The sequence below is a fragment of the Odontesthes bonariensis genome, chromosome 9 (genome assembly GCF_027942865.1).
Source record: "Odontesthes bonariensis isolate fOdoBon6 chromosome 9, fOdoBon6.hap1, whole genome shotgun sequence".
Lineage (NCBI taxonomy): Eukaryota > Metazoa > Chordata > Actinopteri > Atheriniformes > Atherinopsidae > Odontesthes > Odontesthes bonariensis.
In genome coordinates, this window is record NC_134514.1 from 6,589,616 (window position 1) to 6,877,973 (window position 288,358).

Sequence of the window (288,358 nt, forward strand, 5' to 3'; positions counted from 1 at the left end):
AGGAAAAAAGACATTTGTTGATGCATATCTCTGCATTCTCTCTTTTTCATAGTCTCATTTCACAGAGCCTACAGGGTTTAAATCACTTTAATCCTAAACGTATGTATGTTTTCACTATCAGATTCATTCAATATATATATTTTAGTTAATATACTTTTAGGATTGCTCTTTGTATACGCTCCATACTGCAGCCATGAATAGGAGAATAATGTTTAAATGTTTAATTTTCTGCTTTGTGCAACAACAGATTTTCTCAAAACGTCAAGCAAAAACAATAATTAAGCAAAAATAAGCCAATAATTCTTCAATGTCACAATATTTAAAGTTGATAGTAAACATATGAGCAAAGTTATTTACTCATCTAGCAGTAACACAGCAATCTCATCACCCATCTGAAGTCATGCCTTTGGCAACATAGCTTGCGTAACTCTAATATTTGCTTTTTTTGGGCTCTTGGATTGATCTCTTTACGGAAATGGTTACTTCTTTATCTACTAAGTGCTCCTCTATGCTCCTTTGCTCAATGTGTCTGTCTTTTTGTTGGGGCTGGCAGGTAGAGTACGGTGAATTTAAGGGCAGAAAAATATCCTCCTACTGAAGCTAAAATCCTTCTATGACAGCAGTGAGAGTGAGTAGGCAGAACAGCTAAAAAAGCGAGTCAAAAATCACTACAAAACTGAAAAAAGCAGCAGATTTGGGTAAAAATGCTCCACTCTATAACTATTAAGTGACTCCTTTCTCAGTGTCACATTGCTGAAAGACATTATAGTTATTATTTTCATAGTATTAGTGGACCTCAGTAATACTTTAGAATGATCTCAGACAACTAGTTATCTCAAAACATTTTTCTTGATACTATTTGTATACTATGTAGTTCACATTATAGCACTTTTACATATGTGGATACGATGTAAAAATGTACAGCATGACATCAGTTCTGATTGATGGTTGAGCACAGACTTCCAACTGTGAATCGTCAATTATTTTACACACATAAGGCGGCATGAAAATCGGTGTATAACCATTGAATAGCAGCCAACCACCTGCAAACATGAGCCTGAATTTAGCCTCTCAAACTGGTGGGCCCCTTTCCTCCTGTTGCCTGGGTCAACGGCAAATCTCACATTCCCACAAAGACACAACCCACAATACCAGGCAAGTCTTCGGTTTTACATTTGAAAGCATATTTAACTTTTCGCTCATTCACTCACAGCGCGTGAGCAGTGAGACTCGGAGCCCGGCCGAGATTAGCTTTTGACAGACAATGTATTGAAGTAAAGGCCACACATGGCCCCTTTCTTGTTCTCTGGGTGACCAAACACACTTCCAAGGCCAGGAACTCTTGACCATTCTTTTTAAATCAGAAGGAGAATCTACAAGTTGGGAATAAGTATACGGCGGTGGATTTAGGATCAGAACCTGGCCAGACAAAAGACAGATGGTCTTCTCGTTAACCTAATGTGGTCACAGCATTGCTTCAGGAAAATTAGTTTACAATAAGTGTTGTATTTTACTCTTGGAACCAGTTTGTATTGGAGTGCTAGGACCTATGCATGCGATCTTTGTCTAAAAATCTTAAAGCTTAAGAAGACTCTACTTCAAACATCACATGTAATACTGTGTTTGGCAGACGTTGATCCCTTGTCAATATTTAATAAGAAATCGCAAACAAAAGTCAAACATAGCTGATTACCACAGCATTTCCCCTAACATTTAATTATTGATGAGGACAAAGCCTATTTTAAACAATAATTACATAATCCCCTCATAAAGCAGTGATATTTTAGGGAGGCTAAATACATTCCTGGAAGAATCACAGTAATTATACAACATTTAGATGGAAGACTTGATTATGATTTTGTTTCAGCAGTAGATGTGGCTCAGCACAACAAAATAATTGAGATTTTACATCTAGTAATTAACATTTAATTGATTTAAAGAATTGAAAGTAAAGCTATTGCGTTCCCACAGGACATTCTCAACAGGATAAAGATATCAAAATCAAAGAAAGAACAGATTACAGGTTGTCAATTCCCATGGACATTTCAATTAACATCATTGGTGCAGCTCACTGATTATAAAACACTGTACTGATTGTTAACTTTATAACTGGGTGCCTGATTTAGAGCCCTCTCCTTTAGGCTAATGTGTTGTCAGATAATCCGTTAAACTGTTGGCATTTTTTCTTGGGTGGAAAAGCATATGTGAGGGGAAAATGGTATAAAACATAATGCGCTAAAGGTTAATAACGTGAAGTCATCTCTTCGGACGCTGTAATCCCCGATAGGATAATTACAACCCATTCCAAGAGAGAAAAAAGCGGGTGGACGTTTGGAAACCTTTACCGAAGGGGGCGACCACGCACAGTCGCTCACTCATCCTTGCTCCAAGCTCGTAATTGCAAATCGTGAGGGACCACGCAGCTCACCATTCCCCAGCATATCGCCTGGCGCGTCACCTTATATCCCTCTCCGTGTTCGGGGACTATCTCGCATATTTCTCCTGAAGGATTTTCCACGGCGCTCAGTTAGGGCTGTGCTTGTTAATGGACGTCTTGGACGGCTGCCTCTCTCATCCATGTGTGCCCCTGTGAGTGCACTGTAAGCAGCAGCAGCAGCAGCAGCAGCAGCACCTTGGAAGAGCAGAAAGAGGAGGAGGAGGATTGCTTTCTGCCGTACCGTGTAGTCCACGGTGGAAATACGCTCGCCTGCTCTGGTTACTATCAAAACGAAAGGGAGGGAAGCAGGAGAAGACGGAGACCAAGTAGAGGCGTAAGGGCTTTTGGGGGGCATCTCAGACTAATTTGGTGAATTGTCAACGGGACAGGCCTGCAACACTGGATGTGTCTTCAGAATGGTAAGGTTCATTTCAGTGTGATTTTTGCCGGTGTAGCAGAAAAACGGGGCAGCAGCAGCAGCGCAGCCTCACGCAGTACAAACGGAGAACTAATGTGATGCAGGGAGCCGCGATCAGTTTCCCTACAGACCGATGCTTTTCCACACCGCGTTTGTTTGTGTTGTCTATTCGTGCGTTTTTGCGTTTTTTGTTTGTTGTTGCCCATTTGGCCGCGCGTTATATCCCGAACAGGGACAGATTCCCACCGTCGGTGGGTTACCTGCTCCTCGGATTCAGAAAGGGTTCACAAACCGCCGTGACAGTAATGCAGTGTGCGGGTTTGATGGCTGGCTGGGGTTTAAAAAAAAAGTCCTCCAGAAATATGAGCGCTGTGAAACAAAAAGCTCCACAAATAAGCATGAAGCCCGACAATTGAGCCGCTGCATGAATTCACGGAGATCAGAGGAGCCCGATGTTGGCTATTACTGCATGAGCAATGTTGTTCCATGACCGTCTCTCAGACTCAGAAAAGGCTGCGACATTATTATTATTCAATGCTTGTGTAAAGCATCGGGAATAAAACCTATTTGAACTGGTTGGGATTTGAAACATACTGCCTCCCTCCTTCACTTTTCGGTCTTTTTTTAAAGATTTTTTTTACAGGTGGGTCCGTTTCCAACTTTGTAGTAGGATTTCTATCGCGGTGAGGTAGCGGCACCAGCTCAGTGAATTGTGTCTGCTCTTAAAAGAAGCAGGGCCCAGGGAAAACTGCATAGCTGATAGTTTTACTGCAGCATACTAACCATACCAATAAAATACACCAACACATCTGTCTCTATGGATTTCACTAAATTAATGAAAACTATAGCATAGTCTTATTGTTAAATTCATGTGGAATTCTGTGTTAAATTACTGATGATATTTTTGGACTTTCTTTTTTTTTAAGATTATAAATGTATGAGGGAAAGCCTTCAAATGCTCATTAACACATGGGGGTCACAATCCAACCAGTCAAATAAAGCGAAATAAATGAAGACAACTCAAATGTATAATGCAGTTCACAAGCATTTCAGAACGGAGGAGTGAGAGCATGAGGTGGCCCCCTGGGAGTCATTGTTGGGGCCCTACACACAGCATAAATCAGCTTTGCACTCAGACTGAGCACGTTTTAAGACTTACACTCACACACGTCTGAGTGTAGCGTTGGTGTAGGACTCATGCTGCTAGAATCAGGCTGCCTGCTACTTCTTAGTGACACGCAGTGAAATGCTTTTTCCCCTAATAATTAATATGCTAAAGATTTTTGTAAAAAGTGAAACTGAACCAATCTTATAAATAAGTGAAGTCACATGGTGATTCATAATTAGTTTACTTTGCCTATCATTTGCAAGGACAAACGTTTCTACGGTGTGTCCTGCATTAGTCATCAAACTTTTCCCAGGACACGCCGCAGACATCCAGACATCCATTAAGATACGACTGTGTGTGTGTGTGTGTGGGGGGGGGGGTTTGTTGAACTCACAAGTGCCACCATTGGCCATAGCGGGGTGTGTGACCTCAGATATTAGAGGTTAAATCCAGGGGAATCCAGGGGCCCTCGATCCTCTATGGAAAGTGTTTGGTGGAAGCATCAAATGAGAAGTCTGAAGTTGTTAGGTCCCCTCGAGGTTAACCTTTGTAGAACAAGGCTGCATTCTCCCAGTTGTCTTTGTCGTGCTGATGAGCTCTGAGAAGCAACATCAGCACTAGTTCTCTGCATGATACGAGGGGGAACAGCCCACCCTTTGTAGTCACAAATGAAAAATCTGTTGCTCGTCTTTTCACCTTAGTCGTTGTTTCATTGTGAACTGAATGCACGGCTATTCTCCAAAGAAACAAGATGCCGAAAGAGAGATGACATGTAAGTTGCAGTAGGACCTTGTTATATTCCATAAACAATTGCTGCGTTTGAACTAATGTTGGGAGTGAATGAGGGCAGGAGGATGACTGCGAGGAAACAATGAAATGATTCTCTCCCTGTGGAGTTTCTCAGGGGATGTTGTGTGTTTGAAGTAATAATTGTTGTGAGAACCATACAGTCATCTAGGGAGGCGAGGGCTGTGTTTTAGTCGAATGGAAAAAAATGGATGATGAAGAGCAGGTTCTCCCTGATCAGTGGGTAGAGAACTGCAGAAGAGGTAAATATAAGCAGCTTTCGCTTGCTTTTGCACAGCTGAAAAACCTAAAAGTTAAATGGACTCTGTCAGTGAAAACTACGAGATATATTTACAGGTTTCATTACATACCTGCTTTTTCAACATAGGAGCACTGGGTTTAACAAAAGGAGAGGTGGATTATCTGGCCTGAAGCATTATGTTTAGTTGAAGCTGCAGTCTGTCATCTTGTGATTTATCTCACATAGAACTAATGGGTAGCTGTCACGATTACACCACTTTATTGGACATGAAAACCAGGCAGTACCCCTCTCGCCGTTCTCACACACAAGCACACACACACAAACACCTCATTTTTTTTCAAATCTTGACAGGACAGCTCCAGACTCTTATCACGAGTAAAGGACACTGCAGAAATCAAAAGCATGTGGTGCAACCAAGCAGCCAACTGACTGTTGCACAGCAGCTTTTCTTTGTTGGTAGACACTGATTTCCGGAGTGCATTGACTCCATATAAGTGTATAAAGAAAGTTCTGATTTATTACAACATTAGATAAGATCTATGTTTTTTTGTGCTGCACCCCTGTAATTGGATGAGCAGAACATTGTAACTGTCAGCCTAACTGGAGTTTAAAGAGAATTCACTTGTTTCTTTGGGACAGCCTTCAGTGAGCCTCATGAGCTTAGTTAGAATAGGCTAATACAAAAAGAAGAGAAAAGGAAAGTGCAGGCTTTGTTTTATTTAATACTTTTAATTGCATTTTTTTTTCAATTGAGGAACATATGAAGGAAACTAGCATTTGATCCCACAAGTGGTGTCCTGGAAACCTCATCTAACGCACATTTTTTTGTTTTTTGTATTCTGCCGAATGCTAAAAACCCTATTAAACAAAGTTTAACCTTTAAAAAGCTTACATCTTATACTTGTTTCGTCTTCTGAAGTCAGAACCCCTGAGAAGTATTTGAGGAGTGAGATTGAGGTTGAAATTATGCACTTCAGCGCCCCAGACACAGGATAGTATTTCTCTTCCTGGGCACAGACCAACAGACTCCTCTTTGTGTTCAACACCACATAGTATGCATGTAGCAATTTTTAAGATGACTCTCATTGCTGTTGAAACAAATCAGAATTTTGCAGGTGTGTTTCTCATTATCCCTACATGCCATGCTTTGGTAGATTCTTGTCTGCTCAGTGCAACAACAGAGCATTAGTCTGCTCAGGTTTTCCCTAATATCTGCCATCCTCCCTATCCGCCCTAACTGATATCATTTTAGATAGCAAAGCAGAAACATTGTTATCAGGGCGGGGGTCCTTTAAGTAAGCACACAGCTTTAGTTTTTGTCCCTTTTCATGCATTAAACCTGCATCTTTTACACCATAATACAAACAAACTTTTTATATCAATTGCCTTTGCTTGACTTAGTTTGAGGGATGTAGATTTATGTTGTTATTCAAAGACTTGAACAACATTTGTGACTTGCGATGAAATGTAGCTTATTACTTGCTTACAACTGTTGTTAACATGCCACTGGCTACTTGTTGGTCGACTACAGCAGGTTGACTAAAAATTGTAGCAAAAGAAGTTCATTTAATGTTATATGAAGCGGAACGTTTCACAAACCCAAAGCACCTAGATTTGAGTTTTTTTCTTTTTTTTCTATGAGGGACAAGCTGAGAGGAGGCTGGCAAAGGTTAGCTCATAGTTTAACTGCCTTGAATAGATCAAACCAAGAACGAAAACCTTCTGCTGCATTCTTTTTTTATCCCTTTAAATGGATTTGTCAGCATGTGAGCTCTCTCAGGGAAACACAAGATAACTTCAGGCCCTAAAAAAACTTCAGTTAGTTGGTGGAGATGGGCCTGAATTTCAGATGCTGCTGCTGCTGTAACAAAGAGTATCAAGAGCAAAGAGAATATCACCATCTGATAGAAGAGCTGCAGGATATGCTGATCATTTTCAGGAGTATTTCAGGATGTCAGTGAGACAGTTTTGGTACTCAATACTGAAACCACACATTAAAAAGAAGACCCCTGATTTCTGTAGTCCAGTAACTCTGCATTCCTCATTTATTATTGTTTATCACGAAGTGCTTGGCTGTGGGAAACAAAGTAAATCAGTGTGTCTGACACCTTTATATATAACTTTAGCATGCACAGAGGCTCTGAGCGGCATTTGACTGATGGGAAAAAATAATTAAGAAAATCAGACCACTTCTGAAAACTTTTATGACATGAGGAAAGTTTTGGAGTGAGTGTGTAAATGTGACTGACATGATTTCACAAAATATTAAAATATGTGTGCGTGACAAAATCCAACAACAAATTCAGGCTGGGTGTGCAAAGAGTCATATTGGTTATGTTTGGCTCTTTTTCCATGCATAGCAAGCACGGTTTAATTTCCTCTATTTTAAGTGTGGCTCCAAAAAGGTAATGGGGGAAACAGCCATCTTAGGAGGGCCATTAGGTCCGATAGTTGCCTTGCTTGGTTGTTCACAGCCAAATAAAATGAGGCCATTTTAGAGGTGCACTTAGTGCAAACACTGCTCTCGAAGCTTATCCCCATATTCTTCTATGATGATGCTTCCAGCTCATTTAGGCATGTTTCCTGAACAGTAGGACATAATACTTTCATTATGGAGGTCCAGTATGTCCCTGTTCAAAATTTCACAACCCTAGTTTTTCACTTGTCTATGTCATGTTGTGGCTGAGATATTGGGATCTGTCTCGACTGGCCACTGAAATATCTCTGTTTGTTTTCACAGTTTTTTCAACAGGCTGCATGAGGTAGATCAGATCTAACTACAAAGACTTAGGTCAAATGTCAATAAGGCCTGCACCCTGTGGTGACCAGTGCAAATATTACCAGAGTTTAGCATGTTTCCCTCAACTATGTTGGCAAATGTGCAAATATAAATGGAATTAAGCAAACCGAGACAACCGGAAAACTAAAAATGCTTCAAAAACTGAATGTAAAAGATCAAAACATCATCAAATATTTTACTCCAATAGAGCAGGTTTGGCATAGCTGGCCTTACAAACCTTTGTGTTTGATTGCTCATCACGCACTGAAAAACTCCACGCTGATGGAGAGAAATTGAGGCTGACCATTTTAAACTGCTTCCAAATACTGCTCGCAGACTGACTCTGCCCAGCTGTCGGGTCAATGTGTTTTACACCACTTGAGTTAAATGCACTGCAGCAAATTGCCCCACTCACAGCACTGTGTGAATACACTGTGGCCTGTTACGGCTATGCATAGTGAACAAAAAAGCTTGGAATTTGACAATAGATCCTCAGCTCGTGTTGAACTTGGAAAAAGTGACAGGAATACTAAGATGACCTTGCAGTGTTTGAAAGTTACAATCTGAGGGTGATTTAGCTGACAGTCATCATATTCCTAGCAGCTATCAGACTAACAAAGTGGCATCTTATATTTTCTGCATCTTCAAGTCCTCCCATCAGAACAGCCTCCCAAGTGGCATTTCATCATGACCAGGATAATCTTATGCAAGGTAGTGAAACAGCAGTCGATTTGCTGGTAATTAAACCCTAGTGAATTACAGTTGAAAAAGAAACATATACAGTAAGCTGTCATTATGGCTGCTTAATGTTTGGAATGATAATCGGCCACTACACCACAAGGATATTACTTGGATCTAAAAGTGTACATTGACTTTGTAGCGGAGTGCTAATACTGAGCTCTGAATTCAGCATTTTCTCTTTAACAGCAGCGAGTGGTCAGTCTCATAATCTGTTATAATGTCTTTGTTTTCCACAGCAGTGCTCATACTTATATGTCTTGTTACCTTAATGTAGAATAGTTGAAAAAGCAAAACTAGGCTGGAGTTTGGAGGCTGGCTGTTAAGAAACTTATATGGTAAGGACATGCACTCATGTTATAACAGGGTACTTCACTGCAGCAAAGAACTCTCCAGAAAGAGTCCCACGGCATGGTTCAGCAGTGCACATTGCATGGAATCTGATCTTAAAAAAACAACAACAGATAAGTCAAATGTCCCATTAATAGGTAGGAAACAAAACAAATAACATGCAATTTCTCAGTTATAACACGCATATTTTAGTCTAAAGATTAAACTAATTTTAGAGGCGTCATGAAAATAGTCCTGGGCTCTTTATTTCTTATATTTCAGGTAAGACTCAGGGAGCCTTACTGAAATTTTACTCCATGGTGTTATAGACCATTTGAAAGATTTAACTTCACAGTGCTTGACTTCAGTCCTGAATCCTCCTTCGATCTCAAGCTAATTTATAGCTTTGAGTTAAAGCCGTGATTGCTGTGGCAGAGACATTTTAGAGGACGTGAATTAGGACTACATGAAAGGGAAGGCGCAAGACAGGAAGCTTATCATACTCCTCAATGATTAAGCCCCCTTTTAAGTAATTAAAACATTTCACATCTGAGGGTATTTTTGTATTGTTGTGTTGGCACCAGCTCTCTGTCAGTGTGTCTTAGTACTTTTGCTTCCCAATTACACGGAAGTGATTTGATATGCTTTTAAAACTTAAAAAGTTTTCTCTTTGTCTTTAGATATATTTAGTTATGATGAAAGAATAGATTTTTTTGCTCCCTTTTTTCCATCTCACTCTGAGAATCGCTTGTGGTGTCATCTGGAAATGATTTGGGGAGTATGTTAGCTTATGGGAGAAACCAATGCTCGAGGTTCACTGGCAGCTACTGCCTGATTACATAAACATTCAAAATTGGCATTAACAGAGCTTGTGAGTTTTTTGTCATTTGCTTGAGAGAACAATAGAGGAGTCTTGATGCTTTAGCGATAATAATGAAAACAAAGTTCTGCTCACTGGTGAATGCTTTGTAAACACGTCACGCAGTCACACCACGGTGGGACGGCTGCAGCCGTCAGAATAGCTCTGGACATGTTTATCTGAGAGATGAGATTACCTTGCAGTTGGTTTCATGTGAGTCCTACTAATCCACGCTTTAGATAGTGTCTCAGAAAGAAAACGGTCCCCTTTGATTATGTCCACGTGTGTGTCACTTCATGCCAAGGGTCAGCTTTACATCTGCTGAAGTTTACAGGAGATGAACCACAAAGCTGCTTCAAACTGGCTGGTAATGCTCTTGATCATCAGAGAGCTGTCAGCAGGGCTTATTCATACATCCAGCCACACATCGGGGTGACATCGATGACACAACGTTGCTGCTGTGCCTCTTTTTCTCTTATAAATTCAATAACAAGGATATTCAGTCCCAGACTTCTTAAATTGCCCTTTCAAGTATTTTGACGATTGAATTCTGTGTCCCCATTGTGCAAGATATGAAATCAAATGCAACTTAGAGTATTTTCTTTATTCCTTGGGAAAACTGGAGTGTATTTAAACTTGCTGCACACCTGCACATGGACATTGTCAGAGGAAGGGGAGATTTAAAAAAGGAGCTGTCAATATATTTTGTAGGTGTTAGGCAGCAAAGTGGAGGGATGGCTCTCAGGGGGATGGCCTTAAGCTGTTATTCTATAAATATTAATAAAGCCCACCAGTCTGCCTGGAAGGAGGCTAACAGTTTGCTCATGTCAGAGACAGGGCCTCAATGTGACAGGCTGTGAAAAGAGTGATGAGATAACATAGAAGTGGTAAGATGACATTTAGTGACAGGCCTCATTTTTCAAAAAAAGAAAGCCATTGCTGAGAATGTTGCTGAGGCCCCTTGACCTCTCCTTTACAAATTTGTGCCATACAAACCATGCCTGCTGTAAGTTGCAACTTTTATTTATTCATCACAAATATATATTTACATGAATTATTAGTAGCAGCTGCATAGTGTAAACAGAGAATGACATTATTTTTTACTAACACCTACAAACAGCATCACAGAATGGCTGCAATTTCTCATTCATTTCAAACACGATTTAGCATCTGAGCTATTTTCATAAAAATGTCATTGTGGTTTTAATGTTTTGTACTTTTCTTCTCATCAGAAAACCCGTTTTTCCCAGCCGCCTGTTTATCTACATGGCTTCTTAGCTTGAAGACTAATTGTACCAACGATGTGGACAATAATAGAAGGTTTTGGCTGTTGGTCACAGTGCTCTGCCAATATGGACGTGTCGTCTGTAACAGAGACGAGGCAGCAACACTTAGATTCAGAGCCTTTTCTGTCTTTGTTCTTGTCCTTTTATGAAGGTGCAGTACATATAAATATTGTTTATTTGAACACAGAGTAAAACATCTGTGATAGCCATTTTGAATCTCACATCAGTGAATTTAACAAACATAGAAACACAATGTACCTTTTAATGATTGTCTGGAAGATTTTATGTGGGTTTTTTTCCAGTTAGAGCCCCCCTTGCTGGTACTATATCCAACATGTCGACGTGTAAAAGTGAGCAAGGTGCAATGGCTATTTTGAAAATAGCTGCAGCAGCTGATTTTTTTGGTACTGTGCAAGCTTGTCCTGCTCCCAAGGTTGAACTAAAACAATGCTCAAGATATCACTGGCAAGCCTATTTATTAAGGGAGGAATCTCATGATTCGATTAGACTATGATTCATAGGGCAGCGATGCTGTTAGAAAATGCATCTTGATTCATCTTTTCTCTGTCTGTTCAGGACTTCTCTGTCTCACTGTGTGGCCGCTTAACTTCTAATATCTTTTATTGATAAAACCAATTAAATATGTGTGGCCCGTTAACTGGAAGGTTACATTTGCCGTCATGTATTCCAGCATCGAAAACAACAAAGAGAGAAAGAGAAATTAGCCTGTTGCAGCATAATTGTAGCAAACTAACAGATAGATTAGCATGTTCTGAATTAAGGCTGAGTTATACTTCTTTTAACTGCCCTTGCGCTTGCGTCTTGCGCTTGTGTTAATGGCTCGAGACGTTTATGCTTCATTTAGCTTTGCCGGCGCTTGCGTGTGCTGCGTGGCAATTCACCGCCAGGACAGTTGGTGGAGCAGCGGGTTTTTTCAATGACAAGCCTACTACAATGAAAGGAAATTCACCGCCAGGACCTCTTCGGCAAGTCTCTCTTTGAGTGGATTCATCATAGACATAATATATTATATATATTATGTCTATGGGATTCATGCTTCTTCTTCTTCTTCTTCGCTTTCTACCTTGGCGTTTGAAAACAGCGGTATTTTATTAGGGGATGAAACCGGAAGATCAACACGCCGCCGGATGTGATGTAGATAGTGGCTTGTGCTCGCGTCCAGAGTGGCTACTCTATAGCTCTGCTCGCGTCTTGCATGAAGTTTAGAAAATTGAGGTGACACACGCAAGCACGCAAGGGGGGGCTTGCAACCGCGCAAGGGCTTGCGTTGCGTCTTGCGTTACTGACTATAAACCAGGCTTTACTAACAAAGAGATGACAGAATTCTAACCAACATCCTCCTGTTATTTGCCATGAGCAAAATAATCTCTCATTCATCGCTCTCATTTATGAGAATCTGCCTGCTGGTTTTCTGTGAGAGTTTACAGTTAAGACTAAAAGTATTACTGCTGTCAACTGGAGCCATTTTAACACAGGGCCTATTTTCATTTGAGATTCCCATTGTTTAACAATGTTAGTTTTCTTTTCTATTGTTTTGAACTGAAGCACTGAACTGGAAAATTATTCTTTTTAAGAACTTGCAAGAATTTATAATAATAGAAATAATAATTAAACTCTGTAACAGCGACTTAAGAAATTGGAATATATTAAAGAGCCAACAGACAACATCTGACGGAGCAGTTTTGTAGTGCTGAATAAGTCAGGGGAGAACACAAAGTAGACTGGCGCTCATGCAGTTGTGCCGGTGTGACTTTCCATTTCTCTGTGCTTCCAGAGAGCACGTTGCTGTAAAGATGATCACGGCTGGGATTCTTCAGCTACAGTTTGTGTTTTATGGGAAATCTATGTCTTGCCCAGTCACAGCCATCTTTGCAAAGAACTGTTGTTGTAATCGATTAGGTTGATGAGTCGTCCCAGCATTAACGGAGCCGCTCATCCAAACAACATGAGCGAATGATTGAGGTCATTCGTGCCAGCCCATCCATCCTGCCCAAGAAACCAGAGAAACTGCGCTTTTCTCTCATTTACACTAATTTCTCTGCCCTCCTCTTCTCTCGTGTGAGTGCTTGTGTGCTTGTTTCACCGTGTTAAAGCCACTCCCACCTCACTCAGAGCAGATACCTCTGTGGAAACACTGGTTATAGCATCTTATGGCTAAAATATGAGAACTATTCATCCAGATGAGTTCAAAGTCAACACTGCTTTCTGGGATCCCAGCAGTGTGTGAAAGATTGATTGAACCACTCTGAACAAAAGAAAGCACACACTCATTCATTCATTTACTTGTGACATACTGTATGCCGCACAACCATACCATCACAAGCCATTTTTAAATGATTTAAACAACATTTTTAATTAATGAGTGAGCCATCATGTTTGTTGATTTTGCTTCAGTCTATGGAAGATATGTTTTAAACACCAACCCTCTAATTTACAGTCCACTGTAAGGTGGATTAAACCCATCTTTTTTTTTCTCCAAAAGAAGCATTTCTCCTCCTTAATGCCACCTAGCACTTAAATATGACACACAAGTTAAACATTGTCAAACAAAACTGTAATAATTGTATAATTTCCCTCTAGAATCATCTATTCATTCTCTATTCATTTGTTCCTTTTTATTTCTCCAATCACAATATTACAATATTTGATCAAATTACTGTTTTGTTGATGGACTGTAATGGCCTGGTTGGCTACTGCCCCACCATTATCATCATGAATTGTGTAGAGACATGACTTCGTCACTCTTCTCCAAAGATTAAACTGTTGCATTTACAGACACGACTCAAAATGGCAGCCATTATGCAAAGAAGTTTCATGCTCTCTGATGGTACTCAAAGCATTTGTATTAACCTCATTTCTCACCATCAAGAAGATAATTCTGATGTTTAAAAATTGAGCCTCTTTGATATTAAGCAGTTTATTTAAGATTCAAGATGAGAGCGTTAATTAATTTGCTTTAAAATTCAGTTCAAAGGAAACGGATAAGAACAATAAATAACATGAGGCACATGTAGGCGGTATGTATATGCTTTTCTTTTTTCTATCATTATTCATATCACAGAAGCCTTTTTAGGCTTCCTAATTTTACACCCTTCATGTTCAGAAATGTAGCTGTTCATGTAGTAATAGTTTTCAATGTAGTAATAGATTCATATGTCGGCAGATTACTGGATATGGAGATCTTTCTAAAAAAGGTATTCCATCGTACTACAGCACAGTTTATAAGCAATCATCACGGTAGATTAGTAGATTTTAAAGATGAACTTAACTGGTCCCTGTGTTTTAAGCCTTTTGTGGGTGATGAAAACAGATTCACGACAGCTAAATACACAGCAGGTTGAGATGTGATATCTCACACTCAGAGAACGGTTACTTTGCATCGCTAAAAGCAAGCAACTTCAAATGTACTATGAAGGAACACAATGCATCATTCCAAAAGCCATTTAGAGTGAAAAGGAAGGCTTGTTTGTAAAATAAAGCAACACATGTTCCATCCGCAGATCTAGTCTTTCCAGAGAGCCAAGATGGCGATGTTTATTTTACGTTGTGTTTACAGGGAACACATTACAGAATATATACACAGTGTCATAAATCAAGCAGCTAATAAGGCCACTTCTGTTGTGTCTACAAGAATAGGCAGAAGACAGCTTATTTGGTGATGTCATGGAAATTAGGTTAGAGCAAAGCTCCACATGTAATGTTTTCCAGAAGATCTACACTGAAATGTTTTTCTTTTTAGGTCCTTACGCCTCACAGTTTATGACAGCTCAAATAGCAAGGTGAAGGAAATGAAAAAATAGTGCTTCTAGTGCCCGTCTAAAACCTAAATATATTGAGTCATTTGACCACACATGCAGCAGCCAAACATGCACCATCCCAGTGCCTGTGACACAGCCCTTCATGACTTGGCCCTTCTCCCAGAGCAGGACCATTATGTTGCTCATCCGCATGGTCACCCCCTGCTGTGAGGATGCGGCACAAATACAAGTTGGTGTGGCACTGAAGCGTGCAGTTTTGTGTTGTTGTGAGAGAAAAAAATAATAACATTGCCGTTGCATACCATCAGCTATGTTTCAAACTTTAGCTGCCAAGTTTTGATGTGGATGTGATTCCTTGCAAATGGGAAGCAATCGCTGAGCCAAGCATTCAGAAGTGACATTTGCCTCTCACCAACTGCTGCCTTGCATTCTAGTGTTGGAAACCGAAAATTTACAATCCACTTTCAGTGCAGTTATGTGGAAAGAAATATAATATGATGACCTATCTTTTAGCTCAGTTTTTCTGTGTTGAAAAGGTCGGATGTTCAGCTTCCAACATCAAATAACAGGTACAGGTTTTAATTATGTAAAAGAATTCATTTCATTCAGGGGAAACAGAAATAATAAGCTCTGTTCAAAGGGTAAATTTAAAAATACAGCCAGCTGTGTATTACTTCCGTGACATTACTTTTTATCGCTGTAGTTTGAGCAATAATCTCATTGTGTATTTTTGTACAGCAGAGTAAAAGTAAGCAACACAGGAAAAGACAGAATGGGCAGCGTCTAAACTGTTTGTGTCTCATTTGTACTTCACCAGCTTGAGTAAGACATGACAGAGAGCTAGTGCAGGAGGCAATTTAAACAGGCCTCAGGGTATTAAACTCTTGAGTGTGTGTGCATGTATTTGTGCATCTGTTGTTTAATGGCAAAGTTTTATAAAAGCACAGAATGATGGCACATTATTTTTTCAAATATGAGCTTTTTTATTTATAGAGGACAGATGCTGGAGCCTGAGCATTTAGTATTAACAGCCTTTATATGTGCCTTATTAGAAAATAAAGAGCACAACAGTGATTAGAGACAACTTAGCTGAACATTTAAAGCTTAGATATCTAGACTATGAGTATATGGAAATATTTAATTCTGTTGTTATCCCTAAAATTGCTTTATAATGTGTTGTTTCTCATAAAAGCTATTGAACTGTTTTACTTACTTACTTACGTATGTATCAAAGTAACATATTAACTGCTTCAATGGTAGTTTTGCCCTGCTGGTATTCATTCTGAGTGTTTATTTTCTACATTTAACATTACCATTACTTAATGAAAGACTGTTCTTAGATCTTAGTAAGACCTAAGCGGAGCATAAGAGTCTTTCGTGAAGTTATTACAGATTGTGCCAGCGAGGGTCTTTTGAGTGCAGAAACTTTGGTTGACACGAAGTTAATTCATTCTCCAAAAACTGAAATGTGAGAAAAACCGCAGATTCCTGCTTCATGGAAAACAGCAGTTAAGGTCCAATGTCTACAAATATCTTTGAATAGTGTAACTGAAGCTGTTTTCACACATGCACAGCAACCCTCACATTTTTTAGAAACTTTCTGGATGTGTGAACTCCACATCAGACAGAATTGTGTTGCAGCTTGGAGAACTCACAGCAAGCAGTTGTGTTGATTATGCTTGCTGTTTCATACGCTACTCTTTTCCACTCTTTAGATGTCGAATGGGTAACAGAAACAGCCATCATTTTCAGATAAGTGGAGCACCGCTCCTCACCTATGCTATCGATGTGTCCAAAGACTGGCAAAGTCTGTGAAAACCTTTCCACCAGCAGTGTATGAGCAGGACCTTTTCACTTTGTGTTTGAATGCTTTGATTCATTTACTTTTGGGCAGAAAATAGACATAAGCTGAACATTTCTGCTGACAGAAAAGAAACCGAGTGAAACCGTGTGTGAATGTGACCTTTTACACAATCGTCCAACGTATTCTTGGATCAGAGAACCTGTTTTTAATTTCACAGCCAGCTTGCATTTTCAGATATCCTATGTGCAGGCTCAAGTATTTTGCTTTCATTTTGATATGGAGTATATGTGCACTGTTCAATAAGTAATGGGGTTGCCTCAGTGCACGTGCATTAATTCTGTAGATCAACAGAGCCGCTCAATGCACTTCAAACTCTCTGACTTTCCCAAGTGCCCTTACAGCCTTTTACAGTTCAAAGCATCTGCTTTAAAGCTGCGTAAAAGTGTTTTTATGCAGAAATACATGTAACCTATCAGTCTAAATCATTAAGTGGCTCTGCAAAACAACAGAACATTCAGCCCCTTTCACTTTGGCGTGCCTAGAGACTGTGTGTGACTGAAAAGGAGTGAGCTGTGTGCAGTTTTTATGTCACTTTATGAATGTTTATATAACATGTTTTTTTGTTCTAGAAATCAATAAATGCAGCTAAAGCTGTTAGTTTTCTGCCTGTCTTACTTGCCAGTTATATGCTTTGCATGTGAATCCTGTAATGCACATGCTTTGGAAGAACACGTTGGAAAATGTATGATGAAACCTCTTGATCTCGCTCTCATGGTTTTTAATTTTATGCTGAATGGCTTGTTGAAGTCATTCCAGATTCAGCTGTTACTGGCTGCAGGGATTTCCAGCAGAACAAAAGGCCTCAGGAGTGACTGGTCTGTTCCCAAAATGTTTCAGAACCATTTTATCAACATTTCACATTGCGTAAACATACGCCACGGTCGTACTCGCTAATTCTATGAAATGCGTTCTTATGCAGGATCATGTTGAGGTTAGAAAAGGAAACCGAGCAGTGTCCTCAATTTGTTATCACATTTTGTCCTTTAATTCGCGAGTATATGAAAGAAACAATAATCTGGGGGAAAAAAGAGCTCTGGCACATCTCTATCGCTCCCTCTTGCCCACTGTGCCACCCACACACACTGCCTCGTGTGCTCGGCTCCTCTTTGTTCGGTGCAGTGTTGTATAAAATGACAACTTGGTGGAAATGCTTTCGTGCTTTTTGAGCTCATTTTAAGGGAGGGTGAATTTGCATTCCTCCTTTTTAGTTTCCATTTTTTTCTCATTTTTATTTCTACAAGAGCAAACATTGTGCATAATCACTGTGCACGGACCAACCAGTTGCATGCTAAATGTGTGACCTTACAAACAAGTACTCTCTATTCAGGTTTTCCCCTGAATGATAACAGTAATCAGTAGTGATGGCTCTGATATATGCACATGATCGAAATCGTAGTAATTATGAATCAGATTTGTGTAATGAATTATTCTCATTTCTATTTCTTCTACTGCCAGTAGGTTTTCATTTTAAATGTAAAACAGGTGTCAAATGCTATCCTGTTATACATGCAGTTGCCAGTAATACATTTGATATTTGCGTATGCAGTAGTCTCATTTGAACATTTAATCATGGTCGGATTCTTCAGGTGTGAACACTCTCAATTATAAACTTTCTCAAACCAACGTATCACATACTGAACAGATATCATGTGATAATTGTGTATTTATACTGTAATTTATTTATTTTGCCATTTAATTCTAAAATTATTTTCATGATTTAACAATGAATAATGAATTTATTTCATATATTCATTTTTTATTTACATTTCCTTTTTGATTTTTCTAAACTTAACTTTTTATTTATTTATTTTATTAATATTTTACAAAGTACAACTGAATATTTGCACTTATGATATTGATCCTTTTTGTAGATTAATTTATTCGGCGAACTTTCTCCCTCTACTTATTTCCATGTTTCTTTTACATTTCTCTCACTTTTTACGTTTTTACGTTCCTGCATGAATTTCTGTTTCATTATGCAAATGCAAATAAGTGTATGAGACAAATTGATGATAAATTATTACATAAGTAAAGGAAACTGAAAATTCTGAATTAAATCTTGATTTATGTCACATTCCATATACTAACTGTAGCATGTCATTTAGATAGTTTAATCAGCCTTTTGTTGCCTAAGGATAATGCCTTCTTTAAATTAAATAAATTAGACTGCGCCTTGTTACACTTTAGTTATACCCTTTTCATTTTCAGTTGCTGTTGAGTTGCATTAAGCCACCAAAACTAAGTGGTTAAACTTAGGAGAACATTGTCATTAAGAGTAAATTTACCCTAACTTACTTCACTTTGATTAACATATATTTAGTTCTAGCAGAATAGTCCACATGTTGAAAAATAATGTTAAATATATAGCCAGTGATGCCAAACATCTGCATGTAAGGAGTTAATAGGAGTCAATTAAACCAGGTTCCTCAGTTCGGTTCTATAGATGGCTGCATTTAAAGTTTTATATTGTCATTTATAATTGCTGCAAATAAATGTTTTAATTGTTGAAGCTGAATTCTTAATTGGTTCTTCACAGCAGTAACCCAAGGTCAGTATGAGTCCTCATATTCTCAGAAACAATAGGGAGCAGATGCTGCTAAATCATGTAAACTTGCACTTAAGATGTGTTGTTCACAACACTATATACTGTAGGGGATGTAATAAAAGTTGTGCTGCAGAAATATGTGCTAATAAAATGTGCAAAGTACAAAATGGTGTTCGATAGGAGAAGGTATTAAAACTGTCAGCCTCCTGTGGGTGGGTGTGGGTTTTGCATCATATGACCAAAACCATTAGATTCCTGTGTTTTCATTCAATGCTCGCAGTATTTCCAGCCAGCTTCTTTTCCAACAGTATGTGGAGTTCCTAATGTGCTTGAATGTTTCTGTATGCTCATCAGGACCAACAGAAACACAGAGGGAGCTTATAAGATTTAGATCACGGCTCGAAAGGCTGCTGTTGTGCTGAGTTGGAATGAAATCGCAGTAAAGGAAACTGCTGTTCTTTAGCACACAGCTGGACCCATAACAGGGGTTATTTATTGTTGTCAGCTGACAAGCTCATAACTCCTGTTTTAGCGATTTAGCTTTATTTGTTAACATCAGTTCAAGGACTTGTGTATGGGTTGCAAGCAATCAATGTCCCCAGCAGTTTTTCATTAACACCAAGAAGAAAACATGAAAAATCAAGCTACTATACATTTTCACCCAGCATCAGTCATTATTGTCTACAACAGGGTTTTTACTTTTTCCTTAATAAAAAAAACGGATCAGTTTTAACACATTGTTGATGAAAACTAAACTCATATGAATACAAGAGTAAACAGAAGAGAAAGCACACACAAAAAGGAAATGATAATAGAAGCTTTACATGTTCTCCTGGTCTGATTTGCTTCTCATCGGAGCCTCGAACTTTGAAAGTAGTAGTTTCATGAAGCGGAAGCTTTCATTTCTCTCATGTAAAATCAAATTCATACCCCCTCATTTGATATTTAATAGTAAAATATAACAGATTATACATCAGCTGAAGTGCTGAAAACATGTTGGAGTAGCCCTATCGTTAAAAACTATTATCGTACTTTGATTCCACCTGCTGTTGCCTTAAAAACATACAAAACATCACTGATAGGAATCTGGAACCCCTGCATTTGGTTTAGCTGCTCATCTAAAAAAAAAAAAAAGTTGGTTACATGAAGGACAGAAGGGGCAACACATTATTTTGTATGAAAACGTTTTAGAAATGATAAAAATCTGTAGTTAATATTTTAGATAATACAGAATATCAAGATACCTGTGGAGTTCTTCTATAGAGCCACAAGCAACGCAGTTCATACTGTACAAAGTGCTCGTTTCATTATGAGGACATATGGTTTTCTTGAAGCTATAACTGCTTTTCTACATAATTATCTCTGCTATCATACTGCATCAATAATTTATACTACTTCTGCTCAATACTTTATATAAATGATATGCTTTGTCAGCATATAACATGTAGCACTATGATGCTGAGATGTGAGAGATGATAGAAATCTAGTTTTGTTGTGAATCCTTTGTTGGTTATCCATGCAATCCTTAAGCTGCCAATTCTGTGTGAAAATAAGCAAAGTTCGAAGTTCTTTATACATTTTAAACAGTTTTAATCTATCAGGTTTTCACCAATGCTGCTTCCTGTTTTTCATTCACTTTTTATAAATTTGTAAATTAAGACCACATGAAGCTGGATAAAGGTTTCTAATGTAAATTAGGATCTAATTCAACTGGTGGGCTTGTTTTTAAGAAGTGGGAGAAAAATCAAGCCTTAGTTCTTGGACAAGACCCAGAACTTATATTACAGGAATTCCCAGCAGTGGCCTCAGCTTTCAGATCTTAACACCACATGGAAAACACAGTGCATGACTGGATAGACATTTTCAAATATCTATCATCGATCTCTGTGTTTCTTCCTTTCTTTCTAAAGATTTGGCAATGAGAGATACTAACATGTAGCCTCAACATTTCAATGGCAGAATGAGTGTGTTTCTGGCAGTTCAGCTGAGACAGCACAGGGAAGAAAGACAAGTCTCTCCTGCTGTTTAGGAGTGTGGAAGACCATCCAATGAGGAATTGAAGGAAACCCCAGCTTGTATCTAAACTTGTTAAACACAGAAATGGTGTTAACATGCTTTGTTTCACTGCACAGCCCCCACCTGCACACACATACACACACCCCTCCTCCACTACTATATCCAAACACACCCCCTTTCAAAGTTGAGTAAACCTGCAGAGAAGCAAGTGGAGGGAGCTTGGCCCTGATTTCAGCGTGGTGGAGGAGCCAGGGGGCCCAGGGGACACTCAGGTTACCAACATCGAATCCTGCAGTATTAGCAGGGCACAGTGAAATAACAGCCTGCCATCTGGAACCTATGTTAAAGCCATCGTAGCCTTGCAGCGTTCAATCACACTGACCTCAATTAAGTGTTATTTGTTCAGTATTTTTATTCTCTTCTTCCTTTGCCTCCAGAACTTTCTGTTCCATGTTGTAACGGATGCCTTAATACACTGTGTCAGATCCTGAGTGATAGTGAGAGTTTAGGTTTTCTTACCAGGACCTCATTTCTGTATAAACTTTAAGCAATTCCAACTCAGAAGAGGTTTCAGAAGAGAGAACCTTGAGTGTGGGGGATAAAGCTCGTCTTTGTGCTGGAGAGATGCCGCATGGTTTGCAGGGTTAGAAGGGTCCAGAGAGACCATGTTGAGTCTTTCTTGACCCCACTTAAACAGGAGACAATGAGTGCTCTTGAGCAGGTTGTTCCTCTTATTGAACCTTGATGATGCACACTTTGTGAAACTACTTTTCTATCATTGGTTTGCTATGACAAAGCTTTTTAAGAACAGTTAACGTTCTCTAAATAACTCGTAAACGATGCATTATTGGGGGAGGTCTTCTTAATTGTTCCGATAATTCGGCCCCATTTAGATTAGTTTTTACACAGATTTTTTTTTGTAAATCTTGTTGTAGACTGGACTTGCGATGCAGTTCTTGAGTTTTAAACCTAGCTTGGGACTATTCTAAAGTTGGTCACTCCTCTGAAATGAAATGAACTAGGTACTCAAAATCTAAATTGGTCTCCATGGCTACATTACCCTCACAGTTATTGCACTTTCAAAAAAGTCAATTTTAATGATAGTTCATTGCCACTTAACAATGCACAAATTAGATATGGTCTGATTAGCAGCAATGCTTGGATTCCCTTCAAGTTTTGCTGAGGTTGGCAGCACTTAAAAAGACATGCCCACAGGAATGCTTCCATCCAGCTAATTATTTTAATAACGTTGATGCGATTAGAAACATTAGCTCTTAATCTGGGTCTATTATTGTGACGCTTTTTCCAATTTTAGAAAAGTGTATCTCAGTTAAACACTGTCATTGCAATGCTGTGTCATATTTATTGAAAAACAGACATTTAGAGATAGTTTGAGATCAGCAAAGTGAGAAAAAAAGAACTTGCTCAGGAGTTGTATTATTGTCATCTTTTTGTCTATTGTCTGCATTATTTTTACTGCAGGTACTTTGCAGCTCGTTAAGTTAAAACAAACATCACTTTCAATGACATAAATGACAGCTCTCACCAGACTAGCATGGGCTTTGCTCCTCATGGCTAATCAGCATAAGGAACACCAAACCTATGCTTAATCAATATATCATTGTGTGTCAACATTGCCAGTTCTGTTTCTCCATTGGCATTTTTCAACCTATATGTACTCATGGACTGCCTGCTCCACAAAAAGTGATCTTCACAAAAACGTCTGAACAGGCACTCAGTTAATTGTATCTCATTACAAAGCTAAGCTTACATACTTTTAGTGTCTCTGCATTAGCTACTTTGATAAACAAACCCCCCATTATCCCTCTGTTTCTGGGCCGTGGTGTCACATAATCCCCCCCCTGTGTGTCTGTATTTAAGTTCATGTGTGGAGCTGCTGTTCTTCACCTGACTTTTGCAACTTCTCCGAAACATCCTATCAGCACTTCTATTAATAATGTAATGAGTGTGGTGACAAAGGTGGCGGCGGAAGGACGGGGTGGCTTTGGGTGGGGCAGACGGACCGCAACAGAAGACACGACCACGACATGAGACCACTGCAGCAGAAGTTTCCATTTCAGAATCATTGCTTCTATTCATTAAATGCACCAACAGGTGAAAAACTGTTTTCATGTGTCTATAGTCCACAACTTACCTCTTTATGATATTTAACATGAATAGTTTATATTCTGCCTGGAAAGAAACGACTTCCATTAATTGAGAATAAAAAATAAAAATGTTTTAGCAGAACTACGGCTGACTGGTAATTGATCTCTTTTCTAAAATGTACATTAAATCCTGTCACAAATTATTATTTTCGTCTTTGAAACAACTTCCAACTTGTTAAATCATTCACTCATGAAAATTTAATTGTGGTTCCTGATGTATTTTTCGTGAGGAAAGATGAAGTTTGGCAGGAAGGGATAAAATGGCTCTCCTGGTGATTTAGGGATAAACCAGTTGTAACGTTGGTAAAGATTCTAGCCCAGACAACAACTGGTATTAAAACTCAATTTAGCATATCCCAGATATTTTTTATTTTAAATGTGTTAATTCCTGCACAACTTGTGGGTTTTAATTTTAGTAGTGTCTATCACCTCTGCCACAATCAGGGCACGTCAGCAAAGTGCTAAAAACATACGAGAGACACTCTGAACCTCTCGTCTTCATTCACCTTTTTTATGCGTGAGCAGCGGTATGAATTTTGTGTTGCTGTGCACTATCAGAATGTCACAGTGCTGGTTGCATGCCAAAGATAGCACGTAGATAAAAGCTGCACAACTGGCATTTTGAATCTGCTATTAGATATCTCCTGCTATCAGTGGCAGACATCAACAGGAGAGAGTGCTTTTAATGGCCGTGAAGACACATGTCAGAAGTCTTCCCAAACGGGTGATAAATAAAGCGAGTGTTGTGGGTAGCTTCTCAGCTTCTTCTCTTTTTAGGTGACATGTTAAAACATGTAAGTCAGGGGACACAAACCTAAATCATTTAAAAGGTTTTTTAGACTAAGCAATGATTCAGACTACCATGTAAACTTGCCTAACATCAGTTTAAAATTGTTCCAATAACTTAAATCAAATGAAAGATTTGAGTTTGCAGTTAGAATCAAGCAAACATGTCTTTTACTCTGAGGGTACCCCGTCTCCATTTTTGGTTAATAGATCTATTAAGCTGCGTGGCATGACTGGAGTGTGATTGCTGTGTGGAGCACAGGATGATGTGTTAATTCTGGGTAATTTATTACCCTGGGTGTCGCCTGGGCGAGGTGCCTCTGACAGATTCTGTCTCTCTGGGATCACCCCAGCGAGGCTTCCATGGGCATTACTTGCTTAGCAGTGACTCTTGCATGTGGTGCTCACATCCGCTGATGCAAGTCTGATGTAAAACCCTCAGTGTAGGAAAAACAACAGTCAGGATACACGTAGTGAGCATTAAGTCAGAGTGGCAGTGTTTGAAGGTAGAGAGCTAAAAGCACACCTGTGGAGAGGAAGAAGATGATCAAATTTAGACTCAGTGTTATAGGCACTTGCTGGGTCTTATATGGTTTTTATTTATGGAAGTATCCTTTTCTGTCTAGGCCAAGTTCTGATTAGATTAAGGATTCTGATTGTGGCCTAGAGCTGGTGATCAATCCTAATTTACTGGGGGAATTTAATTTATATATTGGAGGATACCGTGCCCTGCCCTGATGGATGAAAGGTCATTTCCCTCTTATGCATGAGCAATGAAAATGGGAAAAGAAAGGAAGACAGCAGAGATTTATGATTTCATTCTGTTGTGTAGTATACAGTAACGTCTCACATGGGGCTTCTATTTGGGAGTAAATGCTGCATTAAAAACTTGTAGCAGATGAGCCAAAAAAGAAAATGCAAAGCCGTTTGTATACAAGAGTTTCTGCAAGCCTCAGCGCTGTCTAATGTTTAGCCATTGGGATCAGATAGTGCAGACCTATGGTGCCTTAGGGGCTGAGGGATTGTGCAGGTCAACACAAGGCTGCCAAGATACCCGTCAGCCATTTCATGTCATAATCAGCTGGGGGCAAATCAGGCTCCGCCAACTCTCAATGCCCCAGGATAATCCTCTTTGCAATCTTGTCTGAATTGTAAAGGTGATAACATGGATTTCTGTCACTGAGATCAGAGAGGGGATGCATTTTATTTTTAATGTTATGTTGTGATGCTCTTAACTTTAAAATATCAGCACATGGTGTTTACAGCAGGCCACTGCAGCAGCCACGCCTTCTATAAACATTGCGTTTTTATAGCCGGGGCTGTCATCCGGCGGGTGATGAAGCTACGGAGTGATTAGCCACACCCAGGGGCTGCTGAGATGGGAGATGTGGGAGGTGTGTGGTTGTCAGAGCTTGCTGGAATGACTCAGTTGAGCACTTAGAGGAAGACCATTACCATGTAGGAATGCTTCTTCAAGTTTTGCTGTGTGTGCTGATTTTTTACTGTTGATATTGAACATCCGCTGGTTTTATTGTTTCAACATGGTTGTGTTTGCTGCTTGTTGTGCATCAGGTTATCACACAGTCCTCGCGTTTATATATCTTCTGGAGCCTGGAATGGTTGCTGATTCATTTTGCAAAGTGCAACCAAGATCTATATTATTGCTGCTATGAGGAAACCTAATTACCCCAGTTTATGTGATTGATTGACGCTTTTACTATGTACAGAGCTTCCCTCTGAACAGTGAGAAGCACTACTTTGATCAAGAAGGCAGGATTCAATTACGCTTTGTAAAAATGTGTTTGTCTACATACTGTATATCAATTGTATACCGTCCTTTATCTGTCACAACTGAGTTTATTTAACAATTGATCAGTCAATCAGACTGAAAAATGCTAATATCAATTAGCATTTTTCATACAAAACTGAATGCAGCACAATTAGAAGAATAGCACCTCCCATCATGTTGTTTGTACACATTCCAACACACCTTGACTTGATGGACAGCAGCCTGATCAATGCTATTCAATTTTTTTTATCCTGAGGTGGTGATTTGTGCCTGGAAGACTGCACTAATAACCTGTTTACAGTGCAGTTAGGTAATAAATGAAATATTTCTAAATGGCAGTAGTTAGCAGTGCCAGAGGCCGTGTGGTTAACCCCAGTGAACTGGTATCATTAGTTGCCTCTGAGGACAACCCTGCAGACTGCTACAGCAAAAGCTTTTGTTGACAACAACTTCCGGAGAAATTTTTTTTTGTTTTTTTTGGGACTGGTCTGTTGGAGTCAGCCCTTCACAGCAGGACTGAGAGAGAGCTGCCAGCTGCCAGCTGCCATGCAGATGGGTAAAATGGATCCATCTTGTTTCTGTTTATCCACAAGTAGGTGCTCCTGTCAGACTCAGAGCCTCCTTGTGAGGTGCTACGCTCAGTAAACATTTCATTTTGAAACTTCTTTCAGGGCTGCAGCCCCTATCTCAGCAGGGAAAGTGATTGCTACCGTTGGCCTTTTATGTTTACGTCACTGTCACTCAGGCTGAAAATGATAATTTCCTGCAAGGTCATTTGATGTCAGGCTTAATGCAGATTGCCTCCCTTTACACTGAGGATAAAAGACAGTCTTAAGTGGGTGTTAACGTTTTTTTTTTGTCCAGTGCGCAAGAGGTTCAAGTCTCTGATCTCTGCAGTGCACCTCCTTACTCTGGACCGACACAAGTTATTATGGGGAAATCTCCGGATCCCCATTGTGAGAGGATTGTAATTGGTATCCAGCAGTTCAAGAGCACTATCTTTCTTTGCAGGGAGTTCCTTCCCTCTAAACTACTCCTTAAGAGCAACATGGAGCACATTTTGTCACTACTTGGCTTTAACGTGGGAAAAAGCATGAATTCGATGATCAGATTACTATTGGATGGCTCTAATTACAACATTTTCAGGCCATGATTTTACATTGCATGTGACTGCTGTGTGTTGTGTACTTTGAATAGAGACATGAGCTGTAGCCGGTTCTTTCTGGACCACCGAAATGGAAGTGATTTACAGGGTTATTTGCATGTTGGACAGAAATGTGAACTCCAAACATAAATGATCACTGGAGGCAAATTTGAGATCAATTCAACTTCCATGGATTAACCAAATTCTGGCTTGACTCACTCTCAATGTACTTCTGGATTTCCTGCATGTTTGTTAAAGCTTTTATAGCTTTTCAATTTACTCCTTTGTTAAAAAAATATTGCAAGAGAATTACTGGGGTTTACACTTAACATGACTGTGTTGTGCTGCTAAAAATTATTCATGCACCATGTTTGGATCCAGTAAGTGGAGGATCATTAGTGTCATTACAGTGTGAACATCTGTGATTCATTCAGTAAATATTGTTTTCCCAGAACAGCAGACAATTAATGCCACTATTTGATAGCTTGGAAGTCATATGCATTTATTTGTGTACCAGTAGTACTATACAGGGTATTCAAGTTGCTAAAATGCTTGAGAAGGGAAAGAAAACAGCTTTCACCTTATTTTGCAGCATCATTTGAATGATTATTTGTGTGGTAAAAGAAAAAAGATAAGAGAAGACAAAGTATATAAAGTACAGTTAATAAAAGAAAAACAAAATGGTCTTTGCATGTCTCTGAAAAGAAGCATTACCTTTTTTCGGGTGAAAACCTGTAGCCTTGTTGGGATTAACTACAGGTTTTATCTTTTCCAGCTGCCATAAAGAAAGAATTAAAAAAAGAAATAAAATCCACTGGGACTAAATGGTGGAGTCAAGCAAGCTCATCTTCCAGTAAGTCAACATAAGTTAACCCTCGTATCAGCACCATAATTACAACAAAAAACAAAACAAAAAGGCCAGTTTGGGGTAGAAAGTTGATCCAGTAAAGTATCTCAATGTCAGTTTATTATTTTACAATATAAGGTATATAACAGATGTTTCTGTTGAACATTTCGAGACTGTGAGCACCATATACTACATCCATTCTTCTCTATTATATTACGCTGAACTTAGGTCCCTCGCAGTGAGAATATATGTTTTGTAATTCCAGTGAACCAGTCCTAAAGGCATGGAAACGGCACTTAAAATATTTTTGTGCACCGCATCATTTATTTGCAGCGTTTCAGTCGCATACAGTACACCCTCCTCAGGCTGTAGCTGCAAACCTCAAACATTTTCAACAGCGACTTTGACCGTTGCAAGTTTACATTAAGTTGATTATTTCTTAGCTGGTATTAGGTTCGGTTTCCCTGCAGGCCAAACTGTAAATCAAATTCCCGTCGAGCCTTTGCAGGATAATAAGCATTGGTTGCAAACTAATGAGAGAAAGGTCGTCACCAGAGTGAGGAGGTCCTCTTTTAAACCTGTTTGAGCTTTATTTTTTGTCTTGTTTTTTTTTTCTTAGGACAATGTGAACCTTATGAAAACAAATCAATTATTTGCATCAAGTCTGTTTAAGAAATGCAACCCTGGATCAATCTGTACGATCTCTGTTTAGCCAAGGTCAGCTGCTTTTATCACCGCAAAACATGAATAAATAGACTGCGTCTCTCTGTTGCTTACCAACCTGGTTTAAAAGCATTATTCCTCTGCCCTGCTCCTGCTGTCAGACTAAACCTTGAATTGCTTAGAGTGATTAGTAGCAGGGAGCGTGCTGCAGCAGTGGTCCCAGGCTACTTTTGTTTATGTTGAGGCTTTTACGCATTCGGTTTAATGCGCCGGTGGGGCTCGCTTTTGATCCCGGAAGGAGGCTGCTGAGATACCCCACCACCACCATGCAACCCCCCACCCCCCCCCCTCAAATTCAGATCGGCCTGGCAAGCCATTCAACCCCCCACCACATCAACCCAAGTCCTTTTTTCCCTCTATTGAAAACACACCTTTCTGTTAACTGAGAAAGCTTTTCTTTAGAGCCGAGGCATGTGAAAATCTTTCAGAAAAGAAGTAAGTGGTGCCTGTGTGGAGCGTTCCTTGCTATCAATGGACCATGGAGACAATGTTCTTGATATCTGCCCAAGTTTCCTCCAAGTTGCTCTTTAAGCTGCTTGAATGTGTAGATGTTTGTCTGCAGTGTTTGTTAGCTTACCATGGCTGTTTGTGATTGGGCGACACGCTGTGAATATCTTCAAGAAGATATACTATGTAGTGTTTTATGAGCTCTTATTTGAGTAAAAAAATCTAATCCCTCGTGATTAAATAGGTTGTTTCATAGACAAGTAACCAGTAATCAACTTTTGCACTCTGTGGGATTTAGCAGACATTGTCCATGTGTCTCACTGTGTCTGTTTTCTGTGTTGACTGAGAATGTTCGCATTTAGTTCTGGCTTCTGGATGGAAACAATCTTTAACATGTAAAGAGGAGCTGTAATGGAAAACAATGGTTTGTGCAGGAAGTGAAGGCCAGATTTATATGCAGCACCAGCACTGAATAGCAATTCTCAGCACACTGCTAATTGCTTGATGGATAGTGCAGAGCCATTTGCATTTATATTGTACCACAAATGCCTCTTGCCTATTTAGATCTCATATTTAACTCCTGACACGGAGGCAATGGTCACAACTGCCCCGAAAAAGTCCTCAACAAGTTTTTTACTGTGGGCCTCAACTGTTCACACTGCAGGTGGTGTTTTTTATGGGTTGGTTTGACAGATATGATCTAATTTTCAGAAAATTTGTCTTCATTAGTAGTAGTTGTTTTTTGTCCAGATATAATTGTATTCATTAGGAGAAAAACTTAACAAAATATGGCGGCAAAATTGACTTTCTTTGCAAGGCTATGCGTTGAAAGCTTGCATCATAAAATAAATGGTTTTAGGATGTTCTTCTGAAAAAGAAGGAGTTTGGAGATGTCACCTTTGACTTTAGTCAAAATTAAAAAAAAAAGAAAAGAAAGTAATGATGAAGGGTTTTGATTGATAAAATGTTTTTGCAGCACTTAGTGCTACATTTAAGGTTTGGCTCTCCTTAGTAATTTGTTTAAGTGCTTGATAGAAAGAATCTGTAGTGACAAATGTGATTATGTATTGATCCTAAATTGTCTTAAAAGTGAAAACCATGTATTTAAAGTAACCAGATCTTTATCAATCACTGCCAAACCATGCTTGACCAATCTGTTGTTGCTTTTAGACATGGGTTAGGGTTCATGTGTCGCTGTCATTGTTTGTGCTTTTCCGTTACAGAAAATTTCACCATTTTGAACTCAGTTACATTTACGTAACTAATTTAGCTTCCAAACAGCTCCAGAGATGAATCTGACAGATAACACTGTTGAATATAACCTTACTATCCAACCTAATGGTTTAACTTGCGATTCTTTTCACTGTATTTCAGCTAAACGAATGGGAGCAAAGTGTTTGAACTGTTGCTCAAGCTTCAGCTTTCTGTCTGACTACATGTTGATGTTTTCGACTGTTCCCATCCACTGCTGTCTTGTTGAACGCAGTACAGCTGGCTCCTTGGTTTTATAAGAATTTTTATGGCAACGAGTCACAAAAAAGAGTATCTCTAAAAAGGACTTTTAAGAGGTTCTCTTTGTGGTTGGACCTCCTGCTGACAAGCAGTTGTGTGAATGGAGATGGTGTCCTCAGGTGAAGTAAAAGATCTTTTCTGGACTTGATAACAGCTATGCTGCAACTGTGATGCAACACTGTCTGTTCATTAGGCTTAAACATGTAGGGAAGCGGTATCCTCAGCAGCCTCTGTCCATTCGCCTGCATGTGCTTGACATGAAAATAGGAATTATTATGATGTGACGTGCTCTTGTGAGAAATACAGTGATTCTTGTCGGAGTTTAGTTATTTGTCTCACTTGAAATACCATCCAATGTTGCACAAATAGTGCACACACAGCAACCTGGTGTCTTACTGAAGCCACGACAGAGACTCATGGAGAAGTGAGCGTTCGTCTGAATGACTGTATGTTGTTGCTTTTAGCGGATTATTAAAACAATTAAAGCCGTGGGAAATTTTTCACTGCTGTTGCAAAAGCTTTGTCTTCTGTTTATGGAGCTAAAATATTTTTGTATATTTGATCATAGGTCTTTAAATGTAACCATGACATGTATAGATTATGAATCTGCCCAACTTAAGATGTTCTTAAGAACAATTTGAATGTTTGCCTTTTCTTTATCAACTACATTTTCACCTTCCCGAACTGCCGGTTAAAACTATTGATTTTCACCTTCCTTTAGTCTTTCTTTTATCTGATTTGACACAACATTCACAACATGTATGAGCTGATTTTGATCTCGCATTCCCTGTAGAAAACTAGGAATTCGGGAAAGGTAAGATGATCTTGATCTGCCTCAGGTGACCCGTTATTCGAAATGTTTGACTGCAGTCACTTCCTCCACATATGCATTTCATCAGTGATTTTATGCATCACTGTATCTGATGACTTCCATTGTTCAACACTCACTGCAACACTTTCTTTGTGGAGGCCCATTACAGCGGTGCTCACAGCTGCTATACATTTGCTTTACACCCACAGACAAACCTGACTCTACCCTGGTGTAGATAATGAAGTTAAAAAAAGGTGGCGTCTGCACTTGCTTTGAAGAGGAAAATAGACCATCCATCATTTCTTTTGTCCATCCGGAGAGACCTCAATTGATTTTGGATCATTTGAAAGATAAGCAGTTAGTTTCCTGTTTGGCACTGCTAAAGCTCGACAGATATGGCTTTGGGAGAACTTTGGGAGAACTTTGGGAGAACTTTGGGAGAACTTTGGGAGAACTTTGGGAGAACTTTGGTCTTTGTAAATAACTTTTTCCACTCGAGTCTCACAGTCTCCTTATTCTTATCTGGAGTTAATGACACTTTGAAAATAGCCGTTTTGTTTAGTAGTACCTCTGTTTCTCAGTAGGTGTTTTCAACATCTTGGCTTTGTTGTCATTACATACGAGTACATTAAAATATTACAATATTGGTTCAGTTTTATAGCACACGTAATGGATGTGAGTCCAGGATAGAGCGTTTTTTGAATCCCATATCATCTGTCATTGAGCATGGTATGCTGCTTCTTTGAAAAACTTTGCTGGGTTTCCCATGGTCCCAAAAGTACACTTCTTGCCGAGGAGCTGATTAATAATGAGGAGAAAAGGTTTGTGCCGAAGAGCCATGGCCAAAGCACTGAGTCCAGCTCTTTAGAAATAAAAACAATGCACTTTACAGAACATTCTTCAAACTTTACAAAGCTGCTTGTTGTCTGCGCTCTCACATTTGCATAGCATCATGGATCTTGAATTAAAGGTAAAAAATTAGCAACTCATACAAGCTGCATTTGAAATCTTGGGAGCAGCTGAAGTGCTCTTGTGGCTGCAGAGTGGGGGCATATCCCCCCTCCTCCCCCTCCACCCCATGTGGCCTCAAGTCATTAATCACCAGGATCTTTTCAGCTGTCAATACATACAAAAAGAGACCCCCTAACCCAACAATGATGTTTCAAAGAAAGCGTTTTTCTTTTTTTTTTCAGAGCGGGGGCAAATATAGTTCATGAAAGATTATTGTTTACTGTTCTGTCCGGCACAAATCTCATACAGTATTCATAAAGAGCTTATCTTGTGGAAAAATCCTTGTCTGAACAACACAGCATATTGCCAGTAAAAACTCTCAGATTTGCCTGGATTAGTTTTTATCTCTTTTTCAAAGAGCTGTGTTCTTTTATCCAGTGAATTACTTCCCATTTTTGCTTATGGGGGCAAACTTGTAAAGAAGCAGAAACCTGTGGCGTGCATGGTAAGATTTTAATCTCGCATTACGAAATTACTGATATTTTAAGGCACTGTGTAAAAAAAGAAGCAGGGGGATATTTTGAATTCCTTTGGTTGTGCTTGATATTGACTAGCTGAGCTTCAAAATAAACAATGAGCAGACTTTTAATACAGTTTACTTGCACATTGACATTTGTTAATCCGACTCAGTGCCTTAAAACACGTGCTTAATTCAAATGAGCTGCTTGCAAGGCATCATCTGTTACCTACTGTGCAATTATCCATTGATTTTCCCAATGTTTACCTGACACAGCAAATCTATTTTTTTCTATATTCACTTCAATATTTTGTCCTTGAAGGGCGAGAAAGAAACGTGGTGCATAGCTGAATGCTAAGAGTCCCCCTCCTTATTGATCTCATCCTCTGCGAGCTGTTTGGCAGTTGTGGTTTTACGATGCAAATTTTAATCACCTCTGCTGGTTCAGAGTGGGCCGAGATGTGTTTGGCACCTCAGCTTTCAGCCAGTGATGATTTGTATCTTATAAACAACACAATTCACGGAAGGACACCTGTCACTTTTACACAGGCTGGACACCCAGCTTTTCTGTACAGCACATAAAATAGAATATTTGTGGGTGACTGCTACCATAAACTTTATAGGTGCAAGATTTGTTGTGCCATATTTTATTAGATCTAATCCTGGTGATCCCTTGTGCTCTCGCTGTGTGCTGAGCCACGCATACACTGGAAGTGAACAAGTATTTGCATTTTATGTTTCTGCTGTGGCTAAGTTTGTGTGCCTCATTGGGTTGTGTGGGGGAAGATTGCAAACTTATAGAGAACATTTTTACCTTTTTCATTTATCTTTTAACATAAACAAGACTGTGGTTGCAAGTAATATGTGTTTGTTTTCCTGCATTAAGTATCCTCGTCTTTTTTTGTGTTTCCCTTCTACAGAAACACTCAAACTGAACAGGAATCGTGATCCACATTTGATTCTGAAAGTAGCGTGGAGGCAGCCATGGAAGTAAAAGAACGCAGACCCTACCGCTCACTCACTGCCCGGCAGGACACAGAGCGCCGTTACACCAGCTCATCAGCAGACAGTGAAGATGGCAAACCCAACCCGAAGTCCTACAGCTCCAGTGAAACCCTCAAAGCCTTCGACCATGACTCCAGGATGGGATACGGGAGCCGTGTCAAGGAAATGGTTCACCACGAGGTGGACGAGTTCAACAGACAAGGTTAGACCAGCAGAAGAGAGAGACCATGCTACTTTGTCAATTTCATGTTAGTATCATTTATATTTACAGGTTAACCTATGAGTACATCTGCAGAAGCTGGTTATCAGTTAACAGACTAGTTACAACCTGTTTTTTTTTCTATGCATCACTGCTTTTAATGAGGACTCAGAGAAAAGGACCCAGATTATTGACTCAGGTGCTCAGTTTTTGTATATTTACCGTGACGGTGTTATTAACAGCATGACACACTTTTACCTTATTGTTCAAACTTTTGATTTAGCATAGAAGTTCAAACCAAACGTTATGGAACAGTCAAAATACTGTTAGATCCAACCAAAGCATCAGAATAGAATTTGGTCTGTTTGAATGTTGTAACTTTAATTATCCTGGTGGAGGATGTGTGACAGAAAAAAGTGGGATGAAACTGTCATTGTAAGAGAGAGTAAAGCTGTGTATTTGAAGTTTAAACACGTCCATTTATATTCCAAATGAAAGACAAACTGTGTAAACAATACAAAGCATTAACTGCATTTACTTTAAATCCCCTGTGGCATGAATTTCAAAATACTCAGTTTTGCCAACTCCTTTTAGTGTAAATAAGACAAATTCACGACAAGAGGACCTCGGGATGACTGCTGTGAAAGCAACTGTGAAGATGAAATAATACCCAAATGTTAAACTGACCTAAAGGCTTTAAATAGGGAGGAAGATCAGTGTTTCCACTCCCAACTTCCCCGGGCCACATGTAGACACTGAACCCCACATTGCTTCCATCAGTGTGTGAATGTGTAGCCTGTAAGATAAACTGTTTAAACTAAGACGTGCCATATGAGGGTGTGAGTGAATGGGTGAATGTGGCATGTAGTGTGAAAGCTCTCTGAGTGGTCAGATAGACCATAAATGCACCATAAATCCTAAATGTATAAATAGTAAATGTATCTGAATTTCAATTTAGGTCCATAACCACTGAGTAAAACTGTTCTTCTTAAATGACAACCAGGCAATTTAAGTTCAAGATATCGCTGTCATTTTCCTCTGTAATGAAAACAGTTCATTAGGTTAAGCATTGCAATTAGTTGTAGTTTTAATTACCAGTGTTCTGTATTTATTGGCTTGATGTAGGAGCAGACTTTTCCCTTCGAGACCTCGGCTTTGCAGAAGCCCTCCCATCACACGTTGCCACGTACAGAACTGACATTGGGCTGCCGCACCGCGACTACTCCGTTAGTGTGGGCTCCGACGCAGACACGGAGACAGACGGCATGATGTCGCCGGAGCATGCGGTCAGATTATGGGGGCGCAGCAACACCAAGTCGGGCCGCAGCTCGTGCCTCTCCAGCAGAGCCAACTCCAATCTAACTCTCACTGACACTGAGCATGAAAACACAGAAAACGGTAGGACACTGTTCTCTTTCACTTTCATCTCTTTGTCCTTGTCAGGCAGCTGATTTCTTACTGCGTGAGGATTTATTTCTAGAATTACAACTGAGCAAATGTGTGTTTATTTTTTTAAGCATGATTCTTTACACACATACAGGATGACTTGTCAGGTCTTTAAAGCAGCAAAAACACACTGGGCGGATTAAAAACCAGTATGATCACACTGAAATTAATTGTTTTTTTGACAGTTCTTAGCTGGAATCCATAAGATCAAAAGATGAGCTGTGTCCTCTTTATTTGTATAATTGAACTACTTTGCAGCAAAACCAGAAATTTGGCGTAGCCTTCCAGATAGTTTTATTCTTGTTTTGCGTGTTGACCTTTGTGAATCCCTACATATTTGTAGACTTTGACAGAAAGGGGTCAAGCAGGTCCCTTTTGGTGACTTTGGTATCCCTATTTGGGAAACCCAAACCCAAATGCCCCCAAAGGCATGAAGGACTTTTGTGTTTGACCAGATGGTCACTAAACCTGAAAAAAAGAAGATGCCGGAGCACGACAGCAGATCTGCAAAAGATACCATTTAAACTGCTGCTAACTTTTTCTACTCAGAAGAAGCAACGTTGTAATTTAATTGTAGGAAAACTCTGTTTCATCTTGCTGTTTATTGGAGAGTCTGTATAGTGTATGCAGTAGGGAAAAAAGGCTTGAGCACTAAATTCACTGCTGTCTTGAGTCAGTATTACATGTACAGGTTTCTTTTTCACTCTTAACCTTGTTTGAGTCTGTAATGTGTACCACTCTCAGCATTTGTTTACCCCTGTTTCTGCTTGACTTGATTATCTAAATCATTTTTGACATATAGGTCCTGTGGGCTGAAAATTGAAGATCTGTTTTGCCCGATGAGAAGTTAAATACTCACTTAAATCATGAATATTATATGGCAGATTTGTGATATTGTTCCCAGGGTATTTCACAGATAGAGAATCTCATCAAGGGCAGAGGAGAAAAAATTCTAATTACTCTGCACAGCCTTCCAGAGAACCATTTGAACAGTTTTGTATTTCAAAGTGCGTCACCTTATGTATTAGCTGCTTATTATAACTGACAGAAATGACTGTTGCAAGTGGAATCCATTTGGACGAATGAGTCAGGAAAAGAGCATGTCATCCCTCTGCTTGATCATCTGAGATGCCGGGGGACTCAAATTTGGCTGTACAGTACATAATTAAAGAGAATCTCCTTGGATGGCTGTTCAGGGGTTGGAATGCTGGAATGTATTCAGAGCACCCGTAGCTGCTGCATCATGCATCTGTGAGACCCAATTGAGATTCTAAGTAGCCTTTTATTCCACTCACCCAAGCAGAAAGAGCACTTGTATTCAGCATTTAATTCAGTAATGCCAGATAACATACAATTTATATATGGCAAGTTAATTAAAATCCACCGAGCAGACTTGCTTGTGTGTGCCTTAATCTATTTAAATCAACAAACCATTTACTCTGCTTTAATGTATTCCGGCCGCTGGGCAGTTCCCCCCTCTTAACATGTGACTTTCTTGACCCTGGTTTTAATGCATGCAAATAAGCGACAGTAATTTTAGAACGATTTTCTCGATGCTTTGATTCCAAGCAATCACTTCTGTTGTGTGAACAAACCACTTGCTAATTATCATGTTCCATACAAAGACTCATTCCATTTGTGATTTGATAATATTAGCCTTTACCCTGACAGACATCGTACCATAATGAAGATCTGCTGTAAACAGTTATTGAACAAATGCATGTCATTTGAATTATTTGTATTTCATACCTAGTCTATCATAAGTAGTTATTAACAGCAAAGGTATCTTATGTCTGTGGACATACAGTGCATATGCATGCTCATGAGACGGATTGTGCATTTATGCTGTATCTACACTTATCTGTGTGTATCCTACCCATGCTGCCTCTGGTCCCTAGGGAGCCCCTTGAGGACACTTCCAGCAGCCAGCGACTGCTGAGTCATTGTACATCTTACTGAGCCTCAAAAGCAAAAAGAAAAGCCAACTGCTGCGTTTGAAAGAGGGTTGCTTTTCTTGGTTTTTACCCAATAACAGCTTATCCAGATGTGTGCTCTAATCTCAACGTTACAGCGAGGCTATTACATTTTTTGTAACCATGAGAACCGGCAGAGACGATAACCACAAAGTCTGTCGGCAGATTGTTATTCATGTTTTCCATAACCTGTGGAGAAAAATAATGCAGCTAAGACCTATACAGTTCAGAAAACTGTTTGTATGACTGACATTGGCATTTTTCTAGGGCCATGATGTAATTACTTCCAGTGGGTGGTTAGTTGTTTACTGATTTTTTTTTACCTTTCCTCTATTTTCCTGAGAGATCTGTCCTGCATGACCTGAGGAGATGTATATAGAATAGAAGAATAGAGAAGAATAGCATTTATTATCATTGCACAACCAGTATACAATTAGATTTGGAAAGCTTCCCCAGCTTTCCGTATAGTCTCCATTGGCTCGGTGTGAGATCAGCGTGTGGTTACAAACAGAAAGCCAACATTGCAGAATTAGCTAAGTTACTACAACGTCGCTGGTTAGAGTGAAGTGTTCCATGATGCTGTCCCTCCCTAACAATGCTGCATCACTCATAACCGTGTGAAAATGGGTTCCTTAAAAACCTCCCAAGTAGTCTTGCAGCTGCTTTTTAATATCCAGCAGAAAACTACAAACTAGTTGTGCTTCTGTTGAAGTAAATATTAAATTTTTAATAAGTGTTTATCCCCGAGTACATGTAGCTACATTTATAAAGACAAAGGTGACCAAAAGTTTGATATATGGTACGAAAACTGCCAGTAACTCAAAACTAGCAGCCCTGCTGGTGGACATCATGTGTCACACCAGATTGCTTTCTTGCTTGAGCTTGTGTGTACTTACTGAGCAGGTTGCCAAGTGTTGAGTGGCAGCTCCGTGTATGCTTTAAAAGACTCTGTAAACTCTCCAGTCTGATTCGGAAGCCTCACAAGCATCCGAGGGAATTACGGAGCGACTCGTGGCATATTCTTGTTTTGGTGCAGGTTAAATCTCTGGCTACTACGCTTCAGAGGAAATGAGGAGAGAATTTGTGTTAATATAAAGAATATTTCAATGAAATAGACTGGACACAAGAAGAATCTGTTTTGGTTATCCTGGAAAAATATTCCGTTTTTCCTTCTCTTGCCCGTAACCATGTCTTTATTACACCAACTCTTAAATTTAAAGCACCAGCCAAGGCTTTAGGCTGATAATCAAGTTCCTGAGCCTGCTTCTGTTTCTTGTTCTGCATGATGTAACTCAAGTCATCAATCAGCATTTTTACTTTCTCAGCACATGGCGGCTAATGTGCTGATGTGATCATGTGTTAAACTGGGGTAAGAGCAATATTTATTAATGATGAGTTGGCAAACAAAGTGTTGCTTTCCTGTGGATTTACAATGTTTCTGCATTCCTATGCTGATCATTTTCTTTCTATTTACACTTAAAAAGGACTTTTCTGCCTGCTTACATATTACACAAATCCATAGATTACAAATAAATTACAACTAGTGTAGAAAATAATCTCAAAAGAAATTAATTTACAATTTGCAAAGACCACTGCTTCAGCTTTTATACGTGAGTTACCCCACTAATACCAGTAGATGATACTATTACTACCACTGATAATGATGATAATAATAATGATGCAAAATCATGTCAGAATGAGGACTGCTGTGGTTTGTTATCTGAGAACAAGCTCTTCATTTCTCTAGATGATATGCATCATGATCACAGTCGTGCAGGGTTAAACAGCTTATGGTACTTGGTCTACCACATGCAGCCCACACCATCATCTCTGTCAGTAGACACATGCTGCGGATGGACAAAGTTCTGACAAAGGTCTGATTTCGGTACAGATGTGCAGGGACCCTGCATGAATCAAAAATAATTTCATTCTTTATTCATAACACTATAAATACACTTCGGAGTTGTAGCAGCAATTTACATGAATCCCAAAAACACACTTATATCACTGAAGCATACCGTGAGTTAAAGATGTATTGTATACACAAAATCACTATTCTTAGTATAATTAATAAACTTTATAGTATAATGTGTTGACAAACCCCTATTATTGAGCTGAACATCCATGTATCTGCAGCCCCCTGCCTGTTAAAGCTGGTGTTAATCTTTACAACATTTAGGATTGCTCACATGCACGCTTCTCCCAAAGTGCAGCGACTCACATCGGGTAATGACAGCATCCACTCCTACGTACTTAGGAGAGGCTGAGATGGGGAGTATTCACTTGGTGGCAATCTGCTGCTTCACCAATACTGATCACTAACTCCTACACACGGCCCTTTAATGAGTTATGAGACAAAGGATAAAACAAGGATTCCTGCCTTAAAGCAATACTATGTAACATTTCTACCTTAAAATAACAGCTTGAAAAAAATTGTGCGGCTAGAATGAGTTGTAATATTACGTTTGGCCTGTCTCCTATGCCCTTCGGGGGTCTGAGTTGGAAAAACTGCGCTATGTAACTTTGCTGGACCGGCCCGGGAGCTGAGTACTTCGACTTGCTTTCTGGCACACCTACCGCAAAAACAAATGGACCCCTCTCACGCTCCCAGGTACATTTGATTACTCTTACCTTCTCGGTCGACATAGCTTGCACCTTCTGACTCCTCGCCGGTTCGTCAACAAACGTGAAACGTGAAAGCGAAAGGGTGTTGTATTTACGACAGTGTAACCGTACATTACCTCCAAGCCTGTAGGGGAAGCTCCATAATGGGCTTTTTGAGAAGTTACATAGTATTGCTTTAAGTTTAAAGCCCACAGTAACAGTGATTTATTCCCTTGCTACCTCTACCAGGTGTTTTTTGGAGGTTATAAGATTCTAGTGAAACTTTGAACTGTTGAAAGAATGAGGTTAAGGGCTCCAGGGTGGTTTTCTGTTACTGAACCTTTGAATATGGTGCGACTGTCTATGAGAGACAGGTGCTCCTTGTAAAAAGTGTCACACCACCCAAAAAACTGAGGACCTTTGAAAAGCAAATCGTATGTAGATTTGAACTGAAGTGGGAAGTACATCAATTGTCACTTGTCCAAGTATTGAAAGAACCTTTGTTCAGTTTTTATTATTCTTTGTCCAGGCCACATTTCCTGCACGCAAAAACACGTGTGTTTAGTGTATTTATCATAAGGACTCCAGTCTTAGGACAGGTCCACTTTCTTTGGTTTCTTTGTTAGATTTTTGTTTTCATCTTCTGATCTGACCCAGATTAGATAAATCGAAATTGACAATAGTTATAGAAAGAATAACATGTCTTAACAAACGTTGTCCAGTATGACTTATGCAATTAAATGTCTCTTATATCTTTAATCATTTTTCAGCAAACCACTAAGCAGGAGATGAAAGAACACTCATTAAAAATGGGTGCTTTGCATAAAAATAATTACAGAACAAGCAGCAATGTTACACTTTGATAATACTGCTGATGACCACGCCCTCCTGAGTACTTCTCTTTGATACACACATCACATTTAAGGTGAAATGATTCTCTGCAGTTCCACACAATACCAGGAGCCTGTGGGGAAGAAGCAACATCAGACTTCCAAGTAGACATGTTTCTCTGTGTTCCAGCGCTGGATTCAGTCAGGCTTGTTTTAGCAGCGTGATAGGAGCACTGAAGCAGGCTTTCTTATTGTAACCTTGGAAAGAAAGGTAGCATAATTGCAATGGAACAACACATATAGTCATGCATTTCTTCTATTTTTGTGTTATTAAAGAGTAATGTGATCAAGATTCCTAGATTTGAAAAAATAAATAAAACCGACAGTAAAACAGCAGTAATAATATTGTTTTTTATTCTAAAAAGTAATACAACTTAACTTTCTTGTTTTACTAGTTTTTATTTTATCTATTTAATTAGTTCTCTCTCTACAGTAATGTTTGTTTTCATTGCAAAACTATTTAACATGAGGGTCTTATTAAAGTGAGCATGAATTCACAGAGCATGGACTGTAACTGTGTTAGTGCTGCATAATTATGAAATTTAGTGGCATATTCTAAAAGAATGAGCTTGTCTTGAATGCAGTGACTCTTTTATCTTCTACTACTTCTCTGCAGTTTTACTACTAATCATAGCCCTTTTATAATTCATGTTTAATGTCAGTTTTTAGCTTGCCAAAAGCTCTGATTCATACGACATGACATTTTTTTAATTAAGCAAAACCGACAACAGCTGCTCACCTTCTTAAACGATACAAAAATCCACACATGAAGAAAAATAATGTTGTTCTAACTGTGAACGGTTGTATTATTCTAATTTTTTTTTTTTGAAATGTTAGTTTCAGCCAGAGCCACATTAGCTCAGTTTTCACTTTTCTTTCTAGAAGAATTCATTCGAAGGGTTATTTTCAAAAGTTCCAATTCGTTCAAAGAATCGAGATAAAAAGTAAGACATAAGTAACTATTAGTACAGACAGTAAATGTCTGGAAATGCTGTTTTGAAGAGCCCCAGAATGATCCACCATGTCCACAGTCATAGATACTAATGGTATCAGTTTTCCTGCAGATACAAACATAATTACTTTTGTCAAACAGCAGTTTTTTGATGCAACATTGCCTTCTGGCATCTGCGATAGAGGCTGTGATCATATGCTGTGGGGAACAGTGTTTCCTGTAATATTTGGATCTGTAATTTCACTGCATCCTTATCGAGCTCAACATGGGAGCTTGTTCTGAAACGGTCACCGGAATAGTTGTGCAGCAGCAGAGTATCAGGCGAAATGATGCTTCAAAGAAATCACTCGCAGTTTCCCAGCTCACAGCCATGGTTATTTCCACCCCCAGTATTTCTTGTGAAGTTATTTATTTGTTTACTTTTTGGGTCTCTGCTCAGATCATGGATTAGTAGAAATATTCTTTGGCTCATTTGCAGGCTAATTTGCTGGGTTTTAGAGGCCCTTGTGGACAGTTTGGGGCTGTTATCTGTGGCGTTGCATATCCACTCCCCACAAGTGCCTTTGACAGTCTAAACCAACAGCACATCCAGGCCCATCTTACCACTGAAGCTTTGGGGCCTCACCACAGCTCAAAGCTCAGCATGGAGCAGGATGAGCCCTTTTCTTCAGAGGATCATTGAGCCCAATCCTTCAGCTTCTGTCCCTCTCTTAGCAATATCCATTTAACACACTGTCAATTATCTGTGCTCATGTTATATTTATGTTAGTTTTAGGGAATACTTTCACTGCTTATAGTGTAATTCAAGCAGTAGTGCACTGACTCACTGTTTTGGATCAGGTGATACAGATCAGGTGCTGGACGGATCAAACCCACAACAATACAATTTTTGTGTTATTTAATAAGAAAAATCTAATGCACATAGTGCAAAAAAATGCTATTTGAACATCTCTGCTTGCCTGTTATCCGTTGTTTTTTGTGGGTTAGATTGTGTCCTACAAAGAAAATCCCGATAGCTTTGAATGAATTATCTTTAGTGAAAGTAATTAGCAGTTGTTACTGAGACTCAGCCAGCAGAGATCATACTGTGCTGCTGTCTTGTATAATATAAAAGTAATTACTCCTCCATGCTGAGATTTTTCTGATATGTAGCAGTCTATGATGGATATCCAGGCACAGAATGTCTTTACTTGATTAATCTTCAGAAAGTCAGGAAGTTACATTAAAGGGGAACTGCGGTATTTTCAACATTAAGCCTCTTTTCTGAGACGTCTGCAATGTTTTAGAACCCCCCTCACCGCTTTTTTGATGTTTACTGCTGTCTCCGGTATTTGCCTAATTTTGATTTTTCTCAACCTGCTTCAGAACGGCAAGTCATGCGCATGTCTAGAAAGGTCCGTAAAAGCACCATAAACGTCCGTTTTCAAAATCATCAACTCACCGGAGTGGTTACTGGTGTGCACTGGTAATCCATATCAAATTTCGTGGCGAAAAGTTGCTTCTGTCGTGTTTTATTTGACATTTTGTACTGGATGTTCGTTGATATTACTCCGCCACCGCTAAGAAAATAGTGCGAGCATGAACGAGCTGCCAAATAAAACACGACAGAAGCAACTTTTCGCCACAAAATTTGATATGGATTACCAGTGCACACCAGTAACCACTCCGGTGAGTTGATGATTTTGAAAACGGACGTTTATTGTGCTTTTACAGACCTTTTTGGACATGCACATGACTTGCCGTTCTGAAGCAGGTTGAGAAGAATCAAAATTAGGCAAATACCGGAGACAGCAGTAAACATCAAAAAAGCGGTGAGGGGGGTTCTAAAACATTGCAGACGTCTCAGAAAAGAGGCTTAATGTTGAAAATACCGCAGTTCCCCTTTAACATTTCTCTGTCACATCATCATCCAAAACTTACATTTTTATCTAACAGATACATACAATTCTTCTAAAGCACAAATTAAATTTTTTTTAATCGTGCTCTTGCACAAATTGAAAAGCATCTTGTTTCAAAGCAGTTGTTGCAGAACATTAATGCTTTTCTCGTTGAAAACTTGAAAGCGGGAACATTAACTTTGGTGGACAACACAATCCTCTGTGATAACTCTGAGGGTTGACAAAGAGTTTAGCTGTATTAATATTTATTTGCTGCAGTCCCACTTTGGTTCTTCAACAGGACATGATTCATAATCAGCCAGCTTGGTTATCAGGGTATAACCAGGGTATTATCAGCTTGGTTACAAGTTTCTTGGGTGTTCACACATCATTTTCAAAACATTGCCGTGCAGAAAAACTCAAGTTTCTTCCTGGATTATTTGTCTTCCAATGATAGCTTGGCACAGTGAAATTTGACAGCCAGTGAATTTAGAAGAAAATAGCTTGGGAAAGCTGTGCCTTCTCTCCCTTTGCATTCAGAGGGACATCTGGAGTGCCACTGTCACACAGGACACACTAATCTTATCTGTAAGAATTTCCAGTTTTTTCAGCATTACATTACATTACATTACATTAAGCTGATGCTTTTTAGATACAGGGTATTGGTTACAGCCCCTGGAGCAATGTGGGGTTAGGTGCCTTGCTCAAGGGCACTTGGATAGAGGTATAGGGAGAGGTAATGGCGGGATTTGAACTTGCAACCCTCTGATCTTAAGTCCACCTCCCTAACCACTAGGCCACGGCTGCACAGCAGGTCACACCAGAGCTGCACACTGTCTTCAAACCTCAGTGCTTGCTGTGTGAGAAATGCCCAATTTTGGCACACAGTAGATGCACTTTTAGACGGCTTAAGGTGGTTTATTACCACTGTAGAATAGCACTGACAGTTGTTTACAGTAGGTGGAATCTGTGACAGCCTTTCATTTTGTGCCAGTGGAAATTGTAGCCTAGGACACAGAGCGGCATTTCTCACTGAGCTTCTGTATCGAAGGCAGTTGTTCATAATGCCAAAATGGAAAGCTTAATTCAAGAACGAGAAAATAAAGCACAGTTGAAATAACATTTGAAGGTCTATGGCATAAATTACCTCAACAGTGAGAACAAAAGATGGTAATGTTTCTTAACTTTATTTATATCTTTACATGGGAATAAAATGTTTGTGTTTAAGAAAGTAAGCGTGACAATATAATTTGCATCAGAGCTGCAGGCCTCACACTTTAGTTATATTTAGCTGCCATCCTTGTAACAGATTGCATTGATGATATTGATGAAAAAAACTGCAGTATTGAAGTATGTAAATGGAAACGGTCTCCTAACCATATTTCTAGTACCAAGGTAAAGAAATCTATTTTCAGAGCAAAAACATAATTTGTGTGAACCATCGTAAACAGAAACGTGAAGCCAAATAATGGCATGTTGCATTTATGGGAGCATTTCACACATTTTGTAAAATAAACCATTATTAAACCACAATAAAATCCACACAATAAAACATAGTGAGACTTTTTAGATACAGTAGGAAAAATATTTAGCTTATCTTGAATTTGATGGCAGCAACACATCTTAAAAACTTCTGGGAACTGAGTCGGTAGATAGTTGAGAGGAATTCTTTCCCTTGTTGTCTGTTATCTATATTTATCTGGTGATATTTGCTCTTCATGTCATAACAAATGTTTGGTTGGTGAAAAGTCTGGACTGTAGGCAGGCTACTTTTCCACTATAAAGCTGTGCTGTAGTAATATCTGCAGAATGTGGTTTAGCATTGTCTTCATCTTGATGGGAGCACTAAAACCTGTATATACCTTTAAGCACCGATGGTCTGTTTCTAGATGTGCAAGTTGTCTTTAGGCACTAACTTACCCCCATACCATCAGGCTTCTGAACCTAGCACTGATAACAAGCTGTACTGTACCTCTCCTTTTTATTCTGGTGGGAGCAAAATCTACAAATTCAAAACAGAATTGAAAGTTTTGATTAGCTGTCTCTGGTCCATGTTCACATGGCTTCTTCTTCGCATGAAAGAGCTTTAACCTGCGTGTCGATGGCACGGTGAACTCTGCTCACTGACAATGATTTCTGGAAGTATTCCTGAGCCCATGCAGTGATTTCCAGGACAGAATCAGGTCTGTTTTTAATTCAGAGCTGCCCCTGGAGCTGGAGATCATGTACATCCAGTACATTCTTTTGGCCACCATGTCTCTTGCTCACAGAGGTGTCTCCAGGTTTTTTGCTGATTGCTAAACTTCTGTCAATCTTTATTTCTCAGAGACTCTGCCTCTCTAAGGTGCTCTTTTTAAACCCAATCCTGTAACTGACGTGTTGCTAATTAACCTAATTTGCTGTAGCATTCCTCCAGCTGTTTTCTTTTTCTACCTTTTGCTTTTTTAACCTTTTGTTGCCCCCGCTGCCATCACACACAAGTTAAAGTGATATTTCCATGAAGAAGTAAAATCTAATAATAGTATTTTCTGTGTTTTTTTCTATTGTTTCTTCTATGAAACTGGCATATCAATGCATTTAGTTTTGGGAGGCTGTCTACATATTACACTACACATTGCAATGATCCTGCTACCATGCTAAAAAAAAAAAGAAGAAAAAAATCAAATTTACCATGATGCCTTTCATTTGATAACATAAACAATAAATTGTAATACAGCTTAGATTAAGAGTGCAATAAAGAAAGGTTTGGAAAATAATCAGGCTTTGTATGGTGTATTGTATGGTTTATATTGATCCATTAAAATCGACTGGCCCTATCTTTATCCTGTAGTCCAGCTTAATACATATCCAGCATCAAATTTCTATTAATAGAGAGTCAACATATCAACACAAATTGGTGAACAGAATTGTCTGGGATAAGAAATGTCTTTGCAATGAGGTACAATGTTTAACAACACAATTATAAAGTTTTTACGAGATAACCTATACATATAGAGTGATAAATATTAGATTAAAATCATCATATTGGAGGGTAATGACTTGACTAAAGGTGGCATAGCACGTGAAAGAGTTAATATTCATTACTCAACAACTGAAAATATGTTAGAAATTTTCTATTTGATTTATTGCCGGATTGGCATAACATTAAAGGATAATCACGGTTTTCATGTTGTTGCCCATTTCGAGTCGGTAGGACTCCATCTACCCCAGGCAACTTCATTTCTATTCATCCCGTCTGTAGGAATTTGGAATAAATATTGGATTTCCTCATTCAGACCAAATCCTCCACAACAGCGTTCCGGAGAAGATTTTTTGTGTCTGCTCCCATCATTTTTTTGCGGTTACATGTTTGCCATTATCACTGTGTTTAATGCATACTTGGGATTTATTTCAGAAAAGAGAATTATGAAATGTAACTGAACAGTTGTTAAATGCTCGTACATGAATAACATCCGGATTAGCTATGTGTTTTCCAGTGATTCAGTTAAAACCGTCCCGTATTACTCTTACATTCCTGTAACATTTGATATTTTAAACAAACCGTATTTGCCATAATTCTGCCTGTCAGTGGTTTACTTTTTTTTTACCATGCTATGAATTATATAAGCACTCAGAAACACAAGCCTCTTGACAGCATGTATTTGAGATAGCCTTTTGAACTGTCATGCACTCAGTGGGAGCTGGATTCACACCCAAATCAATTCTTCAACACTCTCAAAGTGTCTGAAATGAAAAACTGTGGGCTTTTATGTAGGCTATCCGGAGAGCACGAGAAGAGGAGATCATATTTTGACGAAGGGTTTTTTAACATGGATGCATTGAGGATGGGTATTTGTAGCAAATAGGGATAAGCACAAATTACATAAAAAGGTCTCAGTTTTCTGTCGTGTTGCATTTGGTGTTATGAAATTTTGATTCCAGAAGAAAGTTTGGAAGATGCAGAGGTTTGGGGGGTTTTGAAGCCATGCATAAGCTCTTTACTGTCTTTTATTAGGACTGAAGCTCTTTCTTAAGGGTATACTTTGGAATTTTACTAGGCCAGGCCCAAAATGCATGGAGGAATGACAGGGTGGGGATGGTGCCATCTTTGTTTAGCAAGGCCCCAGGCAAGCCACATGTAGCCCTAATGAGTCGCTTACAATTTCAGGCCTCGCTTACTCTCAAACACCAAAAGTAAACTTTTGTCTTTTTTCCTCCTCACCATTCGGGGATCTTAAGAGGATTGGGGGGTCATTATTTATTCATGCCATTGTGTTTATTCACCAGCTTCTGTGTGTGAGGGGAGAGGGAATGGAGCAGCCAGTGCAGACGGAGTAAAAGCTGATAATTATCCACTATTAGCATTGTTTTTTCAGCCATGGTTTAAGTCGGCTCAGTTGATGATGGAGCCACGATAGAAGCCTAGAAACATCCATTTAAAGCAGATTATCTTGTGTCTGTCTTTGAAGTCTGAAATTCTTTGCAGAGTATTGTCCTAAAGGGTGTGGATGTGGTTATAAGCCTATTTTTTACGGCACTTTTTCTGTGAAGCTAGAGAAGATATCCTGTTACATTGTCGCTTACAAACACTGGGGTGGACCTGGAGATCCTTAAAGCAGCCGTCACATGCCATAGGATGTTGTGAGAGGTGAGGAGATTAGAACCTTTACCTCTCATCCTAGAACAAAGCCTCAAGGAAGCTTAAATGCAGATGTATTGAGGGATTTAGCAATGATGGACTATCCAAGAACTAACATTGATTCAAAAGACTTCGTAACGTGACGTAAAGTGCAACAGATTCTGGGCTTACATATTCATATATAAATACTGACACAACTTAAACTTGGATGAATAACTGTTGACTCTGTCATGAAAAACAAATTGAAAATTATTCTTTTGAGTTTTTACTTGGCTGCCTTTACATGGTTCAGTCAGTTTGTACATTGTTTTCTTCTAATATTACACGTGTTTACACTTTTCCTCAGGATGGAGGGCTATCCACACCAGGGACAATAATGTTAACCACAAATGATGCTAGCATGCTACTGAAGCCAAGCATTCGCTGCTCGCTTCAGCTATATCCAGCCCCTCTGTTGATCTTTAGGACCTTTATGTTAAAGTGCTGTACGTTCAGATAGTGAAGAAGTCAAATGAAATGGTGTGGAGTCTCCAAATTCTACTAAGACAAGAGGAGTTGGAAGAATTTACCACTCAGTCCCAAGTAATTTTAGGCTTTTTTATGTGTAATTTAGCCTAAATTCATGCTGATTTATTGTTGTTGTTAAAAGTTAGCCTATAGCCAAGACTGTGTGATTCCAGAGGAGAAATGTCTCCTACGCCATTAGTTAGCTCATTCAGAAGAAGTCAGAAATGGTAAATGCAATATTAATCATGTGATTTAGCTTTTTCCCAACTATAAAGAGTAGGAATGCAAAACCTTTGAGCTGTCCATCTTTCAGCACCATGGAGAAGATAATTTGTCCTGGCTGTATTTTGATATAGGTGTTGTAATAGTTATAGTAAGGACTTCGTCATCTACCTGATCTGTCAGCTACCTATTTACAACTATCAATTCAGAATTATCGTTAAAGTATTGTGTTTGGTGTAGACAACAAACAAATGTTGGTGTTCTTGGATTGAGTCTTTAAGGGACAGAAGAAATAACTCTCTTTTAAACTCGTGTAAGATTTCAGTTTTACATGTATAGTCTGGTTCGTTCTTCAGTTTATCACAGAAAATTCGAAACAGATGGTGTCTTTCGGCTGGAATTGCAGTGCACATTGTTTCTCCTGGACGGAGCGACAGAATGGACTGGATGGATGAGAGTTACGGGAGCCAGGCAGGGGTGTGGGTGGAGGATAGGGAAGCAGTCTGTGCTAACAATCACTCAGAAGAAGCGCCATCTCCACAATCAGCCTCTCTGGGATTCTTTTCATCTTCGTAGGTGATGCACTGAAATGCCCGCGGCTGTTTCTATTATACTGCGTGCTAATGCTCGTGTGCTGCAGACTTTTTTTTTTTAATCTTAGTTGGATATTTCCCTCCCTCCTCTATGCACATGAATACATTATTACTGAGTGAGTGCATCCATATATATGTTCTAATTTATAGATGACTGAAGGGTGGATGTTTGATCCGTCTGGGGCGTATGGCCTGTGAACATCTTGTGACAACTGCTAATTTGATCTAAATCACCAGTTTCAAGCTACTGTTTCAAATACTGTTCTGAAAAGATTATGGAATGTTTTTAAATTTTCCCAATTTGGCATTCAACATCCTTTTAAGAGCTTACAGTAGTTGTCCTTTAAGTAATGGATGTTGAGCTTTAAAGTGCTGCTTAAATGCAGAGGGCCAGCCTTACATAGAGCAATGCCTTCTGCGGTAATACTTTTTTATCACGCACAAATATAGTTTCCATTTTCTCAGTAATGGTTAGTATTTGTAGGTATTTACAATTTGTTTTCAGTCATGCATTATGTTCATTCTGTTATTATGATATTGATTTGCTGCAGGTAATTGGCTCCGACTGAGAAATATTTATACATTTTTCCAATGCCGGTTCATAAAAACTCCTTTTTCCACCATATGTGCTTGTGTGTTTATGTGTCTGTGTTTTGCATTATGTAGTTTGTGCTAAGTGGGTGACTAAGTACAGTGTGCAGGGTTTCTAACTCGTCATATTAGTAGCAGCCGGGGGAAGTGTGGTAATTCTGCAGCAGGTATATGTTTTGGACAAATTTTGTAAAATTAACCAAAATGTTAATTGGTTGTCAACATTTTGTTCAAATCATTTACATTAGTCATGCTCATTCCAAACTGTCTCTTCGAGCTGCATTCTTTTCTGATTCATTTCTATTTTTTAAACTGAAATTAAATAATCTCTCAAGTATTAATATGATTTTAAAAAAAAAGGCTAGTTATGGCTTGCAGCTGTGTAATAGAATGCAATTATGCCAATTTGACAATTTCAATAATTCAATAAAATAAAATGAAGCTGTCTTGTTGTTTATCTTGCCTACAGACTTCTGATAGTATGATTATTGCCTCAGCACTCACCAGAGTTACTTCAATAACTTAAAAAAAAAATAGATAGTGTTTTCTTTTAGAAATTCTACTATGAATTTAGCTGATTTTATGCCTTCACAGTTGTTTCCTTGCAGTGACACCGTCTGTTAAACCCAGTCCTGCCTTATTAAGATGGAATGTGTATTTAAACGGGTATATTTTATATTCATCACCTCAATTTTACACTACTTTCTGGTTCAAAGGTTACCTTAATGCCGTCTCCATTGTCTTCATTGATTGTACGCCTTCAGATATTAATCAGCAAAAAGAATGAAAAGTCTGCCTCCAGCCAAATTTACAGAGAACACAGGGATTGAAAGACTATTCATACCGATGAGTAGAAAATGGATTGCTCTTAGCCTGTATGCACAGCATAGTGAAGATTGTTTCTCATTGATCAATATTCTAGCCTGTGTTTTTTTTTTGTGTTGTTATTAAACAGCACAGATATTCAAGCGGTTTTATTCATGTTAACATTATTGTATAGTTTTCAATGAATTTGGAGTGACCTACAAATTAAATGTCGAACCACAATTTTCTATATAAATTACATTACGCTAGAAAACCAAATCAGCCTACATAGATGTTATGATTTAACCAGGGATGTTGAAGGTGAGTGATTGCCTCTAAGGTCTTAATATAGTTTATTATTCAGTTTATTGTAAAAAATTATATTACCCTTAATCAGTATGTAGGCATTTAAGCTAATATTCACCCCATATTTCATTATACCAAAGCTTGATATACAATGTGATTTTATTTCTTTTTTTAACTTCACCAGATGAAAGCTGAAAGTTACAAAAATATCACGGTGATGTCTTTGTTTGTGGCTCCAAAATGGGCTCGTCCATCACACTGTGGTTTAAAGATGGACATTTCAACAATGTCTTTGATTAAAAATGAACAGATAGAGGCAATTGTGCAAAACTAAATGTCTGGGTTTCCTACAAAGAGGACGTGTCAAGTTTAGCTTACTCGTGACATATAGAATTGCTGAAATCTCACATTTGAAGTCGCTTTTACAGAGTGATACAGGATTTGATTTAATCTGGCTTCAAAGGTGCTGAGTTTCTGAAAGTGCCAGTGACACAAAAGCAGCTTTTAATACCTCCTTTGCACAACATTTAAAATTTAGTCCAAAGCGAAAGCAGTGGTCGAGTTCACAGGAGGGCGTGTTTAATCATTCGCAGCTCAAACAATGCCAGTCACTGAGAAAAATAAATAGATAAAAAAAATCAGGTATATTGACTCTCTTCAGGGGTCATTTGAACAATTTTGTGTGACAGAAATGTATTCGTGTTCTGCATCACTCAACGCACTTGACTGACTGGTGAACACTACAGATGGCCATGAGAGGTGAGCTAAGTTGGCCAGCTGAAACACTGAATTAATGATGATGAAACACTTTAAAAGCTAAGGATATTAAAAAAGGGAACTTTAGGTATGTGTTTGGTTTGATATCATACACTGAAAAAAACAACTCATAAGATTTACTTAAAAAACCCTTTGTAAGTATTTGCACTCAGATGATTTAAGTAATATTTAATGCTGCAATATCAAGTAACACTCACTTGCTAGTATCAAGTAAATTTTACTTACCATAAAACATAACAGTTTTGAAGATATTAAGTAACATTTACTTAATTACATCTAAGTTTTAAGTTATATTCATTTAAACAAATTAAGTAAAGTCTACTTGTTTTTCATAGGCAGGAACATAATTTTACTCAAAATTTTAAGTAAATTTTATATGTCTGTAGTATTTGCTGTTATGAAGTAATTTAGTAGATTTCAATGATACACTTTCAGAGTAAAGTTTATGTAGTATTTCTAGGTTTACGTACATACAACTATTAAACATTTAAATTGTATGAGGAAACCTAAGTAAAACTTAGTAATTCATGTATTACGTTGATAAAATGTTTAATTTTACTTAAGAAGCTCTAGTTCTTACTGAATCTTAAAAATACAAGGTAGAAATTATGACAGTTACTCTAATAGAGTTTACTTCACCAAAAAGTCACTTTTTTCAGTGTAGGCTTATTTGTTTGTTAATATTTCTGGATTCCTGGATTTTTACTCTGAACTACAGCTCAGCTCAGTGATCATGGTTGCAATCCCCTCTGAACATATGAATCATATATGTGAGGTTGACACCAACGTAATTCGTGAATTCATGATGAAATTAAAGGATGTCAGCATCTCTTTCATAGATTTTTAATTCATGAACAGCATTAGACAATGGAAAACGATCCATGTAAGCAGGAGAGAAGTTTGTTTTTGATTCTGCAGGATTACAATAAGGGTACCAGTGTAGCTGGTGTGCTAAATGGCACTTTCCTAACCTTGAAAAGGATGGCCTTCACACCTACAAACTGGTAAGAAACAGGCTAATCTCGGCATTGTGCCCATGTTCAAAGTTTTGGAAAAAGGACCTGTAATTGGATTACCTGTGATAAGAGAATAAAACAGATTAAAGGGTAAATGTCTGATGGTGTACTTCTTTCTGGTGGCGCATAAATCACCCGCTGCAGTTGCTGTATGTCATTCTCTGTCCAAGCAGGTCAATTGTGGATTTTAACACTGAGATTACAGATTAGGGAACATTACCAGCAAACAGCAACACATCAGTGATCTGCACTGCGAATAACAAGCAGGCAAAAAACAGCCACACAGTGTATGCACCAACAGAAAAAAGGAGCTGTCCATTTCACTTTGTAACAATCCTACACAGTAAGCACGATTTTAAGGAACAGGAGGGATCAGAATATTTGAAGTCTGTCTCCTGATTGTGGTGGCAGCAGCGAGTCGAGAATTCACCAGTCAACAGCTGAAAATATGACAAAAGTATGTCATCGCATCTAGGAGCGCATCCCGCTCCGCCTACACTGGATAACAGAATTGATGCCGGGAGCAAATTGCACAACATTTTTACTGATCTGCCAATGACAAACTGCCAACCTTTCACACACCCCTGTTCTAATGTTACCACGCAACTGTCCAAGTCGATTTGTTAACACGCGGCGTTTTTTTTTTTCTTGTGCCAGGCTCTTATCGTATGATACCTAGATGTGAATTAGAGTTAGCATCCAGTAAAAGGTCTTGAGTCTTTTACTAAAAGATTGATCCTACATGCAGATGCTCAGTAGCAAAGTGGAGATTTAACACAACGTGCTCTTACCAATATGAGACACTGAGGTGCACCTCTTTTTCTGTGTGCTTCACATGTCTTAGCATCAGTAGAATGAACAGGGTGAGCCAAAGGATGTTTTATATTTTCATTCCTGTTCCTCGATGAACTGCAAATACTCTGCATTTGGTTAAGATGCTGCTTGCATATTTAGTCCCTGAATAGAACAAATGTTGGTCAGTGTGGAGTCAAACCTTGGCTTCTTTGCACTGTGGGTGCACTGTACATTTAATGAATGTGGTCATAGATGGTTTTCATCCTGTTGTGTGTTTGAAGACTTTCATCTCCTTGAATGTATCAGCTTGTGTTAAAATCAGACAGATTAACTTGGTATGGAGGGGAACAAAGAAGAAATCAAATTGAAAATTAGGACTGTCTGGATGAAAGCTGTTGACTCTTCTTATTTGAGTTTGTTTTTTCTTGATTACATCTTCACTCTAAATTATAATCTTTATTTGCCTTATTTAATTCTCACTCCTCTAGCTCCCTCAAATAAAGACATTTTTGTAGGTACATTTTCACATGTTTATTTATATGATAATGACTAATGCAGCTTCTCCTGCATGCACAAACTTGATCACTGTGATTAGGGTCATAGAGTTTTTCATTGTGTGATTTTTGATTCACAGTTCTGCCCGTAGTTAACGTGGCTGTTGCATCGCTCGTTTACACACACAGAAGCATAAGATACAGGGACTGCAGGACATCTGCAGGAGCAGCTCTTTAAGTCTAATTTGTTATTGGTTTTAGTGCTGAAGCAATTAGTAGATTAATTGACCAGCTAATTGTCAGAGTGAAAAGACAACAGCAATACTAGGTGAAACTGTCTTAACTTTTTAGATACTTTTTTACTTCACCTGTGAAATAGTGTTAGAAAGCCTCCCTCATGTGTGACTTTAGAAGATGAAATGACTGAGAATCTGTGGGAAAATGGCTGAGTTGCAGTTGTAAATGTGCTTTTAAATCCAGGATTTCTGTTAAGTCTCTTTTTTTGTCATTGGTTTGTTTGATGTAACTGGTGCGAGGCATTTTGGCTTCAAACAACAGTGTGAAGGCGTACTGTACATATTTAGAAAAGAAGATTCTTGGATCTCGTTTCTGAAGGCAAACAAGTTTTGTATTTAGTTTTATTCTTTGCTGGTAGTTTGCCAAGATCCCCTTTTTTCAAATATGAAACAGATTCCCTTTAGCACTGATGATACCACAAACATAAAATGTGAGGCATGAAAGATGTGTGAGTCATTGTTCCTTTTAAGCTCCTCAGCAGAGACACAGTGAGTTGTGTTAAACTGTGCACGAGTAAAAGTGCAAAAACTTAAAAGGAGTGTGAGCTGGATGTAGAAATGACTTAAAAATGTAATTCGATATTTTTTGAAAACATGATGGTTTAGGTGAACTATCAAGGAATGCTATTCCTTAATGAACATAATGCTCATTTCATTAACAGTCAAATGCATCTGGATAAACTACAATGTAGTTATGACTGGAAGTTAGAATTAATGCTAAACAAACATTAAACAGGAGACAACCACCCTCATTCAGCTGTTTAGTTGAACATACAGACTTAAAAATGCCTTTTCACGGCTTACCCAAAGTAAATAAAGTGCTATTCTGGAACCAGATTGAGTAAATACTGGATTTTGGTATCTTTTAGAAGCAAATACTAAGATTTTTTTTCAAAACTGTGGAAACAACTCAGTCAACAGAATGTATGATTTCATAATCATCATTTTTAGTTAAGAAATGAACCTGAAAAACTATTCACTCTTTAATTTTCTGTATTAGCTTCAATCCTAAATCTGTTTCAACACGTCCACTCAGCATTTTGCTTCGGAAGAAAACACTAAACACTATAGTGCAGATTTTTCTAGACTACAGATCGCAGTCCCAAAGTTATTTGTTCATTGATTGAATTGTGTGGCTAATGAGCTGATTAAGACCTTAAATGCAGTGGGAGGAGATCTGTTTGTGCTCAAGCCAAACTCGGCCGTAAGTAGCACTTCTTGAAGCTGTCAGAAATTAAAGCAGTGGGGTATGGTCCAAAGGCTTCCAAATAAAGGTCCCCTTACGCCGCTGTAATATAGTGAGTGAAGCTGAAGGCAATAAACTCTGGCAGCCGGAGAAACTACCCTGGCCATCTGAAGCTGTTGCTTCTTGCCTGCACAGGTGCTGTCGCTGGCCTTAGGTAAATGTGGCTCGGGCTTTAACTGCCTGCAGCAGGATTAATTAAACACAGTGAGACAGTCAAACCTTTGTGTGCAAGAGTAATGGCTGCTGAACATGACTACCTTGACCTCATTTAGGTTATGACTTTGACCACTTTTTGAGGACTTTAATTTTTTCCTGTCTCGGCGAAGAACTCGCTGGCTGGGAAAAAAATTCAGAACATTCACTCAAAGACGTTTGCACTTCTCCTCTTTGTCTTTCATGTCAAGAGTTTCGGATTCCCTCTGGTGTTGTACAGTGGCAGTCACTAGTTCACTGAGTGGTTCTCGGATCAGAGAGGAGTGTTGTTGTTTCGACACACACTAATGAAGTCTCATAGATGTATCTGAGGGAAAGAGTAATAATGCGTATTCCAACAACTCTTCCCGTCACACATTCCTGTGCATTCAAGAACAGCAGTGTTATGGTCTTTACTGCTTAGCGGGGCCGCTGTGTCTCTGCATCCATTGCTGCACAAGCATTAGACAAACTGAAAAAGAGATTAAGTGTATGGTGTGAAGTGTATATAAAGCTCAAACTGTGACTCTCGTGGGCAGTGAACATTTACTGCTTCTGCTTGATATGTTAATATCACTAATTGTTGCCTAATTAGATGCGAGTCAGTGGCTCGTGTTTTAATGCTCTTCAGGGATCTTTACAGAGGGAGAGTAAATTCATCTCTTCTGATAAATGACAGTCAGGTCAGCAGGAATTTCAAGATCAAGAGTGAAGGACTGAAGGGATAATGCAGGAGAGCGCCAAACTGATGGCTTTGTGCGCTGTGGTGCTGTTACTCAAGCACAGTCACTTTAGCGTGGTGCATAGCTACATTACAAGTTAATCGCATTTTAATAGGAGCTCTACGTGGAGATTTAACATCCACTCACAGCATGGGAATGAAACCAATAAGCCTTGAAAGAATGAAATTTTGGGCTGTATATTATCATAAAAGAATCTATCAATAATCACGACTGCAAATTATCCCATAGCTGCTTTTAAATTGAGTGACCAGAATGATGACAGTTTTATTTTTTTGTAACTAACAAGGAGGAGAACTGGGATGGATGTCGCATATTGAAGTGAGAAGAAACATGTTCTCATGTTGGCTACCGGAGGTTTTATATATTTCAAATGGAAGGGTTCTTTCACTGACGCCATACTGAGGAGTGTTTCAGTCACACAAAAGCTGTACAGTGCATGAATTTGAATCTACTGTTGTGACTTTTACTTTGGAAAAATAGTTTTTTTTTTAATTTTTCCAAAAACATCCCAGAAAAGGCGTTGTTTGTTGTTTTTATTTCTCTAAACCAGCATCAGGCATATGTCTTCGCTATTCATTCTCAAAGTCATTTGAGTTGTTTGTATTGTTCCTCCCAGCTGGGGTGAGGTGGCGGAGACAAAGGCAGATGTGTCCCTGTTTGTTTTTGAAGTGTCAGAGTTAAGTCCAGCATGTGTGACTGAGCTTGTGTGTGTGTGTTCTGCTTCTGTGTGATGTTGCCTGTGTTTGGGTGTGTTTCATTCCCCCCCATGTGTTGTCTCTGTTTGTGGTCCACAGGTCCTCCGCTGCATTGTTCATCCTCCTCCTCCTCCCCTGTTGAGCAGCTCCCATACCCTCCCCCTTCCATTGCAGCCAATGAGAACCAGGGAAGGTTGCTAGGTAACTGTGCGGCTCAGCCAGCCCAGGACTCTGACTCTGAGGATGAGTTTGGCCCCAATTCATTCTTAGTTAAAACTGGCTCAGGGAACCTGTATGCTCCTGCCACTGCAACTGCCAATGGTGAGTTGGTTTTCAAACTATTGTTGCTTTCTGGAGGTTAGCTTTCCCCTGCTCTTGGATATGTTGTGTTACAGGTCATGCAGATGGCTGTGGGCATGTTTTTTTCCAATCACCTTTCGTGAAAGTTCAAACTTTAAGTCAATATGTAGCTTCACAAAACTGTCTGACACAAGGTCTGCAAAGTTCAGAGCCTAACTTAAAGGGATGGACGGTTTTGGTTCAGTAAGAGAGATTTGTCACAGAAATCTATCTTCGACTTCAATGTCTGATGGTAGGAGGAACCATCTGCTATTCCTCAGATACAACAGCCTGCATGCAACCTCCACATCTCACATCGGATATACTGTAAGCTAGAAATTAAGACAAGTTTCTTCATTCCAGGTGCAGTGTAGTCTATAAGGTCCAACTCCTCTGAAGTTATATGAAAAACAGCGTAGGAAATCACACTGTACTCTTGTATTTCAATAACTCAAACTGATTTTTGAGCTAGATTACTTTTGAAGACTCTCTATGTGGTTTCTCATTAATTAATGTCAGCTATTTATTCCTCATGAAACATGTGTCTATTGCTTTTGCCTTAACACTCATTCAGACTGACAGAATGACATTTTTGCTCAATGTGCTAACATGGTGTTGACAGTTGACAAAAATCAGTCTGTAGAGCTGCATGTTTACTAAGTAGCAGTCAACATGTGTCATACTTTATATCAGCAGCTAACGTCTTGATTTAATTATGAGGAATATTTTTTTGGCAAGAGCAGTGTTGGCAGGCAACATAGTTGGGCTTCTTAAAGGGAAAAAATGTGCTGTTTGTGTTTTATTTGTTTGTTTCTATGCTACAGATTAGTAGAGTTCTGTGTATTCATTACTGGCTTAGAAGGCTTTAATGCTTAATGATTTAATCTATCCTGTTTATAACACCAATAAAACATTCACACCATAAGCGAACGCCTGAATATAAAGGCATCACAAGTGTTTTCTCAAGGTAACTGCAGGAAAACACATGGTCACAAAATACTGCTGTTGTAGTTGGATCGTAAACAGGAATATAATACGATCCAAATGCAAGTGAATCTAAACCACATGAGAAAAGACTTTCAAATGTTTTTGTTCAAATTTAGGAATTTACTTTCTGAAAAATTCCCCCTAGCTTTTGCATGCTGAATACGCTTGTTCTACTGGTGCAGCAAACCCAAAACAAGATAAAATTGTTTCGATAATTGGTCCAGCTGAGAAGGTAAATACCCAAAGGGTTGAATTATATTAATCTCCAAAGTGGTCCAGCTGCCTTCTCAGAAAGCCTGGAGAATGAGTTATTAATCCTGCTTCAAATCTCCCTCCTAATTCCTCAGTAGCAACACAGTGGTCACCCAGCGGAGGCATGACTGGCTTAAGGGGACATGGGTAGGGGAAATGGCCTTTAATGCAGCAGATTTTTCTCACAACAATGACACTGATTTGCATAGGTAGATCGTTTAGGTTGGCCTCAGGCTGTCAGTAAGGGGTAAAGGAGGCCTGATGAAGACTTTCCCCACTCTAGTCGCTACCTTTGGTCTTCATTAGGCTTCCTGAGAGCCTAACTTTACGTTAGCATGTGGCTCTTGCAAACAGGTGCGAGACCTTTTCCATGTTTGTAACTTGATAAAATTAAATCAGTACGTTTGATATTAGTGTGCCTCTACAGTCTCAGGAGTTCACACCTCACTCGTGTTAATAAGCAGCAAATTATGAGAGGTGAAATGTAATATTAGATTCCTCTTTGACATTCTTCAATGTTTAATTATATTAAATCTTTTAGAGCAAGGAGCTAATTCAATTAGAAAGAAAATGAGGATGTGCCTTCACTTCGTACTCACCTATTGTGTATGTGCACATAATGAAATAAGTGAGCACGCTCCATGTCTTCTTTTGCATTTTCTACATCACAATCCACATATTTTGCTGACTTTGTTTATTTAATTCTAGATATCACTAGTTTTTTATTAAAGAATAAAAAAATATTATATGTATCTAGATAACTTTTATCATTCAGCAGTGCTTGCACCAGAGTGATTTGATTGGAAATCGTTCAGTGTGACGCCAATACATGTAGCTTTATACATTTAATTTTCACAAGGTGACAAAGCATGAGTGAGGTGTAGATCTGGCATACATTCAGGCAGCATAATTACACCGAAGACTGCAAATCCACTGAGATGTTCTGTTAAATGTATCGAAAGGAAATTCTACTGTTTTCTATTCTATGCATGGTTTAAAGTCTGGGCAGAGAAAAAAAAGGTGCACGTTGCCAAATTTAAATGGGAATTAAGTATGCATCTCAGGTTTCCAGCTGAAATTACATGTGCAAAAAAGGTAATTTAAAAGCCACCGTGGCAAAAATGACTTGAATATCAAATGAGATCTTTTTGATATGCAGGTCAGTTGTTGAAGAAACGTTCAAAATGGGAGTTGACACGGTACAAGAAAAATTTACTTTTTTCATTGTCAGTAAACAACCTCAGAAAATTTATATCCCTAAAATAATTGGCACACAGTGCATCTTTTGCACTAGAAAACAGGTGTTTTTTTTATCACTTCAGATTACATTTGCCCAAGGTCATCTTTGAGCCCACATACAAGACTTAAAATGTTCTGCTGAATTTTGAACAAGGGAATACTCTCAGCAGCATATCATTATTCACATTAGTAGCCTCCAAGGCTGCAGGTTTTTTTTTTTTTTTAAGAGTTCTGTTTTCATCTCGAAGAAGACCGAGCAACGGTTTCTCTAAGGCTGATGAGGCTGCTCGCTGAAGCCTGCAGTCTTATTGTCAAGCGTGTGTTTCTCTGTGGCCCTCGGCTTTCTTTGAGGGTCTTCTTCCTGGGGAGACTGCCAGTATGAGCTCGATGCCATGCTGAGCTGCAAGATCTCAGACACTGCAGCCTCCCTGCATTAGCATCTCTTAATGCAAAGCAGCATGGGGTCGGCCAGTGTTGGCTTTCAGTGTGGCCGGGCTCCCTGGTGAAAGGGCGACCACACCGCCACCTCACAGCTGACCAAGCAGTAATGCTGAGCCGGGCAGAGGGCTCGGGGACGCGGCTGTGTGGGAATTGAAATAAGTCCCGATTTTAACTGCTTAATCACCCCCTCTGCGTCTGCAAAGACGGGGAAATTTGGTTAAAAGAGGTCATACCAGAAAGTAATTTAGTCCCAGACACCATGAGGAACGAAACTATCTGAGGCTAAATAATAATTTAATGAGTAGCACATGGCACTTGTGCTGCCCCTGTTTTTCTGAATATGTGAGATTCCAGCTTTGAGCCGACATATAACAGGCAATCACTTTCTTTTGAAACTTACCAATGAACTGGAGTCAACAGACAATTTGTCCACTTCACTTCGACTTGCTGTTGTTCAGTTTTCAGAGAGCATGGATAATGCATTTAGAATACCTACATATCTTCTTTTCATTGACACAAATTGAGATGCATTACTTTCATTGTATGATAATTGTAGACCATCTGTGCCTTCTAACAAAATCTTCAACCTCTTGATGGATATGCAGCAGAGTGACATACTGAACGGCACATACATAACCACTTGTCTTGTTCTTGCCAAGGCAGCTCAGAGAATGACAGAAAATCCATTAGATCACAGGAAGGGAGAAAGAAACATATGCCAGCACTGGTCTTAATGGATTTAGGTCGCAGTCCTTTTATAGTGGCAGACCCTTATAATTAGTATTTTTAATGATATTTTATGTTTAATTTTGCATGTATTTTGGGCTTCTTTTCTAATTCCACACCTCATTTGATGTTCTTAGTGAAAACCGGTGGTATTCTTAGAAAACAATACATCATTTCTCCTCCACCTGGTAAAGAAGCTGAAGTTAGATTCACATTCCAGGAGATGTTCTCCCCCTTTACTCCCTGAGAGGACCGGAGAGGAGCTTAGCGGTCTGCTGTTTGTGATACCTGTTACCTTTCAAATGGTTTCAGGGAAGACAGCTTCAATTCCCACGTGTCTTTTGCCTACAGACTTTCCTAATGGTGTAAGAAACCGCAGGTCTAGCAGAGAAAACCAGAGTTCAGCTTCTCTGCCTCCATGATAAATTTCATATGTATTTTTATAGACATATGGTGCTCGACTGTAAATTAGCTCTTGTGATTAGTGAGACGGTGAATAGCAGTCAGCAAGATTTAGGGATTTGTCTGGGTTCAGACAGCTTTTGATTAATTCTGTATTAAAAGGCTCGCATCTCAGTGTGATGATCAGTTGTTCAATGCTTGTCATTTCACTTTCTTTCAACAGGTTAGAACATTAGAGGTGTGGGTTCTGCTTCAGAAACAGAATCTCGACCTGGACTCTGCACAATGTGGCAAATTAAGTCAAGAATCCAGCCTACATATGTAACCAAATTAAGAAGAAATAAAGACAATGAAATATATTCTTCTCATTGTAGGTATTTTACATCTTAGATAGATATCTTCATGAATGGAGGTCCATTCATATTTACAGTTACACAGCACTGTCAGCACCTTATTTGGTATTACTATATTTTAATTGCTATTGATACTGATGTTGATTGATCCTGCTGCAGCAATTATAGTAATTCATACTTACAAAAGCTAACATCTGCGAGCCAAGCATCCAATGAATATGTTTCCACTTAATTAATTGCTGATCTAGATTAATTGCTACATTGCAGTGTATTTCGTTACCATGACAACCACTTTAGTGACTTTAGTTTGGTGTAATATGCACCAGCTGACGTGGAAGGTGAGCTTTTATCAGCTATCACTGATTAGTCATTTATCACATCTGACTAATTAGTGTTAGTGTGCTATAGAATCCAGTCTCCAATGCACTTACATATATGTATATATATATATATATATATATATATTTTTTTTTTTTTTTTTTCGTACATAGTACACTTTAGTTGGACTTTGGATTTAGCCAATTGGAATGTGAACATTCTTTTACTTTGTGTGATGTGTTTATCTGTATTTCCTTTGGAATAATTTAACCTTCCCTTCAACAATTAACATTAGCGGATGAATACCGTAATGACATTTAATAGAGTCAACATCAGTCTTTTAGAATTAAAAAGCTGTGGGGGAGATAATACTTTACAATCATCTGAGTTTGTCTTTTCAATAATAGAAGATTAGTAGAAATGTTTATTACAGCTCTATCTGCGTCTGATACGGCAGCAACACACGCACATTAATGTAAAATACGTGTCAGGTTGTTTGCATATTAATATCCCTCCTGGCAATGAGAAGATAAAAGTGCTCAGAAATCTCATATTGGTAAATAATGGAATCCAAATTCTTCATTTAAAAAATAGCAATGTGTTCCTGATACCCCTGCAAACTTTTGTAGCAGGTTGTAACAGGTATTTTGTTAATTGCTTGTTTTGCTTTTCAGAAAAAGAAGTCGAGACACTTAAGTTTTCTGAAAGATTTTCTATGTAATCTTTAGTCTTGACTTAGCGCTGCTGTTACAAACTGGACAGTTTTCTCCCAGCAGTTATGAGATCTGACCATAAGAGAGATATTCCCTTTGGTTTCCCAGTGTGGGGTATGAGGTCCTAGCTAATGAAGTGGATTTGCCTTAATTACTTGTCTAGAAAAGCATCAGGAGGCCTTAACTCGTGCATGCATCTGTTAGAAAGAAAAATGAAACCTCCACATTCCCAGACAGAATGAATTTCTTCAGGCCTCTACTTTGAATGTGATGTGAAACTTTGGCTATTGTAGCATGGTCTTCCTTCTCTGTCTGTGTGATAACAAATGAATCTCCTTTTCTTGGCAGTTTTGTTGTGCAGAGCAGTTCAATAGAAAACCTTTTTTTTTTTCCATCCCTTGTATAGTAGTGAATAATTGTTGCTGAATCACCATGTCTGTGGGGGTCGTGTTTCTGTGTGCTTTGTCTCATAAGCAGCTTTGTTCCTCGTCTATCTGTTCATCTACACAAGAATAATTGTGACTTCTCACCTGGCTGTTGGACATCTTATTGGCTGAACAAGAGAAAACATGCGAGCTGTTTGGCAGAAAATTTGAATCACAATGTAACGCTTATCTTGTTCTTTTCATTGTACCACAGGTCCTGCTATGTTTTAGAAAAGTAATGGTGTATATGCACATGTAGGATGTGAAGTGAACAGGTTTAAGCACGTAGGTTAGACTGTATGAAAAATACTGACATTCACAAATATTTTAACTTAGCTCAGAGCACTACATGAATAGAATCTGACTGACTGAGAAACTTACTCCAAATGTGGGTCATATTGAAAACTAATTTTCTATTTTAGATTAAATAAATGTATATTGCACTTGTGACTATGGATGTTTCCAAGACAAGATTTAAGTTTAATTCAAGAAGTTGAAATAAAAGATGACCTACTAGTAATTCATATAAATTCAAAGAATTGTACATTTTCTAAGTGAAACTATCTATCTTTATTAAATAAATAGAACACCATTAGGCAATATTTTCTAAAATTAATGTAAGCGGAAATGTACAGTCTTTATATTTAAAGAACAAGTTCAGCTTGGTGCATGGTGCTTTTTCTGAGAAATCCCTGAAAATATATCACGAAACCCTTCTGTGCATTTGCAGTTTATTTACGGTGTGGCGTCTTAATGTTTGCTGATTTATTATTGAGGCTGTTTTTAAGGTTGTAGCTTGTGTCTTAGAAATGATTGCATGTGTTGCCCCCAGAAAAAACGTGTTCGTAAAATGAATGGCTTTGTGCTGATCTTGCTCGATCGTCATACTGTAGAAGGTAAAGTATTTGTTTACTGAGCATTAAATGCATTTTGGAGCGGTGATGAATTTGTCCTTGTGATATATTTTTCTGTGTATCTGCGCCGTCTTCCTATCAAATTAGCATAACCTTATTAATGGCTTCAGGGATCAGGTACATCGCTGAGCAGGAGGGAGGTCATCAACAACTGTGTGCTTTTACTTCACACCGATGTGAACACTCTCCCAGCGTCTTTAGTAGATTTTTTGCACTCAAACCATCTGTCGATGCAGCATATGCATTATATATATTGCTTTCTCCAGTTTTCAGTGGTTCTTCATATAAACTATGTGGATAATGTGCTGAAAGAAAAGTTTAGTCTGACTGTGATTATTTGAGCTCTTTGACTTGTTATTGTTAACAAATTGCTCTGAATAGAACACAAGGTGGAAAAACTTTAAAGCTTAAAGAATATGAATAAGAATATGGCTGTTTGAGAGACTTACATAGAGAGACGGGCTTGGGGATGAAGACCAGCACACTTCATTTTTGTCCTTATTTTGCCTGCTGAGCTGCTAATTTGCAGACAACTTGTTGACACAAAGGGACCTATCCCCACTTTTTACAATAGCATCAAGCACCAAGGTTTGATGAAAGCGTGCATGCCGTAGAGCCAGTCACCTTAAACGTTTATCAATTGGGCTTGATTGGCACATGTTGATATAGGAGTGTCATGTTCCTGACCCTGAAAAAGATCTGAAAGGACTCCAAGCGTCTTGACTGGCATGTGAAGGTATTGCTTTAATGAAGGGGCTGATTATAGAAAATAAGCCTTCTGTGTGTCTGTATTGTGTTCTCTGGTCTGTAAATTGGCAATTTAGTGTTGTGGATATCTGTGAAAAAAAAGGGGGGGGGCTTACTGCTATAAAGAAAAGCCACTCTGTGTAAAGTCAGGAGTTCATTGATTGATGAATGGCTTAGCAGACGTTGAAATAAATGGATACAGAGAGCAAAACGACATTGGTCCTCTATCTTGTGGAGTGCCGTGCGTATCAGATTGTGACAACAAGGCCACAGGCTAACATCTCTTTTAGACTTCACATCTCGCAGTTTAGAATGTCCAATAGATGTAAAATGACAGCATCGCGGTATAACACAAAAGAAAGAAAAGAGAGAGCTAATTTTGAGAACTAAAAGTTCCAGGATAGTACACGACCTCTGGCATCACTTCTAACCGGGTTCACTACTGTACATCTGATAGTGCTGTGCAGCTGAAAATAGAAGCTTTGTACCCTAAATATGCTTTTAAAGAGCTGTTAAGGGAGTGAAGCAGAGTTTTAAACAAGTTGTTACTTATAAAAGAAATGGTGAAATAATCTTCTCTAACTAAATGGGTGTCCAGAAGAGCCTTGAGAATTTTTCAGCTTTTGTAGAAGCCAACTCATCTGTTTACACAGCATCTTGTGTCTGATCAGAGCAAACTGTCAGGTCTCTGCTCTGTGGGAGGCAGAGTGCAAACAGTAGATCAGTTGGGAGAAATAATGAGCAGGAGAAGGCTGTCTTTTTAAGAGTGGAGTCTGTGTAGCTTGTCAGTGAAAGTACTCTGTAGTTTAGGTGCTAATTTGTTTTTCTGTTGCTAGGCAAATTATACAGGAAGAATGGTTTTCTTGTACAGTTATATCTCTCTTGATTATGTTGTATATTAACTGATTATGTACAACCTATTACACCAAACTGCACAACAGCAAACATTACAGCTTCTCAGCAACAGTGTTTTCCATACTGGTCCATATTTTCATTACAATTACTGACTTGTTCTTTGTATCTTTGAATCAGACAGATTCTAATCCTCTCTATTTGCATCCTTTGTTTAGCTTTTGCTCTAACCTGCCAAGATGAGATGGCCTTAGTAGGACAAGGTAGTAATGCGTTGTTGCCACTATTTGTACCCGAATAAACAGTGATTGCTGTTTTGAAATTCGTAATTCTCTAAGCAACTTGTCATAGGAAACATTGTTAATTATGTAGTAGCCTTTTCCCCAATGCTGATAAGACTGTCAAGGCTCATTTTGTTAAATTAAAAAAAAAAAGGCTTGATGTTATAAAGCTAACAAACACATATATGCACACTTTCTCAAACCTTTTGGAGTGTGCATCCTCAAAAGAGCAGCAATACTTCAGCTGTGTTGGCAAACAAGTATTTGCTTGTCTTTGATGTTGATTTCAAGGGTAACCACGATTCAAAAGTGTCCCAAAACACACCCCCCCAAAAAAATGAATCATATTCTTTTTGTTTTGAAATATTATCTTTAACCAGTTTTATTTTTTTCCTCTCTTTGCTTTCAGACGGAGCCTTTCAAAATCACTCTCGGCTGCGGACGCCTCCCCTACCGATCTCCCACTCTCACTCACCCAATCATCAGCACCATGCAGCCTCTATTAACTCTCTGAACAGGGGCAACTACACTCCGAGGAGCAACCCAAGTCCCGCGCCCACTGACAGCTCTGCTCCTCCTGAGGGTCCCACCAGTGGTCAAGACTCTGGGAGCGCACAGGACAACTGGCTACTCAACAGCAACATCCCCCTGGAAACAAGGTACTGTGTAGCATCCCCCTGACAGCGTACTGTGCAGAGATGTCGACATCTTTAAGACAAAGTGTGCTCTCCTGCTACTGAAGTCAGATTTTCATGTTGTCTGCTCCATATTAAGTTACCGCACTGCTAACGAGGAGCAAAACAATAGTATGGAAAATATCCTGCTTGGGGCAAAGGTTTATGTTTGTGATGAACATGATTTTGTGGCAAACAAGAGAAAAGGGCTGTTTTATGCTATTTGTCTAACATTAACGGTCCTAACAGTGGAAGCTACTGAGTCTAAACAGCAGTGTAATTACAATCACGTTGAAGAATACAAAATTACCTCCAGGATCCCTTGTGCGGGCATCAGAGCTCCTCCACTTCAGCTCCGAGTTTTATTTATTTCACGTTAATCAGCGTTCAGTTCTCTGGCATATTTCTCAATAGGTGGCTGTTGAGTGAAGTAGGATTTTCAAGTGTTATTGTATCAAAGGGAACGTCTGTTGGTATTCCTTTGGCTGGTCTCATTGAAAGACTATGAAATCAAGAACACTACTGCAAAATAATTTTGTTCTTCCATTGATCTTCAATTTTCTCTGCTAATAAAAGAAAAACACCCCAAAGCAAAGCCAAATCACTCAGTCACCAGTTTACCTTATTGGCAAATTTCTTAGAAATATGTCTGTTGAGGCTTTTTTTTAAAGAAGTTAAGACTAAAATGACTTGATAATTACAATCCAGTTTGAGGACTTGGTTGGTAACATTTAGATATTAGCCATTGGCTCACTATCCAATGGAGTGGTTATCGTTTAAAAAAAAAATGAACTTGTCATTTAATACCACCCATCCAGAGTTTAAATCAACAAGAAAATACACATGATATGTTTTGTTCATATTCAGAGTTAAAATAAGCTCTTAATGAAGGTTTAAAAGGACTAAAAAACCCAAATTGTTTTATGCTGACCTGTGGAACAGGGAGCACAGTCCGCACTTTTGTTGTCTATTTATATAATTTAATTGAATGAATTGGGATTTTATAGGATTATGATTGTATTACAATGAATTGGATTTTAATTGGCTTGAATTGGATTGCATCTTTGAAGTGGCTTGAGATAAGTAATTTGGCGCTATATAAATAAGATTGGGTTGAATTAAATTATTATTGCAGTTATAGTCAAATGTATTGACAATGATCCATCTTGTCAAGCTTTTTGCCAAATACTGTTCAGCTTATTAGAGTTTGGCTGGTTAATTCAGACTCAGACATATGTCAGTATATCTTCCCTTCATGTTAAGCATGTAAAATTTCCATCACTGCTACTATTCTGAATATATACCTTATTAATGATAATTAAAAATGATATACCTCATTATTCTGAAAGCTGAGGACCTCCTCAGTAGGAAGCCTTCTTGTTACTAGCAGCAACCGTGTGTTGCCATGTGAATGGCAGTAGCATGGCTGTATATTAAACATTATAAATACATCATTTTATTTAAGACAAGACCTTTTTCTTCCATTTTGATATATTTTGATTATATGTCTTGAGACACTGATATGACAAATTATGTTGTACTTTTGTAAAACTACTGATCAATTGGATGAAATTCATTGGCAGAAATTAAAACCTGTGACAGGAAAAGAACTAATAACTAATTCGGCATGGCTAAACTACCAGTCGTGAGCAGACTCATTGTCTCTTTGTTCAGTATTTGTGACACAGTTCAGTCAACAGGAAAATGAGAATCAATTTCAGCTGGTGGGATAGTGTAATGTATAACGAATGATTACACATCATCCAGCTCTAGGTATTCCCCAAGGAGCGTAAGACAGATGGTGAGGAGAGAAAAGAGTTCTGCTGACTTTCTATAACTCATCGCCTTCAAAAAGAGATCAACTACTGGTGTAATAAAACCAAAATCATTAGTTATATCCACGTGGACCCTGCAATATTAAATTTCACTCTTACCTTGTTGAAAAAAGAGTAACATTGCCCTCTCTCATCACTTTTGTGAAATTAAAAGGCCCTCATGAATTCTGCTCCAGCAGATCTTATCTGGCCCTGCCACTGGAGAGATGCCAGCAGTTTGTTGGCTCGATCCAACATCACCATTTTCTTTAAAGTTTCTGCCAAGCATTTCTCTCTTTCTCTCTTCATTAAAAGTTGTATTATTCCCCAGAACTAAAGCTTGAGAGTTTACAAACAGCCTTTACTTCTGGCCTCGATGGAGCATGGATCAAATTCAAGCCTTTTCTCTTGGACCACTGAACGTGTTCAGTCTGCCCATTGCATGTAGACAGTTCATTGCATTGCTGCAGTATTGCCTTATGGAACAGAGCTCTCATTGGGGGGGGGGGGCGGGGGTGCATTATGGGAGAAATGAGACATGAGCCTCCAGATACTTTAGAGCGTGCTGAAAATGTGTTATTTGGAGGGCTGTAACCATTAGATTAAAAAAAACTGTTGTAGTTATTTACTACCTATATAGTAATGTTATAAGCTGACAAGTTCATTTGTATTTAAAATAAGAATTAAGATGTCTAAAAAGCAACTTAAAGTTCTGATTTGTAAGTGATACATTGTTTTCTTCCAATCACGAAGGAGCCAGAATACTCTAATGTTTATCAGAGAAGAGCAAGACGCTTGCAGAGAGGGACAGGGCTCTTACAATACAAGGTATGGTAGCGTTCTCATAAAGGGAACAAGAGAGCTAGATGTTATTTGTCTCACACTTCTTAAGAAGTAGTTCCATAAGGGCCTTGGTTTCCTTGTTTCATGCTGTCCATCTTGATGTCCATTTGTCCTTTGTTTTTAGATGTTGCTTGAAGATCTCATACTGTATTGGCATTTCTGTTTACTGCACGCACATCTCACATTAGCTTCATATCCATCTTTCCACATGTGTGTAGAAACATAGCAAAGCAGACATTCCTAGAGACTTTACAGGACAACCTCATTGAGATGGACATTCTGGCATCAGCACGCCACGATGCCTCATACAACGACGGGTATGTTGCATGTTTGATATCTGCTTCAAGCTTCTGTCACAATCTGCTTTGCCATGAAAACGATCAATGTATGCACTATTTTTCCATCAAACATTCCCTTGTTTTTAAACCCTGTCAGTCATCAGTGAATGTCCCCTGTAGTGCTCGAATCCTTGCTGTATTTGTCCCTCCCTTGTTTGATACAACTAACAATTTGCATCAAGTCACATTGTTGGGTTGTATTGCTTTAGGTTAATGCTAAATGTGACCGCTTTATGAAACACAAGCTCTTACTGCTAGAAAAGGACGTGTCAGATTTTGTCTTGATATTTGTAAAATAAGATATGGTCGCAGTGACTTTCCACATCATAAATTGTAAAATGACATTCAATCACGTTTGTGTCACTGTCGCTCGGGAGCGTCTCTTAAACTTGTCAGTAAAACGGCCTTCACAACAGCGCCGCTGTCACTGACTCTCTGATGGGCTGATCATGCGCCACTTGGACATGTAGTTCTACACATGTTTTCTGAGATAGCAAACCGTGCTCTTCAAGGACAAATAAATCTGCTCCACTCCATGCCACAACCTTACATGTTGAATCTCCTCTGAACAGCCTTGACACACAATTACAGGGGAGTTCACTCTTCTCACACTGACGTGAATACATAAACAAGGGCCAGCTGCGGTCACTAGTCCTGTGAATTAGATACAATATTGATTCACACTTTCAACTTTTCAACCCCAGTATGCCTTTGTATGCTCACTAATCAATCAGAAGCATGACTGTGATTAACAGTATTGAATGTGTCTAGAAACAAAAAATATGCACTATTGGAAGGGAGTGCACATGGGAACCTACAATATTTAAATGATAGACATCCTTGATGAATTAGTTTCTGTTCAAACTAACACATAAATGTGTTTTTCCAGACATTTCCTGTTCAAACCAGGTGGAACATCACCAATGTATTGCACAACAACACCTGGGTACCCTCTGACCTCCAGCACAGTGTACTCGCCTCCTCCACGTCCTTTGCCTCGAAACACCTTTTCTCGACCTGCCTTCAACCTGAAGAAGCCCTACAAGCACTGCAACTGGAAATGTGCTGCTCTCAGTGCCATTCTCATCTCAGTAACACTGCTGCTCCTATTAGCCTACTTTATTGGTGAGTCACTTGTAACAGTCCTACACCCCAGAATGTGTAACTCCAACACCGATACGAACTCCAGCCCCTCCCCGCCCTCAGACACAGACACAGGATGAGCCCCTGCTCTGTTCTATTCTTTCTACCATCCGTTTTGATAGTGTTTAATATTTTCTCTGCACCTTTTCAGCGTAGTTATATTGGGACTCCAGATTGACTCCTCACTTGCAAAACTCGTTTGAAAAAACATTATCATTCATAGATTGGGTAGGTTGAATCTGCAGATGGGCAACCCAGTGTCTCACTCTTGTGAATAGGCTAGATAGAAAATAGATTAAAAAGACATCAGCCATCACACAAGAGAGGACTGCACGTTTAGAATATTCATCTTATGTGATTGACCAGCTCTCGCGGGTCCCAGCTGGGTAAGAACGATCAACTAAGTTATGCTATTAAATCAGTTCTGCTCAATTTGTCCGCTTTCATCCTTAAAGGGATTGCTTTTCATTTCTGAGCACAGTCTCCAGTTCATGTGATCCATATACAGAAGTTTATATAAGTTTAAACTGCATAACATGTTATAATTAGCTGTAAAATGACTTCTCTGACATTTTTGTGTTTCATTTCTTATCTGGATATCATGATTTACTGTTGAACCAACTCTTCATGAATAGTATTCAGTTCATGTCAAATTCTTTCTTTGCAGAAAATCTTTCTCAAAAATTATTTACAAAACACGTATTCAATCTGACATAGTATTAAATATGACACATTTCTTTGCAAGAAAGCAATTGAAAGTTCGGTGATAAAATACAGAGAAACCTAAAAATTAGATGTCTAATTAGATGGTTTACAACAGCAATACCAGAAGCATCTGTGCTAACTTGTGGTCAGGAAGCAAAGGATGGCGGACAGAACTAAGGTGCCGTGTAAATCTGAGTTTTACTGTAGAACTTTGGAAAGTTCGGGGTTCTTCTGTGATACTGACTGAATTGGTGCAGATTCAGTTTGGGGTTGACAGTTCGTTAAAGGACAAGACCGTTTTTTTGACATTGGGCCCTTGATTTCACATTATAACATGATGTTCTACTCACCCCTGCTTGTTGTTGGTAATTTGGAGCTGTTCCGAAGATATTCAAGAGGCGTCTGGCTGCTCTCTTGAGATATTCGGCCATGAAACGGTTTCCTATGGGCAACGTTATACAGGCACAGACTATGCTGTTTATAATTTATTAATTACTGTACACTAGCACTGATAACGTGGAGGTGCGTCGCTTACTTCAAAAAATCCGGGTTACTGTAATTTAGAATTTTAGCCGAATGAATAAATAGGCAGCAGGTCTGTGGGCTGTCTGTGGTAGTAGCACGACGATGACGTCAGTAACACCCACTTTACGACAAAAATTCAAAATTACAGTAACCCGGATTTTTTTAAGTAAACGACGCACCTCCACGTTATCAGTGCTAATGTACAGTAATTAATAAATTATAAACAGCGTAGTTTGTGCCTGTATAAACTTGCCCATAGGAAACCGTTTCATGGCCGAATATCTCAAGAGAGCAGCCAGACGCCTCTCGAATATCTTCGGAACAGCTCCAAATGTTCAACAACAAGCAGGGGTGAGTAGAACATCATGTTATAATGTGAAATCAAGGGCCCAATGTCAAAAAAACGGTCTTGTCCTTTAAGTAAGACTAGAAAGAAAACACTTTAAAGAAGTAAGTAACAGGGTTTAAGTCATATGTTTCCTACCCCGCAGTGAGGTTAAAGAGTAAATGTTAAGATCATTTTCATTTGAAACTAAACTGCTATGTTTGAGGTATGGATTTGAATTTTAAAATCCCACTTGGTGTGATCAGCAGACAGTTTTAAGGGTGGATCTACATGAAAAGCTGGAGACACCTTTTTGTGAAAAGTAATTGCATTTCTGTCTGTCTGTTGTTCCAAATTCAGAAGAAATGGTAGATACACGTTTTCCATTTGATATATTTTAACCTCATCCTGTTTGACTGTGAATACCTTCTTAACATATAAATGGTTGCTCTTTTGGATTCAGTGTCAAACAGAGGAAGAAAGAACTTTGAAAAAAGAATAGTGTAGCACAGTAATTAATTTGCATGGATTCGAGGAAAGAAAAGGCAGATCCCTCTGCATGGCCATCATCAGGGAGATAAATTAATTCTTCATTGAGGACATTTGCTACAGATATGCATTGGGCTGGAACATTCATAAAAGCTATTGTTTCTGCTTCCCCCTGAGGCCAAATGAACTAAACTCTGATTATTCACTTTTTGTCACCAAGTCCATTTAAAAGTTTTATTTGAAATTCAGAACAGTGCTGGTCTTAAAAAAAGAGCATAAACTGGCTGTTCCTCATGCTGAGTTTCTTTGGATTAGCAATTTCACATCAGGACAGAAGATGTGATTCAATTCTGGTTTGGCTTGGTTTTAGCGTTAGCAGCGTAGTTTGGCTGTCAGTAAGATACAGTATGTCTCATGTGTTTGTGACTTGGCCAGAAGCCAAAGAGCCCCATCAGCCTGACAGTGATTAATCAGACTATGTGATTATATCCTGCAAAACTCAAGCCATCTCCTGGTGTAGCACAAGTAAACATGTTGGAGAACGAAACTCGCCCTAAGACTGGAATTTCCAATCAAGAATCAACGCCATATTTAATGAGAGGCTGATGAGAAAATACATTTAATTTCAAGTGCAATTCATTACTGAGGCCTGTAATTGGGAAGTCTGGATGAGATGTCTAATAAACCCCATTATGTCTTGTGACAGATGTTTTGACTTCCAGCTCAGTTTTTATTTTTCCCAGCTGTGTAAATCAGCATTCTGAAGTGCACAGAGGCTGGAAGTTTTTGATGGCACTATTTTCTCTGCGGTTGCTTGCTCGTTATCACATTTGTTATATGTTCCTCATTTTAAGGTCATCAGTATCCTCCTGTGTTCACTTCCATTCACCATGGGTATCTAGCCAAGGACAGAGAGGTTGGGTCTCAGAAAATGTTTCTCTCCATGATCCACCCACCCAGAAAAGACTTCCTTTGCAGCACAGACTCGACATGTTTTCCTGTCTCTCTGTATTTCAGAATCTTACAGCTTTGTCTCTCTTGGCTTTTTACAATCACAATGAAAAAGGGTACCATAGTCATTAAGCTTTTTCATCTTCTGTTTGAATTTTTTTTAAGATCTAATTGGCAAATGTGTCCAATTTCCCTTTTAAATCATTTAAAAACAAAGATTAACTCCCTGATGCCATAAGCAGCCCTTGCTGTAAGGACAGAGGGGATTGCTATGGTTTTGATATTGTCAGTGCATGGAAAAATCTGCAACAGACAGACAGTTGTTTATTGGTCTGTACATATCGATTTACAATTTCAGGGTTGAAATCCATTGGCTAATTCTTATATAACATTCTGTGGCATCGATCTCCAAACTAACTGAACTAATTGTCTAGCTTTACAGGCAAATCAAAGCTAATTAATTTCCAATTTATTTAGTTTTTTTCTATATTTTCTCTTTTTACTTGCTTTTGCTTATTTCTTACTGCAGGGATACACGAGGAAACACACTTGGGTGTATTAGTTTGAAAATGTTCATACCACAAGGGTGAAAAAATCAGCTTGAGTGTCATTTACAAAACAGAATAAACACAGTTTAAACCCAGGCAGTTACACAAGCTTTTGCCATGATGATATTACACAAATGATTCTTTAATGGACCGTGGGATGGTGTAATTGAGGTAAGCTGTGACAACACCTGCCAAAAGCTACTATATCTTAAATATAAACATTTTAGTTTTTTGAAACTGATATTTTTTAAGATGGTTTTCACCAGTAAGATGAGAAAAGGATTATTTTTGTTGCGTCTTCTGAGCCATGCACTGGTTGAAAACTGCTACGATCCGGCGACAGAGGCGCTTACTGCTATGGCAGATGACCCACAGCTCTGACTTTCTCAGATTGGTTGAGAAGTCTTCAGCTACAGTACCTTTGTTCTCTAATTGGCACATGTTGTGACCTGACTTCCTGCCAAGAGATAAGTGAAGGGAGGACACAACATGTGCTCAGGACAAAATGGGCAAAGCTATGAAATGTAGTACTCTTGATAGGTTAGTAGAATCACTGGAACACACACTCAGCTTGTCAATGCCAGTGGCCATCTCATTAAAAGTAGCTTATTATTCCTTCTACCTGTCTTGATTTTTGCAGCCAGTTTCAGCCATCATGTGAGTGTCAGTGCAGAAAGTTTGCAGTTAAACAAGCAAGCTAAACAAAATGAGGAGTCTCTTCTCTGGCTGAGGTTCAATGCTCTGCATATCATAGATACCATGAAGGCACTGAAGTAAATCTTGGCGTAAGGGAGGGGGAGGCTCTTCAACCATTTTCCATTAGAGGCCTCGGGGACGGATGGGATGAAGAATGGGGCTCACAAAGACGTGATTACTAGGACACTTGGAATGACACCCTGCCTGTTGACTTTGCAATCGTTCAGCGGCATATGCTGACTCTTTTTTCATTTTGTCAGTCAATGTAGCACTACAGATCAAAAGGAATGTCTTTCTGGAGCTTACAAAACGACAAACAAAGCCATCTGTTTCTTCTCTGGTTGCCTTCCGCTGACACATTTGCTTCGACAAGCACTGGGAAGAACAGATGCTGGTGTTGTTGTTGAACTTTCAACTTTCATCATCAAAGTCGTTCCCCCCTATAAACATGTGTCTAACCTATATTTTACCGACTCAGAGAGAACCAGACAATGGGTTGTTCTCTATTCCTGTGGCCTGATGCATTCAGTGACTTTATAGCTGGTTTGTTATGCAACTAGCATCTTCTCAGAGTGGGTTCCTAGTCAATTTGAGCCTTATCACAAAACCTGGAAGTTCATTTCCCCATTGGGAGATTGTACAATGTTTTCTGGTTTTCCCTTCCGTTCCCTTCCTTACTTTCTGTACAGTAAGTGTTACTTGGTCCACATAAAACACTGCTCCTCATCTGCCTGAAAGGCAGGATTTTCATTAGAGGCTTTTCTTTCTTTATTCAACAATATCATCATAAAGCAGCACTAAAGGTGCAGCTACTTTATCTTTTCAGGCTGCAGTAAGAGTTGAGTAACAAGCTATATCTTAAGGCCTCCATTTTATTCTACTCTCCTTTAATCTTGTGGGATAACTGACTAATATCTGCTTAACAAAAACAAAAGTTAATCTTATTTTTCCTTCATATGTTAAATGTCAGTTTAGCTAAATTAAAGGAACTAAAATTGCAGAAACTGCTTTTATTGTTCAGATGATAAAACTATGATCATATGATTAAAACCCTGAACCTTTTCAGCCACATTGATATATTTTATAGATATGCATCTATTATGTTTTGAACAGTCAAATAAGTGCTTATTGATTTGTAGTAAAAAGAAGACAGAATTGGAGAGGGCAACACTCGACTGGAGAGGTCGTACTCCCGGCTAAGACTGTCCAGTAATTTCCCTCTTTATAATTGAATCGTGCGGTTATTTGCTTCAGGAGCTTAAGAGAACCAACAAAACAATGAAATAGCTATATTGAGTTTCTGGACCTTTTCTGCTGACTGTTAACTTCCAAGTTGGCTTTTGCCTCACTAAGCTCGTCTTGTCCATTTTCTTATTGGTGATCTGTCATGGTCAGCCCCTCCTCCTCCGTTGTGCGCTCTGCTGCCATTGTTGGAAAGGACATTTCTTTTTGTCGACCTTGTAAAATAGCCATGTGCTTCATCCACTTTTGTTCGCATTGAACACCCCTTGTTTCTCTCTGCTGATTTTTTTTTTTCCCTTTGTCCTTTAGTTTTGCAGGGAAATATAAAGGTAATGGGGTTGGGAAAATGACAAGGCACAGAGAATGGTTCACGTCGATGTTGGTGGGGGGAGACAGATGTTGTCCCATGGGGTCAGGGTAGCATTCATCGTATGCTCTTACTGCTCAGCACTTTTGCGAAAATGTCATTAACCATTAAACCAACGTATTGTTCCTAATTCTGTTTACATCCTGTTCCGCCACCTCAAAGTTACCACAAAGCAATTTGATAGCTCGTCTGGAGTTTTGGCTTCAGCTTTCTGTGTATTTATGGATAATAATTATCTGCTTGGAAAGAATGCATTTAACTTGTCAACACAGTTTAATTCACAGAGATTGTTCATTGTTTGATATTTCAGCCATTCACCTTTTGGGATTAAACTGGCACCTGCAACCCATGCAGAGACAGATGTACCAGCTGTCAGAAGACAATACAAGTGGCCTAACTTTTCCTACAGATCTGAGCTTGCCACCACTAGGCAACACGGGGTTGGAAATACGTGATCGCAAAGGAAAGGATGAGAGTAAGTGCAGCTTTTTTTAATCCGTTCAATAAGTAGACCAATTTAAATGCATCAGATTTTTTCAGACTCTATCAGAGAAACACAACACAAAATAGAGAACAAAGTTTTTAAAATCTTAGTTCAGAGATGACATTTCAGGGCTTATACAAGTTTGTCATTATTTTTTTTCATCCAGTTTGATGTTGTATTCACCGGTCTCCATGGTATGCAAAGAGATCTGCATTGTAATCCTATGAAAGTTGTTGTAAGTGGGGAAGTGTTATTTGTTCCTGGAGGGAGAAAATGGGACAGCTTAAGGGACGGAGTATCCAGGGGCTGGAAAGGGATTAGCCTCTCTGTCCCCTTCAGAACGGATGTGATCCTTTCATCTCCTAGCTTGGGATGCCTTTCCTGGCAGCCAAAGAAAGCATGTGCTCACCCCACGGTACCAACTGCTCAGCGCACAAAAAGTTTGTTTAGTTCAGTTCTTGAACAAATGGGCTCAGATATAACCATGTGATTTGCCACTGGCAGACTACAATAGGTAAAATATTGGGTTATTACCATATAGATGAATCCAGGAGTTGTGTTTTTCATTTACAAGACAGCAGAAGCTGTGCTTAGCCAACAACAAGCATGATTACAGTGGAACATAGAGCCTTGCATGGCAGCTGTTGCTGATGGGAAATCAATAGCTGTAGTTTTCTAAATAGTTTAATTTTGCGGCGATGTCACCAGAAACAATGCCTCACTACCTAATGTTTTATCAACGTCATGCAAATGCGCATTGTGTTAAACTTGGTGTAATACTGTGTGTCTGACCCTTTTTCTTTTCATTATAGCATTATCCCATAGTTTAACTTCCAGAAGAAAAAATTGTATTTATCCATGAGGCCCATTATCACTAGTCTCAGCTTATGATTTATTTAAACAGCCTGATGAGTACACCGTTAATGGGCTGTATAAATACACAAACACACCCGACATGTTGAAAATGAGCTTGTGGGTTGTAATGTTATGTAAAGCCCTGAACTGGGAGACGGTGAGTGTGCCCTGTCTTCTCTGATAAACCCCACTGCCACTGATGGACTTTTGTGAGGACTTCCATCTGGTGTGCCACGTGTAACCTAAAGCCGTGTCTGCTCCCAAGTCCTGAGGGCAGTTTGTATGGATGTCTGCTGTAGTCGACATAGCTCCTGAAATGGGCTCATCTACATGAGCAAACAGATGTTGCTGTTTCCACAGAGTCCAATATTAGTCGTATTATGGAGCATATGGGGGATTTTTGCCAGCAGATGAGCTAATACCTGAGCAGGTAGCGCAATTGAAATCGCTCTCTTTTAAATTACAATTTTCAATTTATTACTTTTACTTCTCACAGGATTAAAACGGATGCATTATGGCAGTTCCTCTCATGCTGTACCGACACCATATGTTTTCAATCTTTTAACCTCAAAGTTAAACCTCAACAAAAATAAGAGTTTGTTCCCCAGTCTCGTTGCCATTTAAGAATATCCAATCAATAATATATATATCTATATATATATATATAGATATATATATATATAGATATATATATAGATATATATACTTTGGTACTATCTCTTCCAGTGGAACTGGTAATTGCTGGCAGTGGCCAGAGGGATCATTCATTAATTTTTTTTCTCTGGCTGTCAGCTATGTGATTAAATGTCTGTGATATGGTCAGACTATCATACCTCAGCAGACTGACTCCCTCTGCCCTCCACATGTTGGATTAATGATGCGATCTCTCTTACCGATTTACTCTGTGTGCAATGCAGGCAAATTGGACAGCTTGTTTCCAGATGACAGCTATATAGATATGGGCGAGATTGACGTGGGCCGCAAGGTTGCCCAGCAGATTCCTCCTGGTATCTTCTGGAGATCCCAGGTCTTCATTGATCATCCCATGTACTTGAAGTTTAATGTGTCACTCAGCAAAGATGCCTTAGTGGGGATATATGGAAGAAGAGGTCTTCCTCCCTCACACACACAGGTGGGAAACATTTTGAATTACCTGAAACTATTAATACAGTGCATTTATTGTCTGTTGTGCTTGCTTGTTTTGAGTTTAAAATCGTTATGTTCTGGGTGCTTTGTGTCAGCACATTTGAATGTTTACTGCACCGGAGCACGTTTAGAAGCTTTATGATTGTTTACAAAAGACCGTTGTAAATTATAAATGTGATCCTGTTTGAAAAACTTTAAAGGCCTGATTGTGTAAGATTTTGCTGCCTTTTCCCCATTTTTTTCTGTGCCAGAGAAAATAAATTGGGATATTTAAAAAGAAAGAAATCTAACCAAGAGGGAGTGTGTCATGAATATAAACCAATTCATAAGTTTTCCTATTGCATAATGAATCACTGTCTTTGTTACAGATAGGATTTCTGCTAACTTCCTTTCATGTTCAATACTATTAATGAATCACACAAAGATATTCAGCTCAGGGGCCGAGAGAAGATTTTTCTTTCCACTGATTTCCCATTGTTGTTTTGCACAAAATGAGACTGATCACGCACAAATTGTACGTTGCATGATTTTTTTTTTGTTCACAGTAATGTCAAGTGTGATTCGTTTTTCAGAAAATCATCCACAGTGGAGAATTCATCCACTGACTGATTACACATGACTTAAAGATTCCCTTCCATTCATATATGAAGTTTAGATTCGGTGTCATTTGTATTCATTGACTCACCAGTGATATAAAGCAAATCAGTGCAGATGTTATTTGGTAAACACTAACTTCACATTGAATTCTCCAGCTTCCCATTTTTCAGTTTAATAATTTCAAACAAGACTTTCAAATAAGACATTTGTACTGTGAATTTATCACAATCCATCCAGCCAAGATGTGTCGAGACTTAACTCAAGCTCCTCCAGAATGATGAGTTATTCATGCAGACCAAATGATGCTCTGCTATAAAGAGGGTTGAAAGCACTCAAGTCTCATGTGTCACTCTAATGGCATGCCTGCGGTCCATCCATCAATCGTTCTCACTTTCTGTGTATCTGTCTGCAGTTTGACTTTGTGGAGCTTTTGGATGGGCGGCGGCTCCTGGCCCAAGATATCCACGGTCTGGAGGGGCCTGTGGCTATGCGGAGTCTCATACCCATCACCACACACGACACAGGGTTCATTCAGTACATGGACTCGGGCATCTGGCACCTGGCTATTTACAATGACGGGAAAGAAACTGAAACTGTCTCCTTCCTCACCACTGCCATAGGTGAGTGCCATGGGCATGACCTGCTGCTGAAACCTGTAATAGCAGTTCCTAATCCCTATAATACCACCCACCAGCACCCTATAGCAAACAGTACGGACTCAGGGCATGAGTAGGAGGTACTGGTAGATTTCAGTAGCGGTAGAAAGTGCAGGTTAATCAAGGTGAAGCTGAATATTACAAAATCAGGACATCGGCGCTATCCTGCCATGCCACTGAGTAGGGCATTGAGAGATCATCATATCCTCATTAGCCTGAGTGTCTTCCAAGCGAATCAGGGGTCCAAGCTTCTGGGAAACATTTGCATACAATTTAAAATATGATTGTACCCTCCTTCTAGTGCCATTTTTTCTCACAGTTTGCTCCAATTTCCATCCACTTTCCATGTATCAAAGTAGGTACGATATTGCTCTCCTTTGACTCTAACTCTGAGTGGCACACAACTGTGTTTCACACATACGTCCTTCTTTGTGGAGGTGACTTCGTTTTGTGCGCTCCTCTTTGTTCTCCCTTAAGCGCCTTTGATTAGCACTGCTGTATCAAGCAAGGTGTGAGAGGGCCCGAAGTGTCGACTTTCACAGGGATGGCAGCTGGGAGCTGTTCTCACATGCTCTTTAATTAAAAGCTCCTGGGCCAGAGTCCATCTGTGACAGGGGCTGTGCCAGGCAGCAGATCGATGAGTGGCTGTCCTCAACACCAAGTGGAGACAGGAGAGAGATGCACTATGGCCCCCTGCTGTGCCAACAACAGCTGTAATTCAATACGTATTGTATGATATGACACATGAAGGGCGGATCAGAGCAGCATGTTTACTTTTGCCTATTTCTTCTTGACTGGATGTGCATGAAGCCCCCCTGTAGTTTGCATCAGAGGAAGTACGACAAGATATGGTACTCTGTGCAACGAATGGGGTAGGGCAGAGTTAGTCAGAGCAAGAATTGTGCCCCTGTTCATTTGTATCGGAGCTGATCTGCTCACAGGAGCTCAGAGGGAGGCAGAAGGGCCCTTCTAAAATGGGTCACCGGTTAAGTGCCCTACAGCAGAAATTGAATCCACCAACTGCCTGAATTGTATTGAGCCATGGAGGGATGGAGTTGACCTTCAAATAGAGCAGCGCAGGTATAGAAATATATGTGAGCAATATCCAGAACAGGCACACTGAAACACAAGCAGCATTGTTTAAAAGACACTCGCAGTAAAATCATTTTAGTGTTTCTGCCGGTGGAAGTCTCATTTTACTACCAGCGTGGTACCTTTTGCTTTTTACATGTATTAAATGAAAGATTTTCTTGCTGCACGTAGCCAGTTGCACAATATATCTGGGAGAATAGAGACTCTGTGTCTTTAATCTGGGTTGCTCCTCATTATTTGGCTGTGGCTCCATGACAATGTGAAATGTGTCCTACTGAATGTTTTGTATCACAACCCTCTGGAGCATGAAGCCATTTGTCCTTGCTGCCGGGTGCCAGACATGCTTCAACCCAGACACAGCTCCCGATACAGGGAAGGCAAAGCAAAGGGAAGTAAAGACCCAGCACCAATGTTGCACTCCATCGTAGAGTTGCTTTCTTTGCACAACCAACCATCATTCAGTGGTGTTGAGCATCCTCTGAGAGCACAGCAAGTCACTGATTAAACCAGCCTTCTGCACGCTACTCTGTTCTCACCCACTGGAGAGACTCACAATAGTTAGCTCCCCTGAAATGAAGGGTAATGAATTTCAATGAAGCTCTGCTTGAATCCATGATTTATGCGTTGGCCTATGTTCAGTGTGTGGCTAAGAGATATCCATGGCCTTCCTCCCCTGCTCTCAGAGAAATCTCAGGCTATAGGCGGAGGCAGCATGGAGTCTACTAAACTGTGTCAGCAGTCAAAATCAGCTTTACCGATTATTACTCAATTAAACGTGATTGACAGGCTGCATGTTGTTCAGCAAAGAAAAGATTTAGATTTAGAAAATGTTTTTTTGATTAGAGGTACATCAATGTAGAATACCTGTATGTGTAATAATTGAGTGGAATTACAGTGACCTGGCGACCTGTCCAGGTCCCCCGACTCTGAATTGGAATAAGCGGTTATAGAAAATGAATGAATGATTTGTGATGGTGATTTAACACCCACTATGTCTCATTTCCGTAACCATGACCCCTCTGGCCCATACGCACTGCTAGCTATATGCAACATAGTCTGAGCCCCATTCTGTTGTTAGATTTCATAGTTTGGGGCCATCAAAACTCCACCGAACAGCTGATTCCCTCCATCACACCAGAGAATATTCTTCCATGCATCCCTTCACTAACCAAACATGGCAAAGGGAAGCCTGGAGCCAAAAAACAGCTGCATCTCTTTGCTCACTGCCCATCCCTTTCTCTTTTTACTGTATCTCTGGTCTGCCTGTATATCTCTTGCTCCCTCTGGTTCTTTGTTTTTTTTCTCTGTCTTGCATTGCATCCTCAGTGATGATTGACTCTCCAGGGTAAAGGGAAGCTGAATCCATGGCTCACATTTCTAACCCTTTGTGGAGTACAAGAGATTCTTTGTTCAATAAGTTTTGCCTCAGAGTTTCTGCTGCCTGAAGGCAGTGGACAAGATTGGATATTTTTCAGCACCATTTCAGGCTTAATTCAGTGAGCATCATGTTTCAGAGATCTGCGGTCATCTTGTTTCAGATACAAGCCAGTGTCAGAGCGTTGGACTGTGGTGGAAATGATTTGTTGCCAATTTATTTGATTTGAAGCAGTTTGAGGGATCAATGAGCAAAAAAATAAGAAGAGTATGGTGAATGCCCTACTGATTGCTTGCATCTCTCAAAATATCATTCATAGATAGAAGCCTCGTTTACAGAAAAGTAAATGACTTCAATCACACACAAAAAACTTATATAAATTAAATAATCATTTTTATTCAGTCTTTATTTAAACTGAGTCGAGTTAAAGGCCTTACTTAAGATAAAATCCAACAAAAACTCATCAGAAAACATACAAATAAGAAACTTTAAATTAAGAACTGCAACAAAATCTTACAAAAAAAAAGTAATGCACACAATATGTAGATAATACAATGCCAAATTCAGTTTAACTTTCTTCTAAAATGCATCATATTATTACCTGTTCTTTGAAAAAGAAACTCTTTAGACAATAAATGAATAGACATTTAAATAAATATAGAGAAAAAAACACATTAGTGAAAGATATTTTTAGTATTCATAAAGCAGAGGACGCTGAAGGCAAAGTATAAAAGATTTGTTCTACGAGTAAAACTAAGAGCAAGAAAAAAAATCACAGCGAAATCATTTTTAGGTTGGTTTTTATTTCCTACAGTTAGAAACACCCAACAACAATGAAGGGGTAGTAGGGCCATGCTAACACATTTTTATAAGTCCTCATATGTTTTATATGTTTTAAGTTATTTTATCCTTTTTATTTTTTTCCTGATTGTTTTTTTCCCTCCAGATACTCCAAAAAAAAGACAAAAAAGTGTTACAGGCATCTTTAATGCTCTGTATTTTCCATGAGATACTAAAAGACAGATCAACATGTATTTTATGTGCCCGTGAGGTATTTATCATTGCCTGTATTTATGTAGAAAATGCCCTGCGTGAATTATTCTGTCTGAGGATACCTCTGAGGATAAATCATGTTAATTTATTTCACATACAAAACAGGTATATATTAAAAATTATATTATTTATGATAATAATACAAAGAAGAAGAATAACAGACAAAAATTGGATTCCAAAGTTACCTTCCCAGCAATCAATGTGCTGAATTAAGTTGATAAAATGTTTCAAGGATGGTACTTTCAACACCCAGAGCATCAGGAAATTTTGATCATTTAATTGATTTGTAAATTTCAGTTGAAGGCAAGTAATCACAACTTGTTTTCTCTTCTCAAGAATTGCTCCAGTCCCGTGAAACATTAGTAACACACAAAGATGTTGGAAGCAGTGAAATGTAAATGCTGAGTCTGATGGAGCCTGTGCTCATCACCATCATTAGCAACGGGAAATAATCAGCCAAAAGAAATAAGTGGGAGGAAAATTGCTTTTCAAATCACATTACTCAGAAAAATCTCCTGATTGCTCTCTTGCAGATTCTATTGATGACTGCCCCAGTAACTGCTTCGGAAATGGTGACTGTGTTGATGGAACATGCCTCTGCTTTTTAGGCTTTAAAGGACCTGACTGTGGGCGAGGTGAGTCAATCCCTTCTCATAATACCTTTAATAATCGCCATCATTCAGACATATTGTACGGTGCTGTGCGTATTATGTTCACTGCATGACCAGACTAAAGCCATTTTATATTGCAATTTCTTTTAATTGTTACTCAGACGGCATTAGTTCTTCCCCTCTGCGTTAGTATTCAGTAAAATATGAAAGAACCTTCTTGAAAACAGTATAGATAGCTTCAGAGTATATGTCTAGTGTTTTCTTTTAATTGTTAAAGCCAAGGCTGCATTAAATTTGATTGTAAATTAAATAACATTTTGAGTATGATGGAAACAAACTGAAGCATTGTGTTTTAATCAATGCTTTGTTTTCGTGACATATTTATACATATTGTACTTCCATCTGTTATCCATGTGTTCATGTGCCCCATACAGCTCTTTTTTTTATCTATAGCTATTTATCTATCCTTCCTTTACGTAAATATTTTTTGCTAAATTTTGTCAAAATTTATGTAATACCTGCCCTGGACTCCAAATTACCTTTTTTTTTTGTTTTGTTTTTTCATGGTTTTTGCTTTTTTTTTTTCCAACAGGCATAGAAAATTTTAAACAGTTCAACAAAAGACTAATTGGCAGATGGAGGCTTCAGCACACAAGTTTCTTAAAACTGTGGTTGGAGGGGTGCATTCAAATGAATTTCTTCTCTGTTCTTCTCTTTTCAAAGCTGCCTGTCCAGTGCTGTGCAGTGGGAATGGTCAATACCTTAAAGGTCGCTGCATGTGTCACAGCGGCTGGAAAGGCTCAGAATGTGACGTTCCCACCAACCAGTGCATTGATGTCACATGCAGTGGCCATGGTACCTGCATCATGGGAACGTGTATCTGCAGCCCTGGATACAAAGGGGAAAACTGTGAAGAAGGTGATTGTTTTCATAAGTCATGCTAATGTGTCCTAGACTAATGAAATCTCCCATAATGTGATTGCTGTAGCCACCATCTTTCCTTGTTAGTGCTTGACATTGGGAAAGTATACTTACAGAGGGGGATTTATTTAAGAAGGTAAATCCTATGTGAAGAGTGTTACAGCCATAACATGTCAAAATATTCATCCGAGCTGACTTTTTCTGTGGAAATCATGAATATAAGGCTATGCATTAATCAAAATAGGCTGCGCATTAATCAAAATAGTACATTTATTGTCCGAAGTTCAGACATAAAGTCTGATGCTAATCTGTGAGGAACTCCACCTTCATTCGTGGCTGGATAAAGCTTGACTCGATAAGATTGAAGGAGCCATTGTGTTTGTCAGCTCTTGAAGGCTCTCATTTCAAGATGAAAAATGAACCCTGGGAGTTTGATAAATGGGGTTTTGTGACATCCATAGGCCCCTCTTTCTATTTTAGGTGGAGTGTTAGCCATAAGGAGTGGAGGGGAATGTGGACGAGGGCCCTTTAACATTTTTACCTTTCTTCCATGTGACCTTCAGCTACGATGATTAATTGCCAGGAGAGAGTTTCTTGTCAGTTAGCCTCTGATCTTTGTATTTTGTGCCCAAACCATCTGCTGAGAGACAAGAGATCCTGTTTGTCTTACTATAACAGCCTTTATATCCATTTATGTCATGGTAAAAGGGACCTGCCATGGCGTGGCCTACTGATCTCAGTGACTAGACATTGCTCCTCCTTGGCACCCATTTGCCATCTGTGTGTGTGGCGCGGATATTATCTTGCTGATAGAATTTTGAAGTTCCGACAACTCCCTACAAAGGAAAGAGTGATAGAAAGAAAGGCAATAATTTGATATTTATATGACAGCTGAACAAAAACATTATGCACTGATGCAATGTACAAAAAGGCATGCAAAGCATCCTCATCTGTGAACGGAGAGCTGAGCAGGATTTCTTCTTTAGGTAGAGAGGCTGTTGCACCAGGCTTGTGCTTACTGTTTCTTGACATTCATATAAAGTAGGTTTTAGGTTTCTTGTTTAAAGGTACACATGAATGTGGCTTGACTAAGGGTTTTACCCGCTTTAGATGGGATTGAGACACTTCTGCTGAGAGTGTCAGCAGAAGTGTGGGTAGAACCTGTGGGTTTGTGCCATAACACCCACTGAGCAAGCAGTCATTTAATTTGCTTCTATGGAAATCTTTTCTCCAGCTTTTTCTGTATGTCTCCTCTGTAACTTCACTGTTCCAGTGCTAAGTCGGTTGCTTCTGCTGCAGCTGAGCTGCAGACCTCTGCAGTTGGTATTCTACTCAGGCCCAAATAGAGATGCCAGGTTGCCTGTGAAAGAGGGAATCAGGAGGTGACTGGTGTGTCTAACACTCTCTCTTTGAAATGCTTCTAGTGGACTGCCTGGATCCAACATGCTCTGGTCGAGGCGTTTGTGTCCAGGGAGAGTGCCACTGCTTTGTTGGTTGGGGCGGGCCAGGATGTGAAAGCCCCAGGGCCTCCTGCATGGACCAGTGCTCTGGACACGGAGCTTTCTTGGCAGACACCGGAACTTGCAGCTGTGATCCCAACTGGACAGGCCATGACTGCTCCACAGGTAAGTGCTTTTATCATGAAAGTCAACATTGGCTCGATTCCTTTTCACAGGCCGATTTAGCTCTAATTACTCTTATCATCTCATTTATTTATGATAAGAGCTCCTTAAAGATAAAGAAGCAAAATATTTAATTATTGAAGGATAGGTGTTTCAAGCCCCCCTCTGTTATAAATAAAGTTTCCAACCTTGTCAGCTTTTCCATAACATGTCTTTGATGTGTTAAAAGATTTGTGCTGTGAATCTACAGAGCACGTCCTACAGTTTCTGAAAGGGAAGGTCAGACTTATGTTTCATGTAGATTATTGGAGGACCATATCCTGACTACTTGCAGGGTTGGACAGGGTGGTAATTGCTAAACTCCTCTCTGAGGTAAACATTAGGGATTTTCTTGTAAAAACTTTCCTACATAAATGCTGGTGTTAATCTCATGAGTAACCAACTGGAGATAAACTGCAATCAAATTCTGTTCAGATTTGTAACAGCTGACAAAAAAATGCAACCCATTCAATTACCGTTGACATCTCTATCAGTTCATCAATGAAAGAAAAAAAACTTGCCTCTCTGCTTGATTCTGTATAACTTTAGTAATTGCTTGGCCCTCACAAAAGTGAACATAACTCATTTTTTAAAACATAAAACAGCTCGCATAAAGTCATTGATTATCCTCGTTACTGATCTATCAGAGGTCCGGGGCTAGCGATCCAATTTAGCTGATTTGGCCCCATTTCTTTCTTTTTACAAATGGTTTCATCTTCAGTTTCCGCATGGTTAGGTGGCAGCTTCAGAAAGGACAGAAACATGCTTAGCAGGCACACTGTCTGTGAGAGTAAGTTGATTCTGACTCTCTTCTTATTGGTGCAACATTCACAGCTGATGATAGCTTTTGTTTTTTCTTCTCTGGAGGACTGTTCCCATTGCGTTTATTGTGTCCATGGGGATTGCTCTCTCTTGGTAGTCAATGAATGTTTGAGCATAGAATACAGTTTTACAGCTAGAATATTCCATTTTGAAGCTTATAGGTTAAAAAAATAAGGTCCTGTAAAATGTAACTTTCTGACAGCGGCATTCTGGGTCACATTTGATAAAGAAGTGTTTTTTTTACGGAAAACCAGATGCAAAATTTAGAGTTAACCGAACTATTTCTTTATACCACAAGCTTGATAAATTATTTAACAATTTCACACTTGAATAAATGCTCACATGAGACTCTAGTTATGTAAGGTGGTTACATTCTATAGTTATTCCCCAGCAGATTATAGTTTCAAATAGCTCCTTTTAAACACTCCTCTCATTTAGACAACACCATTTGTAACCACGCAGAATATTTCTGAAATTAGGGTTTTAGCACAGCAGTTCCTCTGATCCAGAAATTCCCTTTGTATTCCAAGCAGACATGATGACCTATTAGGTAATCCCAAGGATTTGGAGGTAAATGGGCAGTTAGTCTGAGTTTGTCACGCAGAGAAAAAGCTCTGCAAATGATGATGAGTTGGCTCTTTATCCTTCTTTATCCTGTTCATTGTAGAGCTTTCTTTGGTCTAATACAACGCTAATCTACGAGGTAGGGTTCTATAGCAAGTAGCCCGTTACCTTGCACACTCGGGGAGGAAAAAAAGATGGAAAGCCTTTAATACATCTTTCATGATTACGTAATCCCTCCTCCCAAATACTTTTTTTAATATCACAAACTCATTTTCTTATGTGGCTCTGGCATGATGTAACCCAGGTGTGTGCAGTATGTAGTAATACTGTTACCTTCTATAAAAACTCTGCTTGAGGGTTTATGTCACTTTATATGTGTGTTATAAGCCATTTTTTCCATTCTCCCACCCAGAAGAAGGTTTGTTTACACGGTCCTTATGTGCAAATGGCAATGGTTATCATGGGAATGGGGGTATTTCTCAGTGTGGTCCCTTGGCCACAGATAATGATGGTATGCCTGTAGGCTGTAATTGCATCTTTATCACTTTAAAGGTTTTTCCCTTTGTTCCAAAGGAGCTGTTGTCTGCGAGTCAGTTTGACTCTCTTTTCCCTGACCAGTGTGCATTTTAATGATTCTAACAAGTGAACTACAAGCCTTTTTTTTCTGGTAATTTCTTCAACATATGCGTTAATGAGATCTTTCAGGATCTTCATTTACTTCATTGGCACTTTGTGTCTTATAAGATATTGTTTCAGAGCGAGCAGAGAGGCATAGTTCCATGATGAACGGTTTACTGGAAGACCTCAGGAATTTAACACCATTCTAATATTTTATATTTGCATGTGCAGTCATTTCAAGTCGAGTGTTCCCGTGCTTAAATGTCTTTAAAGGCAATATACGGGCACTGTTGGCACATCTAATAAATTAGAAGTCAGATGTAAAATTAGCATTTGCATAGTATCTGCTGATCTGTGATTAGTAGGGAAGAGTGACTTTTTTGAAAAGCTTTTTGAACAGCTAATGTAATGTTATGGTTCTTGGCTGAAAATACTACTCAGATTCAATTTGTAATAATTACAAAATAGCCACTGTAGAAGCAGTGATTAACTTGTGAAAATATTTTACCTCCAGTTTGGTCCCCTGTGGTCATGTTTGAATTGGCTAGGCTAATAAGCCGGGAAACTATTGTTCACTCATTGTCCATACCACTAAGCCCCTTTTACTTGCGAATAGTTAATAAAGAGGTTAACATTTCAATGAGATTCATAAGTAATCTGTCAGTGTTTAATTTCTTAAACACTCTCCCTGGAGTTCACAAGACGAGGGTAATGTCCCGGGCTCTATCCCACACAGTTGGGGAAGTCTTTCAGCGACTCCGCAATAGTGTCAGCGGGGCTTTACTATGGCTCTGTCTATCAGTCTTCTTCGATCCGTGAACGCACTTCTTCCTCTGGTAGATGGCACTTAAAGAGAATTAAAACAACATATTGAAATCTTGTGCCTGGAATCATTCCATGGATTTGTAGATCCTGCGAAACATGTGGCCGAGCTGTGAGCTCTGCATGCATTGACAAAGAAATTACATTTACACTTTAATCCAAATGACACTTAAAGGAGTGCTGTGTTTGTAGCCATTTCAAGAAGTTTTGGCTGTGTATTTTTTTCTCTTTAGCCCTTTACTTGTGTAAAGAGGTGACTTTAAAATGAGGAGAAGATGTGAGGAAAAGAATAAGTCTGCTAAGGCCACCACAAATCTTGTCTTTTCTGGGTAATGGACTTATTAGATTTGTATTGTCAAAAAGGATTGCCCCTGTGATGTGTAGGAATTTCTTTTCAACTGCCATCAGACAAGGTAGTGGAGCGTGGTCGCCTTTCTCTGACGATAACTCCTGGATTTGTCTTTTTTTTTTCCACCCTTGTTGCCTTGTCCCATCACTGCCTTGTCTTCCCTTTCCATCCCATTTCCACCCCCTCCTTTCTTCCTGTCTGTCTTCCCCCATTCCGTTTTTTGTCCTCCTCTGTGTGTCTGTCTCCCACAGAGATTTGTGCAGCGGACTGTGGTGGCCATGGAATTTGTGTTTCAGGCACCTGTCGCTGTGACGACGGCTGGATGGGCTCTGGGTGTGACCAGAGGGCGTGTCACCCACGCTGCAATGAGCATGGCACTTGCAAGGACGGCAAATGTGAATGCAGCCCGGGATGGAACGGAGAACACTGCACCATTGGTATGATGGGAAGAGGTTTTGATGGGGGACTGGTTGGGTGTATATGTCTGTGTGTTTGGGAGGGGTGTGGGAGGCCAACAAAGGCATATAGGCTGCCACTCTGCCTGCGTGTGTCTGAAGCGTCGGGTGTGAGGGGAAGCGTCCAGTTGGAGAATGGAGGGGAAAGCATGCTTAATTGAATTTGTGCAACTCAGTAAAGCATGAACAGGTTTACTCAAGGATCTGAGGTTTGCCTTCATGCATTTTAATGTGGGAATGTGCTAAGGTGTCCTTTCATTTTACTCATCCTTTTCCTCATCTCTTTCTTTGCTCCCTTTCCATTTACTATTGCTTTCAACTGCTGGCGTACGAGTCATTGTGAGCAGGTCGACCACCGCTTTTAGCTCTGCATCTACACTAGCAGTCGCTCCTCTATAAACAGCAACAGTTCAGTTTGCAAGACCTTGAATGAATGTCAAGAGTTGTTTTGAAAACCTTTATCAATGTTAACTTAAGAAGAAAAACAAAACAGACTAAAACCACCAAGTGCTGTTTGTTCTGTTTTTATTTTCATAGTCCTCAATCATAATTGAAGTTTTTGGCTCTTTTTGGGATTTTTCTCAAATTTTTTAGTGAGAGTAGATGTTAGTGCTGCAAAGAAACAACACTTTAAAGTTGAAACGTACTTTCTGAAGCAGTGGCATCCCTGCTTTTAAATCTTTATTTAGGTTGTATGTAAATATTATAATACAACACATTTTTTAATTATAACTAAGCAGTCGTTGACCTTTGTTTGTGACCTGTCTCCCCTTTTTAAAATGCCCACTGCCATGAAGTGCCATGATTTTTCTGTGTCCTTCTGGAATGTTAATTTATTTCACATAAAAAACAGGTATATATTAAAAATGATATTATTAATAATAATAATACAAAGAAGAAGAATAACAGACAAAAATTGGATTCCATTTTGCCATTTTTTTAAGTTATTGTGATCGATTTTCTGAGGTTTGATAGTTTTGTTATTTAAGTCTGGAACTCAATAAGACAAACGTTGTGAGGCAAGTTAACTTCGACATGTATGATTTTATCACTGTCAAGACAATCCAAAGAAAAAGGAAATGCTTTGTGATGCCTGCCTTGCAAGATGACAACTTTGGCATTCTGTGTTCCTGCGTATGCATCAACTTCACTTCTTTTCTCTTCTCTTTTCTTTGATTTGTTGCTGTAAAGTATACTTTCATACTGTTATTGCAGTCAAATATTTCTAACACAGGTGTAGCTTTATACTTTGTAATCCAAAAAATGACCCCTCTAAATTATCCCTCTAAAATGACCTTTACTCCACTTTTCTTTAGTGTTTTAGTAAAATAAATATGTGACACTCATTTTTAGAGATTAAACTAACCAGCAGAGAATTGTGTTAGAACAAGAAATACATCGGCCAGTATTGTGTTAATGGTATTTTTCACGGTTTGACAATTCAAGGAAAAGAATTACCACCACTTTTTTGACATTTGCCACTGCATATTGTAACCCACTTCTTTATAATTCTTTGATATAACCAATCAGGCATTAGAAAGGAAGTGAGAACACAATGGCCACCTCTCCCCCGTCTGTCGCGATGGCTCAGTGAACAGAAATGTGGAACTCCCAGACATTTGAGTCCATTTGAAACCAGGACAAAACCTGAGAGTTCTTGTAAATGAGACCTTTAAACAGATAATTATTATTTTTTCCACTTTATTCTCATTCATGTCTTGAAGCGATGCCTTAGTTCAGAGCCTTGACTCAGTTTGTGAATGTTTCATATGCTGGCCTTACATTATTGATGGCTCTTTTATAAAGGCCATATTGGGATCCCCACTCAACACGAATATTCCTCTGTGTAGTCCATTAAGATGCCAAAGATCTCAATTTAAATCAATTTTCATTATTGAGAGCTCAGTGTTGGCCCCAAGCCTCATGCTGTGGAACACATGGAGGTCTGATTTGGTCCCATTATTGGCAAGGCCTCTGGTGACCTCATTGTCCAGAGATGTTTGTCAAGATTAAAAGCGCTTTTCTTTGAACATCCTGACCTCCTGTACAATATTGCAGAATGGCTTTAACAGTAGTAGTAAATGCATCAATCACGTTGCCTTTAAAATGCTCCCTTGAGATATTCTGCCGATCGCAGAATTTAATAAACAGGGACAGAGTGAAATGTTCCTCTTGAACATTTCACTTTTTTTTATCCACTCTCGTTCTTTTTCTATCTCTAACTTTTTCTCTCTCCGTGTTCCACAAATTCCCCTCTTCATCTCCATCTCTCTCCTCTGTGTTGTATTGTGTTTAATGTGCTGCTTGTAATGCATGCTTGTAATGCTTCATGGCTGCATTTTTTCCTTCTTTTTTCTTTTGTAATGTAAACTAACGCATTGCCCTGCTGTCCTATCATGGACGTGGCACTGTTCAAACCTCCCTTATATGTCCTGTCTTTTATCTCCCAAGCTCACTATCTGGATAAGGTAGTGAAAGGTATGGCATTCCTCCTTCTATTTTGCCCTCCTCCCATTGTAAGCCCAGCCAGCATTAACAAACCATGCACACACACACCATGTTCTTCTCCTACATTGATTTAGCCAGGCACTATGCACCTCAAACTCATTCTACAGATCTCCACTGTTCATCAACTTTTTTGCCATATTGTCCCACTTAGCACCTTCACACTTGTTGAGTCAAGCTGTGCTGCTTTCTTTACATGTTAGATGTTTGGTTTGTGTGCATCCTTGCTTTCTGAATAGGGGGATGTTGGGAAAGGGGATTGATAAACCTGTGCCATGCGTTATGGATGAGTGTGCAGGTGTGAGCAGTGCCTGATAGATGCTGAGGCCACATTCTCTCTAATTAAAAGAGTTCATGGTCTGGTCGGTGCAGGACAAGCAGGGGGTGGTGGCTCTGCTGCAGCGCTGCTTCTCTGCCACCGACACCTCCTCTTAGTCTCACTGTGGGCTTGGTAATGGACCACCTGGCATAAGAGCGGCAGCCAGAGAAGTTCGTTGAGCTCTTGCATCCTCACGTCTGGAGCTGTTTCAGGCAGGCTTGGGCAGGGCTTTGCAGGGGTTTCTCTCTGAAAGCACTGCCAGTTAAATTGAAATGGTTCCAACTGAGAACAGATCTTTATTTATCCTCATAACAAACATTCTAAGCTTTTAAGTCGTCCATCTCCGCTGGTCTTACCAGAGTTGTTTTGTCCATTTTCCAAGAGGCAAGACACTCCCCAATGACAATAGCCTTGATAAAAATGTCAAAAATAAAATTATTTCAAACATGAAATCATTCTTGTATGTACCAAATTATGATACAAATGATTATTCTTTAAAGGCAAGTAGCATAAAAACCCATTGATTCTTACACATGTCATTTTTGACCAACTTATGGAAGAATTCATTTAATTTCCCTGCAACTGTGAGGAAAAAAAAACAATTATTGGTAAAAAAGTGTATAGGAACAACTTCTCAAATGATAATTTAGAACAGGCAGTAGCAGTAGTACTATAACACTGATAATGGCTAGAATCCAAAATCATATTAAAACTGATCCAATTATGTACAAAAATACCAGCATATACACTACTGTTCTCATTATCCAGCTGTAGTAGCACAGATACCGACTAATCTACTGTAGTAATAAGTGAATATTGATTTTGAAAATCCCTCCTATCTGATTTTACTGCAGAAGGATATTAGAAGCTCTACAAAGGGGGTATCAAATGAATCAACTTTGGCTTTGGGTCTTTATGGCCACTTTCACCCATTTAAAATCTTTACATTATTCTACTACTGGGATGCGAGAATTATTAGCAACAAACCATAATCATTAAGGAGCCCGGGTTTTACAAGTGCTTTATTGTTGGTGTTTGTGCACAGTGTGCAGTGCTTACCCATTAATATTCCTTTATTTGAGCCTTTGTGCTGACTCTTGTCTGTTTCCTCTTTTATGTTACCAGAAGGCTGCCCTGGTTTGTGCAATGGAAATGGTAGGTGCACTCTGGGTAACAATGGCTGGTACTGTGTGTGCCAGCTGGGCTGGAGGGGCACTGGCTGTGACACCTCTATGGAAACTGCCTGCAGTGATGTCAAGGACAACGATGGAGGTAAAAATCACAAACCACACACTGCAATGCCTTCAGACACTGGCCATTCACCAACAGGGACTCTTAACCAGACACGATTTGACGATAAAAATGAACCACCTTTGTGCTTACGAATATTCTCTACCTGCGTCATTGCTTTTCAGGCTCAGTTGTACCTTTATACAGATCGTTTCAGCCTGATATGTATGGAGGTAATAACAACTGAAATTGTCTTAACATGCCCTACAGAACCCAGACCCTGAACTCCCAAGAGGAAACTTGCTTTTAAAAGAAAGAATCCTTCAGCAGAACCCAGTTTTGAGGGCCTCATCTGCTTAGACACAAGGGAAAGGTGGAGGAGAGAGAATGAGAAGCCGCTATCATTTGGCTGTGTGTCCATTAGATCTTAGTCTCATACATCACTTGGGATCAGAAAATTCAGAATGGCTAAGACTAAATTACAAAAAAGGAGAGGACATTACCATCATATTGTACATATTGTTTAGATGACGCATGCAGGAAAGAGAAAGCCAGGTATGAATTAAGGAAGTTACCTGGCCTTTTTTTTTTTTTTTTTTAAAGCAAAGTACCTGGCCTGAGGCCTCGAACACTCACTGGCCCCAGGAGGAAGTCTTTGCTTTTCCCTCTAACTAGCCCTGAGCTGTGCCAGGCACACACACAGCGCCAGCGAGGGGGCTGCACCACTCTTGAGGCCAAGTGGGAGACGTGACTTCCTTTCTTCCAGACCTCATTCTCGGCTTGAGCTATGCACTAGCATCCCTTATTTATGCAGGAGCTGTTTGTCTTCCCATCACTTTACAGGGACCACACAGCTCTCAATGGCAACAGCAGGGTGCTGCTGGGGATTTGACTGACTCCTGACAGCACAGTTTATTTTTATCACCCATCTGGCCAGCTAGGCCCCTGAAAACCAAGGGTAGGGGAGTCCGGTGACCCATTTCAACAAGAAAAGTGCATTACACAGCATCTCTTTCTTCCCTGCATTGTGTTATCTAAATTACTGATAGAGAACCACGAGCAAAGCCATACAGCCAGATTGATTTAAGTATATAGTGCCGTACAGAGATTTTGGATCTCAACACTTTTTGTCACAAAGTGTTGCAGAAACTAATTTTATATCTTTTGCATTTTATGGATTTCTAGACTTTAATTTTCCAAATACTAGAAAGTTTGGAGAACCAAAAGCATTGAGGTCAGCTAAGGAAGCTCAATGGAATATCAAAATTTGAATATGTCTTGTAGTACCATTAGTTCAGAACACTGGAATTTTACCACTCGTCTACATTCATAGGAGGCTTTAGGGAATATTTGAAGATTTTTTGTACTGTATATGTTGTGCATATTTGAGTGCGGTCGTATGTATTTTAGAGGTGCCAAGCAAGCAAGCCTTTAACTTGCAGCCAAGGAGCCATCACTCTGATGTAGAAACACAGCTAAGCACTAACGTGCCAGAACCTGAGTGCAGATAAGTGACAGCAGATGCTCTGACCTGACTTGTCTGATGTGCAACAATTTAATTCAAGGCAGTTTGTCCAATCATGGTTGGGAGAAGTTGCTTTTCTGCAAATTGAGTTGAGGAATTTAAGTAAAATGAGATATTTCTGAAAAATGCATTCTTATTTATCATCAGAGCCATCCAGAATCCATTCTGCTGCATGACAGCAATCCCAAAGATAGATTTAGATTACAAAAAAAAAGTACTGCCTTCAACGAGAAGAAGAGCTTGGTTGTAGCTGAGGGGTTGGTGCGGCTTGGAGGTAGAGTGGTAATCCTTTAGGGGGAAAGTTACTCGTTTGAGCCCCTATTTTCCCAGTTTGCATGTCAAAGTTACCTTAGCAGAGAAACAGAAAGCCATGTAACCCTAAAATGTGTTCATCGCTTTGTAAAAGGTTTCGAAATGAAATGAAGAGAGATTATAAATCCCCAACCTGTGCATCATGGAGTCAGTCTGGATTACACCAAGAGAAGGAAGCAGCAGAGACACCGTTACCACAATACAACTGTAAAAAAATGACCTGACGGATAAAATGGAAATTTGCCAAAGAGAATTGGTGGTATTTTAAAGACAAAGGGTGTTTTTTTCTATTTACTTAGTTTTATTTGTTTTATTAGGCTATTACATTGTGCTGTTTTTAAACTATTGATATACAACGTACATATTTAATTCCTGCTTTAACTTTTCCATCGTCTGTATGTGCGTTGTTTCTCTTACCAGGTGTGTGTCAACACTGCTTTTTAATGAGGCTGTCTCTGTGTGACTTGTTTGACCTTGTCAGATGGCCTGGTGGACTGCATGGATCCAGACTGCTGTCTGCAGGCAACCTGTCACACCACTACTTTGTGTGTTGGCTCCCCGGATCCCCTGGACATCATCCAGGAGACGCAGATGTCCTCTGCACAAAGCAACCTGCAGACTTTCTATGACCGAGTGCGTTTCCTGGTGGGCAGGGACAGCACCCACATCATCCCCGGGGTCAACCCCTTCGATGGCAAGTGAGTGACATGCAGTACTCTCACCAGTTACTACCCCAAATGGAAATGAGTTGTTTCATTCCTTGGCTTCATCGTCTTTCATACATCAGATTGTTGTGACATTAGATTCTTTGGTTCTGTCAGTCAAGTTGGAACCTATCTACTTTAGCTGCTTCATGGTCTCTTGTTTGTATTTGTTATCATTCAGTGCAATAACCAAAGCATTGTGATATGGTCTATCCTATATGAAATTATGGTTTTAAGATTTGCACCTGAAACCCCATTACCTAAGAAACAAGTGATGATTAGGGAAAAGGGAGTCGTTTCTCTCCACAGTCGCCTCAGGCACGCCGCTCAGGCTGGGAGATTGGACCGAAAAAACAAAAGGTTTTCAGTGCAATCTGTTGGTTTTCTTAGCTAGGAAATTGTTTTTGAATTGGCTCTATATGAACGAATTGGATTATTTTATGAATTATGATTATTATTAATTAATTGAATTCCAATTGGCTTGAATTGGACTTACTATCTAAGTGCCTTGAGATGACATTTGTTGTATTTGGCGCTATATAAATAAAAATGAATTGAATTGAATTGAATGATTAAAGTGATTGAAGGGAAGTTATTTGGACTGGTTCACAGTTAAGTTCAGTTGAACAGAATTACACCTTCTCAATTATTCAAACCAACCTTTATTATTGTCCCTGCTACATTTATTTTCACAACTCTTTTCTGCATTTATTAGCGGGTAAAGTGCAGAATTTTTTTATCACAAAAAAAGAAAGGATGTCAAGGGGAAACAGTCATAGATAGTGAACACTGAAATGGGAAGAGACTGGTGGCATGCACCACAGGAAGGATGATTGACGGGTGATGATGGACAAACATAGAATGTGGCAGAAAGTGAGAAGCGTTCGCCAGCATGGAATACATCTCATATTCATGTATTGTGATTACGTTTACTGTAATCCATCTGAGACCCACTCCCACAGGCAGAGCTCATGACACCCCAACCATGGAATATGAGAGCTTTTTATATCAGGCAGGATATCAGTCAGAATCCCATAAGATGGCCCTGATGTGTTTCCCTTTGCTGCTTTTCTTTTCATCTTTAATTGCTTGTGAGGCAGTGTCACTTATTTGCATCCTGCTTGCTTATGTAGCGCTCTCATCTTGGTATGTCATACTAATGGGGAAAAAAGCAGACACGAACTCAGTAGAAAATAAGATTAGAGTCTAACAATCTGAACGTTTTACCATGCTAAACAAAATAGAATCTCAGTTCAGAGTTTGTTATATGCTTTTTCTTTGTTCAATGTCTTTTTTAATGATAACAAAAGGTTGTGATTACAGACCACATTATTTTTTAGTAGAGCAGAATTGATTTGATGTGTCCCTGCTCAAGCAGGATCATTTCCTTTTGTAGACACCATCACATCTTCATATTCGTTGCCTGCTACATCAATAGTTCTCAATCCTACTTCGGTTTGCAGTAAAACCTGTTCTTTCACATCATCAAGCATCATTGGTCAATCAGTTTGCAGTTAGAAAAAGGGAACGTCTGTATGAGTTACATCAGAATATTATCAGCTGCATCGTTAACTCAAACCCTGCCTGTTTTTAAACGTTTTGCAGTGATGTCAGCTGATACTTGAGATAAGCACTGTGACATTTTCCTCATTGACATTTTTCTGGCTCTCAAGAACCACTCAACATTTGCAGCACTTCACTGGACAGAGGAAGAGGCGCAGAGGGTTGAGTAATACTCTTGTCTCTCTCACAAGATGCAGCTATAAATAAGTAAAATGAAGAATCCAGAGATGAGCGGCAAGATTGTAGGCCTTGGCTCACCTAAAAATATCAGTGATAATCTATTATTCATGCATGGTATTCATTCCCCACCCCCTAACAGATATGAGCAGTTATGACAAGGGACTTCAAATGAGCCTTACAGGCGCAGTCTTGCATCTTTCTTCCTGATATGCCTGCCCTGGTCACATGATCATCTCTTTATTGATCCACCAGCCACTTCCTTATGCTAGTAGACGCTTTGGACTTCTATTTCTGATGTTTCCCGCCACAAAAAGCTATAAAGGTGCCACTGAATGAAGCATCTAGCACTGCATAAAATGTCTTGATTCTCCTGCCATGAGACATAATACAATAGACTGCCTCGGCCCGGCAATCGATGCTGACCAGAATAGTAAATAGGGACTTTGTCCACGAAACAATTTGAGGAAAGATTGATAGCTGGTTTAAAACAGCCATGCTGAGGTCATCCATTTCATTTACAAGCTGGCAATTTTATAATTTTGTTTAGAATTCTTTTATAAGCTTTAAGCCATTGATGTCAGAGAAGAAATCTTGTTTGTTTTTTTCTTAGTCTGCCCTACCCCTTTTAGCAGAGTAATATATTTGCAGTCCTTAAAATTTGCTTTGAATTGTTCTCCATTTACACTCTGAGCAAGCTGTGCAACATACAGACAAGGAGATGACATGCTTACATTTGCAGCAGGGTTTACCCTATAATCAAGTCATTTGGGTGGATAATGATGTTTTTGTTGCCTCTGGGGTAATGGTAGTGTTTATAAGGCAGGATCTTTTGAAGTTCTCTATACTTAAGTCTGATATGCCTTTTTTATTGTGTCTGGACTACTGCTGTGAGAAAACTGTCAGCACTTTTCTCAATATGTGCTGGTAAGTCTTCAAATACAACAGCGATACATTTATGTGTGATTTATTATCACCAGAGACTGTTCAGTCTCATTAATAGTCTTAATTTGTCTTTCAGAGTGACAAAACACCTCTGCTCGAGTAGAAAGTCGGTGTTAAACTGATATACAAGTCAAATCTTTCATGAACCAGTGCTGTAATTAGTTTGACCTGCTCTGTTCATGCAGTTACAGAAGTACACACCCAAAAGAACATGTGTAACAGTAAACCTGATGCGTGACTTCGCTTAGATACTGATTTTTATTTCTTGGAGAGTCGGTTCAAGGCTTGTTCGAGCTCAAAATGTCCAAATTGCAAGTGAGGATTGAAGATTTTATCTGTGACTAAATCTACCCCAACACTCAGCTGGATGCAGTCCTGTTATCCATAATTTGGACAGAGTATAAACCAGCGATGATTTCAAGGTGAGCAACGGTGCTTCACCTGTTTACCTTTCTCAACACGCCCCATCTTTACCTTTTGTAGATGATAAATGGTGAAACTGGTAGTTGAGAAAATTGTGAATACTCATTGTGTGAATTCCGTTTGACTAGTGAGACCTCACGTGGGGACGAAATTTCCACAGTGAAGTTTTCATGTTTACTATGCTGCTCTTTCCTTCTGTTTTATTTGATGTCAATATTTCAGTTTTTTCTGATGGCGAGAAATGTGGTTCACAGAAGCAGAAAGGTGATAGTTCCCCTTTTACAGCTCAGTCTGAAGGAAATGTGGACGACTGCTTATTCAAACAAGACCCAAGCGTAATGCATTGGATGTTTAATCAGAGATAGCGAGACCTGTGCAGGGTTAACTTTATTAGTTATTTTACCTAAATGGATCTAGAAAGATCTATAGGTATGTACCTTAGGATTCAGAGTAGTATCTCTTTACTTGTTTACAGAGCAGTAGTGGAGAGCCAAGGTCCTCTGAAGGAGACCTGGCCTAATTAACATAAAACTGGGTTCCTGGGGACTGGGATTGTGTGGGGTGAATGATCTTGCCTCTGGTAAGGACATGTTGAGGGCAGCTACTAACATGCTAGTGTTAATTGTTTCTGGTACGTGGCAGTGTTTAAAACCCAAATGTATTAAAAATAGCCACAGTCTAATGAAGAAGTGACAGTAAGGCATTTGTTAGGGGACCAATTTTTCGCCAACGTCCACAGAAACAGTGGCTGACCATGAGTTGGACCTTGATAGTGACGAAGGTAGGAGTTGACGAGGGAGACGTGATACAACAAGGTCTTGACTCATCACTTCAATGAGATCAGGAGGTGAATTTGGATGACTTCCCACTATTGATTGGTGGGGGACTGATGATCGGATCTAATTTACGCAGCTTCTGGAGACCTGATGTCACTCTGGAAATCTGTTGAGGTCTTGATAACCAGCCAAGCAAATCTTGCAATCTGCAGTCCTATTATTTTCCCCTCTTGCATTCTGTAATAGAAAAGATAAATCCTCTTTTTTAATTAGAGCAGACGCAAACTAAAGCTTTCTTATCTCATTATTCTTCCATTCTGGATAAAAAAAACAATCCTATTTTCTTCTGTTTCATTTAAGGCTCTTTTATTCTATTGTGTGGGAATTGTTTTTAATAACATTGATATTCACTTTATATCGTCTCCACTTAACTGATCCTGATTAATTTCCTTTTTTCCCTGAAAGAAAAGATAGCTGTACTTTGTACTTGTACATTTGAAAAACACAATAAGTTTGTTTGTCTCACTCCCACACAGCCATGCTTGTGTCATTCGTGGACAAGTGGTGACCTCCGATGGAACACCACTGGTTGGAGTTAACATCAGTTTCATCAACAACCCTTCCTACGGTTACACAATCACCAGGCAGGATGGAAGGTAATGGCTTCAGTCTATACAGTATGTCAACACACAGCAGGAAGCATGTGATGCAGCACAAAGATGCTAACAGCAACCTAAATGTATCGCACAAACTTCTGATTTGTTCTCATGTTGTTTTCAAAAAGTTTGGTTTAGCTTAATTCTGACGATTGAAGGAAAAATACTCAGTTGCCATCCCTAACTGTGCCACCATTGATCTGCTTTATGCTTTCATTGAGTCCAATTTCGGAGTTCTCGGCTCAATTCCCAGAGAAATCAAACAGAGCCCTTCTGCTACACTCATACGTTATGCTTCAGTAGCAGCAAGGAGGAGGCAAAATAAAATATGTCTATTCAAAGCATCTCAGCGGAGCTTTAAAACTGAGTGCAGATGGATGTTTTTTGACGATGGAAGATTCACATATTGAAGTGAGCATTTTGGTTATGTTTAACCCTACATGTGTATCATCACTTCATATAATTTGATAATGCTCCTATATATCCTAGCATATATAATCCAGCTTGTTGTAGTTTCATTACAGAAACTCTGGAGATCGATAAATTATTCTGACGATGTGTTCTAAATATATGCCAGTGGGAAAAAACAGAGGGGCTCTGTTCTCGGTATGGATTGCGATTAACTATTCTTTTCAGGCTACTTTGAAACCAGGAGAGTTTCTTGAAGAAATCCAGATAAAAATGTGGATTAGGAAGATGGTTTCTTGAAGCAAAAGAGAAAAACCTGAAAGAAAAAAACTCATTTAATTTATATTCTGCTCTTTTCAGACTGTAGTTTCAGATCAGATTGCGTAAGCATACAGAACTCACTCGCTTGCAACTTCCAATCCCCAGTATCTCTCATGGTGCTCAGTGTTGGGAGGGCCCTGTGGCAAACCAAACCCCTCTATCACAGCACAGCATGAATCAGTGTTTTCTCTCCAAGGCCTCCTTCTTCCTGATACTTTTATCAGTCACTGACACTCTAAAGGCCCACAGATTTGCCACCAGTTTGATCTTGATCATTCTTATTTCTCCTCATTTCTTCCATCATCTTGTCGTTTTCATCTTCTTTTTACTGTTACAAAAATCTCTCATCTCCACTTCATCGTCTTCACCTCCTTCACTTATTTAATCTGCTCTCCATTCCTTCACGCTTTCCTACCTCTAATCTCCCGCTGCCCTTAAGCTTTTCCTTTCTGGGCACCTCTCTTTCACTTATTTCCTGTACTTTTCTTTGAGCCCTGGTCTTATGTCCTTTCCACAGCACTGACTTCCCTCATCTCTATCTTTTCCCCATTTGTGCGTGTCCCATTTTTCCCATGCATCTCCCAGTTTTTTCGTGTGCAAAGCTTTATACTCCTTTCTCCCTTCCAGCATATGTGTAAACACTACTCCATCTCCCAGGTTTGCCTGTAAACATGCTCAGTCTCCTGCAACTCCCCTGCAATCACTGTAAACAGGCTCAGTGCAGCGTGAAATCAGAAATGCACCTGTTCAGCCACTTAGAAATGGGGAAGCTGTCTCAACTCATTTTTATGATGTGTTCTTTATTGTCCATGGAGTATTTTTTTTCTTTTCGAATTACCTACTTTACTATCCTCAAAAAGTTTTCTCACCTAAACAAAAAAAAGAGGTTAGTTTAGTTTCTTAAAATTTGTGAAGTCATTTTACGATTGACTGAGCATTGAGACACTCCCGTTCCTTTTTATGATTTAGGCCAGTGATGAGTAAAATGCTGACAAGGATACTAGCTTATTAGATATAAAGTTCTTGCTACCACATCTATATTAGGCATGATTCATGGGGGAAAACAGGTGTACATGTGGCTTTTTGGCATTTAAAACATCTGTTCTTAGAACCCAAGATGATGTCATGCAAATTTGTAACATATTTTCCCCTTAAATGCACTTACTAACTTGTTTTTCATACCTTTGATTCATCAGGTAAATGCCATTTAGTTCAATATAGATATATGGTAAATAATTATGTGTAATTAATATAGGTATACCCAAAATGGCATGTTAGAGGCATTTAATAAGGACACGGGCTTTAGCCTTCTCATTTAACACCCAGTGAATCCACAGCTATTTGTCCACAAGGGTTTCATGCACAGCCTTTGCCTGGCTGGTATCATGCAAACTGACCATGGCTACGGCTACAACTGCATGGCAGCTCATAGGTCATGGCTATTCACTGGCAACACAACAGCCAAGCTCTGCAGCTACCTGACTGCAGGAAGAGTGCACTCTGCTAAAACCTAACCAAGGTCAAAGCACGGAGGATGAAACAAGCCATTGTTTATCACCACACCACAGCCATCAGTTGTTTATCCTCAAGGGAAGTTACACTGAGCAGATTCTTTATATAGCAGCTTAAATCAAAAGGGAGGTTGCCTAGTTTAAAAGGACGCTCTTTGGACCTTATTCTTTACCTGTAATTTACAAAAACGGTCTCCTGTGTGGGGATGTGGCCCTGTCCCAGGGGCCTCTAGGTGACCAGGTGCTAATTGGCTCTTAGAGAGAAGTGACAGGAGCTGCAGCAGTCCGTGCAGGTGCAGGCACGTTGTTGTCACCATGCAGCCTGTTTACTTAGACTCAAGTCCGACCAGAGGCAGAAGCCCTTTAATGCAACAGCAGATAGAATTGCATTGCAGGGCTTTCAGACTGATGTTAGAGCGGACAGCCTTCGTCTAAAGGATCAATAAACTAGTGGTGGCTGCCTCCATCCTGCAGCGCAAATCTCTCTCTCTCTCACACATACGAGTGCAAGCACTGGAGGACTGCATTTTGCACACATAGAGATGAAATCAGCTATTTTCCATTCTGTGAATAGCAAAGTCTGACTGCAATACTGAAGAGATGTGCTTTTAAGATTAGAATCAGTGAGAATTATTCTCGATAATTAGCTTGTGTGTGCCTAAAATATAGTGCTTAATACTAAAAAGCCTACATTTATTAGGACCTTTTTTGTTTTTGTTTTGTTTTGTTTTTTTTATATTTTGCACATTATTACAACACAAAAAGTACAATGAATAAGTATTATTTAAAGTAAATTTGCAGCATGGTTTGTTCTTCAAAATACAACAAATGCTAATTGAAAATAGTACTGTGACATACTTGAAAAATATATCTTTCATCTTTAGCATTGGTGAATTGATTCATCCTCTCTGACATTGTTCACATTTGTCTTCCAGTTTTGACTTGGTGACCAATGGGGGCATAGCCATAGCCCTGCTCTTTGAGCGCGCTCCATTCATCACCCAGGAGCACACTCTCTGGTTGCCATGGGGACGTTTCTTTGTCATGGACACCATTGTCATGCGGCATGAGGAGAATGACATCCCAAGCTGTGACCTCAGCAGCTTCTCCAGGCCCGTCCCTGTTGTGTCCCCAGCTCCTCTCACTGCATTTGCCGGCTCCTGCTCTGAAAGGAGGACAGTCGTTCCGGAAATCCAGGTGAAGCTCTGCCTCTCACCCTCTTCACTGCTCTGCAAGTTGTAATCTGTAAGGGTCTCTTCTTCAAATGATCCATGCCTAACAGCTGGGGGAGAATCTCAAGACTATTCATCAAATACAGGTGGAATAGTAACTATGGCTCATGACATGCTGTGATTTATCTCTCCAGATAATTTGTTAGAACTTGGGCATATATGTTGTACTGTCTCACTGCAGAGTGATGACTATGACTACACGCACATAAACCAATTTGGATATTTTGATTTGCAGGTGTACTATTGAAAAGGATTAGCTTTTTCCTTGTCCACATCTTCCATGTGTCTTGTTGGTGCAGGCACACTCTTGGGCATCCGTGTGCTGCTGAACGCAGAATGTACTGAACTCTATATCTAGCAGGCATCTTTGTGCTCTTCTCTCATTATCTCCCAGTTTGCTTTATATGATTGATGGCATATCAGTGAATTTACTATGCAGTTCAGTCTATTTATAGTAACCTTGTCTTTGCTTTTACTTGCGCTCTGAGAGTGCCACACAAGGACATTGTCCCACTTACTCGTGTAAAAGGGAATTTTGATCAGTTAAACACAAATAGCGGCGCTCTGTGAACATGTGAAAATAAACACCTCAGAAGTGACACATCTTCTTGCTAATGTCGCTTTGGCAGCCGTTTTAACTGCTACTCTTTTTTTCTTTTTTTTTTTTTGCTGTGGAGACCAGCGACAAGAGGTGATTTACTTTTGGTAGAGATGACTCGGTCAACTAAACCAGTGCCGTGGATCTTTGATCCTAAATCTGAACATTGTATATACTTTTTGACTGTTGGTTTCACCCCCTGGTTTAAGGCAACAAAGCTGTCCCCTTCTAAATGAGCTTTATTAATTTATATGCTACTGGACTGTGCAGATTCTGAGCCCAAGAGGCCCCCTTATTACGTCATTGTCATATGGATTACAGGGACGACTATTGTACTAATGAAGGATTTGCTATAATAAATTCAGTTCTGAAAAACACTCACTGGAGTACATAATGAAGGAATCCTTCATCTAATGCCATGTAATGCATGAGCGTAATTGTCCTCCACTTAGTGTTTCATGTCTCCCTTGGGTGTATATTTTTGGTTGAAGACAAGGCAACAACATATTTGACCATGTTTTGGGTTTCCAGAGACCCACTGAGGGACATATGAATTATATCCGTGTGGAGGAAAGAAACAACATGCAAAAGCACGTTATTAATCTTTTTTTAACCATATAAGACACTGATTTCTAAGCTGGCAGTTACCATTCGAATGTACTGTTTGTTTTTCTTGAAGTGATTAGCTTTCTATTTTGTCCGTAGTCTCTGCAGGAAGAAGTGCCTCTACCAGGAACAGAAATGAAACTCAGCTATCTAAGCAGCAGGACTCCGGGTTATAAGTCAATACTGAGGGTGACCCTCACCCACTCCACAATCCCTTTCAACTTGATGAAGGTTCACCTGATGGTGGCTGTGGAAGGCAGGCTGTTCAGAAAGTGGTTTCCCGCAGCCCCTAACCTGTCCTACGACTTTGTGTGGGATAAGACTGACGTCTACAGCCAGAAGGTGTACGGTCTGTCAGAAGCCTTTGGTATGTCAGAAAATATCTTTTCATGCTTTTTTTTTCTACTTTCACCTGGTGCATGTGTTGCTTCGTAGTTTCATCTTTGTTTTTTTTTTCTGTAGTTTCAGTAGGTTTTGAGTACGAGTCATGTCCGGACCTTATTTTGTGGGAGAAGAGGACTGCTGTACTACAAGGCTACGAAACCACTGCCTCCAAACTGGGAGGGTGGACAATAGACAAGCACCATGCTTTAAATATCCAAAGTGGTGAGTCAACTCGTAACCCTTTTGAATTCCTATTCCCAACAACGTGTTCATTAAAACACCTACAGTAGATCATTTTGTACCACTACATAGCTTAATTTACAGGTCACTGTTATACACAGATCCATCCATCCATCCATCCATCCATCCATCCATCCATTTTCTGTGCTCTCTCTATCGAATTTAGGGTTGCAGGACATTAGAATAATTCATATCTAGTAATTAATAATTGATTTAATTTACATTTTGAACAAGTATTTCATTAAGCAAGGAGTTATTTTGTGATTTTACATTAGACAGACAATGATAATGGATTTTTTTAAACAAATTATAAGCTTGTTTCTACTGATTATATTTTGCACATATAATTCTAAATGAGCCAGAAAATGTACAAGAGTTAAATGCCACATTTTGCCTTGAATAATGCTTTTAATGCATGAATAAACTGTCCTGCCTGCCCCATAGATGCTGCAGCTTTCTTTGAATAGCTTTGTTTTGTAGCCTAAAATAGATCTGACTTTTTATTTTTGCTGTGTATGTTTAGGTGAAGGTGGGGTAAGTTTTCTTGTTCTGGACATTTACTCCTGAAAGGCAGCAGTAGGAATAACTTTTGGCAGCACCTGTCACAACCAAGGCTTCACAGTCTGGTTGTGTCTTGAGGGTCTCATCAGAGAAGATGAAGCGTACTTGAAAATTGGTCAGGAAGGTGGCACTCTGATCTGATCCCCATCAGTCTGAATGTGGTTTCCAGTGGATAGAGGGAGCTGCTTTTTGCCATCGCAGCACTGCCAGTTTCTCCATCCCCATCCCTCTTTTGGCACCTCCATGTCTTGTCCATGCCCAGCATTTTTAGAATCATCCCTAATTTAATTGCTGTCAGACTGCTACTACCAGAAGCAGCAGTCCCGTAGATTAAATCACGTCCCAGGAAAGGGAAGCATGGCTGAGCGTTTTTGATAGCCCACATGTTGTTCTGCTCTAAGATCTCATACCATCAATTACCATCAGAGGCAGAAAAAACTACCACAGACTTCCAAATGCTGGTTTTCAAATATGATTACAATGATTGAGCAGCAGGACCGTCTTTGAATTTAACATATTTAAGAAATTAGCACAGTCTTTATGAAAAAAACATAGGGAGCATGTGTGTGGAAAGGTACCCATTAAACATTTGAATATGAACTGTAGTAATTCAATACTATTCTCTGCTTTTTTGTTGCAAAGTCATGGAGGTAAAAGGGCTTTTTTTGTGTTAGTGTGAGAGATTGCGCTTGGGTGGTAATTTTCTACACCCACTTGTACCGAAGATATAATGGCCCCCATTTTGGTGTGAAAGTGTGCCTGTGTTTTGATCTACTTTGGCATCTTCTTGTTGCTAACACAGGCACACTGAACAATTTTCATGTTGTCAGTTATGGATGTATGCATACAAACATGTTGAAAATTGTATCAGATTCTAATCAATGTTAAATAGATGGATTAAGCTATCTTGAATCACAGGACAAAATGAAGAAGCCTCATCTCAGCAGATTTCCATTTTCAAATACACATCATGACTTTCAACAGCAGGGGTATCTTGAAGAAATGAATCGTATTTCATGGACATTTCTATTCAAATATCATGCTTCTGAACACTGAATTTGAAATTCCTTTCTAAGAGACTCAGGTTTAGCATGTCTTGAAACTGTATTTTATACCTTCTGTTATAGGCTCTGCTGTGTAAATAAATATATTTAATGCATTAACCTTATGCATTAATGTGAAATCCATAAACAATTTGTGTTTCTGATAGAAATGACACATTTGATATTTCAGAGTTTGTGAATTAAATAGATTCTTATGAAATAGATTTGCACTCCCCATTTCCTTTCGAGAAAGATATTACTTCCTTCGTAGATTTAAATTCAGCTTGAAATTAGACATCCACGATCATACAGAAATAGCATATTCTACCTCAATTTTTCTACATGCATCTCTAGTATGTTTCTTTAACATCCAGCTGGCCTAGATGCAATTGCCTTGCTAAATTGGGAAAAAAAGTCACTTTTTAATTTAAATTTGCGAGTGCTATTTAACCACACTGCTTTGTTGTTGAGTATGCAAAAGAGTTGATGTTTCAGATCAGCTCAACTCAAACAAGTTTCTTTTCTGCGCCTCATCAGGTATTCTGCACATGGGCAATGGAGAGAACGTCTTCATCTCCCAGCAGCCTCCTGTTATTGGCAGCGTGATGGGCAACGGACGCAGGCGCAGCATTTCCTGCCCCAGCTGCAACGGCCTTGCTGACGGAAACAAGCTCATGGCCCCCGTGGCTCTGGCTTGTGGCTCAGATGGAAGTTTATACGTGGGCGACTTCAACTATGTTAGGAGGATTTTCACCACAGGGAACGTCACCAGCGTCCTGGAGCTCAGGTAACGAAGGAGAAGCCTACTAACATCCGCTAAGGACCATGAGCAGCTCAGATGGGCTTACTCACAGGTCGTAAACCACTGAGGTCGATTGAGATTGGCAGAAATGCCCTAAAGGCAAAGGATTTATGGTCCTGCCTTTCTCATTCACCTGCATCAGCTGGAGTTTGGCCCTCTTAAGGGCTGAAAAGGTTGCAGTGGGGTCTAAACAGACGGTGTCCCAGAAAAGATTCATTTCATTGTCAATGTGTGCACAGAAAAAGTAAATGTTTTGTCTTTTGTTTAATTCTGTCCACTTCTTTTTAAATTCTAATTACTAACAGCTAATCTTTCCTCTCCTTTCTCTTTCTCTCATTTTTGCTGCTATTGGCAAACTTTGACAGAAATAAAGACTTCAGGCATAGGTAAGCCACAAAGTATTTGCTTAAGAAAAGGTTACAGCACAGGCTATCTGTGTTTTTTCTTTTTCTCTATTAAGCATCAGATGTAAAGAATGATTTACTATCTTTCCTTAGCTTTCTTTTGGTCATAATTCAGCACCTTATTCACTTTTATTTATTGCATCAGCACGAGTGATTGCAAAAAAAAAAATCAGCTAGTGGAGACTACATTTCTCCTTGGCTTGATCACTAATGTTATGCTTTTCAATGTCTCTGTTACAATTAAATCATTTCCGGGGCTACAGTTTTTTTGAGCAATCTTACCAAGTACGTTTGTCTAATTTCTAGTCTAAATATCTCATTACATTTTATACAAGACACAATTGCCTAAAAAGTACCATTTCAGCAAGATATAGGGACTTATTTTAAGACATTAAGATATTTTAATACATGTTGAATATATTGTTAAGTGAAATCTTGACAAGCCGATTTTCACTAGTTCCATTGGCAGATTTTTTTGCTTATTTCAAGCAAATACGTCTTGTATTTGTTTTGTTTTTTTACTTATGTTTGGAGGGGCATTTTTTCCAGTGAACCTCAACATTTAAGTGTGTACCAGTTTATTAACTCCACATTGATACAGTTTAACTTTACCACAATGTAAAAAAACATTATAAATGCTTCATTTTCTTGTTGACATTGTTTGAAAGTGTTTGATGTAATCACATGGCTATGAGGAGAGTGTAGCTTCTGATTTATTTAAATCATAGTAACTATATTTATTTACATTATGACAGACCTGCCCTAAACACCCACAGCGCTTGTCCATAATATCCAGATCACCTGCATCAAATGTTACAGTTTCACATATGATTGCAGAATTCTACAGAGTGTGATACGTTCTTTAAGGTCTCTCTGGCTGCGGCTACACGAAAACGTTTTTCACTGTAAACGATACTTTTTCTTATCGTTTGGCTGTCGCGGCCACACGGAGCCGGCGTTCCCACTACCCCAAAACGATAGTTTTTGAAAACGGGTTCCAGAGTGGGAAAGTTTGAAAACGGCCTCGTTTCGTTTCCATTGTTACAGCTAAAACGTTTTTGCGTCAGTCACACGTTGACGCTGGGAGCCAATTTTAACACTTCTCTATTGTCTCACAGCGTGGCGTGACACAGTGGCGTGTGTACTGCATCGTTTCATCGTTTTCGTCTGGACAGCAGCGCGTTTCCATGTGGTCGCAAGAATTTTCGAACCCGTTTTCAAAAAAAAACTCGTTCCTCATGAATTGGCAGCTCAGTGTTGATTTTATCAGTGCCTTTAGATACAGAGAGCTCATTTTCCATGGCAGGAGGCAGCAAGGGAAATCTCTGTGTCCCCTCTTAGATACCTTGTCTCAGGTAAAAGGGCTATTGATTGATTTTCTGTCGCAGGGTCATGACTTAAGCTCTAGAACACGTATTCAAACTGAGGATGAAAAGCTTTGTGATGCTGGTCACTTGCCTCTTTTCTCAAGAATGACCACTTTAACAAACCTCACCCCCTTTTTGTTTTTCTGTCTGAACTGTCTGGTCTTATTTGTAATTTCTCAAATTTCTTTATGCAGAACAGAAATATTATTATGATTTTGTACACTAACTTGCTTGTCTCAGATATGATTTCTATGTCTGCTAGAGCATGGCTAAAGAAACGTCAAAGCTGTCTCCCTTTGGTGTCTGTACTTGAAACACATTTGAATATTAAAAAGGAGATTTATCCAGGAAAACACAGCATGTGTCTGTATAAAATGGGCGACTGCCTCCTGTTCATGTGTTACCTAGCAATAGGAGTGGGAGGTGGGGGATCTCACAGCAATGTTCATTGACCCCCTGCTGTAGGATGTCCCCATCCGCTCTGACTATTTCCACGACAGCATGCAGCAAAATCCAATTATCTTCTACAAACTAGATGTTGTCAGTGAATATAGATGGCGTATATGGCCATATCTCAAGGTCAGAGAATTACACCTCGTAGTTTCACACACTGTTGGAGGAACAACACTGTTTTACATGAAGCTGATAACCTATCAGCAGACTACACGTGGCTGATAGAATGCAAAGCAGAATTCACTTATTGAGATTTACTACTGACCTACTGTAAAAGAAAATTGTATTTTTTTTTCTAAGCCAGAAAGTTATTGAACCTAGAATGTACTGTAAACAAGCATATCGGTCAACTTGGTCAGTAGGCTGGTTGTGACATGTGTGCCTGAGGTTTGCCGCGGTGTCCTGTCATCACACATTCATTGAAGGTCAATTGTCATTTACTGTTATATACTGGAGATGACAATTCCACAGACTCACTTGTCTTTCCTCTTGTTGTGTGTTAGAAACATAGGCTGTTACTGCTGTCATGTTGCCCATATTCCCTAAAACAACTCTCAAGGTTATGGTTGAAATACTGTCTTAATCCACTTTGAATGACACTCTGCTGACAGGTTTTTCCATAAAGCTTCTAAGTTCTGGCTGAACTGAACTAAATCCTGTCCTGATAGATCTGGACATCTTTAATGTGGTGGTAATCACAGCAACTAGTTCTTGTTTTCAGTTTTTTTTACAAATATACTCAGTTTACAGTGATAAAGTTCGATTGAAACCAGCAAATATTTAGCACTTGATCATTATTTATTTTTTCTATACCCGCTTAATCCGTCGGTCGGGTCGCGGGGGGGCTGGAGCCTATCCCAGCGGTCATCGGGCGAGAGGCGGGGTACACCCTGGACAGGTCGCCACTCCATCACAGGGCCACACAGCGACAAACGAGACAAACAACCACGCTCACAATCACTCCTAGGGACCATTTAGAGACACCAATTAACCCAACATGCATGTTTTTGGACGGTGGGAGGAAGCCGGAGTACCCGGAGAGAAGCCACACATACACGGGGAGAACATGCAGACTCCACTGAGAAAGGCCCCAGCTGGGAGGAGTTGAACCTGGAACTATTACGTTATCATTCAGAAAATTTTAGATAAAAGAAGATGAATCCTGTTGAGAAAATATCTTCAGCATCTTTTGGATATGTCATCTTTTTGTTTATTGTTAGCAGAAAATGATTGTTGCCTGTCTCTGAATTTGTACTTCTATAGATTCATCTACATCTGTCTTTGTTTTCTGTGTCTTTTGTTGTCTATCCTGGCTTCAGTTTACCGACAGATTTCCTGCATCCTGCCATGGCAGTATTGGTTATATTCAGTCCTATTGTCTGTCTGTCGGGTTGGGAAACCTCATGTGGCTATAAAGGATTATTTTGTTGATTTGGCTGGGAATTAAACCGATTTTTTTTGCTGTGCTGGAATATGTGCCTGCTGGAAGCATGATGTGTTTGGATTTTGGTTCAGTTATGGTCTTGGTTTGACCCAAGAGAAATAAAAGACATACTTATTTGTATTTGTTCTAGCAGTAACCAGGCTTCTGTGACAGCATGGATCCTTTCAATTTGTTGTTGGCAAATTATATCACAAGAATTTGTCATGTCACTATTTTGATATTAATTGGGATTTCTGTCAAAAGAACCAGGGTGCCCCAAAGAATTCGACCCATTTGAAAGAGTCAGTATTTAAACATTAGAATATTTTCACATCTGTCGTCTATAAAGTAAGCATGTATATACCTTTTTTTCAGATAAATACCATTTTGAGTCTCTTAAGTAATCTGACTGTACTATAGATGGTTTCTAATCTTCACTATTATGTCATGTTTGATCTCATTTTATTTTGTCATGTTAAATCTCATTCTATTCTGTCTTTCTCCATGTCCTGGCTTTAAACTGTAATTGGGCCCAATTGACTCTCTAAATGGCTTTTGAATCCATTTTAATTGTATTACACAATGTTTCTTATTGAAAGCACTGTAGCCCTTCTAGCTTTATTGACTAGAGTTTCTTTCTATCCCTCTACTCCTTCAGCAACAGCCCTGCTCATAAGTACTATCTGGCCACCAGTTCTGTGAGCAGTGCCGTGTACCTGTCAGACACCAGCAGCAGGAAGGTGTTCAAGGTGAAATCTCTAAAGGCTGTGAAAGATGTGGCCAAGAATCTGGAGCTGGTGGCAGGCACTGGTGACCAGTGTCTCCCATATGATGATGCTCGCTGTGGGGATGGAGGAAAGGCTGTTGAGGCCACTCTCAATAATCCCAGAGGTAATGCATGGATATTACTATAATGGATGCAGTGTGTATGATTTCATGTCAGTTTTATTTTATAAAATGACTCAACTTCTGGACTGTTGAGTACGTTCATCTCAAGGGAACAATGAAAGTGTACAGAAATTCTCATTGTCAACTCTCTTCTCCTTTACTGTTACTTACATTCTGTTGCATACATGTAGTAAACCACTTATTTTTAGCCTTTTAGAATTTTCCACGGCATGCCTGTGATTTCCCAGGGGTCATCGTTTTTTTTTTGTTGTCACCATATTGGTATTGTGTATTAGTCAGTCAAGCACATGCTTGCTTTTTGTCCTCCGCAGAGATGACATCATGAGTCATGTGTGTTGAAATTATACTGTCCCTCTGCAATTCTCACATGTAGAGTCCAGCTTTGCACTTAATTAAGTAAACTTTAATTACTGTAGACTAGATTTGACCATAGTTGCTGAAAGACAGAAACAGAAACAGAAAAAAAGCAGAGGTGTAAATAGGCACAGTTAGTATCCTAAGCTTCATTGTTGTTTGAAGCAGAGAAAATGAGAACAAAAGACACTGCATTGATGGGATTTTAGTTGTAACTGAATCAATACTTACAGTCTCCATCTGTTTTGATGCCTCTATTGTTTTCCATTATTGAGTTTTGAAAAATCAATCCCATCATTAGTTTTCATTGGCATAATTAGTCTTTTACTTTATTGCTGTTGAAATTTCTTGATTGAATTTACGAGTGCTCTGTCCTCACATTAGGGTAGAGATAAAGCAAACAACTGATGGATGTTTTTTCCTTTTTTCCTCACTGAGTGACTTTTTATCTGCAGGCATTTCGGTGGATAAATACGGTGTAATCTTCTTTGTGGATGGGACCATGATTCGCAGGATTGATCAGAATGGTATCATCTCTACTCTTCTTGGCTTCAATGACTTAACCTCTGCTCGGCCTCTCAGCTGTGATGCTGTGATGGACATCTCTCAGGTACGACCTCTCTGACCGCTGCAGCTGGCATGCTTCCTGTCTCTCCACCCACGCTAGTCTCCTTGAGTGACCCTGGTGCTTTCACCCCCATGTGAGCTTTTGTATTATTGACAGGCGGACCTAGTCATCCTTAATATCGTTTTTGGGTTGAATTTAGAGGACTTTGTCAAAGCTGTCAAGACTGATAAGAAATACTCAGGTACAGGGAGGTAATTGCACTTTTTATACAGTCATTATATGTCACTTTTCAAAGAGCGGTATTGTGCTGTTGTGTTCACTTGAGTCATCAGCCTTGATGATGAGGCTGTGATTATTTCCCCAGCCAGATGAATTATATAACAGAGGGCTTGAAAAAGAGGGATAACAATACTCAAAATACAAATCAAATTGTCCACTTTATTTACAACCATCTCAGTTAATCTCTCATGAACAAACCTTCCCGGGGCTCAATTATATGACTTGCTTAATGTCTTAGCCTTGCTTCATATTCACACACCAGATTATTTCTTGCCTCATTGTGTTTGTTGTTAGAATACAACTAACAAACGGTTCCTGAGGCAGTCACAGATGAAACTGAAAATAGGTTTTTCTGTTTATAAGAAATCACTTGCATTGTAAAGGAAGCAAAGCTTCCTGCCGCCTATTTCCAATCCCAGGTCGAAACTTCATCTCCGTCATGACCTCTGCTTGCAGCTCCCTTGCCTCCCCACACCCAAGCGCTTATAGATACTCACCATCCTGGTTCCACAGCTGCAACGTAGGCCGAGTGACTGCAGCTCCACAATGATGACAAATCACACAAGCTTTGCCAGAGATGCTCAGATGGTAAAAAGCATCCATTAAAAATTCATCCAGAGCACATAGCCTCCTACTGCAAACCCTCCCTGTCCCCTCACTTAGAAATAGTTCCTCTGGAGAAGGCTCATGGCAGTGGTCATTACTTTTGCTGTACCACACCTGATTTAGGTAAAAGAAAATGTCAGATTTTTCTGATCATTGTTATTTTGCTTTGTCATCTGTGCAGTGAGTGTACTGCCATGAAACTCACACTAATCAACAACTCTGTATCCTTTCCTTTTTCACTTTTTCATTGCAACAGACAGGTTCTTGCTGAAATCTATTAGATTTTCTCTGTTGAGTCTTAATAATCTGCTTTGGGCTTCCTCCTGAGTTCGAACTTAAATTTAGGGAAACCGTCTCAAAACAAGATCACTTGAGCATATTTCAAGGGTGTTAGCAGCTTCAAAGAGCCTTATCAAGACCCTGGCTGTGACATGCAACTCAAATCTGAGAGGCTGTTCAAATAATGCTGTGTTACTCGTCCTTAAACAGACATCGTGTTGGTGGGAGCAAGAGTGACGAGATTGTTCATGGAAAATGTCATTATAGCTCTAATACAACTTCAAATGCATTTAAAAATAGTTCTGTGTCGTGTTGGTGCAAATCCACAACTTGCTCCTACAGCTTATGAGTAGTGTTGGGTTTTTTTTGTTGGTGGCAGCCATATCTAGCAGGCACTTCTGTCAGCTGCCCCAATGTACGAAAGGGGAGGGTACGATCGGGTTACAGCATGTGGGACAGCGGCTCGGGAAATATCCCCTCATCAGTCAGAGTGGCGTGAAAACCTCCTTACAGGCAGGTCCCTTGAGCCACTCCACACTCAGGCTCATGAAATATTTAACCACCAGTGTTGACAAGAAATAGGTCTTAAGAAATTGAAAGTCCCCCCTTCATTACCCAAGTAAATGCATTTTCTGCTTACTGAAAGATGACATGAATCCACTGCCAGTTACCTGTTTGTTGCATGTGACCAAAAGATATGACCTATTATATAAACCTGTTATATAAACCAATAGCTATTTGTGATGCTAAGAATCTGTTTTCCAATCCACCTGAAGCGAATCCAATGTCAATTTTAATATGATAGATTCTACCAACATTAATTTCTTGATTAGAAAATTTGAAATATGCAGATAGTATGTGGATAAAATACAGAACCTGTGTTACAGGACCTGCGTTATGTATAAGATCAAAGCAAGTAAGAATAGAAATATAATGTGTCACATTATTCTAACATTTTGCTCATTATAATCCAGCTTTAATCCAATAAAAATAGAATTTATAGATTTATATTGTAGGACAGAAAATCCAAAACAATGCCAAGGCAGCTCTCATCTGAAAGGCTGACTACAATCTGAACCTTTCTTTGTATTTTATTCCAGATTTTAATTATCACTGTTGAGGCTCCAAGGCCTCTATTGAAATATGACACTTCACATTATGTTTCTAAGAGATCCCACTTGGATCATTAATGAGAAGGACACCAGTAAATTGGATGAATCCAATCATTTCAATTTGTTAAAGGCCTGATACAATGTTAGCAGAACAATAAGTCATCATTTTGGAGGCCAGTGACATGTTCGGCTTTCGTTTGGCGAGTGGGCTCCATTCTCTTATCAAGGACTCGTGAAATCTCTTGTCATTACAAAATTAATAACCCAAAGTAGGAGAAAATGGAGATTGGAGGAATTAAGGGATGCAGAGGCCCTGTCCTTCAATGTCCGCAGTTCTCACAATCGATTACAATTTTCTTTTTCTTTTTTTTTTGTTAATCTGATCATTTAAATGATCTTTCCTCATGCTGCCCTTCCCAACCACTGTTATCATCTTTGATCTTAGATCATGTATTTATTTTTTCACGTTGAACAGCATACTTCCTTTCTCCTTACTGGGTTAAGCTATGAGATAAAGCATGTCTCACTCTCTCTGTTTTTTAAATAGATTTAAAGGACTCTTTCCATTCAGTCCTGTTTTTTTCTCTGATTTAAAATCAAAAAGTGTGTATCAATAAGAACATGATCTGTTTTTGTGATGTGAAGCTGATATTTTTGGTTCCTTTATTTCCCTTTTAGGTGCGTCTTGAGTGGCCCACAGACCTGGCAGTCAGTCCCTTGGACAACTCTCTGTATGTTCTAGACAACAACGTCGTGCTCCAGATCTCAGAAAACCATCAAGTCCGGATTGTAGCCGGTCGTCCCATGCACTGCCAAGTGCCCGGAATTGACCATTTTCTCATGAGTAAAGTTGCCATCCATGCCACCCTGGAGTCAGCAAATGCCCTGGCTGTGTCTCACAACGGTGTTTTATACATTGTTGAGTCAGATGAAAAGAAAATAAACAGAGTGCGGCAGGTGTCCACCAATGGGGAGATTTCCCTGGTTGCAGGGGCGCCAAGTGGCTGTGACTGCAAGAATGATGCCAACTGTGATTGTTATTCTGGAGATGATGGCTACGCCAAGGATGCTAAACTGAATGCACCCGCATCCCTGGCAGTATGTCCAGATGGAGAGCTTTATATTGCAGATCTTGGGAACATTCGTATCCGCTATGTGCGAAAGAATAAGCCCTTCCTAAACCCCCTCAGCATGTATGAGGTGTCCTCTCCCATTAATGATGAACTCTATCTGTTTGACTCCAATGGCAGCCACATTTTCACCCAAAGTCTGACCACAGGAGACCACCTTTACAATCTGACCTACACAGGAGCGGGAGATTTAACCAGCATCACTGATAAGAACAAAAATACAGTCATCATCCGACGAGACACAACGGGAATGCCTCTTTGGCTGATGGTCCCTGATGGACAGACCTTCTGGTTCACCATTGGTACTAACAATGCCCTTAAAACCGTTGCTGCCCAGGGCCAAGAACTAGCTGCAATGACTTACCATGGAAGTTCAGGACTCCTTGCTTCTAAGACAAATGACAATGGATGGACAACCTTCTTTGAGTAAGTACTATTTAAAGAATCTTTAAAAACACATTCATACCCCAATATCTGAATACCACTTGAACTGCTAAGAGCACCTAAAATCTCTCACATAGATCATTTGTGAAATATTTCGCGCTAAAAGCTGTGCATTTGTTCTGCATCGCATTACTTTATGCAAATATGTTTCAGCTACCAAATGTTTAGAGTTGAAGTGCTCTCTAGAACCTGAGTTTGGTGTTTTTTTGGTATTTGCTCTACCCACTTATGCCTGGATTTCTATGTCACTCAAAATTCAAGACCTGTGAAAGTATGAGTGTAATCCTCTTTGCTGTTATCATTCCAAATAGGATTACTGGATGATATGTTATTCATCTGCACCCTTGCTTGTAGTGACAGACTGCAGATCCTCAATTGTTTGGAGTTGTTGGATACAAGAACAAGATATATGGCAAGAAAATTCTTACCCGTAGGACTGCGGAGGCCCATCGATATAAGCATAATAGAATAACCAGAGGTAGTAATTGATTGAGGCAAACCGCACATTGAGAGGGAACAACTGAAAACACTCCCACACTCTTCAACATTTGAGCGTAGGATTTCATGTTCTTGTGACTTGTGTGTAGCAATCTGTCCCTTGTACTAATAGAATGTGTCAAGGGAAGCTGTGCTAACTGGATGTCACTCCAAAGAGTGTGCTTAAGCTGACTGGATGGTCAGACATCTGTTATACCTCGCTAGAGGAATATAACTCTGACACATAATTAGATGCTCTGCTTAATACGAGCAGAAATTCATCACCTGTGTTTGATTTGGTTGTCATCTGAGATGGTTTGAGTGAGAAAAGATGCACTCATGCAACCAGGCATATGCAATTGTCAATGCAGAGAGAATTTCTTCTGGCTACTAAAATTCTGTGGGGGATTGGAGTTGCATATTATCCTGTAGAATAGCTGCGGTTAATATTAGGTTTTAGCATACTCTTCCTTATTTTGTAACTAAACGGCAGTTCTCATAGCTAACATAAAAAGCTTTTTAAAGAGGAAAAACTTCTTAATAACTAGTTAAATAATTAGAACTTTTTGAAGATATGTCAGGTATATAGGTATATATATTTTATTTAAAGACACCAGAAAAAGATTCTGCAGCACGATGCACATGTTATTTTGGAATCTGTTCATAAGGTCATAGCCAGCTGCAGTAGCAGCAATGCAAATGCAAAAAGTGATCAATTTATCCCATTTGTTGTTGTTACCTAAACCAGACAGTTGGTTAGTAATAAATAATGCCATCTGCCATTAGTACACACACACATATATACACACGTACATACATGCTTATATGTGTGTATATATATATACAACAAAATCAGTGACTTAAGGGCGGATTATAGTTCTGCGTCTATCGTCTTGACGTGTTGCTTTGCTCTGGTCGCGAACCACTTTTCATGTTATGGTTCTGCAACCTCGGTCTGGAATTTCTCGGGACGCACAGCAGTTTCCCCTCGCGAGAATTTCGGTGGGCGGTGACGAGAACTTCGGCGGCGCCGGCGGATGTGTTTATTTAAAAAAAAAAAAAAAAGTGTATGCAAGATATGGATCTGGAGTTGTTCGACATTGAAGAAGAACAGCTTCTTTTATTGGAGTTGGCGAAAATGCAAAGGAGGAAGCCACACAGACAACTGGAAAGGCACACCGAGGACCAATCACAGCCGCTTTTGTCTGCGCACTTCCGTTGGTGGTCTGCGTGCGTCTGTCGCGTAGTCAGGATTTTTCTGAGGTGCACGACAACGCGCGCAGAGCCTCTGCGTGGGGGAGTGGTCAAGATTTTGACGCTCGCAGAGGCTCTGCGTCCGAGCGTCAGAGGCTTTGCGTCTGAAGCATAAATCAGCCTTAAGCTTGTGGTTGATATGGAATATAACTGCTACATTGTTAATGTGACAATAAAAGGAAAACATGTGAAACTACTTTGGGCTTTGAACCATCCCATGTTCATTTACATATTCAAACATGTATGTTGGCAGAGTGTAAAAAGAAAATGGAAAGAAAATGCAATGATTCAATTTCCTGTTTTATTCCCTCAAATTAAGCAATGACCTTGTATTTACCTACAGGCAAATCAGATCATCCATGTTTCATTTAGACCCAAAAAAGGAGCATTTGTTTTTATTGAATAATTAGCATTGAAGGTCAGGCCACTACCTGAGGGTCATAAGCATAATTTGCAGCCATTAAAACCTCTTTTTATCTTGGTCCAACAAAGTGTACAGCTAAGGATTTTACTCATATTAACTATTATGTTCTTATATCTCTTTGTTTAAACATCAAAGTGTATCTGTATGAGTGAAGAAACATCACAGAGGGTTGAATGGGGAATAAAAGGCAGCTGCTACACTGTTTTTATTGTAACCTTTGGCGACTGAATTAGCATTGACATTCAGTGTGTATGCAGACACTCTGCTGACCTCCTAATATTTTTGTTCTTATGATAAGTGCTTATGCTTAAGGGTTGCTGTAAATCTATTAGATCATCTTATATAATGAAGGACACATAATTACTCTCCTCCCCTCCATTTAACAAGGTGATGATACTTTCATAACAAATGTGCTTTTGCCAAAGGGTTCAATCCAGTGTTCTTCAGTTGATATTGTACAGCAATAAGTCATCGGTTGTGTTCTGAAATTTTCAGGCAGCATTAGAAAATTAGGAATAAGAGGATCTTTCATAAAAGTGACATTTTTTATGCTGCAGGTGACGCTTACATGAGGTGTTGGGCCCATTGTTGGGCCGTAGCGTGAAAGGTCAGAGAGCTAGCATGTGACACAGGGGTGATGCGATCTGAATAGACTTGTGGCCAACCATGGGGACACCAGTCCTCTCCTTCTGTTGAGCAGCCTGCCCCTGTATGCCCCCTTTGTCCAGGAAAAGCAAGTTAATAGGCAGCAGAGCTGAAGCAGGCCAGAACCATTAACAGCTCAGCACGGAGGCTCAAGGAATGGAACTTGCTCACTGCCCTAATTGAGACAGAAAGAGTTTGGGTCAACGATCAAGCTGGCACATGTAGCACTGCTCTACAATGACATTTCTGAATTGAGTAGTTAAGCACGGTACAGTGCAGATAACATGTAACTCGGGCTTTTGCTGCAAAAACTTTGATCGCATGATGAAAATATGGAGAATATCTCCATGAGTATCAAAGGAAATCAAATGCTTAGATGTAAATTACTCGGCTATTAAGTATTTCCTGTAGTGGAAGACGTTTGTTGAAATGCATCTTTGAATCCCAGTCCCTGGTACAGCTAAGACCAGATAGCATTTATCTCCAGGAGATAATTCCTCTCCCAGTCTTCCTTTCCATATTGGATATTTGAGATGGCAGCACTGAGGAGATATCTGTAAACCAGCACCCACCATCTCATTTATTAGAAGCTTTATTATGGCAGGCAGCAACATTAGAGAGGGCTTTCCAATTTGTATTCAGGGCACAGATAAAAGTCTTCATTCTAAGTAATGTACCGTTCACTCACTCCCATTTTGGAACACTGGCAGGCTGAAAGATTTCAAATTGCTCGATGCTGATGTGCTCTCAGAGCAAAATGAAACAATCTGTCCACTCATGTTCTTGTATGTGATGAACTGATTTGTAGGCTGGGCAGATGCTGCATGTCTCCAAGGAGTCGCACCTCAGTGCTCCTATTTCATAGACTGTATAATGAGATTAGCTGATATCCCTAATCTTTCAATGCTAATAAGCAGTTTTCCGAATGTAAAAAGATTTGTACCTTGGCATCTTGACTGCGACACTTTTTCCTCGTCAATGATTGTGATTTTTTTTCTGTTACCTGCTTGCGTCATTTGAAAGTTTCCTACTGATCGAGAAGCACTCAAATCTCGTTGAAAGACCTAGAAAAGTTCAAACTTGTTTCACATCTTCTTTTACCCACTCACACTTCTAAAACGTGTTGATTGTGTATCAGTAATTAGAGGTGAGAGTTTTAACTTTTTATTACCTCGGGCTTCCAGGAATGATAAATTTGATGCCGTGTTTACTGCCCGTGCTCGTACATCGTACAGTTTGCGCCACTTAAGAATAAATAAAAGGCTCCACATATAGAAGAAAACCGCTTCTAATTATCACTATATCACCTCATGCTAAAACACTTAATTTATAGAGATCTCATAATTACAGCAAATCTAACATAATGGTGCGATGTGCTTCCATTGTCATTTTTACACTTGCCCTCAGGTGACATGCCTCACTTTACCTTGACATCTGCCTATTTTTTTGCAGGTACGACAGTTACGGGCGCCTGACCAACATCACTTACCCCACTGGTCGAATAAGCAGCTTCCGCACAGATGCCGACAGCTCAGTCCGCATCCAGACAGAGGGCTCCAACAAAGAAGATATCACAGTAACTACCAACCTGTCAGCTTCTGGCACCTTCTACACACTTATGCAAGGTGAGTGTCTAACTGTAGCTCAGACAGTGAGCAGGTGATTTTCTGTTGTGTTTTGTGCGAGCTAATACTGGGACAAACTGCGAATATCGTAAAAAGTCCCATCTCTGTTCTTTTAAGAATGTGTAACCTGTTGAAGGATCTGACCTCTGGTTGATCAGACTGCTTCAGGGATTGCCTCAGTCGTGCTATCGCAGTTCTGAAAACCAGAACCCCCGACCTTTTTGTGGTTAAGGTGCTGTGCTCCTCTGAATCAGAAAGCTGTGTTGCATGGGCTCACGGCTCCTTCCAGGAACCCCCAAGGCAAGTCTGTGTCTGGTAAGGGACTAGACAGAAAAGCAATCTTGGGTGACTGGCCATCTTTAAGAACTGCCAGGGAGCTTACAGGCAAATACCCTGGGACTGAGCCTGGTGGAGCCCTGATACACAGTATTGTTGGGTGTCATGGTTTAAACAGAAACTTTCCAAGTGAAAACATTTTAGCTGTGATGAGTTTGGACAATCTAAAACGATCTTTGTTTCTTCACACACATTTTCCGAATTTGATTTGTCAGTGCTTTGTGGAAGCACGAATTAAGATTACATTTATCTTACCAAACTGAGGTGGACGTAGAAGTCAAACCTGAGTGTGTCACCACTTCTAAATTATAGACCTGAATCAAAGCAGTATTTCTTTTTCTTCCATTTTAATAACATGTGTAGTGTCATCCATCTGTTGATCCCATTTCCCTGAAATGAAGAATAAATATTGATTTTTATGCCATAAAAATAAATCAGAAAACACAATGCAGGTGGTCCATACAAGATCCTCCAGGAAATGTATTGAGAAATACACTTGAGAGATTTTATTTTGAAGCACTTGAGTTTTCAGATATCCAGCCTCACTAGATGAACACTGAATACTCATCGATAGCTTTTGATCGTTCTGGATCTAGTTTAGCAACTTCTGATCCAACCGCATACCTCTCCATCCCATAAATTCTGTTAAAGCTTTTGACACGTCCTCCACTGTCTGGAACAACCAAGCCACAGCAGGGCTGAGTCTGAAACCCAAGATGACCGTCTCCGGTTTCTCACTGTTGTTTAACGGAGTGGTCACCTCCATGTTGTGACCTTGTCTTAGACATCTGCCTGCTAGAGAAGCGGCGCCAGAAACTCTGCTGTTAATTAATTCACTATTGTCTGCTCTGCTCCGTATGCTGGCAACTGGGGGATCACATAACACATGAATTTACTGCCTTCCAGATTCTTTCCTGGTTATCTGGCTATTTGTCTGTAGTCATCTCAGCAAGCTTCAAGGCAATATTAAACGCATCAAATATAAAACTGACAAATGAACATTTGTCCAAGTTAAATATACTTTAAATACAGGTCAAAATAGATACAAGGTGTATATGTTAGGCACTATGTAGAGTAGTTACTAGCAGAAAACTTATAACAAGTCACATGTGTATCACACAGCTTGAAAGTTGGATAATCATCCCAAATAAAAGGATGACTAAGTATGATATATCCGTCTCATTTGTCTAATCTTTATTCTCTTTATCTACTTTCAGCAATTGTGTGAAAAAGACTGATTTCATTTTAAGTTCATTTGTCAATTCTGAAAGGATTAAATCATTTTAAGCACTAAAATATTATAAAAGTCTTCAACTTTTCAGGTTGTACCTTTGTACCATGATTTGGTTTTGTTTTAGGCAGACTCCAGCATCATCAGAGTAAAGGTCACTGTAGAGCAGATCCCTCCCCCGCTGAATTGTATGCATGCATTAGTGTTTACTCCCCACTTCAGCAGTATTTCCAACTATATTTGAGCTTACAGGCCTCCTGAGGTCTACCACAGAGGTTTTTGGTCAACTCCTGAATTAGGCATGATGGAGGGAGGTAAGGGCCAGTGCAAGGTCCGCCCTGCCTCCTCTGCTCATTTCTTACATTGCAAAAGCACACCCCACCTACTGGCGGTTTGTGCCAAAGAAAGATTCAACTCCATCGTTCCATGTATTGCTTGTTACTGTTCTCCATCCACTGTAAAGAAGCTGCCACAGCCACTTTCTTTCATTATTGTCTTCTTATAAATGAAGTCAGTAAACTAGTGTTTTACTGACACTGAATGATATTCTGGGATATTCATCCTGGTCCTTGTCAGTCTACTTATGAGAGGCAATGAGGAGGCATTCCCTGCTGGATGTATATAAAGCACTCAGAGGAAACATTTTCCACCGATCCTGTACTGTTACAGAGGTTGCCATCACAGTAGGGACAGGTTCAAATTTATCCCTTCTTAGTATGTGTTTATGTGCATGCCCCGCCTTCTCTGTGGCCAGAGGCGAGCAGGCAGCTTTGATATTTCCATCTCCCCTTATCCTCCAGGCTGCTGCAACAGCTGTAAAACTTTACTGGTGCTGTGAAACCTCTCACTATTGATCTCTGTTGTCATAGACTCGATATTACCGCAGTGGTTCAGTTTAATACTGCTGGCTTTCTTTTTGCTGTGCAGCCATTTTAGGTCATTATGTTTGTGTCTCACTGAGAGGAATATTAGATTTAGTTGTCTTATATCAGCTGCAAAAATCTCTTACTATTTCCTCCCTACTAACTGCAGTCGTTTTCCTCTATGTCTTCTCTAAATCACCAGAACAAGTTCGGAACAGCTACTTTATTGGTTTGGATGGCTCATTGCGGCTAGTTTTGGCCAATGGCATGGAGGTATCCTTGTACACTGAGCCTCATCTACTGGCTGGGACGGTCAACCCCACAGTCAGCAAGAGGAACGTAACATTGGCTATCGACAATGGCCTTAACTTGGTGGAGTGGAGACAGAGGAAGGAGCAAGCTCGGGGCCAAGTCACTGTGTATGGACGCAGATTAAGAGTAAGTATGCTGTTTTGGCAAGATTGAGCAATGGCTATACGCAGGGGTTTTCATCATTATGCCATTCATACGTGTCTGTTTCCTCATCATCTCTTACCTAAACGATTCGGTAAGGTTTAGACTTGTGCTTAAAGTTGCGGTCGGCAACTTTTTTTTAGTCATATTAGCTTGAACTGTCATGGGATTCTGGAAGTAGAATATTAAATAGGCTGTTTAGGAAAAATAACGAATTCTGTAGCTCCCTCTGAAGCCTGTAATCATGCTTGCAAAAACCGAGCGCTCCCGGCTGTTTTTAACCAATCAAGTTAGGGTGGAGGAATCCTACCTGTCAATCACAGCTTGTGCACACGCTGCTGAGCGTGAGTCTGCCCCAGCTTGTGTGCGCTCACACTGGTGTGAACTCACGTGCACAACCTCGTCCACAGAGGGGGAGGGGTTTGGGGGGCGATTCGGAGCTTGTTAGAGGTTGGGGGAGGGACCTGAAAGTTGTATCAGTTCGAATTTTCCGACTTTAGACTCGCAATTTTGAAAACCTGCCGACTGCAGCTTTAATGGGGGCATATAATGCTTAGAGAGCCTTAAAATATGAGCAGAGACCATCCCCTTGTTTCTTTTCCGCTTGTGTGTTACTAAATGAGCTCTGTAAACTCTTTCCTACACCAAATAAGCCCCGCCCACAAGTGTTGAATAACTCTCTTGAGAATTAGCTGCTGCCTCTGTCCATTGTTATTTACTCGCCAGAGCCACTTCTACGAACTCTAATATTAAAAGGTCTGAGCAATGAGCATGGCGTGACAAAAGCTCTTTCGATAGCTGCGAAAGCAAACACAAGAATCTCTGTGAACTCCAGACATGAGAAACTGGAGACCCAGCGAATTGCTTTTTATTATTTGTATTATTTGTGTTCCCACAACAATAAAAGAAAATCCCCAGATGTGGGATATTACTATGATTGTGGTTAATGTGGTTGACAGTACCATATGTTTACCTCTCTCCTACTCTCTGTTTACTGTACCTTGTGTGTCAATTCAGCTGAATTCCCTATGTAGCTGTTCTTATTTGCATATTTTTCTGTTTTGAATGAGTCTGGAACAGTGGCTGAAATGTGTCTTACCCAGCTGTTACCTGCAAGCCATTTCCTAACCTTTGTAAAATCCTAACTAAAACATTAAAAAAATGTTAAAAATCATCCATCCACAGACGTTAAAGACAACATCTGTGCTGAGATTTTGGCTTTGAGTTATCACTCATAGAACAGGTTAGAAATTACAGTGTTTATTTTCTCACTCTTATTTTATATTACACGTGAGCGCATGTTTAGAAAACTCAAAAGAGGTTCTGAGTATCAGGAGCAGCAGTTTCCCACTTGGATTCAAAGCTGCAGACACTAAAAAATGAACAATCTGTAAAGTTCAGTCATAGCAGCAGACATGATGGAGCTGGATTCATGTCGAGTGGCACTGGAGCTGTAAAACTGACAGTGACATTTATTTATTAATTTATTTTGCCATATACTGATCAAGGTCTTGTTCACACTATGACAAAGTTAAAAAGATACCAAAACCTGTTTTGCCAAACATGCTAGGATTGCTAGGACAGCAAATTGGCAAATGGCATGAAATGAAATAGCCTAACAATAATGCCACAGCTGCACAAAGGGTATAGAGTAAAGAGGTGAAGAGTATAGAAAAAAAAACACCTAATGCAAAGCATTTAAAATGACCCACTGGACATAATTATTAACACAGAGAACACAAATGAAGAAAAAACATGTCCTGCTCGTATTGTTTTCCTTGGCTGTGTAAAGCAAATAGCAACTTTGGTTAAGTTGTCATCCACATTCTTTTAGGCTCTGTTTACATTAATTCATTTCACCATTTCTTCGTGTCGGCGTCTTGCAAACTATTTACATTTACACTGAAACGGGAATCGGCTGATTCGCTAGTCACATGACTAATCAGCCATCACATCACATGATCGCCCTTGCATCTGGAGCATGAGCAACTGCTTTATATTAACAGATTTATCAGGGCTGCTCTGGACATTCGAAAGTTCTCACGCCATTCTTCGGCGACAACAACTTGGTCCACGAAATTGTCCCACCATGCGCTGCTTCTTCCCGGTCTAACCCAAAAGCGGTGCTCCATGTACGGCTTGCGTTGCTGCTGTGGCTGGGTTCTCATTATAAAAGCCGAATAGCTAGAGCTCAGCACTGCGTATCCCCGTTTCTCCCCGTTTACAACTGCTAAAATCAGCATCGTATGCGAATGCTTACGTGGGCTCCGGCGTATTTGAATCCTTCCACCTATGAAGTCGTATTCCAGTATTTTAATGTAAATGGACAGTGCATCCGCGATAGAAACGATATAGAAACAGATTAGTATAAACGGACCCTTAGAGACAACACTGCTAATGGGGAGGTGCCACTTTGTCTGTCACTGGCTGTTCATTTAATGGCCCTGTCGCCCCTTTGCAAGTGAAAGCTTCTAATGTATGTTACAGACAATGGCCCCAGGGGTGAGATAGGAAATGGGAGCAGCCTAATGGCAAAAACAGAGGGGATGAACAGTGCTGGAATCATTGAGCGACCTTGAGTGACATGTCAAGTGATATTACGTGGGTGGCGGGGTGAGAGTGTGGCAATGTGCGGCTGGAGGGGGCAGGCGGGGGGTTGGAATACAAAACAGATACGAAGAGGAGCAAGAGAGGGAATTGTATAGCTCTGATTCACAGATTATGTGTTGATGTGAGAAGGAAAGACAGAAGAAACCAGATCAGTACTATCTGGGTTTACTCTGACTGTGTTACTACACCGTGGATCCACACAGGCATGTGTTTATGGTGTTGCATTTTTCATGTCTGAAGTCTAAACAAGTCATCTGTGGTCCCCACTTTTCCCAGTCTACAATGCCATATGGTTTTTAGGCACCCCCTCGCCTGCATCCCTTTATGACTTACATTAATTCGGCAAAGTAACAGGATCAAAAGAGATGCATGTTAGGAACAAAAAAGACATTTAATTTGGTTACAGTTTGAGATCAAACGCGGCTGTTGTTAATTAACTAAACTGAATTAATTATGATAACTCATTAAAGGCAGTTTCACTTGTAAAATGACAGACTGAGATTGTCTTTTTTTAGACAAAAATCTTTGATATTGATTGGGAGATTAGATGTTGCTATGATGTTTTATGCAGAGAACAGTTAGAAATCTATCATTGCAAACGTGGTGCCCTGCAACGTCTCATTTCCCCCACAGACACACACCTACTTTCTTTCAGATATTCCCCTTAGAGGTGACGTCCAATTTGAAATTATTACCCTTGAGTGGGTTCCTGTTCTCATGGGAACTTTGGTTCGGATTTTTTTATTTTTTCCTTCTGCAGCATGAGTCTTTGGCAAGCCAGAGCTTGGCATGAGGAACTTTTCTGAAAAGAAATCAGGCTTCTGCTGCCTAAAAAAAGAGTCTAAAACACTGAACAGAGAGTTTCAGGAAATGCCAGAGCGGGGGGGGGGGTCTTGGTCTTTAATATACAATAACTTCTATTTAGGACTAAAAGGTAATAATTTCAGTGAAGTCTGACATTTGTGAAAGAATTTGAAAGATAACGAGGGAAAATAGCAACATAGACCCTAATCTTATTTCTACATCAACTGAAGGACCCCCATCCACCTCAGTCTTAGTACTGTTATTACTTATGCATTTCCAAATATCTAAGGATTTCTGCTGCTCGTGATTCTGTTGGTTTTACTGAAAGTAATCCTCTCAATTAGGTATCAGTGCCATTAATTGCCTCTGGTGTAATTGTCCCTTCACAGATGAGAAACCCAAGCGTCCATTTCTCAATGTGAGATTGAAAAAGGGAGGTTTCTTAGTAAGCCCTGTGTGACCTGCTTTGTGGGATGTATCTGGAAAGCAGCCAGAAGTTGCTTTCTGAGCCTCTGTAAGACGTTTTTAAGCCTTGGCAAGCCTTTTACTTAGCCAAATGATAACACACCCAAAGACACATTCTGAAGATTAATAAGGGGAGAAAAAAATGTGATAAATAGCTACAGATTCAGAAGCATAGTTCAGTTATAGCCGTAAACCTCTACAACCCCCATTTTACCTCAAATTACCAGATGATGTGTAAAACAATGGTTTTGTACGGAGATTTGCTCTGATAGTCAGTATAATCCCTTGTCCCCTCTTTAATTTATTTTCCTTTTGTATCCTTTACTTAAAGAGGCTTTTGACTTAATGTTAATAATAGAAATGTTTGTTCATCTTTTTGGCGACAGCACGTGAGCTTCCTGCTAAAGCCGAGACTCCTCAAAGTGATTTGTATGTGCTGTGATCTCAGTGAAGCCAGAGATCAATGTTCTTCGCCAAAGGTGGTTGGTCACATTAGAGAAGAAGAGATTTTTCTATCCTCTTTTACAATTTGCACATCTCTACACACATTAATTATTTTCGGTAAGCAGTAAAAATGAATTTAATGATCAATGTGACTCTACTGTTTCTTCCATGAATAGGCTAATTCCCACTACAACTACTGAATCTTTATACAAACAAAGAAATGTCTTCCTTTTTACATTTTCATTACTTCGGTGGCTCCTGCAGTCCTAAGATAGAGCGCCTCTGTTGAAATTAAATGCTTGGAAAAGAATAATATAGAATAATCACTTGGTGATTAAAGGCTCTTCTTAAGGTTTCACTTCAGAGGAGTTGTGCACAAGTTCCATCCCATCATTTCAAAGCTCTAAACATGTCTCTTCCTTCTTGATGGAGGTCCTTTGTTCAAATTAAATGTTTCTAATTCCGTGCTTCTTCCCCAATAGGTCCATAACAGGAACTTGCTCTCATTGGACTTTGATCGAATCACCAGGACAGAAAAGGTCTATGATGATCACAGGAAGTTCACTTTACGGATCCATTATGATCATGCCGGTCGGCCCACTCTGTGGGCACCAAGCAGTCGTCTGACTGCAGTCAATGTCACCTACTCCAGTGGAGGGCACGTGGCAGGTATCCAAAGAGGAACCATGTCTGTACGCATGGAGTACGATCAGAATGGCAGAATCACTTCCCAGATATTTGCCGATGGGAAATCTTGGACCTACACTTACCTTGAGAAGGTATGAATTGCTGGAGTTTTGATGAAGATTAAATGGTTTAAAGATAAAAATGTAATAAACTTTGAAGAGACACGTTGTAGGAATAAGCTGTGGAGGTGTGTTTGCATAAGAAACTTGACGTGAGAGTTAAGACGGGTTAGAAATGAACTTGTAATTCTCCTGCCGAGTGTGTACTGCACACACAGATATGAGCCAAAATGTAATTAAAAGTGTCTAGAGCCCAGAAGACGCTATACTTTGTTACCTTAGTCTGACAGCAAAGTTCAAGCAGAAATAGCTGTGGTGAAAAAAAACTGAGAGAAATGTCACTTTCTTCTCACTAATTGAAGGAATGAATGTAGGGGAAAGTGAAGAGCTGCTATTCTCCAACTTATACATTTACTATGGAAATGGCAGACAGTCACCTTGTTAATAGTTTACAGAAGTTTTCATCAACTTCTAAGTAATTACTGTAGATGTAGCCAGATACTGTAGCCTTACAGCAGATTTAGAGGCATCATTTATTAGTTCAAGACAGATTAAGATTTTCAGATTTGCTGAGTTGTGAAACATTCAGATCCCACATGCTGTTCAGATCAAATTAGAAATACGAGAAGCAGCTTGTTTGCAACAACATCCCTTGAGGAAATATTAAATTTAGAGGAACATCTCCATTTCTGTGCTTGGAATTAGATTTGTCCTTACTCAGCCTTGCTCCACAGAGTATATTAAAGTTCTGTTATGGGGGGCATGCGATCACACAGTTTTTTTTTTCCAAGTTCCACCATATTGACAAAAAAATTACAGGTAATAACTTTTATCTCCTAAATGTTTCTGTAATTGTTTTACTGGATCACAACTTTGTGTAAATTAATGGTTATTTAGAATCAATTTGCTTTATTTTTATTCCAGACTGTCTGTTCATGTAATAGCAACATATCATATATATTGCCTCCAAAGTGAGGCTTTTAAATAAAATCAATCTTACACTGTATTGATATTTCACAAAGAACACTCTGCTTCCTCCTCTCTTCACAGTCTATGGTGCTGCTGCTCTACAGCCAGAGGCAGTATATCTTTGAATTTGATAAAAATGATCGACTCTCCTCTGTGACCATGCCCAACGTAGCACGGCAGACACTAGAGACATCTCGCTCCATCGGTTACTACAGAAACACCTACCACCCCCCTGAAGGTAACGCTTCAGTGCTCCAAGACTATAGTGAGGATGGCCAGTTGCTGCAGACCACCTACCTGGGCACAGGCCGCAGGGTCATCTACAAATACGGAAAGCTCTCAAAGATGCTGGAAATTCTCTATGACACCACACGCATTGGTTTCTCCTATGATGAGGTGGCAGGAATGTTGAAGACTGTTAACTTGCAGAGTGAAGGCTTCACCTGCACCATCCGCTACCGTCAGATTGGCCCACTGATTGACAGGCAGATCTTCAGATTCAGTGAAGAGGGCATGGTCAACGCCAGATTTGACTACGTCTATGACAACAGTTTCCGAGTCACCAGCATGCAGGCTGTCATTAACGAAACACCGTTACCAATCGACTTGTATCGCTATGATGATGTATCTGGCAAAACAGAGCAGTTTGGCAAATTTGGAGTGATCTATTATGACATAAACCAAATTATAACGACTGCTGTGATGACCCACACCAAACACTTTGATGGTTATGGTCGAGTTAAGGAGGTCCAGTATGAGATTTTCCGTTCACTCATGTACTGGATGATGGTGCAATATGACAACATGGGGCGTGTGGTGGCCAAGGAGCTGAAAGTTGGACCTTATGCCAACACCACACGCTACGCGTATGAGTATGATGCTGATGGGCAACTTCAGGTGGTCTCCATCAATGACAAGCCTCTGTGGAGGTACAGCTATGACCTAAATGGCAACTTGCACCTCCTCAGCCCTGGAAATAGTGCACGCCTCACTCCTCTACGCTATGATATTAGAGACCGCATTACTCGCTTGGGAGATATTCAGTACAGAATGGATGAGGATGGTTTCCTCAAGCAGCGAGGAAATGATTACTTTGAGTATAACTCAGCTGGCCTGTTGACCAAGGTGTACAACAAAGTTAGTGGATGGAGTATCAAGTACCGTTACGATGGCCTGGGCAGGAGGGTGTCCAGCAGAAGCAGCATGGGCCACCACCTCCAGTTTTTCTATGCTGATTTGTCCAGCCCCACTCGGGTCACCCATATGTACAATCACTCCAGCTCTGAGATCACCTCACTGTATTATGACCTACAAGGACATCTGTTTGCCATGGAGTTAAGCAGCGGGGATGAGTTTTATGTGGCATGTGATAACATAGGCACGCCTTTGGCTGTGTTCAGTGGTTCAGGACTCATGATCAAGCAGATCCTCCACACAGCGTTTGGGGAGGTTTACCTTGACACCAACCCCAGTCTCCAGCTCATACTCGGCTACCAAGGAGGACTGTATGAGCCTCTTAGTAAACTGATCCACATGGGCAGACGAGATTACGATGTCCTCGCTGGCCGCTGGACAACACCAGACCATGAGATTTGGAAACGTCTGAACAGCAACCATATTGTGCCATTCAACTTGTACTTGTTCAAGAGCAACAATCCCCTCAGCAATAATGAGGAGACAAAGTGCTACATGACGGGTAAGTTCACTTCACACACCCAAGATTCACAGTAGTGAGATGGCTGACTTTGAAAAATGAATCATTTAAATGAAAAGTGCAGTTATACTGGATAAACCATAACAAATAGGTGTCTAAAAGTATTGCAACCAAGTTTCGTTTAAAACGACAGCTGCCATTATCTGCAATAAAGCTAGTTGTTTTCTAAGACTCATTGCAAGCTTTTGGGAAGTATGTGTTTTACATGGTTGTACTGCAGTCACATAACAGAATCCTATGATTAGGACTTTCCATCTGGCAATAAGGATAAGACTCATCGCAATTATGACAAAAGATCCGATGAATACGAGATGTAGATTTAATTTTTACAAGAAGATATCCTCAGAATGATTGAAAGAGATGATGTGGTTATCATCCACTTTTCCAGATTGGTCTGAAAAAGAAATATAATCTGTGTCATGAATTATGGAACTTTTATATTAAACATCAAAACGTTAAGCATGATAGTTGAACAGATGAGACATAGACTCTCACAATCTAAAACTACAGGTTTGCAGGTTTTTGCTGCTGCTAAAACAATCATGGATGTATTTAACTACTTGTCACTGTATAAAGGTAGAAGAAGACTCAAAACCTAAACCTTCATTTATGTTTGAAACTGCTTTTGCTTGCAGCAAAGAAATTATTTATATTTTTCTATTATTTGTATTCTAAAGAACAAGCCTCAGTTGGAGCAACAGACCCTTCATGAATTAAATTGAAAAGCAGTGTGGCTAGTAGGTTTTAAAGAGCTCCCTCGCTGAGAATCTGAGATGGGGCGTATGTGTGTGTGTGTGTGTGTGTGTGTGTGTGTGCATTTATTCTTGTGCATGTATCCAGTGGCTATCATTTTAAAAGTGCTCAAAGGGAACAGAGTTGTTCGGCAAAGCCCTCTTGGTTGTTGAACACTCAGATCTTTCCCAGAAATACTCCTTTTTTTGTGGTAGGGGGGAGGTAAATGGCAGTGAAAGCACCCCAGTGGGGAAGGAAAACACAATGGATCCATACAAACCTTAGCCGGGGCCAGTTGTATCAACCTCTTCTTTTGGAAGGGAAATTACACTGTTAACAGAACTCTGTGAATATTTTGCAATAAAAACAATCATCTCAGTCAGATCTTCTTCATAAATGTGTTATCTAATTCTCTGCATTACTTCAGCATTTTTGTTAACTCGATAATGGATATATGAATGTTTTATTTTATTTACTTTTTACCCTTTATTTATTTAACTGAAGGGTAAAATCCAATTAGACAAAAGGTGTGCAATCAATTTAATGGAATAGAAATGGTAGGTTTATTCTTATTGTATGCTTTTTCAAAGTAGACTTAACTAATTGGATTTTACAGAATGTAGACACACCGAGAGGTAAAATATAGGCAATTTCCGCTCAGGTGGCATCCAGCCTTCGACGTCTTTCTGTTCAACAAAGCCATTTAGCCGCCTGCCTATCAGAATACCGTTGAGCTTCACAATCCTCCATTAGGGGCTGACTGGCATTTGAATGCTAAACAGACCAGTAGATACATTTTAGTGGGTCTACCTCAATTGTGATTGATGACACTGACATTTACATTCCTTTCACTAAATTACCAGGGTCCTTTCATTGTCCTCAAGCAAATTCTTATTTAAAAAATCAGGTGCTTTGTCAGGTGCCACAATGTGGCAGTGCCAGCCTGTGACAAACCTGCCCCCCAGGTGTCACAGCAATGATTCTGCTGTCCATAACAGGGGAGAGATGCAAATGGCTCAGTTTTAATGGGTTTTTGCTTCCTGCCATGGCTGGAACCTTCTCTGTGGTACTCAGAATTATTGACAGCATTTTACAGCGGATTGCAGCAGCACCTACAACCACAGTATTTTTGGCTGTGTTTTGATGGACCACGTTATTATTAGTATTGCAAGGATATAAATTTTAAACATGTCACTTTCTCTCTTCCCATCTCATTAGAGAAATATTACTGTAAAAGAACCTGCTAAGTGTTAAAAATATCTGATGTTGACGTCTCTGGTGACATGAAATTACAGAATGTAATTATCAGCACAGCAGATGCTCTCAGATGTCGTTTGTGGGACCCAGCTGTGGGCCATTAGTGTGGCACCTGCAGGAGTGGACATGAGTCATTACCACCACCTCAAGTGTTTCGGATAGCTTGTTCACTTTTACAAACAAATCATGTGCTCCTCCAGATATAGAAGTCTTAAGAAGACCTCCACTCAACCACAAAATTTCAACTGTTTCAAATGATTCAATCAGTGTTTTCCATGGTTTGTCTCAGTCCAGCAATGGTTGTGTCTGTTAATAGTATTTATGTGCATCCATGTTTTGACTCCTCCCTTACAGATGTGAACAGCTGGTTGGTGACCTTTGGCTTCCAGCTGTACAACGTTATCCCTGGTTATCGTAAACCAAGCACAGAGACCATGGAGCCATCCTACGAGTTAGTCCGCACCCAGATCAAGACACAGGAGTGGGATAGCACCAAGGTAGCCGCTCATCTATTTCAGCTTTCTTCCTGCCACAGATCATCTTCTACTTCAGTTCCTTTCATTTCCAACATCATTAGCAAACAGGCATGCTCTGTGTAGCCAGATTCCCAAAGGATGTGCCAGCTATCAGGCCAAACATGGCCCAGTGAGCCAGGTCTCTGGCTCTTGTCTTCATCTTGGGGAATGGGGTCAGGCTAAACAGCTCTTGTAATTGTCCTGCCATTAGGGAAATCCAGTCTCCATTCCCTCCACCACTGGCCATTGATTTAATCTCAGTTTTACACTGTTGCCAAGGACTGAAAAGAAGTAGACATGCTCTAATTCTTGCTTTCTATCAGCCCTTTTAAGTTGGCCCCAACTCACTTGAATTATTGAAGAGGCCACTGTTGTTTTCATGCATTTGGTTACAACTAGACAAGTGAACGGCACCCATCAAAGGTACAGATCCACGTTGAAGGACACTTCAGCTGCTGCCTTGATGCTTATTTGCATTAAAATGTTTTCTTCATTTGTAAGCCAAAAAGCTACTGGGACTATATCATACAAGGTCATCCATGACCTTTGATCTGACCAGCCAAACATAACGAGCCCAACCACACCAAGAGGGTATAATAAATCTGAAAGGTGCTGATTTAAAATGTGCCATGAGCACTCTGAGTCTTATTTCCACACTCCTGATTTTTTTTTTCCATCTTGTTTCCACATTGATTTCTGATTTTTTTTATGGATACTTTATAAAAAAAATATCAAATCTTACTTTCAGTTACACACTAGGCTTTCATTTTGCAACATCTGTTTCATGAAATAATTCTTCATAAGACTTCGACTTAAAGCTGCAGTCTGCAAGATTTGTTGTTGTCATACGTAAAGTCCTACTTTTTGGCATTTTAAGAGTTTACATCATCTATCAGAACGCTTGAAGTTGAAAACGGTGACCTCCGTAGTCGCAAAATGCAAGAAATGCTTATTTTTTAACCGAAAAATAAAAAGTTATTCAACTTCCTGTCCCGCCCCTTCAAAACACACGAGAACTCGTGCACGTAGACGTGCACGCCAGATGCGCCTACACGACTCCTCATTCATCAACTCACCTGTCATTTGCGATCATGGAAGACACAGTAAGTAGACTAGCCCGTAATGAAGTTCAATAGTCTAGATAAATAAGCGTGGGGACGAGCCTACCTTGTATCACGCGTGCACAATCGGTGATTGACAGGCAGCAGAGCCCAGCTCGTAAACCTGATTGGTTACCTTTTACCGGTCCGGTCTGCAATTTTGTAAATAAACCTGCTGGCTTTGGAGGGACCTAGCGGGACATATAGGGGACATAGAGAACTCTTTTTTTTTTGTATTGGGGTATTTACTTTCAGAATCCCCGGACAGTTCCAGGCATTATGCTTGAAAAAGAGTTGCAGACTGCAGCTTTAATGTGTCATATCTGAGGTTTAGTTTATATCGTGCTTCCTTCACTAAGAACCACAAAAACCCAGGGCCTCAGTCATATGTTTAGAAACACAGAGACAGACAGACTGAATTTCTCTCAAATGAATAAATCAATAAAAAAAAAATATATATGAAGATTTATTTCTGTTTGTGAGGAAGCTTTTCCTTCAGCACACCTCTGCACTTGCTCCTGTAAATGGAGGAACTGAGATAATTAATCTTTACCTTGTTTACGAGGCGAGGTATGATATTATTATCCACACTTTCTGCCCCTGAAACCATGTTGATCCTCACATGAGATGGCCAGACCAGCCCAGTTAAGTGCAGGGTTCTTTCAAGCATGAATATAACTTTGAAACTACATGTTATATGTCAGTACTTTAATTTCATTCCATTCAGAAGAAAGGTATAGCTGCCTCTCTGTCTCTATCTGTTTAAGCCTCTTTTTTTGCTATGCTGCTCAGTCCACACACAGATTGAAAAATGCCATGAGGGGACAGACAGATGAGGTCTGCGCTCTGTAAGGCTTGTTCTCTCATTCAGAGTTCTGCTGGAGGCTGATTGCACCCCCTGCTATGTGAATGATGCCTCTCTTGGAGTGTCCCGGGAGGCTGTTTCAGTAAAGTGGAGGACATTGCCCTCTGTCCCCCACCGCCCCTGGAACAGCTGAACAGGTCACACGCTGGCACAGTAAACAAACGTGGAGTGGCATGGTGTGAAATATTCCCCCCAAGCCATGATTTCTGAGGAGCCCCAGAGCACATCTGCCTCCTCCCCCTTCATGTGTCTCCCCTTATGTGGTGTCACGTCAAAGAAGAGGCAGGCATGCTGGTCATCACAGCACGCTTTACTCTCCTGAGCCCCACCCAACCCCCCCCAGCCACCCTGTAACTGAGGCACAGAAAGTCAGAATTAGAAAACTGTCATGAAGACTTTGAATGTTACTCATGACAAAACTCCTCAGGATCCTTGCAACCTCATATATTGGATGATGGTATGAAGGCAGAACATCTGAGAGCCTTTTAGTTGTTGCTTACATGCACTCAGGCAACCAACTCACTGTGTGCTGGCCAGTTTCCATTTCACATCATTTTATCATCATCTTTTGATTTTAACATCTTTCTTTCTTCTTGAAGAATATCTCTTGTCAAGTAGTATTAAGACCAAATATCAACTTAGCTTAAGGCCCTTTGGTATCTCTTTTGATGCCTTAAGAAATGAGTTACTCTGTATACACTAGTTACCAACAAATTCTTGTTTCATATTTGGCCCAGCAGAGCTGTCAGAAGACAGCAGTTTCAACCATTTTCAAAATATCATGCCTGTCGCAAATGATCAGACGGATTTGCATTAGCTGACAAACACCTCTGCCTCTACCTTGAATGTCTGTGGTGCGATCACATCTTTAAATTATCATAGTTTCTTCTTTGGCACTCAGAAGCAATTTCTTCCCCTTTTTTTTAAAATAATGTAATAAGGAAGCTTAATAAGAATGATGTCATTTTTGTGTCGTCTTTCAATTTATTAGGAACCTTTAAAAGCTATTTGAGAGGGTTTGAACTTTATTCATTGTTTTCTCCAGTCAGTTCTTTGTATAATGTCAAATCATCATCATTCAGTCCTACATGTTAATACAAAAGACACTCTGTAGCTGTGGCACTGCAGAGATGGTGTTAATGAAGTAGTAGCAATCTCAGTTTTGAAAAGAACGCATCTAAAAGCCAACAGGACTGCTTCGTCGGCAAGGATAAAGGTTACAAGCCAAACGAGTGGTAAATGTTGTGAACAAAATCTTCAAACTGTATTTTTTTAATCAATTTCTCGCTCAGAGAGAAAACAGAAAAGATTGTATCCTGTGTGTGTAGCTGCTGCAGGGGCTGTGACTAAACACTATTGTCTTTCTTCTGCAGTCTCTGTTGGGTGTTCAGTGTGAGGTTCAGAGGCAGCTGAAGGCTTTTGTGAAGCTGGAACGTTTTGGTCAGATCTACAAAGCCAGAAGTGCTGGATGTCCTCAGACCGAGGACAAGAAGATCTTTGCCTCTGGTGGCTCCATTTTTGGGAAAGGTGTGAAATTTGCCATCCGAGACAGCCGCATCAGTACTGACATCATCAGCTTAGCTAATGAGGACGGACGTCGTATGGCTGCAGTGCTTAATGATGCCTTCTACCTTGAAAACCTTCACTTCACTATCATGGGAATGGATACCCACTACTTTGTCAAACTGGGTTCAGTGGAGGGAGATCTGGCCCTCATCGGCATGACTGTGGGCCGCCGCACGCTAGAGAATGGCGTTAATGTGACAGTGTCTCAGGTCAACGCTGTGCTCAATGGCAGGACTAGGCGCATTACTGACATCCAGCTTCAGTACGGCGCGCTGTGTCTGAATACGCGTTATGGCAGCAGTGTGGATGAGGAGAAAACCCGCATTTTGGAGTTGGCCCGGCAGAGAGCTGTCGCCCAGGCGTGGGCCCGGGAGCGCCAGAGACTGAGGGACGGAGAGGAGGGCTCACGGACCTGGACTGAGGGAGAGAAGCAGCAGCTTTTGGGCTCTGGAAAGGTGCAAGGCTACGATGGATACTACGTAGTTTCAGTTGACCAATATCCCGAGCTGGCAGATAGCGTCAACAACATTCATTTCATGAGACAGAGCGAAATGGGCCGAAGGTGACATGAGCACAAGGCTCTCTAGTGAAGGACTCATATGTAGGAAATGGGACTTCTTGCCAAAGACAGTTGTGTACATGACCACGTTTTTTTTTCTTTGACCGTGCTCAACTTGGTTTTTAATATACTCTAAAAAAAAAAAAAAAAAAAAATGGTTGCAATCAGCTGCACTGTATTATTGGAAGAGTGCCCTCCTCCTTCTGACGATTCTTTAACAGTCTTTGCCCTTCAAGTGCGGCTGCTAGAGGATGAAAAATTGTGATGTCTTTGACTTATTTTTGTGACTCCATTTCCTCATCCCTGTTTGTGATTCTGTTCAAAGGAATCTAAGAGGAGTACTGGTAATGCATTATGTTCACTGGCTCACTCTGCTGCCAGACTTGCAGATTGTTATTCACAAGCTTGCTCCATTCTGCCTTTTTTGCGCCTCAGCCAAGGAGATTCCTTCTCTGTTAATCAGTTCTTTTTTATACTTGAAACCTTCATAGCCCCAGTCATCCATAAATAATGAGAGAGATTTATGTTAGCAGTGAAGCCCTTCTTCAAAACCCCAGCTGAACTTGTCAAAGCACCTTCATTTGTGTAATGTCTTGTAATTTTATAAGAGGAGGCTTTTTACCCTTTGTGGTCGTAGCTTGGAAGGTCTCTGTGCACCCGGATTGCGCACGTTGGCCTTTTTTATGAACTACAAAATTAGCTAAATTGCTTAATTGTATAGTAAAGCCAACAAAAGGGTTAAGAGGGCAGTTTTTGATTTGGATTTATTTCATTTCTAACTGGATTTTCTTTTTCAAAGGAAGAAAACATGGGATTAATTGTTCTCTCTCTTTTTTTATAATTTGACTGTGGTCAAACAAGTTGATCATAAAAATACATAAGAGCCAATCCTGTAAGAAAATACTGTGGAATTAATGTCTGTATTAAACAACAAATGGTATTTTACAGGAATGGTTTTGAATTATATATTAGTTTTGTTTTATAAATAGCTATATGAATTAACAGTATAACAAATGTGAATTTAAAAAAATGTGAATTATTGTCCCATCTATTGTTAATTGTTGTACTTGAACAATACTTAAGGGTGTTTGAACACATGGAATAAACTATGGAGGTGGTTTAGTTAAATCAATTACTGTGTACTTCATCAGATCGACTGCATTTTACAGATTTGAATTGTTCAGGGAAGGCACTGTTTGTTCATCAGTGAGCTTAAGTCAGTATTCCGCAACACAGAGTCCAATAAAATAAATATTTTTAAAAAGTAAGGCAAGGAAGGTCAAACCAGTGACTTCAGTCACACGTGCTTCGTTAGCACACTGGCTGCAGAGATAGATAGGCTTTGCATTGTGTTGTAGGTTTCAAAAATGCCTTTGCCCTCAGGGCTGCCTGCAGGTCAGCCTGAAAAGTGCTTTCATTCTCCACAATAGGACTCCACCCGGTCCCATTGCTGGTGGAAATGCATTAGAGCTGCAGGTGCACTAGTTCCCGTTTACAGACGTTTAAAGGTCCTCTATACAAGCCAACCTTGGAAATAACCCACGTGGACACTTTTTAGCTCTCATACATCTGTGCCCCCTCCCAAGCCGTCAGTGGATACTGCAAAGGACAGTTTACTTCTGCTCATTTGAAAAAGTCACGATGTGAAAACTCAAGAGGAGTTGAGACTATTTTGGAAAGTATGACATTCATTTGACTTCTGGTACTTTTTGAACTATGCCAAGCCACTGCACACTTGTTGACTGTCATTTTTCCATCAAACATAAGGACTTGTCTCCGTGTGTGGGGGTGGTGAGAGCACGGTTGAGTGTGTCAAAATGTACAATGATAAAGCAAACAGTACGTGGTTAGTTTTTCTGATGTGGGTTGATTCAGTGACATTTTGTTTCCAAAAAATATATATATGTATGTTCAACATAATATGAATGAAGGATATTTGCATTGTGGAATATTGCACTGAGAACTGTTGCGTCATGAGACTGTATCTTTTTCTAAAGTTTTGGACTCATTTTGAGTTTTGGTTTGTTCTCAACACTGTGTTTTTAGCGCTTCTCTTTGACTGTGTAAATATGAAGACATCAGAGTAAGCTGTAAATAAAATGCAAATGTAGATACCTCTTAGAGCTACATCGGTGACCCTGTGTAGTCTTAAGGTAGAAAAAATAAAGGGAATATTTTGTGTTTATTTTTTTGTCCTTTTGTTTCTGTTGTTTATTTTGTATGTTAAAAAGTATTCTGTTACTTCATACTAAAATCAAACAAATGTTAATCTTACATTCATTTTAATGCGCTCAATTTAGAAATGTTCTTAGTTCATGCATCATACAGAATCTACATTCATTTACATCTTTGAGTGCATTTTATTATAATAAGTCCACCATAATTTGATACAATGACAATGTAATATTGGACATTGAATCATTATTTACTTGAACCAATATGAACCATTATTTAGTTATCCATTAGATTCTCCCATGGACTGAGCATGTGGTTGAACACCAGATCATAAAGTACAGTCTAATGAAAATGTCTTTAAAGCAAATGCATTTATGTGTTATAAGACACGCAAGCATCGAGGGATGCTTTGCAAAACTTTACTGTGAATACACCAGTCAAATGTGAGGACATATCCTTTGATGTTACAAAAGCCACTAGGGGACTGTTTTTAAACTTGATAACTTTATTGAAACAAGTACAGCTCAGGGGGCTAATTCTGCCAGTAGGCGGGATGGTTTGGGAGCCAGTATGTGGTGGAGACATGGGAGCCTGGAACATTTACACTCGCTGCAGGCAGAGCTGAGCACAGTGCCCAGCAGAAAGCACCATGGCCTGTTTTACTGCAGCAGACACCATGCTCTCATTTGTTCTCCTGCACTTTGCTTTAATTTGAGCCAAGGATGCCACTGAGCTCTCTGTGTGAAGGACAAGCATTAGGAAGCTATCACACGCTAATGTTTGCTTCAGCTAGTTTGACTCCCCAAAAGGAAATACTCAATCCGTGGCTCTCATTTTCTTTGAGATAGCCTCAGCCTCCAGCCGCATCGTGCCTCTGGAAAAGAGGATTTCTTTAAAGAGAGAACAGAAAGTGCTGCTTGCAGAGAACCTGTGCAGGATGAATTCAACTACTGCATTGAGTCAAAATGTTCTAAAGCGTGGAGGAATGCAGGCTGTTGGCAGAATCATAATAATGATAACATCACTTCAAATTGTAGCAGAAATGAGGTTGCTATAGAGAGCTTTGATGATGAAAAGGAACATTTATTTTATATTTATTAACGGATAGAATCAGATCCTATACTTCATCATTCACAAAGCCTAATGTTTGAAATGACTATAATTATATGGCATGGTATTCACACTTAACAAATCCATCAAAAAGCATCATGAAATGTTTTTCCTATTTGCCTATAGAGAACAAAATGATGCAGCTAATTTACACACAGCACTGCTCCATCAATGAGTGGCTCGTCATTTTTGCTGTGGAGCAGGGAGAATATTCAGAATTTCACGGTTAATCAATTAAAGCAACAAATTGTGATGGTTACTAATAACAATGAGTTTTTGATTCAAATGCACTTCAAATAACAACCAAGACCAGCTTATCTCCTAGAATGTGTACGCAAACGGTTTTAATCATCAGACGGAGCTGTTGTCTTCAGTATTGTTTGTCATGTGCTGGTTTATCTTTCCTTTTGGGATGGTGGGATGGCTCCCAGAGATTGACAGCTACACCCTCTCCGTTGCATGCAGTTAAACTTGGAATTTGATTCACTTAACAACAACCATTACTTTCAGACATGACTAACCCCTTCAAGAAATTTATACAAGAGGAAAGAAGAAAATTCTGTTCAAAGCTTGATTTCACAATAGGTAGGGAAAGGCAAACCTTTCTGTAAAACCCATGCATGAACTATTTCTAATTACCTGGGCAGAATCTGATGTGAAGCGAAATCTTCACATTGCTTTCACACTTCATCTGTTTCCTCTCGCTGATAATTCTGAGCCCAAGTGTTGGATAAACACTGCCAGAAGTAGTTGATGTTGAAATCAACAAAAGGCTTGATTCCTGCTGTGGGCTAACCATCCGTTCCGTCAGTGAATTATGTACAAGGTCCAAAAAGAACAACTAAAATGAAACACCTGCTGTTTTTCTCTGTCAATCCCAGATACATTACTTATATGACAGCAAGCTGCATTCATTTTCTCAAAGATCAGCAATGTCTTTTACAAGGAAAGTCACCTTGGCATTGACTGGTTACAATTGTTCGAGTTTTCTCAACCACCATAAAATAACTGGTTGGAATGAGGGTCCACATCTGCTGTGTTGCCTTAGAACAGCTCTATGTGCCTGTGTGAATAGATGACCGCTTTATATTCTTTCATCATTCAGGTTCACATTTCCCTTTTCAACCATTATGCAAATGTTAGACCTGTCGTAAAAGCTAATGGGGCAAAGAATGGTAAACCAACTGGCAATCGAAAAAGGGGACAGATCTTTCCTCAAGGTTCAGGTCTCTTTTGGATGCCCAACATGATGACAGAACACAGCAGCAACAGATGCACTCAGTAAAGCCTCAGCTCTGGAAATGAGACTGATGAGATGCTTTTCAAAGTGTCATATTTTTATAGGTCATATAAAGGCCAGTGTCGCCTCTCATACAAAGTGACCTGTGAAAAGAAAATGGAAAATGTGTAGTATTGGCACCTTAGGCAATACAGTGCTGCAGGTTCGTAATGTGAGAGGCATTACCCCCCCCCCCCCAAAAAAAAAAAGAAGCCTAAGACCCCCATTAAAGTGCCTGCACTGCCCCCTTTTAAGGTGACATAATGTGACAGTTCTCACCTCTGTGCCAGCATGTGCTCATTACATGCTTCTCAGCACTGAAGTTGTATTAACTGACATAAGCATTGCAGAGACGATCAATAACCTGTGATGGGAAGTCATATTAAAGCTAGCCTCACAAACTCACAATCTTGGGTTTCTTAATGAATGACTGCACCCGCAGCCTGGAACTACAAGCTGCTTGACATGTGACACAAAAAACATCCTGTATTGTGCAGAATTTATTTGCAAGTTTTTGGAAAAACTTTTTTATTATAAAAACTTTTCTTGAATTTTAATCGATGTAATGTATAATGTGTGTTTGTCTCCTTGGTTACCTCAGCTTGAGCAACAACTTCTCATTTTGGATTATATCAGAAGCTCTAAGAAATGAATCCTGTCAGTGCATTTCTATCTGTTTGTTTCAGAAATGTGTTTGTGTCTGGTTTATGTGTGCTGGACTCCGGCAGGGTCTTGGTGGACTCGGTGGACTCGGTGGACTCACTGGAGGCATAAGCCACAGCTGCAGCTGCCATCTACCATCACATTTCCCTTGACAGGTGTGAACAAAGGACCCAGAGAAATGTCACTGGAGCATTTTTAAGTCACACCGACACTGCTTGCATTCAGGAATGAAACTGCCTTTGCACATTATGCAAATCATATTGACAGCATATCTGATGCTTTTATTAGGCTAATTATGCCTGAGGTTGAATCTATCCAAAGTAAAGGATCAGTGCACATTCAAAACCACACGTTTGGAAGCATTCGGGTGCACTAAAAGGTTAAGGGATGCTTAATGTTTTAGGACAGCCTATCATGTCGCTCTTTTTTACCGTGGAAAGTAAGTGTTATTGATTTCTGTTTCAGACACGAGCACCAATCATCATCAGTCAGGTGCCGTCTGCATTGTTTAGCATGATTTAAGTGATGGAAAGTACTTCCCAAAGATTGATTAATGAAAACAAGTACACAAAATGTTTTCTCTACTCTTTATGTTTCATTACCACAGCTGTGAAAACATCTAACAAACCGCCTCTTTCATCTATGTAAAAGTATGATTAAACTGAAAGTGACGGAAAAAAAGAGCCAGTTTAGGTAAGGAAAGGTTTGTTCTCCACTGAGATACTCAGGTTTGAAACAAGACATGCATTATCAATAGGTTTGAGCTGATGCAAATCACATCAAAGCAGCACAACAATATCAAAAATATATAATGTAGAAGCTTTCTTTATGTTAAAATGTGAAGTGGTAAAAGAATGTTCAAACCGAATGATAAACAACTTCAGATTCAAGATCAAGATCAAGATGGCAGCAGGTGGAACAAACGTCTTGTTCCCAGCACCACGGCAGGCTCTATTCAGAAAGGCTGAATAGTACTTCTATAGCTGGTTAAACTAAATGAGAAAAGTGAAAAAAGAAATAATAAAACTACCCTTAAAGGATAAGACCGGTTTTTTGACAATGGGCCCTTGATTTCACATTATAACATGATGTTCTACTCAGCCCTGCTTGTTGTTGGTAATTTGGAGCTGTTCCGAAGATATTCGAGAGGCGTCTGGCTGCTCTCTTGAGATATTCGGCCATGAAACGGTTTCCTATGGGCAAGCTTATACAGGCACAAACTATGCTGTTTATAATTTATTAATTACTGTACATTAGCACTGATAACGTGGAGGTGTGTCGCTTACTTAAAAAAATCCGGGTTACTGTAATTTTGATTTTTTTGTCGTAAAGTGGGTGTTACTGACGTCCTCGTCGTGCTACTGCCACAGACAGCCCACAGACCTGCTGCCTATTTATTCATTCGGCTGTTCTGTTTGGTTTGTGGGTTTTGGTATGTTCTTGGGGTTTTAGATTACAGGTTTATTCCAGATTATTCACCTGATATACCTTTTTCCTGGTTTTCATCAGTTATCTTAGTTTTATAATGATCATTGCTTTGGTTTTTGTTCTCAGCTCTGGTTTAGTTTTTCTTAGTGCCTTGGTTTAGTCTCTGTTGCATTTTGGTTCAGTTCCTCATTGAAATCTAGAGATCTGGTCGAAGTGAATTCAGGTTTAGTTCTTCAGCCCTCTGTGTTAGATTCTGTTGTGTCCTTGTTTTTGTCATAAGAGTTTTGATTTTGTTTGTGTTCTGTTTAGTTTCTAGCTTTTGTTTTTTATTCTGAGTTTGTTTTCCATGGAACTTCTTTACTTTCAGTCAGTTTTATTCTTTTCTTTACCCCTACGTGTCCCCAGCTGTCTTAGTATTGTCTCTAGGTCCTGTTTCCTGTTAATCACTCACAGGCTGTCACTCAACTCAAGAACCCTCCAGAATTTATAACTCTCCAATCCTTTCAATCATTTGGCACTTTGTTGTCGTTGCCTTGCCCATGGTTATATTTCTTTTGGTTAGTCATTTTCTTTCTCTGTTTGGAGTTAGAAACAGGGCCGTCAGTTTGGTTTTGTTTGATTCATTTTTTTCACTTCACCATCCGTTTGCCTCCTGTGAGTTCGTCTGGATTTGAGTCCACCATTTCCATCTCTTCAATCAATGAATCATAACCTGTTCAAGCTATCCAGTTCAGTTTCCCTTCTGATACACTTGTTGTCAAAATGAATGAATATAAGACATGTCTGAGCACAGAATCATCGATTGGCTGCTTTCAGAATGTCTTCGGGAAATATTTACATTGTAAATCGATAATCATAAATCCATAGGTACAAAAACTAACATCTGAGTGTCTGTGGTTGATAGATCTACATAGTAGTATATCTGTGTGTAAAAAACTATATGTATAAATAGTTTTTAGAGGGCGAGGCTACATGCTGTATTTGGATAGAAGTACTAAAGAGTTCTGATTGATTTCAAATAAGGCTTGAGTGAAATTTCAGGATCTTGTAACATGACATGTCAAAAAAGGCAGCCAAAACTTACAATTTGTGGTCGTTTTCTTTTCTTTTCTTTTTTTTTCAGCTCATCCAGAACGCTGCTGCTAGAGTTTTTTTTTTTTTTTTTTTCCTTGTCTGTCCAGCATTATGGCAGCAGAATTGTAATCTGAATACCGTTTATGCTAAACACATTTGCTATGCCAAGGGAAGCTTTATGAATGTAAAGCTCCCCTTGACGCCCATCAACTCCTCATTTTTATTTATTTATTTTTGTTACAATATTTAACATGATATGATAATAGTGCCGAACCGGACCGGGGGACAGAGAGAGAGAGAGGGAGAGCGAAGAAGAGAAAAAAAAGAACAGAAACATGAAGAGACAAACATAAAAAACAATGAAAATTCCGACAACCAGCCGCCACACCTGTAAAAACAAAACTGAAGACGATTCATGGTTTTGGTGGGGAATCCAACCTTAGAAGCACCAGGAGCACCTGGAAGCAGACAAGCAGAGAACAAACACACAAACAAAAAACAAAAAAACACAAGCAGCAGCAATCTCATATGATACACAGGTGACCTTAAACCACAGGACAGCATAACAACTGCTTAGTAAGCATGCTACTGGGCTAATGAATGTGTGTGTGTGTGTGTGTGTGTGTGTGTGTGTGTGTGTGTGTGTGTGTGTGTGAGTGTGAGTGTGTGTGCATGAACATGCAATACACATAGATGGTCCCATATAATAACCATGCTTAAATATCAGTGTATAGTGTCACAATCCCCCCCCCCCCCCCCCCCCCCCCCCCAGCAATCAGAAGCAGGCCGAGAGGGCCCCCAGACCCAGGCCACCAACAGCCCCCAAGGAGCACAGAACCCGGGAAGCCCACCATAGGGACAACCACGCATCCCCCCAGAACACAGCAGAGGAAGCTCCCGGACAGAGCCCCCACAAGCATCGGGCAGAGCCCCCTGGCGGAATTTGTAGTCGTTTTCAATAAAATAGTGTGCAGCAGCTGTTCCGTATGCAAGCACCATTTCTCTAAAACTATTAGTCTTATATCAAAATTGGCTTAAATTCTTGACAAGCTCACCTCAGATCAGACAACACAAGAGCAACTGTGCATCGCTTCAGAAGAAATGCTGCAGGAGGGGGCTGTGCAATTCCTCTCTGATAAATTGCTGTCCACCATTAGCCATTTAGGTCGCACTAAAATGGTACTACACCCAGAACATGTTGGAGAATGTGGCACAGAATGGTTCATTCAGAACTCATTCAAAGAAATTGTTAATTAGTATCCAGCTTTGGCTGCACTAAAGCTCAGTTGCATTTAATGTTCATCTTAGTGTTCTCAGCCTGCTGTCATCTAACGCTGTCTTGCTGTTCTCACTCTGCCTTTATGTAGCCTACCTGCAGCCATGTCATATTGTGGTGTTTTATAGTGTCATAAGACCTCACTGCTGCAGGCATGTCCTTCTGTTTTATTGTGTGCATTTTAAATACCGTGCATGATTTTTATGCCCATGTTTGTGCTATTTGTGTCTAACACAACAGCATGCAGTATATATATCTATTTATATTCATATCTGGATTTTTTCCTTTCTTATATTATGACATTTGATGTTGCATGAGTTCAATTTAAAATGGAGTTTAAGAGTGTGTTGAATTATGTTTTCTTTTTTAGATTTGTCCCACATGCTTTTAATGCCCTAAGTGACTTAGCTATTTTAATTTCATCTTCTGTCTTTGAGGTAACAATTCTTCACAGGTCCTTGGACTACTATGAGACACAGCCTTGTGTCTAACTCTAACCTTGTCAGGGTGCGCGTCTTTGTTAATTACACCAACAAATGAACAGATAAACCCTTCGCCTCCTTTGGAAACTATTTTGTGATTTGGAATTTGTTCATCAGAGATGATTTTAAACTTTAAGGGATTCATTTCATCTGAACATTAAAGTTATAAATCCTTTATTAAGGAAACATTGGGAATGACTTATGCCGGCTTTAGTCTTTGGTAGGAATTTTGTGTGTTTGACAGTCTGTTGAAACAAATGGAGACCGATAACATCTGTGGTGTAGACATGAAAATGAAAACCTGAACATGCTTCTTCTACAGATGTTTTGCATCAGACAGCTGTTAAACAATTGTATTGTCAGCCTTAGTGCTGTTACCCCGAGCTGCTCGGCCTGTAGCTCACCCAACTGAAGACATCTCACCAAAAATGTCAGAGAACACAAAAAAGATGTAGGCGCTTTTACAAATACAAATCAAATGAACGTTATTAGAATTTATTCCATTCTCACATTTGGAAGTTCTTTGTAAATGAACGTGGTAGAAAAAAAACCCATAGAGGACATGTTGATGCCTTTGTCCTCTTTGATTCTGCTGCTGTGTGTTTTCAGTTAGAGATCCAAAGCCTGAAGTCAGTCTGACAGAATTATTTTGGTGGCTGAACCTTTGGGCCTATTACGAATACTCTTATGTAGATCTGCCTTGGGGAATTTATTTCTACGTTGTGCATTTAGATTGTGACACGCCTGGCCTCTCGTTTCATTCACCCTCACAAATAAGCCTGCCAGTCCAGATGCTTCAAAGCTGTGGGGAAATTCTCAGCACAATTCACTAAGAGTCCTATTTTGCTTTCAAATTTTTCTCAACCCAAATTTTCTCCCTCCCTCTACATGCCGACGCTGTCGAGCACACGGCAGGCAGAGCATTTAAACATATGAAAATTTTTTAGCCTCATGTTCTTAAATATTTACCATTGCTTTGAAAAAAGATTTTTGGATCATACTGAAAACTGTCATTGAGCGACACGCTGCACATTTTCGTTTTTAATCTCAAGTTGTTTTACGCTGTTGTGTGATCATTTAAAGAAAGAAGAAATCTACTGACAAGAGCCTCTTCACATCTTTCACTGCCATGCCTCTGTGGCTATGGGTGCCTTCAGTTTTCTGACAGGCTACTGTACAATACCACAGGTCTTTGGTCTGTAGTAGAACTGCTGTAAATAAAAAAAAGTTAAGAAAAGGAAAGGAAAGAAAAAATCAGTGACAGCACTTGGTTTTGATCAGTGATGTCCAAGCAGCTTAAACAGTTTTTACTTGGACATGGGGATGCTGTCAAAAACAATCATGTCCAGTTAAAAGCTAAAACAAAAAGAAAAGGGCAGCTCAAGAGAAACATCCTACTGCAGCTGGTTCACCCGCTTTAGTCCCTTTATTTTTGAACACTCCAGCAGAATATGGGCAAAAACACGGTGAAATAAATGAAAGTTGCGTTTCAAAAGTCTAATTAGTTATCTGTCATCCAGAAAACAATGTTAGCTTAAGACACAACACTAATTCTTTTCAACCTGACATGATTTTTCAGGAATAACGTGTGGTGCGAGCTCCCAGGTCACACTGTGTATGCTTAGTTTTATTAAACAAATATTGATGATATTCAGGCATTTTGTTTCCCTACAACAGATGTACTTGAATTAAAAGTGACTGCAGGAATAAATCACATGTGCAAATCAGAAGCAGCATTACGCCCAAACATATACCTAAAATAATGTTAGAAGAATTCCCAACTCCTCTGCAATATGCTGTAGACAACAGTGCACATGAAATTACGTTTCTTTAAATTTGATAGATAGATCAGGCTGGACTGAACTGTTTTTAATTAACAGCATATGACCACAGGCCATTGTTTTTTTTAAAAAAAAACAGCAGAAAAAATGTAAAACACTTTGGTTAAATAACCACATTTAGAGAATGATGCAGTGAGTGTAACTCTGAAGCCCACATGGAAACACAAGACATTACCATTCATTGTTTGGCTAATTAGAGGGTAGCTGCTGTGTCTGGAAAAACAAAAGTAATTAGTCATCGATTCATTATTGGACATATGCTGAGAGAGTAGTTGCAGAGAAGCAGACTGCTATTGCAATCTACATTAAATATATAAATTCAGTTTGGTTTATTCATACAGCACCAGTTCACAACGACTTATATCAGGGCACTGTTGAGAGAAAGCAAATAATCCCAGATCTCCACAGCGAGACAGCAGAACATACTGCTCACAGTTCCAGTGTGAAGAGAGCTGTTGTAATTTACATTATCTGGCTTTTCAAACTGCCCCAGGCAAAGATATTGAACTGCCCAAAATGTATCACACCATTAGCTTATCTGACCTTTATGATTAATTGAACATGTGCCTGACATTCGTACCTGAAGAAATAGCTGATTTTGAGCTAGACCTCCTTCCAATTCAAATTTCATTGTGTGTCAAGGCTTATAAGTTATTTCTGTGATATAATGCTTTAACATTTTGCTCACAGGGATGAAACCAGTTATCATTCACTTATGGTCAGGTACTGTGTATTTCAACAGGAGAGGTAAATGAAACATATCTGTGGGGGAAGGAGACATGATGCACCCACACAAACCGGGTAGAACAGCTCTCACTGCTCATTTGTAGTATGCTGTTACTGAGTTGTTGATCATTTTACTGGTACTCTTGAAATAGGACATTGTGTTTGCCCTGGAAAACAAAGTGCTTGTTAAACAAAAAGACCCTCAGTGTGGAGTGCAGAATGTGGCCAAAAGGTCTCCCATTTAGCTGTAAATGTCAAACAACTGTAAAGTATAGATCATGAAATTGTTGCACAGCAGTAAGCATTGTGTGAGGTGGGAGAAATAACGAGTTTGTGGGATTAGCTTAAGTTTTTCCATACTGAAATGAAACACCTATACCTACATAAAGGGAAGAGACATTTTAAAAAACATTTTGATACCACAGATAAAGAACATATATACAAAGAACTCTAACTTATCAGGTAGTGACAACAACTATTGTAAGCAACATGAGTCAAGTAAGGTGACAATTATAACTTGAGTTTGAGGCCAAGCTGAGAATGTTAAAATGTTGTGAAAGACTTTGGGTAAAGCTACATATTAGAAAAATCCCACATTAAGCATTTTTGTCTGCTAGTTTAGACCCAAACTGATAAAAGAAGCACAGTTTCTGAGGCTTATTGTGTTTCCTAAACTGTTGCCGTAATTTTTAGTTTACATTCCAAGTACATGTCAGATGGATGTGCTATGCAAGAATGCTTCAACAGGCATTCTTAAACTATACCTCCAACATGGCAAGAAAATCCTCATAAAAGTTGAAATCCTGCATCGTAATTACGAGCTCTCATTTGTGTAAATTGTTCTCTGAGTGAGGATAAGGGATCTCCATCTTCGAGGGAGGTAAAATCAAGAAGCTAAGGAAATGAAGCAGGTGCCATACTGTCTCCTCCTTAAGCCTAAACTGACAAGTGATGCTGCTGCAAAGACCAAAGTGTAGATGGGAATTATTAGTTTAACTTGACTGGCATGTGTGTGTGCGTGGAGGAGAAAAACATGTAGGATGAGGTACAATACTCTGGTATTACCTCTCTGCTTTTCTATCTTTAATCATCTATTCTTAGCCATCTCAGGAGAGTTTTTGACTGCCTCCAGTGAAAGGAAAGATTAGGTTCAACAGCTAAACTGATGAGACATTCTTAGAGTTGAAACTCTGCTGTAACTGCTCCTAATGGCTGAATTCTCCTACGTGTCCTGCCACTTCCTATTTGCATCAGGGGAGTATAAAAATATACCCTAAATCTTTCAGCGTTAAGCAGTTTTGATTGGTAAAATCTTTTTTACTTCAGACATCGTAATCAGCACTCTTGCTAGTGCAAGATTGTTGCTTCCAAAAAATAATTATAGTACCTAGTGTAAACGAATGTCAGGCTTTGATTTGACTGTTGAGTCAGCGCAATACTTTCTTACTGTAAGCAACACAGTCCTGTGACACAAAGTGACACACAGGACGTGAACAATATAGCAATCAGAGATGTAACTAAATTGGCTTTCCTTAAATTGCCCTGTAGAGTGAAGCTCTCATACAGCTCAGCAGGAACATGTCAAGTTTGACTCAGATTTAGCAGATGCAATTTCAGAAAATGCAGGTACTTTTTGAGACAAATCTAAAGTAAATTTACATAAGATGATGAGCAATTCATTTCTTTGAGTTGCTCTGAATGAAAAAAACAGAAATATAACATGCTACCTTAAACATTCATGCATACATACAAAGTGAAAAACAGTAAAAGCATGAATATTAGATCACTACCTAAAAGAAGACTGACAGTCAAATTTCTTAAATGTGAATAACTTATTCTTGTCTTTCTCAGAGAGGCAAAGTCATACTTGATCACAAGCATTCCTCCTTTTCTGTGTTTTTTGCTCGCGTGCTGCCACAGTTAGACTTTCTACCAACATGCTTTTTTTGGGGGCTAATAAGTGGATTTCTTCTTAAATCCAGACGGCTGAACATTGCCACAGAAAAGCCTGATTTGAAATACTTTGTATCCAAGTATTTGTAACATCACAATACAGATAAAAAAATATTCAGTTATGAAAAAAAAAACATTGACCGGTGATTGAAGATTTGATAAAACAGTTACTAAAGAGTGTGTTGTGCACTGTTGGTAAAACATGTTTCATGTCAGCTCGAGACTCCTCAAACTGGTCCATTAGATTTAGGCCTACACAAACACTGTACTGTGGTAGTAACTGGAGAGTCATGGGTGAAGCAGTGTAGCAGTCCAAATCTCTTTTAGAAAGGGTTATTAGTTCCTTTTGATTTGTGTTTGGCCTCCCTGTCACCCAAACCCATTCCCTGAAATCACATCACTATAATGGTCTAATCAGCACTTAACGAGCCATGTTACATAAAATCAATGCAGCCTTCCATTTGTGAATTCAGAATATTTGGAGGAGCTTGATGAAGGCTGGTGGCAGGCGGTGCTGTCAACGGGGGTGCTGCAGTCCTTGGACAAGCATACCTGCAGAGAGCAGAGGATGCACTTGCTGGCTGGGTTCAGTGATCCTCCTGAGAGCCAAGCTTTTACAGAAAAATCCTTTGTTTTGCTGACTAATCTTGTATTGATTTTTAACAAGTTGTTAAGCCCAAATAAGGTTGTCAGGCTAGTGGCAAACAACTCCTCTACCTGTAGAAGCTCCAAGAACAAGCTGCTGTGTATGTCACATTAGGGCCATTTGACCTCTCTCCTTTATTTATAATTATGAGAGAGTCAACGGAATAACATTTTTCCTCAGGCTGTTTTTCCTCGGTTGCGTCGCAATCTCACAGACTGCACAGCGTACTCCTCACCATCCCTCATGCATATTGCCTTGTGGTTTCTGTGGGAGGATGTGGGTCTGTACATGCCACATGCTATCAGGCATCGCTCCCACGTTCAAGGTGTCACAAGCCAAGCCTGCAAAGAAATGAAATTTACAAATGCAAAATACAGTGGGCACCCTAACCTCCTTGAACCTGTCGATGCGTACAAATCACTTTTGGATGAAATCTGAACCGACTGTTGCACTGGACTATCAGCTGCCAACCAAAGCCAGCAGGTGCTTTATGCTTAATGTAACTCCAGAGAGAAAACATAACAATGCCAGCTTGTTTTCATTTTAGAAGACCTTGGAGATGCAAATGAATAATGTAGTGTAGCCAACTCGAGGGTAGATGAAGAAATCTGCAGTAGGCGTGGATTTGGGTGCGGACAATGTCATAGAGCTACAGCAATCCCTAGTGGTAGAGTAAGACATTACAAATGATTTTACTGTAGAAGGAGAGGTGTAACCTAGCAATAAGTAGTTAGTTCGAACACATTTCCATGAAACTATGATTTCAATTTATTTTAGGCTGTCAAAAATATTTGTTTTCCAAGCACCTCCGGACGCCGAGCCAATGAAGTGCAAAGGAAGCAAATGTTCTCCCGCCTGTTATATGAGACCACATAGTGGCTCCATCCATGCTGGAGATAATTAATATCAATGACCCTGCTGACGTTTTAAATGCATCTTGTTGGGTTTAATGATACCATGTCATAAGCAACCGGAGGTGGACAGCCCCGGCTCGGTGTATGCTGGCAGACCCAAGCCCGGGGCTCTTGAGCTGACAGGCGAGACCAGGTGAATAATAGTCTTTGGCATCTTATTATATTGCTGGCATGATCTGATTTACTCCTGCAGCAAATGGTGGGAAGAGACCCAGTCATGGAGGGTACTGAATTAACGAGGTTTACGCACAAATGAACCCCATACTGACGGCAGATCCATTATGCAAGATTAAAAGGAATTTGTACGTGGCTCAGACCGCTCTTACTTTACTTTACAGTAGAATCACTCATCACAGGTATTCTGCTAAACTGGGCTACATATATTTCACATTTCTTTCTGTAAACGCTCTTAATGGTGTTTATTTATTTTTTTTTTTCCTAGTTTTTAGTATTTTCCTTTTCTTGGCACAAGTTTGACCCTACACTGCTGATAGTAGCAGGGACGTTGAAATAATAGATATTTAAAGCAGTTTAGACAAGAATTAATTATTTTTTTTGTTTTTCCCATGCCACGAATTTACCGGTGCATGCTGAAAAAGGGTCAAACATACATGACTACATGATTAATTCAAATGATACATTTTACAGATGTCTCTCCTTCCTTTACTATTGTCTGTTGAGTTGAATATTTTGTGTCCTGTGCTGTATATTATAACGTGACAACATTTATCGCCATAAATTTCCGATTTTTTAATAAAACTACACATCCCTACAGCACGTAAAATACTCTCAGAGAAGCGAACCTCTGATTGGTTGATTAAAATCCACGTGACTGAAACGGACGTATTGAGAAAGATCTCAACAGGAAGTGTTTCTGTCAGCTGTCAACGTGATAGTTGAAAGTCAAGCGAAAGCTAAATCGTGAATTTTTATGAAATATGTCGTTATTGGCGTGGTAATGTTCTCGCAGCATGTTGTGGTTTTAGCCTCATTTTGGGACAATGTTTCAGGGTGTAGCTAAGAGACTCACCGCTGCATCGTTCACCTCAGTTTCTCGGGGTGATTTGTTTGATTTTCGACATTATTGTAAGAAGACAGCAACGAAACTAAGAGTATCCGAAGCGCTTTCGGGTGCTGAGCTGGGAGAAAATGTGAAAGTTCAGGTAACGTTAATTTGTCTTTTACCCACGTCTTCTTGTTCGTTCATTTGTGCCTGAAGCTTTTGTTCTGGAACATGCTGCTTTAGTAGTTCAGCTATTTACATTTCAATGGGAACGAATCTGGAATTTGTCCTATGTCACCAACATGCTGGCTATACAAACATAAAATCTGTAAGAATTTTCCCTGACGGAGCCTGCACATGTTTTTTTTATGCATTTCTCTCTGTCTTCCAGGGATGGGTTCGCTCTGTTCGACCCCAGAAGACCAACACATTCCTACATGTGAATGATGGCAGCTCTTTGCAGTCCTTGCAAGTTGTTGCTGGACCACAGCTGAATGATCCGTAAGCACTACAGTTTTATTCCATGAAGATAATCTTTTGCCAGAATTATTATTATTTTCAATCTAGGGTGCGCTCACTGATATTTTCTGACCCTTCTTCAACTAAAGTCTTGTTTTCACCCCCAAATGAAGGTTGCTCACATTTGGTAGTGCAGTTGAAGTCACAGGTACTATGAAGAAAAGTCCACACCAAAAGCAGCCAGTTGAACTCGAAGCTGACCAGATCCATATAGTTGGAGAATGTAACCCAGTGGTAAGAGAAATTTTAGTGAAGCTTCAAACAATGCCACAAGTGTGCCATAATGTCAAAGCGTCATCCCACCAAATTGTATGAAATTGTTGCATCATTTTTTTCTTTCAGGACTTTCCTTTTAAAATCAAAGAGAGACACGGCCTCGAGTATATTCGCCAGTTTCCTCATCTCAGGTGCCGGACAAATGCATTTAGCTCCCTGCTGAGGATACGAAGTGAAGCCACTGCAGCGATTCATTCGTATTTCAAGGTGAGACCACCAGTGGGGGACTGTTTAATATACTGCACAACAAAGGCTTGTGTTTTAATTGTTTTGTTTGTCTTTTTCCCTCAGGAGAATGGCTTTACACAGATTCATACTCCAATCATCACTTCAAATGATTGTGAAGGGGCAGGGGAGCTCTTTCAGGTTGAGGCAAGTGTCTGAAGTTGCTACGTGTTTTTTAGAGTTGCTCTTTAATACAGTACAATGATGAGTGTCTTCTGAGCTCGAATGTGAACAGAAGCAATGATGGCACTGGTTTAAAATATAAAGCCTCCACTTTTACCACAGCCATCGGGCCCAGAATTCGAAGAAGATGGAAACTTTTTCTCGGTACCAGCCTTCCTGACTGTTTCAGGACAGCTTCATTTGGAGGTGATGTCAGGGTGAGATCAATCACAGAATATTCATTGAGCTTTTAGTGATCATCTGCATATTTATTAAATGTACATCTTTCTTCTATTGAAGTGCAGTTCCAGTTAAATATTGCCACTGGTATGTTTGCAGGGCTTTTTCTAGAGTTTACACGTTTGGGCCAACTTTTCGTGCGGAGAACTCCCAAAGCAGACGGCATCTGGCTGAGTTTTTCATGGTGGAGGCAGAGATCTCCTTCACTCAGTCCTTAGAGGATCTCACCAAGGTACACCACGACATTGTCCTCAAATACAACGTCTATCTATGGTGTCAATCAAGCATGTTAAAGCATGCGTGTTAAATGTGGTGACAAATTGAGGCTCAAACTGCGGTCCATTAAATAACCCTCAAGTACATCCAAACTGCGGTTGCTCAAAAATAATGGAAGCTCACTTTGGAACCTGTTTTTCTTTTCTTCCGCCTGGGCTTCTTAAGTATTACTCTAGGAATAGTAGTAGTAATGGTACTGGAAAATGATTGGGTTTAGAGGAATTAAACTGCTCATTTCAAGGTTATGAAACTAAAACTAGTCCTATTTTCATTCAGTTGTGCACATATCAAAATAAAGATGAATATCGTTCCCTTTTCTGTCAATGAATTTGCTAAACCACTGGTTTCTATTCATTTTTGCATAAAGGAAAATATTTAATCATTTGTTTTGTCATATTTGATCACTCACAAAGTGGCTGAACAAACCTGTGTGTAAACCACAGCATCCTTAGAGGGAGACACTAAATAGCATTTAGGTTGTTGGTCAACTTTGAATGAAAATAAGTCTTCACTGGCTTATTTTATTTATTTATTTATTTATTTTAGAAATTTTGATATCCAGTATGACTTTTAAAGATGCCCTTGTACACAGTTGCCCAGGAAAACTTTAATTATTAAACTTGGCCTGCTCCTTAGGTCATGGAGGACATGTTCAGATCTGCCACCGAGCATGTATTGGCTCACTGTGTGGAGGATGTGGATTTGTTTCACAAGCATGTGACTCCTGGACACAGGGTGAGTCCTGAAGGACGCTTACTTAACTTCAGTCTGTAACCTGGCTCCGTACACTCACCAGCCATGACTGCATCTGACTTCCTCATTATATCCACCTCCTTTTTTCTGTCTTGCATTCATAAATCCTAAGGACACTGTAGATGCTATGGTGAGCAAGAGATTCCCTGTGTAAGTCTTTAGTGTTTCTCAACATTGTGTTTGAAAATAAATCATCTAAAGGACACAAAGTCAAATGTTCAAGGCCTTCAGTGTATGCTTCTATCTTCTTTAAGGATTTCCTACAGCGAGGCTATAGACATTCTAAACCACAGCTCAGAGAAATTTGCCTTCCCTACGAATGTAAGTGGAGTTATTTTTTTGTTTTTTATGATAGAGAAGCTTCATATCCATCTCAGCTCGATGTTTGCTGCTAACCTTTTCTTTCCACAGATGTCCACATTGACTTTTGCTCTCTTTTTCTAAAGTGGGGCTGTGACCTCATGACAGAACACGAGAAATACCTGGTGAAACATTGTGGCAACATTCCAGTCTTTGTCACTGATTATCCTTATGACCTGAAGCCTTTTTATGCAAGAGACAACCAGGATCATCCCAAGCATACAGTAAGACACTGTCACACTGTTAAAAATGCAAAAGTGGATCAATGATTTAACCTTTCATTTCCTTCCTTGTAACACCAGTTGGGTCATTGCTGTGATTTGCATATATGAGCTGACTTTGACTGTTTGTGTGCAGGCAGCTGCTGTGGACCTTCTCGTGCCAGGAGTTGGAGAACTCTGTGGGGGTTCGCTAAGAGAGGAGAGGCTGGACCGACTGAGCACTCGGCTGAAAGAGTAAGAATCTGACAGCTAATGCTAATGTGTTGAAACTGTAGCTGGCAGTAGGGCCACTCTGGGTTTGCCTCTGTGTTTAGTGAGTTTAGCATTTCTGATCAGAGGAAAAAAAAGCAGCTTTCTATATCAAATTTACACACATTTTGTTTTGATAATATATCAAATTGATGTCAGAAGATTTGATTTAGTTCTTGAGTTTTTTGCTTTGAGCAGTTGCTTCTTACCTTGATTATTATACTTCATTATATTTTTAGGGCTGGATTAGAGGACGCATACAGCTGGTGAGTAAGAACAAAATATTCACAATAATAATATTTTGGAAGAAATGAAGTCACGCATCAAATTGGTTGTAATGACATTGTTTTGAACGTGCAGGTATCTGGATCTGAGACGGTTTGGCTCCGCCCCTCATGGTGGCTTTGGACTGGGCTTTGAGAGATATTTGCAGTGCATTCTTGGTGTTGACAACATAAAAGATGTGATTCCTTTCCCAAGATTTTCTCATTCTTGTCCTCTGTAAGGAAAAGAAAAACTGTTGGAGCCTCCGAGAAAGATTCATGAAGTAGTTTTTTTTTAATGATTTCTTTTGTGTGTTAGTCAACAGAAAATAAATAAAAGAAGTCAAATGAAGCACGGTTTTTCAGTTTTCTTTGCATGTTGGTGTGTCTTATGTGCATCTGTCATGAAAACAATGATCAGTGGAATTTTAAGTGATGTATTTGATTGAACAAAATCATTATTGTCCTATTAATTACTACGCAAGTCTTTCCTACAAAAGTACATTAGATATTTCTGCCATCCCTGGTAGACATGTGTCCTGTCCACATGCAATCTTTAGCATCAACTGTTAGTGTATCATCTTTCCACAAGATGGCGCTTTTCCTTGCACATTTCTTCAAAAGAACAAGACAAAATTTGACTTAATCATGATTAATAACTATGATAATGTCATTAATTATTTTTCTCCAAAGCTCATTACCTGAACAATAAACGTTCTGTTCCATCACATATTGCGGGACATACAAGACTTTAATATAAGTTTCAAATCAAATGTTTTGTCATTTGAATTAAAACAGAGCGACAAAGGCGCCTTGCCTCGTGTGAACACTTCAAACATTAAGCTGTTGGAGATAAACTAGTTGTATTTAGATTGGTCCGTGCGTCTTGGAGCCGTTTTGCTGCAAGCTGTTCGTCCGTCCTGTTCATCCCAGCAGCCCATCCCTCGCTCTGCGCTGTGGGCGTGGTGTGAGTTGGGAAAACAAACTGCAGACACCCTCTGATACTTCCTCGCCCTGCATCAGTAGAGTTTCCCCGCGGCTCTCCGCCAGCTGGCCGTGCGTACTTTCTCAAAGAATCCACTTGCGCTGTTTTGGACGCCGGTAGGTTCGCGCAGCGCCATCACGAACGACCGGCTGCGTCTCCGACCGGCAGTGCTCAGATTTTCATCAAATGGGGGAATAGACTGCAACAAGAAACAAACGCCGACCGCACTTTGAGCAGGCGAGCCCTCAGGATCCGGCATGCACTAGTGACAGACTGCAGGTTTTAGAGCAAGAAGAAGGACACAGGCAAACATGAGCGGCGGGGAGATCATCTTCCAAGGGTGGCTGAGAAAATCCCCCCCGGAGAAAAAACTCAGAAGATACGTAAGTAAAATGCACTTCCGCTTAGTTTCTCTGTTTACAAGTTTGACTGGCAGAAGGGTGAACCTAGTTTCACTGGTTTGCTTCATGCTCAGTGGAATATGGCTTCTTAGTTTGTCATCTGCATCTCTGATGAGTGCTGTCCAACTCAGTGGAAGTCCAGCTGTAGCAGGTGCACCCCTCCACTCACTTCACATCTCTGTAGTGTCCTGCACAAAGGACACCTGTTCTTCATTTTTACATGCAGCAAATCTGACAATGTGAGCAAAAAACTGTGGCTAAGTTTGACATGAGAGGCCACCAATAGTGGCTTTCTGTGATAACATGGGGATAAGCCTGTATAATACCCGACAGCTGTCCGATATTTGGACTAAAGAGCTCTCAGCATCGGAAACTGTAATTTGGCTTTATTCGGGTATGAGGTAATGTCTAATCAAATAGTGATGTGACTAGTTCTAACACAGGTTGACCATTGTCACAACAGTGGGAATAAATGGGAAAAAATTCAGTGCCTTGATAAGGGCACGTAAGCCAAATCTGCTGTCTCTTGTTGGGTGCTGGGCAGAGGAATGGCTGCAAATCAGATAATAGGATTTATGGAGGCAGATAGAGCCATGAGACAATCCACTATAAATACAGCTGTATGCTGTTTATGTATGGCGTTGCATTACTAGGCCTCTCCATGTTCCTGCTTGCTGACTTTGCCATGATGTCATCTCTGTTTCATTTAGAAATCCATCCTTGAATGTCTTCAAATACAGCCCCCCCATCCTGTCGTTTCCTCATTGTCTTCCACTTAAAGCTGGCCAATGTTTACACAGACAGCACCGTGGATGGTATGGATCAGCAGCTGCAATAGGAAAGGGGGAAAAAAAAAATCTTGCTTGGTTACAGAACTTTATAAACAAGACAGAGAGGGGGAAAAAAAAAACCCAAGGCAGGATAGAGCCAACATAATCGCCTGCAAGCGAGAGAACACAGCTCCCAGCCCTTCTCACCCTGCTTCTCACCCTGTGAAATAAACTAAAAACAACTCCACACACTTTAATTCAGCCAGAAAACAGAGTCATGAGATAGTGTCCAGAGCAGGCAGACTTGTGAATGCGATAATCTGTCCATCTGAAATTCCTTCCACTTAAAGTCAGACTATGGACAATCGGGGCCATTTATTTGCCAGTATTACTGTCATCTGACGTAGTTAAGTTAATGTAGAAGGATATTTTCAGATGTGGCTTTGATATACGCTCAGAGATTCCATGCTGAAGGTGTGTTGTGTTTGGGAACATGGCAGCAACAGCAAGCTTGAGTCACCATTACACTGGTAGTAGGAGGTGTTAAAAGCTGTAAATGTTAAATGCTACAACTGTTTGTAATGCGCCACTAGCAGATGATTATTTGCTACAATATAAATGTTTTAATCCTTAAACAACACCTCCCCTGTCAATATGCAACCCAGTTCTACCATAAAGTTGTGGTGAGCCAGATGAAACCTGAGTTTGGTTAATCAGTGTTTAGCTGGTAAGATGGCTGGACAGTATAATGAAAACAAAGTTGGGTTTGCAGTTCTATAGATGATATCAGAAGTGTGGCTCACGGCTATGCATGTTCTGTGCAGAGAGTAAAAGCTGACCCCGCTCCTGTCGATCTGGCATGCAAATTGTATGCAAAGCAAAACCGTGCCAGTTAAAGCCCGGACGCAACTGGTGGTGAGCAGAGAAGACGGCGTGTTTATGCACAGCAAGAAGCATGTCTCGTCCTTGTTAAATGAATTGTAATTGTTTACAAATGTGATTAACTCTCAGCGGTGACTCACTCGCTCTACAACAGCCTCTCGCAGCACTAACACATGATGAGTATAAACTCGCTGTGTCCCCCCCTCGAGCATGTGACAGCGGCACTGCACACATGTGTGGTCAATTTTCACACACACTGCATTTCCTCAATATAGGAAAAATCGTCATGCTCTAACTGAATCACTTGGCTGGAGTTTATCTCTTCTTGGGGGTTGATTCGGGTTCCAGAGGTGGGGAGTGTTGGAGGGCTAAGTGGGAGTGGCGTGCTTGCTTTTTTTGAACAATGTCCAGAAAAAGCAGAAGGACCATGAAAACAACTGACAAATCCAGCACTTACCCACTAACTTTTGCGTAGTTCATCGGAGGTCATTTTACTCATCTGTCAGCAGTCGGGCATCATCATGTCTCCTTCATTAACCCCCAAACAATCTTTCATTTGTAGCGTCTGCATAACAGTCAACTTCCGTCTTATCAAATCAATTAGCTCATCATAAAAAATGAAGTGATTGAAAATATTTTTTCCTTATTTGACTTGTAAAAAAAGGACAATATATTTCCATAATTCCATAATTCTGAATACTGCAGGTTTATGACTTTATGTGTTGACATATGCATAGCAGTAAGTCATCTGAATGAATCATGCGTAAATGGTACTTCACGTACCCAGGATGAATCACACATGCAACGTGTCCTTCTGTAAACAATTCCTGTTCCCAGGTCAGGATGAAGCTGCCGCTCACTGAACCCGCCCTGTTGTTGTGTCTTGCATCACAAACATGTCTGTTCAAATACAGTAGCGCATTGCCACATTCCAGATAATATCAGCAAGGTGAAATCTGCTTCGCCTTCTCTCTCCTGCTTATGGTTTCCCATGACTTCATTGTTTTGCCCGTGTGGATGGGAGGAAGACACAGGGACAGTCGGTGACTTTGAAAGGCCGGCAGAGCAGAGCAGCAGCAGCAGCCTCTGTCCCACCGTCAGCTGCCGGGTCTGCTGTTGTTTTGCAGAGGGGCTTTGGGAAGTCCTTGCCCTCAGAGGTCAGCTCTGAACGCCTCCCAGTTCCTGCTTTGACTGACAACCAGCGCTCACACAGGCATTTTCCTTGTTCCTTTTTATCGGTGGGCTTTTCCCCATAAGCAACAGAACGTTTGACTTCCTTTAACCGACAATGTAGATGCTGTAGATGAATATCTCTTTTAAACAGAATGATTCATTAGTCTTTGATACTGGTTCTGTAGACCAACAAGCACTTTAGATCAATGAATCATTTTTTTTTCATCACAGAAACATAGTTTCTCCAACCTTTGAGCACATCTTTCTCACACAGTCACCTCTCTTTGTGAGGATCCAGTGGTGGTCCTATCTGAACCTTTGTCATAATATCCTGCCCTTTGCCATGAACTGCTGAGTTTGGCCTGTGAGCTTTTGGTCCAAAACATAATTATTTCACCAATAGCAGATGCCAGACTTCCTCTGGATGGTACCTACAGGAAGTGTTGTGACAGAGGTCTTATGACAGGGAAAGAAATTAAATTGGTCTGCGAGTATATAAATGCATTTCCATCTATCAAGACTTTATCAGCTGAGTTTAAAATAGTGCTGTTCTGAAGGAAATTAGATCCCATTGATTTTCTTTTTCCCCCCTTCTTGTGACTTGGGCCAGCAGTGAGAATGTTTTGTTTATTTGCTGAACTCTCAGAGAGTACACTAACACCACAGTGATGGCTTCATATGATGGAGCTAATAATAAGAAAAAAACGGCTTGACCACAACAATATGGATCATAAACGGCTGACTTAAATAACTTCTGTGGTTATCGTGATTTACTTTTGATTCCTCTTCTTATCCACAGATCATAATTTACGACAATTTAGGGAAATTATATACTTGAGAAACCATGAACATTTGGTTGATATTGCACTTAAAAGCCACATCACAGAGACCGTATGGACAATGGTTTGTTTCATGTCCACCCAATGTAGCAGCACTTCTCTTATTTATCGAGAGGCATCATTAGCATAATGGCCCCTCACCTTTTCTTTTCCGAAGAGGTAGAAATCTAGTTGTTGCAAACGTTAAATCCAAATGCAAACTCATACACAGTAATAAAGAGGCAAAGAATACATCAATCTGGAGTGTTGCATGCCATTTGACTATCAATACATTGCCTTTCTGAAGCCTTTGCAATTGGGAGGTGACTCAGTAGAAATATATTTTGGCCTCCTACTCATATCCTATGAGAATGATGCAAACACAATGACAGTATTGTTTGTAAAAGCAAAACCTCCTTTGATTAAACCAATAAATCTTATCTCATCATTAGTGCTGACATATGATGTTTGAGTGGGATGTAATGTAGTTGCTTTAGATGGAGGAAAATTCTGTGTAGGTGTTTACGAAGACGTGCATGTGTCTTTTTCTTTTTTTTTTCTTCCTGGAAACTTTTTTTTCATTTGGCTGTTTATGAAGTCCATCACACATTGATCTCATAAGGGTGCCATTCATGAGTGGAAATCTATTTGTGGTGATATTATGAAACTACTCTCACAGAAAAAGAAGTGGTGCAGACAGTGGTGAGATTTAAATTCACACCCCAAAAAGAAAATGCTTTTAAACTAATTTCAAAGTTATTTATTATTATTGATTTAAAAAGTAAAAACAGCCTTTTGCAGTGACCATGTTCAAATTCAATGTGTTTTGCATCAGTATAGTAATAGTTATGATTTAAAAAAAAAAAAAAAAAAAAAAGGTTTTGTAATATCTATTACAGCATCAGAACGTTTTTTTTACCAGAAACAAAATAATCATTGGCATTATTAGCAAGCAGTAAAGAGTTCTCTTCTTTATGTCGCATGAAAACTGTAAGCTCTGCTGGGACCGCTTGCAGGAGTTGGAAATGTGTAAGTAAAGTACCTTTTGGCTGTGGTTGTGGTGCACGTGGTTGCTGTCGTCAAAGTGAAAACTACAAGCACACGAATGTTTCCTGGACAAAAAGGTGATAAATGAAGCTGGTGCAGTGGAAAAATAAGTGTTTTGTTTTATATTCAAATTCTTAAGCAGTTGTAAAATCCCCATTAAGGGTAAATGACTTTCTATTGCTTGGCTGAAATTTGGATTTTATTGTACCGTTTCAATCTTTATTTTTTTTCAAAGAAAGAAAATGTGTATGCCTCTGCTTGAGATCGACATCATTTAGGGATTTCATTTGCACAAGTCATTGTAATTCAGTGGAAGGAAGAGAAATTTTCTACAGCTGTATTCAGATGAAGATAAACTCAATTTCCCCGTCTATTACTAAATAGAAGACAGAATATAAAAAAAAGAAATAGGGCAAGCTATTCCGGAGACATAGCTGTTTATTATTTATTTAGTGAGACGGGGTGAGAAAAAGTGTTTTTTCTGATGATGTTAGGCACCCATTTGCCCCAAAATACATAGAGATTTATTCACTCGACTGCTAGAATAAAGAAAATACTGTTTTGGACTTGTTTCCATTGTTGTCCCTGGTGCTTACACATCATCGAGTGTGTCATGATTCACAACAGCCTCAGCTGAATATTTCTTGTTATCTACTTAATTGAACGTATTACCATGCAGTTCAGAAATATTATCTGAATGTCTCTGAAAATGTGTTTTCCGTCTCCAGAGATCCAGCTGAACTGATATGGAAGACAAAAATGCCTTTCTAGTGCCTTGTGATTCCAGGCATATATTTGTATTGCATTGAACTAAGTGTAATTGTTGCAAATCTGACAGAGAGCAGATTCATCCTCACCATGGTCACATCTCTGAATGGTACACAAAAAAAAGCAGTTTACATTGATCATTAGATATTAAAAAAGTAGAATGCAAGCTGGACTTATTTTGCAAATCGTACTGCATCTATTGGTTGTTTCCTTTTTGCAACAATTTTCATTACTTTTACATGTGAGCAAAAACAGAAAGGCTGATTTAATGTGACACTTTGTAACTCACAGTCTAACTGATGCACGCAGCTGGGTGAGGAGAGAAGTCCTGCAGTGATGTTCACACTGGAGTGATGGTCCACCAGGTGCTGAGGTCACATCTTCCCTTTAAATGGAAACTTTGTGCTCTGTGGACCCTGTCCTATTTCATTCGTTGTTTAGTCAGTGTGGTGCATCCAATGCTGCCTTGCAATGATTTAGAAAGATCAGGAGATATTCACAGCATGTTCTCCGCACACAGATGTGTATGAGGCAACACAGATGGCAGAGGCAGGGAAAGCGACACAAATAATTCTGATTGAACATAATGCTTCCCGTTAGTCAAACTGTCAGAGTTGGCTTAAGCTAAATAAACCCAGCCGTGTGATGAAACGGAGACATAACGAGAGATTTCTCATTTTCCTAATAATGGAAACTGTTCAACTGCAAATTGAGGCTGATTATATCTGCAGAGACCTTTTGTAGAGGGTGTTTTTCATAGGATGTGCAGCAGATTTTGCAGATCATTGCCCCAGTGAAGTGAGTGAATGAGAAGTGTGGCTGCCAAATGTAGCAGCCCTCATAATCATCATCACACCTGTTGGATGGAGCTTCGAAGATCATCCGAGATGAAATGTTGCTAAGAAAGAGAACCTGCAAAGTGCACGTATGATGAAAACATCAGATTTAGTGTTTCTACCCATCCTGCTGGAGAGGACCTTATCTGTTTGCACTCACCTCCCACCTTCTTTATTAACGCACAAGGATTTATGGGCCTGTTTTGGTCTTCTCTTCATGTGTTATGCATTGCAGCTGCTGTCCTTTGGTCAGTGTTTTGACTATTTGCAAACCTGAGCAATTTGATTTAAGCTGCAGTGCGGTTCTAATGCATTTGTTGGATTTAACATTGTGTCTTGTTTACTTTACCGGGCACATGGATGGGACAAAGCTGTCTCCATCCCTGGAGAATCTGGATCTCCTCATCTGTCAAGACAGGTAATGGTTTGGAGCTGCTCAAGATGTAGACTGTTGGCACAGGTTTGTTTGTGACCTGGATTTATTGGAAATGCTCCAGAGGGGTCTGTTATAAACTTTGCCTGGGACAGCTGTCTGGCTAACGTCTCACTCAGAGCCAAAATGTAAAACCCTGTGTGAACTGTACAGCTTCCAAGAAACCATTTTATAGTTTATTTAAGCTAACATAAACTAATGCCAGACAACTAAATACAGTTACATGGCATTCGTTAAGCACAGAATAAACTATATAGATTCTTTAAGTGGATTATCTAGCTCCTCTTTGTCAGGTTTTTTGTTTTTTTGAGAAAGCTTTCAAAGAGGAGCTGTAAATCTTTAGAAATTCACAGAGCTTGGAGCGCTTCACAATGCAAATTTGAATTGTATCTTTGTTGTGTGAATAGAGAAGTGATATTCATCAAATGAAACTGAGCTGCACTCTCTGCCCTTCTGAAACGCACATCTGTTCGAGGCATGTGGTGACCCGGTATTGATTAGGGCTATCATAAATAGGGCTGTCGTTGTTGTCTGTCCAGCTTTGTCCTCCATCCCAAGATTAACCGGAATCACAAGTGCTTTGGCATTCAGTCATTCAGTGACGGCTAGTGTAACAGTCCCACTTCTTAATTAATGCATTTCAAAGTCCTCTTCGCTGCTGTTCAAATCTTGAGGGGAGGTTTCTGGAAAGATGAGACCCTGGCATGTTCAGACACCAGCGATGAGTTGAACCGCTCATATGTTCATGTTTTAGTTTTGTTGCAGGAGTAAGAAACAAAGTCTACAAAGTGCATAGATGTGGGACGAATGCAGAAGTGCGTGTGTGTTTTTTGCTGCTTGCACGAAGAACCATCAACCCCTTAAAATAACTGCATCATGCTCACATGAATAGTTGAATAATTCATGATGAGTTTTTTTAATTTTTTTTTTTATAAAACCATTAAAATAGAATCACAAAGTGTTAGCATTAAGTGTCTTAACTCGGCTTTTACTGCAGTTGAATAGTAATGGCTAAGGCCCAGCTCTGATGTGTCATTAATCAGATCTAATAATAGTCAGTTTAAATGTTACCAGGAAAAGATGACAGGATGTACATCTCTCTACCACAGAATGACCATCACTACAGTCGACAAGGTGACAAAATGTACACACGCAGAGTGGTTGCAAGGCTGTGGCAGAGCTCCACGGTGCCCGTGTTTGTACAGCTGTGTGCAGATGTGTGCGTGTGTGCAGCAGGTAAACCAGGCCGGCTGAGTCAAAGACAACAACCTGCTGTCTCCTCCGCTCTAATGGGACCAGACCCTTCTATCCTCGAGCTTGAATAACATATACTTGGATGTTTGCTCATACACATTTAAAAACATGTTGGCTGATTTTTTTTTTTTTTTTTATTATTATTATCCCTTCTGTTGACACAGTGTACTACTAAACAAACACTTTGCTCAATTGCTGTAGAAGGCACACCTTCGATAATTGTTTAGGCCACGACCATCTCTACGTTCATTAGTCTGCTTCGCTGGGATGGAAGAGTGATAAAGTCAGTGCAAACAGATGGGTCTGTTCTCATAACTCACAGTGTTTTGCTGTGGTTTATGCACAGTGAATTTACCCTTCACAATTTCATTTAAAGCCTTGGGAAAATATTAACTTATACTGGACAATTGTGTCACTTATTTCTGTGAAAACAGAGAATTTGTATGATTTCTTTTTTTTTTCCCTCTCCCAACAGAATCATTGTTTTGCATTGTGTCAAAAATAGGAAGAAAAAAAAACATGTCTACTTATCAACATTCAAAGAAACAAAAGAAAGTGCCCAGATGAACTTGTTTTGATCTTATTTTTAGAAACCAACCGAGTCAGAGTGATGTTTTGTATGGTTTTGTTATTAAATGTTTTCCTTCCCAGTCATCTGAAATAGATGCAGACATGTTATCCTTTGTGTTCCACTGTTGTCTCTGCAACTGGATGCTATCAGCGCAGGACAAATGAGGCTGTTGAAACAAGGTAAGATCCAGCCTTTATGGGATGATTGAATAGGACTGGAAGAACTAACACATCCATAGATACGGATGGCTGCTCCTCTTATTGGAGAGCTTTTGTTTAGAGTTAAGAATTGAAACCATTACAACTCAAACAACAGGGGTTACTTAACAGGTGGTCTATACTGCTTTCTAAAAGGTACCGTTTGTGTCTTGCACTTAGATTGGTTTTGTTGCTCTGTTTTCCGCTTTGATTTAACCTTTATTTGACTTTGATCTCTCTGTGGAAAGAGCAGTTCAACATGAACAAACACCAGTACATGGCAGTTACAACATGCCCCTTGCAGTTTGCAGTATATTGCTCAGACAATAATGTAACTATTTGATATCTTGTTAGTTTATGGTGTAATTAGTGGCCTGCCTCAAAGCTCTCTCGGTGTGCCCGAGGACTGTTCAGTCCAGTTGTTATCAAGGCCAGTGCTTCAACACTGAACCCCCCCATCCCCCCCTTTTTTTTTCCCTGAACAGCAATGCAGCTTAAACCAAAGCCATGAGGGGGAGGGGAGAGCTGCAGAGATGGGAAAGTTCAGCCTAGTTTTACAGCTTCAGCCCTCACTTCCCAGTGCTTAGACAGTGATCGATGAGCTTGGACATGCTCTGTAGGACAGGCAGTGGGTGGGTTGGCTCATTTTGCTGTATCCTCCTCCACATTATTTACTTCACCAAGGAAGTTTGCTCATATTTGAAGGTGTGTGTACGAGACACACATGGATAAAAAGCTGTACTGACAGTTGTTTTGTTGAAAAGGCTGATTTGAAACCTTATTAGCAGAAGGTTTGATTAAAGGAAATATTCACACCAAGCTGGGAATTATTTCATTGTCCGGAGGACAAACAAATGAATTTTTTTTTTTACAGTGACAGGGCCTCCTAAGCGAATTGACTTTTCCCCATGTTTGAGAGCTGCCCTGGTTTACCATGCTGCTACAGCTGATGGATGCCAGGAATAACCCAGCTGGGTTGCACTGACCTTTCCAAACTTGGCATCGCTCCAGGTCTTAATTAAGTGTGGAACCTTTTCTTAGAAAAGGCTAAATATTTAAATGGTGCTAACACATTCATGAAAATGCTGAATGAAAGGCCTTTGTGGAGCAGGAAAATGATCAAAAAATGCTCCGCTTTTATTTGGTCTTTTTGGCTGTTGTGACGACTGTACTGTGTTTCCGCGAAATAAGTTCACACTCCAATCCAGGCACACAGAGGGAAGCTTGAGGAGTATCAATGTGAAATTCAGTGGAATCTGTCTCGCCACACCCTTCACCAGCGTAATCGGTATTAATGAACTTTCACAACAACCTCTCATACTCAGAAATGACCTAATACATAGTTTCCCCACAACTCATCAGGGCTGACTAAACATATTTTTAAATCACTTTTTTTTTCTGCTCCCTGATTATAGGGTTAAAAAGCTGTAGCTTTTATCAGCCTGACTGAAAAATAAAACACAAAGTGGTGTAGCCCAATACTTCAGGGGTAGCTACGCTACACGCTGAAGATAAGATCACAACCTGCACTTCCTGGAAGAAAGTGAATGTGTTGCTGCAACAGAACCAGCAAATATATCAAACACTGAAGTAAAAAACTTCAGTACGGTAGGTTGCATCTCGACTCAAGATCATACTTCAAATAATACGTGTTTGTGTGTCAATACGTCCCAGGTGCATGATCAAACATCACTTTTTTTCCCCCCAAACTTTTCAGAAAACATCTCTCAATACGTTAATAATGTATATCTAAATGACAAAAGAAAAATAAGTTAAATGTAATGTAGCACAACATTAAGGATGAGAAGGAAGTTTTCAAAGTGATTCAAGTTTTGTACTAACTTAATTTAAGAGTAGTCATACCTCTTCAAAGATGGCAGTTCTCAGATATATGATTTATTTGTAAGTTGCTTTGTATAAAAGCGACTTACGAAAGCGCCAAAAGCGTAAACATAAACATGAAGCCTGTGGATGGGATTTTAAAAGGGAATGCAGACTGGCATGCAGGTGCCCAGGCTATAGCTTTAGATTTAGAGAAGTTTAGGAAATAAGCTTAGAAAAAAAGAAAATGTATTAATAATATTGAGCTGCTTTGAACTATAGGCTGTAACTGAATGATAGATAGATTTGCCATAGCATTAGACATTGTTTTGTCATTTTAAAGCCCTAAATTTGGCTTTCGACCTTTGGCATTTTGAATCTTTCCGAAGCAGGAAATGACCATATTTGTAAAAAAAAAAAAAAAATGAGGATGAATAACTTTGAAATAAAGGAATTATTTTCACAAGAACTATCTGCACACTCATCAGAAGGTGTGGGTCTAGTTAGCTGCCATAAGGATTTGTGGGAAAAATGTAACAACACAGTATTTTATGAGAGAAGTTGATGTTTTTGTATGGATGTCTAGTGGAGCCAGAGATTTTTTTTTTTAGAACCAGCACCCAGGGGCTGCTGGTGGTATTCCAGTTTCAGGCACCTCTGCATCAGCTTAATTTCTCACAGTAGATGGCTATGTCCATTTTTTTTTTTTAGTCAGTGTTTTGGAAAAATGAGTCAATAACCTCACTAACTTGAAGTCGATTAAAGGTTTATTTTGTGAGGCTTAAAGCTCCGAAGGCAGTGTTGAAGATAGCATGAAGAAAAGCCTTTTTGAGAGATCCTAAAAGATTATTACATTGGTGTTACATAAGTGTGTTGTCTTTACTTGTCAGCTTCCTAAAAGCATCCATAACTCATTGTTTATCTGAGTAGGAGTAAGACCTTAGCAAGATCACTAGTGGGCATTTCCCTGGTCCAACCATGGGAGTCGGTCCTCTGTATCAGGGACCAACTCCTAGCCATTCCTTTTACATGTTATTTCTTCTCTCTCCCCTCACAAAGTCATTAGTATATTTGGCTCGCTCTTGCATTTTCCTCTCAAACGTCTTACATTTATTGTCAAGAAGACAAATTTTGATTTTAATTTTTTTTTTTTTTTTTGTATCACTTGTTTCAGCAGCAGCGTTTTTGCTCTCTGTCGCAGTGTTTCCTGGTGGCTCACTAAGCCTCTACACTGTGACAGATACCCAATAAGCACATGACCTCGACAGTGAAGCCAAGGCAGTTATTTCAGCCATCATTAATTTCACCTCTGCATCTTGAAGTTAATGTCCTCTCGTAATAGAAAATTTAGTGTTCATATTTCCAGAGGAGATTAGGGATATCTGGTATTTGTGTTTGTCTGTGTGTGTCAGTGTACATGTACGTATTTGTGGGGTGGGGAGAGGAGGTGTTAGCCTTGCGGCAGTGTCTGTGTTGATGGAGGGAGAGGGGGCCTGCAGGATCCTGTGTGTCAGCAGCCTGCATGTTAGACATTGCCTGGTGGAAGTGCATCACTGGCAGAGGGCCAAAAGCCCCCTGCCCCCCTCAGCACCTCCTTTACGCCCCCTTTCCTTTCCTGGTCTATCTTCCTCTTTTGTCTTGCAGTACAGAAAACACAGTCCCTTTAGACAGCCGCTGGAAAAGCATGTGAAGCTGTTGTCATGAAGGCCACTGTTCTTCCTGTGTGTCTTGTCAGCTGACGAGTCAACATGTCATTGCTTTACTACCACATTACACTAGTTTTCTTGCTCTTACATTATTACTGCTTGCTCTATTGGAGCTTGTACCACTGCTGACTTTTATGTGGTTATGAAGAAGGATGATTGTTTACACTCTCAGACGCAGGGTCAGTGATCACATGCAGATGTGGCTTGATAATTATTGGACCAGAAAGGTGTCATTTACCGGTTCTTGAGGCGGGTGGAGCCTGCAGTCTTTGTCATAGAGGAGCGCTGCTTCTCTTCGCTCAGGGAGGGATATCTGCACAGGAAGTACGTTGGAAGGGAATAAACACCTGCTGCCCCCCCTTCCCCCCACGGCTGCTAACACAGACACAAACCACACACAACCACATGCGTGCTCAAATAAGCCCACTTTTCTTTTCAACTTTACTTGAACAATTGCAACTGGAGTCCAGCTGTTCGTTGTGTTACCATAGCAACATTTCACCTCAAATGGAGTATGAATCTAAGTGAACCATAATTTATTACTGTTTAAAATGCAGATGGATTTGCTGTTGCTTACATTACAGCTACTATTCTACAGTATAATGACATGATATATCGGCATGTATATGTGAATATTGTGAGATTGAATGAATCAGAGGGTAAGTGCTTTCTTTTGGTGCCATCATATTCTTACCTTTTTTTTTTTGAATTTCTTCTCCAGGCATGGAAGAAACGCTGGTTTATACTTCGCAGCGGCCGTATGAGTGGGGACCCTGATGTTCTGGAGTACTACAAGAATGACCACTCGAAGAAGCCCATCCGGGTCATCGACCTGCACTGCTGTGAGCAGGTGGATGCTGGCCTGACATTTAAGAGGAAGGAGTTCCAGGACAGCTTTGTCTTCGACATCAAGACTTCAGACCGCACTTTTTATCTTGTTGCCGAGACTGAAGAGGAGATGAACAAGTGGGTCCGCTCCATCTGCCAGCTGTGTGGTTTCAACCAGTCAGACGACGGTAATGGTAAGGGATTCTGTCATCATGACCTATCATCTGTTTCTGTTTTATCTCTTTTCCAGCTTGTTTTTGTCTTTAAACGATGAGAAAGAAATTTGAAATGGGCTCAAGTGAAACTTCTTATCACTATCCATTTTCTTACGTGGCGGCTAAGACATTTCTACACATGGTCTTCAGTATCTGTTGCACCGACCTTGAATTTAAATTGCCGTAAAAGTCAGTGTACACCAAATTGTAGTCGAGATAGCGTGGAGTGATGCTGAAATGTTGGTGGTTAATCTGAATTCTTCATTTCTGTTATAATCATCATTTGCTAAATAAGACAACAAATTACACTTTTATTTTTTTTACACATTTTCTAGACTTAACGATCAGTCTTTTAAAGTAGATACAGTGTATCCTATACACAGTGTTTTTCCTGTTTTACATAACAAAATACATTAACACTTTCCTATTATTAATCTCCCTCTGTGCTTTCTCATGTTATCTGAAACGGCAGGCATCTTATTTTTCACAAAGAGGTCGGCGAGCAAAGTAAACAGAGGATCAGCCACATGATATCATTGGCAATTGCTTTTTTTCCGTCATTGTTATTTGAGAGAATGGAATAAGAACATCACTGCCAGATAAATGGACACAGTGTCTGAGATTATTATTGATTTTTTTCTTCAGTTTTATTGTCAAAGGAAGCTGCTGATTTCTGCTTTTTATTTATAGGAGATTGCAAATTATTACTCTAGATATACTTAAAGTTAGTCAGGTGATAACCATGTTCAGTATGTGTTCTTGTTACTTTTGTTCTGGAGCCGTTGAGCAGGATATATCTGATCCCTGTTAAAGTGGGGCTGTGTTAGTCGTCAGTGTTTCACCTGCAGTAGGTGATCTGCTTTCAGTCTGTCAGGAAATGTGACAGGGAAGGTCAGCTAACAGCTACTCAGAAGGGAGCCACAGAATAGCAACATCACCACATAAAACAACTCAATCCTCACAAATTTCCCCGTGGTTCCAGCATATGCAGTAGTTATTTTTACGGAACATCACAGTTGTTTAATTTTTCAACCAAAGTATGTTTGAGTTATTCCATGCTGCCCAGCTTATCCTACGGTGATTAGCTGTTGCTCAAAATTCTGCTACTCGAATCCCAAAATAGCAACAACAAGACACTAAGAATTTGTAAAAATGTCTGGAATAGCCCAAAACTTTACCATCTTTTAAAGCCTTGCAAGAATAATAGCTACCAAGCTATCCAACATTTCTGACACAGCTCCTGATGGACTCAGTTACGTGGATGCAATGACACGTAGCAACACAAATGTTCTTCAGTTGAAAAAAATAGAGACAAAATAAACAACTGCCTGATTTAAAAGTGACACAGTGTAAAATTCACTCTACGTAATGTTTGCTCGAACCATTTTCCTGCTTTGAATTGTTTTAGATGGGGAAAATGAGCTCTTCTGTGGCATCGTTCTGAGTAGCTTTTAGCTTAGCTCCTTCCTCCAAATTCCTCCCTGCTTCTCCAAACTGAGAGCTCTCTCAGCTGAAACATTAGAAACACCATCCATAAGTACTTTGCAACACAACCCCACTTAAAAAAACAAAAATATCCTTTTAAGCTACCATTGATAAAGTGTGTTCATTAGAGATACATAAAGCATATTGGTTTAAAGTGCCTATAAGTGTTGACTTGCTGATGATAACCTTTGGATGCAGTAATGTTTTTATATAACTTGCTTTGGTCCTCTTACCTTCAAGCCTTAGATCCTTAGTTAACCTACATTATGTTCCACAAGAATCTCTTGCTATTCTGAAAAGATAACTTCTACAAACACGAAATAAAGACTCAAAATTAAACTTGGCAATACTTAAGTCTTTCTGTTAGCAGCGGTGAACAAACTCTTTTACCCATCTCTATTATCCGTATTGTTATTTATATGTGATCACAGATCCAATATGATGGTAGACATTAATGTATTGTCCAGTTGTTGTAATTTTACCTCCTGAAAACGGAGGATAGCATTCAACTTCCAGTCATGAAAACTATCATCAGTAGCATATGTTTCACTATAGAAAACCTCCTCTTTTCTTCCTATTATTGCCCATCCAGATTGTTTTCATGTTGTTGTTTTCCCACCATCTGGCAGCTGGTAGACGTTAATCTTTGTCCACATGGTTGATCATCTGTAACATGCAGTATGTCCAGGTGTGTAATTTAAAAAACAGCTGTGGACAATGTAATAATCCTCACATTATGAGAAGGTCCCCCTGGTCCATATTGTGTAATTAGCAAGGTCCTGCTATAGATCCCCAACTGTTTTTACTGTGACGAGCAGGGTGTGTCTTGGAGATGGGTTGGAGGGGGGAAAAAAGCTTTGGTCATGACAGCTGCAGTTGTGTTTTCAGCCTCATTTGGTCATATAACCGTTTTCACAGAAATCTGAAGTTCCTGTTCAAGAGAAATTTTCTCACTCTGTGTCCATTCAAATGCATTTTCATTAGCAGATCTCAAATAGTAGGAGGCTTTGAATTGGTTAACACCCTTGTTTGTGTAAGCACACCATTCTCTGAAAAACCACAAGCATCTTCCTCCAAGCCAAACCGTGATTCATATCATTATCAGAGCTCGTGGGTTGTACTTTACAGATGAACCAAGACTTATATTTGTTGGCACTACACATGAAAACTGATATCTTATGCACGTTTTTCAATGCTCTGGACAGGTTTAGAAATTTTATGCTACTCCTGCATTGTTTTTTTATGTATACTATTAGTTTGCTATGATGCCATTGCTGCTTGTGAAAAACGTCTCTTAAATAACAGCGCCACCAGTCTGTTTGTTCTGTGTTCAGAAAGCTGCGTGTCTTCTTCCTTGTTTCTGTTCCATTTTCTGCTTTTAATAGCCAAACAAACAGGACACGCAACTCAAGAACAGTCAAAATAACTAGTATCTTCGTTGTGCACCCTGTTTGCACAAGATGGTGTTCACGCCCACATTTTCCTAGGAATTATTTGTTGAATCCAATCTACTCTTCATTTGAAAAACTCCTGCCTGCTCCCTCATGTGGTGTCAGCTTGTTGTCGGTGTGGCAATGGAAACAAATGCACAGCCCCCTCTCTCTCTCTCTCTCTCTCTCTCTCTCTCTCACTCGAGTTCTTTCATCAGTAGTTGTAAATGTAGCTTCATATAACGAGTTGAAACCACTTTGTATTAAGGACATAAACATTTTGAATCAGTAATAACCCTTTTATGTGCATGTCTAACTAATAAAGAACAAAATCCCAAAACATAAATTTGCTTTAAAGGATTTTGAAATTCATGCAAACCCTTTACACTGGAAAAAATGCCCCTCCAAAAATAAGTAAAAAAAAACAACAAATAAGACGCTTTTGCTTGAAATAAGCAAAAAAATCTGCCAATGGAACTAGTGAAAATCGGCTTGTCAAGATTTCTTGAAATAAGATGTGATATTTAGGACTTTTGAGATAAAAGTGATCTTGAAATTAGCTTAAAAACCTCTTCAAATGTCAAAAAAGCTTGTTTCATGTGATATATGACTCAAAACAATTTGTTTTCAAGACTTTTTCATTTAACAAGATATTCATGATGTATTGTCTTCAAACAAGTCCCTATATCTGGCTGAAATAGTACTTGTTAGGCAGTTGTGTCTTATATCAAGTGTAATGAGATATTTGGACTAGAAATGAGACAAATATACTTGGTAAGACTTTGATTTTTTCCAGTGTATAACATTTAATGTAGGTAAAGATTATAAATGCAACATGGGTTCTGACAGAAGTGGCAATGATTATTTTCAGGAAAAGATGTGAGTGGTCTTGATCTTGAGTAAATACTCAAAACTTTGCTTGATGATGTTTCAAAGACAACTAAACAGCTAATCACTTAATCATTTTACAACTCATGATTGTAACAAGAAGAGTATACCAAAGCAGTGTACAGGTGCAAGTAGAAAGCCTCCTGGCTACTGCGGTCAAAATGGGGACAAATTCCATATATGATGATGTATTCTTGCTGTGTGGAAATTCTCAGCACCCTAACCCTACCCGTGAAAGAGTGCATATATTTCCTTGTTAATGCCAGAACACATGGTGCTTATGGAGCTGTGTGCTGCTTTCACTTTGGCAACGCATTAAAAGATAAACCTGTATCATAGCTTGCAGAAATCGTGTGACTATATTTTGGTCGTGTGACTCAGATATGTGAGGGATAATTAGACAAAGCCATGTTAAACTTCTTCAGCGGCAAATATATTTTGCAGGTTTTCCTCTTAATAGCCAGCTGCAGATCTGAATCATTGTGTCATCCAACAGTCTGGGAATTCCCTGTCTGGAAAAAAAAAAGAAAAAAGAAAGGGGGGTTGGGGAGGACAGCCCAGCTTTTTTAAAACCTGAGAAGTTAGTTCCTCTTATGGAAATGACACTCGGCACGCAGAGAGACACGCGAGTAGTTTTACAGATAGCATGTTTGTTTTCAAAGAAAAAGAGAAGGCGTTAACCAGACTGGAGCACAGCAAGCTGGCTTTCTGGATCCTGTTTCTGTGTTACAGCAATGATGTTTCGTGATGTGCACATTTTGTGCTCATGTTTACAGCTGCAGTGCCAGCGTGAAGTCAGACATTGTAGATGGGATTAACTCTGTTTAACTAGACAACGGCACATCTTAAGGAGCGCTGAAGTATGTGTTTGTCTGAGGATTTTGTTGGGATTTTATCTAACATCAGTTATATCAGCATCTTTATCTCAACTCCCCTTCTGGCAGTCAGTTGGCCTAATCTGCCACGAGCAAACTGAATCTCGCAACTATGAGGAAAGATAACCAAGGGCAATATGTGACAGTTAACTGTTTCACAATCGACTTGGTCATTCTGTCCCTTATTTTGTGTCTGTTTTCTCTCATATCCACACTCTTCCTCACAGCACGCATTCATAAATTTTGCTGCCAGTTCCATGCGTGCCTTTACTTTTAGGTTTTTTTCTTCTTTCTTCAGCTCTCAAATTAAAAAGGAAAAAGGAAAACACAGTACAAGGCACTTTGTAGGCACTTTTTTGTAACTTAAATAGTTTTCCAGTTGGATTTATGTAGTTTCTGTCATCACTTCTTAACTACACTTAGTAAGTAGAGACCTTTATGTTTTATAACCTATGCACTTCAAGCTGAATTGTGTTCAAATATCTCAAGCCCTTCATGATTCTAGCTAATAGTTAAATCATATTTTAAAATGATAATTTAAGTAGTTTTATAAACACTAATCTAGCAACGCCAGTAATCTTCCTCTAAATTAGTGTGTTGCATCACGTTGACAGAAAACTAAGGGTCTGAGGAACGAGCTTTTGAACCTTTGAGCGAAGTTGGATGCAGCACTCTAGAATATTGAAGATTTTCTGTAACACTAATTAATTCAAGGTATTAAAGAACGGCTGGTGAGACAAATGCATGGGAGAATGGAAAGGTATGGAGAGTCAAAGGGAAATCGGTTCAAAGGTGCACTGGAGAAAAAGTGTAGACTAACCTCTGATGCGGAGCATTTTGTGTGAATAGAGGAGATCACATATGTTGTGATTTGGTGATATAAAAATAAAACGGAATTGAGCTGGACTTTAGCCTGGTGAGATGAGAAACCTGTTTTGGTGGCAATTTGGAGGAAGGTTTGAACGCAAAGTGTGTAAAGAAAGATTACGTTTGGAGAGAAAAGTCATGGTTTAGTCCTGGATCTCTGTAGCTGTAGTTGTTCCTGTTGTACAGTTACATGGCGAGGTGAAAGTCCATCAAAGATCTGTTTAAGCGAAAAAACAAGTTCCTTTCCTGAAATGATCTTCTCGTCAGCCAAGAATTTTCATGCAAGACAGTCCTGCTTCTCAAAATGAAAAAGGGATATGGCGCTTTGTTAAAGCTGTTAAAGTGTTCTGATCGGAAATCAAGTGACAATTTCTTGATGATGTCTGGCGTCAAAGTTATGGCTAAAAAAAAAAAAAAACTATCAATTTGTGGACAAAACTGAGAGAGGAGACCAAACCCATTGTCACCCAAACTGGTGATGTCCTGCTGAAGAACATGAAATAAGTCGAGTAGAGACAAACATACAGATTATGTAAAAGCATCTCACATTCCCTCGAATCGGGCTCCTTACGCTCTCATTAAAAGAGAGCCTGGCTTTTCTCCTACCGAAGTGCCCTTCATCTGCATTGATTTTTAAAAAAAAAAAAGGAAAAAAAAAAAAAAGACTTCATGCCACTGTAAGGTCAGGTTTCTGCAGCCGTGGAGCTGCAGCCGCCATGCATCCCACAGAGTACTACTGGCAGCGTCTGAATCACTGCTGGAAGGTAGATATTTGAGAATATGTTGTGCACACACTCTGTCCAACAGCTTTAGAGTCAAAGAGCGGGAATCATGTTTGGGTTTTTATGATGCCTTTTATTTTTCATCAAAATGTATTTGAACTTAATAGCTCAGTAGATTTCTGCAAGAACAGTACAGTTACAACAATGAGTAAGAAAACAGGACAGCTGTGCAGACTGGTAACCATTCACTACAACAATCGGACTTGCTGCTCCAACACTCTGCTGTTGGGTGTTAGCACTGTTGCTATCAGATGACCTGGTGTGTGGCGTGTGTCTGCACCAAAAGAGACCCACCCCCGAGCACAATCTAATGAATGGAGGATCATTTTGTCAATCATGGTCTTTGTTCTGGTCTCTGCTGGCTGTTTGAACTCAAACACATGAATAATCTCAACTAAGGGATGAGGATCCAGCTTGTTAGTGGGCCTTGTTTTGTTTTATGCAGCACAGCTCTCATTGTTTTGTTTTCCTCACATTGTCTGTTTTGCTTTCCGTTCCTTGGAAAAGAAAAGAACGAAAGTTGCTTTTTTTTTTTCCGTTTACGTGTTGACCTTAAGATGCCGTGAAACTAAAAAAAATTGCTGAATTTGGCAAATTAACGTTGAAAAGCAATTTATTTTCTTAAATAACTTTCATATACATATATTTGTGTGTGTGTCCACATTATATGATGATTATGAAGTTGAAGTTGAAGTTGCCTTTTTCCAACCCAGTAAACATCTTAGTGTTGGAAAAATATTATAATCCACTCAAGACTTCCTCTTTTTATGCAATATAAATAACTTCCCATATAAAAACCCCTGTTTCTATCTAATCTTTTTATCTTTGATTTTTCATCATCTCAGTCAGTCAGAGCATCTCGACTGATTTAGCGTGTATTGTTGTTAAAGCTGCAGTCTGCAACTCTTTTTCAAGCATAATGCCTGGAACTGTCCGGGGATTCTGAAAGTAGTACATTAAATACCCCAATAGGAAAAAAAATGAGTTCTCTAGGTCCCCTATGTGTCCCGCTAGGTCCCTCCAAAGCCAGCAGGTTTGTTTACAAAATTGCAGACCGGACCGGTAAAAGGTAACCAATCAGGTTACGAGCTGGGCTCTGCTGCCTGTCAATCACCGATTGTGCACGCGCGATACAAGGTAGGCTCGTCCCCACGCTTATTTATCTAGACTATTGAACTTCATTACGGGCTAGTCTACTTACTGTGTCTTCCATGATCGCAAATGACAGGTGAGTTGATGAATGAGGAGTCGTGTACGCGCATCTGGCATGCACATAGACGTGCACGAGTTCTCATGTGTTTTGATGGGGCGGGACAGGAAGTTGAATAACTTTTTATTTTTCGGTTAAAAAATAAGCATTTCTTGCATTTTGCGACTACGGAGGTCACCGTTTTCAACTTCAAGCGTTCTGATAGATGATGTAAACTCTTAAAATGCCAAAAATTAGGACTTTACGTATGACAACAACAAATCCTGCAGACTGCAGCTTTAAAGCATACACGAGTGTCACGTTTTTTTGGTGTGTGTTATTTCCAGAATTGATTTGTTTTTGGGTTGGCTGGTGGCACTGGCGCAGTCCAGTCTCGGTAGGTTTTGTACTGTATTCGTCATACTGTTGCACAGTTACAGGATTTTTGTGGCCATGGCCTCGCAGAAACAGGCTCAGGCTGCTGAAAGTGAACTGCTGTTTTAGAATTTGTCCAGACTGTAATTCATTGTCCTTGACAAGCCTGAGCCTTCCCAATGATTGATCAGTCCAGTGTATTGAGGCAAACGGATGTTGCAGTGCGGTCAAATGGTGGTGCTCACATAATGCAATGGAGCACTCGTAGAGAGTAATATGATCAGAAAATACAACTGTGTTTGTTTGCTCTGCTATTGTCATTGGAGAATGATGCAGCCGTGTAACTTTGTTTAATTCGTACAAGCTAAGAGCCAGGACTCGGTTTTCCATCTTCCTGTCAGATTTCATGCTCCCTCGTAGCAGCTGAAAGTGTTGCTGGCCTGACCCATCTCCCCATCAGTCTAGCATCTTCTTTATTGAGTTATTGATGGACTGACAGAGCTGGAGGGGTGGCAGTCCACCTCCTCGCCACGGCTGAGGTGCCCTTGAGCAAGGCACCCTCACCCCCATGCTCCCCGGGCGCTGTGATGGCATCTGTCTCCATGAGTGTGTGACCGTGTGCATGTGCATGTGTGTTCAACAGGTGCCAACCTGGATGGGTCAAATGCGGAGGAGTCATTTCGTGTGGAAATTCGTGTGTACATGACAATAAAAGTGATCTTAATCTTGGTCTTATGTCAGTCTTGTGGAGAGCTCCCCAATGGACCCCACGATGTGGTCTCCTGGGACATGCTGTTGTGTGTAGAAGGGCAAGCAGAAACATTTAGGACAACTAATAGCATATACGTACGATTGGTGCCACCAGTGAAAATGTTTCAGTACTTTTTCAAGAAAGGTGGTACAGATTTCCAGATTATAATACTTGGAGGTTTTTTTTTCAGGGATGTCAGTTGCTTGACCCTTGTGTCACATGGTGGCCTTCCCCACCACCAGGCCACCCTGTAGGGCCTTGAACTGAGGTAAATGTGTAACACTTGAGCTCTGACTGTGTTTAAGTGTAATCTCTTATGAAACCCATTAAGGACATTGCATTTTTACTGAACTCAAAGACAGGTGGGCAGAGTTTAAATTAAATTATGTTGTTTTTTTTTTAAATGGAATATTTCAGGGATTTAATTGCAGTGTTGATTAAAGGAGTACTCAAAATTTAAAAAATTCAAATGGCCCCTCTTATTTTCAATTGGTCAGTGGTATTTTCTATTTTTACTTATAATTCAAGATCAAATTATCGTATGTTCTCATCTAAATCTGTCCGGACTGGGAGGAAATGAGCACCCTACAAAGAAGTTCTTGTCATGAGTGATGCAGCATGGTTCTAATTTTGGCCCCCTGAGACCAGCAGCTAGCTTTTATTAGATTATGGCCACTGAGCCAGTGAGACAGTAGGTGATGTATTATCAAATATAATTGCGTCTGAACTTTGGAGCTCTTTGACCCAGAATAGCCAAGTGTCATTCACCAACCAAAAGGGTCTTTTAATGCATTGTTGTTGACAGTCTTATGTTAGGTTCAAGCTGAGAAAGGCAATGAAAATATTTCTTTTTTTCTCTCTTTCTCACCTTGTTTGATGCTTAACTTTCAGCATGATTTAGTAGGCAGTTTCTGATCATGGCATCAGTTTCATAACTCTGAAAACATTGTCTTTGGGAAAGTCTCAGTGTTTGTATTTTTGCTCTTTTCTCTATTTCTGTGTTGTGGCTCTACTGCATCCATGGAGTTGTTTCCCAGCAGTGACATACATCATCAGGCCCATTAGTGTCAGTGATGAGCAATATACACTCCTCCATCAGCTGACTGGACCAGTCATCTTTCATATTGCTCTGTTTCTGGCAGTCGTACGTGCATCTAATCAAACATCTTTCAGAGAGCCGGAAAAAGCATTATCCTTTTCTCACAAGCATCATTCGCATTAACAAGATTACATTTAACTTTTTTGTAGAATTTTTCTCTTGGCTGCTTGGTTATGGGGCTAACTTGTGTTTTAAAAGCAGCTCTCCACACCGGCAGGGACAGGGGGTGGGTCTGTCTTTTGACAACAAATCAATATATCTACCCATATTAGGGGGCCTTGGACTCACCGCAGTGGATGAAAGCTTTTACAAAGCTTTTTGTGGAGAGGGGAGATGATGCCTAACTAGCTCAGGGAAAATGGAATCACTCAGAACAATGGTGTAATTGAGGATCATTGGGGGGAGTCCCTGCCTGTGTTGCCGTGGGCCTGGGCATCTCACTGGTGTCCACTGGCCTGGAGACGTCACAGCAGAGACTTTTTTCCCCCTCAGGCATGGATGTAACCTCATTCAGTGAATTGGACGCCAGAATACCGCACTCCAAGCGTCCCACATGCATGCTCACACAGCTCCCTTTCATGTGTTTTTCAGCTCAAATCCTGACTCAGACTGTTGCCCTTTTCTTAAAGGACAGGGTGATGCATCTAATTCTTTGTATAAGGAATCGGGGGAATAGAGGAGAAATGGGTTATCACATTTCAGATTGACAAAAAAAAAATCTTTGTTAGTAAGTCTTCATTTATCCCACTGAAAAATTTAACAATTGCTGATTCCATCTTTTAAAGGAACTTAGATAAAGACTTAAATATCTTTTGATATCAGGCTGTGTTGTGCTGAGCATTTGAACTATTTTTACATTCCATAGATTAACCAACTAAAGCAAAAAAATAGTCACTAGACTAAACATAATTCAAATATGTTTGGACTGCAGTGAAGCTCCTTGTTCCTACATAAATATTCACATGCACACCTTGCATTTACTGGACAGATAAAGAGAAAAATTAGCTTCAGCTGAGCATTTTCCCCCCTCTCCTTCTGCTACTGTTGCACACAGCACCACGGGTCGATAGATCAGTGTGCCGCCCACTCTCTACTCCTACAACTCAATGTGCACCTCCTCATTTTGGCCTCCTGCCCAGTCCATTTCCAACATCCCCATCTTGGATTTGTCTTTTCTTCGCATTCAATGGAAAAATCCGGGATGTCACACAGAAACAATACGACTGTAGGACCATGTTGTTCACACTGTCCCACTGTGCAAAACAATGGCCAGCTCAATAAAATCAAACAAAGCACATTGACCCTAGTTTAAAAGGATAACTTGGATCATGTGCTCTTCCTGCCATTTGCTCCCTGTAACCCAAAAAGCAAAGAGATGCTGTTTTCTCTCCTCCCATGAGACAGATCGCCCTTCTCTATTGATTAGAGCTCAGGCTGAAAGCTACTGACTACAAAACCATACCAGACTCTAAACTCTCTGAATCACATGCGGCTCTTTTATTTCAATAATAGTGACAGCAAAAGGAAAGGGTATAACTTGTTGGTTAACTTTTATTGCATAACGTTGCATAAGATGACAGATCTGCAGAAAGATAGCCCAAGGTGACTTGAAAAGAGAAATAAGCTTCTGCGCTTTAAATAATCAATTACTCCAATTTCTCCTGTCTCCAGATGGCAGGTTACTCCATATGCCTCGGTCTGTTGGAGCAGATGTGTCCGGCTCAATGGCTCCTCTGAGTGGAGAGCGCAAGTCTTCGGCACCCATCCACTCCAGCCAGCCCGTGCTGTTCACCTTTGATGTGCCTGTGCGGCACTCACACCGTAGCTCCCTGTCCAACAGCGCACCCCAGGACTACCTCCTGCTGCACCAGTGCATGAGCAGGAAGACGGAGAGCGCGAGGTAAACGCCATGACCCTCAGACGTCCTGTGTCAGTTTCCTGTTTTCTGTTAATGCAGGTCAACATACAGGTTTACACCGCTTCCTAAGCTCAGAAGCCCCAAGGGGTTAAAACTACTATTGTTGGGGATGAATTATCCATTTGCTGCTTGCGTGCGTGTCTATGTGCATGTGAAAGTGCATGTGATGCAGCATCGTGAAAAGATAAGAGAAGATTAAATTGAGGTAAATATTCTAACGTTAGTTTAGATAACAAAAAAGCTTAACTTTTATTTACAAAGATTTTATTTGATAAAGTGGTGATAAGTGGGGATGATTTTATAGTACGTGAATTTATTTTGCACTACTGATGACAAAAAAAAGGTAAAATAATCCAATTTCTAATTTTTATGTTTTGGGGTAACCCAATTTACCGTACACAGCAAAATGAAGAGATTTCATCAAATTAATGAAAAAATGCAGTTAATCAAATGTTGCTGTTTAACAAGCTCGTGTTTTAAATTGAGTTGATCAGTCACTTGAGCATGCATTAGTCAAGAGCTGGGAATATACACTACAGTGCCAAAAGTATTGGCTCATCTGCCTTTACTCGCATATGAACAACATCCCATTCCTAATCCATAGGGTTTAATATGACGTCGGCCCACCCTTTGCAGCTTTAACAGCTTCAACTCTTCTGGGCAAGCTTTCCACAAGGGTTAGGAGTGTGTTAATGGGAGCTTTTGACCATTCTTCCAGAAGCACATTAGTGAGGTCAGACACTGATGTTGGACAGACGTTCTGGCTCGCAGTCTCCGCTCTAATTCATCCCAAAGGTGTTCTATCGGGTTGAGGTCAGGACTCTGTGCAGGCCAGTCAAGTTCTTCCACACCAAACTGGCTCATCCATGTCTTTATGGACCTTGCTTTGTGCACTGGTGCACAGTAGTCCTGCAGGAACAGGAAGGGGCCATCCCCCAAACTGTTTCCACAAAGTTGGGAGCATGAAATGGTCCAAAATCTCTTGGTTGGCTGCAGCAATCAGAGTTCCTTTCACTGGAACTAAGGGGCCGAGCCCAGCTCCTGGAAAACAACCCCACACCATAATCCCCCCTCCACCAAACTTTACACTTGGCACAATGCAGTCAGACAAGTACCGTTGTCCCGGCAACTGCCAAACCCAGACTCGTCCATCAGATTGCCAGATGGAGAAGCGTGATTGGTAACTCCAGAGAACACGTCTCCACTGCACTCCACATTCTTTCCAAAATGTTTGTAGAAGCAGTCTGCATGCCTAGGTGCTGGAATTTATGCACCTGTGGCCATGGAAGTGATTGGGACACCTACATTTAAATATTTGGATGGGTGAATGAATACTTTTGGCAATATAGTGTATGTCGAGTGGCCAACATTTAGAGTTGAATCTATTTCAGTGGGCACAAGAACAAAGGAGCCCAATAATTATAAATTTATACTGAAAGACTCCTCTGAGTTTTCCATCAAGATTAACCTCAGCTCTTGACTTTGTGCCCATTTCTAGGTATCAAAAGGCAGTTTTAATAATTATGCCATTCAGCAGGTAGCCACCACAGTCGATGATCAATGAGGTCGAGGCAGCAATTCATCATTCCTATAGGTTTAGACTAAACTCACCAAGGGTAAAACTGTCCTCTCAGCCAAACAATTTGCTGTATTGGGCCTATGTGAAACCCAAGAAATTACACCTCATCATCAATCCAATCTGCTTTATGTACACTTTTCTATTATTAGCTTCTGTTTTTTTTATCCTGCTTATCAAGACGAGCATTTGGTGGCAGGATATGATTATTCTCAGAATAACCGCCCCCCCTATGTAAAAAGCCCCTGTGTAGCCACAGTGACAGAAGATGAGCACCATTAGTGATTGATGGTGGAAATCTATTTGAGATCAAACTACTGATTAAACACCGCATGTAATTTTAGATTAAAGCCAATTATTTATTTTCAGTTGTTATGTTTAAAATGGAGACTCAAAATAACAAATAAAAACTTGCAATGTAGCTAACCAATTTACATACAATCATCTCAGCAGAGATTAATATGAAAGAACGAATTGTATCTTGTATTTGCATAGGCCAGCTAAATCGGCCCATTACTTAACTAACTATCCAGAAATATCTAAGCTGTAGGACCGCTCTTGTTGGTACTCAAGGTCAAGCCCTGCAAAAGAACCAGAGTAAATGAGGCATGTCCCCAGGGTGCCTAACTGAGGCTGAGAAACTCTGGGAAAGTCGTAGCATTCGCCTCTCTTAACAGGAATGAAATCTCCTTGTCAGCATGCTGGAAACATAAAAAATAGCTTGTCAAGAAAATGCTAAAAGTAATAAAATCATATGTTGTTCAGGTTCTGGAGAAAAATATATGTTGCTTTTAAAATGTGTGCTGAAGCCTACAGTGCTGCAGTTCCCTCTAAAGTGTTATAGTGCCATCTAGTGGCTGATTGGACAAATACACTGAAATTACTTTAAATGCCACTGTGGAAGACATGGCTGTTGTTGATATTGTTTGCTGGCATTGAAGTACGAGACAGATGTCTGTGTATGAGGAGGCAGTTAGGCACTGTGAAAGTGGTCATAATAAAAACTTATGTGTATGTGTGTTTATCTTTGCTCATGTTGCAGGAGTGCCAGTTTCTCCCAGGCCACACGAAGCAATACGTTAGTGGGGAGCGATTCTCCGGTGCAGAAACTTTCCTACGGCTTTTCACACTGTCTAAATGGCAGGGATGCTCAGCTGCATGGCTTTTACAGCCTTCCCAAGCCAGGAAAACATCCCTTATCCGTGCATGATGACTCCCCCCAGGAGGCCTGCTATGTACTTCCACGGGGTTACAGCTCTGAGGCACCAACTCACAGCAATCTTGGTGATCCCGATCTTGAGAACGAGGAAGTCTATACATTTAAAACTCCTTGCAATGCCCTCGCCATGATACACAGTAATGAGCGATCACCTGACAATTATGACATTCCTACAACACCTGGCTCCTTCTACCAGATACCACGGACATTTGATAAGAATCACAATGCCTTGACACCTTCCAGTTCTGAATCCTCCTGTGCACCTCCACCCAGACCCCCTAAACCTAGCCAGGGGTCTGAGGGGCAGTGGGGGAGTCCCCAGTCAGCTGGGAGCCAGAATGGAGAGATGACGTCTGCAGTGTCAGTCATCCCACGCAGGAATACTCTCCCTGCTGTTGAGAACATCAGGCTCCACAGAGGTATGCCCACAGCAAAAGTGCTTTAACTGCTTTTTTACAACATCTCCTCCACCTGCTGCCTGGTTAAAAATAAATGAATAAATAAAAAAAGAACCCCCGGTTGAGTGATGCAGATCTTTCACCTGTTTCCTGTTTTCAAATGCAAGTTTGATTTGACCGGTCCACCTTGTTGTGCATTGCAGTGACTTTGTGCCTCCTTCTCCTCTCCCTCTTTCTGTCTCCCTCTATCTCTCACTTTACTGATTCAACGCTTGCAGCTGAGCAGAAACAAAGGGCCCAGTGTAGCAGACACTGCTCTGTTGAGACGCTAATGAAATTCAAGTCATCCTGCCTGGTCCAGAATGCCTCGTTCCAGGCTGATAAGCAATTAGAAAAAAAAAAAAAAACCTTTGCAGACACAGTGCATGGCCTCTCAGTTTGCTATGTTTGTTGCTTTGCCAAGTCCATGCTCAGGCTTCGTATAGCCAGAAAGAAGAATTGACTTGTGACTCTTGTTAGTGAGACCACAGGCTGTTCACACACCTGTGTGACAAAAAACTAATTATAGCCCAGTGAAGCACTTAATGAAATGTCGCTTCTGTTGTTTCATTAGAAACCCCAGTTTGTCAGGCTTTTTGTTTAAAACAGTTTCTGTTGTGATTGTCATACTTTATCTGACTCTGTGGGTTCGGCTTTGTGGTGTTTCACCTCTGAAGCATTGTTTTTGTTTCTTGTATTCATAGCAGGGGTAAATATCGATTTCCCTCTTTGCCTTGCTCCACAGGCTCTTCCTTTGAAACCAACAGCCATCATCGTCTCTTCCATTTCAATAACTCAGGACAGTCCGAGTCTGTCAATGATGGGTTCAGCTCCTACTTGGTGAGTATTCAGATAGATTCTGTCATTTCAAAATCATAAACTGCAGAGAAAGGCAATTCCCTACCCTTTTTACCCCAGCTATGTGTTATGGTTTGCTTGCATGGAGTCCAGGAATACTGAGAAAGCCATGTGACCTCTGTCTCTTTTGATACCAGAGAACCCAAGCCCCTCTGACTCGCTCAGACAGCGGCAATTCAGATGACAACTATGTGCCCATGAATCCTGGCTCCTCACCACTCAGTGCTGCCCAGGCAGACAGTCCTAAGAATATCTACATTCCTATGAGCCCTGGGCCACATCACTTTGATTTCCCAGGATTCTCTGCAACATTACCTGCCCGTAAGGGGAGCAGTGCCTCTTTGTGTCACAGGCCCAGTCGTCTCAGTGACGTTACACCACCACCCATCAACCGCAACCTCAAACCTAACAGAAAAAGTGAGTTTATAGCTGTAGAATTTTTACTGATTTAAATGCATGTGCTTATTTTCAGCTTTACAATGTGAATTATTGTTTGTATACAGATAGTATACTTATTTTTCTCTTGTTTTCCACAGCGAAACCAACACCTCTTGATTTGAAGAACAATGGGATCATTGATGAGCTGCCATTTAAGAGCCCTGTTACTATGTCCTGGACACGGCCCATGTGAGTCTTATATCAGTCATTCCAGATGTATTACCCACAGCTACTCATGCATTCACACGCAGTTTGATGGTAAACATTATCACAGTGTTTTGTATGTGCCTGAGATATTCACAGTCCTAGTCCTTTCTGTGTGCTTCAGGCCTACTATGAACACCATGTCCTCTCAGCATTGTCGACCCATCTCTACACAAAGCATCACCAGCACTGACTCTGCAGACAGTGAGGAGAATTATGTGGCTATGGTAAGTCCCAGAAGCTGAAGGGAGGAGATCAGGACAGTACGATGCGTTCTCTGCATCGTGTTGTTGTTTGCTTCACTTACTCACTGTACCCTGTGTGAGTGAAACCTCCTTACTGTCCCATTAGCAGAACCCAGCATCTACCTCCCCGGCCGTGAGTGGCACCAGCAGCCCAGCCCCTCGGAAGTGTGGTAACGTGGACTACTTAGCACTGGACTTCCAGCCTGGCTCACCCAGCCCACACAGAAAAGTAATCAGATTATTCTGTTTGTGACAGTATTTAGTGTCAACTCCAGGCCAAAATCTCAAGTCTGTTTTATTTCTAATTTCACAGCCCTCTACATCCTCTGTGACATCCGATGAGAAGGTGGACTATGTGCAAGTTGACAAGGAAAAGACCCAAGCTCTGCAAAGCACGATGCAGGAGTGGACTGATGTGCGGCAGTCTTCTGAACCTGCCAAGGGAGTCAAGTCTTGACAATGACTTACACAAAAATGACCAAAATACTTAACTAAAATCTTAAGTCAAGCATCTCCAGTATCATGTTTCTATCATGACCACAAATATTGTTTAGGCTTGTTTAAGACTGAAATATTTGGGCAAAAAGCCATAACTTATCCTATGCCTGTTGACTCTGTGAGGATTGTTACTGCGGTGCACTGCTAGCATGCAGGATACCATCCCATACAGGTAAAGTGCCCTGCCAAAGCTTCTAATACAGACTGTTAGAATAGTGTTACAACAATATATCATCGACACTTTCATTTCATTCTTTAGAAATAGATTGTTTGATCAAAGCTGTCCCACCATTCCTCTGCAACAGTTAATTTTGTTTGCATCTAGTTGGTAATTTACTCAACTGCTGCCATTTAAAAGAGCAACATTGACTAACTGATCGATAACCATATTAATATACTGCGAGAGTAGTCTCACGAATGCCAAGATGCACTCCAATTCTGGCATGCAGGCTGACTTTCTATTTTCACTTTAATCTATCATTTGTGCTGAGTCTCTAAGAAGCAGCGAAGAGATTATTTTCACTGCGGGCAATCATTTCAGCTTAGCAGTGCATGTCTGGTAAGAATATAGCCATACAAATATGCAAAAGCCTTTGTCAGATGCCTTAATGGTAACTGTACATGACTGTTGCCTTGGTTTCAATTAAGTATGAGCCAAAATCATATTTAAGAGCTGTCAGGCTGGATGGCAGGCCAATTATTTAAGTGCAGTTACCAAAACGGCAAGGCCTGGATTTACAGAATGATGGAAATAAGACACACAGGACAAAAAGACATCATGTTACCGTGTAGGTTTGTCTTCAGAGCTCACTTTAGGTAATATTCCAAGACATTTCAATGTAAATGTGCACTGACAGAGAAAAGTGAGTTGGTGGAAGTAAAAATAAAGTAGGAGGTGTGCTTTCAAAGTACTCCATCTCTCTTGAGATCTTGAACACAAGGTAAGTGGAGGAGAGTATTTCCAGAATGCAGCCATCCTCTGATCTGTCTTCAGGCATGATAGGCGACACACTACAGCTTTATCTCTGAAGAGTAATTGTATGTAAATTATTAATAAAAAAAAAAACATACTGAAGTGCATCTCGTTGACTGTTTTTGACATTTTATGCAGTTGTCTGAAACAAAAAATGCACTACAGTAATGAGACATGGCGACATGCCACACAGAAGATTTGCCAGTGATCATATTCACTTCAGATAAACTCTTCTATTTCTTTCATTTGCCTTATTTTAATTTCAGTTTGGACTGTATATTTAGCCTTGGAGAAACTGAATTATTCAAGGAAGGACCACTGAATGATAATTTCCTCGTTCAGGTTGAGTCCAGTATTTCATTGTGGGCTGGAACCACTGAGGAGTGAACCCAATTTGATCTTTATAAGAACAGTATGGCCATGAATGATGTTATTATTTGCTTTCTAATGTTTTTCTACAGTTTTTACTGCTTTTTGTATTCTTTTTAATCACCATTTTTTTACTGATACATGTAAGCAAGTGTTCCACACAAAGACAAGATCAGGCTAAATTAAGCAAAGTGTGTTGCAGAGGTGGTAAATTCAGTTTAAATTTCCAAAATGTCTACGATCTGTTCATGAAATCAGACAGCTGGCAGTTTCAGTTGAGCTGGCAAAAGCATTCCCGAATGAACTGTGATTCTCAAAAACCAAGAGAGGGAAGAAAAGTTTGAAGAAGAGCTCGTCTACCTGTCATTCTCTGAAAAGAAATGGATGTGTAATTTATTAGCTGGAGAGGGCCACTGTAAGCAGGAGAGCTGTGTATGTGTTGTGGTAGATTGTGAGTTGTAGGATGTTAAATGACAGCCTGACTGGGTGAGACTGAAAACATTGCTCAGATCTACTGTCAGACAGTCACTGGGTTGACGTACTGTACTTGTAGAGATCATTTTTTAACCACTGTTATTGCTACTACTGTAAAGCATTTGCCGATTGCTTGTGTGTTAATTTATTAATTTATTGTGTGTTGCAGTTGATAATTGTAAACAAACAAGGAAAATGTCTCTTGACTAACATTGATGTATGCAAAATGTCTTCTTTTTTTTTTTAATGGAAACAATATGAGAAACTATGCCAGTGTGGTTTTAATGTGGTACAGTTAATTTGGGATACACAAGATGACGCCATTCCTGTATTATGGTAGACTTAAACTGTGGACATAGAATAAATCAAGAAGTGAAAGTCTGGTGTCGAAGTTCCTCTTTGGACTGAAAACAAATCCCTGTATTCTGGCAGCAACTGTACAAGTAATCTCCTTTCAGTCACACAGTTTTCTTTGAAGATTTACAGTCGTTCATTCACATAAGTATTGTGCTTCGGAGCAGATCCTAATCACTTTTTACTTCACTTTTAATTTTTACTCTATATAGCTTTCATTTTCTTAGAAAACATGTATTTCCATACCGTCATACATTTTATAAAATCAATGGCTACCCAATGGGATGTCAATCAATGACATTATTCTGAAAATAATAATCTCTACTTATACTTTCTGCTCTTTCGGTATACTTTACAGCTAGTTCTAAATAACATTTACATGAATTACATTTAAATAAATTAACTTAACTGCACCAGAAAGGATCTGAGCATTTTCATCCATGGTAATGGAAACAAAGACATGCTATGTGCTGCCCCCTGTGGTGTAAGACAGCAGCTACATGTTGGCACTGATGAACTACAACATACTCATGTTCACATGGGTTTTTACACAACTGACAGTAGGTGGTCATAAGATACCCACAATTACTGTTTTTTTTTTTTTTTTAACTGTGATGTCTTTTCATACTAAAATATAGACGTATCTATTCCAACACTTTTATTCCTGATACCCAGGGAAAGATGCCAAAATTCACACTGACCTCACAAGACCGAATGCTGTGAGGTGATTTAATAAAAATGTCATTTCTTTGTCAACTAAGAGCCCAGTTACAGATGAACTGAATAATTCAGAGAAGCAGCTGTGACGCATATGGACATCCACCCAAGATTTGTGTATGTTTCCTTGTGCAATGTTTTAATTGTTCTTTTCTTTGGTGAAGTAATTAGACAGGTCTTAGTGTGCTAAAAGATTGCACCAAAAACCTAGAATCAACCAACTGGTGACCACATGTTCTGGTCTCCCTCTTTCTCTGCAAAGCAACCCAGGACAGGGTGCTGGACACTCAAAGAAATGTATCTGAAAGCTTTTTGAAAGGACGGCAATGCAAGCCAGTGTCCCAGTGGTTTCTTCTGGGTCTCTTCCTGTGCAGGTTTTGCATGTTCTCGCCACCGTTTTTGGGGTTTTACCCCGACTGCTTCAGTTTCCCTTTGCTTACAAAACAAGCACCATTAGTTTTATTGAGACTCTGCCTGCAAATCTTTTCATGCACTGGTGCTTTGTTTTCATCTGTTGTAGAGGTTAACGTTGTGATGAATGAAGGATTCTACGTACAGTATGTTTGTTACAGTGAATTTCAATTGGAAAAGTAGCCCTGTAAGAAGCCCAGATTCCACCACCTTCAATAACAATCCAAAGATTTTTAAGGCCCAAACTGGTTCCCTAACTTGTGATAAGTAGTTTCTGACTGTGTGCCTTGATTGGAAATTTGGTTGAGTATGTTCAGTGTTTTAATATGTGCAATTTTCTTAAATATGTGACGACATAGTTTGGTATCAGTGTCCACAATAAACTGACTCATAACTTGAAACCTGCGTTGCTAAAGTTATATCTGAAATATCTCCAGTGAATCTCCACATCTCAACATTTGGTAAAAGAACACCAAAACAACAACTAATAAAAACCCTCATCAGCCTACAAATGATCCATGTTTAATAAACTTTCATTAGATTAGCATCCCCTGAAGGATAGTTCACCCTTCCCTCCACTAGAGTGTGCATTTGGACCTGGCTGCATCCATGCGAGTGCATCATGTCAAAAGAGGAATGTTCATACAATGAGGGTCTGTGTATAGTCGCTCTGCTATTGCCTCGGTGTTCCACACGGACAAATGATTGTCAATGGACTATTTGAGACGGATCACAATCAGTTTCTCCAACAGCTCCCCGCGTTTCGGCTCCCTGCTTTTTCTTTTTTCCACTTATTTGCGACCAGATTCCTGTCTGGATTGAGATGGAAAAACATAGAGAAGGACTAATTTCCAAGCGAAAATGCCGTGAGTCTTGAAGTTTAGTTGATTTTGTGTGTTCGCGGTCTGTCGTTTCTGAGACGGATCGCTCACTTTGAATTCATAGGCTACTTGATGGTCGCACTCTTTGGTTTTTTAATAAGTGTAAGAAATTTGAGATAAAATCAGCTGAAATGTATCAAGGATGTAGGAGACCCGTGGGTGAAAGTGAAGTTGTGCGTGCCATGGTTTTGAATCATCCAAGGTATTCATATTGAATATAGTCTGTTTATCGTGAACTGAGGTCGAGTGGATAAGAAAGAACAGATTCATTCCAGCTGCGATTCCACGAGCCTTTTCTGGTTTGTACATTTCCAGTTTAATAATAATCTGACATAGTACACGACTAACACCTCCGATAAATCGTATAACTTTGGAACTTTTTCTATTCCCGTGTGAACGATAATTGGAGTTTACACGGACAGCATCTTACTTTAATATCTAATAGCCTGCGATTTCCAATTAGTTTAACAGAACGTTTGTAAAACATTGCAAACGCACAACCTTAAATAGGCCACATCGCCTGTTTCCAGAAAGTGACTCAGTGCGCGCAGCCCAGTATTTTTATTTTCCACATGGGATCATAGCTCAGTCCTTACGTCTTGTTTTCGTCCATGTCCTACTGTGGTCCATTGGCTCAGTGGACCTACGATTTTAGAAACTTGTCAAGGACCTTTGGGTATGGGAGAGGCGACCCCCGCTCAGTCTGCTGCCGGGGCATTTGTACCCATGTTGGGTGTCGGTTTAGGAGCTATGCCCGGTGGGGTTAGCAACGGGCCGGTAGTAGCCACCTCCAGAGGCTCAGCGGTCCCACAGCTCCACAACGCCATAGTGGAGCGTTTGCGCGCCCGCATAGAGCTGTGCAGGAGGCACCACTCCATCTGTGAGAATCGTTACCAGAGAGGTCAGGCCGAGAGCTCTGATCGGGAGCACGAGAGCACGCTCCACCTTCTCAACATAGTCCACCAAGGGCCTGGCAACCGCAAGGCTAAAGGCAGCCGGGGATCGAACCAGCAACCTCCAGAGTACACCAGAGTCAACGGAGAGCAAAAGGGATCCGAGGGCGACCAGAAGATTTCCACGCGCATAGTGGTAAGTGTTGTTGGGGGTTACAGCTAATTATCGATCATCGTCATCATTTATGATATTTAGTACCACCAGTATTTTGATGGTGATTATTACAATGAATCTTGTGCTAAGGGTGATGCGAAAGTTTATGTTTGCTGAAACTTGTCTAAACCGACACAAAAAAAGAAGAAGAAAACTTAGTTTACAATTATTTTTCTGCAAAGTGGCTGATCTGATGGGGATCTGCCATTATTTCCCCAACATATAGCCTACCACCATGTTGGGTTTTTGACACAACTCAAAAGTCTCATTTCACTGGTTGGCGAAATACTTCACAGTAGTTAAGGTTAATACATGATGTTACAGGCAACATAAAATGGGAATTTGGGATCCCATTTTGCAGGAATTACAAGTTGGCACAATACTAGCTTCTTAAATGACAGATCTTGTCCTCAGCAACGTGATTCAAATTCTCCCTTATGGTCGGTCTTCTACCTCCATTTCTTACCTTTACCTGCAGATATAAACTATTTAATCCAAACAAAAATGAAAGCTATTGCGTCAACAACTTCATCATCAAAAATTAAGGCGTGTTCCTTACAAGATGGCGTTTCTGTCCCAGCATGCAACGCGGAGTTACTTTTACAAATTGAAATGGCATATTAGCCAATAGAGGGTGTGCACGTGACGTCAGGTACCCCGAAGTAGCTGCGGTTACGCCCACTGAGTGGCCAAAAGACTAGTGGCAAAGCCGCCAAATTTTTAAATATTCAATTATATTCCATATTGAACATGGGGAAGAGCTGCTGTGCAGTCGACTGTACAAACAGGGTTTCAAAAAGGGTCTGAGCAGAGTTTCGATAGGCAACCTAAAGCAAAAGAAAAGAGACGGCGATGGATCGCTGCGATCCGGAGAGACACCTCGAATCCGGGCACCAAAACCAGGATTTGCGGTTCACATTTCGTGTCAGGTAACGTTAAATTATGCTGTATTTTAGGGCAAAATCATGCCATTAAATTACTTAATGTATTGCCAACGTTACTTCAGTTAAGCTCTTAATGTTAGCATCTTTCATTTAGCATCTTTCATAACCCTAGCTAACTTAAGGTAACTGAGGTACCCAAAAGTCATACGTTAGTAGAGAGTGGAAATGAATAAAGTAATCTATCTATCTACTTTAATATCAAGTATCAAAAAAAGCATCAAGGCTTTTGTATGCCTTTAGGCTTTGCAGTGTGTATTTACCTGGCCTTGAAATCAGGGAAATACACACAATGGGGTTACATGGCACTGAAAGGATCAGATAATTGGCTAAATTACAATAAGAATGAGTTATTAAGTGCATGTAGACACCTGAATCTGACAAGAAATTGGGTCGAGTTACTCGCGATCGGATTAAGACCCCGAGATAACTCGGTTGAAAGTCAAAATAAACGTGTTTGTAGATGGGTGAAGCACGTGGTGAATTAGAATTTACGTTCCGCATACTCGAGATGTTTTCCTGGGGTCGGGACCCGGAAGTCAAAGGAGACGATATTACTGTTGTAGTCGCCGTCAGAAAGAAAAACACCGTGATGGAGAATGCGCCGTTGTGCATCGCGTTTGTGCAATAAGCAGCTCATCACAAACGAAATGTAGAGGGACGTAGCTTCATCTTGCTCTTCATTTGCCATTTTCTCAAATGCCTGAGTTTGTTGTTGGTTGTTGAAGGGGTCAACAGGAAGTGACTCTATTAGCAATAGTTGAAATGGGTACAGCGTCACCTATCGTATCGGAGTATGACATGCTTTGTGCCTCTGATCCGATTCATTCACCGCCATATATCCAAGGAGAATTACCCTTGCTCAACTCATTCTTATTGTAATTTAGCCAATAATCCAATCCTTTCAGTGCCATGTAACCCCACTGAGTGTCCGTGGACCAGATGGTTTTGGGGAGCTGGTCTGGATCACTATCGAGTCCAAATGACCTCAATTTCTTTTGATGATCGATTTTTATTCAGTTTTGCTGTGTCCACCGCTATCCTTCGCCATGTTGTGGGTGGTTTGTTTTGCCACTCAGTCCGAATGAGGGGGGCGTGTTGCGGGGCGAAAGTGACGTAAACACATACCCTCTATACCCTATTTTACTATTATGACTAATTTAGCCTCTGTGTTACATGATAAAACTAGTCTACAAATAATCATCAAATATTTCACATTGAGTACATCTCATAGAATATTTATGGCATTGCTGTAGTTGCAGCGATGCAAACCAACATCATAGTTTTGTGTAGGTAGTCCAATTCTCGTTGCAGTGCGGTTATCTTTCCTACATCTTTACAAACACTCTTAACCCCGTGACATTTTCCAATGAAGTCAAGGAAAAGATAATTGGAGATTATTTTTCCCATTTGACCATATCTGTTATCTATATACTATGTGCTGCTAACAAAAAAGCATCATGCAATAAGAGATTGCGCTAGCAAAGTTATTTAATTTTGAATAGGCTACTTTGGTTAAATGGATAGATGATTAAACCTACATCCGTCCCTTCACACCTGTTTACAAGTGTTTGTTTAGTGGCAAATATAAATATTCTGACAGTTTTAAAGAAATCACTATTTGAAATGGCAGACATACTATGTAACAATTCCTATGAGTTGAAAATGTTCCATTTTACAAGTTTTGAGCATTTATTGAGATTTTTCTTTTTTCTGCTGTTTACCAACATAGCTATACATGTTCTGGAGTGGGACCCCATTGTTAAATGTGAATGTTTAACTATCAAATATGCTCGTTGGTTAAAAGCACATTCTTATTTCTACCAGTTTTGACTGACCTCTCATCAATCATCGTCTCGATCTGTCTCTTCCATGAAAAGATGCTCCTTAGGAAAGTAAAAGCTTTGGTCAACTTTACATGATAGCCAGATTCAGTGTCCTATCAAATTGCACAACAGGTAGGAAATGTCTAAAAACAAAAGTAATAAACTCAAGTTTGCCGATATTGCTTAAAAAAACAACAACGAGCCACTGAAGTCGTTGGCAGGGACCGAGATTGCGAGGTTTGCTAGGCAATCCGGTGCCAGGAAGTAGTTTTGGGGTCATTGGGCCATGGGGAGGTTTTTCTCTTACGCAACACCGTGTAAACATCTCAATTGTGCAGCTGATCCAAACAGAAGGATGCAGATGCATTCTGTGCCTAGCTTAACCTATCTGTCATCTTGGTTTGCGGTACAGAAAATTCTGTTTTCTTTGTTTTACTTGACTTTACAAATGCTACCTGTCAATGAACCAGGCCCCTATTTATAAACATATTTTCCAATTTTTGATATGTATGAATGATATGTAGAATAAAAGACAGTGTTGTATTCATTATGCGTTTTCTCTCCAAACAGCAGAATTTTGTAAAAAAAACATTGGAAGACAGGATGGGGAATCTTGACAGTGCTTTGATTGTGCCTGGTAGTGCTGATAGGACTGACTTCCTGTATGGCATCTGTTAACAGAGCAGTCGATGCGATGTGAGATTTATTTTGTTTTCTTTCATTGGGCATGAGGGAGTTCAGCATCTAGACTATGAATTATTTCCCAAGCAGCATTTCAATATAATGTCAAAAGGGTGAAAGCTTGCAGATGTTCCCTCTCTGAACATGCTCGAGATGTGGGATGGAAAAACAAACAATGAAATATTTTTTTCCAGTAAAGCCATAAAAGGACAGCAATGATTGTTCTCTAATTTTATTTATCTTCATCCCTGAAAATGAACAAGGGATGGCTTCTACATGTTGTGCAGTTGTATCAGCAAACGGCTTGCTCAAGAAATTCACATGCAAGAAATGTCCATGATTCATGTTGCTAATATAAAATGCAATTTATCTCCCAGCTTTCCTCATACAATGAGGTACCGTTATGTTGTTAAGTACACTGCAGCAGTAGAACACAGTGAGAACAGCATCATGGATTCTAATGATTGTCTAAAAGATGTCAGGGAACATTATTATCATGTAGCCTATTGTTTCATTTTTACTGATGTTGACTCCAGAGTTGCATGTTTTATATAAAACTGATGAGTGCAGCAAGATGGTGGGGAGGAAATTAAGTCCTGGCGTACAAGTTCATATCAACCCTGAGGTTAGTGTTTGTCACAGCTCGTGATGATTTGGTGAATCGGAACAGAAGCCAATGCAGATATGCCCCATAAGAACACTTCATCTATCCAGCACCAACAGTGCAGAGAGCTGTTCATTAAACAAACTGAGAATGCTTAAACTGTAGAATAACTCTTGCAACTAAATTCCTGAAATGTGTTTTTGTTTGTTTTATTTCTGGCTATAAAGATTCAATGATTGTATTTCAAGTATTTCCTGGGGTCTTGCAGTTGTCCTCCCATATTACATTCTACTGAATTACAAACCAAGGCATCTACAATAGCCACATCTGTGCATATTATTGACTGTTCACATTGGAATTTGCAATGGAAATGTATATCAAGTGAGGGGCAAACAACACGATGGATTAACACTGCCTCGGAGCGCAGAGTGAGCAGCACTTAACAGCGATGTTCATTGAGACTAGATTAACAAAGGATATGCTTTTGGATAAAAATTGAGAAATTGGAAAGTCGAGATGAGAGTTACTTATCGACTCAGAAGAGAAAGCTTTTTCCTAATGCCTGCATGGTCTTGCTGAAAGCTTTTGAATAGTCATATTATTTTTCAACCTTTCCATTTGTACCTGTAACAGTAAATGCATTCATCATGGAAATGGGTCACACAGCAGAGCTCACAGAACACCCATTACAATGTAGAGACTTTCATTTTCATCAGATCAGGATCCATCATCATCTTTTATCGTCTGTCAACAAGACAGATAGTGAGTACGGAAACCAAAGGCTTAATGAAACATCCCTGCCTCATGCTAGCATGCAATGCATTGTCACACCCTATTATCATGTGTTTAACAAATGGCTCTCTAAGCACCTTCTTGAACGATTTGCTGACCATGAAACTGTTTGAACCACAAGGCCCCCATATAAATGTTTAGAGCCACTGAATACATTTCCTGCACGTGTTTACTTAAAGTCAAACAGGCCTTGAAAAAGCAGTAGGCAAGGGATCCCTGGTGATTAACAGTCCTGTGTGCAGTGGGAGGATTTTGTTATTACCCAGTGACAGATCTGGGAACTGTAGACATAGAACAGAGTGCACTGAAAGTGCTCAAATGCTGATGTTTTGTCCAGTTATCTTTAGCCACTTGCAGCATACACTATCCTAGTTATCTGGTGGTGTAAAACGCAAACTACATAACCTCAGTGTTTGAATTTAGGTGAGGCATTCTCTCTTTGTGTCCTGCTCCTCCACACCAGAAAAAGGCCCAATGTTCTTTGAGCTTTGTGTAACAGTTTGGCATAATTACTGGGACTGGGAGAGATGGTTAGAAATTGGCCACTGCACTTGTTTTCTCCCTATACTCCTTATGATTGATCAGTTGCTCCCAAACATGAGCTAAACGAGGTGGCAATATCAATCCTAGTCAACAGAGTGACCTCTTTATTTATTGTTTCTGATGTAACAAGTTCCAGTGGATCATTGCGTCGACACCTCAACCAGACGGCACGGAGAAAAAGTAAATCCTTGTACTCTCTCGTGGTCATCACGTATGATGCATGAAGAGTGTGGGCCTGTGTGTGAGAGTGTGGTGGGGTGTGCACTGGAAGTGTTTCCTGGCATACTGTGTTTGGCCGTTGAACAGCCTGAATCAGAGCTGCCGGTGGTCTGATCTCAGCCTGTCTCGGCTGTGATGTGAAACAATTAGCCCAGGTCCGTGGGGGCCACCCACAGTGAAGCCCACAGCTCCACCCAACCCTGTACATGTGGAAAATGATCCATATTCATCCCACAGATCACATCCATGCTCTAAAGTTTTGTTTTTAGAAGTAGTTTGTTGTCAGTTGCCCCATAGGTGCCCCTTTTTAGTGGAATAATGTTGGTGCTTTTTATTAACGGCGTGACTGGGCCTGATCTGATTAGGCTGGTCTCATTGTGCAGATTACAGCAACGTGTTGAGCATGTCATGGTGCACAGTGCTATGATCAGAAACTTAGACAATAAGATGGACTCTTTATATTGTAGTGAAGCCATTTTTGATCTCTTCTCACTGGAGTAAGTGCTTGTTCAAAGACGTGGCTTAATTTGAATCCGCTTTGTGTTTTACATTGTTTGTCTTTATTTCCGAATGATAGCTCCTCGCAACAAGAAACGTGTACTTTCAGAATTTGATACCCTGTATGTCCCATTATTCAGGTTTTCAGAAGATAATTGTATGAGCTAGTTTAGACAATAAGGTGTTTTATTGATTATGTTGGTCTTTATGTCGTTGGAAATGCGTTGTCCTTCAGCCATGATTCCCATAGATTTCAGGGAATATTACTCGGCTTTATTCGTTCGAGTATTTCCAGATTAATTTTAGACTAACATATTTCCAAAAATGCATCCACCCCATCTATAAATTTCAGGGTTTAGTCCTCTTGACTGACATTGCATAAACAGAAGGGGATCATAGGTACATTTTCATCAGAGAAACACGACAGCAGCTTTTTACTGATACACATCAGCCAGATTTACTGAGCAGAGTATAAAAGTTGGGGCCGTGTAACATTTTGTTCTAGACATTCCAAAGTCATAACCGAGGGCAGTTCATACATTTTTTTAGCACTAAATAGTCACAAGTAAGCACTGCTTGTCTTCAAGGCATGTGTTCTGTTAATGTCTCACACACAAGACCCTCACTGTGGCTTTCAATTTTCCCAGAAGTGACCTCATTTGTTCTGACACTGTTCATTTCGTCTTACCTAATGGCTTCTGTATCATCTCCTGGTTTAATTGCGTGTGAAATGAACGTCTCTATTTCCCAGTAAACAATGTTTTATGATAACATCAGGCATACATACGCTCTAAACAGTTTAGCCGCACATCATTTTGGTGATTATGTTCTCAATGGAGACTGGTTTACAAGCTTCAACACGTTTTTCTTTTTATAGTAAATCCAGACTTCACATTTCTCTCTGGAGCTTTAGTTTGGACTTTGACTCAGTCAAACTGTATTTTTCACTCTTATAAAATGCTTTTTATGTCATGATGGTATTAGTCTGGATGTTCAGCAACTTGTTAGTTCTGCTATGACAATGTCTGGGTATTTCAGATAGAGGAATCTAAGCGGTTGTCCAATATATCCTGACAGTCGGTACAGTGTTGTTTGTTATCGTCTCTAGGAGATAAAACTGTGTGTTGTATTTTTAAAGGCCTCCTCTCCTTGTCTGCCCAGCCACAGCACTGTGTGACTATCCTGTTCCAAACAAGCTTGTCAGAACCATAAAAATCACTTCCTATGCGCTAGTGGATTTTTTTTTTCCCTCCCTTAAAAGAACCTCTGAGACATTTGGGTTTTTACAAGAACAGATGCAGTAAAAGCTTTCAGGAGGTGAGTAATCGGTTACTGGTGGAGAGAAGTAAAAACTGCAGTGCCTCAAGTTCTTATTTATTTATTTAACCATCATTTATTCAGGCAAGTCATCAGGACCAAATTCTTATTTACAATGACAGCCTGGCAAAAAGCAAAAGGGGGGAGAAATATATGAAGGTAAAAGACTGTTGCACATAATATTTCCAACATTTCAAAGCAGCCAATCACGGTAAGCATAGAAAACAGTCCAAAGAACAGTTAACATTGTTTTACAGTGAGTTGTTCAGTCCAATCAATAGCGAACGCAAATAAAAAAAGCTAAGAATGCATTCGAGTTGCATGGTCAACACAGCAGACTACGGGTTGGATTAGAAATGATTAGAAACTATTTTTTTCCAAGAAGACCTTCCCTGTTGGATGAATTGGATCCTTACCTACTTCCATGGGAGCGTTATCTCAAAACATTCCTTAAGACTTACGGTTGTGGTTTTATAACATATTCATGTCATATTAACATGAACGTAAAAGTCAAATAATAGAGTTTATATACATAGATGCAATTTTTGGATGAGACATTTAAGGTTGTCTTAGTACAAAGAAAATATTAATTGAGTGTAATCAGTTTTAAGAAAGACGATGTTCAGCAAATCGAGTCGTGCTGCGGCAGCAGCTGCCGCTGCGCGTTGGAAAAAGCCTTTTCTGAATCTGGGACATCTCTGTACCTGGCAAGAATTGCATTCCCATCTCCTCCTGAAATGAGCACACTTTTTTTTTATTATTATTATTTTCTGGGCTAATTTAGATGATGCAAACAAGTTCAGCTCTACCATGGAAAACAAAGAAGAACATGTGAAGACAGAAGTTTCCAGACACTCAGCGGGGCAGCGAGGATGTGTGTCAAATCAAAGGCATTTATGAATCGTGTGTTCTACAGTATCTCCAGCAGCAGTGTCGTAAGATCCCCCTCACCCTCCCTTCCACTTCCCACTACCACAGTCTACACTCTTCCACCCAGCCACCCTCCAACTGTCATACACACACACATCCACACAAAAGCCATTCTGCTGCACACTCTTCATGTTTTATTCAGCAGCCTCTGGGAAGGCTGTATCTGTCTTTGAAGAGTGCTGTAGAAATCATGTAGTAAACCCATCCCATTCTTAGTCTTCAAGGGCTGAAACACTCCAAGTGGTATATGCTCAGAAGAACATGATCCTCTGACAGTCCAGGTGGGCCAGGTCTATTGTGTTGATGAGCTATAGAACAGCCATATCTTTGGGGTAAATCTAGCCTTTGGGTTTTATCAGAATAACTGCCAGTCCTGCAAAAGCCTTTCCCTCCATAGACATTTCCCAGCTGTCCTTGGCTGAGGTCCCCAGCTTCAAGCAGAGCTTACAAGGAAACAGCTTTACCTTCACATGCTAAATGGTAAATAAACTTGATCAGCAACTTGGAAAAACCTTCCCTGGTGGTATACTCTTTGTTGTTTTTGTGTCGAATCAGCTAATGCCAGCTAGGGTGAATTAATAGTATTTTTTGTATAGTTTCGCATTATAAAAACAGGTCTTCAAGGCAACAAAAATGATCTTACAATTGAATATCCTTTTGTCTGAAGTTATTTGAAGATGAGGCCAGTTTGTGGTAGTGTTTAATGCTTGATTGATTTACATTTAAAAAAAAAAAAAAAAAAGGTCCTGATCCTGGAACCCCCCCCGATTTGGTTGCCTCATTATCTCATCATCACGCTCTACAGAATTCTTAAAATGATCTATTTATTTGCACCAGGTGTGTTTGAGGTGGGAAACATCTAAAAACACGTTTTTTTTTTTGTTTTTTTTTTATTTGCAAGTTGGCCTTTCAGCAATAAGCTAATTGAAGTTGTATGTCCATGAAGTCCAAACTCCTTCCAGGTTGAAAATGTTCAGATATTTATATTTAACTTGTAGATGGGGATAACCTTTGGCACATGATGTCAGATGTTTACATGACACAATTTTTCCGCTAAGGTAAGCAGGGGTATGCATTATAATTGGTTTTGCAAATCAGCACGCAGACCAAAACAAGATAAGAGGAGGGTTGATTGTTTGTGTGTCCTTGAAACACTTCAATTGGATTTCTGTGGATGGAAATTCTTCTTTTTATATGAAAATACCTATGGATTAGAACTAAAACACTGCTGTATTCTGATGAATTCACCTGATTAAAAATGTGAAAATGACTTAATAAAATGCGGTGCAGTTGTTTGCATTGCCTTAGTAGTGCTCCTACTGCAATACACTTATGTGTTGACATAAATGAACCTGGAACTTGGTGTTTCCATGCAAGCGATTGTTTCACTGGGTAATTTACTGAATTACCTCCATTCCCAAAGGGTTGGATCAGAGAGTCCCCACCATTCCTTTGTCGTTGATTTGCGCTTTCAGCTGAATCCCACTTGTTGCCAGCACCTTGTTTTAATTTCAAGCTTTATATCGACCTCAACATAATAAAAAAAAAGAAAATCTAATCTGTATTTCATCTCCACTGAAGTAAATGGGGATTTTAGATGACCAATAAATTAGTACTCCTGTGGTGCTGCTAAATCCACTTGACAAAGGAAACTAATCTTTCATGGTTTTTCATCATCTGGACTTTGGACAGAAGAATAAATCCTGTAGCAAATGCATGGCAAGATAAGACCTTGCCATGCATTTACCTAGGAAAAGACCTAGGTACATAAGACCTTGTTTATGTCCATTTGTGCTTATAGAGGGGACTTGTAGATTTGTTTTCATGCCTGATGTTGTTTCTCCTACTGTGAGAGCTCTTTGTAATTTGTCAAGTTTTTCTTGTGTGACTTGATTGAGGCGAGGGCAGGACCGTGTGTGAGAAAAAAGAAGGAGGGGGGGTTGGGGGTAATGCCTTGGAGTGTCTTTCCACGAGTGCTTTGCTATGCAGTGCTGAAACTGGAACCCTGTGGGAACAAGCATGTACAGGTGTTCATGTGCAATGCACGGAAGGTGGAGAGAAGGGACAATTGCAAAATGAAATGCAAGCAGTTCTCCTCATGCCTGGAGGCAGACGGTGGTTCAGCTCAGTATGAACAGTGTCGGTTTGGTTTTTGAGCTCATTTTTGTGACTGTTGTGAAATATGAATGTTTTTGGTCTGGGGTTGACGGTTGTAAGTCTGGATAAACATGAGCTTATCTCGAACCGTTCTCACACTTATCTGACAATCAGCCACCTGATATGTCCGAGTTTCCTGGACTTGTTGTAAACAGATCAGATTATCACAGCTGCCACTGGTGCTCTGGGCGTGGATCTCAATTTGTTACTATGTTGACACAAAACGTCCGTCTTCACTATACTGCAGCTCTTTACTTTAGCTTTGCTTCATCTTTTTAGGTTTACGACCAGGCTTATTCTTCTGAAGCTCAAATGCTAAGAAACGGAGAAAAACAGCTATATTTGCAGCAAGACTTCAAATAGCCTATTCTCCCCAGGGTCATTACCCTCCTCAGGAAATGGGAAAGTGGGCTCCTGATGTCACCAGCAAGCAAACCCCTTGCACAGAGCGCAGAGTTAAAGTGGGAGGGGGCAGGGGAGGGCCCTGCTGGATCAGAGTTCAGGCATGTTTACATTACAGCTCAGGATATTTCTCAGAGCCTGACCAAGCTGCTGAAGTTCCCAGGCTCCAGAGTTGCAGAGTGCTGAAAAGAGGCACAAGCATTCACTTCTTCTTCTCTCCTCTCCCTCCTTCTCCCGTGCTCTGGGGGTGAAGATAGTTCAAGTCCATTTGCATCGCGGTAATGTTCTGTCCTTTTGTAACAGTAATCCATGGGGAAATATTATAGATGTTTTATAAATGTAAGGTGAGAGTCACAAACCCAGTCTACATGGACAAAGATTGCATGTCATAAAGATGAATATCTGGCACAATACTAAAGCTGTGCACTTTTTTAATGTCTGCGGCTCCTGATATTTCCTTTTCTGATTCTTTTCTTTGGAGGAAAAAGTGTTAGATATGAGCTTCTTTTCCCCGCCGCAGCAGTAACAATGTAAGGAAATATCCATCCCATCTTTAACAGTGACATCTGAAGTAGAACTGATTCCTTTTTTTAATATATTATCCTTTCCGTGTAACTGCAGAAATGTAGGTGAGACTACAGCAAATAAGTACGGCTCCTCGTTAGATCACTGTGGTGCTGTGCAGATGGAGTTTCGTGGTTGGCACTCCTAATTCACCCAGTGTTGTGGAGCTGCCAACTTCTTTAAACAATATAATTAGTTTTGCTTTCAGTGGGGACTTCAAAGAGTTTGTCGGTGAGCTCAGCTTGGATCTTTTTCTTAGTTTTCAACATTTCTTTTGGCTTTGATGATTGGCTTATCTAGGAATTTGACAATATTGCTAAAAAGGAACCATACTGGGCAGATGAATGAATAAAATAAGAGCCGAACATCAGACAGACAGAGCCATTGTAAAGGTCAGATGGACTTATTCAGAGCAGGAAACGCATGAAAGCAAACACTTGAACTGTGTCTAAACATCACGTTTGAATCTATCGTACAAAATATTCCCATCAACACTTTAGAGATGTGTTCATGTTCACTTTAGCCTCTTTGGCTTGTTGTTGAATAATTTGCTTATCACGGTAAACTTCAACTTTAGCAAAGAATGACAAAAGCTTGACATAAATAGAGTTTGGGCTGTCACAGTATCAGACTTGCAATTTGTGCTTATTGTGACCAAAATAACTCACCAAAATGGAATTATTTTACCTGTAGACATGTCTGCAGTCAAACCGTTATTGCATGTTTTATTATTTGGTTTGGAAAATCAATTACACTCGGTATGAGCAACAACATGTGTTTTTAGGATAGCATAACTTCCCATCAGTGTACTAAAAAGAACAAGTTCAGTCATACTCTTTCTAGTGAGAAAAGGCCAACTCATTAACTACTGAACAAAAGTGTAAACGTGGTCAGATTTAAAGAAAGGAAACTAATGGTCAGATGCAGTGTTTGAGCCTGCATGATCACCCTGTTGGAGGCATGAGATTCAGGTCGAAGGAGTAGCATAGATGGTCCTGTTTCTTGCCTCAGCTCTCCCAGTAAAGGCTCGTGTATACTTCGCAGCAGTGTGTCGTAGTGAGCTTGTCGCAGACACGACGCAGTTATTTTTGATTTTTGATTTATGCCTTGAATCGCGGTCTGCGCTATGTTAATCCCACGCCACAACGCAAGAGGGACAATCACGAACAAGCTAGGATTGTGGGTGTTACGGTTACGGAGGTCATTCAACAACAATGGCGACTGGACGAATGCGCACTTTGATTGAGTTGGGGGGGGGGGGGGGGGGGGCATGTCTGCGTTAACTGCGACACACACGCAGACGACCTGGTTTCCGAGTATAAATCAGGCTTAAAGCTGCGAAGTGGCAGCTGGAATGTTTGTGTTCGTGCTCTGCTGTGGTGAGGTGTCACTGTGCTGAGCAATGCTTTGGCGCCTGCTCTGTCTCCATTTTGCCTTGAGGCACATACAAACTGCTGTTGCATCTCCAGCACACACGGAAGGTGAAACCAGGGGAGGTTCTCTGGTCTCTGTCTCTCCTGTTAAATCATCTAAAGTCTGCTTTTAACAGGAAACGGGCCTTCAGTGGCAGAGATGCTGCATGTTCGATGGATGTTTTAGACGCATTTCACCCTTTGCTGACTAGGCATGATTTTATCTATTGTTCTTCTTTTTTTCTTTTTTTGTTTAAAATTTAAATCATGCTTTTATTTCTACTGTTTTAATGTATCTGTAAAGCACTTTGAATCGCCTTGTTGTTGAATTGTGCTATGCAAATAAACTTGCCTTACCTGGGCACAGATTTAATTTGGATTCCAAGTTTAATCCCAAATATACTAATGCTTCTGTTATGAAGACTACTTTGTCCTTTTTAGCCAAAATGTTATGTTAAAAACAATTTGGATTCCTCTTTGGGTAATTCTTTTAACTAACGGGTATCATCGTTCACTTGTCGTTCACCGTCACTTGTACAGAAGCCCAGAAAGGACAAACTAAACACTAACTCCCTCAAGGGGATTTTCTGGGTTCTCCTCTATGAAAAGTACTGTGCATTAGTTTGTGTTGATGCTGTATAAGTGGAAAACCTGAGATGAGTATTTTAGTTGTTTTCTTTTCAAAGTCTGAAGAGAAAAGGTAGAAAAAAAGCCAGAATAAAAAGTTTAGACTGTGAGTCACCATGTTAACATAACTGTAGTCACTGTCTTCATTAGCTTAAAATGGGTGTACAAATAAAAGTAGTTTAAATGTCAGATAAATACCTTGACTTTTAGATACTCAATAAATAACAGAAGCAATATATTAAATTGCAGTGACAAGATCAGAAAGGTTTTATTATTGTAGCTGCGTAGGCACTGTTTTTGGGTCCCATAAGAGGTCTTTGCACAGAGATGTAATGGGACTTTCCCCCCAAAATGATTGCCTTTGGTGATTTAGGATGTGTACTTCTTTTCTCCCCTTAAAAAAACAAAAGCAAAGTATGCTCAATCCACCTGGTAGTGCCAAGAAGTGAATGTTTCCGCCAGAAGATACGAGTGAGTCTGGCACCAATTAAGGAGTGAATCATTTTAACTACATGTGAGCAGCTTTAAACTGGATTGCATAGTAAATCCAAACGAGGCACACCATCTATATAAAACGTGTAAGCATTTAAAATGTTGCAAATTGGGGTCAATACCAGTTCATATGTTTAGCCTGCTGGTTGACCTTTCCAGCCAGCATTTAGCAGTCTGCACCAGAATTAATTCTGATGCGATGTTTGCTGAAGCTGATCCTTAAAACAGACGTGTGTAGGCTCTGCTAGTGTTTGGCAGCAGAAAGGGAGTTACGTGTTGGGTCAAGTGCTGCATCTCAGTGATTATTAATCAATAATTGAACACCTCTATATTAGTTTTCCAGTTACTATGCAGCACATTAGACCATAAAAATCTAATACAATGAAATTATACCAAAGGCCAGGCAGAGTGAGCAGTTCTCCTGACAAATGATCATTAAACAAGTAAAAACCTATTCTGCAGCCCTTCCGCTTGAGGAGAAAAACGGTGATGCTGCATTCTTTTCATAGCCGTTAGTGAGAAACTGGGGTTATAATGTGTGTGTATGCATGATAACAAGAAAGAGAGAGTGAAGAGAACATTCCTTTCTCACTCCCACTCTCCTCCACCACACCCCCATTGCTACTCGCTGCCACCCCACCCCCAGTTTCCTTCCTGTGCTTTTTTTAGAGTCTATTGGATGTTTTTCCCACATCCGGCAACAAAGCCAGCCTTTTCATGCCATAATCTAACAGCGTGGTGTTCTGTGGTTCGGTTGTGCACCGACATGGTCAATTGTGATAAATTCACTGAATCAAAATGTTCCAGTATTTCCGAATCTAATGTTTGCCTTCACTTTATTCGACACATACTGTAGGTCTGATGGAGTGTCTCCTTTAAAGGACAGAAATTAGTTCTGCCATATGCAGTTTCCTGTATATTGGGATAAATGGCACTGTGCAAATTTTAGATAAATCAACCAGATTTAGTCAAATTATATCAATCATAAGCCTACTATTAAATTGAACTATGATTGGTCCAAATATATATGGTCTTTGTCTGAAATGTATGTGTTTGTATGTAGATGTAGCCTGACACTGTTGCTGATAAACACAGTTTCCCATGAAACCACAAACGCCCTCACATGACCAATCCCCGGTTGTAGCAATTTCAACTATGACACCACCGCAAGGCAATGGATGTTAACATTTCCATTAACGGTGTTTAATGTTTTTAACAGAACAGCTTCAGTATTCTCAAATTTTATAAAATTCATCTACTGTATTCAGACTGACAAATGAACAGCGAGCATTTTATTTAGTCTACATTTGTCTAAGTGTGAGATGAAGTGCATTTATACTTTGAGCTGTGTTTGGAGTAATGGCACGAATTATTCCGCTAGTCCAATCAAAATGTGACTTATAAAATGCATGTAAACACGTTAGTCCAACCAAATATGACTTATAAAAAGCATGTAAACACGTTAGTCCAACCAAATATGACTTATAAAATGCATGTAAACACGTTAGTCCAATCAAAATTGTATGATATGGAGTTTCTCCAACCTAGACGTACGCAGCAGTTGTACAGCAGTGTACAACTAGACTCAGATGAGCCTAGGTGCCTCGCACATGCTCCAAAGTTCCATCTTTTTTGAAAAAAAATTATAAAGTGTAAGTGGATATTATTACAGTCAAACTGCCAAGAGAGCTTTACATTTAATTTTTTTTGTCAGAAGGCTAAACGCATCACACATTGTGCCTGAAAACCGGCCCATTATGGGTCAACCCCTGGTCACATCAGTATTTCAGCACTGTCTCTCTATTCTGATCAAATGACCACAGAGAAAATCAGAAGCACCAACATGTCTTGAACAGTATATCGCAGCAATGCTGTGTATACTGGGAAAAGGACCAGTTAGTCCAGTTAACTGACTCAGGTGAGCCATAAACCATAGCTGGACTCGCTTGTACTCAAAGTGGTGGTGAATGTGTTCCAAGTGCTTCTAAAACATGAGTGACTTACGGTTTTACACTGCCTGTGTGCCTCAGGTGTTAACACGTGTAAACTCATCCGGAGAACAAGAGCTGCAGCTGCTCTAACAACAGGAAACTTATTATCTACCGTTTATGCGTAAATATGTTGCTGGAGCTTTTTCAATTCAATTCATTTTTATTTATATAGCACCAAATACAACAAATGTCATCTCAAGGCACTTTGATAATAAAGTCCAATTCAAGCCAATTGGAATTCAATTAATTGTAATCATAATTACAGTTTTTCTGTCCTACTGAGTTGCCACTGGTTCAGTGATGCTGATATGAGGAAGATAACCGTGGTTTCACGTGTTTTACACATGTAGCACAGTTAGTCTGATGCATAAAAGAATAAGAATACCTGCATTACAATATTTGAAAATTTGGTTCATAATTGGACAGCTGACACACACAAAATACACCATACAAATATTATACCCTAACACTCTTTTAGATGGATAGTAGAGTGCTTTGTAATGGAACAACTTTTCAGAAACACTGCTTCAGTGTTTGTCCCCATTGTCATTCCGTGAATTAATTCCCTGAGTAAGAGGGAATTTTCCCCTCCATTATGCTGCATTTGCTGAGTTTCACTGGGCTCATCTGTTTTGCCTGAAGTAGTCAAAGCAAATGGGGGAAAAAACAGCTGTCTAGTCAGTGAAGGGATGTCTTGCCAGTTGAGCTGTGAAATCCACACAAGTAAGCAGGATAATCTCCTCCACCCAGACCAAATATTATATCCTGGGATGGAAATGGCTTGACCTAACAGGATGTGCTTTAATGTGGCCACAGCATAAGGACCAGCATCATGTGACATTGTGGATCTCATCACATTTTCATTGTTGCTTTTCCTTTGAATGACACATCTGCAGACATAGAGCATTAAGAGGCTTTTTTTTTTTTTTTTTTTACGACTGTCACATCACTTACCTAGCAGCTAGGGAAGATCACAAGGCCTTTTCATCACATGTGTCTGTTCGTCCAGGTGTGTGTGTGTGTGTGTGTGTGTGTGTGTGTGTGTCATGCCCTTTCCCAACAGCTACATTATCGACTTTGCATACAAAATGTGAACAGAACCAAATCATGTTTTTCTGACCTCAGTATTTCCTGTTGGATTTACTTTCAGGTTTGTTTACATAAGAATGTCACCAACATTTCTGCCCTAATGGGGCCAGAAGCATTTTCACTCCCTTTTAAAAGTGTTGTGGTGAAGCACCCCAGTTCTCTCTGTCACTGCATCAAAGCTGAGTAAACAGGCAGAAAGCAGAATGCTTTCCTCTCTGCACTCGTCTGTTCTCTGTGTTATAGTGTAACTGTAGACTCGGGCAGGTGCTCCACAACCACACATTTAACAGCAGTGAATCAGGTGTATGGAGCTGTTAATTAAAGCAAATATAATCAATGTTTTATTAATTTAAGAAGTCTTAATATACTGTGTTTTTCACATATCCCCTTTACAGTGTTTGAATATTAAAGTGTAAAAGTGCACTTCTTTTATAACTGGTACATGTAATCATGCTACAGCATTGTTAATTGTTAATTGTTTGTTGCAATTAAATCTGTGAGATTATATTATTCAGTGAAAATAACTCCCAGGCTTGGTCGTGAAAGTTGTAGAATGAATCAAACTAAAAGTTTAATTTGAAAATGGGAGTGGTCTGACCCAAAGTTGGTCAGTAAAGGGCACTGGAAGAACTGGGCCCTTTGCCACTTTATGGCCATGTCTCACGTTCATTTTGTTTCCAATTTTCCTTGATGTTTACTCTAATTTATGAAACACTGCTGAAGGACTGGATCCCAGTTCCTTGAACAAATAAACCCTCATTTGGCTTTTTGGGGGATGGTGGCGTAGAGCTGTTCTCCCATCTGTTGGACCGAGCACATAGCATATGATTCGCATCACTTTCATACCCATCACAAAATTCATGTCAGTTCATGACCTCGTATCCTATGGATGGGAGCATGTATTCCTTAAAGAGTTTCCCTCCCATCATGTGTTTCATCTTTGGATAAAAGTTATCACTCAGAACAATTTGTATAGTTTTGGAGTGGCTCTTTACTTGAATTGGACAAGTTGACTCCAGCCATGCCAGCATAATTACCCTACAGCATGACAAAGCCATGAGGTCATCTTGTTATAGTTCAGGTTTTTCCTTTAATTTGTCAGTAATCCGTATTTAGAAGTTTAGCAGGACTGGGTCATAGCTTCTAAACCATGATACAATGTAATAATAAACATTAAGACCAGTTTGTCTATTTCAAGGGACAATCAGCTTTTTATTGTTTTGTTTTTTTCCTACTTTATCAGGATAAATCTGCTTAATCAGTCTAAAATCAAACCAGTTGCTTGGCTGCTTTGCATGTCATCTTTTTTAACCGTCTATGAAATTCAGTGATCACGGCATGGGAAAGTTTTTGTTTCCACTTGAACAAATTACCTGAGTGCACACTCTGTGTCCCTTCCTCACCAGCTGCAACATGTAGAAAGAGCTAAAGCACTGGTTTGCAGGGCCCAACAGACACACACGAGCTGCTTGCATGCAGAAACTTGCTTAGAGATTTGAACTTTGCTGAAACCTTGAACTCTTCCTGCTACTGCGATAGTCCCCATTCCAGACTTCGATGAGTGCAGTACCTGCAAGGCTATGTCGGAAGGAAAATTGGGCAACCTTGTGAATGAAAAATTTCCTTTTGAAAGCACGCACTGTGACGGCGCTTCTCTATTTGTCCACTGTGATCGAGCAACTGCAGAAAATGAGGGCATCCTCTTTGCAGCATGTGTGAAACAGGGCTAAGGCATTCATCTGGTGTCTTGTTCCTCGCCATGTGACAGATTTTAATGCAATATCAACTCTGCTTATAGCTTTCTTCCAAGCAAACTTCACAGAGAAATTAGCTGGATCTAAAACTAACAAATGTTTCTCTCTCCTCACTGGTTAGTTTGTAACCGGTCCGACGTTTGTCTTTTTCATTTAATATTGAATGTGCATTTTGTTTTCTCTCACGTAGCATTTCTTGCTAATGCTTTTTCTGTTGTAAAAGGCATTTGAATGTTTTCAAAGTTTCTCCTTTTCTTTCCTGTTCTCCTATGTTTTCTCAAATTCTAGTGCACCGAGTTTGCAAGACTACTGTAACCATAAGATAATAACTCATACAAAGACAAGCATCCAGTTAAAGTTATCCTGTAAAGGTGTTGAAGATTGTTTCCTTGTAGGCAGACTAGATACCCACAGGTCCCCATGTGCAGCAAGAACGTATGCAGATGACCCTTATAGAGTAAAAAACCCAACAAAAATACGTTTAAAAGCAACAGATACAGGCCGTTTGCACAAAAATGAACATCTACGTAGTGTCTAACTGCTAAAATATATAATATCATGTGATATTTTGTTTTAGTCTTTCTGGGAAATGTCAGGCTGATGATAAATTAATATGGAGGTCACATATTTTCTGTATCATGACCCCCAGTTCCCCCCATACAATCTACACAGTTTGTCCTCGGTTGGAGTCACTGAGCTTTGCCTTAGTTTCTGTGTCCGCTTCTACAAGCACCGGGCTGCGCAGACCTTATTTGGAATGTCAGGGCTGGTAGGAGTGGGAGTCAAACAGAGCTTCCCACTCATTTATTTTTTTTCTACTTACTTTCCTGCTGCAGTTGTCCTTTTTTTTTTTTTTTCTAACCAAAACTATCAGATGATTGTTTCAAAGCATGAGGGCAGATTAGTGTGACTGCTCGCCTATCCTAATGCACGTGTGCGTGATTTTAAGTGAAAGCTGAGAGGAATGGCAAAACTCAACAAGTATACTCTTTTCAACTCGTGTATTTTTCAAAGCTTTCTCCATTGAAGTGATTTCAAACACGAAATGTGTTTTCCTCTCTAAAAGCATGAGGCTTATCAAGACCTGGCTGAGTGAAGCAGCATTAGCGCAGCATTAACCACTCTACCCAGGTTTCCCACGGGATATAAAATGGATCCTTGCTCCACCAGGAAATTGCCACGGCAACGTTGCCGGGGAGCACTTTACTGTAGCCACATCTTATATTAACAAATATTGCTTCCTGCTTTGAAACTGCAGCCACTGCTCTTCAAAGGAAGTATCAAGGAATTTATTATCCAACACGCCTGGTGATAGTTTATTAACAGGACAAAGAAGTACTGAATATGGTACAAATGATCTCTTCAAAACCTACTCTAGAACCTAAATAATGCACAGTGTTAGCATTAGCTAATGAAGCTACATGATAGGTTTTCTTTGTTGTGGCCAGAAAAATGACTGGAATGGCTTAGGACTGTGTTACTCAACTCAGTAGTGGCACTCTTGGCTCTCAGAGCAATGCAGCTGCATGCTGAAGAGCAGCCAGATGTTTGAAATGGTGAATTGAGCCTAGTGAGCAGGAAATGGTTCTGCATGCCATAGGAATCATCTTTGAAAACAGGAAGGCAACTTGTTCCCTACTTATGTGCCTTTTCCTGTGGCATGACCGGAGGCAGGCCTTGTGTTTGACGGTTGCTGGGAAAAAGGTACTTGTAGTTGCATGGTAATGGCCTTTTAAGGGTACAAACGTTCAAGGCGAGCCTTAGACCTGTGCAGTAAGAGATTTGCATGGAGTGAAAGTAAAACCATTCAAATATCCATGTTTATTGTGTGTCTTGATAGCTGAAATAACAGTTTTTTGATCAGTGTGAAGTTAAAGATCCATGGCTTTTATTTGCCCATCTGATATTTCCTTTATTGTATTAAATTGATTTGTTCATTGCAATTTATTTTCTTTCCATCTTCACAAGAATTGGAAATTTCTTTGTCTTTTACCATAGAAAAATGAAACCTTGTAGTTCATGGTGCTCAACTGAAAAAAATATCAGCTAACTTTGCTAATACAATTTTTATTAGATACAAAGGCAATGAAATAAAAGTGCTCAGCTAACAATTTGTCTCCTCTGCCCTCGAGAGTAAAAAAAAAAAAATCAGTAATAGCTGGTTTAAGCCTTGGCTGTTAAGAATCCTTTAAATGATCAGATTTATGTCGGCCCTCACACACCTTCAAACAACGTCCCAGATTGAAAGCTGTTTCTTTCCTCTTGGCCCTGAGGCAGATATGCTGCCATAAATCTACTGAAAGAAACATCATGTTATGTTAATTGATGTCCTTTCATTTTTACTGAACGCCATGGAGCTGTAAAAATGTGGCAAGAGAGTGTTTTTCGGGCACTAAGAATGTTGAACTAATGACAATTTGAGCTCGAAGTATCATTAGATTAAACCTTTTGATCTACAATTGATCCTTTGTGTTTAATAAAGTTGACAGAAAAGCTCTGCAGGGTTTTTTGAGACCAGTATAGTCTTCTTAAGAGTCTTACTCAGCAAGCTTACAATGAGCTGCCAGGAACATCTGGAGCATTGGTGAACATCTGTCTCTGGAGTCATTTCCATGTGTTACAAACCGTTGGCCTTGTCGCACCCTGTCGCTGCCTGTCGGGCCACTTCAACATGTTGAATGGTCGTCGGGTCCCAATCTGATTGGCCGTTCACTGTAGTGAGAGGGATGACTGAAAGCAATCAGCAATTTTTTCTCATTTTAATTTCTTCTAAACAAGCGATGCAAACACTTTCGCAACCACACAGCCATGAAGACAACTGATAATTATGATTCAAGAGAGGACAGCTCTATACAACGTTAGCAAAAAACACAAAGCAAACACAGCTGTGTTTATAATAAACTTAATCTGCCCAGTTTTCTGCTTTCACTTATTGTATAATATACATACTACCAGCCCTTTCAGTACTGGAGAGTTATGTTTTCTTGTGAAGGCATAGATTATGGGTCCCAGACGTCAGTTGGAAGTCTTCTTAGAGGTGTGTTGAAGTGCTTTTTTGTTGCCTAGAAGCTGGTGACATGAGGAGATCCAGCAGGGTCGTCGCTGCTGGTTCTTCATGTTGGTTTGCTGTATTAGTAATGATAAATATAGGTTCTCCCCTCAAACCCTTGTAGTTGTCTTCTTTCAATAGAAGTTATATGATGAGTCCACAGTGTGTAGTCGGGATTTAACGGTTAAATTCAGACATCTTTCGTCATTTTGCCTTATCGTGCTACGCAGGGCTAAAGGCATTTTGTAGTTTCTGGATGTACATAATTTACTGAATGCAATCCTTTTACTAGAAAATACAGCAGTGCATGTTGATTTGGATTGCTCCTGAGTCGGGAGAGGTCTCAGTCCTCCTCAGTAAATGTCTTTGTGGTTAAGAATGACATGTAGATGAGAGGCGACAGCAGTGTCAGGAGCTCTGTGAGCCACATGGCCATGGGTGATATGATGTGACAGCTTGTCACTGCGATGTTGGTGACCTGTGGTATGTTTGCAGTGGCGTGGCCTAGCTGGTGCTGCCTTAATGCCCTGACAGAGTCACAGCCCGTAGACTCTCATCATTGTATCTGACAGGAGAATATACTAGGATAATACAATTTACAATAGGCCATTGAAACTACCTGGGTAGGCCAAGAATATTCTGTGTTGTTAGATTATTAAGAAGGGTTCAATTGACTTGAACTGTCAAAGAGAAGCTTTGCATATACTTAGTCCATTGCTTACCTTTGTTTGGAGGGGGGGGTTTACATGTGGTTATATGCATATTTCTACGATACTACTTCTGCACTCTTAGCTATGGGAACATCACATTAAAATGTCTGGAGTCTGAATATAGGTTGTGCAAAAGTAAAGACTTGGATTGGATTGCTGGCTTTTACTAATCTTCACTTTTGGATAAAGGATGGCTGCTAAGTGTCTGTAACAGTTTCTGTAACAGGATCTTTGGTGTGAAAGCTGCATTTTTTTTTAAAGAGCAAGTTTCACCATGCAGTGTTGGAGCTGAGCTACAGTAACTGTTAAAAAAAAATAAATCTGCCTTCAATAAACATAATGGATGATTTCTCTTCAAAGGAGCTCTTATCATCTTTTGCCTTTTCCCAGAGGCTGCCACAAAGCAGCCTTCCTCTTTTTTTTTTTTTTTTCCTGCTGCTTCTGTTCATCCTTCTCTCCTGCTGCTCTCTGGAGGGTAGCTTCAATCTAATACAACTGTGTCAGGAAGTGTGGGGATGCAAAGTGCTGATGAGCCAAAAGTAGCCCACCTCTGCAGTGTGCTGCTTTGTCCCAACGCACACCCGCCTTATTAGGGAGGCACGCCATGAACCCATGCTCACATCCCTGTGCAACCTTATGGCACATGCCCCACAGAAAAAGATTAAACATGTTTTGTTTCTTTTGTTTTTATTTTTTTTGTTCAGGAAATTTATCGTGTTCCGTTCCAAGAGGTGCGCTTCAGGAAAAATAATGAAATAAGTTGTACCAGTTACTATATGAGAAAAAAGGGAAGAATCAGACCCACAGATATCATTATTTTGTATCTTATTCTCCTACTAAATGTGGCTCAGCTTGTCATAATTGCTTGTTCTTGTGTTCAAAGTTTGAAAGTTGGATTAAATGTATAAATGCATTTTACACACGTTGCTATGTGCTGAATAAAAACAGACCCTAAGAAAGAGAATCCAACGGTTTGACTATGAATTTCCTTGTAAATGTACACACTGAGTCTCAGTCTCAGGCTTTAAATAAATCCTGGATGCTTTTTGGCTATGGTATCATGGCTCCCAGCTTGAGATAGCTCGTACAAATTTCATAATTCAACTGAACTCTCCACACTTCTTCAGGCAGATGAATTTTGTATGATAGCTGATCACTGGCACTGGTCTGGGGGCTCTCGTTTCTTATCTGGCATTAAATTCCCTGTTGCAACAGTTTGCAACCTGCAAAACCACATAAATATTATGTCTCCCTGGGAACACAGTAGTTGCATTTATTCCTTATTTTGGGAATGTTTTTTTTCCATGTCAAATGCCGAGAGGGAGGTCTCTCGCTCTCTCAGGAGAAGATTGCAACATGTTTCGGAGCTCTGGTGAAAAGATTAAAGCCTGGTGAGCACAGTCTTTTGTTGAGCCACACTTTTGCACTCAGAACACATGCAAGCGGACACAAAACCTGCGCTCACTCTCAGACCTGCACCTTGGAGCATTTTTGCCTCTAAGCGCTGTGCCACTGGGCTGACGGATCTAAGAGGGTGGTGTTGGTATTCTGTGATGGCTCACCCGGAGCCCCATCCACAGTGCTCAGCATCACGACACTGCTCAGCCTGACAGAGAAGCCACCAGCCTTCCAGCTCCCACGAATAGATAGTCTCCTTTGACGTGGTCAAGGTCAGGTTCTCTGCTACCGCAGTAAAGTGACAATATTAAGCACCACGGAAAATACCATATTCTTAACTCAAGTCTTTCCTGATGGATGTCAGAAAAAGTGGAAAAAATATAAATTTCTGTTCAAATCTTTAAACCGCTGAATATTATCTTACATCTATTGTCGCTACCGACTTATTTTGTCGACAGAAAAATAGATTTAAGCAGTTATTCGTTTATTCTTAAGATTAACAGTATGTAATGCATACATTTATGCCTCTCATGTAGCAGGGGTCACTTTCAAAGTGATTCAGAGCTTCTGAGCTCATTAAATGTTAATCAAAAAATCTATTTTCAGATCACTTGGAGATCAGTCACGAGGATTTCAGGCCAGCGAGGAGGCCACTGCTCCTGAGAACTTGGATGAGTGAGCAGGATGGTCCGCGTAAAAAGAAAACCTCTTTGTGCATTGAGGCCAGTTGTTTTTCAACCACAGCGCAGTTGGTGTCAGGATACGCACAGTTCTGAAAATCTTGACGCAGACACAAGATTCACCGTCAAAGTTTCTATTGAAATTCCCCTCGTAACCAGTCCATTTTAGATGGCACAGAAGCAGGAGTGAAGCAACCCTGTCTCAATAGCTTTTTGCAACACACACACTGTCCTATCCATTAATCATGATGTGCTTTCACAGACGGTTCCTTGAACCATGACTTTTCTTGTCTGTCTTCTCCAGGAAGTGAGCATGAGCTGTGCACACTAAAGGGCCTATTTACATTTGAATTTGGAAGGATTTCAGACGTCCAGTGTGGATGTAAAAAAGATTTTTTAAAAAAAGGAAAAAGTTCTTAGTGTTGGTGAGCTAATCAAGCAGTTTAAATTGTGTTTGTCGGTCTGATTCAGCATTAACTCGACCTCCGGCAGCCAGTCACAGCAGATCTTCCTCTCTTGTCTCTGTTAAGAACTTTAGTAATAATAATTAATGAATTAATTAACACTGAAGTTGTTACATATTTGATATGGTGTGGCATACCTTTATAGGTGTGTTCAACTGATTCTTAACTTTAATAAAAGAATAACATGGAGATGATCATTTAAAATTCCAGAATCTACACAGGTGCAGTTTTTGTTTTATTTTGTTGCTCGATACACGATCTCCATTAAGATGTTTATTACTGTAACATGGCTGTCAGTAAATATTTTGTGCATATTTTTGATTTTCTGCCTATCAAGTTGTGGCTTGCTCCTAAATTAGTTTAGCTTTGACGGCTTTATGGAGTCTGTGTGTTCAGAGAAACTCTCCACTATTAGCAGTAGCATTTAAAAGGCAACCTCGCAGAGTTAGGCTTGTGTTATTCTGCACAGAGAGGAGTACGCGTCACCTTTCCAAGTAACACTGACTATTTGAACACATGTTTTAAGTGGAGGACTACTGCAGCCGGCTTTGAAACTAGGTCCTCCAGCAGCGGGTCTAGACCACGACAAAATATAGCTCACATGGAACCAAACTAATAATGTTTGATTTAGTTTGATGCTCAGATCCCTCTTTGCCTTTGACTCAGAGCAAACTGTTTTCCCTTCACCTTCAAAGTGAACACTGAAACAGAGCCAAAAGCTGTTGGGTCCTAATTTGTCTGATTGCACTTAAATAAATGGGTTGCATTGAAATCTTCTGACTTTTGAATAATTATTTTAATCATTCTTACAGAAATGCACCATTTCTATGCATAAAGTGTCAGTTTACAGCAATGTTGAATACAAAAGGATCATTTTACTGCCCCCCCCTCGTCCCTAGTGCGCCACCACCACAAGCATTATTGTCATCATTAATTTAGTAGCCTATGTTGAAACACATGCACATAAACACACACGTATTAGATTTTAGAAAGGAGGCTGAGTAAGCTGCTAATTCATTTGTGCCTTTATTAAAATATATGGATGTATCTCCTGAATTATTGTTGAAGCATTAGCAGAGGTAATGCAGACGCCAACAGAGCAGATATGGAGTGAAGTGCAGGATTCACTGAAACCCTCAAGCAATGAATCATCTTAATGTAATGTTTGCCAGCAGGTGGAAATGACTCAAATTTGTTCCCACAGTGAAACAGACAATACACTGATATTGCTCTCCTGCAATGACGCTCGTGTACAATCAGAGCCATTTTGTTTCCATGCAGGCTCCACGTTAAAACATGGTCACAGACTCAGTCGTTTCTTTTTGTTTATACAGCAGTGTGAATGAGATGAGCCACCAGACACATTTTTTCTTTATCAAGCAGAATAATAAACATGATTATTTCATCCAATTGCTCAGATACCCACTGATTTGGGATTTTTTTTTTTTTTAATTTTATGGAGTGTTACTGAGTGGTTGGGGTTGTGACTCGTGACCGTGTTCGTACCTATATGAAGACACAAGCATAGGACAAAAGGAAATCGGATATCTGCACCAGCATGTTAAGCAGAATCTCCGCCACAAAGGAGAAACTCTGCTATCTAACGAAGCACAATGGAGGAAAATATAATGTATGCAAATGAGGGAAACAGACAAAGACCCTATTCTTCTCTCTGCGCTCTGCCGACTGTATCAGATTCCTAACTATCTGCTCATCCCATTCGCTGTGCTCAGACTACATATCAACACACATTTTCACTGCCTCAATGCTGTTTAAATAAAATTGTAAAGTTCAACATGCGTTATCTGAACGTAACTGCATGCTCTCACAAAGTGATGTGACAGGTTAACTTACAGTGTACCAGAGTAAATCACTGGAGACATTATTTCTTTTTTTATTTTGTTGTTCTATTGAATAAGACTGTGATCTATGAAAAAAGCTTCTTCTCAAATTCACAAGTTTGCAGGATCTGCAGGTTTTCTTTTAGCTGTGAAGCAGGATTTGTATGCAGGTAGATACTATACCCTTTAAGTGTAATTAAGTATGATGTTTTCAGTCTTTTTCAAACTGCCTTTACCATTGAGGGGGGAAAAAACCTAACCCATGGAAAAATCATTTAATGAAATAAGAGTGAGATGAGGGTTATTCACTGAAGTCATTACTTGTATTTTCAAGGTGTAATTCTTCTATGTTGTGTGTTGCAGCTTCAAGGATCTCTCCGAAGGAAAATTGAGGGAAATGCACCCGGACATGCACCAAAGCAGAATGGTCTCTCTTGTGGTTTCTCTGGATCAGACTTTAAGCGTGCACGCGTGGACACTGGTAACCTGGGACATGTTACCTGCAACCACAGCCTCACTCAGCCCCATTCTCTGCAAGGGTCGTCAACCACAAGCATGCAGAGGAAGAATTATATGTTGCCCCACGGGCTCGGGTCAGACGTGTTTAACATGACTCTGAAAGAGATGAAAAAGGAGCCCATAGAGATCCAGTCTTGTGGTCAGTCAAACTCCGAAATGATTTTTGATTTTAAAGATGAGGGTGGCGGTCAGATTGACCCAGAGCTTCAGGATCTGTTTGATGAACTGACAAAGTCGGTGCCCCCTCTGAACGATCTCGAGTTTGAGAAGATGCTTAAGCAGGATGATACATTTGGTTTGGATCTAGGTCGACCAAGCTCAGCAGGAGCAACTGCCAATTTGTGTTCCCCAATGGAGAAGCCAATAAAGACGGAGCACTCGCCAGATTTTGGCCAGGTTCCTGGTGGGTCGCCACAGCTTCGACCAGCATCAGCAGGTCCTTCTTTCACGCTGACCAGCACCTTTTCTACCAACACATCGCAGAAAGCTAACACTCAGGGAGGAAACCCCAGAGACATGTCTTGCTGGCCAAAAATATCCCACGCACAGCAGCTCAAGCAGATGGCTGCAAACCAGCATCCGCCAAGTTCTCTTCTCCATCACCACCACCAAACTCCGCCTGTTGGATTGACCAGTTGGGCACCTGCAATGAGCACCCATTCCACCACCAGCACTTTTCCCCAAGAAAAGATATCCGGTTCAGCCTCACTTAGTCAGCAGAGGATTGTGTCCCATAATAAGGGGATCAGCAACTGCCTCTTCAAGTCAAACAGCCACAATGGCTCCCATCAATTGGACATGAAGGGTCTCAACACCAAGCCCACTTTGCACTTCAGCCCCAAAGCTCCTCATTCTACCAGCCAGCCCATGTCTATAATGACAAGCCCAGTGAACAAGACAGAGACCCAGCAGCAGACACCATCACAGAGCCAAAATCAGCCACATTCAACTCTCCATTTCCAGAACCAACAGCTCTCCACATCAGGGGCCCTTTGTCTCCAGCCCAAGTCCGTTTCTGCAGGGATGCCATTCAGACTGTCGCAGCAGCATCAGGTAAGAGCTGTCCAGACGTCATTTGGTTTTGATGGTAAAAAGTGGATTTCCAGCCTTTATTGAGAATAAAAAGCTAAATGGCATTGAAAAGAAAGAGCAGTGGTTACCAAAGTGAAAAAAAGATGTCTGTTTATTCTACAAGGCCAAGTATTTTTATAACTATAGAGCAGCATGGAATCCCCCTTCGCTGTTATCATTAAAATCATGTTTAAACAGTTGGTCTTTACAGCTCCTGGATCTGCTGTCATACGTTACATTGGAAAATAATCTTCTTGTTGTAGCAAGGTCTTCATGAAGCCGAGACCTGTATGTAACGACTACAATTAAGGACACGCTGCGTCGTGAGATTACGAGCTCAGTGTTAGTTAATGGCAATAACCACTATCAGTAGTGTCTGCAGGAGGAAGGGAAAGGGCTGCAGAATATCTAAATGACTTGCATGTGTTTTTACATTGTTTAAACAAAGTGAATAAGAACATAGGTTGTTTTTTTTTTGGTGGTGCAGTAAGATGACATGCAGCCCAATCAAACTCACTTCAGTCTTTCTCCTCATCTGGTTTCCTCGGCTTGCATCTAGCAGCCAGCCTGCTGTTTGAATTATTGGTAACACAACGCTGTTTGTTTTGGGACTGTTTTTGCTAATGTCTGTGCCTTTGCTGTTGCGAGTTCCTTCAATATTTATTTCCCCTGAAAGTGTTTTGACGATGACACAGAGTGCCAGAGCATGGTAAATTAACATGCAGGACTTCTAATTCCTCTGCTTGTCATGGTGGCTCCCTGTCAGGGCACAGATATGCACAGCGGGATTTACTAATTGGAGGGTGTTAGCTACAAGGGACAAGTGGTGGAAAATGACAGTAATCTGCTTAGCCTGGTGCCGGAGGTTGAATCACTGATTTGTTATGATTGGGGAGATTTAGACTGTCCCCTCTTTCATTTTTGCACCAACAGTATCTGTAGCTGTCTTTGTGTGAAATGATAATGTGAGCCACACAAGAGAGCTCTCATAAACTCTGCAGATCAAGAGAAGAGCTTGAATGACTGGGGGAGGGTGGGACAGGGAGACAGGGAGGGAGTTATACAGACATCGAAGTAAATAAGGTGGGAAGACACAGCATCACACACAGATGAAAGGGCAGCAGTTTTACTACTAAACCACTTTAATTCTGACACGTGACAGTTAACAATTCAGTTAAAGATATATTCAGCACCCCACGGTTAACTATATCTACAGTCTCTTTTGGATATCTTAAATTAATTCAAACTTGTTAAAATAGCATTGGGATATCTTGAAGTGGGATTGTGATTTGTCAAAATGAAGTTATGGGAAGTGAATATAAGTGAATATAATAACTCTCTGCTCCTTAAAGTAATGTAGCATATTTAAAAGCTGAATTATAGGCAGCTGAGCATGAGACATAATTAAAACTTAAAGTGGTGATAAAGAAGTGGAAGAATTTTTAAGTAGCTGGATATCAAATAATGAAAATGCTTCAAATGTAATGTGATGAATTATAAAAGGAGCAAACTTTTCCAAAGCCCACAGGTCCTAAAAGAAGAAGCTTGGTCACCTTAAAATGCTTGGTCTTTAAAATGCCAAGGTCGTCAGGCGTCTTTGTTAGGGACAAAGCTTTGATAAGACAACTTTCCTCAGGGCTTTGTGTTCCAATGTGCTTTAGATACATAAACATGATGCTGGAGATATAATGGTGTAGGAGTTATGGAAGAGAAACAACAGCCAACATCTAATTTCAGAGGATGTGTTTGAAAGTGCAGATAATGATGATTGTCTTTTGCGATCAGCAGGGATGGGGTTAAAATTCCAGCTAATGAGGAGGGGACGGCTCACAGAAAGGGGAAAAAAAAAAAAAAAAGTCTCTTCCCACAGTGAGCTGAATTAGCAATGCCAGAGAAATAAAGGTCCTGAAAGAACGTCCTGATCCCCTGTGTAACACTAGCTACTACCAGCAGTGGACTTCCTCCCACTGAATGGAGCTGTGGACTTCTTTTTTTTTTTGTTTAAAACAGCCGGATGTGTTACTTACTGAGCTTGTTTTTTAACAACTTGATAACCAACTGCTGACGCAAGCATGTTGACATGCAAGCCCACCTTTGTGAATAAGTTTCATTTTGAGATCACACAAAAAAACTGAGAGTATAAATCGTTCAAGGGAAGAGTACGGGACATTAGGCCTGTGGTTCCTGGGGAGAGCAATGTTCAGGGTAAAAAATCTGTATGTTATGTACCTGTGTCACAGCGAAAGAGAGGAAAAATTATTTAAGGGGGATACATGTTAGTTCACCAGAGAAGGAAAACTACTCCATGATATTAAACCTGACTGCAGAATGTTACTGCTCATACTTGGGTTTTGATTTGATCATAATTTCTATTATATTTTTTTTTAGAATTTTGCTTGTAACCAAATACGATGCAGACATTCAGAGGGTTAAATGAATTTAAAGAAAATCACAGAAGCAAAATCTTTGTTGTGAAAACACGACATGATTCATTCATTTTCTATACCAGCTTATTCCAATCAGGGTCGCCTATCCCAGCGGTCATCGGGCGAGAGGCAGGGGACACCCTGGACAGGTCGCCAGTCCATCACGGGCCACATGATTCATTTAGACTTCAATTTCATAACACAAAACACAGATTTTCACATGGTTAAATAAAACATTTAAATGATTCCTTCCTTGATACATTTCTAACTTTTATTTTGGCTAAATGTTTGCCAGTTGCTATTTATTAAACATGTAACGATTCAGGTTACATGAAGCTATCATAGAAATCTTTTAGAAATCAAATCTCTCTCTCTTTGAAAATCAAATCAAATCTTGGTTTGATCTGATCCTGGCTGTGTGTACACTGTACCAGTCAAGTGAATGGGCAGGTCTGTCACAACTTTTCACTGGTACTGTATACACGCCGTCAGGATTAGATTAAATGGAGACATTTGACTACAATTTCATCATCCAGTGATTAAGTTCAGCTAAATCTAAATCTCATTTCAATGCTGCAGCTTCTACCAACAGAATACTCTCCTGATTTGAAAGGTTACATCTGCAGCATTGTCAGACACAAAACCCCAACAACCATGCTTTGAATCTGAATGGTTGACCTGTATTGGGCTTTATACTCCACCTTTTCTTCTCATCCTCGTCCCCAATGACTCTCCAATAACAGGAAATGACTCCCAAAAAAGATTGAACAGTCATAGGAATAAAGCTTACAGCGCTAAAAGACGAGGTGTTACTTGCAGTAAAAGTCTCTGCGACTTTTGTTGATGATGTTGTGGCACCACATCCTTCAGTTAGGATAAGAGCAGGGCCACAGAGGTTGGGCTTAACAGGTCACATCGGCAGTGCTGTGAAGGGAGTACTTGTTTCCTGGGAAAGGGAGCTGCGGCCAAGTCCAGATGCCGAGGCGCTCCCCAGAGACGGCATCCTGAGACGAGACTGGAGGAAGTGCAGTGTGAGAGCCGGCATGGCTAGGCCTGGATCACTGTCAGCTGCCTGCACTGCCGCAGGATGGGAGACTAAATCACTCTGCTGGCACTCTCGAATCTGAGCCACATGTGGTATTCATTTACAACAAGCTTGTGAAGAATGAGAGGGGGGGAAACATGGAAAACAGCTTTATGACACATCAGGATGAGAGGATTACTCAGATGTAGTTGCTAAAACATCTCTCATTGGATTTTTACTCGCAACAAAGGTGGAACAAAGTCACCAGTTCTTCTGATCCCTGACTGACTAAAAGCAAGCCATGCCCTGTAATTTATGACTTTCACCCCCTGATTCTCTAATGTAACTCTGATTTTGTGTGTGTGTGTGTGTGTGTGTGTGTGTGTGTGTGTGTGTGTGTGTGTGTATAGAATCTGTTTTTTATCTTTTGGGGATCACAAAGTCTCCGCCTTGTAGGTATTTATTCTCTACAAAGGATCTGGCCTGTAATAGCTTCTGCTAAATGCACTGTAGGATTTCTAATCCTTTTCACCCTGGGAAACATTCTAAGTCAACACAATGACTGACAATGTATACACAGTGTGTGTTGACTTGGATTTGGTGCACATTAACCTCCTTCATGACGAAGGCTGGAACTTAGGTGAAGCTTGAGCATTGTTAGGGTGTCCTTGTGTCCACATTAAAGACTTGGATGGTCTGCACAGCTGCCTAAAACAGCTTAAGGAAGTATGTAGTCCAAGGACATTTATCGAGTCAAACACCCATGATGGTGAAAGCTTATCTGCGAAAGCCCGAGGACGAGACTTCAAACAAAAAGCTAGTGTGGATGTCTCAATTAAATTTGAGTGCTGCCGACTACAACATTTTAATCAGTGATAGTGTCACGAGCCAAATGGGTTTCCAGAGGATGGAACGCCTTTTTGCCAAACACAACATAGTGATCCGTAAAGGAGAGCTTTTTAAATGGAGGTAGTCATGGTGCTGCCGCTTGACTTCCCATCGGCATACATTTCCTGCTGTCTCAGGGATTCTTTCCACTCTCTTTAGACACAATTATCAAGGGAGAGGCAGGCCTTGAGGAGGACTCAGTCTCCCCCTTCCAAAAAAAGCTTCTCTCTAAGTCTCCCTTTTTTCATCTGCAGAGGGAGTAGCCTTGACCACATTCTGGAGGCAGAATAGCATCTTTGACACAGATATATGATGTCTTGTAGAATTTTGCCCTCTAGTGGGCAACCTAAGTTGTTGCATTAGTTTGGCTTTGTGTTTTCATGGCACTTTTCAAGGCTCATAGCAGACATGGCAAAAACATCCTGTGCTTCTTCTTGAAAGGGTGTTCCCACTGGTCCGAGGATGCCCACGAATGGAAGTTTAGGAGTCATGTCTGCCCAGTCACAGTCACGGCCCTCAGAAGCCAACAACCAGCAGAAAGGCCCAGCCAAAACCCAGACCATGCAAAGACAGCTTAACCAGCAACAACACACCATCAGCAATTCAGTAAGTTGCATTTATAGCTTCTATCTTCATCAAGCAACAGTTCACAGTTTGAATTGATTAATCATGTGATCAGTATTCATAACTTTGCCTTTCCTTTTTAGGACAAAGACAACACACATGAACAATTCAGTCGACATCTTACAAGACCACCACCAGATTACAAGCAGTCGAGAAGCATGGTTGGAGTTCAGCCGGCAAATATCTTCACAGGTACAGTGCTGCTGACAAGTAAGCAACTCTTTTTATCCTGGCAAGTGATCCTAATTTTAACCAGCTTTGTTTGGAATGTGTTCAGGTCAGAACTCCTCCCAGTCTCCTAACAATGGTCCTGAGAACCTACAGTCCATGTCCTGTCACCACCCGAGTGGCTCTGCTTCAAAGCTGAGCCCTTTACCATTGGACCACAGATTTGGTATTGCGACAGACTGTAATCAGAGCTCTTGTATTGGCCAGTTCCAGCAGCAAAACCCTCACAATCGTATCGGACTGAATCAGAGTAAACCTAGGTTTGTGGGGCCAAACACCCAAGGAAAGTCCTTTGGGATGAACAATGTAGCAGGTGTACAACACCAGCGAGTAACAGCTGATTTACATTCCCCAGGGGTGACCCGACAGGGTCTAGGAGGCTTGATGACAAATGTCGGCATGGGCTGGGGCTCAGCCAACAAACAAGTGACAACTGGACTAAGCATTAGGCGTCTACCCAACCCACTACAGTCGCAGAGTGTGCAGGACATGCAAAACCATCCTTACCAACAGAGGCACATTGGCCCTCCCAACCAAGTAGCGCCAGACATCGGGATGCTCCCTCTTACCCCTTCGATAAGAGACGCCAACGCAAGACCAAGCCAAGCAATGATGGGCTCCCCGTCGCCAATGGGAAACCTGAACCAGGCCTCTCCTGAGCAGAGAGTACCAGCGGGTAACTTTGCAGAGGCCAGTCCCAGCTCGAGCAGCTACCAGAACATCAGATCGAACCGTTTGACCTTTGACTTCCTCCCTGATGGAGACAACACAGTCCCAGGAATCAATGCAGACTCGGACTTCATCGATTCTCTACTTAAATCGGGTTCTGGAAATGATGACTGGATGAAAGATATAAATCTGGATGAGATTCTGGGCAGTCACTCGTGAATCTGGGTCACAGATTTCTAAAAGTCAACTTGCAGCTCAAATTATAGAGGCCAAGCATGTAAGGCAGAAGGGATAATGTTTGTAGGTAATGTTAAAATGGAATTTTATAAACTCATATTATTTGTTATCAAAGTATACTAAATCGTTTTGTATTGTATTTACTGTGAAGATAATGTGTTTTCTGTTCTCAGTTCTCTGCATATTTGTTCCTGGTATATTGGCCGAAAAAAACGCTTTTCTTTGCAGACACTGTATGTGTGGACTGTATTTCATGCTCTACTGTTGTTCTTATAGGATAAAATACAAAATTCACACTGTGAAAACAAAACATCGCTGTGTTACTTTTAAAGTCACCTTGCATTCGTTTCTAAATCTTCATCCATAGTTTAGCACGATGTGGTGTTTACCTTCAGGCAAACGCAGAATCTTGCCACAGCAGATGTTTCCTCCTTGACATGTAAACCCTCTCATCTGTGGTAGTTTTCAATGCAGTTCAAATAATGTAACCATTGTTGTTCTCATGTGATATTTAATAATATTTGGGATAGTTATTAGACATTATAATACATATAATTAATAAACTTTATTTGAATGTCTTACTTTTGTTTGTTTTCTTCATGAGGAGTTTGGTGGTTTATTAACTTAAAAATTAAATTACTATACTTTCATTAGAAATGCACTATGGCATGTTTAATTTATAAACACATTTTGGATGCGTCTCAGCTTAGCAAAGCTTGTATAAACTAATGTTATGGGAGAACATATTCCACATTTCAGTCTATTCATACTGAATGACAGTGACGTATTTAAATGATCGGAAACACCTGTCCTCCTGATGTGTTTGAGTTTCAGAATCGCATGTTTTTAAAACGTTGGAGTATCCTATTACTTTGGTGAGAGTGTTTAACATGTGGTTTTACATTTTTCATGATGAAAAGAGCTGTAGGTTTTTCCAAGGTCAAAGCAGCTTGTAGCTGACCATATCACATTCAAATCCACATCTTAAGTTTGCAGGATGCCAAGCTTATTGTATTCACTGAACATTCACTGAACAAGTTTGTCTTTAGCTTCTCTAGTGAGATGTCTTCACTGGATGCACGTCAGATGCAACAGTAAAGTATCGTATTACCAAATGTTTTTTTTATTCAGACATTACTTTGTTACAGTTTCAGTTTGAATGTTTCACGTCATCGTATTAGTGAGCATACAGCGCCACCCAGTGTCCACGATATAACTGCATCAGTTATTCATTTTTATGCACATTACTTACCGGAAATGGGAACATAGACTATAGAGTCCAGGCAGACTTTAAAAAATATATATATAATAATTTTAATAAACTTCCTGAATCCTGGATTAAGCCGATCAATCTAGCTTAACTGAAACTACATTAGGCCATAAGTATCATATATCATGTCATCTAGGTACAGGTCCATGAGTAGCTACCAAGTATGTCTGACTGCAACCTACAGTTCAGCGGTTAGCGGGCAATTTAGGGGTTAATGGGCGTGGCTTCCAAAGTAACATGGGTAACAACTTGGATGTGGGCGGAGTTGCATAGTCCAATTTTACCTTCCTCATTCTGGCTCTTCTGAAATCTCTAGTACTTACTACCTTCTGGTCATACTACGGTACTGCAATGATGAAATTAGCCAAGTTTCAGTCAGTGGAAAAATAAGCAACCCTTGCGGGAATTCTTTTAAAATACTCAGATAATCACATAAATAATGTGATAAATAATAGATAATCACATAATAGATGAGCTATATCTAATTTCCTTCCAATCAATTTAATTATGAATGTAGGTGTCTGGAGCTATATTATAAATTGAATTTAAATGGTAAATGGACTGCACTTATATAGCGCTTTTCTAGGCTAGTTGACCACTCAAAACAATACAAGTCCCACTCACACATTCATACAGCTCATCTTAGTCCATACAATGTTACAGACGACACAGTGCATTCACACACTGATGGATGTATCAGATGCAACATGGGGTTCAGTGTCTTTCCCAGGGACTTGAGATCCGGGGAAGTCGGGAGTCGAACCTTCCGACTGGCAAACAACTGTCCTTCCTCCTAAGTGACAGCCACCCCATTTAAAGGATAACTGTGGTATTTTCAACATTAAGCCTCTTTTCTGAGTCGTCTGCAAAGTTGCTTCTGTTGTGTTTTATTTGGCAGCTCGTTCATGCTCGAACTATTTTCTTAGCCACCTCACAGCCGTGGATAAACTTCCGCTCAGCAGTTGAATCTGACTTGCTATACTCCACACCACTTGATGGCGGAGTAATATCAACGAACATCCAGTCTTCAATATAACTCAATGGGATTTACAAAATGTCAAATAAAACACGACAGAAGCAACTTTTCGCAACGAAATTTGATATGGATTACCAGTGCACACCAGTAACCACTCCGGTGAGTTGATGATTTTGAAAACGGACGTTTATGGTGCTTTTACGGACCTTTTTGGACATGCACATGACTTGCCATTCTGAAGCAGGTTGAGATGAATCAAAATTAGGCAAATACCGGAGACAGCAGTAAACATCAAAAAAGCGGTGAGGGGGGTTCTGAAACATTGCAGACGACTCAGAAAAGAGGTTTGATGTTGAAAATACCGCAGTTATCCTTTAACTAGTTTACTTTCTCTTTGAAGTGCCCCGAGGTTAATTCCTATGTCAATTCTACAGAACATATATCTGTAAAGGCCAGTAATTAAGGGAATTTACTTAGAGGTTGTTTGCATCTCTTGGCGCTTTTATTTTAGAATTTCCTGTAGAACTGGAAGTATTGTATTTTGAAGGACATGAAACAAGGTAATGGTAGTTTGAAGGAGCATTGGACAACGATAACGGAAAGGACAAAGTTTGGTTCAAAGTTAAATAAGGACAAATAAAAAGGCCAAAGGTTTAGCACCAGTCGACAAAGAGGAACAAGGTATATGTTCACTTAAGGAATGTTTTGCTAATTTGCTAATGGATGTAAATTGGAAACAGTAAAAAATGACGTTTTATTTCCCTTTTTATATATGTTTGCCACTAGCTCTTACGTTGGTTGAAGAGTGTACATGCTGGAAAAGGTCAATAAAGAACATAACCGCCCTTAAGGCGACTGGGAGCGACAGTAAGAGCTTGACCATCCTGCGCCATGCTTCACCACGAGGGCCCAAGGCTTCATGCGCAGTTACAAGGAACGGACGGCACGGACGTTGGTCTAAAAACTAATGTAAGACTGGAAGGAAATGGAGAAAACACAGAGTCCATTTTTGAGGACTAAAAGCTTTAAAGAACAGTTTGCTAATCCACAAATGGAGGCTCAGAATGATGAGACACTCCTTAATGACTAAAGACTGTTGCTGACTCACACTTAGAAGCCCAAAGTATGTCAGATAAACCACGCTGCTCTGACCCTAAGTGCCAACAGGAAAAATGTTTGCTTATCAGAAAGAACTAGACAAGAAGGAAAAAGACTCCTCAGCTTACATGAACAGTGGAAAGCAAACACACGGAAGACTAGAGAAGAATTAAAGGCAGACATTACCGAAGCAGATATGTCGATACGTGCAGATAATCTAGAAAAAGGAAAAGTTATGAAACTACACTGAGATAAGAGATCAAGTTACCCCAACACCTGAACTCAGACAGAAAATTGATACATGTGAAGCTGTAACCCTTGACATCATTCAGATCATCTATGAGAAATTAACAGGGATAGATGGAGATTTTGAAGCAGAGCATGAACAATGTCGCCTTTGAGAGTTATTAGATTGAGACTATTCCTTTTCCATTTATGGTTCTACTGCTGCTCGATCCCATATCTCACATCACTCTTCATCTTCTCACATCGTATCAAAACGAGCTGACCTAGCTGCAGAGGTGGCAGCAAAAGAGGCAGAATATAGAACAACACAAGAAGGCAAAGGGGAAAAAAGCTCTAGAAGAGCAGCAGAAGAACGAACTTGTAATTCAAAGATCTGAGTTAGAGCGTTTGCATGCTGAAGGGGAAGTGAGGACAGCTCGGGCAGACTACAAGCCTATGATAGACAGATAAGACAGATGGTTGATGGGCAGCCAGTTAGCATACAGCATGCTCAGGAGAAACAGAGTTCTGCATCTCAATCACCTTAAGAGCCCCTTCACATGCTGCTGTGTTGTCCAAACCAGTCAATGTTACTGAACTGACTCACGCTCTGCAGGTTAAAACAGGCTTTCTACACCAGAGCCACCAGTATTCACAGGTGAACCACTTCTGAACTGAAGTCTATTACTTATTGCCTTGCACCAGCAATGTTAAAAAAATGTCTCATCTTTGTACAGAATATGTCCGTCCACTGTCGTGCAGGGAACTCACGGAGAGGACTCAGGATGCAGAGTACAGGAGTAAGCTGACAAAACTTTATTTTACACAGAACCAGGGAAATCCCAGGGAACTAAAGGCGCCTCAAAAAAAGAGGGATGATCAGAAAAAAGCTCAAACTTAAGTAAGATGTTGCAGATCTTCTACAAGTCTGTTGTTGAGAGCGTCATTTCCTCTGGCGTCATCTGTTGGGGCAGCAGCATCAGAACCAGGGACCTAAAAAGACTCAACAACCTGATAAAGAAGGCTGGTTCTGTTCTGGGGACGACTGTGGAACCTCTGGAGACAATAATGCAAAGAAGGATTTTGCATAAAATCAAGAGAATTATGGACATCCCTGAACATCCTCTCCATGAGACTGTTATCGGAAAACAGAGTCTCTTCAGTCAAAGGCTTCTTCAGTTTGGATGCAAAACGGACCGCTACAGGAAATCTTTCCTGCCCACAGCCATCAGCATCTATAATAACTCCTTGATTTAATTGAGTTACATGAACATTTAATTTCCCTCTGGGATAAATAAAGTATTTTTGAATTGAATTGAATTTGAAGGAGCTATGAAATACAAAAAGGAAAAAAGCCAGCCAAAAATCACTCTCACAAGGAACTAGAAAAACTTGACTATGGCAATACAGCTTGTGTGCAGGACGATAGACATGGCACACTGGCACAGGACGAAGGGAGACGCAGACAATAGGCACAAATGGTGGGAAATGGGGAACAGGTGGACACAATAAGGAATCAGGGAAGACAATCAGACCGGTGACACATGAGGAAGGTCAAGGAACCTGAAAGGAGAGGAGAGTTAATTTCCAAAATAAAACAGGAAGTCACAAAACAAACGTGGAAACAGGACAAAGACTGAACTTGACATTACCGGTGTGACACAGGCCTCCTCACAGGCTTCCGACAACATGAAATAGCTAGAAAAAATGTTCCATCAGTTTCAAGTACGACACAGTGATCGTGACTATCTTCGTTTCTTATGGTGTTAAAATGGAGACCTACGCAAGAATACAGAATGACCATGCATCTCTTTGGAGCCGTGTCTTCTCCTGGATGCGCCAACTATGGCTTATAACATCTAGCCAAAGAAAACAGGCTGACATATCCAGCCGGAGCACAGTTCATCGTCAGAGATTTCTACGTAGATGATGGAGTCACAAGTGTAGAAACAACAGCAGAAAGAGGCATTCAACTGGCACAGGAGGCACGTGCACTATGTGCTGAAGGTGGTCTGCGGCTGCACAACTTTGTGTCAAATAGCAGCACTGTTTTGAACAGCACACCATCATCAGAACATGCAACAGATGGCAAAACAAAGGACCTTACTGTAAGCGAAGTACAGATGGAGCGAGCACTGGGTATCCACTGGTGCATAGAAAAGGACCGCTTCACTGTCAACATCTCACTGAAGGATCAGCCTTCCACACCAAGAGGAATGTTTACAACGGTTGCGCAAATATATGATCCCTTGGGATTTATCGGCCCCTTTCTTCTTAAAGGACAATCGATGCTGCAGAATATGTGCAGACTGGGCTCAGGATGGGATGATCCACTGCCTCAACATCTGACACCCCACTGGGGACAATGGAAAAGTGATCTCGCCAATCTGGAGCAGATACAAATAACCAGGTGTTGCCTTCCTGCATCTTTTGGAAAACTTCTTAAACAGGAAATCCATCAGTTCTCAGATGCCAGCACCTCAGGATATGGACAATGTTCCTATTTAAGATGTACAAATGAAAATGGAGATGTTCATTGTGCTTTCATCATAGGAAAATCTTGAGGATCTCCCTCGAAGATCACCATCGTTCCAAGGTTAGAACTGATGGCAGCAACTGTCTCTGAGACAGTGAGCAACATGCTTAGAGAAGAACTACCTTATGACAGTGTTGAAGAGTTTTTCTGGGCAGACTCTAAAGTTGTGTTAGGTTGCATAAACAATGAAGCAAGGCGTTTTCACACCTTTGTGGCAAACAGGGTGCAGAAGCTCCGTAAAAGCACAAACCCACAACAATGATTTTATGTATCCACAACTGAAAACCCTGCAGACAGTGCATCACGAGGAACAACAGAGGAGGAACTGTTGTCATCCAGCTGGCTCACAGGACCTACATTTCTGTGGGGGAGGGAAATCCGTTTCCTTGCAAAAGAAATGATGGATCTCCCCGTTGGAGACCCAGAAGTGTAAAAGGATCCGACATTGCTACACATTTCAATCTTTCAGATCGTCTGGTCAAGTTTTCCTCTTGGAATCGGGCTGTCAGCGCTGTAGCACGGCTCTTAAAAGACAAGTCTAACACTCACTCCACTGTTAACGAAAGGCAAGAAGCAGAAATTGGGATTTTTAAAGATTTGTAAAGACAAACATATAAAGAGGAAATAAAGACACTGAGTCAAGGAAAGCCTCTCCCACACAAGAACAAACTCCATCACTTGGATGTCTTTTTAGACAATGATGGAGTGCTCAAGGTGGGAGGAAGACTGAACAGTTCAGGTATGCCTTGTTCATTCAAACATTCAACACTCATTCCCAGACAGCATCGTGTCGCAAAATGAATCAGTCATGAAAATGTCAAACATCAGGGCAAAGGCTTTCACAATGACTGAAATTCGATCTAATGGATATTGGATCCCAGGGCTAAGCTAGTGTGTTGCTTCGTTTATCCGGCAATGTGTGTTCTGCAGGAAACTGATGAGACCTGTAGAGGGACAGAAAATGACTGATCTACCCAGGGACAGGATGGAACCGTCTCCTACTTTTACATATTGCGGCATGGATTGTTTTGGCCCTTTCCCAACAGAAAATAGACGAAAGGAACACGAAAGATCCGGTCTGATCTTCACCTGCTTCAGCTCCACAATACATTTGGAGATGTTGGATGATCTATCCACAGATGCCTTTATCAATGGTTTGCACTGCTTTATAGCACTGAGATGCTATGTGAAGCAGATTAAATGTGATCGGGGTGTTAATTTAGTTGGTGCCAAAAATGAACTGGATGCAGCTCTACAGGAAGTCACTTTCGCACTTTCCCCAAGTGGACTTAACAGCGCTTCTCTGCAGACTTTCCTTTATGTAGTTGCAGCAATAGTGAATAATCGTCCTCTAACAACAGACAACTTGAGCGATCCGAACAGCTTCGAATCTCTTACTCCAAACCGTCTAATCAACTTGAAGGCCACGACTGCACCACCTCCTCCAGGCAACTTCAGCAGGGAAGATTTGTATGGAAGAAAAAGATGGCGTCAGGTGCAACACATGGTGTAACTGTTCTGGAGCCGCTGGAAGAGAGTAGCTTCACACCTAAAAGAAACACTAAAGTGGGTGACATTGTGATAGACGCAGAAGAAACCCAGCCAAGGTCTGTGTGGCGTCTGGGTAGAGTATCAGAGACTGTAACAGATAAGGATGGACTTGTTTGAAGAGTTAAGATGGCTTTAGCAGATAGTAATCTGAACAAAAGGGGTGCACATATACACAAATTATCTGTAGTCGAGAGACCAGTTCACACTTAAAAAGAAAGAGGGTAAAACAAAGTTAATTTGTTACTCATTGTTCACTGAAAATATTTGTTCTGCACAAAGAAATGATTCGTGTTTTGAGTAAATTTGATGAAAACACTCATAATTTGGTGGGAGTGTAAAGGCCAGTAAGGGAATTTACTTTAAGAGGTTGTTTGCATCTTTTGGCGCTTTTATATTATAATTTCCTGTAGAACTGGAAGAATTTTATCTTGAAGGACATGAAATGAGGTAATGGTAGTTTGACGGAACATTGGACAACGACAATGCAAAGGACAAAGTTTGGTTCAAAGTTAAATAAGGACAAATAAAAAGGCCAAAGGTTTAGCACCAGTCGAGAAGCAGGAACAAGGTATATGTTCACTTAAGGAATGTTTTGCTAATTTACTAATGGATGTAAATTGGAAACAGTAAAAATGACGTTTTATTTCCCTTTTTGTATATGTTTGCCAAGATGCCAAGATCAATAAAGAACATAACCATCAGTAAGGCTCATCTTTGTTCGACTAGGAGCTTCACTATCAAGTAAACACCTTGTGTTGCAACACATCGCATTATTTTCAGGATCAGAAAACGTTGCACATTTCTTTTGAATCAAAACATTTAACAGACTGTTTGAAGATAAAAGCAGTGGAAGCCCAGATAAAATGATCCAATTCAAATTATTTAGTTACATTTTGCAAACAATATGAAATACATCGCCACAAACGTAAAAATTACCACAAAGTATATACTTTATTTGAGGCCAATTTCAAATCATCATCTATCATATGAAGAAAGATATAATGTAACAGAATTTGTTCTAAAACACATGCACATATCTATCAAAAATGAACAGTCATTACTGAATATAAATTCATTTCATGTGCATTTAGAAAACTCTAAATACAAAATCCTTTAACTTGTGATTAGTTCTACTACTAACAATGCTCTCAATTACACACTAGGTAAGCGTAAAAATCAGGTTTGTGTGACAAAATGCATCATTGCATTAAAATGATAACTAGCCGTGCAATACAAGCACTGTGGTGTACCACTTATTTTAGTTGCATTGTTCTCACCAACACTGTTTATCCATCTTTTAAATCCATCAAAAATATGACTTAATGATCAGTAAAAATCAGAACTAAAATGTTTCTCACACAGAATAAAAAAAAAAATTGTTCATGTCCTCTAATCTAAAATACATATGTATAGTATTCCATCATGTTAATGCTACTGGTTTACTATTGGCTGGGGACAGAATCAGCTTGACATCCTGCAAGGCCTAAACCTAGGGCATGCACAGCAGGCTGATTATTCAAAGGTTACTGCAGTAATGTGAAGATGTAGTCGTCGTGTAAACATCAACATAAACATGATTATGAGAGAGCTGTCAGTGTGTTGTCTCCACCTGCGGCTGTAGCAGTTAAAGTATGTAAACATGCGAGTGCTTATTGGAGGATCACTTGCTTTTCTGTTCTGAAACCTCTTAAAAATCTCAGGGTTAGTCACTCAAAACAAGCAAGTAAAAAGAAAATCTCTCAGCTGGACCTATTCAGACGTGTCCATTAACACTTAAACATACATAAATCATCTCATTAGCTTATACAGTTTGTTCATACACAGGCTGATTTACAAATCACACCATTTCTGGACTTGGTAGATGGAAGGAAAATAACTGTTAGTGTCTTTACAAAAAGGAAAAAAAAACATCTTTGGAATCTGCCACAAATCTTAACTGACAAATCTGATTGTTTCTGAATTATTATCCTTTTGAAATAAAAATTAAAAAAATCTGTAACTTGCAGCCATCAGTCAAACCCTGACCCTCTACACTCCCCTGCACATGACTCTTAAACCTGCTTAATCATGTCCAAGCTGCAGTCTATAAACCTCTCATTTAAACACTCAACACAGCATTGCGCAGAGGGTTCAGCTCCCTCTTTAGGAAGACGGTTTTAAACATTAGAACTCATGTATACTGTATGCTGTCACAAGCTGGAACTGATCAAAGAGCTATAGTTTCTGCTGAGCCAAGAGATCTGCCTTTTTGGTTAATGTTCAGCAGAGATAGTAAAAGCTGCTTGGGATCAACAAAATAAAAAAATAAACAAACAAAAAAAAGTAATATATGTGTATATAGTAAAGGCAAAAAAAAAAACAATTAAAAATTGACAGACTGAATCTGGAAGTGACGTGCTGCGATAACAGTTAACCCTGTTAAAAAGGTTTAAATTCATCTAGGAAAAAAAATACAAGCAAAATGCCATTTGATCTAAGCTATCGTACATATGTAATGAGCTAAAAACAAAATACTAAAAAGGTAAAACAAATTAATCGTGAGTTAGGCTTGTATAAGACTGAGATACAAAGAAACTAGGAGTTAAAAAAGAGCCCCAAATCACCTTCTGTTTATAAAATAAAATACAATTTTGATTGAACATTGGAGAAATACATGGCTGATATTTCTGAATACAGCCTGATGCTTATTGTTGCATTACCGAAGCTGGGTAATTATTTGTTATGCTCGCGTCTAAAAATACAACTGAAGGCACTTGATCTATATCAAAGGTTTAACTTAGACTTGCTGGCACAGCCAAGCAGCAATGTAGTCGTTCCCCTGGTTCCAACCCCCCACCCCCCAAAAGCAAAGCCAACATGTCCAAACTGGGCCTCACATTACCTTTACTCCAAATCAGTATTGTTCTTTATGCTTTAAATACATCATTTTTGGTTTCTCAGGCTTGTAAGAAAAAAAAAAGAAACACTTGAGGCCAGATATAAAGCTACTTAACTAAATGCAATAGTCCCAAACACAGTTATGTGGTGCTGCTTCATGCTAAACCGCAAGAAAGAGAAGCTCCAGAGACTCCAGATGATAAGCAATAATGGCAGTCCTTGCAGAGGAGTACATACACCTGCGCAGTTCAGCTATGCTCAAGGTAAATAAGCCCTAGATTCACCAACAGACCTGTGATAGATGTAGGGACCCTTGCATAATTGTCTGTTCATAGGCCAGCCTTGAAGACACAGACAAAATTAAAAGATAAAACACCAGTGAAAAGAACAGAACAATACTGAAGAGAGGTGCGCCTTACACGCCGAGAGACAAAGAAGTCCCGACAGGCTTGCTGAAATGTCTGGTAAAAGCATCCATGAACGTTTCACAGATCAGAGCAGGCAGAAGTTCAGAGTGTAGGGAGAGGAGTGAGGCGCGGCGTGCTCAGGTCCTCTATAGCCATGTCAGGAAGTTCTCCTTGTCGATCTTGGTAGCTGCCAGCACAGACTCCATGTCGTTGAGAATGTCAGAGCTCAGGGCCTCCTGCAGACTGGGCATCAGCTCTTCGCCCTCCACCGCCATGCTCTCGCTCTCCAGGGTGCCCAGATCCACGTCTGTTCCCGGAATGGCGTCCAGGTAGTCTGGGAAACGATTGGGCTGAGTCGCCATGGAGGGTGGAAGTGGGTCCCCTGATGGACAAAAGAAAATGGTGACATTATTTGACTGAGCTTGGAGCATAACATTAGAGATCACAGTTGAACCACGTCAACACCAAAACGAGGCTGGAACTCGGCTCACAGGACGCAGCAGGGGGTAAGAAAATGTTCATAAATGATATTGCTAGTATGGGATGTCATACAGCTTCACGTCAAAAGAGGCAAACTATCCCTTTAATGCAGTTGATCTGCTTATTCAAAAACTTTTCAACATGGACTTATTTCAGACTCACCTGTGTCCATCTCATCAACACTGTTGAGGAAGTCATCTGGAGTGCGAGGGACGCTGTAGCTGCTCATACTCAAGCCACTGTCTGTGCTCTCATCCCTGGAGTGGTAGGTCCCGCTGGGAATACAAAAATAAGGAAATCTGGGTTAAAAACTCTCTGCAGTCGTTTAAATGAAACCGGAGGCCATATGAAGCGTAAAGTCTGAGTTTAATGACCTTCACTTAGATCTACTTTGAAAGGGGACTATGTGAGTTTAATTTAACGATATTGAAAACTCAGTTATTTAGAGCGCACACGGCAAAGTACAAGTGTGACTTTAATTCCCTTTGAGACCTTTTGCATAAATGCACAGTTAAACATTTCTGTCCTTAGTGCGGCGACAAATCTACAAGTGAAACAGAGGTTCACTTTTCACCCCATACTGCAAAATATAGGAAAAGAGCAACAATGAAAGGCACAACAGAGACAAAGGGAGAAAAAGAAGACATTTGACAAGCCTATACTAATTAGCAGAAAAATATGTAGGCAGAGTATGGCAGAAGCAGGATGAATGAGGCCTTTGTGAGAGCAGGGGAGCGGAGGCAACAGGGGGAGGAGGGGAGATTAGGTCGGCCTGTCTACTGACTGGACCACATGTTCTCATAGGCTGCTTGCTATTCAGCTCTTTCCTCACTTTGTCTGCTTGTGGAAGAACTAGAGCTTGAACTGTTAAGAATTATATCCCAGAATGACACGGACTGAGCGGCAGTCAGACTGATAATCGCAGTGATTTTGATCTCGTTTCAGTCCACTGGGTTTTGTCTCCACTACACAAGCTATGCAAGTTTAAATCAAGTGTGGCTTCATATTTTTTCCTAACTTGCGCCGCCATTTTAGTTCTGATTACCTTTATTGCAGCTGTCGTACAGCAGAGGTCATCATTGTGCAGTGAACTCCTGCACAGATCTGCTGGTCTGCATGAGTCATTACCATGTGAGGAGGGTTAAGCCTAGAGACTGGTCTTCTGTTTTTATAACTTGTGTAATTCAGGGAGCTCTCTCCAGATCTCAAATTCAAATGGCTGAGAACACAGATTCCCTCAAACGGGACACATTACATCATACGAGCTGAAGCGGAGCGGTTCTTGGCAGGTCAGCTGATATGAGTCAGATTGGACTGAATAAGTTCTTCACAGGGTACACTCCTGGCTTCTGTATGACACTAACCTGTTGAGGAATGGGTCAGAGCTGTTGGCGGTCATGGTCCGGGCATCTTGGGCCATAGGGGAGGACACAGGGTTGGTGCTGCCATCTTGCTCCATACTGGTGGGCAGCTGGTTCCTTAAAGCAAGCTCCTGTAGATAAACAAAGTTTAAAAAAAAAAAAAAAAAAAAAAAAAAAGAGATAAGCAACCCTGACTTCAACCCAAACTTTATAAACTTTTTTATTCACAGATTCAGCTTCATGAAAACACATTAGAACGGTCACAATGTAAACTTAAGGAAGACACACACTGCCAACTGGTTGCTCTCCATTTTCCCTATACAGAGTGTCATATTACATGAGGGGCTGGCCACAGTTGGAGACAATTGTTTTCTACACATGCTGTTTCAGATAAGGTTAAGGATATGATGTCATGTTTTTTTTTCACCCCCTTCCCTGAAAGTCCTTGAATGGGAATAAGAAATGACCAGACCAATCACTATTTTGAGATCTCATTAAACCTTTACAGAGAAATGAACCAAAAGGTAGCAGCCAATGGGGGAGTGATCTTTTTGCACGTATAGAAACTATCTCTTGGCTCTAAAGAACAGGTTCTGCTGTGCCGGAAGTTGCCCATGTTCATATCAGAGCATTGACAAACTTGACCTGGTTGTTGTGTCAAAACAAGCACATGATTGGCAAAAGCATGCAGCATACAGGTCTCCTACCTGTATGCATGTATATGGCATCTGCTGTAACTTGCTCCATTTCTGGTACTACTGTCATTCTGTTCCGTTAGCTTTCCACCAAAGGAAATTGACAATTTAAATGTTCCCATTTGCCTGCAGTGGTCAGATTTATTTGGTGACTTGGATAAGATTTCTAAGCCTCCAACTTCTGCGTTTTACAGTATCAACCAAAAATAGCAGACAAAACTAACATAATGGCCAAGATGGTTCATTTAATACATGTATTTTTAGCTATTTACAGGCCATAAAAGCTAACTTGGTGGCAGCACTTATTCATTCAGTTATTTTATTCCTACACTCAGCTTTGTGCACTGAATGCAGGAACCCGAAAGTGAACCATCTTGTTCTGAATTTCCACTTCTGGTGCTACATTGATCTTTGCACCGTTTCCATATTAAACTAAGCGAATAACATCACAACTGATAATGCGTACGTAATCAGGTTGTCATTATTGACTGTGATCTCACTCAAGACAACATTAGTGATCTCAATTCCCAAAAGTCACATAATCTGAAGCTGTATCTTTACAGAACATGCATAGTTGCATGTGTAATGGGTCGCTTACTCCAAGTACACCAATCCTGAAGTTGTCCGCAGCAGCTTTTGTTTCCTTGAAAGCTACTGTCATATTTAGAGTATTACTTTCTACTTTATCTGTGGTAGAATTTTGTGCAGCAATACATAAAAAAACTAATAAAGTCAGCTTCACTGGGCTTATTGTAAAGCATTTAACTAATGTTACATTTGTTAGATGTATAAGTGTCAGACAATAACAAATGTAATTGCCTTCAAGAAATGTTAAAGAAATGAATTAGGAAAGGGTGAATGATCAGAGTTTTCTTTATATTAACTTGATGTGCTTAATCCTTTTACCTCCTCACATGAATATATTTCAATGGGCTAAGTTTTGTCCCAAATTTGAACTCCCTCTCAAGCATAGAGCCTGCACAGTTACATAATTCCCTCTCATGATCACACACACATTAACCCTTAATCCAAACAAAGAAAAGTTGCAATTTGTTTTAGATTTAATGGACTCTTCCTGATAACATTTAAAGGGCACGTCTGTGAGGTTAATACTCTGGCCAGCGTGCCTTTTTCCAAACCTAATGTTTCCTTTATGCTCTCTGTTTATTTGAAAAAGTTTAGATATGTTCATGTTTTCTTGCATGATCAATATTCTTATTAGAAATGCTTACATGCACAAGACATCAAGAAAAATCCGACAGGAAGACAGAATGTATGCACTGCACTAACCCTGTCGCTTTAAAGCTTTTTACATGCTTTTGTCGTGAACCTGAATGTGAAACCTTGGAAAAGATAAAAATCTTAAGTTTTGAAAAGGCACAGAAGCTGGAATTCTGCAGCAGACGCCAGCCTTCTCTATCGCACGCTTTCAAAACATTGACAGTAACCTGGTTGCTTCAGCCGGCTACATGTAATCTCTAGACTTTCAGTGAGGCCAGTCTTTTTTCTTTTCAGCCTGGTGCATGTACACACATGGGTCACTTCCTACTCTGTGAACTTTAAACAACCCATGTGAATGGTATGGTAAACAAAGACTCCAGCACCCTCATTCATAATCATAAAGCTCTGTTTCTGCTGTTATGACACAGCCTTGAGTAAACTAGTATTTGCTGCTGTGCCACTCTGTGTGGGCGATACTGACACGTCACCGGTAGGAAGTGATAAAATTACCATAGATGACTCACAAGACCTCATAGCAGGGTGGTTGAACAATAAAGACTGATCAAAGAGGCTTAAGATCCACCACTATACTTATGACTCATTGAAAGGCCTATTGAGAAAGGAAAAATAAAATGCTGAACATTGCCCTCATCCAAGTGGTTTGGGGGTCCAATGTTTCTTTCTTTAACGATGGACACATTTTGAAAGTAGTTTCTATGAGGCCTCAGAAATTTTCCACAAAGCTTTAAATCTCCAACTTTGATTTCTGACCTGTGGTCTCTGTCGAAGAAGCTCCTGTTGCTTCAGTCGGAGTCTTTCCTTCTCCAGTTGCTGCAATCTCATCGGGTTGTTTCCTCCCATGACTCCGCTGTGGGCAGGAGGCAGCGGCCCTCCCGGTTTCCCTGGAGCACTCTGGGTCATCCTTTGCTGGTTCAGAGCTGCAAAAGAAATCAGAGTTTAAATCTGTTGCATAAAAGCTGCAGCGTTTACACATATGTAGTGAACACACACAATGTAATGTTCAAAGTACTGAGAGCTATAGCAAAAAATAAACCTGGATATTTAACAGATCATTTCTGCAAAGCAGACAATTTTTTTTAATCTTTGTCTAAAATAGAATGCTTGTCATTCTGTATGTACAAGAAAAGTCTTGCATTTAATTCTACTGTGAATCAAATCTAGAAATAAAAATTTAAATTATGCATACACGGAAAAAAACCTCTTAAAAATGGAAGATCTTTGTCTTTTGGACTCTAGGCCATAAGAACATGTGGCTTTGATAGTGAGAGTGTTCAATAGCTAGAAGTAAAGAAAAGTGCATGGGATCTTTGTCAAACCCACTAGCATCTCCAGAGGCTGAGCTACATTTAAAGATTACATAAGGAGACGAACAACTTGAACTTTTGTCGACAAGTTGAACTTGTAGAAGAGAAAATCCAGTGTAGCAGGTTGTGTAGGACAAGAAGTCCCAGCACAAGTTCTCCATCAAGTGAGTGAAACAACTATTCCTGTAAGACCTGATCCCCTCCCACTCAGTGACTAAGACAGGCTTTGTTAGTTTTGTACATTGCATCAGTCATGACTTATCCTTTCATTGTGTGTTTTGTTTCCTTCTAAAGAAATCACTGATTATGGTTTCTTCCTCTGGCCTAATGGATTAAAGCCATCTGATTTAATACATTCAATATAAGTGTAATGACAAAATCAGCTGGCTATGGACGTGCATCATGTAAATACTGTACTACTGTTACTCTAAGTTTCTTTAAAAAAGGAAATGTAATTGCTTTGTGCACTACCAAGCTAACAACATGTTTACAATATCAGAACAAATGTGTTTGTACTGAAAACACAGCTGTTCCCCAGTGAAATCATTGTTATTCTTAGCTGCAGTGGGGGTGGGTCTAATAAACATAAGTATAATGCAGCAAAGGAATGCTGCAATCTATGCATGCGAAGTAGGTCACACATTTTATCACTGTAGTAGAGAAAGGGGTGTTGCACCAATGGACCCAATGAGGAGTGCTGTATTCTTATGTGCTTGAAGTAACAACCAAAACAAAGCCCTGATGGTGGCACAGTTTTTATGCGGGGCTGTGTCTGTGTGTGCTGTCCTGCCCACCACGGCACCTTTCTCATCACCATTCAATCACTGTCTGTTTACACTACGGCAGGAGCTGAATGAACTGTGGCTGAGGGCTCTCCCTGGGAAGCTCTGGTGGCACCACCCTGCCCTCCCTCCCGTCTCCCACCTCCCTCTCTGTCCACACTACCTCCCCTCCCCTCCCCAGCACATGCACACAAACACACACACGGCCTCAGAGCTGCCTCTCTCCCACAGACACATCAACAAAATCCATAGGAGAGTGTGTTACTTCTCTTTGCTTCTTATCTTTTGCAGATACTGCGGCCTTTTGTGGTTGGATCTCTCCGCCATTCGGGCACCGTGAACCGTTCTCATGACAGGGGTTCTGTGCATGGGCCATGGCTGCAGCTGTAGCTCTATTAAAGCCTGAGCTTTGAATAGGAGCTGCATTAAACTGACAAGAGGCATGTGGATAAAGAACCACATTTAGGACAAAAAATTGAAGTTTCAGACCATACCAAACCATGGTGGAGAACAACAACGTGGTGCACAACTGTTAAACTGTCCAGCTTCTTTCTGCACTTACACACAACAGCTAAATAGTCCAACAATGATCCACCAAACTTTCTATTGTTTTAACTGTCATTGCAAGCTCGGTTTTCTCTCCATATAATAAGGGTAACATTAGCATAAGCTACTGGCGGCCTGTCCAGGGTGTACCCCGCCTCTCGCCCGATGACCTCTGGGATAGGCTCCGGCCCCCCCGCGACCCGACCGACGGATTCAGCGGGTATAGAAAATGGATGGATGGATAAACATAATCTGACTAATCTTGCCAAATTTTTCACCATGAAGTGGAATTTTCCTTCAGGGTAGCAGAGTTTCTGCTGTACCACCAAGTCAAGGACTTCCTCCCAGACCAAACAACAAATACCCAGTGTCACCGGGGGAACCATGCACACACACCGATGACATCAAAGAAGAGGATTAGATCCGATAGTGAAATAGGTGGAAAGGACGGGTTCACTTCGGTGCCAAAGTGATAGTTTAAGATGGCGTGTGCATGTGTGTGCGCACACTTTTGTGTGGCTTCGGAGGGGTGGTTCAAGTCAGAGGCACATTCAGGTGGTGACTGCTGGTGGGCCGAGCAGATAAGAGACAAGTTAATGCTGTCTGCCTTTTGTCTTCTTCACGCTCCCATGCAGCACAACGAGCCAGCAACACAAGCCCTTATCAGGCGATCACGCTGGCAGGCATATTACACCACAGGATCACCTGGGGCAGGTAGAGCTAAGGGTGTGCCAGCTGTGCGAAGCTCTCAGCGTGACCACAGCACAACACCTTTGAAAGCTTAGTTAATATTTGTCTTCTGTCGAGCTAACAGGTCTTTTTTTTTTAAAAAAAGGTCCCTCGGGAAGACGTTTTCTTGTATCAACATAAGCCAATTGGAGACGTGGTGTGGCTGAGACGGAAACATGGTTTTATCATCCTGCACTCCACTGAGGTCTCTGTAGAGCCGGGCAAAAATCAGTGCAGGAAAGCCTGTTAATACCGTGTCAGTGTAGAATCTATCTGCTTAATTAAATGTCAAAAGTAAAGATTTTAGAATAAACTGGACAAAAAAAAATACAGTGTTTTATCAATTCATTTGAAAATATAATTATCTGTAGTGTGTCCCTATCATAGGGTCAGTTTATTCATTAGAAGAAAAATCTTAATAGGGAGGAAATTCAATAGGTTGCAGTTCCCACGAATTTGTTCAAATTAAGGTTTGTTGATCATCCAAAACACAAGGGCCATTATTGTTAAATAACAACCTGCAAAATTTTCCAAGTATGTCTGGCTGCGAACCGCAGTTTGCTCATCCAACTCCACCAACATCCAAATTAACTGCTCAGGGTTAGGGATAGCGGGACAGTCTTTGGGATTCGTGGGCGTGGTTTCAAAACTAACATTACAAGCAACTTGGATGTGGGCGGGGGTGGATAGTCAGCCTCCATCGCCCTGCAGGTTGCAACAAGAGGTTACTCAATTTCTCTCAGAGACCATGAAGGAAAAGTGGGAAATTCATAGCAGTAAAATCATTAGTCTGCCAACTTTTCTTGGTAAATATATATAGAGGGAATCTGTATTTTTGTGCTGTCGGGTATCTTCTCTGTTTTTCCTTGCTGCACATCCAGTATGGTACACATGAAAAATAACAAACACATTAGCGAGCCCCCTTCTGAACTCTGTCACTGTACACTTATGGCTTGCTTGCTGCTCACCACCTCTTTGAGCTTTAAAGAGGAGGCATACTTATCCTATCGGCATTTTCCCTCTGTTCCTCAGTTTTTCTTTCTTCCCCTTTCGACTTGCCTCTCCCTGCCTCCCCCACCCCCTCACACTGAAGTTCTTTGACTGAAAAGGTCTGGAACAGATTAAGAGTTGGACCACAGAATAAAGAGGCCTGGCAGAGATTCAAGTCTGTCTGGAGCTTGAGCAAAATGGGGCTGTGCCTGCGCTGGGCCTCACACAGGGGAAAGCCAGCCGGCAACAACCCTTAGTTAAAGGCACTGTGCTGCTTTTCTTCCCAAAGCTCAAATTAGCCTCCATTATCAAAGCAGCTGGCTTATAATTGGAGACCTACATAGCAAAGGAGCCCATTTCCATCCAAAAATGTAAAACATAAGCTTAAAATATAACGACAACAAATAGAAATCAGGTTTTCCTTCCAGCACCAAACACCACAACCATTTGAAATAAAGTAAAGTGTTTAGATGTAAAGTGCTAGAAATAACTGAAAAAAGCAACACAAAGGTATACAAGTAAACCACTAGACTTACAAACGACCTAAAACATTTTTATCGCATGTGAAACAAAATTGCGTCCATGGTACGTAATGAGTTAACAGTCTCTCTGCCTCTCACTCGCTTTCAGGGGCCCAGCCGCCTTGTGTGTTCAAGACTTATAAATCTTCAAAGAGCTTTGCCGATCACAGTCGCCATCTCTTCCCAGCTGCTCCACTCCCCTTACAACTCTGTTTTGAACTTTCCAGTCTGGCCTCAGAGCACAACACAATCGCTTAAAGAAAACCTGCACTTAAAGTGCCCAGGCTCGATAAAAACTAAGGCTAAAATTAAATAGGATAACAGGCTGCATGCCGATTCACACATACTGCCTTCTTGAACTGCTAAGGAGCTTCCCTGGAGAACTGCTTCAATGAAAGGATGTCACCTGAAGCATAAATGAGTTAGAGTGACATAAGCAGAAGCCTTGATCTCTTGAAGTCTTCCCTACACACATGAGGATTAGCTCACTTCCATGGCCACAGAGTCTCGGCGCATGTACCTGGCCCTGTCACTAATTCACAAACCCTGACCAGCACACACTGAAAGCCAGCTGTCAAACTTTAGCTTGGCCTGAGGGATTAATGGCTAACTCAGCTGTTGCACCAACACCAAAATGGCTGACAAAAGGTTAGGTGAGAATTTTGAGGGTGGGGGGGGTGGAGAAATCCAACTACAAACAATATGCCTGGTCAGTCCAAAATAATTTAGTTCAGTGAAATGAATCACTGTTCCGGTTGTGACAAGGCACACTTTAAAAATGACCCACATCTTTGTATTGAGTGAAGTTGAACTAAATTTAATAAATGCAGAGACAGTTACTCCATTAACGTCCTGTTGGATACTTAAGCAATAATATCCTCTGTATTAAACAAAGCAATCTGACATCAAGACTCTGTGGCAACAAATGGGCCCTGTGCTGCCTCTCCTAACGAGTACATGTTATCCATCAGCACAGTGGGACAGAAACATCCAGCACAGAAGGGACATTTTATTTAATGCATCGCTTGGTGTCACAGCAAAATCACATCATTTCCCACCTGGAACATGCGACACACAAAAAGCTTTTAGAGTTTACAGTCTAAGCTGCCTTTTAAGGAAACTTTCCAATGAGGAAATCTGACTTCCCAGTAACCGGTGGATGCAGCAAAATAACAGGACACACATAAACCTTTGTCACTTAAGGCAATAAAAGAGAGAAACAACATGTATAATACAATCAGAGTTGTGTAGACTCTGTAAAAGATTCTGTAAAAAGGGAGGCACTTCCTACATAAAAGGTGACTGAATGCATCATCTGTCCGTCAGAGTCACAAGCAAACTTCAAGTGTTACCTGTGGAACTAATAAATTAATAGGAGCTGCAACTGCACACGTAAACCCACCCGTAGATGCCACTTTAAGATGTTCTGTGGTCTGAAGTTTTATGCTACAGTCACAAAGAGATGCATTCAGTTGCATTGCATGGAAAGTGAGGAGTCGCTATTTTAAAGGTTTTTATGTGGAAATGTTCTGTGTCCCTGCAGCTTGTTTATCTATAGACGTGTGTGTCTATGTGAATTAGAACAAACAGTTTTTCCGTCCTTATACCAGCGTGCTGTCATTGGCTGTCTACACACTGCATGCCCATAGTTTATACAGAGAAACAGACCAGCACAAACTTTCAGTGACCCTTCAGAAATTGCTGGTGGGGATTGCCTTGGTGTTCGTCTACATGTGTTTCTTTGAAAAATAGCCTGCACAGTATGTGTTTAAATAAGCAGAAAACACATTGTATTTCACTCTGATCAAGAAATAAACCAATAAGCAAAATGACCATTTGAACAAACTCACCATAGCGCGGCTCAAGTCGTGGGTCTAGCCAGGATGTCGTCTTGTTTTTGTGGTTTATGTAGTAAATTTCTCCCTCTGATGTAATAGCTTGCTCCCATCCTTCAGGAAGGGATCCTGAGGGATGATAAGCAAACATAATGTTGAAGAGATACTGATTATTCACTCACTGCAAGGATTAGTCTGTGCTGATATTATTATTCAGCATATAACAACATTACATCACAGCTGCTATCTGCTGAGGGGAGAAAAATGACAGCATTTAGTAGATGTACACACTAAGAAGAGGAGGCCATAATAACTCACTAACAGGTTGGAAAGGTGACGGTTATCCAAGGCAAAGATCAACTCCATTTTTCATCTTTGAGTAAATCATTGTTATCTGCTGCTGACAACAAAAAAAACCTGTTTGTCAACAGTTAAAGCTCATTTTATATTAATTTACAAGTTAACAGGTAAAGGAGGGACGAGTGGAGAAGACACTCCATCTGTAAATTCTAATCTGTGAGTCACAGAGCTCCCAAACATGTCAGACAGGACATGTAACGTTCTGCCTCAGTCTTACCTCACCTCGGGCGAATTCCATCTGCATGGCCAGAACTGAGGTACACCGAGTAGCGACATGTAACAACTAGACTTTACCTGAGTTCTATGCTGTGTGAAAGCAAATGTCCACAAATAACTGCCCAACATTTGTTTAGTTTTTAGAACACATTCTGTTATGCACGCCTCACCAGTAAAACTAAATTAGACAAGGTAAGCACAAAAGTGAAAAACTCACCACTGGTTGGGGTCATGAGGTTCTGTTGCTGGACTGGCACCGAATTGGCAGGGGCAGCCTGGTTCATCTGGAGCAAGGCCTTGCGAGGATCCTGCCAAGTGGTGGTTTGATCGATATGGCTGAAAGGAGTCAAGGTAGCAAAAGGTCAGAAAGGAACATCAGTGTTTTTCTTCCAAGAATGAGTAGTCATCTCAAACCAGGTGCAAAGCATAATGTGAAAGAGTCAGAATGATTCCAACACGCTCTTTGTGAAAACACACAATCCAACTCCTACTTTCTGTAAATGATGTTGCAACATATACCACTCAATTGCATCTGATGAGCCACGTCTGATTTTTAACACCGTTTGGGTTACAAAAGGCATTCTATTCTTAATTAGGATGAGTTTAGAACACTGATTCCCATATCTTAATAAATACACAGAATTATGGATATAGCTATAAATATTACCAAAAACTTCTGGAAAAGATCTAAAAGGCTGTAATTGGTTTCAAAACAGCTATTGTAGTGTCAAACAATGTTGCTTCATCTATTTTCTGACTATCTTTGCTGGGACAGGATCGGGGAGTGCGGGCGGGGGGGCATTGTGTGTACTCTGTGAAGGCATTGATAATTAGTGCTTTGTTGGCACTTGTTGCTTGATTAAGATGGAAAGCTAATACAGGAAGCCCTCCTCTCCCAAGCAGGACCCTCTCTATTGAAAAAGGGTCAGTCCAGGGGCTCAACGCAGGGGGTCCTTTTTCCTGGAAGCGCCTCGGACACTGCAGAGTGTCAGGGGCTTTAACAATCTGGCGCCACATTTACAAAGCTTTCACCTGCTTCACAAAGGCACAGACTGAGCTACGACCTAAACCCAACTATTCACTTGTTCTTTTATTTTTGTTTTTCTGTTTTTTGAACCATCCCATTTAGGAGACCCCCTTCATCTCCTACAAATAGGCACCAAACTCCAGCAGCTTGCTTATGCAACGCCACAACTCTTGCTTTTATGTTGTGGTAGGGACTGAATAATGTCAACACGCATAACAATTTTAAAAAAAAGAGTTTACTGGTAATGCAATTAAATGTTCCCCCTTAGCAATCTATTACACCCCATGTCCTGGATGTGTTCTTCCACCCACTGCGTTTCTTTACAGGTCATTGTTAATTTGATCCCAAAGTGCCATTAGGCCAGATTTTGGAACAGCTGGGTGAAGTGAGAGATTCAGAGTGTTTCTCTTGGTCTGTGCGGTAATCCCAGCCCGCCTGTCTGCTCTCTATCCCAGGCCAAAGAGCGAGAGGGCCTGACTCAGCACTCCTCCCCCTGACACAATGAAACCCATTTTGAAGCCCCCTCTTGTTTATGCTTTATTGATCAAAGGAGCTGCCAAATCCCTTACCGAACCCTCCCCCAGCCCTCACACACACAAACACCACAAACCTAGCAAAATAGCTCCAACTGCTCCGACTGGAGGCAGTGCTTAAGAAAGTGAGGTCCCACTGAGCGGAGGGAGACGACGGCAGAAGAAAGACAAAGAGCGAAACAACAACAACAACAACAACAAAAACTTTAACAGTTCTACACAAGCTAGCCCTCTGAATTCCATTGGCTGTATGAGTTACTGTGGTTCTGCTGCAGTTAGAGCACCCGCCCTGGCCCCTTCCCACTCTGGAAACTATGACATTTATTATAGAGGGGAGGGAAGAGCAGGACTTGGGGAGGAGACTGGGAGACTAGCACTGGGATAAGGAAGGGAGGGTTTATTGTAAATGAGAGGCCTGCACATCCTGGCACACCAACACCAAACAGAAATTCTGCAAGATAAAAAACACTGATGGAAATGTATAATCTCAAAGCTTCGAAGATTTTCCAAGTTGTTGCACAGTTGATAGTACACATATCTTCTGTCAAACTCTTAGCTCGATAGCAGCTTTTGTTGCTAAAAATGTGTCCAAACAGATGTAAACAAAGCCTCAGTACAACTTTAAGGCAATGATGATAAAAAGACTGGGATGAAATCAACCTGCTATTAGAGCTTCCAACTCAGCAGTGCACTGTATTCAAACAGCCTCTATGTGGGAACTGAAAAAACAGGTTAATCAGTTACTAAGAGCCAGTAATTCATCCCAAGCTTTTAAAGCTAAAAGATAATTCATTCACTCAAGCTCCCCTGAACCGTATATGGCCAGCAATACACCGCTTCCTGTAGGCGAAACATGAAACAAAACAATGCCATGGCAACTGTCGGGACGGCTGGAGGCCACCAGTTGCTGTCAGGAATTGCTGATGATCTGCAAGCTCCACAGTCACAACTGCTCGGTGTTGTCTTTACATATCTTTAACGTCATCACAAGCTCAGCAAGGCGGCCACGGGACCTTCCCCCAAACTGCATCCCTCGCCAAACTAATGGACAGAGGGAAAAATGAGTGTCGGTTTGGCCTCATCTGCAAGTACGGTGAAATTTGAAAACAATGTTTGTATGTTTCAGTTAGAATGTTTTGCTCAAGGCCTTATTTTATTTTAATTTCTTATCAATGTATACACACTTCTTCAAAAGGTCGCCTCTCAAGCTGACAAGAGAAAGCATTTAGTAAGCACTGAGCCTGTGAGGCTGAATGTTAAGCATATGGATGGAGAGCTGGAAAAACAACTACACTCCAGTTGTTACTTTGGCTACTTAACCTTTCAATAAGTACACTCGGACCTTGTGTTGATCTTCAACACAGGGCAAACAAACGTTGAGAGCAACATTTCAATTCTTATTCCAACTCTCTCCGACGGTTTCCATCATTATCAAAGAATCCAGAGGAGTGCTTAACCCTTTTTCTTTATTTCTAGTCCAAATTCTTAAAACAAAGTTTGGAGATCAACAACATGTGAATATGTTTTGGGTGTACAAAACGTTGTGGATCATAGCTCAAAGTGGTGTGCCTGCATTATTGTTGACATGCCAATAATACAAAGTTCTCTACTCTGACCATGACCCATCATTAAGATTCTTCTTGGGAAATTTTCTGTAAATGGCCACGTACTGCAGCCAACTGTGGTTCAAACATGACTCACTGTCAACTCTCCTTACTTTCTTACTAACCTTACTCGAGCTGTCATCATGGTTGACTAAGCTGAGCACGGAGTAGGACTCTTGACTCATCAAGCACTTGACCTCTCTTTGAACAATGGCCGAGTTTTCAAGGTGGCGTTTATTGTGCCAGAATTATTTATAATGCGTCTTGGAGAGGAGCACAAAAGGAGACCTTTTATATTAAGGCTAAACTTGACTTTGAGAAAATAAAATGAAATTGAAATATGATGTTTTTGTTCTTGAACAATCAAATCAAACACTGCCCTTTACAATATCCAAGTGAAGAATTCTGCACATTTTGTTTTGCAGACTTGAGAAACACAAAGACTGCCTGTTTATAATAATGGAAACTGTACCATTCACACCTGGCTTCAGGGAGAATGCTGTAAAAAAAACTTAAAAAATAGTCTCTTTTTAAAAAAAAAAAGTCTCCAAATAAGCTCTGCTACCTGCAAAACAGAAGATCAAGGCACAGTTTGAGGACGGACGGCATGTTTACTCCTCTGACATTGGCCTTCTTCGAAACCAGATGTCAAAATTTGCAATTCCCTGGTGTAAAACAGGGAAGTGAGGCTACAGGGAGTTCAGCAATGATGAAACACTCCCACAGCCCAGTTGTCAAAATGTTAAAAATGGGATCCTCAGGCCACATGGGCTCCACCCAGGGAGTGTATGCTTGGAAGGTGGTTAGGCAGATGAGTAGAGTGCACTGAGGGAGGCCAGATGTAATCAGTCCACTAAGATGGGGATGACCACCTCCTCTCTGGTTGACTGGGGATGCCTGGCTGCTTCTCTATCAGCAGGACATCATCAAGAGAGATTACTGCTGCGACCTCTCTGACCCTTTTGTGGCTTTAAGTTTCTCTTTGAAGGAAGGTTAGCATCGTCATACTTACTAATGAAGACACTAATTCAGAAAGTACCAGATCAGTTTTACTGCTGATTATTGTCCAAGATAAGTTCAAAAGAAAAATTACTTTCATTTCAGGGGATTGCCATTTTCTGTCCATTTCCCAGGAGGGTTTTCGTTCTTTTTTCTGTTACTAAGCATGATGCCACTACACTTCAGACATATTTACACTCCCTTGTAAAATCAGAAACATGCAAGAAGGTTTATTTTATCATTAAGATGTAATTAGCCGTGAGGGAATATCTTTGGGGTGGCTCAACTCCACCTGAGTGGTTGCACTTCTCAGATACTGCGTCTCTGTGGAGATGCCCTCTGCGACAGTGGAGGCATTGATGTCTCAAACTGAGGTGTTACATCAAGACTTTGGTAAACACTAGCTTGACTTTCTCACAGTCCCGTTTGTGTACTGAGCTGACAGGCCACAGTTGAACAGGAAGGTTCTTGTCTGTGTGTGGTCAATAAACCAAAAGTTTGTCAAACACAAAGTTGCTCCAAATGAGGGCTTCACGCAGACTCGCAGCACAGTCTTCCCAGCGCCATTTGTGACTGACCACGTGGTCTTGCTTCAAAACAGCTTAGTATGGAATCCATTTAACACCGAAACGTTTATGAAGAGTTCGAGTCACATGTAACAAAGAATACTTTGACATATTCATTCATACTGTAAGGCTATTTTTAGACGATGATACAACAGTCGACACTGACGAGATGTTTGCAGCAAATATTATGATCATGAGGCAAACATGGGGTCTGGATCAGTATTACACAACTCTGTAAAAAGCCATTGCATGTGTGCATTGAACTGAGATATAGGAGTACTTTAATAGGCTTTAGGCTTCCAGACATGCAAGGGAGACGAAAAAAACAAAGATACTGACAAGCTGAAAGAAAATGGCCAGCAATCCATGTATGTTCAAATTAATCAAGATTTAACAATGAACTTGTTAGTTTTCTTCAGAAGGAAATGAAAAAAAACAGGTTTTTAAAATGAGAGTTGGCTGTTTTTTTTTCAAAATACTAACATGTTGTCTGTCCTGATTGAAATATCAACATACCAAGAGTCTAAATTTGAATTACGCTGATATTGCCAGCGTAGAATCAGAGCATGAGGGCCAAGTTAAACAGCATTATCTTTCCTGCTCAAATAGGGGGGGGGGTCTCCGACTTGTATTTAGTGCAACAGATGTTCAGGAAACCCCATATAGGGTATGGTGAAGCTACCCTGCAAAACCAGTTCTCAGTTTATTAAGTGGTAGCCAGCCGTGAAGCATTACTGTGTAAAACACACCGAGAATGCATTAAGAAAGTCCATAAGGTGTAAAAAAAGAAAGAATAAAGAAATGAAATCATAATTCAATGAATAATTTCACCATGAAAACGGTTAAAGAAAAAAAAATTGAGAAGTGGATCACAAGTGGATCACTGATTGTGGGAAACCAGGCTCATAAACACATTTAGAAATCAACTGTGAAAAGACAAAAACGTCCATCAACACAGAGCTCTACCTGCCCCTGAGGGCAGACAATGGCCTCTCCCTCAAAGCTTCCCTCTGCTTAGGGCTGACTTCCCACGAACTAAAAGCCCTTTCAAAGCTGCATTTAATAAGCGCCCGGAAACAGTGATTACCCCTCCTAGTTCACCGTTGTGTCTAAATTAGAAACCTTCATTAGTTTATGACCCAGCCCTGGAGACCAGCCCTGCCCCCGTCCCAGCACCAAGCAAGGTGACCCAACCTCTGTGCCCCCGCTGCCATAAATCAAAGACCACGGCAAACTGCGAGAAGAAAAAGGAGGAAAGGTCAACAGACTTTGTTGACAGTTTTCCAGTCTTTGTTTTTATGTAACAGCGGATGCAAAAAGAAAGTTGTTGTAGGAAAGCTCAGATTTAACTCCTATTTTCCTGAAGATTTCAGGAAGATCTTTGTCTGTTCAGACCTTTTTTGGGGGGGATACATTGTTGACCATCCAATTAGCTAATCAATAGCTTTCTTGAGATGCAATCAATAATAAAATTTAAAAAAAAAGGGACATGATACTAGCTGTAGATTATTAATTTGTATTTAAACAAACTAGCCACACAAGAATTGCAGATTGCAGGTGTTTACACAGTCAAACTTTTGACAAAGCCAATGCTCTTCCGCCGCCATCTTTATACTTCATGTCAGCCATTTGTCTATTTTGGGAAGGCTCACATGAGTCTCAACAGGCCTGTGGTCTGAATAAAGATCAGTGTTACACTGCTGGGACAAAGGGAGGGCCAGAGTTTCTCTTGGCCCCTCTTCTAGTCATCTCCACATGGCTGCCATTTAACTCCACAGACACAAAAAAGGCACCATCACAGAGCCGCAGCTCCATTCATTCCAAAGCTGAGACTGACTTAAAGGGAGCAGGACGTCGGAATCTGCAGGGCTGCTGTGACCCACAGAAAACAACAATTCCCAGCTGAATAATCCTGTAGTGTACCTATAAACAACTGAGGAAGAGGGAGAAGAGGAACTTTAAAAACTTTCACTGTGAGTTGATTTGTCTCTAAGGACAACAGCGGTCACCAGAGTGAAATGCGAGCCCCCCACCCTCTGCTCAGCTCTGCCCTGTATGCTGGTGACCTACTCCCCACCCCCACATGTCCACACACCCACACACACACACACACACTGGCTCTGATTCACTCCCTCTGCAACATGTCTCAGTCAGACTACCCGTTTATAAATAGGGGAGTGTCTTTTCCAGCAGCTCTGCCGAGGCCACCTTTATTCCGGATCAAGTATCTGCACTTTGATGTGCGGTGTTTGGAAGATGTCTCCTCGTGTTCGCCTGACTCCAACACAAACCCTGCGTACAGCAAACACCCAGGTTGTGTAGCTTGAAATTTAAAACAAACTTTGAACTTAGATATTAAATCATTCTTTCTGTAGAAAGACAGATGGCCTGTTCACATATGGTACAAACTTGAGTTGGGAAAATTTTAAGCCTAAAGGACCACAATATGTAATTGAGCGCCGTGCTATAGCCAGATGGCTTCTCGTTGTGTTTTCTTTGTAAATTGACAGATTTTTTTTTTTACACAGTGAACATATAAACACAGAATAACACCGAGGTGTAATGTGGCGTTCACTATCTCACCCAGACACTTCGACATGAGAACTGGGAAAGTTGGGGAATGAACTGTAAACTATGAGTGAAAGGTGACCTTCTCTGCTACTGCTGCTCAATAAAAGGCAATCACCCAATCAGTCAAAGACAGTGACTCCTTATCTGCAGTCCTGTTTTGGTTTCAGTGTACAAACGCAACTTCCAAAAGAGTCTGGAAGTTTTCTAAAATCTAGGGCTGGCCCTCGATTGAAACACTTCTTGGTCGACTATTTGTTGCGCTTTTCTGATCGAGCAATTAAGAGCTTTCCACGCAAATACTGGCTGGTGCTTCGATTCAGCCCCCCATCACCTTCTCATTCACTTCCATCACATCAGCCCCTCTTCCACTTTGATTCAATACACGATTGTGCAATGCGAGTTCGATCATACCAACTCGTTTTACACTAAGGCTACGGCTACACGAAAACGAAACAAGGTTTTTTTTGAAAACGGGTACGAAAATTCTTGCGACCACACGGCAACGCTGCTGTAAAGACTCAGGTCCAGACGAAAACGGATGAAAGCGATGAAACGATGCAGTACACACGCCACTGTGTCACGCCACGCTGTGAGACAATAGAGAAGTGTTAAAATTGTCTCACAGCGTCAACGTTTGACTGACGCAAAAACGTTTTAGCTGTAACAATGGAAACGAAACGAGGCCGTTTTCAAACTTTCCCACTCTGGAACCCGTTCTCAAAAACTATCGTTTTGGGGTAGTGGGAACGCCGGCTCCGTGTGGCCGCGACAGCCAAACGATAAGAAAAAGTATCGTTTACAGTGAAAAACGTTTTCGTGTAGCCGCAGCCTAATTCACCACACACCACCACTTTCACACCCTTTTGGTGTAGTTGTTTCTTTCCAAAAAGAAAGGAACCTATTGAACAATGTAGCAAAGTATTGAACAAATATGAACTGCTTTCTGTGTAGGCCTCCCTGCTACAAGCACAGAAAGGTAGGTGTACGTATTGATGCATTACATAATACCCATACGAGCATGCTGCCGCCAATTCAATGAACAAGGACCCATACAAACTGGGATTTTTATGGTCTGCTTAAACTTAATAGACAATTAGGGGGGGAAAGGGAATAAAAATGTATATCTGTTTCTTGTTAATTTGTTTAAAACTTTATTTAAACAGACACAAATACAAAGGAAATGATTCTCACTCAATATGGTTACATACACAGTTGAGTCCAGCTATGGTTATAATTAGCCTGACTGTTTCGAACTGAACTACCGTGCTTGTTCCAGTCTACATGCATGTGCTGTGAATCGAGTTGTTGACCAAGTACGTCCAGCACTGCGACGCTGTGGACTGTGTGAGAAAAAGTTTGAGACATTCCGCTGCTTCTAGCTTTCTCTGCGGGAGAACATCGTTCGTACATGTAAGAATAGCTACTGTCTTTGGGTTACTTTAATCTGATTTGGTCTGATGATGCGGCGGTTATAGAAATCAGGATTTTATTAGAGCAGAGCGACAGTCTGGAAATGATTTAAGTCAACCGGAGTCGATTCTTTGTCTTAATGGGCTGATTTCAGTCACAGTTTCTGATGCATTTAGCCGTCTGATAAAACAAACAGAACTATGTGAATGAGAAAATTCAGCTGGAATAACATACACTTACGCTTTACTGCTATGATCTATGGAGCATGTGCGGAGTGTCCATTTTAATCCAATTGAACGTATCCATTCAGGAGTGATTTGATCTCCAACTGCTTTATCTGGGTGCGTTAGGCCGAGCTTGTGAAGCTTGCCTGATCTGGGTCAGACTAAAATGTTTAAATGCGTTTTAAAAGTTTGGTTTTGGTCAACCTAACATAATAATTAGTTTGAACTGGATTCAGCGGGTACAGAAGAAGGATGGATGTAGTGTCATGTAACTTTCCTCACTGACCAACTTCTTGTTTTCAGAAAATGGAAACAGATCTAAAATTTGATGCCAGCAACACACTCAAAGAAATTGAAAGAAAGACACTGAAAGAAATAAGATTTGTAGAATATACAAGTGACATTATTTGATCAGCAGATTAACTGGTGACAGGTGAAGGTGTCAGGATTGGGTGTAAAAGGAACGTCCATCAAAAGGTTTGGAAGTTTCCAAGCACGAACAGGTGCTGGCTCACCACTTTGGGCCAAACTCATATCACTGGCCGGTGGTACCTGGTCACTCAGCACAGGCTGCATCCAGAATTATAATCTCAAAGAGGACGCCACATATCAACAACGTGCACCGTGTGAGCACAAGCTCATCTCAGATGGACAGAAGGACGGTGGACACGTGTTCTGGGATCAGATGAGTCTATAATTTAGGAAAAAACTGACATCTGGTTCTATGTGCTAAAGATAAGAAAGGCCATCCAGGCTGTTATCAAAAAAAGGTGCAAAAGTGAGCATCCATGATGGTACGGAGGTCCATCAGTCCATCATTGGATGGATGACTTGCATATGAGTGAAGGTACCATCGATGCAAAGGTGCACATTGGAATATTGGAGACATATGCTACCATCGAGGTGAGATCTTGTCCTGGGAGGTTTGTGGTTATTTCAGCAGGACAATGCCAGACCTCAGAAAAAAAATCCAACAATTAATATACTCAGTTCTCAAATGATTAAAAAAGTCAGTTAAAAGGAAGGATGACGCTTAGCGCTGGTAAACATGCTTTTCCCCTAACCTTCTTTGAATGTGTTGCTGACATCAGATTTTGTTTCTATTTTCTTAATACAGTGAAGTAGGTGAGTGTAGATGGCGATTATCATTTCCTTTATAGTCGTGTCTCTTATATAAAGGTTAAAATGGGTATACAAATGAAAGATTTTGGTTTTTTGTTGCATTTTATAACAACTTCACTACCTTTCTGGACTTTGGTTCATAAAAACAATAAAAACAAGTCTGCAGAAACTTGAAGCAAATACAATCAAACCATTTTTAAGCAACACAGATTTATAATAACACATTTCCAATTTACAAAATAACTAGAACAGTGCCAAAACTGAACAGTGAAACAAATGTGTGAACGATAGGAGGATTTTTCAAACTGAATTTGGATTTATTTGACTAATTTAAGTGTTTTACACATCTGAAAGAGTAGCGTAGAGTCCTTTTTCCTCTTCTTTTACATTTTCTACATTTTAGAAGAACCTCCAGATGTTCTCCAGATGTGTGACCGTAAAACATCTGGTAACAAAAGCTCTTTTTTGATCGAAGTTAACTCGAAGCTATCATGTTTGTTCAGACTCTGCGTGATGGAGTGAAATTTCCCAGAACTGGCACCATTTTGCCTTAAAAAAGCAAAAAGAGACGACTTCTCATCTCGAATCTTCTCTGAACACACGTTACCGAGCTTTTAAAAAAAACTCTGGAACATTCCATAATCAGAAGATTATATTTACATAAATTGTTGACAAGAATGTCAACTTTTATGAATAATTCAGCTCATCTTTACCCAGAGCTGCGCAGAGCGAAGGGATTAAACCAACTTATAAACGAGGAGAAAGCATTAAAAAACAAAAACTTTACAAGACATTTATACTAATTAACTTCATGCCTCTGGTATACTTCCTACCTACAAGTTTACTTTGGATCACTAATGTGGAGAGGATCTGCTGGTTGGCAGATGAGTTTAGCAGAAGTGTCTGTCCTTTGCTGTCTGGGGGCAGCAACAGTGGTTCATTGTTTCAACTGAAACCTGAGACCAAGAAAAAGAACACTCCATACAGCAGAGGTCCCTCAAGACTTCTCTTGTTTGCAGATGCCACCAAATTTAATAACCTGCAATCTAACAATTGTCTCTTTCTTTGCCCACTATTTAGTAATGTGCACTGTAGCAGACTTGAAAACCATTGTCAGCATACAGCACACTGAATAAAGCTGCAGTATGAGAGAATCATTTGGAGAACACTTCTGTCGTGACTCTAACTTGTCTTGGTTTTCAATCTGTGCTTGAGAAGCTTTGTTTGCTACACGCTGACAGGCTGCATGACACCGTTGTTTAATTCAACATTATATTGATTTTCTTTTACGTTGAAATAATATGCTTTTGTTTTAAAATAGGTTAGGATTCATTTATATCCAACCACTTGGACAGATGTTTCTATGTGAAGATGAATCTTAAGTGTGATACATTCTGTGCACACCTACCACTATTTTTCTTAAGCTGCAAACTTTCCAGCTTTTTCCAGAACTGTACAATACAAAACACTTGCTCCAAGCACACTTACTTTAGAAAGTATCTCTGGCCAGAGGCAGTCTTGGCCATCTCCCACCCTGGGGGCAGGGGCACGTCATCAGGAATCTCATAAGAAGACTGACGAAGATGTTGAGGAGAGGCACCCGCTGAGGCCATCCCAGACAGGGAGCCACCAGAAACAGCTCCCAACTGCAGGGAGGCTGGTGACGAGTGTGCACGGACATGGTGGGGGGTGAGAACTCCACCACTCCCAGCATCAGTGCTGGCCTGTGTTAGGATTACAGGAGACACAACATGAATTCAGAACAACTGTCTTTTCTAATCAAGCAGCTTTTTTTTAGATTCTTCATTCTATAGTAAAAATATTGCTTACAGTGGTTAATGTTATTGTTGCAGGTTCTCGGACATCCAGGTCATTTCAGTCCTAACAACCTGGATAAAGGCAACTGGATTTCTCTTCTTGTACCTTAAATATGTTTCACCTTTCATTCTTCAAGAACTGAGGAGTCCAGTTACCTTTATCCAAGCTCTTATGAATGGCTACTGTTGCTTTTGGACTCATTGTGCAAAATCCAAAAGGACCAAAGTTGATGTTTAAAAATGTATTTCTAAAAATACAGACACATGCATGTGCTTTTACTGAATAAAAAAAATACCAGAATGTACTGATGTTGGTCCCCAAATCCAAATAAGGATTCAAACTACGTGAAATACACAAAAGGTTTATTTTCCCTCAACATCTGTGGACTCGTCCATGAACTTTACATCAATTAAATGTTCCAGTCACTTGTCAAACATCATCATGACTTTTATGCTTAGTGATTAATTCAAGTCATTTGGATGTGCAGCCAAGTTTGAAATTTGTTAAGGCCCAGGGAGGGGATCCAAAGCCTGTGTGGGACAGAAGAGCGCAGACTCGCTGCCCGAGAGCGCATGCGCACTAATTACAAAACTTTAGAGTCCCAAAGTTGCAGAGGGAGGTAGGGGGTGAGGGAAAGGAAGGAAAAGATGGGATGCGTTCAACCATCCGGATTTCTTCATCGCACATATTCTTGACAATAAAAGCATATATAAGCTTGTATTGTTTCAGAGACTCACTCCGATGTATTGTTACCTTTCTATAAAGGCGCAGTTACAAATCACCAAGCACAATATATACACGTGTCCAAGTTCACCAAACCTGTGTAGATTCAGGCAATCTGACAACTGACTCTACCCTGAACCACATTTTTCCACTCTGCCTTGAATCAATTCAGCCACAACTGAGGCCAAAGACAACTCACAGGCTGATTTAGGAATATCTTAAGCGCAGCCATGTGGACTTTGTTTTCGTCTGGTTCCGTTCTCATAAAACATGTTAGGTGAAGGCCAGATCAGCACGTTCAGGAGTAGGCTAGTCAACACTTCATTAAAAAGCTGTTTCAACATGTTTCAGAAACTCACTACAGAAGGCATCTCAGTCAAATGGCGATACTCTAAAAGCAAAAAGACTCTTTTGTTTTCAAAAAGGCACGACTTATAATAAAGAATGAATAAATAAATAGATTCGTCTTGAAGTCTTAAAAACAACTTCAGAGTAGCTATAAAGTAAGTAAAGTGGGTCCCAGTTTGGTCCCGCAGGCCGGAGCCCCGCAGGACGGGCCCAGCTTTAGCCGTGATTTCTCAGAAGGGGCCGAGCACAAACAGGGCGGGCTTACTTGTCTGGAATGGGATTTGGGCTCTGGGGGCTTGAAGAAGGAGTCTGGCAGTTTCCTCATCCTCATGGGCACGGAAGGGGGCACGATAGTGTTTTTCGGGTTCATCACGGCGTTAAAAAGCGCCTCCAGGTCCGTCTCCGAGTCGCCCCGTACATGGACGATCTGGTGTCCGGCAGGAGGGTTATGCTGGCTCGGATCCATTCTCCCAAAAGTCTGCGAACTTTTCAGTGTCCAAAAATGTTGGTGTCAAAAACTTGTAAAAAGAGTCTGGAGCCAATCCCAAACCTTTGTCACGCAGCAGGAAATCTGGAAATCTAGACGACACTCAGTCAAAGTTATCCAGAGTCATTCCAAAGTTTTCCAACTCGATCACTTTATTTTCTTTCAAGGTGTGTTAGCTGTCAAAATCTGCAATAAAAGGCAGCGTTTTCCTGGCGTTTCCTGCTGGCATACTTGTATATGTAACAAAGCGCATATCTACTCCACACTGGAATCTAACTATGTTGTCGTCCGGCCCCAACTCTCTCCCCCCCCCCCGAAAAAAACCGCAGAGCCAGCCGCAAAAGATGAAAAAAAAAAAAAACACCATAAGCGCTTGGCTGGAAAAGTCGCACTGCCTGAACCCGGCCAAGTTCAAACTTTTGTCGATAATCTTTCAAAAAAGCTTCATAGTTAGCTGTGCAAATCTCCGCGGTTCACTGGGTAGAAAAAAAGTTTCCTCTTGTCGGGTCTAAACTTTGGGCAGGACATCAAACTTTATGGCTCATGGGACGTCTCCTCCAGAGGCGGAGCCAGGCTCCAATTGGGATAAGAGATTTTAAAGGTACAGTCATTGTTGCTCGCGGGGCCTCACGAGCTGGGGACCTTCCTTGTTTTTACGCAACGTACACTACTTTAAAACATGAACACATAAATCTGCTCCCGAAAAGATCCCAATTCCAATCAAACATGTTACAGCTTTGGTGAGAAAACACTCTCACTTTGCGGTAGGATTTTTCACCCTATGGCCAGTTTCACTTTTCACTTAATCTTGGGTCATTCTTATTGCAAATTCGATCGTTTGGGCTACTAGTTCTTAATCTAAGTTGCGTATCAGGGCGCATTTGCAACCACAATTCAATAAATTACAGAATCACTGCGTGATCAAGTATGTAGATGAATAAAAAGTCAACTTAAATTGGGTTCAGTGATAAATTCATTCATTTATGTGCAAATATTAATCAGAATATTAATAATGAAAATGAAAATGTTAATCTTGTTATAGTGTTAGGTTATAGTTGGTTATTATTAAAACACTGACAGAGCAGTGAGTGAGTTTCTGCTCCGCATGTACTGGATTCTGGCTCAGAATAATACAGAAAACTATTTTCCTTTTTCCCAAGAATCCAAACATCAATCCCAAACTACTTTCCCTCATCAGTGTGTGCAATGAAACTATTTATTCTTTCACACATTTTTATACAGTGCTCATGAAAAGTAGACCCATGCAGTTCCCACAATTGTCATGCTAATGAGACCCCTCTTCCATTGAGAAATCATTTTGTCGAGATCCTCCCTCTCTGGATACAGAGGCTCTGTTTCATCTTTTCCCATAGATCCACTGAATAAATGATTATGAAGCCTTACATGCACGTTAAAGCCCCCGAGAGATTAAAAAGCTCCCCTTGTCCAATATAATTTAGGTTACATGGTCATCTTTCTAAATTGTTGTAAATTGAACAGCTCGAGTTTAATTGGTTAATTTAGCCCACCAGTTACTTAATATGAATTAATATTTCTACTAGAACATTGAAAAATATTAACCCACGGCTTAGACAGCACGTGCAATTACTTCTTTTTGATGATCCACTCCAACCTACTTCATTTGTTCCGATTAAAAAAAAAAACAATGTGAGTTTTCATCGATATATCCGGTTATTTTTTGTGCCTATTCAATGCACATTAAATGATTAATAGGCTATTATAATATCACAATTAATTTGAATAGCAATGCAGAACTTAATGACAGACCACAGACCCTCATATTTGAATGAAATATTCTGTGCACACATGCTGCCAGTCGAGACATTTCCATTGTATGGTGGAGAGTGTTCATTTTCACGCAATTGTGCTGCACTTAGACACATTAAGAGATGGTCTGCAGTGTCCCAGCACATCCAAAGGGACCACCCACTCTGCAGAGTTTGGCCACTTGTGGTCAACCCCCCCAAACGGCTCTCACTCTCACTCAGATGTTGCAGGATGTCAGTAAACCACGTTTCTGAGCTCTTCTTACTAGAATAATTTTGTAACCCAGACAGTCAAGGTGGCCGTTTCAGTCAACTTTGTTTAAAGCGCTTTAAGTCTGGTGTTATTATCGGATGTGGTGACGCACAGCGTTGCTACACATAATGCACGTAAACAGATGTGAGTTTGAGTGCCCCCTACTGTTTTTAATGGGTAAATACAATTTGTGAGTAATCTTTTTGATAAACAAACTCAGACTGTGCCTCTTCTTCAGCTTTTTCTTTCTCTTCTTTGTGACTTTCGTTCAAAATGGATTAATCAATGCCAACACTGTCAGTAGCAGAGAAATAACTCTGGATATGTGAAGTTTTAGTGTTTTCATCACTTTATTTTTCAGTGTTATGTATAAAGGTACTTGTCCTCCATTACCTCCACTCCTGCAGACCCATATCTGTAGTTTCTGTTTTATTCTTTTGTTTTGCCTTCCCCTTTGCTTTGTGACGGATTAAAAACAAATTGATCAAACTGAAAAAGTTACAATTCATCTCAACTGCCTTCATATGAAATATTGCCACCACAGTCACCCTTCATTGTGGGTTACATGTGACAGAAGACTTGTGGGATTAAGCTTCACAACAGACCACAGCTCAAGCTTGGACATGCATCTGTAAAAATCTCTTCCCTTATTTTCTGCTCTATTGCCCTTTCCTGTTGAGTTTCTGGGTGTTGCACTGGTTAAGGCTCAAATGTCATTATATGCACCTTGATGACTCAGAACATTAATGGGAGCAGACCAATAGCATCAAACCTGCTGTAGAGTTCTCCTTCAGTCAGTCATTGCTTTCAGTTTTATTGTTTCAGTTGAGCACCTACTGTGTACTTTAGTGTTTTATGTAACACGATGTGCATCAAGATTTATTCACTCACTGAAAATTAAAAGGGTGGATTTAAAGTATTTTGCTTTGTAAATTTAGTCATTTTCCTTGAAATACAATGGATTTCTTGAGAAATTCAATCTATGAAAACAAAAGAAGTGATGTGGCCTGATCATTTGGTTTGATCTGGTTCTCTTTCTAAGCAAGCAACTGCTTCAACATTGGAAATAACATCAATGTCCCCTCTTAAATAACCACGGCAGATACTGTCTATCCTTTCTGCTAATCTCTTTTCACACAACTTGTTAAACTTAACTTCTACTGCAGTTGTACTCTCTTTCTGACTATTCTCAGCTCTGGCTGAAGATACAAAGGAGAGCATGCGTGACTCTACATGACAGTGAAACGACCATATCATCATTATTTATAGCTTTTTCTTGAAGCTCTCAGGAAACCTGCAGTTAAATCCAGAGAGGTTTCATCACAGTTGACATGAGTGTGGACTTCTTCCACCTCTTGAAGCAAGTCCCAGCAGGCTCACTGAGGGGCAAAACCAGACACGCTGTTGAGGGAGGGGCAACTGAACTCACATCAATAACACCCCCTACCCCTAATGCACCCGTTGTTTGGCAAGCATGACAGAGAAGCTTTTAATGAAAAATACAAAATATACACCAAAATAAATTAAATAAAAATAGTCTATTTCCTTTTGAGTCTTTAATAATTTAAAGGTATATAACAACAAAAAAAGAGGTTCACAGTAAATGTTACTCGGGTAACAATTTGGCAGAGGCTCAGCTTGTTGAGCCTGTAGGTCCACTAGACATAATCATGTTTTACAGACAGAAAGAAAGACAAACACACCTTCAGCAATGTACGGCTTTTCAACAGAAAACATTTCCAGGCCGCGGCCGATTCACTGGCTGCCATTTGATTAACCAAGGAAGTGCTGCTGCAGCCAAACAAACTGAGCAAATCAGTTTACAACAAGTTTTATTCAGGAGTCAAAAAATAGTTTCCACCAAATTATAGTTTTACCTTAAAAACATAAACACGGAATGAGAAACCTTGGAGAAATATGTATGTACATTCAGAGAGCAATACTGGTCATGAAGAGGATAAGAGACAGTATTTGCATTTGTTAAATAAAAACCAACTGAATCACTGTCATAGGCACTTACAGTTTGATTGCTTAACAGTGAGTGGCTTTGCTATACCACAAATATGTTTGTGGTAATGTGTCATTGCTTACACACTGGGTGAAAATACTGCTCTAATTTCAACACACCAATTTCCAAATTCCCTTGAATTCCCTGGTCTCATTCTGCTGACGTTAATTGGTTCTGCAGTCCCGTTGCTAATCATCCCTCTAATATTTAAGGGACCGTAGAAGGCACGTTTGGTACAATCCTACTTTTGGAATTAAGAGCTTGGATGGAGATATACTGCATGTCGTATGGAAAGAAAGCAGAGACGACAGTGAAGACCATTGTGGACCAACAAGCTTTAGAAGTCAGAACCTCTTCTGGTATGGGAGGCGGTTAGCTGAGGATGCACGGTACTTGTTTTTGTCTGCGACTCTCACGTCTCTTGCCTGAAAATACAGGAACGCAGCGAGGAATGAAACACTTTGAACAAAGTAACTTTAAGAGTTGAAGAAAGCAATCTCCGACATATACTTACAACGGGTGTTTCAATAACTGCGAGACCGTGTGTGCCAGAATGAACTCCCACATGTTCCTGCAAACCTACGGTGTAGACGGAGAGGCATTGTTATTTGATAACATAATGTCAATATGTTTCTGTTAAACACACATCACACACATTTCAGTCCATCAGTAGTCTAATGCAAACAGCCTTAACAGAATGCTCACAGTGCAGCTGGTGGTTGAGTCTGTCCAGAGAGAGAAGGATTTTCTTCTCCTCAAAGGATATGGTGGTGAGCCCCTGCTGTTGGCTGTGCTGTCGCACTGTTCCGGGCCGCTGTGTTTGGGCCGTCTCCATGGCAGCCACAACGTGCTTCTCCTCCTGTAGGCCTTCAGCATGTGTTTCACCCAGGTGTAAGTGGGCAGCGCTCTTCAAACCTGCAGTCCATGCAAGGTTACATGAAAGGCAGACACTTTTACTCGTTTCCACTTTAATGTCGTTGCTTTTGAAGGTGAGAAAACATTACATCATCAAAAAGGTAAACAAATGTTTTGGTGTGGTTGAAGAGCTCAGACACATTCGTTCAGGTGGAATTTGACTGTTTTTCCAAAAGTAAGAAACTAATAAATATCCTAGAACAGACCATGTATAATGCATTCAGGGAGTCTGTTTATGGGATTAGACAACATATTCACGATCCTATATGGATCCAGGAATTTAGCAAAACTAAGTGAAAAGATGGATTGAGTCTGCTGTCTTTTAAAGAAAAAATACACATCTGTAGGTTACAGTGTTAGAGTTGCCTGTGTTAAACCATGTGCAAACAGCACAGAGTGTATGTGCTTATGAAATGATCCAGGGATGACATTAGTGTAATTCTGTCAATTTAAGAAGTGAAACTTTAGTTTTAACTGGAATAGAAATCACATTACCTTCTTTTGCAAAGGCCAGGTCACAACAAGTACCTGAACATGTTTTGACCAGCTCAGCCGTCTGCCTCGTAGGCTACACAGAATAAAACAAACATGTTAAATGCTTTAGGCTGGCTTTTACATTACATTTGTGCAGTTTAAGCAGAAAACATTGAGGTGACAGGGATGAAGAACAATGGAGAGAAAGCTGTTAAAAAATATGTTCATCAATCTTTAGTGAAACTGGAGTTAAATGAATAAATAAATTGCTGCAGCCAATTTTACTAAGACTATGAACGGCATGAAAGTGACTGCAAACAAGTTCAAACAAATCCCTTGAGTGATCCTCAGTAATTATGCTCCCTCTGTCCCCCCACCTGCACATCTGTGCACATATGCTTACCTGAGAGGGGAGAAGAAGTCTCCTGCACCCTGAGACAGGAGTCTCTCTGCTCTGCTCCACACAGGGTTTCCTTAAAGCTCGCCCACTCTCCACGCTTAGCCTTTTATGCATTTTTACTGAGAGAAGACATCTAGCTCGTAACTACGTAAATAACCAAATTTGAGAAAGGGCACACAGAAAAAGCTGACAAATCATATACAGTCATGTGAAAAAGAAAGTACACCCTCTGTCAATTCTGCTGTGGAGTTGCAGGTGTGTTTGGGATCATTGTCCTGGTGCATGATCCATTTCAGCCAAGCTGTAGCTGTCAGACAGATGGCCTCGTATTTGGTTTTTAGAGGAGTTCATGGTCGACTCAATGACTGCAAGGTGCCCAGGCCCTGTGGCTGCAGAACAAGCACAAATCATCACCCATCTACCATTGGGCCTGACAGCTGGTATGAGGCGCTGAAATGCTGTGTCAAACATCTCCACTTTGGTCTGGTCTTTCCAAAGGACATTGTTCCAGAAGTCTTGTGGTTTGTTCAGATGCAACTTTGCAAACCTAAGCTGTGCTGCCATGTTCTTTTTAGAGAAAGACTATTTATTCAGTCTTTTTTCCTAACTGTACTGTCATGAAACTGAATATTTAGCATGCAAACTGAAGAGTCTGACATGTAGCTCTTGGGCTTTTTGCATTTTTGTTAAGCATTATATGGTCTGACCTTGGGGTAAAGTTGCTGAGACTACTTAATTCCTGTGGAAGCACTGAGGGCATGCTGAGTTTTCACAGACTGCTGCTGCATGTTGGCTTCGTTCATTTTAAATAATTAATGACATGGTGTAATGTGCCATGTGTTGTTGTTCGTCTGAGGTTGCGTTTACTTCGTTTTATGGCCTGATAAGGATCGTAGGATTTTTTATGTGCTGATATGTAAAACTGTAGAACTGATAGAGGTTCTTTCTTTTTCACTTTTCAATAATAAGAAATGAGCTTGACAAATAGGACAATAATGCCATAAATTCAGTAAATTAAGAAAACACAAACGGCAGTAAAGACTAAATACCAGACGAAACAAAGCAGATTAAGAGAAATCATGAGAAGTAGCTGTCCTGTAGAATGGAAAACTTTAGAAAATGTCAGTCACACAGACATCATGCTGCTGTATCACTGCATTTCCCCTTTAGTTAGAGGGTTTTTACACCTAAATGAGAAAATTCACAACAACCTTATTTGTTTTTAGGATAAAGAACTGTGTTACCAGCTCCACTTTAGCAGGTAGTCACACTGCATGATCTATCATTGGATTGCTAATGATTGGAAACAAAGAAGCCTGAGAAAACAGTATAAAAATACTACATTTAGCTCAAGCCGAAGCTGTGTGAGGGGTTGTCAGACAAAATGTACATTACCATCCTTTGTGTTTAAAGCACAGCGGACACCGTGCCAGAGCTGTGAAATCTCCTCATCTGTGGGAGTGCAATTCAAACAGAGTCCTTTCTCACTGCGCACTGTGCCTCTTCTTCTGTTGCTGTGAGTCTCTTGCTGACCTGAAATGAGCATGCTTTTCATGTCGTCCTCTGGGAAATGGCTTGTAAACGCGTGTGGCAGAGTTGTGTACATAACAGCACTATCTGTTGTAATGACAGGATGTGTGTTTGGTGAGAAGAATCCCTCGGAGTTGCTGCGCAGGGCCTGCTCCATAACCAGAGCCTGTTTATAGTTGATGCTGGTGCAATCCCTGCCATATGGGGTCTTGGTGATGCAAGGTGTCTTTTTTTCCACAGAGTCTGTCCGAGGAGGTGGGCGGGGTACCATGATCTTCCCTTGGGTTTTAGCAATCTGACTCACCTCGGTGGCAGATTGAGGTCGCATGACAGTGCCCTTTCTTGTTCGCAACGAAACAGGACCCGCTCCAACTCTGGCCGGACGCTCTCTCCGTGGGACTTTGGGGCCACTGGTCCTGGCGCTGCTCCGGGGCACCTTGACCTCGTTTGCTTGTTCTTGCAGCAAGTTGACTTGAACCCCAACATCTGTCCATGCTTCTTTTGTAAAATGATAACCATTGGAGTCTGCAGCGGCCATGCTGGGCTCAGAGTCTGTAATGAGGCTTAGTTGGTGGTCCTCTGAGTTGGTTTTTGGTTGAGACAGACTGGAAGACTTGCCTTTCACCTGTTTCACGGTCTTCTGTTCTTTGGCCTCTTTTTCCAAGTGGACCTCATCAAACCAACGTAGCTTCTTTTTTACGGTGTTGCTGACCCCCACATCCTTCGTTTTTGCTCTTGATAATTCAACACTATCTCTTATTGCTAATGCTACATGATTTGCAAAAATCAAACGCTGTGAGCCACACATGCGTGCGGCATCTCCTGACACATATTTGGACTGCTTTTTAAGGATTCCTTTAATGAATTTAACTTCACACACTGAATGAGACGTTGCCGCTGACACGGGTAATCTTTGCTCTTCCTCGTCAGGACAGTGAGGACACTTAAGCTTGTCTGATTCAATATTAGTCAGGCTTGCATGGAGCAGCGATGCTGCATTTACGGGCTTCTCAATGTCACACTCAGAGTTTGAAACCTTATTAAGATTATTAATGGAAGTACAGGGATCTCTCTGGGGCTGCACATTGTGTTTTTCCTTTCCCATTTGTACAAGGGCACTGTTTGACAAATTATCTGTTGTGCTATCTTTAAAACAATTATCAAACAAAATGCCTTTCCAGTTGCTATTTTTGGGAGGGAAAGGAGTATCTGCATCTGACGGATATCTAAACTGATCGTCGTCATGGATCCTCTGTTGTCTGAGATCCAACAAATCCTCTGTGTTGGGATATGATGAATTAGCTGCTGTGTTGCTGTAAATAACTTGCTTTGGAACAGTGATGTTGTCACTTGGACCATCTTGGAAGGATTTTACCTCTAAGCGCTCTGGGTCTCCACTAGTGACTTCACAAATAGCCAACATGTTGTGCAGAGAAGGCCAGCTCTCTGTTTTAGGCTTTTGCTCTTTAGATGTGAACCCCCAAGAAGTTTTAGAAACATGCATGATGTTTTTAGGCCAGTCAGAGTCCTCTTGTTTGTCTTCCTTGGGTTCCTGCAGTTTTCTTGAATGGGCAACATTGTCATCAGGAAGCATCATCGCTGGGGCAGATGTTAGACTTGATGTTGGACACAAATCGTTTTGCTTTCTCAGATCCGGAGGGACCTTCTCAGAGTCCAGAAAAAATGATGAGCAGGAACACTGTGGATTTATTGTGCTTTGGTTTAGGTCCTCACTCTCCAAACTGTCCTTGCTTGAAAGGCTTTCAGAATTACAGCACTCAGACAGGTGGCTGCCCTAAAATATGGATGCCAAAAGGAGCTGATCAGTCAAAAGCTAATGACAGTTTACAACTCTTTGTATATCTATGACGGAAACACAGAAGCAAAATAATAGTTATCTTAGAAAGAAAAAAAAAGGAGGGGTGATTTACCTGGATGTTGTTCTAGTGGCACTGGTGATGTACTGCTATGTCAACATATTGTACTTTATACTGGGAAAATACTTCTACTACTACTCCTCTGAATAAAATGGATTTGCAGGTTAGCTCTTGCCAGCTTTACCTTTAACTTTTATGCAAAGACTGACAGTGAACAGTCATAAACTGCACAACATTTAGGCCTATAATGGAAACTCTAACAAGTAAAAGGGATGATGTGTTTTTGCACATTTGTGGAACTGAAATTAACATGAAAACACATTCCTCTCAGTCAGTAAATAAACTAAAATAACAGACTTTAAATTATTTCACTTTTTTGTGTTACTTTGATTTTTCTTTGCTTTGTGTGGAAACTGCCCTTTATTCCCAACCTGTAAATGTTGTATTTCATAAAAATATAAAAAGTAAAACATTTGAGCTGAACATAGACTTTTAAAGCACTTGATAAGTTACTTTACGAAGAACAACTGCATAAACCTGACTTATATTGCATAATTAAAATGTATTCTGGTCTGCTAATACACAAAACTCAGGTGTAAGTGGGACATTACACTTGCTTCAATAAGTTGTGTGATACTCTATGTGGACATATTTACTTTTTCAATGCTATAAAGAGACATGTTGAACAATAAGAATCCATGTCTTGTGCTAACAGGTACTTCTTATATGTCCTTTCTGTAACTGATGGAGAGTTTCCCATAAAAACAAGTCACGAATATCTATTTTCCAACACAGATTTGATCAGAGGAAGTGGAAGCTTGTGGAGATCAAGATTGGCCACACTGGTGGCAGATTAGGTTTATGTCACAGTGCTGCCCCCTAGGGGACTTTTTACTTTGACAGTGATGCAAAAAGATGCATTTGAGCTAACATTACTCCCACTGCCAACCCCTGTGGGTTCAATACTCAAGCCCCATTTTCAAAGTCTAATTCCTTCTTAACTGTGTTCAGAATCAAAATATCATGTATATATATTGCAGAGTAAGAGTATAGAGGAGTTTAAGATTTCTGCAAGCATTTTGAAAATGTGTGGATTGGAGAACAAAATAGGTTTCTTACTATGAACATTTTTTTTCAAATAGTACAAAAACATTGTAAGCTACTCTAATACAGAAACGACCCTGTAGTGAGGGTGACTGTGAGTGCAGAGTATGAACACCCAGCTGGCGTTAAGATTTCAAAATGAACGCTTAATTTGAGTTATTACTTCATGTTGGGTTCCTTTCAGGCCTTTCCTCTCCCCTGCTGCAACTTTCAGACACTTACTAAACTGAAACTTTAATGTTTAAAAAGAGGTTATCATAATATCTTACAAAACAAAGACTGGCTGATAATAGGACAAAGATTTAAAGAATAATAAGTGATCTTTTAGCAGAGGACAACAAACTGTCAGATGCACAAAACAGCATCTGACAACACAAGGTTCTCCCATAAAAATGATGATATAACCAGAAATAATATTTTAAATTAAAATTCTAATGTCAACATCTTTGTCAGAACATGCAGAAAAATGTCTTTTGCTCCCCCAAATGTGACCCGTCTAAAAGAAATGACCAAACTGAATACCTGTGCACTGTCATCTTGATACTTCTCTGTTCTGCTCTGCTCCTGAAGCAGTTTAGTGTAGGCCTCCACAGCAGAGAGGGCTTGGCGATGAGAGGATTTAGAAACAGTGGGAGGCTTAGGAGACGAAGTGCAGCTTCTTCAAGACAAAGAGATAAGATATAAATAACAAGTACCAATTCTCCAGCCAGTAAGAAAGGCTACACATGAAAAATATCAATATATCAAAGAGGAAATCTAAAGAACAGTTTGAGATGCTAATCTATCGGGGTCTAATTCTGGTTTCATGCTGTGCATGATGTCTCACCTGCTAATGTTTGTGTTGCTGGACAAGAAAGAGGATTGCCAGCTGGTGCCTTGAATTTGACTGAGTGCATCTTCAATATTCGCAGCAGTTCTTCTTAAAGCTAGAACACCACGAAGGAAACATCAACAAACTGCAGTGTGACATTATTTCTCAGTTCTAACCAGTGGGCGTAAAACTTTAGACTAACACTGTCTGTATCTCTGAGAGGGAGGCAGATGTGCTCTCTGGAAGCGCTCAGTTGCATCCTGTACTTGCTGTCTACGTTGCTGTAGGATGTTTTCTCTCAGACGTTGCTCCTGCATGTCCCACTGGCGCCGTCTTTCATCCAAAGCCCTGAGCCGTGAAAAAAAAGAGCAGAGCACCAACCCGAGGCACGTATTTACTGATTAAATATAGTCTGGCTGCGTTTTGGCTACAGAAACCTGAGTCGGATCTTTGATATATGTTTTCAGCGCGGTCATTAATAAATAACAGCAACCAGTCACTTAGGGGTTCAGCTGAGAAAGCCAAGCTGCAAGTGAACTGTTAATAACAACGGGGTCAGTCAAGTTCAGCATTAAGTTTTTCTTTTAACTACACAGAATAATAATCATTGTAAACAAAAGCAGTGTGCATTTATTTAAATGTTAACTAACATTTAACAATGCTAGTTAACATGTATCTGCTGGGTTAAAAATGCACAGATCTTTGTTATATAACATGAATATTTATGTATTTTAAAAGAACATTTCCATTCAATATGATTCATTGTTTTGTTTGTTGCTTTATCTTGCACAGATATATTCTTTAGCTGCACTTTCTTTAGGAAAAAAAAATATATATACAGCTAAAGCTAAAGACCACTCACTTCTAGCCTCTTCTGATAATCAAACACACAATTAGAAGGGTGTTAGTATCTGTAAGGGATTGAGCCTCAAAGGGGATGAGCGTTCCAGATTTAGTAATCAGAGAAGTGACTACTTTCTCACAATAGATCTACATCCAGGCCTACACCTCCAAATCCTGTCGACAAACGTGCAAAGCCGAGGACAGATAATAAAATGTCAGGCCAGACAATGAACTCTGTATACCTGCCTGTTTCCAGAGGAAATTAAATGAAAGGGGCTGCTCACTTAGCCTACTATCAAACACGCTTTATGGAAAAGTTGATAGATAGATAGATAGATAGATAGATAGATAGATAGATAGATAGATAGATAGATAGATAGATAGATAGATAGATAGATAGATATTAAACTGACTTTCTGCGTCTGTTGGTATCCATGGAAAATTTGCGAGCCCTGGCTTTGCATAACTTCTGCTCGTCAACCAAACATTGTCTCTCGTTTTCGAGATCTCCATCATCTCCAAACCTCGATTTCCTGGAAGTAAGCTGCTAAGGAGAGAAACGTCATTTAATGGTAAATGATAATTCACCTAATGGTTCAGAATGATCACATGACGGCTTTGGTCCTCAATGATCTCAAAATCTCTAACGAAGCTTTATTTATATCACAACAGGTGTAGATGTAAGGGAAACATTCTATCATTTTAGCTGATTAATAACTAAATGCATAGAGGATACGAATGGTAGAAGAAGTTGTCCTGAAGAACTTGCATCCTCCGAGACTGTTGATTGTTGATGACAGCAGCAAACACGCAGGTCCAGCGCTGAGCAAAGCCGAGCGGCTGCTTAGTTGTACCGTTTGGAAACGTCACACCGGGAAATGTTAACTCATTCATCCATTCTCAGGACGTCGAGAAACTTGTAATTTTCGATTCCACATCGCATCAACTTTTCTGGAGCAAAGACAGTCTCTTTAGGCTTTTAAAGAGTAAGAAAAAAAACATTTAATACTGTCCGACTTCCCACTTGAGCTCAGTCTGCGTACAGTCCATCCATGATAGCAACAGAGGACGCAGCCCCTTGACAACCAGGACGGTTGCGTTACGTAGCCAGAGTCCGCTACGTAACAGCGTCACGCTGCTTTCAAATGCATCTCAAAGTGTCGTAAGATATAAAATCAACACCAACATATGGATGAACTTTTGTTTAGGACAAGAGTTTAGTAAAACAGAAAGTAAACAAAAATAAATCATTATCATTTTTTTTTTTTTTTTTTTTTTTTTTTTTTTTTTTTACCACGATTGATACATGGAACAATTATGTGCGGTACGATTTTACAAAATACAGATTAATTAGATAACGTTGAGGTGGAAGTTAGAACGAGACAGAGTTTGAAGATAGATAGATAGATAGATAAATACTTTATTCATCCCAATTTGGGAAATTGTTTTGTTGCAGCAGCATACACTAAAAGATATGAAAACAATTAAAGTAAAAACAAACAAATAGAATAGAATAAAATAAATATAAAATAAATATAAAATAAATATAAAATAAATAAAATAAAAATAAATAAAATAAAAAAAATTGTGAATAAACATTTGCTACATACAAATCTACAGCATTTTTTTTTTTTAATTTTTTAATTTGCCTTCAGATCATATCTTAGGGTAATGAAACTAACTAAAACAAAAATGTTATATTTAACTTTTTTTTTTTTTTTTTTTTTTTTTTTTACCAGTGTTGAACACATTTCAGGAATTTCCCCATACTTTCTGTGGGAATTGGTTTGTAAAACTGTTTCCAAATACTCACCAATAGCACACACATTCATTTGAAACCGTTCATAGGGATCATGTACTTGTTCAAAGGGGAATATCCTCGCAGAAAAACGAAAGACTGTTGGTTGCCTCTACCTTTTAGATTTGATTGCACCATGAGTTAAGAGGATTTGAGAAAATCCGCTTTTTCGTAATTGTTTGCTGTCATTGGATCAGAGAAGCTGCATAATCTGTCTTCGCAGTGTTAAAATATTCAGTATATGGTATGATAGAGTTTCAGCCAACTGTCTTAACTATTACAAACACTTTTCAGAAAATAATCTTATAGTACAGACTTTTAGTTCAGATACAAATTCTTCCCTATGGGACTTACCTGTACAGTTATTGAAAAATCAAGGAAATTAAACATTGTAATCCCCATTCCAGGAGTCACCGTAAAATCCGCTAGAAAACCGCCCATTTCTACGTAAACGCAACCAGGACGCAGACCTAAGGTGGGATGAACTGGGAGTCAGTGTGACAGGTGGTCCTGAAGCAACGCGAGTCGGGTTCTCCGGAGCAGCTGACCTTGTTTGGACGCAGTTTTGTTTCTTATCTTTTCAGTAGCCTGTGCTGCAATGCCTGTAAAGTTATGTAACGGATCACTCCTCTCCGAGGTGAGTGTAACAATCTGTTGGGTTCATTATTATTATATCTGTGAAATTATGTTCTTATTTACCACAACAAAACAAAACAGTTGTGACTCTTTTGCTTTTTAACTGATTCATCACTTTATTTGATTTGCATCCTGGTTGCTTGTCATGACACAGAAGTGCAACAGAAGAAATACTTTAGGGAATTCTCTGAAATCCAGGCGTGTACTTTTGTCTTTTAAAACACAAAGAAGCTACAGCATTTTGCTTTTAGGTCAGCTTCATCCCGTTAATTCCATTTTAATTAAGGATTTGGGATTTTCTCACCTTCCCTGGATGAACAGCAGGGCACCATTTTCAATTTAGCTTGTCTCAGATAATATTGGATAGATGCTACAGATCAATAATTTGCCTGTGTACAAGAACAAATTCTGTATTTTCTGTGTGTATTATCATATTATTATGATGAGTAAGATCTGGTTGCTACTAATTATGTCTGAATAAAGGGGCGTTGTCATCATTTCTAATCATCATGAGTCATCTGTGCTGAATTAGCCCCAGAGATAACAAAGTTATTCAAATGTAATTACTAAACAGAAAGTGGATTTACTTGTTTGGCAGTAACATGAGATACAATTAGCATTAAAAATAGTCACTGTCATTAGTATGATTCCGGCTCAATGTTTGTGTTTAACATCACGCTTTAAAGGATTTATATGATGAAACAGTAGCACTTATTTATGTCCTAGACATCATTTCTGTGTAATATTCCAGAAAAGTAAAATATATTTGGGAAAGAACAGGCAGAAGCTGAGTGGAAAGCCAGTGCAGAGAGAGCAGATGATGAATCTGTGGGTGGTGTCACACATGTCGCCTAGTGTGAGTTATAAGTCAGCTGAGACCAAGTGCGCTTTGCACATTGATGTGTGCAAACACATTCAGTGTTTGGGTTGCTGCTACTTAGTCTCTACGGTCAATTCTGGAACTATAGATGGAGCTGATCTTATCAATCTGTTTGCTACAGTTTCCACAAATGATGGGAAGTTTATCTAAATTGGAACAGAAATGTTCATTTGTTTTTGAACCTTTATTCCATGTGTCCTCTGACCGGCTCCACTGCAGTTATAAAATGTAAACAAATCTAGAATTTTATGTCCGCAAGACAATAAAAAAAGATAAATAAATAAAGAGTGTTAAACGAGTGTTGTTGTCTGATTATTCTCTACACGTTTTCAGCAGGATGCAGATCAAGCGTGTCAGACAAGCTGTTTTAAGTCCTTCACAAGTTCTGGCATCATCCTGCTTAAAAAAAAAAACACCTCCCAGGAAAAGACGTTGCCTTACTGGTTGCATATGTCTCTCCAAAAGTTCAATAAACGTCTGTGCATCGATGGTACCTCCACATGTATGTAATGGACACTGATGCCCCCCTATGCCATTACAGATGCTGGCTTTCTCACCTTTCTCTAATAACTTTCTTATCTTTGTCAAATATAACTTTTTGTCAGTTTTCTCCTGTGCTCAGAGAACTCAGCAGTGTTGCCCCAGAGTCAGCATATGGCTTCCTCCTTTGTGTAATACAGGTTCAATTTCTGGATGCAGTAACAGGCTGTGTTGAGTAAAAACAGTTTTCCAGGGTCCTCCTGAGCTCAGGTGGATATATTGATCATGTGAGCATGGCAGCTTCTCACGCAGCGCTCCCTGAAGGCTCAAAGATCCCACTGATCTGGTTGGAGTTTTCAGTCCTGGCCTTCATTCACTGAGATTCCTTCAGACAGCCAGATTCATTTCACTCTTTGATTTGTTTATCTTTGACAGATAGAATAGAATTGGTCAGTGAGGATTGGTCATTTCTGTGGACTGGTGAAAAAAGGTTCCAACTGATGACAGATATGCGTTTTACTATTTATTTCTTGAGCAATCAATATGTCTGCTGTATGAGAATTTCATAGGAAATCTTACTTGTCCTGACTTATTTAATTCATGATTTAATAAAAGCATCATGTGACTAAAACATGCTTATCTGTGTTTAGATGGAGCAGTGAAAGGAAAACCATGATGCAGGGGCAGGTCGTGGCTAAACCCCGGAGACAAGCTTTACGGGGAGCCGGTTACCTGTTTCAAGCTCAATCTTCCTCCTGTCTCTCTATGACTGAGGAAGATTTTTTAGAAGCTGCTGAGTATGGCAATACTCCTGAAGTGAGGCGGATCCTAGAGGAGCTTCCTCACCTCAACATCAACTGCGTAAACTACATGGGCCAAAATGCACTGCAGCTCGCCGTTGCCAACGAGCATTTAGATGTCACTAAGCTCCTTCTTAAGAAGAAAGACCTCGGGAGAATTGGGGATGCTTTGCTGCTAGCCATCAGTAAAGGTTACATCCGCATAGTCGAGGCCATCTTGAGCCACGAGGCCTTTGCAGATGGTCAGAGACTGACGAACAGCCCCAGCCAGACGGAGACACACGATGACTTTTTTTCTTATGATGAGGATGGCACACGTTTCTCTCATGACATCACTCCCATCATCCTGGCTTCACAGTGCCACCAGTACGAAATAGTGCATATACTCCTTTCAAGGGGGGCTCGCATAGAGCGACCGCATGACTACTTCTGTCAATGCGGGACGTGTAGTGAGGATCAGTGGCGTGACGCTTTTAGCCATTCACAGTCCCGCATCAATGCATATCGAGGTCTGGCCAGCCCACCATTTCTTTGCCTTTCTAATGAAGACCCTGTGATGGCAGCTCTGGACCTGAGCAATGAGCTTGCAGTTATGGCCAACACTGAGAAGGAGTTCAAGGTATAGTGTTTTCTTTTGCTTTTCACAAAAACACAATAGCTCTATATAATATGTAGCCTTCACCGGGAAAAGGTTTTGTGAATTTTTTAGTAAGTTTTGAAACACAAACGTCCTGTTGTATATTTTATTTTGCCTCCCTGTGTTGCAGAATGATTATAAGAAACTGTCCATGCAGTGTAAAGACTTTGTGGTGGGACTCCTGGATCTGTGTCGGAACACGGAGGAAGTGGAGGCCATCTTAAACGGGGACGCTGAATCGTGTCCTCGCTCCGAAGTCTTTGGTAGACAAAACCTTATCAGGTTAAAACTTGCAATAAAATATGAAGTCAAAAAGGTAAGTATGAGAGCACAGTCACAGTTTTTTTTTTTAGATATTTATCATTAAACCCATTGTTAACTATATCATAAGTAAGCCTCCCAAACTCTCTCTCTGTCTCACAAACACACTCTCCCAACACTTGTATTTCCCACGGAGCAGTTTGTTGCACATCCAAACTGCCAACAGCAGCTCCGCTCTATCTGGTACGAGAACGTGTCTGGACTGCGCCAGCAGACAATAGCATTTAAAATTCTTCTTGTCCTTGGTGTAGCTGCTGGGCTGCCTGTTCTGGCTTTTATTTACTGGATAGCACCAACAAGTAAGGTGAGTAACAAAAATGTTGTTCTATTCCATTAACATTTAATATTGATTCAGTGTAAATCCATGTTTGTAGTTTAAATAAACCGATGCACTGAGTCCATTATTCATCATGCCAATAATACAAGTGGACTGTGGGTTTGTCAGCTTGATACGAAGTTTATTTTGAATACTTTTTTCACTTCAGTTGGGGAAACTTTTGTGTGGACCCTTCCTGAAGTTTGTGGCGCATGCGGCCTCCTTCGTGATATTTTTGAGTCTACTGGTGCTGAACGCAGCAGACCGCTTTGCAGGAACATCTCTGCTGCCTAACATGACCACCCACGATTACCCCTCACAGCTGTTTCGGGTGAAGACCACCTCCTTCTCCTGGATGGAGATGCTCATCATTTCTTGGGTTATAGGTCAGGAGTGCAAACTTTCCATCCCGACCAGTTTTTTTTTGTTCAATAACAATTACCCATCAAACTGTTTCATTTAGTTTGTAAATGCTTCCATTATGTTACTTTGTTCTTCCTTTTCATCTTTATGTCATGATTTACGTCAGGTTCCTACATTTAAAATGACACGTAGGACCAATGATGTCATAATTCCTGCTTGGGTCATGTCTACTCTATCAAGAGTCATTTCTTATTAGATCATCTTCTGTTTGTGCTAATGAATGACCCACATATCGCTTTAAATTCCACTTACCTCGTGCTCTATAAAAGATTTCAATTGAAAATGATTTTCCAGATATAAAAAGGAAAGATAAAACTTGAACTTTGAGCCATATCCCAAATGCTTTGACCATCAATATAAGTTTTTAAAAATAATTTTTGTACATTAACTTTTAACTTAAAAGAAAATCAGTGTTCCTGTCAATCAAATAATGTAATAAAAATGTTTTTTTTTCCCTTTATTTTCTAAACAGGGAAAATCTGGGAAGAATGTAAAGATATTTGGTCGCAAGATCTTCGGGAATACATCTCAGAACCCTGGAATCTCCTGGACTTCAGCATTTTGACCATTTTTATGACCTCTTTCATTGCCAGATTAATGGCTTTCTGGCATGCACATTCTGCTCAGTGTTACGTTGACAAGCACTCCAATGACCCGACTAACATGACCTTGCCCTTCGAGATTCAGTATTTCCAACTTGGTAAGTGTGGACCAAGGAATCCAGTTATGCTGTATGATTCAAATATTTTTTCATTGTGATCTCAAACATGAATGCTGCTATTAAAGGGGGTCAGACTCAGGTTTTAGGTTAGATCCTTTTTACACTTGAAACTGACTCTAAAAACATGGAAGTACATGAAATACATGAAAGTACAACCTTTTATACAAAGTACAAAGTAACCCTTTAACACCTTTAATTTTTCTTAACAAATTATACGCAGAATTACCAATTTTTAAATGTATAAATAGCATTATTACAGCTATTTTGGTTTGGTTTGTTCATTATCAAAAAAAATCCAGCTTATTTTGTTCTTTTAATCAAGAAAACCTAACATGGGTGGTGATATTCATAGATGAAAGTTGACTGTCCTCTATTTTCAGCCAGAATTCACTGGATGCCGTCAGACCCGCAGCTTATTTCTGAGGGCCTCTATGCAATCGCTGTTGTGCTGAGTTTTTCTCGTATTGCATACATCCTGCCTGCCAACGAGAGGTTTGGGCCTCTGCAGATCTCTCTGGGAAGAACAGTGAAGGATATCTTTAAATTCATGGTGATCTTTATAACAGTGTTTGTGGCATTCATGGTGGGAATGTTCAACCTGTACTCATACTACCTTGGAGCCAAATACAACAATGCCTTCACAACGTATGTGTCAACCACAATTTACATAGTTGCAATTTCAGAATTTTTAGGAAAAGTATGAAATATT

The 288,358-nt window shown here is 40.1% G+C and overlaps 7 protein-coding genes across 21 annotated transcripts in view; 5 read left to right on the plus strand and 2 right to left on the minus strand.

Annotated features, from left to right (window-relative positions):
* Window positions 1-2,432: 2,432 nt before the first annotated feature.
* Window positions 2,433-143,481, plus strand: tenm4 (teneurin transmembrane protein 4). 14 transcript variants are annotated; one of them, XM_075472874.1, is made up of 33 exons: window positions 2,433-2,856; window positions 33,823-34,109; window positions 35,232-35,504; window positions 57,843-58,064; window positions 67,142-67,391; window positions 69,974-70,048; window positions 70,282-70,380; window positions 71,291-71,526; window positions 77,703-77,867; window positions 79,649-79,863; window positions 80,887-81,094; window positions 85,184-85,285; window positions 85,985-86,179; window positions 87,607-87,807; window positions 91,270-91,455; window positions 93,925-93,951; window positions 95,423-95,569; window positions 97,846-98,062; window positions 102,489-102,608; window positions 105,784-106,045; window positions 107,384-107,651; window positions 107,747-107,890; window positions 110,050-110,299; window positions 110,680-110,700; window positions 114,620-114,852; window positions 115,680-115,834; window positions 118,747-119,624; window positions 123,895-124,067; window positions 126,700-126,935; window positions 131,756-132,052; window positions 133,070-134,684; window positions 137,046-137,188; window positions 140,545-143,481. In XM_075472874.1, exons 2-33 carry the CDS (start codon window positions 33,887-33,889, stop codon window positions 141,301-141,303), a joined length of 8,595 nt encoding a protein of 2,864 aa, XP_075328989.1. In that variant the 5' UTR covers window positions 2,433-2,856; window positions 33,823-33,886; the 3' UTR covers window positions 141,304-143,481. The 14 variants fall into 14 exon arrangements, with proteins under 14 accessions (XP_075328989.1, XP_075328990.1, XP_075328992.1 ...); XM_075472875.1 differs by lacking the exon at window positions 110,680-110,700; XM_075472877.1 differs by lacking the exon at window positions 93,925-93,951.
* A 14,248-nt stretch (window positions 143,482-157,729) lies between these two features.
* nars2 (asparaginyl-tRNA synthetase 2, mitochondrial) lies at window positions 157,730-161,762 on the plus strand. The gene is made up of 14 exons (XM_075474317.1): window positions 157,730-158,026; window positions 158,258-158,367; window positions 158,499-158,619; window positions 158,728-158,868; window positions 158,953-159,033; window positions 159,172-159,266; window positions 159,388-159,520; window positions 160,201-160,299; window positions 160,430-160,467; window positions 160,572-160,638; window positions 160,764-160,901; window positions 161,035-161,132; window positions 161,387-161,413; window positions 161,508-161,762. Exons 1-14 carry the CDS (start codon window positions 157,865-157,867, stop codon window positions 161,650-161,652), a joined length of 1,455 nt encoding a protein of 484 aa, XP_075330432.1. The 5' UTR covers window positions 157,730-157,864; the 3' UTR covers window positions 161,653-161,762.
* A 654-nt stretch (window positions 161,763-162,416) lies between these two features.
* gab2 (GRB2-associated binding protein 2) lies at window positions 162,417-195,446 on the plus strand. Of its 2 annotated transcripts, none has more exons than XM_075472890.1 (10): window positions 162,417-162,778; window positions 175,794-176,094; window positions 187,528-187,756; window positions 190,393-190,988; window positions 191,752-191,846; window positions 192,002-192,281; window positions 192,401-192,491; window positions 192,631-192,733; window positions 192,858-192,980; window positions 193,065-195,446. In XM_075472890.1, the coding sequence occupies exons 1-10, from the start codon at window positions 162,707-162,709 to the stop codon at window positions 193,206-193,208; spliced, it is 2,034 nt and encodes a 677-aa protein (XP_075329005.1). In that variant the 5' UTR covers window positions 162,417-162,706; the 3' UTR covers window positions 193,209-195,446. The 2 variants fall into 2 exon arrangements, with proteins under 2 accessions (XP_075329005.1, XP_075329006.1); XM_075472891.1 differs by having other exon boundaries at window positions 192,861-192,980.
* Window positions 195,447-197,238: 1,792 nt separating this feature from the next.
* Window positions 197,239-233,736, plus strand: maml2 (mastermind like transcriptional coactivator 2). The gene is made up of 5 exons (XM_075472892.1): window positions 197,239-198,517; window positions 225,880-227,088; window positions 231,886-232,050; window positions 232,152-232,260; window positions 232,346-233,736. Exons 1-5 carry the CDS (start codon window positions 198,107-198,109, stop codon window positions 233,182-233,184), a joined length of 2,733 nt encoding a protein of 910 aa, XP_075329007.1. The 5' UTR covers window positions 197,239-198,106; the 3' UTR covers window positions 233,185-233,736.
* Window positions 233,737-241,790: 8,054 nt separating this feature from the next.
* On the minus strand, window positions 241,791-269,171 carry yap1 (Yes1 associated transcriptional regulator). The gene is made up of 8 exons (XM_075472893.1): window positions 268,414-269,171; window positions 266,748-266,983; window positions 255,421-255,539; window positions 254,643-254,756; window positions 248,671-248,837; window positions 245,987-246,114; window positions 244,785-244,897; window positions 241,791-244,524 (listed from the first exon to the last, which is right to left on the minus strand). The coding sequence occupies exons 1-8, from the start codon at window positions 268,612-268,614 to the stop codon at window positions 244,289-244,291; spliced, it is 1,314 nt and encodes a 437-aa protein (XP_075329008.1). The 5' UTR covers window positions 268,615-269,171; the 3' UTR covers window positions 241,791-244,288.
* A 3,063-nt stretch (window positions 269,172-272,234) lies between these two features.
* cep126 (centrosomal protein 126) lies at window positions 272,235-281,682 on the minus strand. The gene is made up of 11 exons (XM_075472894.1): window positions 281,374-281,682; window positions 281,051-281,170; window positions 279,997-280,142; window positions 279,810-279,909; window positions 279,506-279,641; window positions 275,868-277,797; window positions 274,476-274,591; window positions 274,094-274,166; window positions 273,389-273,598; window positions 273,198-273,262; window positions 272,235-273,108 (listed from the first exon to the last, which is right to left on the minus strand). The coding sequence occupies exons 1-11, from the start codon at window positions 281,529-281,531 to the stop codon at window positions 273,028-273,030; spliced, it is 3,135 nt and encodes a 1,044-aa protein (XP_075329009.1). The 5' UTR covers window positions 281,532-281,682; the 3' UTR covers window positions 272,235-273,027.
* A 3,421-nt stretch (window positions 281,683-285,103) lies between these two features.
* The window catches only part of trpc6b (transient receptor potential cation channel, subfamily C, member 6b), a 5,105-nt gene continuing 1,850 nt past the window's right edge, over window positions 285,104-288,358 (plus strand). Inside the window, exons 1-6 of the mRNA XM_075474561.1 lie at window positions 285,104-285,850; window positions 285,999-286,184; window positions 286,329-286,493; window positions 286,675-286,891; window positions 287,401-287,628; window positions 288,030-288,294. Coding sequence (XP_075330676.1) covers window positions 285,104-285,850; window positions 285,999-286,184; window positions 286,329-286,493; window positions 286,675-286,891; window positions 287,401-287,628; window positions 288,030-288,294 — 1,808 coding nt within the window. The remainder of the gene's footprint in view (window positions 285,851-285,998; window positions 286,185-286,328; window positions 286,494-286,674; window positions 286,892-287,400; window positions 287,629-288,029; window positions 288,295-288,358) is intronic.

Excerpts from the sequence above, each read along its gene's own strand:
- tenm4 (XM_075472874.1), top strand. The coding sequence starts at position 33,887 with ATGGAAGTAAAAGAACGCAGACCCTACCGCTCACTCACTGCCCGGCAG. Across the intron at positions 67,392-69,973 it reads AACATCCCCCTGGAAACAAG|GAGCCAGAATACTCTAATGT; the intron begins GTACTGTGTAGC and ends CCAATCACGAAG. Across the intron at positions 134,685-137,045 it reads GACAAAGTGCTACATGACGG|ATGTGAACAGCTGGTTGGTG; the intron begins GTAAGTTCACTT and ends CCTCCCTTACAG.
- nars2 (XM_075474317.1), top strand. The coding sequence starts at position 157,865 with ATGTTTCAGGGTGTAGCTAAGAGACTCACCGCTGCATCGTTCACCTCA. Across the intron at positions 158,869-158,952 it reads CGATTCATTCGTATTTCAAG|GAGAATGGCTTTACACAGAT; the intron begins GTGAGACCACCA and ends TTTTTCCCTCAG. Across the intron at positions 161,133-161,386 it reads CTGAGCACTCGGCTGAAAGA|GGCTGGATTAGAGGACGCAT; the intron begins GTAAGAATCTGA and ends TTATATTTTTAG.
- gab2 (XM_075472890.1), top strand. The coding sequence starts at position 162,707 with ATGAGCGGCGGGGAGATCATCTTCCAAGGGTGGCTGAGAAAATCCCCC. Across the intron at positions 191,847-192,001 it reads ATGGGTTCAGCTCCTACTTG|AGAACCCAAGCCCCTCTGAC; the intron begins GTGAGTATTCAG and ends TTTTGATACCAG. Across the intron at positions 192,282-192,400 it reads CCTCAAACCTAACAGAAAAA|CGAAACCAACACCTCTTGAT; the intron begins GTGAGTTTATAG and ends TGTTTTCCACAG.
- maml2 (XM_075472892.1), top strand. The coding sequence starts at position 198,107 with ATGGGAGAGGCGACCCCCGCTCAGTCTGCTGCCGGGGCATTTGTACCC. Across the intron at positions 227,089-231,885 it reads GACTGTCGCAGCAGCATCAG|GGTGTTCCCACTGGTCCGAG; the intron begins GTAAGAGCTGTC and ends TCTTCTTGAAAG. Across the intron at positions 232,051-232,151 it reads AACACACCATCAGCAATTCA|GACAAAGACAACACACATGA; the intron begins GTAAGTTGCATT and ends TTTCCTTTTTAG.
- yap1 (XM_075472893.1), bottom strand. The coding sequence starts at position 268,614 with ATGGATCCGAGCCAGCATAACCCTCCTGCCGGACACCAGATCGTCCAT. Across the intron at positions 244,898-245,986 it reads TCTGACCCATTCCTCAACAG|CGGGACCTACCACTCCAGGG; the intron begins GTTAGTGTCATA and ends TTGTATTCCCAG. Across the intron at positions 244,525-244,784 it reads TGTTGATGAGATGGACACAG|GGGACCCACTTCCACCCTCC; the intron begins GTGAGTCTGAAA and ends TTTGTCCATCAG.
- cep126 (XM_075472894.1), bottom strand. The coding sequence starts at position 281,531 with ATGAATGAGTTAACATTTCCCGGTGTGACGTTTCCAAACGGTACAACT. Across the intron at positions 281,171-281,373 it reads GACAACTTCTTCTACCATTC|GAAATCGAGGTTTGGAGATG; the intron begins GTATCCTCTATG and ends GCTTACTTCCAG. Across the intron at positions 273,599-274,093 it reads CCTGGCCTTTGCAAAAGAAG|GTTTGAAGAGCGCTGCCCAC; the intron begins GTAATGTGATTT and ends CATGGACTGCAG.